Below are 288,358 nucleotides of genomic sequence, written 5' to 3' on the forward strand. Positions count from 1 at the left end.
AACAAACGTCTCAAAAATGAGATCGACTGGAAGTGCAAAATGGCTAAGCAGGGATGGCTAGAGGACAAATGTAAGGATGTAGAGGCCTATCTGACTAGGGGTAAGATAGATACTGCCTACAGGAAAATCAAAGAGACCTTTGGAGATAAGAGAACGACTTGTATGAATATCAAGAGCTCAGATGGAAGCCCAGTTCTAAGCAAAGAAGAGAAAGCAGAAAGGTGGAAGGAGTATATAGAGGGTCTATACAAGGGCGATGTACTTGAGGACAATATTATGGAAATGGAAGAGGATGTAGATGAAGATGAAATGGGAGATATGATACTGCGTGAAGAGTTTGACAGAGCACTGAAAGACCTGAGTCGAAACAAAGCCCCCGGAGTAGACAACATTCCATTGGAACTACTGACGGCCTTGGGAGAGCCAGTCCTGACAAAACTCTACCATCTGGTGAGCAAGATGTATGAAACAAGCGAAATACCGTCAGACTTCAAGAAGGATATAATAATTCCAATCCCAAAGAAAGCAGGTGTTGACAGATGTGAAAATTACCGAACTATCAGTTTAGTAAGTCACAGCTGCAAAATACTAACACGAATTCTTTACAGACGAATGGAAAAACTAGTAGAAGCCAACCTCGGGGAAGATCAGTTTGGATTCCGTAGAAAAACTGGAACACGTGAGGCAATACTGACCTTACGAATTATCTTAGAAGAAAGATTAAGGAAAGGCAAACCTACGTTTCTAGCATTTGTAGACTTAGAGAAAACTTTTGACAATGTTGACTGGAACACTCTCTTTCAAATTCTAAAGGTGGCAGGTGTAAAATACAGGGAGCGAAAGGCTATTTACAATTTGTACAGAAACCAGATGGCAGTTATAAGAGTCGAGGGACATGAAAGGGAAGCAGTGGTTGGGAAGGGAGTAAGACAGGGTTGTAGCCTCTCCCCGATGTTGTTCAATCTGTATATTGAGCAAGCAGTAAAGGAAACAAAAGAAAAATTCGGAGTAGGTATTAATATTCATGGAGAAGAAATAAAAACTTTGAGGTTCGCCGATGACATTGTAAGTCTGTCAGAGACAGCAAAGGACTTGGAAGAGCAGTTGAATGGAATGGACAGTGTCTTGAAAGGAGGATATAAGATGAACATCAACAAAAGCAAAACAAGGATAATGGAATGTAGTCTAATTAAGTCGGGTGATGTAGAGGGAATTAGATTAGGAAATGAGACACTTAAAGTAGTAAAGGAGTTTTGCTATTTAGGGAGCAAAATAACTGATGATGGTCGAAGTAGAGAGGATATAAAATGTAGACTGGCAATGGCAAGGAAAGCGTTTCTGAAGAAGAGAAATTTGTTAACATCGAGTATAGATTTAAGTGTCAGGAAGTCGTTTCTGAAAGTATTTGTATGGAGTGTAGTCATGTATGGAAGTGAAACATGGACGATAAATAGTTTAGACAAGAAGAGAATAGAAGCTTTCGAAATGTGGTGCTACAGAAGAATGCTGAAGATTAGATGGGTAGAGCACATAACTAATGAGGAAGTATTGAATAGGATTGGGGAGAAGAGAAGTTTGTGCCACAACTTGACCAGAAGGAGGGATCAGTTGGTAGGACATGTTCTGAGGCATCAAGGGATCACCAATTTAGTATTGGTGGGCAGCGTGGAGGGTAAAAATCGTAGAGGGAGACCAAGAGATGAATACACTAAGCAGATTCAGAAGGATGTAGGTTGCAGTAGGCACTGGGAGATGAAAAAGCTTGCACAGGATAGAGTAGCATGGAGAGCTGCATCAAACCAGTCTCAAGACTGAAGACCACAACAACAACAACAACCTCTTATTACATCTCAAATGAAATGAATGCCATAAGGAATCGAATATTTGTTGACTTCGTCTATTCCTGCTTCCATCCCCACCAACAAATTTCTTCTTCTCGTGGTAATCATGACATTCTATATGTATGTTGCTAATGATTGCACGTGGGCACATTCGACACCGAGATGCAAAGCGTTTGATATCTTTCATTATATTCAATTCAAATAAGCTTCCGATGTATTTTGACTTCGTTTGTATTTTTAGATGATTATGAACGTTACGGAAAATTATCTCACATACTTTATACTGAATAGGAAACACTGAATCATCCGTTTTGATTTCCCTACGTTAAAATGATATAATGTCGACGTCATCAGCCTTCTTGCTCGCCGGCAGCTGAAACTTGTGTCATTCTGCATTAATGATAAATGAATGCCTCAAATGTATACGTAGCCCACAAGACGACATCAGAAACTATCAGGGGAGAACGCCGCATAAAAAGCAAACGTTCGCGCGCGTCTGCTCTCTGAAGAACCCTATGGGGCAATCACAACAAGCATTTCGCTAGAGAGCTGCCTCGTAAAAGAGCCGAGAATTGGCAGCGTCGTAGCAAGTGTTTGTCAACACTGTGATAGTGCATTTACTTCCGGGTGTAGCCCGGCATTACCTCGCTAAATTCACTTGACATTCATTTTCCACATCGAAGACTCACATGATACGTATAATCCACTGTAAGATGAGATACTTATAAAGTATATTTAATTTATGGACTCCAAGAACGGCGTTCTTCACTTAAGTAGTACCTGTTTGTGTGTTTAAGGTTGCGTTTTGAGGCTCAGGCAATATCGCAATGACTGTAGTCCGCCTGTTGCCGCCAGTGTGTCGTTAGCTCAGTGCCAGCAAGGTAGCTCAGCGTGCTCGGTCAGAGGTCTAGCTGCCCTCTCTAACAAAAGAACTGAGTTACTGGATCAACAACGAACTGAAACGGGTGTCTTTCGACGTCCGCCCCAAGCAGATACAAAAAAAAAAAAAAAAAAATACCGTTCCAATCTCGGTGAAAGCCGCTGAATATAGTATTTTATTTCCAATTTTAATTAGTGGAGCTGCAAACTGCTAGTTAAAATTCTTTATACGAAATCTGAAGAATGCCTTTACACATCAATCTTCGTGCAATTTCGACTTAGAAAATTATGTTGATATCATGGATGTGTGCTTTGTAAATGCCAAGGTGCTTCACTGTAAAATAGTTCCTGAAAAGATACAAACCGATTGTCAACGATACGAATTTTCGTCATATAGGTCTAATGTGTCAGGAGGCTGTTTATGAAGTGCACAAGTTGATTAATATAATTCCTCTTTTCTAAATTTTTGCAATAGCATTTAACTGCCGCGACCGCTACGGTCGCAGGTTCAAATCCTGCCTCGGGCATGGATTTGTGTGATGTCCTTAGTTTAGTTAGGTTTAAGTAGTTCTACGTTCTACGTTCTAGGGGACTGATGACCTCAGAAGTTAAGTCCCATAGTGCTCAGAGCCATTTGAACCATTTTTTAGCCATTTAACTGCAGACGTTTTCTGACACCGGCTTTATCAATTCCTTTCCGTTCTCTGAAACCTCCAAAACGATCAGTTTTTCTGGTATAAACCTGATGACCTTAACTATCACTTCCGATCAACGCTAAATACTTCATTAATCCATACATGGAACTCCAAATGTGCAGTGTTCCTGCACTGCTACAGGTATTCACACAGTTTATCGCATAGACTTACCGTAGGGAATGAAACAAGAACTGTAATACAATTTACACCACAGGCGCTCACTCTGGCTTCACGAAAACATCCGAACATTGACCAAAAGTTGCACAAATAATGGACTTTGAAAGGAAAAGAAACGATGTATGAAGCATTTATAAATTCATCGTATGTAGTGAGGTGGTTTAATTTCGTGCCAGTCTATAAAATTAATTTCGGGCCATACTCAGCTCTTGCTGATTAATGTAATGTAGTACCCACCTACTAATCAGGGCGTCTGTCTCCGTTGCTTTCGAGCGTGAATGGAAATCGTAGAAATTTTGTGTGGAGCAACATTTAATAAAAAGCGTTTTAAATTGTCAAAAGCGATGAGCGGAAGCAGGCACTTTCTATACAGAACGGGGGAGCGCAGCGCGGCTGTTGTCGCCACGGCCGCTGCCGGTAGCCAGCAAGTGGATCCCGGAGCCAAGCCGCATACGGCGTCCAGAGGGGGACAGTCTGCAGGAAATCTGCCGCAAAATCGTTACTGGATAAAATTTTGCTATCGGGGTGTCAGAAAGCGAAATAGATTGATTCTGCGCTACCATTACATTCACGTCTTCAGCATTCAGACTGAAGAGGCTATAAAAATACTTTGTGCAAGCTGCTCTCGATCTACAGACATTGTGAACAGAAACAACGCACGCTACCGCTAGACCACAGACGTAACCAGCTGACGGTTTCTCTATCATGTGACAAGTCTTCCTCCAGGAAGTGCCGCAGTCTACAGTGTTGCCAGATTGTGGAGACGTATCAGGGGTCCCATAACATGCCAACTGCACACGACCCACACCAACACAGATCCTCCACCAGCTTGAACAGCCCGTTGCTGACATGCAGGGTCCATGGATTCATGGGGCTGTCTCCATACCCGTACACGCCCATCCGCTAGATACAATCTGAAACGAGACTCGTCCGACGTGGCGACATGTTTCCAGTCATCTACAGTCCAATGTCGCTGTTGAAGAGCCCAGGCGAAGTGTTGTGTGGTCATCAAGGATACACGAGTGGGCCTTCGGGTCCCTAAGCCCATTTTGGTGATGTTTCGTCGAATGTTTCGCACGCTGCCGCCTGTTGATGGACCAACATTGAAATCTGCAACAATTTGCGGAAGAGCTGCCCTTCTGTTACATAGAACAATTCTCTTCATTCGTCATTGTTCCCGGTCTTGCAGGATCTTTTCCGGCCGCAGCGACGTCGGATCTTTGATGTTTTACCGTATTTCTGATACTCACGGTACACTCGTGAAATGGTCTGAAGGGAAAATCCCCACGTCATCGCTACCTCGGATATGCTGTGTTCCATCGCTCGTGCGTCGACTATAACACCACGTCCAAACTCATTTAAATCTTGATAGCCTGCCATTGTAGAAGCAGTAATCAATCAAGGAATAGGACCTCCCCTTCCAGTCCAGCGACCAGGAAATATAGCACTGAGATGGTTGCGGCCATCCACCCTGAAGTGAGGCAGTGCATCGCCATGCTGTATACACATCCTCTCACGAACAGCCAAAGGTACGTTCTCCAACAACTCACGTAGAACTCTTTGTACGAACCGCAAGTAAACAAAACCTGCATCGTGGCTTCATAGTAATCATGCTCATCCTCCTTGTTTTCTTGCAGGAAATAAAGAATTCGCTCGTAAATAAACAGCACAGTATGTGTAAACTTGTACGCATGTCATTTGTAAATAAGCTGGAAAACAGTAATGCTGGACAAAGCGGTAGACAAGTTTACTTCCATATCTCCTTAAGCTGGCTTCTCTGACCCCAGACTCCCTGTCACAAATTGTTCAGTGGAGCACTGGAGCACTCTCTATGTCCTGTTACATTTTTGCACGCTCTTAAGGAAACACCGTGTATAAGGGATAAGGCTAAAAAAAGAATAAGATTCCTGACAAATGCATCTAACAGTTAAAGAGGTGAAATTAGGTATATAGTAAAAAAAGGTGAAGCTCATTTTCCAGTTCAATTACCTCTCACTTTACTTTATACCTTGTTTAAAACTCTTCAAATATGATAAAGACTTAAAATCCAGACTCTTTATTAATGTTTGGAAAGAGCAAGGAAGAGGCGAAATGATACGTGAAACAAACCTATAGATCTAACTCATGAAATACATTACGATGCTGACGATAGTAGTGTTGGTGGTGGTGGAGAGAACGATGATAATGGTCGTGTTGGTGGTGGTAGTGGCAGAAAGGATGATGATGATGATGAAGGGGATGACGATGATCGTAGTGAGATACTGGCTGAAGAAAAACTATGAGGGCAGATTGTGAACTGTATCTGGAGAGCTCAGTCCGTATAGCAATTGTTTACTACATAATTATCACATTTTAATTAATTTTTCATGATCTGTTTTTTAATTAGTGGCAGAGCTCACATATGTTCTTTGTATTCGTTACTGGCAACGAGAGTAAGCTCTTAACTAACACAGCCATAGTTAAATTCACTGTTAAAAGTATGAAGGCAAAAGTACTTTGTAATAACAGCTCAAATCAACTTCGTAATTTATCAACTTTGTAATTTATTATCATACGGCAATCTATATTACTTCTAGCTCTTGCAATTACTCTATGAAATCACAATTTTACGTTTCATACTCTTAAGTCCATTTGCAGTGACAATTCGTCCAGTCATTTGCAATCGTCAAACATAAGGTGTTAACTTACTTTATGATCCTCACTCTCATATCTTTACGCTAACATTCGCGTCGTGCTGTTACTACTGCTCAAGATTCGACAAACTTCACACTGTTGACTAAAAATTAAGTCTGAGCAAAACAAACTTGCTTTCGAACGGGTTTGAGATTTCCCGTTAGATTGCAGCTCTCGATACAGTGTCGAGTGTGCTCGAACAGACACGTAATATATGACAAGCGATATGCAAGAAATCACTAACTGGCCACAACAACAGGCTATAGCACTGCATATAATCTGGTACCTTGGTGAAACACAGGAGGAAATATTATCAAATTCTAGCACCGTACAAACTCATGTTGGATAAAGAGTTCTCATACAAAATGGGTGGATGAAACATAAACGTCTGTGCTGACTTATAAGTAAAACTATCAAAGACGAAAATATTGTACTTCAACGATAATACTTGAAGGTGAACCCAGTACCAAATTTTATTTTTTTACTGGAGACTGTAATGATTTACCAGGTGCACATTTCTATTTCTATTAATTTATTAGAATAATGGGTAGAAACCTTGCTAGCTTTCGATCAGCTTGGAAATATATCGTAATATTAAGATGGAACTATGAAGAAAAGTATTCAAGTAATTATTTATTTAGTCTTCGTTTTTACGTATGAACTTCACTCCAGAAATACTGCAGTGTGTGGTTCAGTTCTTTTCATTATTAAAATCAAAGCATAGCGTTACTAACAGTGCCTACCGACCAACGCCGGGATGGTTCCTTTGAAAGGGAACGGCCGGTTTCCTTCCCCATCCTTCCCTAACCCGAGCTTGTGCTCCGTCTCTAATGACCTCGTTGTCGACGGGACGTTAAAAAAAACACTAACCTAACCTACCGACCACATTATCAATGTGAATACCGCTGGTTAAAGACATGGGCAAGGAGAGAATTATGCTGACAGATTCCATGTTCGTCTCCTTGTCCAGCACACAGCTGCAGCCTGTTATAAAGTTTCATATGCCGTCTTTATTATTACACAGGTGACAGTCGTCACATGTATGCTACATTCAATAAACTGCCATACAAGATGATTGATGGAAAAGGTATTGCTAGATTTAGGGGTTTTTATTTGAAGTACAGTTATTTATTTGCAACCCTCAACTTGAAAAATAATTGAAAATTCATCAAAGTAAAAGCCGAAAAAATATTAATCGCAGTTAGCCTGAGATAATAATTCAAATATATCATCACTGAATAAACGTCGTTAGTAGCTCAATAATAACAAACTACAGTAAAATAAGAACACTTAATCTTGAAAGTCTCCTGATTTCTACAATGAATCGTTGCAAAACCATACAACTCCAAAAAGACTTGGAAAAGAAAATAAATACAATAAGAGTATTACGACAATTTACGAATATAGTTGGTAAGAAAAGATATATATTCAGATTCGTGTACTTTCGTCGCATTGTTAAGAAGACCGATGCAAATAATGATGTACAGTCTGAATCAAACAGCAAAAACCGAAACTACAAGGAACACCACAACGTCAGTTTCAAACATAGAAACTTCACAGTGTTGCGTTTGGCATACTTGGAGAACAACATCGTACTGTGGAGTAAAAAGAATTTTGGCCTAATAGTAATTCACGTGAAAGACTTCTTTTTCTCATGGAGCGATGCCTCACACTAGACACGGCAGAATGAAAAGTTGCTCCTCTGCTATACATTGCTTTCACATGTATCAGGGATACAACGCCCCTAACAAATCTTAAGGAGCCCTTACACTTAACCCCTCGTAAGTTTCATAGAAACTTCCGTAAGGGGCCTGCGACATTCTCAGACAGTAGAACGAAAGAAACACTGCAATTACTTTATTCTCTACGATTAATCGTTGGCTTCCCTTGACACAGTTTCAATTTAATGATCTGAGAGGAAAAAAGAAAGAATTAATGGTCTCCTAACGAACGCCTGGAGTTTTTCCGGTCCACTTATTAAATTTATCAAATAAATGCCGTTACGGTTTGGTAATTGCACCATAAAAGTGTTTTACGTGGGACCTGCAGTTGTAACTTGGCGAAACGGGCAAATTATTCTAGGCCTCGCACCCAGTGTTTCCGTCCGCACGGATTCGGCGTAAATTCGCAGAATTTACCTCGCGGCACGCCTGCATGTCTTTGAGGTCACACACCACCACTCCGGTGAAACCTTCTCGTGCCTACTGCAGAGCAGGGGGACTAATTAACGTACAAATCTCGTGTTGAAATATTAACCTGCTGGTGTTCGTTGAACGTGACCTGCGCCAGTAAAACCGCAGGCAGCCTCACTTAGCGGCTACCTGCATTTCGTTGAAATTATTGATGCAGAGTGGACATGTATACGCCAGACTCTTACTGATCCCTGAATGACAATAGTAACGAAAGTATACCTAACCTACCTGCAAATTAGCCAATTCAGTAAAAAAAATTCTGATGCTATTGGTAAACTATCATCAATTTTGATGTTTTAATACGATTACACATGACAGTATTTGAAAAACTAGGTGAGGCTTCTATTTATCTGATTATCATCATACGTGTTAAACAACCAGAATATGATGAATTCACCGTCTTATGACTACTCCAAGGCGTTTGGAACACAAGGCAAGCGACTGAATGGAGACAGGATGCGGATATGTTTTAGTATTTATTCTCTTCTTCTTTAGACTTAATACGAGGTAATATCTTACTTCTTACACGTTTTATACATTATACCAAAATGATAATATCTGTACTGGCAGCCGGCCTCAGTTGTCGAGCGGTTCTAGGCGCTTCAGTCTGGAACCGGGCGACTGCTACGGTCGCAGGTTCGAATCCTACCTCGGGCATGGATGTGTGTGATGTCCTTAGGTTAGTTAGGTTTAAGTAGTTGTAAGTTCTAGGGGACTGATGACCTCAGATATTAGTCCCATAGTGCTCAGAGCCATTTGAACCATTTGCACTGGAAATGCTGCATTGTTTCCGTGCGGGAATCTGGACAATAAGAATATGAGAACCTGTAGTCCTTGACGCATTTTTATATTTAAGAAGAATGAAACACAGAATAAAAATACATAGGTATATTCAACTGCCATAACCTCAGCCTCAGTTGTAGCCGCTCACCGCCACCATAGCCTGCCATATATCGAAAGGATATCGGAAAGCCAGAGGAAATACATGTACACATACAAAGAAAACTCGAGCCCAATCTGTTTCATAAAACGTTAGCTCAACTCATTTGATTTCGAACATTTTTAAATGTTCTCTAATCACAAGTTTTGAATGTTGGTCCACGAGATAACAGAAAAAGGAAAAATAATATATAGTATATTTTTTGTAAAGACAGGTAATGCCATAGCGAAATTGATTTCTTGCTGGTAACGAATCAAATCACATTTTTATATTTAACTGCAGTTGCCACTCTCAGTAATATGTATTTAGTTATAGACTGATATTGATTCTGATGCCTGTACTTCCCATTTTTTGCAGTCGGTGTAGCAAACCACGTTTTTATACTTAAGGTCAGGTGCCACACTCAAGAGCAAATTTGTAGTTATTAATTACCAGAAACTTTTCGCTCCGTAGATATTGTGATTTAATATTTTCTCGATACCTGTTCTGCAAAACATTTGAGTTTTCGAGTGAATATGAGCTTTTATTTACGCACTGATGTACAAAACATAAAGAAGAAATTAGCTTTAGTGTGATGTGTCACTCCCAAGTAAGCTAGCTCGATGAAACTTGTATCACGCATAGAAAGAGCTGTTACAGTATATCACAGGAGGTAACTGAAAGAAATACGCATTGAGACGAATAGAAATGTCGCTTTCATTGTAGGACAATATTTGGACTGAAGTCATCGCGACTAATTATGGTCACCTGGACATTACAAAAGGAGGGACCTGGTTGTTCAAATGGCTCTAAGCACTATGGGACTTAACATCTGCGGTCATCAGTCCCCTAAAACTACAGGTACACTACTGGCCATTAAAATTACTACACCACGAAGATGAAATGCTACAGACGCGAAATTTAACCGACAGGAAGAAGATGCTGTGATATGCAAATGATTAGCTTTTCAGAGCATTCACACAAGGTTGGCGCCGGTGGGGACACCTACACGTGCAGATATGAGGAAAGTTTCCAACCGATTTCCCATACACAAACAGCAGTTGACCGGCGTTGCCTGTTGAAACGTTGTTGTGATGCCTCGTGTAAGAAGGATAAATGCGTACCATTACGTTTCCGACATTGATAAAGGTCGGATTGTAGCCTATCGCCATTGCGGTTTATCGTATCGCGACATTGCTGCTCGCGTTGGTCGAGATCCAATGACCGTAAGCAGAATAGGGAATCGGTGGGTTCGTCATCGCCATACTGGCGTATCATCCGGCGTGATGGTATGGGGCACCATTGGTTACACGTCTTGTTCGCATTGATGGCACTTCGAACAATGGACGTTACATTTCCGATGTGTTACGACCCCTGGCTCTACCCTTCATTCGATGCCTGCGAGACCCTACATTTCAGCAGGATAATGCACGACCGTATGTTGCACGTCCTGTACGGGATACAGAAAAGGTTCGACTGCTGCCCTGGCCAGCACGTTCTCCAGATCTCTCACCAATTGAAAACGCCTGGTCAATAGTGGCCGAGCAACTGGCTCGTCACAATACGCCAGTCACTACTCTTGATGAACTGTGGTATCGTGTTGAAGCTGCGTGGGCAGCTGTACCTGTACACTCCATCCAAGCTCTGTTTGACTCAATGCCCAGGCGTATCAAGGCCGTTATTGCGGCCAGAGGTGGTTGTTCTGGGTACTTATTTCTCAGGATCTATGCACTCAAATTGAGTGAAAATGTAATCACATGTGAGTTCTAGTATAATATATTTGTCCAATGAATACCCGTTTATCATCTGCATTTCTTCTTGGTGTAGCAATTTTAATGGCCAGTAGTGTAGTTAAACCTAATTAACCTAAGGACATCACACTCATCCATGCCCGAGGCAGGATTCGAACCTGCGACTGTAGCAGCAGCGCGATTCCAGACTGACGCGCCTAGAATCGCTCGGCCACAGCGGCCGGCAGCTGGTTGTTAATAGAGTGTGATCACCAGGGACGGCAACGTGCTCCCATGCTGGCCACAAGGTTGTTAAGGCTTGTGGTGTGGCGTTCCATTCCTCCACCAGCACAGTCTGCCAACTGATGGATGGTCGTTGGTGCGTGTCGACGTGTTGCAATATCTCTCCCCCAAAGCATTTAACATGTGCTCTACGGGAGTTAAGCAGCTGCTACGAACAGGCCAGTCCATTCAATGAACATCATCTCGTTCCAAGCGCTCCGCCACCTCGACTGTTCGGTAAGGTCGCATATTGTCATCCATAACAATAAAGTCAGTGCCGAATACACTCACGAAAAGACGCACATCGAGGAGGATTACAGTGTCACAACAACATTGACCGGTGACTGTACCGTGTTCAAAGTCAGAGCGCAAAAACAACTACGGTCGCGCCTATGTCAGAACCGTAGAACACGAAGACGAAAAATAATTTAAAAGTGACTACTGCTAAGCCCAATCTAGGAACGGAAAGACAGCTGAAACAAGGGACTTTCTCTCGGAGAAATGGCCATAAAAGACTTCATAGTGGCGAGTTAGGTCCTGAACTAAAGATTAAATGTCCATCGCTATATTTCTATGACAACATGAAAGTTGGTCGACAGCCGTTGCATCGTTTGCTAAAACAGCCGATAACTCACACGGCCAACATAAATTACAACGCAAGTGTTTTAAAAAAAGTACATTCCGTCAGGAAATGGCGAACCGTCAAAGGTTGATCACAATGAGCACAGAGTGGTGGGGGTCACCACTAGTCAAATGGCGATGGCAGAAAAGACAGTACCCAATACGCAATCTAGCTAAAATGATTTTTCGACGAGAGCACCGAGAGGAGGTCAGCCAAGCCACTGGGAGAGGTTTAATTGCCTAGAGCTTGTTCCCATAAAGCAAAGACCAATGGTGATGCCAAAGTGACATCTGACCCAGAGATCATTGGAGGGAATGGAAGAAATAGGGGATCGAGGTACGAGGACTGCAGCCTTGGCTCCAACGTCGGACGGACGTGACCAGTGACCCACACAAACATCACAGTGGCCCTATCAATAGTGAGCAACTGAAAGCTTTCTTGGGCCTGTAACGCCGGAAATGCGTATCCTCCTATTTCCATCTATTGTACTATAAATTTTTTCCTTGTTTTGTTACCTGAAGATATATTTCTGTGTCTTTATATATTGTAATTGTTTTACTATTTGTATATATATATATATATATATATATATATATATATATATATATATATATATGCATTTATGTCGATGTATAATTGTTTTGTTTTGTAAGTATTAATTGTATTTTTACGCTGGGTCTTGCCTAGGGAAAACTATGCTATCGAACGATTACATCGATAGGTCGTGTGAAGAAACAAAGTGTTTAGGATCTTTGTTAGTGTTAACTCTTCCGCGTGGAGCGCGGACAGAGCGGAGTCTGGCTGGAGTAGGGCGGTGGAGCTGGTGTGTTGAGTGACGCTCCCGTGAGTTGCCGCGCTTTCGGGGTTTGGCAGCATGTAATTGCGCTCGACTTGCTGTGATAGTTTCTGACACGGTGTCGCGGACGGGAAGCATTAGCTGGTGCACGTCAAGAGCCCGTTTCGCCTGGTGACAGTGTCGAGAAGAACGCGCGCCAACATCTAGCTTCTGCAACAGCGACGGCCGACAATGAGTGACTGTCGCCACCTCCTCGACCGACGGCTTCAAAACTACAATCAGACTGGATGCACGTAAAGTTTTAGAACTGTATGGCAGACCTCAGGTTTTAAAATTGTTCCATTTGCCTCATATAATTACAGCAACTTAGCATGAAGCTTTGTTGCTCATTGTCCCAATTGCATTACCAAGCAGGGTCCCTTACTTTTCCGGAATGAACCCGAGTGTCGTTGAAATTCAAACGCCAGCATTAAAGTAATACAATTCCATTTCGCTGCTTTAATTTCTTTGTTCAATTAAAGTATTTATAGCTGGCTACAATATTTAGATTACACAAGCACAAATTAAGAGTGCGAGTTTTGTTACCATATTTTAGCTTACCTGTGACTGCAGCTCATCTTGGTACGTACTAAATTTTACTATTATTAATTGTTCAGAATCATTTAATTCAAGTTCACAGTTAAATCTCTTATTTCTAAATTGCGTAGATTAAAGTAGCTTTTGAAATAATTGTTGAGGTAGCCCAAGACTAACCTTACTTTATTGAATTTCGTAGTACTTCAGAAACAAAGTTCACTATTAATTTCAGTCATTAAATTAATTTTCAATTTTCTGGTTTTATTAATTATTTTGCTAAATTAAATCAGAGTGTAGCGAAATTTATTACTTCTGACAAACTTTCAGTTTTCACACAACATGTGTCAACCTTCAGTTGCCACGCTTTTAGTGCTGATTATATGTGCAATAAACTTTCTTTTTCAGTTATTATAGTAGTTGTCCATAGGACTGGCAACCGTAATTTTCCCCAAATCTCAAATGTCTAATTAACACCAATTAATTGTTAACGTAACGACCGCACATTTACTTTCTTTATTAATTTTACCCTTTTCTCAAAATTAATTTCCACCAATTTCATTTGCATTTTTCCTTTCATTTAGATGTAACTCTTTCCTCCCTCTTTACCGACAAATGGACTTCGGTGACGATTGCTTTTCCCAAATTTCCATTGGGTGCACGCGGTTTAATTTTTCGCTGTCATTAAGGTCGATAAGTGAAGGGGGAGGGGGGGGGAGGGGTTACAGGCCCGTTGCACTGAGGGATGAACGGTACACAGTGCACAGAGGCGCTGACGAACACAATCGGAGCAGATGACACAATTGAAGAGCCTTGTTCGCAGGATCTACTGCGTTGCCTAATACAGGGCGGAGAGCTCCGCTGTAAATACTAAAAGTGTTCCGAAAGCCGATACCGAAAATCGTCTGTACCAATGACGAAGGCACGCGCGACGCAACGGTCAGCCCGAGAGCCTTCAGTGTAGGCAAAGGTACTATCACGAAATTCCTTGCGAAGGCCGAGGAACTTACGGCGATATAGCGAGTCTGGAGTAGTGTCCTTAGGAAGCGAATGAGCTCTAAGGTGAACGCGGACCGCCGAACGAAGCCAAGGAGATGAAGGGTTCACACCTATCGGCGAAGTGGCAGATAGCGAGGAGTTAAGCTGCCGGAGCTATAGCCGAAAACGATCTCCAGGAGGTAAAAGAGAAGAGGGACGCGCCCCATACTGGCGCTCAAAGGAGTCGTCGAAGAAGGAGGCACAGAATGGGCAAGGCAGACACACGGCACGAGTATCCGCTGCGGAGAACATGACTTCGGTATGACCGCGATAGTTCGGCGGCTTCGGCATGCACCACGCTAGTGTAAAAGTCGCCAGTAGCCCAACGGAGGCGGTTGATTGTACTGAGGCGGTGCATGAGGGACGGACATGTAGATGCATATAAGAAACACTCATAGTCAGGTTCCGGATGGACAAGGGATTGGTACAAACGGAGGTGGGTGATCCATTCTGCTCCGCAGGAAGTACTGCTAAGCACACGTAGGACACTGAAGGACTGAGTACAGCAGGGGTATTAAGAACCAAGTCCTGCCTTTTTAATTGTCTAGACGACCATCATAAATCGTGTTAACTTCATGGTAATTATTATCTTTGAGCAAAGGTGTCATACTCTCTTCGTCTCGTTGTGTGTTGCTTTCAGTTATCTTTTGTACTGTACTCTACTGTCCTGTACTGCACGGTACTGTATTGTATTTTATTGTATCGTATTGCAGCAGATCCTTTTACGTTTATCGAACCGGTGTAGATGTAGATAGAAATACAGCAAAACAAAAGTCAATTAATCATGGTATTTTATACTGGTTTTACTGACACTACTTTCATGAAAGGATTTCTCGTTAACTTGCTTTTCTTGTAGTCTGATCTTTTTTATTTTGTTGTTTGTATTTTTTGCTTGCCGTTACGTCAGCGTACACCGAAATTCCGCCGTATACTCAGGATGGGGTTCTTTGCGGAATTTTCATATCGGCCCTGTTTGTGTTAAGCGCTGGTAGATGTGCTCTTGTTATTGCCCGTCTTGAGTTTTTTGTCGCTTTTTGTACAGAAAACGTGAATACCGAATCACCTAGCTCCCTTTGTCAGCAAGTTACTGTCCTGTACCGCTGTATGCAGCTCATTTTCTTTCGCATACATTGATTAAATTTTCTGCGTCTTTTGAAAATACCATGGAGCCTCGAACTACGATATTGACATGCCTCTTACAAGTTACACTCCTGGAAATTGAAATAAGAACACCATGAATTCATTGTCCCAGGAAGGGGAAACTTTATTGACACATTCCTGGGGTCAGATACATCACATGATCACACTGACAGAACCACAGGCACATAGACACAGGCAACAGAGCATGCACAAAGTCGGCACTAGTACAGTGTATATCCACCTTTCGCAGCAATGCAGGCTGCTATTCTCCCATGGAGACGATCGTAGAGATGCTGGATGTAGTCCTGTGGAACGGCTTGCCATGCCATTTCCACCTGGCGCCTCAGTTGGACCAGCGTTCGTGCTGGACGTGCAGACCGCGTGAGACGACGCTTCATCCAGTCCCAAACATGCTCAATGGGGGACAGATCCGGAGATCTTGCTGGCCAGGGTAGTTGACTTACACCTTCTAGAGCACGTTGGGTGGCACGGGATACATGCGGACGTGCATTGTCCTGTTGGAACAGCAAGTTCCCTTGCCGGTCTAGGAATGGTAGAACGATGGGTTCGATGACGGTTTGGATGTACCGTGCACTATTCAGTGTCCCCTCGACGATCACCAGTGGTGTACGGCCAGTGTAGGAGATCGCTCCCCACACCATGATGCCGGGTGTTGGCCCTGTGTGCCTCGGTCGTATGCAGTCCTGATTGTGGCGCTCACCTGCACGGCGCCAAACACGCATACGACCATCATTGGCACCAAGGCAGAAGCGACTCTCATCGCTGAAGACGACACGTCTCCATTCGTCCCTCCATTCACGCCTGTCGCGACACCACAGGAGGCGGGCTGCACGATGTTGGGGCGTGAGCGGAAGACGGCCTAACGGTGTGCGGGACCGTAGCCCAGCTTCATGGAGACGGTTGCGAATGGTCCTCGCCGATACCCCAGGAGCAACAGTGTCCCCAATTTGCTGGGAAGTGGCGGTGCGGTCCCCTACGGCACTGCATAGGATCCTACGGTCTTGGCGTGCATCCGTGCGTCGCTGCGGTCCGGTCCCATGTCGACGGGCACGTGCAACTTCCGCCGACCACTGGCGACAACATCGATGTACTGTGGAGACCTCACGCCCCACGTGTTGAGCAATTCGACGGTACGTCCACCCGGGCTCTCGCATGCCCACTATACGCCCTCGCTCAAAGTCCGTCAACTGCACATACGGTTCACGTCCACGCTGTCGCGGCATGCTACCAGTGTTAAAGACTGCGATGGAGCTCCGTATGCCACGGCAAACTGGCTGACACTGACGGCGGCGGTGCACAAATGCTGCGCAGCTAGCGCCATTCGACGGCCAACACCGCGGTTCCTGGTGTGTCCGCTGTGCCGTGCGTGTGATCATTGCTTGTACAGCCCTCTCGCAGTGTCCGGAGCAAGTATGGTGGGTCTGACACACCGGTGTCAATGTGTTCTTTTTTCCATTTCCAGGAGTGTATTTTCCGTTCCACTTGGTCACTGCATGTCAGTATCCTATGATTACACAGAGTTTCTCTTACTTACACTCTCAGTACTCAGTCGTCATTACTGACTCGAATTGTTACATGTGTTTGATTGGAAATAAAAGCTGCAACACTTTCGTTTTTACTTATTTTAACTTCTGCTCATTCTCAATAAAAAGACCCTTCCACAGGTATTGAAAGCTTAAGAATTACCTTATGTAACCATATTATATTCCCTCAACTAGGATTGTTCAAACCGTTCAAATTGCTCTAAGCACTATGGGAGGTCATCAGTTACCTAGACGTAGAATTACTTAAACCTAACTAACCTAAAGACATCACACACATCCATGTCCGAGGCAGGATTCGAACCTGCGACCGTAGCAACAGCGCGGTTCCGGACTGAAGCGCCTAGAGCCGCTCGGTCACAGCGAACGACAACAAGGACTTGTCTCACTGACTTTCAGAGCAGACCGACACAGCTGTTCCTTGAACACTAAGGCATTTCTGAGAACAAAGAAAGCTGCTTCTGCGGTTCACTCATGTTTGACAGTGGTGTAACAGAAACATCTCCGCCGCAACCCCAAACAAGCAGAAAAATGTAAAGTTTCATACCTCAGACATATCACTATTACACAACCCTCTGAGGCGTAGCGCCGTATAACGATCCTGCCCTGGAGGCGGTTCAGTGGGAGATGTGTCTCAGAGCTGGATAGTGACAGATGGTGACGCAAGACTGGACGCGCACGTAGTTTATGTATCAGCCGATAGAGGACAATATTGGATAGGGAGACTGTGATTTTACTTTCGATTGTGCCCACTAGAGTGCATTAAAGTAATAGAATGTTTTTCATAAACTGTTCTAGTATTTTCATAAAGTGCTATTATGTCTTTTGTGTCTGTAAAATGTTATAAATGTGTTTTAGTAGTATGAATGATGCGTGAGTGTGGTTTAAGGTTAATATGAAGATAACTGTTTAACGATTTATGTAGTAGGATTTAGTGTGGGAACATTTCGAAGAGGTATGGATATGGACAAAGGGGATTTTTGTAGAATAGTTTTGTAAAGTAAGTTTATGATAAAGGGAATGTTAATTCAGGTATAAATAACAATAGTAAATAACTTTATGCATAAGAAAAACTTCAGCATATTAGATAACTACGTCGGTAAAAAGTGCAGTCGTGAGGTTTAGTATTTTGCGATTGGTTATGGATGATAAGCGCGGACTGACGCAGGAGAATGTTGTTTAGCTGTTGGCTGTTGAGTAAACTGACCAATGGTAAAGCAATATTCTTCGCGCGCCTTTCTCTGCTGGTAGAGAAGACTTAGAGTATTCTAGAGAAGAGTGGGAACCTAGCCATGAAACAGCTCGGACGTGTGTAGTAGTAGTTCCGATGGAAATGATAAGTTGCCGGATCTAGCAGTGTTTCATACATCAAAAGTGTTGTAAAGTGACGGCAGAATTATTCCGATGGGTGTGTAGAAATTTCGGAATTTTTAAGTGGATTTTGAGAAGAGAAAAGACATAAATTCCGCGTGGCGTATTGAGCAGGTCAGTGGCTAGAAAATGTGACTGCATTTGGTACCGACAGACTTAATATTTGGCGAGCATTATCAATCAAAAACAATCAGTATTTTTGTAGCTATTACGTTTTCGGGAAATGCAATACCATAAACTTGCTAACGTGAGTGAAAGGGATTATGAGTGACTGTGTTAAGACTAGCACGGGCTTGGCAGTGATACTTGTTCATCTAAGTTTCAGAATATATTAATTGAGGTCAAAATTTCCTAACTTTCATTTGTGTGAAAACTTTCTCCCGAAACGTAGATTAGTGGCTTAAATTGCAGCCTGGTTCACGTCGAAGTACAGTAGGTTCCACTCGACTTTCCTACTGATGATCTGCTGAGGCAATATTCACAGGTAGGTGCAGGTTCGTCGCAAAGGGACGGAAAGAACCGCGCCGCCGCTCGTGGTGCATCGGCCGGGAAACACTAAAGCCGTAGTATTTTGTATCCGCGGTCGAGAGAAAGATTTTGATGGACTGAACAGTGAACGTTAGTGAAAGAATTTAGTGAACCGGTACTAGCACAAGTTTGAACCGTTGATGACCATGCAGCTTTGTTAGAATCAAATGATTATTAAATGGACACCCTACCTGCAAACGGGCGTTGATGTACTTCATTGGGGACATGTTGAAAATGTGTGCCCCGATCTGGACTCGAACCCGAGGTCTCCTGCTTATATGGCAGACGCTCTACCCATCTGAGCCACCGAGGGCACAGAGGATAGTGCGCCTGCAGGGACTTATCCCTTGCACGCTCTCCGTGAGACCCACATTCCCAACATGTCCACACCACTACATTCGTAGTACAGGCGCAATATCCTCTGTGCCCTCGGTCGCTCAGATGGATAGAGCGTCTGTTATGCAAGCAGGAGATCCCGGGTTCAAGTTCCAGTCAGGGCACACATTTTCAACATGTCCCAAATGAAGTATATCAACGCCTGCTTGCAGGTAGGCTGTCCATTTAATTATCATTACTGCTATTAAGAAAAAGGCCTTCTAAAGACAACGAAAATAGGAGCTTTGTAAAACACTGCCTTTTATAGTGAATGATCAAATTGAGTCTATTACATTTTGTACTGATCAAAGTAAGCAAAAACATCTAAGAAAAAAATTAACAAGATTTCCCTCCCTAAAAGCACTCTTCAGCCTTTTTTTATATTTCAATACAAGTCTTTTGCTGTTGGTCATCTGTCTTGAGTTGACTGTAGTCAACTTTACCTGATACTGAAATAGGCTGGAGATGTCAGTCACAACAGCCACGAAACTGCATCTATCTATCGTGTAATAATAGAAACAACATGAGGCAAAAAATTATTACGAAGATGAATAAATTCAACAAAGTCTGATGAAGCAACATCCTGTAAGGTACTATAAAAACTCTTACTCATATACGTCAGCAGATTACTAGACTCAAGTGATAACAGAAATAATTGCCACGATAACAAATAAGGACATCATATATTGTCGTCGACTCTCGCAAGGTTAATGTTTCAGAATTAGAATGCCATCAATTTTATTACAGTTTTTTAACTTAATAGAAGAGAAGCTCACCGAAATTTACAATGAACACTTACTAAGTAACATCTTCCCGCCACAAATAACGGAGAAAAAACTATTTGTGATAACAAATACTACCACGAATAACAGGCTGCAAAATCTCCATCGTATTATTACATAGCTCAATGCTGACTTTAAAATTCTAATGCGCGTTGTAAACAATAGAATAAAACGACTACTACTTTAAGTAACTGGGCAGTATTAACCCAGTACAACTATAGGTTGTTCAAATGTAAATTTTTTGGTATAGAGATGTACATTTTACATGAATATGCAAGCCGAGATTAGCAATAGCTTTCCTAGATTTTAACCACAGTTTTTAGTTAAAACTACGGAGAAAATGGAGGCTGGAGACTAATCGACGACTGACAGCTCCAGAGCCTATCCACAGTGATAGCAACTGCATATGGAAGTGGACTAGGATAATAATGCCAGACGGTCATCCGACATTCGAGACATTGATGAGTCTAAGATATTATAAAACCCGTCTGGAAATTATGCTCTCATACAAAGAATAACACTTCCTCGGAATTTTTGTCTCGTAATTTCAGGTTAAAACCTCAAGCTTTTGACGATTACCTCCACCGTCTTCGTCAGAAGAAACTGACAATGGAGGTAATCGACGAAAGCCCGACGATTTACCATGAAATAAAGCAACAAGAATTCCTAAAATGTTTTATACGACATTGCCGTTACGAAAGACTTCGTTGCCACAAAGAATAACAGCTAACCCTGAATTGTTAGTCATTATATTCACTATGTGATGACAAAAGAAGAGACAACATGCTATAGCAGAGGCAGTTACCTGCAACTAGAACTGCCAAGCTACGAAGTCTTGACTGGCGAGTTTCCATGCATAACATCTCAACCATCACCCGACGGATGCCCAAAACACCCCAGCATTTTTTATTTCATTTATTTTATTTTTAAGTTAGCCACTGACAGTCATCAAGAGAACATATGGCACGAATCTCGGCACCCACAATGCTATTAGCGCCATGTCGCCATCAGTGACCAGCGGTACTACGTTCACGGGCGCTAGTGCTTGTGTACTGATCGCTTTTCCACCAAGCACCATTTAATTGCTTGCAGTACGTTGAGGAGTTCCTAGAAAAATTGAGCTGATTCTTATGTTATATTGTTGATTGCGTTTACTTAAACATCTTGCATGACTTTTTTTGAGTTCATAAACGTTTCATCTGTTGTAATTTCATGTACTGACACGTTCCATCACCTTGGAGATTTGCTCCTCAATTTCGTTCTACGAAATTAGACGTATAAATAGATACAAATAAATAAATAAACTGATATCCATCTACCAGACATGCTCTTAAGATGCTACCCAGTTGCTAGTGAGACATTTCAGTTCCCTGAGCGAGTGAACCTATACCTCACCATGAGCAGCCAGCAGTCACAGTCAGAGCCCTGGCCTCCACGAATCTCACCTTACTTGGACAGTGTGCTCCTGAGATAGTATACACCGGATAACTGAGATATTTCGATCTTGGCGATTAACTGTCATCAAGTCATACCTGGAATTGCGCCATTTAATTGCTGCAGTGACAGGCGTTCAGTTGGGCTTGTAATTATTCCAAGTGTCGTTGTTCTAATCATATCAGAGACTATAATTTCTCATCTAAATTCAAATCAGGACGGTTGTTACTTAGGTCTTATCAGATTTAATTACTTTAATTCCTAGAGGACATTGTGTTGGATTTTTCATTTCAAATGCTTTTTTTAATAAAATGTGTATTTTGTTACTCTCTCGGAATCTTGTTGGAGTATGTGTACTCACACAGGTCACCAAACAACACTATTGGAACACTCTGAATATCTTTGGCAGTGAACTCCTTGTAACAAAACGTCCCAAATACCACGAGTGGTTTTAGAGATTTTTAGTTTTTGACTTTTTAAAAGATGGAGATTATGGTTTTAGTATTACTCAGCTCAAGAGGAATGGCTTTATTCCATTTCGCAAAAATTGAGTGATGAACTTTACTTCACAGAGTCATAATAAATGTCTCAGTTTCAGTTTCTTATTTATTTTTTATTAAACTGCTGGAAGTATAGTTTATATTACATATGTTATACAAATTATTTATATGGCCTCAAATTTCATATTCTAAGGAATGGAAGACATTAATTCATTTATTATCCATTTGCTACTAACAAATATCTTGTGGTTAGTTTCCAGTTTACATGTATTCCACTTGATGCGAATAACGAATTCAATTTCATAGGAGATGACTTTGTAAAAAAAAATGGCTTATAGATCAAATAACAACTTAAACTTAATAAGAAAGTTTAAAAAAAACAACAAGTTTTTAATTACGTTTAAAGAAGAATAATTTAGTTGATTTAGGAAAACACGAATACAGCTAAATTAAGAATTATCTGGTGAGCGCAAGGACAGTTTGTAAAGGTGGAAGGAGTGCCCCCTCACAAATAAAGGAAGCATGGCTTATGTGGCTAGCAATGAAAACGTTCTGCGCCCCAGGTTCCACCCCACCCTGCCAGACACTGGTTACACTTTGAATATAACACATCGGATGTTGCAGAAGTGTCATATTAATAATTATGTATTTGACGTAAGCTGCTTTTTGATATCAGTTTATTTTATAAGACTAGTTTTGACCCCTCAGCCACCATATTTTATTATGTGTTGTGTATAGCGACTTTTGAGCAGACAATCGTAGATGGATGTTAACTTTCAAATTCTAAAGGCGGTAGGGGTAAAATACAGGTAGCGAAAGGCTATTTTAAAACTTGTGTAGAAACCAGACGGAAAAAGGAAAGAGTGGTTGAGAAGGGAGTGAGACAGGTTTGCAGCTTTTCTCCAATTGTGTTCAAATTGTACATTGAGCAAGCAGTGAAGGAAACAAAATAAAAATTTGGGTCAGGAATTATTCAGGTAGAAGAAATAAAACCTTTGAGGTTTGCGGATGACACTTAATTCTGTCAGAGACAGCAAAGGACTTGGAATAGACAGTCTCTTGGAAACAGGATATAAGATGAACATCAACAAAAGCAAAACATGGCTAATGGAGTGTAATCGAATTAAATCAGGTGATTCTGAGGGAATTATGTAAGGAAATGCGACACTTAAAGCAGTAGATGAGTTTTGCTATTAGGGTAGCAAAATGACTGAGGTGGTCGGAGTAGGCAGGATATAAAATATAGACTGGTAATGGTAAGAAAAGAGTTTCTGAAGACGAGGAATTTGTTTACATGGAGTATGTGTCAGGAAGTCTTTTCTGAAAGTATCTGTAGGAAGTGTAGCAACGTATGGAAATGAAACATGGACGATAAACAGTTAAGACAAGAACCGAAGCTTATGTAATGTGGTGCTACAGAAGAATGTTGAAATTTCGATGGGTAGATCACGTAACTAATGAGGAGGTACTAATAGAATTGGGGAGAAGAGAAATTTGTGGCACACTCTGACTAGCAGAAGGGATCGTTTGGTAAGACATTCTGAGGCATAAAGGGATCACCAGTTTAGTACTTGAGGAAAGTTGAGGAGGGGGGATGAGAAGGGTAACGTCGTAGAGGGAGATTCACAGGTGAATACAGTAAACAGATTCAAAAGGGTGTAGGTGGCAGCAATTCAGTCTTAGCACTGAGTACCACAACAACAACAACAACAACGTGAGTACATGCTTTTCTACATTATCATATGGTGACGCCTTTTATACGTACTGATTTTTAGCATAAGCCAAAGACTTGCATGAATGCGTAATGAGCACCAGTTATTTTTACGTAGCCACTTTCGTACATGCCAAGATCATTGCTATACAAAATGATACCGTAATAATGTTATAAATCTTCAGGAATAATGGAGAAGAGTAGATGTACTAATCTGAGATAAGGGGTCCTGGTCCAGAAACAACAATCGTTGTCATACCTCTGACAGTGGAATACATTTACCAGTACGGTTGTTACTAAGACTTGAGGCAGACAATCGCAGTGAGAACTTAGGTGTAGAGGTTTGGATGATAACTCAAATGCTATGTAGCTGGCGTACCGAGTAATAACATGAGCAGTCCTGCTACACAATGTCTTTGCTGTAGTAGACTGTTGTCTGTGTTTATAAGTTGAACTATTAACGCCTGACCAAATGTAATTCTACCCGGTGGTGTAACTTGCAGAAATGATTTTTGTGTATGGGCAAGCAACTGGAAGTAGCAGAGAAGCAGAAAGGTTGCACAGAACCAAATATCCGTGTACAAGATATACGGCTCGCACTATGTTTCCAAGACACTTCAACTGAGTAAGTAAAATAGGGCAACAGTTAACACGGTACAACGACTGAGGAGGGCGACAAACTGTATAGATTACTGACTTAGAAGATGCAGTGCTTATCGAGTGGATGAAGTGCCTGCAGCCAACACTCGATCAGCTGCAGCTGAAATGAATGTTTCGCAGAGTACCGTGTGGCGAGTATTACGTCAAACGCAGCTACACCAGTAACATCCAAAGAAGGTGTATCCTTTGACTCCTACAGACTTAGACCTCGTGTCGTGTTCAGCCAATGGTTCACTTTCCTGAGTATGAACTTCCCATAAATGAAGCTTGTTTCGCCAGAGATGGGATGCCGAAAAGTCGTAATAGGCATGGGCCGATGAGAACCCTCCCATACTATAGTTGTGAGGAACTATCAATTCAGATTATCAACACGTGAGTGATTACATATTAGGCCCGCTTCTTCTTTCTCCCTACTTAAACCCCCAAGCGTACACAATATTCAGAAACATACTAGCCAGACTCCGGAATCATATCCTCCTCGTTATTCGTCAGAGGCTGTGGTTCGATTATGATGGAACCCAACCTCACTTTGGAGTGAGGGTTCATGAACATCGACATAAGACATTCCCAGAAAAGTGGACAGGCAGAGGAAGTACTGTTTCGTGGCCAGGTGATCTCATCCCACTTTATTTCTTCTTGTCTGGCCATGTCAAAAGTCTTGTGTATCAGATACCTATCCAGACAGAAGAATTCTCGCTGAATGCAACGCTGTTCAAACTGGCACGGCAGAATATTGTGCCTGCATTGACACTGCGGGACGCCATTTTGAACAACTGTCGTAAATGCACCAGCCTCTGAAACTTGTGTAAGAAAAAAGAATTCATTTTCATTGTCCCTTAGGAATTCCGATCTCTCTGACATAAAATTACATTCCCGTTCCTAGGCCATCAGTAGGGGTATTATCTCAGTCTATTGAGAAGTAGTCAGCTGGAATTCGGTACATCATTACGAGGTTCGGAAGTTGGAGCCCTTAGTTTGAGCGCTGCGCGAGGCTAAGGCGGAAGATGAGTAGATTTTAGCTTAAACCTTTCAACTCAGTGGTTTCCAGACTATGCTCCCTTACCTCAGATTGTCACTTTTATTCAGGCAGTCATTCCCTAAACTCGTACGATCATCAGGAAATTACTGTGTACGCCGTATACTATAAATAACGTTACTTCCAATTTATGTTGTATTAAAGGAATAATATTGAAATTTTCGAAAAAATTTTGTTGGTTTAAGGATACAGGGTACTTTTCCGGCTCAATATTATGTAGAAATCAACACCTGCTTCTTTCAGGCACTGTTTATAATGTATTTGTTTTACAGATTTTTTGTTGATACCAAGTAATGCAAAACACCTTCTAAACAAATCAGAAGTACTTTGAATATTTTTGAACCTGCTTAGGGTTATTAAGAATATTACAAAAAATTGATCTTTTTTTTCCAATATGCTTCCTCAAATTGAGGTACCATTTAATCCAATGTTATCCGTTTGAAGGAGACCAATGTTTTACCAGATGTGCATGACATGATGCCTGAGGTACTAGACCTGTTTAATTCCACCTACTATGTATATTACAATGATGAAATATCATATCTTACATTTTAATTTTATAATTTTTCCCAATAAAAACGTTATTTTTTCTATAATTTAGTTCATTCTGCAATAAAGATTACGTCTACTACATAAGTATAGATTATTGCAAGTTACAAAACAATTAGAGCAATGCTTTATAAACTTTAGGAAATATTTGTACCTGAATTCTGAAAAATACAATTTTTGGGAAATTGCAAATGGAGAATGAGTGCAATTAAACTGTGCCTCAGAACATTCCGGAAGAATAGTCTTCATCCTGCAGCATTTCTTCATCCCCAAGCTTCCCCTTGGCATTCGTTTTAGCACTTCTTGCTTCTTTGGTAACTTGAAGACCGAATCTTTCAGCTTCATGCACCCGTTTTTTGTCACACGCAAGCAAATGATTCTCCATATTAGAGCCACATCTTATGACTAGATTTCTCACGACATCCAACCTTCCTATCACTCCACGATTGAACCACATCACTGCATCTAGTACACCAACTTTTAATGCATTTAGTCCTGCAAAAACATTCTTGAATAATCTTTCCCATATGCAATGGCTGAAACTTTCATTTGTATTCTGAGTGCCCCTATGAAGACATTTGCTAAGCAAAACAGGGTCACTCAGGCCTCTAAAAATTGGTTTAATTTCATTCATAACAGGGTCAGGAAGAGAATGCTTATGACTATATATTTGACCACTTTCTTTAGCTTTTTGGTAACCACACCACGAATCTGCTACTTTAGGGCAAAGTCCGTGAACAGGGTGGTCATCTGTGTACTACTTCTGAAATTAGGTGGCCCACACAGCTATTCTCATTGCTGTAACATCATTCAGAGATGCAGTTCGTCTAATGGCCAGTCCATAATAACTCTGAAGAAGGTCTCCTTCAGTTTCCGTCTATCTGCCCCGGCCAGATAGAGATTTTCCATCAGATAACAACTTTTCTTTCATTTCTCTTCGTAGCTTCCTCAATCTAGCACCCATCCTCTTTTGCACATGTCCACAACATTCCGGTTTATATCATCATAAACATGGAACTCATTAATTAATTTCATTGAAAGTTTTAGAGTCCCCATCGTCTAGGTACTTCATATCTACCGTTATAAATGGGCACCATCCTCTGAAATATTTTTAGAGCTGCATCACACTCCATACATCCACTGTAACTATCTTAATTCTTAGAACACTGATGTTTAACATGTCCTTCAGTGTTACCATGGCAGGTGTGGCAGTACGTAGATAAGCACTAAACGTCAACAATTTTTCCATTCTCCATAGAAGTAGTACTTACAACACCATTCCAGGAACTATGTCCTCAGCCGGCCGCTGCAGTCGAGCGGTTCTAGGTGCTTCAGTTTGGAAATGCGCGACCGCCATGGTCGCAGGTTCGAATCCTGCCTCGGGCACGGATGTGTGTGATGTCCTTAGATTAGTTAGGTTTAAGTAGTTCTAAGTTCTAGGGGACTGATGACCTCATATGTTAAGTCCCATAGTGCTCAGAGCCATTTTTGAACTAAGTCCTCAACGTTGCCATGTCTCATCAAGTGCAACAGCAATGTCCCTGGTTCCACTAATATTTACAGTTTCTTCTACACGTTTCATAGATGCTTTAGACACAACCGTCAAGGCACATAAAAGTATTTTTATATACTTGCTGAACCTACTGGGAGGAGGAGGATGGTCCATGAAACCACAAAACGTTTGAGCAGCCTTTTTTCCTTTTCCTATTGCACGCATTGCATACACTAACTTCAAATTCACATCATATGAATTATGGACAACGTTCGAAGTCATTTTCGAGGTAGATTTATTGCAGGATCTACACAGAACAACTAATTTTGACACTAAACCCTTCCTGCTACTTTGTTGTTCAGTTATTTCCAGACAGCCTACACCATCATGTTGTTTACATTTCGCCACTTCCTTTATTGAAGAAGATAAGATGCCCACATCAACAACAACAAATCCATTACAAACAGAGTCATTGTTAACACAAAAATTTGAATCACCTGGATGGAGGTGTGCCATGCGGGAGTTTCTTCCCTGAAGAACTGATTCATATGTTACTTTCATCAGTGTGGTTTGCTTTGCTTGTGAACTGGTCCGCAGCCAGCCAGCGGTGGGCCACGCTTCGGCTTGCTGGAGTCTTCTGAGGCAAGGGCCGCAGATTCGGACGCCGGATGGCAGGTGGTCGTTGCTGCCGTGTTCTCAGCTACGCCAGCAAGGAAGAAGCAGCAGCGGGACTGGCCTATGGCTCCTGGCAGGCTCTACAGTCTGGAGCCGAGCGACCGCTACGGTCGCAGGTTCGAATCCTGCCTCGGGCATGCATATGTGTGATGTCCTTAGGTTAGTTAGGTTTAATTAGTTCTGAGTTCTAGGCGACTGATGACCTCAGAAGTTAAGTCGAATAGTGCTCAGAGCCATTTGAACCATTTTTTTGTTGTACAAGGCCGGCACGACACAGCGTTGCGTTGCACAGGATTCTGGGGTGCTTCTTCAGCATTGCAGGGTCCAGTGACGCAGACTGAGGTGAATGGAGCACTGTAGTGGAAACAAATAAATCATCTGGAAAGTTCTCGCCGAGTTTCAATACGCCACATTTGGCGTCCGATACCACAAAACCAAGGAATTTCCTTTTATCGAATTTCTTGTTGCGTGCCATAGTTCGTATTTATTGGACACTAAAGGATATGTACATCCACAAAAATATAGCACTTGGGCAATAAACATTCAGTAACACATGAACAAAGTGCCTCAGTGAAACAAAAGTAAATACTAGAAAAGATAATCATTTACAGACACTATAAACCTGCACTGTTACCAACATATACGATGTATTATACATATAATCGCTGTAAACACAAAGTTCAGAGTTCTTTTCCAAATAATACTGGTTTCTATAACAGAAACAAAGGGGGTTTGGCACCTGAGCCTTGGCACATGTTAGTCCTAACTATGAGGTGTAATAAAGATTCTAAAGTTTCTCAGACGGTGGAGTTCCTTTTACAACCGAGGTGGCCAATGGAAGTGGGTCATAGGCCTATTTGCAATATCAGCGAACATGAAAACATGAAAATTTTTATTATGCATGGCTCTGCACACAATGCCCTGTTTACAGCTCCACTGTGTAGACGCATCCCTTCAGTCCGTTGCCCCCAGCCCAGCCTTCCACTGGCGCCATGGCAGGTAGCTCAGCATTGTTCTGCTGGAGACCTGTCTCAACTAGGGTCTGCTCTGTCTTCCCCGTGTGGCTGTGGGCCTGTCTGGCAAGATTTACTGAGGGATGGGCTCGCAACCAATTGCTTTCAACTTCTAACATGCTGTTTCTGTGAGCTATGAACCATACTAAGAACCATAAAAATACCTCATGCCTTTAGCGCCCTACCAGGTCCCATCTACGTCTACTCAGGCCGTTAACTTTCTAGAGTCTCGCTCAAGATGCGCAAGGTTGTAACACATTCTTTAATAATTTTCCATGTATGAAAAATAGGTGAGGGAGTAACTTGTCCTCTCTCACTGCCCTCTACCTGCTGTTGATCTCTGCATGGGTACTGCCTCACTTCGGTATTAGTTAGTGTGACATGAACCAGAGGAAATCATTGAAAATAGTAGGAGAATCTCATCCTTATAACCGATATATATGTGTGAAAGATGGTAACTTTGTCCATCAGGATTTCCCGTGGCTAAAACACATCTTAGATTGACCTCATTCATTCCAGGGGTCATTCACTCACATGAAGCTGCAAGCCAGCAAGAGTACATGGAAAGTTTGTTGTGAGTAGTTTGAATTATGGTAGACCCAGGGGTCATTGCTACATCACAGACTTCCAATAAGCAGCAAAGAAATATACCCATTCACACCATATCTTGCTGAGCTGCATCAAACCAGTCTTTGGACTGAAGACAATAAATTTGTGACTGTAATATGTTGTGTGTCCTGAAGCTTATTTTTAAGTTAAAGTGAAAATCTAAGTTTGTATGAAATTATTTTCCAATATGGTGTGGCAGTTAATTGTATGCTTTATCTACTATTAGTGCTTATTAGGACAAAACATCTTTTATTTTGTTTTCCTCTGCATGTAGCCCCTGGCATAAATTTTCTAGAACAAGCCACGGTTGTAACCATTACATTTTGTTACTCTTGTTAGCGTCTTCAGTTCAGATGTGTTGTACGAGCCAAAATTACATGCGCTATGTATATGCTGTAACTCAGGTGTCGTTTGTAAGCCTATACATAGAATTTTCCTGTCTTGATAGGTCATAATTGTTCTTTGTCACTTTGTTCATTTCGACTTTACCTACACCACTGTGGCACACTGTAAACAGGATTCCTTTACACAGTATAGATAGTCTATTGTACAACATATGTATTCTTAGAAAAAGGAGCATCCTCTTGCTGTTCCAGGTAGTTTAGTAACCCTTTGTCCAACTGAAGTGCAAGACATAATCCTTGCATGAACAGCATTGAAACTGCAAGAACATAGTCTTGTAAAATCTCTTATGCTGACTGGATATGTATTCATACGTAAATCATATACAGTGTACTCTCGACTATCTGTGGTAATTGGGGACTTGAACATCGCGGATAACCCGCAATTAAAGTATATGGTAATGTATTGTAGTTCTTAAAAAATTGTTACAGTGCCATGATTAAAATCACTTAACTAAAGTTTATATTAAATTCTGCTTTATTCATCGTGTTTTGTGAGAGAATACAGTACTTACAAAGAATAGAGTGCAAGCCAATTTCACATTACATTGCACTGCTTTGAAACAAAACAGTCTTGAATTGATTTCTGCCTCAGTGGAGTAGCGTTTCTTTTACGTACTATGCTACAATTATACACCAGCTTGTCAGAGAAGGAAGAATCTTCTTGATGTTCCAGGTAATCCAGTAACCCTTCGGCCAATTGAAGTGTGTGACTACTGTTTCTAGAATTAGAGGTATGTTGCCATCTTCGTCACTGTCATTCACCTACTCGTGTTTCCCCTTGTACTCACTGAACAATAGCACTGTCACACAACATCTCTTAATATGGCTGTGTATAGTCAACATCGAACCATTCATAAATATTTTCTAGTTACAAACCCAGGAGTACTTTTAAAAATAGCAGCTAACATTGCCATTGAGCAGTCTTCTTCGTCATCGCGATCACTGATTCCATCCATTTCAGGATTAATTATTTTATCCTGACTTGGCTATCGTTGATTGTTTTATCTTACACCACACCTTCGGCACTTCATAAATTGCGTCTAACACAGTCAACTGTTTCCAAAAGTTTGAAGATTGCTGCCCTCATCAATAAGTTTTGTAGCGGATTTCCCCTGTAAATATTCTTCACTGCAGCAATAACATCTTGATCCATGAGCTGAATTAAGGCCCTCACATCACGGGGTAAGTATTTTAGAAGTATCATCTCGTCATCCGATTTCAGAACTAGTTCATTCACATGCTATGATCCATTGGCCAGTAAAAATACAGCCCTTACAGGTACGCCCTTCAACGTTAAATATTCTCCCACCTTTGTCACAAAGGAAAATAACAGACAGGTGAACTGCGAATTTCTACTCTTTTGAAACAGAGCGGTGTTTTAGCTTTACGTGTTATACCAACCTTAACTTTACGTGATCCTGTAGCATTATCATACTACCCAACGCAGTTATCCTTCCCTTATTTGATTTATAATCAGGTGCACTACGCTATGTCTCGAAAGCTGAAGTCTGTGTTAATAGACGTTTCCAAAGCAGCCTAGTTTCGTCCGTGTTGTGTATGTGCTTCAACTCTAAATTGTTTCGTACAATAAACTTCTAGAAACCATAACAAAGTTGGGAAGCAGCCTTATTATCTGCGCTTAAGTTTTCACCTTGAACGGCAATCTCCTGTATACCATGATGATGTTTAAATCTTCTTAGCCAAACGGAAGATAGATTAAAATCTCCTTCGATCTCCAAGAGTTTGAAGTAAAACTAGGTCTGTTTTGCGCATATTGGACCAGTACTTGTGTTTCCTCTGCTCTTTTCTACTGAAACCAACATGGTTTTTCCACGTCTGCATATGTAGACATTTTGATAGCGTTCCACTTTAACAAATCTTTAGATGATCCAGAACATCTGACAAATTTAATTATTTTGTGTTTGTTATTCCGAATATCAAGGATTGCTTCCCAGTTTCTACAGTATCGTCAGTGCAACACGTTTTCTCTTTTCAGACAACTGTCTGGCACAAAGAAAGAAAAAATGAAGTCACCATGCGTTAACACAGAAAACTTTCTACACATAAATCACTATACACAATAGATCAGTAGATACATTGTAAGAAGTATTTGACTTCTGTAGTAGCCACCAATGATGGTGAACGCCTGAAACAAGTTCGACAAAATAAGCTATCATCAAAGTCAGCTTATGTCAAACAGATTATTATTAATATGACATTTGCAAGTCCTCCAAGCTGCGGAGCACCGCAACTACAAAGCAAAACTCCTCAGCAGTGGCGGCCTAAGACTTTTGGTATAAGGAGGCATCTTTCTTCTTTTGATAGCCTTGTCAAAGACCACGGGGTTTGGGCAGTCCTTAGCCTGTCGGGTGAGGAAACTGCCCTCAAAGGCGGAAGAATCATCAATGATCAAGATCATGAGGATGCAGAAGGCAATGGAATACACTACATTAAAGACAAAATATGTGTATCTACCGGAGATGTGGCCTTTACTTACCACGCCCCCCCCCCCCCCCCTACCCCGCCGTTCTGATCTCTGGAAGAGGACTGCCAAGAGGAGGTGAAAGTTGGGAGAAAATCAATAACCAACGGAAGGACGATAATTTGGATGTGGAATTTCACTAGTCTGAGTGGCAAAGAAACTAGAAAATCTGTTAAGAGAAATGTAAATCCTGAGGCTAAATACAGTAGGGCTCAGTGAAGTGAAAAGGAGAAAAGACAAGGAATTCTGGTCAGACGAATACAGGGCAATCTCAATAGCAGCAGAAAATGGTGTAATGAGAACAGGATTCATTATAAATAGGAAGCTTGGGCAGAGAGTAAGCTACTGTGAACAGTTCAGTGATAGGTTTGTTCTCATCAGATTCTACAGCAAACCAACATTGACAACAGCTCAGTCATCCATGCTTTCGTCGCGAGCAGAAGATGAAAAAGTAGAGGAAGTATATGAGGACATTGAATTGGTTACGTAAAAGGAAGATAATAATCTAATAATCATGGTGGATTTGAAGGTTTTAATAGAACAAGGAATAGAAGGAGGAGTTTCGTGAAAATATGGATTAAATAGTAGAAATGTACAAGGAGAAAGGCTAATTGAGTTCTCCAATAAATTTCAACAACTAATTGGAAGGAGGTGTAGCTGGGACAGTACTGGAGACACTGGAAGATTCCAGCTGGATTAGATCATGGTCGGAAAGAGATTCAGAAATCAGAGAAGCTCATTCTGTATTGGAGATAGGGGCACACATGCTGCTTCTTTGTTCTGTCATACACGGTCCAGTTACTTAAATGTGACCAACGCTTGTGTTCGGCGTCAACGTAAGTAATCAAGCACGACTAAATTTATAAACTGCTACGTGCTGCAGAGGCAACGACTATGCACCACAGGCCATGGATGACAGGGTAGCGATGGCAGCAGAGGCGTGAACTGGAAAACAGACGTGCCACTGATGAGAAACTGACCGTCCGGATGAACCAAGGCGCTACCAGCAATGTCTCCTCAACGACCTGAGCCGTGGCGGCTTTCTCGCAACGTATCGATGTAACGGTTCTTATGCTATTTGTCTAAAATGTTGCCGTTGGAGCGCAGCATCCTCTAGTACGGCGGCTCTAGACGTGGTGGTCGGTTGGGTTGGCAGTATGAGCTGAGGAACGAAGCTGTAACGAGCTTTCCATGGGGCCTCTTCGCCGCGGTGTTAGCTGTTGGTGGGTGACCAATACTGGGGTCACGTTACTCCGTGTAAATTATCGAGTATCGACGTCGCTTGGGCTGTGCTTTATCATAAGGGTGCCGAACTGTCAGGGTAGTGTTCACTGTCATTTTCGTCTGTCTTTCTTCTGCTTGTTGGATATGGACGCCCGTGTCTCCATGATATTCAAAGGGGAATGTGATTGCAAGATCTGGTAGACATTCAGACTGATTCATTTGCTGATATCTCAGTATAATGTTTTATATGTTAAACTTCCGTGTTGCTTGTGAACCTTTAGCCAGTACAAAGCGCCATTTTCCAGAACAAAGCTTATTTTGAAGATTGGCGGTGTGCATTACTATATGTTTACCTGTTCTTGTCCGCCTCCCCTTAATTCTTCTGATTTTCAAAGTAGATGATTAGTCATGTAATTTTCAATTGGAGGTACAGTGAAATGCAGTTGCCACGGTGATTAATTGTTCATGTCCGAATGCATGTCTGTTTTGCTATCTTATAGGTCTAGTTATAATTTCCTTTTGTTGTTTTGGTTTCTTTGAAGCTAATGCTACAGGTCAATGCTGTCTAAGAAGTTATATAGTGTGTCTATTCTATTTAAGTGTTTGAGATAAATTTTAGTCTTTTCCAGAAAGCATTTCTTCTGTCCGAACCTCTGTGGACTAACGTGTGTTCTGACGAGCTTTCAATGTCATGCTAGTGTTCTTGTGGCTGATTTAATGGTTTGCTAGAAAGAAAAAGTTTTCTTATATTGCCATTTTATTACTGAAATTAATTTTTTAATATTTATAGCTGGTTTCTTAAGTTTTTTATTAATTTATTAAAAAGGAGTGTCACAGTTTTTGTTAAGAGTTCAGATTAATTCTACCCTAAGAGTTAGCTATTTGATGCATGGCTGTATGTTGGAATTCTAGCTAATTAAAATTATTTGTGCTACAGGAAACTGACGTCAACAATCCTTTGTACTCCATTGCTGGTGCTTGTTCCCCAGGATCGAGCCCGACTTAGTCATGCCCCGTCGGCTTCCTTAGCCGGCTGTTTACGTCATTTGGAGTTTACATACTCGGCAGCTCTCGCCGCTGTGTGTCTTCCAAGCTGTTTCCTCCAGCCGCAGCCGCACTACTTAATGTTCCTGTTGAAGTTAAGTCTATACTTGGAATAATTCTGAATTTGCATCCGTTAGTTTGGGATCCCAACACATACCTTAATCTGTCATAGCTTAATTATTCTTGTGTTACTGGAAAATGTGTTAAATCTTCAATTGATGTGCTTCTGGATTTAAAGTTATCTTGCCTAGACACTGATGTTAAATTGTTTTACATTGTTTTAAGTATGGGTTTAGGTTTGTATAATATCAAGTTTAAATCTTGTTCTACTCTCGCCACTTGGTAACTAAGGCCATTCTGATCTGTTCTGGTATTGTTTAGATATACGTCTGCCTTTAGTACAGGCTCACCCTTATTACATTCTGTGTCTTACATAGGACATGTCTTGCCTTAGAAAATATTAAGTCATTTGGGTAAAATTTAACTTTAAATTTTCTGTAAATTATTTAAATTGGCCTTGAATTTTAAACGAGTCTCATTGCTTGGCCTTTTAATTAATTAAAAAAATAAAAGCTTAATTGGCTGCTACATGAATAAAACTGTGTAAAATAAATGAAATGATTGGGCTAGCAGGACAGAGCAGATTAGGTTGTGGAAAGGGGCCAAAATAAGTTGCTACCAGTTGCACTCAACATACAAACTTTATTTATCAACACACAGTATTACAACAAGGATGCCAAACACTCATAACTCTAATCGACTTCCTTTGATTATATCAGCTGAAGGCCACACCCAAAATGCAAGACACAAGGCGTAAGCAAGAAATTGAAATATAACGTTCTTCTGGAGGTTTGACCCAAAAATATTTTCTTAATCTTCAATCTAAACAGGCTGAAGGCCTTAGCAATTTAATTTCAATGGAACTTGGCTGAAGCCCACGTATCAAGCAATAAGAACAGTTTCAATCAAAAGGCAGAAGTCCATATCTTCATCTCATGTAAAATTCGGCTGAAGGCCCCATATAAAAGAATAACAATCTCATGCCTTAAGGGCAAGACAAGGACTTAAATTTAAGAGATATTGATACTCGGCTGAAGGCCACACATCAACCAAATAACTAAAACCCAAACAGGGAAATTACTATGTAACACACAAAGCATGGCGCTCAGAAGTTTCCAAGGGTCGGCCTGAGATTGAAACACTAACTCCCGTTTAGGTGAGACAGGCAGCCTGTCCAACGACTTCTTAATCTGAAGGCAACTCAATCGACAGACAGCCGACCGACTAATCAACAAAATCAGTTCCGCTCCACGCAACCAGCAAAACGGCCACAAGGCAGAAGATACCGCTGGTCAACTTCAATAACAGGGAAAAAATTGAGTTAAACTCCACAGGAAGACGACTGGAATCTTGGCCGACTGGAATAGACACATTGTTGAACAGAGGAATGTCCCAAAGCGACAACCAGGATCAAACGAAGAAATGTAAACAGTTGAGGCTCAGTAGTAAGTTAAGTGAAATATCGGTGATCGACGAACTTCGTAGCACTCGCAAGCAGCACCTCATACTCCAACCGGGCGTGCACACCGCCAGCGGCCCTGGGCAGAGTACGCGCGACGGAGACTTCCTTGCTGCTCCAAGCCAACCGACCGACTGGTCACACGCCGCCCAACCGGAAACTACATCCGCCACACCAAAGGTAGTACAGCAGTACTGGTAACCATACACGCTGCTGCTGCCACTCACGGAGAGGACAGCAACATTATCGCGATAACCGTGGGAGAAATAGAACCACAGGACTGAAACCAGGTTTTAACCCAAGGCAAGCATGACTCGAGCCAGCCACGGCTCAATAAATTAGAATTATAGTGAACGAAGTGTGTAAAATCACCACTTATCCAGCCCTTCTCGGTTTTCCTTCCTGGTTGAATTAAGAGACCATAAATATCACCATTTCAAAATCCTTCAGTAAAAGTTGAACCAGCATATGGACCTTTGCACCAGCCGCCTGATCCATGCACTCATGATGACAGCTGCGCATCGGCGACAAAGGCTGCGATTTGCAAACCAATACGGCAGCTGGGCGTCCACTGAGTACACAGGTGGCCTTTTCAGATGACTCATGTTTTATGTTTCTTCGGACAGATGAGCGTCGGCTTGTACGGCGTGAAATGTGCGAAATCAAACACCTTGCAACGAGGAGGGTCCTGCCCGGAGGAAGGAGCGCGATGGTGTGGCGAATATTTTCGTGGGATTCCCTGGCTGATCTCGTCATTCTGGAAGGCCCTGTGGATCAGCAAAAGTATGCGTCTATTCTTGGGGACGATTTCCACCACTACATGCAGTTTGCTTTTCCTCCGCACGATGGCCATATTCCTTGAATTCCGGACACACTGCAGACTGCTAACTAAGGTACGAGCATATGGGATTGGTGCCCAAGTATGTGAGTGGCTCGAAGGCTTCTTAAGTAATAGAAACCAGAATGTTGTCCTCGATGGTGAGTGTTCGTCGGAGGTGAGGGTATCATCTGGAGTGCCCCTGGGAAGTGTGGTAGGTCCGCTGTTGTTTTCTATCTACGTAAATGATCTTTTGGATAGGGTGGATAGCAATATGCGGCTGTTTGCTGATGATGCTGTGGTGCACGGGAAGGTGTCGTCGTTGAGTGACTGTAGGAGGATACAAGATGACTTGGGTGGGATTTGTGATTGGTGTAAAGAACGGCAGCTAACTCTAAATATAGATAAATGTAAATTAATGCAGATGAATAGGAAAAAGAATCCCGTAATGTTTGTATACTCCATTAGTAGTGTAGCGCTTGACACAGTCACGTCGATTAAATATTTGGGCGTAACATTGCAGAGCGTTATGAAGTGCGACAAGCATGTAATGGCAGTTGTGGGCAAGGCGGATAGTCGTCTTCGGTTCATTGGTAGAATTTTGGGAAGATGTGGTTCATCTGTAAAGGAGCCCGCTTATAAAACACTAATACGACCTATTCTTGAGTACTGCTAGAGCGTTCGGGATCCCTATCAGGTCGGATTGAGCGGGGACATAGAAGCAACTCAGAGGCGGGCTGCTAGATTTGTTACTGGTAGGTTTGATCATCACGCGAGTGTTACGGAAATGCTTCAGGAACTCGGGTGGGAGTCTCTAGAGGAAAGGAGGCGTTCTTTTCGTGAATCGCTACTGAGGAAATTTAGAGAACCAGCATTTGAGGCTGACTGCAGTACAATTTTACTGCCGCAAACTTACATTTCGCGGAAAGACCACAAAGATTAGGTAAGAGAGATTAGGGCTCGTACAGAGGCATATAGGCAGTGATTTTTCCCTCGTTCTGTTTGCGAGTGGAACAGGGAGAGAAGATGCTAGTTGTGGTACGAGGTACCCTCCGCCACGCACCGTATGGTGCATTGCGGAGTATGTATGTAGAGGTAGATGTAGATGGCATCAACTAGCAGTACAATGCAACGTGTGCCACAGCTGTGACATAAGTTGTCCGACGACTACGAGGATGAGTTACCGTACTCCCCTGGCCACTGAACTCTACGGATTTTTACCCAATCGTGACATATCATCATCATCATCAACAACAACAACATCATCGGGCTGTTCGCACATGGGTCTTCAGCAGAGAAACCTAGCACAGCTGACCACGGCTCTGCAGTCGGCATGGCTTTACATCCCTTTCGGTACAATACCTCACTGACGCTCTACCTGCACGTTTCGAAGCGGTACGTGCGTCAAAAATTGTTACTCGAGCTTTTGACAGGTGGTCACATTAATGTGACAGGATACTGTATGTGCTTGCCCTTTCGTATCCTCTTGATGAGGTACCCTATGATTTCTACCTCTTTTCTCTGACGAAGAAACCATTGTGCGGTAGCCAATGCGAGAATGACGATTACGTCATTTTCGCGGTGGAACGTTACCTGAATAGCCAAATTGCTACCCTCTGTAACCAAATTCTCCGCCATCCGTCGTTGAAGAAATGTGTTACACTGAAAGTTGAATATGTAGAGTTGGACCAGTACCATGACCAAGTTTGACATTCTGCGACGTGATAATGAAAATTTAATAGCTACCTCTCCTCTATTGACGTTACTCCCATGGCTTTAGACATCACTCCGTTCAGTTCGTGCGTCACGTCCTTGAGCCGACATGCCAACGCGCCGGGAAGCTAACCGCTGGAATGCGGCAGGCATTCCTATTACGCACATATTCGGTCTACATCGATCGGATACGCATAGCACTTACTTTACAATGGAAGACGAACGTAAGCCAATGGATTTTAATTTACCCATATCCGTTAGTGTGGCAGAACGTGTCTCAAGTGGGAATGCTTTCGCGGTGTCTTTGAAGAACAGCGCCAGCGCACATTTTGGGAAACTCTGTAACAAAAAGATTGTCAAGCTTAAAATCACAGGATCAAAGATGGACTTTTTTTTGTGAGTCGTCAGTCTCCTGCGCCAACCTCTTCGTCTCAAAGTCGAACTTGCAACCTACGTCTTCAGTTAAATTAGTTGTTGCATATAATACAGTCTGTCTTTCTCTGTAGTTTTTACTCTCCGCAGCTCAAGAGAGGCCATTTCCTCATGTTCCACCAGATATCATCTGTTCCCTTCTTCTTGTCAGTGTTTTCGATATATTTCTTACTTCGCCGATTTTGCAGAGAACCTCATCATTCCTTACCTTGTAATTCCACCTAATATTCAACATTTTCCTGTAATACCACTTCTCAAAAGCTGCGGTTCTCTTCTGTTCCGGTTTTACCACAATTCATGATTCACTACCATATGATACTGTGCTACAATCTAAAAAATTTCTTCCTCAAATTAACGCTTAGTTTCGATTTTTTTTCCTTTATTCAATTTCGATTCCTCCCCAAAGGGGGTGGGCTGGTAGCAGCTTAGTACGCTGATCTTCAGCCTATAGAATTTTTAAAACGCTAGAAGATAAGAAACAATAAAAGCAGGCGATAAAACGGAGACGTAAAGTATAAAAAGGCGGAAAATTGTGGAAAGTTAAAACATAAAACAAATGGTGGGCGATGACAATAAAATACGCCCGAACATCTGTGAGGCGGCGGTTAAGTTTGTAAAAATAAATGAATTGCTGTATAAATGCTTGCAAGTTGAATCAATTTCTGGCTTTTAGAATGTTGTTAATGCTGTCTTTCGCCGTTCTCAACACTGGCTCTCTATTTACTTTTTAGCACCCAGAAAGTGATTTAACAAAACGTGAAGCCAGTACTTAGAGATCCTAGTGCCCACTTCATCTGAGAATACCATTATAGCTGCAGCTTATAGCTCTGAGGAATTAGGAGATTGTCTGGGATTTCTAATCTAAAACGGTTTTCCAAAATAGTTGAGTATATTCTGAAATTCACTGATAAAAAACACAAGTATCCCTACAACCTAACTAACAGAGCAGTTCAGAGTCTAATGCGCTGATGCAACTATAAATGTCCGAATTAAATGTTAAAAAGAATGCTCGCCATAATTTGATGAAAATATTTCATCAAACCCCACGCTAAATAATTGGTAGAATGTCTGTCCCGCGACGGCACGTGAAAATACGACAATACGCAAACTGAAGCTAGTTAATGAAAATCATCCCAGAATTAACCCTTCACTTGAAATGATTTCATGGTTCCGCGTATCTCTAGTAACTTAATACGGCACCCGAGGCTGTTTGTAGCAGTGATACCGATGCGACGCGACTCCCGACACAGATGGCGTGTTATTAAGCGTCTGGAGAGAACTGGGGCCTTGCTTCCTCGCGCAACGTTCTTATATATAAAGCTGCGGTGCGGACGGCTAAGGGAACGCCTGATCAAATCGGCACTCCCGACTAGCCGCTGGGCTAGTAACGCACCACTTCAAGTTACATAATAATTTATAGCTTCTTTTGCTGATGGCCGATGAAGCTCTTAATTTAAACGTGCATTCAGCACGCAGATAAGTATTGATAATAAAATTTCGATGTGGCTAAGTTAAATATTTTGGGCGAGATAATTAATTTAATTACACTGCACGCAGTAGATGAGCTCTGAACTGGCCCTTTTGAGATCCGCTATCGCTATAATTTTATAGGTATTCAAAAGAAACTTTTCACATCTTCATAGTCATAGCGGACCTCCAACCTATTTAAATCTAAACATTCTAGCCTTATTTATTAGCCTACTTAATCTATCTTGCTTCCTTCAGTTTTGAGATGAAAACCAGAAAATCATGAATTTCTACTAAAATCTTAATTTGTGAAATCCAAAGTACTGTTTTTATTAAATCATTATGAAAGATGAATCTAAATATAAATTTTGAAGTCTCTAGCTCTTTTCTGTTGCGCCAATGATTTTTTCAGAAAAACGTCCAAATTTCTAAAATGGCTGAAGTTATCGAACTGATATTTAACACACACTAATTTAGTATTATTCCTGACATGCTAGAAAAGTTTTAGGTCATTTGCTTGATTTTTAAGGTATTGCACAACATTTATCACGTCAGAGCTAGTTACAGCAGACTGGCTGGCACACAATGGAAACTGATGTGAATTTACTACAGCGTGAGTAGGCTGCTTCCCTACACATCGGACATTCCCGTGAGCACGGTCCGTAAAATCCTACGAAACATCCATCTTTGATATCCATTCAAAATTACTCATATGCACGAGTTGCTTCCTGTTGACCTGTCAGCAAGAGAGACTTTGTTTTAGAATTTCTTGCTCGCATGGAAGTGTAAAATGATAGGCCGTGGAAGTTCTTCAGTACAGACGAAGCCCACTTCCATTCGACAGTATATGTCATCACACAAAATTGTCAAATACGGGCAACGGAAAATACACATGTAAATCAGCCAGTACCGCTTCATCCTGAAAAGGTCACTGTGTAGTTCGGATTTACGGCATCATTTATCATAGAGCCATATTTTTTTGAAGAGACAGGTGCTTCAAGTCCTGTTACCTGTATTGTCACTGGTAAGGGCTGTGAGTGTCTTTTGCGCAACCACGTCATTTCAGCTCTAAAACAGCGTGGATGGGATCATTTTTATGCAAGATGGCGCACCTCTGCACATTGCAAATCCACTTAAGCAGCTGCCATTTCGGAAATGCTAGAATTATCAGCCGCCATTTCCCTACAGCCTGGCCGTCCCTATCAGCTGATCTCAAACCGTGTGACCTCTGGCTGTTGCGCTATTTGAAAGATGTTACGTTCAGTGTTGCGATTGCAAACTTAGCTGCATTGAAGGCATGCATTGAGCAACACATTCTGAACGTGACCCCAGAAATACTTCGATCAGTTGTGGAACATGCTGTTTCTCGATTTCAGCTTGTTGCAGGAAACGGTGGACAGGATAATGAACAAGTTTTGCGCCGGTCACACGGAAATTAATAATCCGATTCGGTTTTGATTGATGCTTTTTATGTGGCTTTTGGCCTCAGGGCAATTAAACACCGATGTGGGTGATGCTTTTTATGAGGTTTTTGGCCTCAGGACAATTAGAAACCGACTTGCTTCGCCTTCTAGATGTCTTCAGTATAGTCTCTCCACTTATGCGCTATTCCCTCCACGCTTAATAGAGGAATTCCTATTGCATTCTAAATGCTGCCGTCCTTCTTATTAATTTCAAAGAAGGATTTTTTTGAACTTTTCTGTATGCTGAGTCAGCTCTTCCAAAGATCATTTCTTTTTCAATTTCTTGTACTTCTTACAAATTTTGATTTGACGCAACCTGCCATGCCTTCAAATACCAAGCGCAAAATTTTCATATACACTTGGTCGTGCGTCCGAACTATTGGTCCTACAGAAAAATTGAACAGGATCTTTTTGTAGCCACTAGAGACGGTAGTTCTCGAATTATTCCGGAAAACGCACAAAAGTAACCTTAAATAACTCTAAAACCATGGCCTGCAGCGAAAACTTATTACAGTACAGAATTTAACTACACTAAATTTTCTATAAAAAGGTTCTCTTCATCTTTTCTGTAGGACTAATAGCGCGTAGCGAGTGACAGAACATGAAAATGTTGTGCGTGTTTTTTGAAGGCACCGTGGGTTGCATGAACGCATAGATTGGGGCAGCTTTATCACCTTGTATATAAAGGTCGGTAATCAATTAAAAATTGTGTGTTTTTATACGCTACAGTCTAATCAACAGAATAATGCAAGCCACCACTCATCAAAAACATTACGAAAAAAATGGGATAGTACATTGAGAAAAACGCTCTTGACATGTGAATCATTTTCCGAAATACGTTGTGAAAAATATAATTATAAGAACATGTCCAAAAGACCAGACACCACTCCCATAGAGACATACGCGACATGAAAGCTAATATGATCATTCAGCGCAGACCACTCTTCGTCCGAACTCATGCGGAACTTAGCGTGATGCGACGCACAAAAAAAAGGGAAAAGGACCAGGAGACGGTAGCTTGACAGTGTGCGACAAATGGGAATTTGGACTAAGGAGGGAGGTGTGCTTGGGTAGTCCATGCTGTTGCGTCTAATCACTGTGCCAAGGTGGGGTGGATGGATAAAGCTTCGTCCTAGTAAACAGGAGACTTGCGTTCGAATCCCGGCCTTGGTACAAGTTTTCATTTGTCGGAAATGATTTGTTTTATTGCTCAAATGGAGCAGAGAACGGAACCTCTCCTTTCTGAACACATTCTACGCCCGGCCGCGGGATCAAACACAAATATGGTACCTGTTCTTTCGGACATGTCGGAGCAACAGACGCCACTTATACAGACAGTTTACTCCACTTACAACAACTTATTTGTGCATGCTGGGTTTTCAGCTGTCACTGTAATAATGAGTAGAGAGATGAAAATAGGAAATGAGAGTACATCTGTGGCCTTGTGTCTTAAAAATAAGTCTCAGGTCTTGAAAATTGATGAAAGTACACCATAGCCACCATGGGACGCCTCGTCTGTTGGCAGGGGGGCTCGAACATCTTGAATGATGCACCACTGTGCAGAGCGTGGAATTGCAGGTTGTTGAGAGCCCCAACGTTGAGGTCTACATAAACTATCAGACCTGTTTGTCAAATTTGCTGTTTAGCATCCTTGAGTTTGTCAAACAAGCACCAAGACATACAAAACAAGTATGTCAAATTTAACCTCAGTTTTGAAGTAGCTGTAACACTGTTCACAGCGTATGGCGAAGAATCTTAACACCAGTGGGCAATCTACGAGGTACAATGCAGGATGCAAAGATTCTAAACCTCCTGCAATCGCCAGATATTTCAAAGTTATAGATAAAAGTCCGACAAGTAACTGCCGTTTTGACAAGCGCATGCATAAACGGTCAAACGGCATCCAGTCAAAATTGTACTGAAACTTGTCAACACGGCTTATGTTTGACAAGCACGCAAACAAAGCAGTCACCTGCAAAACAATTTGACAAACTACTGAAGCTTGACATATTATTTGACCGTTTACATGGCCTTTTATGCGGGTGGTGGAAAACAGCAGACGGGTCTGGAAGGGAGTCCACTGACGATACTGTATGCTTGCTGGATGTAGTGGGGGTGGGAGAAGTGGAACGAGTGGGGGCGGGTTCGTCCGAGATGTGGCGGACGCTCTGCTGGCGGCTATTGAGAGCTGTGGGCGCAATCGTCTCGAAACCGTAGTTCTTGTCGTCACGAATTACGTCTGCCGCCTGGGTTCAGAGGCCATCGTCCGTTTCTATTGCTGTGAGCATCCTGCGTTTGATGGAAGCTGAAGCAGCTGTATTATGCAGCATCGTTCTCAGAATCTATCCGTTCCCAGAACCTGTCGTGGTCTGATTTGGTGCCGAGTGATGATTCTAAAGTACACTCGGACTATTCTGTGATTCATGGATGCAGATTTCTATGGTGGAGAACTATAGGACATCTCTTGCTGTGTGAATCTGGTGAGGTGTGGTCGATTTACCTTAAGCTTTAGAACCACCTTTCGTTGTGCTCTGATTACGTTACTCGATTCAAATTACTTGCTTACTTTAGTTAATCACATCAAGACAAAATTTCTAAATGCAGATAGCAAACACATAAACAGAAACACAGAATTAATCAGAGAACGACCACGGAAATAAACCCTCATGCTCGGTAGTGTAAGATGCTTAAACAGACCGCAGAGAGGAAGAGAACTATGAATTCAAAAATTTATTACATAAAACAGTTACAAAATTAATTAGCAGTGGAAAGTCATGAAATTAAATGACTACAATACTGCATTCAACAAATGATTCTAGTTGCGAAAGCAAACAGCTACAGGTCCTCATTGAACCCCAACATCACCTGAGATCCGCTTTATACAAGAGTTTACCACTGTATGGACAGAAATTTTTAAAACAGACTTAAAGTAAAACAGTTGCCATATACGAAATATTTCAATAAATCACTTAGTTAATATTAAACGCTTTTTAAAAGAAAACCCACCTGAGCTCGGGACTATAGGTGAATTTTAACCAACAAATGGATAACTAATTAACATCACTTAAACGAGATGAAAAACATAGATTTCCCAAACGTGCTGAAATTAGAACAAGGTTAAAAAGATTATCTACGAAACAAATGAAAGTTTAAACTAAGCCGGCGAGTACTGCAATTAAAATTAACAGATAAAACTAAAATTTGAAATAGCTACACTAACTGTTAACTGCTCTGGTCTCAAATTACGGGTAGGCACAGTTGTGAATTAAATGAGCCGGAATGTGCTTTAAATTAATAACGGAAAAATAAAGCTGCACACGGCTTGGCATTAAACTTTACGGAATCAAAAGAAGAATTAAATTTTTCAAAACCACGAAAGCTGCAGAAGCAGCACAACAAGAAATCGCCACAACGTTATACAGAAGCTCAGTACTGTCAAAGCATAACACTAACTACGCTAAAGGAGAGTGCCACTCTCAACTATTTATCTCATGACGAAGGCAAGAAATCACCTATATGTAAACTGATCGATGATCACCATTATCACCATTTTCAAAATGCAGAGCAGCAGAGCCTCCACAAATAGGTTCCGTGAGCCAGTTATCCATCCACTGTGAGCGCTCGACAACGGTGAAGACAGCATTTAGCAGATGCATCCGTCTATCCAAATTCTGTCCACCAAACTCCTTTTGCTTTGGACCGTGAACGCCATCGGACACCGTGGCCATAACAGCCGGCCCTACTTAAAGTTCAATGTGGCAACGGATACACAGCACAGTGTGCTCCAGTGCAGGCTTCACACCACAACGGGCCTTGTACGAATTCATCCACTCGGAACGAAAGATTCGAGACAGGCTAACACTTTAGCCAAGGCACAAGGCAGCAATGGAAATGAGCGTACGGTATTGTCAACCGGTCTCCCATTCAGGGAAGTTCGGCCGCCGAGGGCAAGTACTTATTGCATTCGACGCCACATTGGGCGACTTGTGCGTCGGAAATAATGATGAGGACAACACAACACTCAGTCCCTGAGCGGAGAAAATCTCCTGCCCCAACCGGGAATCGAACCCGGGCCCCTTGGCGTGGTATTCCGCCGCGCTGACCACTCAGTAAACGGGAGCCGACGCCGAAGGCAGAGAGTGCCACAGACAGTCCCCGTGCCGATCCGCATACCAAATTAAACTATCGAAGAAACAACTTGCCCGCCTACAGATTCAAATTTTTCAATGCATTTAAAAGAGAATCATAAAGTCATGACAGCATCACTGAGTATGGCTATAAATAGGAATGTAAAAAAGGACGATATTTCTGACTGGTAAGTCAGGCAAGTTTCAGGTTTCTTGATCAACCAGCATGGCACATACATATTGGAGACTGAAAAAGTTAAGCGGGCTAAAGGTCAAGAGTATTGTACAATAGGACTGAGATAAGTATGTGCTGAACAACGTTGTGGAGAATGGAAATACCCGCTGTGGTTCGATTGCCGTCTTAGGAAGCTGACCTGAAACCAGAAGGAGCTTGACCGCGGATTCACAAGTAGTCAAAGACTCGTAGGCTAACAATAGCTTAGTGAGAGCGGGGAAATAACGTTCGTTTCAGGACAGTCTGTACTGTAGCCAAATTTATTGAAGATGGCAACTCACCCTGGGTAGTAGATGTGGCAATGTCGCACAGATTACGTAACCACACCCACACCTCCCACCTCCCCCCTCCCCCCACTTCCCCTCCCCTCATCCATTTGGGAACTGGCGGGAAAAAGAGTCAATCTGTGCTGAGCTGCTGGAAAGGAACGACATAAGGCACTGTCTTCTGAATTGTGTTCATTTATTTATGTGTCTGTTATACTGATGAAACAATTTCCTAAACTTTTGATGGGGAAACCAAACTGACAGTTACCCTACAGCATTGCTGTTTGATATTCAAAGAAACTCAACTGCTTAAAATTCCCAGGATGACAGAAGAAATCTCTGATGAAAAAGCTGATCTCGTGACATAAAATAAACAGTAAATTCGATCAATATATTGTTTATTTATTTAAACATGAGTTATATTAATTCATTAAATTGCAGGAAGATGAGTTCAACTGACGAAATGTTGGTGTTGGACAGAGAGCAGTTAAATAAGTGTATTACATGTAAGCATACAGCTGAGGACTGCGTCCATGGCCTCCTCCATGAGGAATGGAAGGAGGTGATAATGCATTAACATAGGGGGAATACTTTTCAGCAAATAATTGTGATGCAGCAGGATGTGCTGAGGATGCGTTTCTCAACTCATAGAGACCGCTGACTGTGCTGGAGCTGTCCATATTTTCGAAATGGCCAGTCAATTCACAGTGCAGAAGACAACTTCGTCCTGTTCGACTACTCCAGACTGAAAGAACCAGAGATGCTCGCCTTGGTGTAAAGGACGCTTGAAACGAGTTAACAGGTTTTATTTCCACTTGCAATCACGTGTGTGTATACATTCAGCATGCAGTGCTCCCTAGTCCACAACACACACGAAGTTGGCAGCGAACTATGCTCAGACGAATTACCTCCTACTCATCTGCATGTGTGTAGCTACTGAGTAACTTGCACACAGATAAATTGTAAGAAGGGATAGGATAGCAAACTATCACTGAAGTGTAACAAGTGTAGCTTCCTACCGATCTACAAGTGAAATGGCTGCTGAGGAAGTAGCACGCAAGCACAAATATATGGTAAGAAGGGATTGGACAGCAAACTATTACTTAAGTGTACGAGGAGTTGCCTCCTATTGATCTACAAGTGTATAAATGCTGACGAACTGGCACACACACACACACACACACATGGCAAGAATGGTTAGGGCAGAAAACTACCCCTGAAGTGTAGGAAGCCCAATACATGCTACTACTAGCTATAGATGTGGACATTCTTCTTGACGAAAATTATATTAAATAGCTGATATTGTGATAAATTTGTTATGTCTTTTGGTGGGCTTAAAAGAGCAAATTACTTTTGTTCAAATTATGTTATAACTTTCCTGCTGTTTATGCCTCCTAAACTTGATAATGGTCACTGAGCGAAACTAGCACCGAATTTACAAAATAAATGACAGCTGAAGATTTCACCATGAATTTTAAGACGCTACCACAACTGTCACAGAATGCTTCACTGCTCTAGTTACACATCTGAATTGCCTTGAAACTAGGACCATCATAAACAACAGACCACAATACAAGACACGCACTTGGAGTGGCGAGTAATCATTGAAATAACACAACGACCACAAAAACCAACTTCAAAAGATGTCACCAGGAGAGAGTGGCGGCAGCTGCACATACATGTACGTTCACTTCAGTGTGTGTGGGTACAACTAAACAGCTTAGAGCCAGTCTTGACTCTCTACCTATCCCCCTCCTTCCTCTCTTTCCTTCCCCTTTCCCCCCTCCCCACCTCCACCTCCTCTCCTTCCTTTCTGTCCTTCGCCTTGCCCCCGCAACCCAAATAGTTTCCCAGGACTGTTCTAATCTGTCGTTGATGGTACACAACGAGACTCATCTGCTGGCAGTGAAATACCGCTTCTCGTCTGATGAAATCAGTCACTGATGGACAAAAGACTCAAGAACGCTCCCTGGAAGCCATTAAACTTATTTCTTGGAAATTTATTTCTTGGAAATTCAGGCTCCCCTGGAACAATAGCGAAAAATCTGACTATTTGTCACAGATGAAGAAATAAGAGGTCAACAGCCACGTGCTTTGAAACGTCCTGAATGTGTCAGTACTGTCTGAAAGCGGTCCTCAGCTACTCACTTCAATGAGATACATGTGGGTCTATATACCATTTGTCTCACCGTGCGACGATCTGCCCGCTCTGTCCCCAACGGATGGAGAGCAGTGCCCGCCTCCATCGCTGCATGAAGCTATAGCCAGTCATCACTCACATTTATTCTACACTTCAGATAAACTATCCGATAGCTGTCTGACAGAAGTTTCAGACGCTCCACTGCACCGAATAACAGCTTTGTGTACGTGTGTGTGTGTGTGTGTGTGTGTGTGTGTGTGTGTGACAGAGGAATAGACGATGGAGTAACTTTGCACAGGTCACTTACTCCCCGTGGAGTAACACACTGTGTGTTTGCCTGAAGTGTTGCTGTTCTTCACAGCTCAACTGCTGTGACATAAGCACATTTTTTTTTTTTTAAGTGACTGAAGAAACACGAACACGCATTTGCTGCTTGAAGTATTACCATCGTGTATTCTCCAGGTGTGATTTTTTATCATTTCTACAAGGAAAATTGTACAAACACACCTTACCTCACATCGTGTAAAGGGTGTAGGCTTATGCTTTTAAAACGAATAATGTGACAGTGCAACTAGTGGCTGTTGTACAAAAATAAATGAAATCTCCAGCTAAATAAGTGCATACTCACTGTCCAGGTGCGACTCTTATGCTTGCTACAATGAATATTGTACTGACAGACCTCACCTCGCATCATAGAAGGGATATTGTATTGCGCCTTTTAAATGAATACTGTGATGGCCAAGTGCAAGTAGCGGATGTAGAACTAAAATCAATTAAATGTAAATTAGTGTAAACTCACTCTTATGGTATGAACTTACGCTTGTTACAACGAATATTTAACTGAGAACATCGAATCTTCCATTGAATACAGTGCAGAATAAGCACTTGACATCATCCAACAGTCCTTAAGCATACATTCAATACAAAGTTCCTCTCACTATGGTGAGTAGAAAACTTCACCAATAACATAATGCTAGAAGAACCAAACAACATCATGATAACCAATATTGAGCAAACATTCTGGATTGGATAGACATGTTTTCTTGTGAGTGGTACCAGTGGGTCTTAGGAGGACGGAGATGTAATCCTTTTAAAAGTGAGCAACTTTCTTTAAAAAAATAGCAATGATTATATTATGCTATGAATGCATCCCGACCTTGGTTCTACAAAAAGACGAAATTTTCACCACAACAGTGCGTGTGTCTTCACCTCGATGTATGGATTCATACCAAGCAGCTTAGAACCGGTCCTACTTCTCCTCCTACCTCCCTCTCCCCCCCCCCCCTCTCCTCCTCTATTGGTTTTCCAGGTCTTTTCTAACCCGTCGCTGCTGGTATACAAAGAGATCCATTCATTGGAAGTACTCTACTTTGGTCGGTGTTCGGCATACTGTTGCAGGTCCGCAACTGGACCCTCCCTTAGGTAGTGGTTCTGCTTGTCCAGGCCTGATCTAACCTCTCATTGATCGTACACAAAGAAATTCATCTGTTGGCGATGCTCTGCTCTGGTTCGTGTTGGGCTGACATGATACACCGTTTCAGATGTGCAGGAATCAAACGTATTTCTAGGAAATGCTGACCTCTGGAACAATAGCGAAATATTTGACTATTCGTCACCACGGGACCCGACGTCAAGAATAATGAGGAAGACATCAGAACTTCTAAATCAGTCAACAATGGAAGACGGCGTTATTAAGAATCTCCTCCCTCGGGCGTCGAGACCACCTACGATTTATGGACTACCAAAAATCCACAAATCGGATTCTCCTCTTCGTCCCATTGCGAACACCATTGGGTCACCCACTTACACATTGGCGAAACACCTGGCCAGCCTCCTTGCACCGCATGTGGGTCGTTGTGTGCATCACATCAAGAACACCGACGACTTCATCAACAGAATCAAACAAGTGCGACTTAGTCAAGGAGATATAATGGTTAGTTTTGATGTGGTCTCCCTGTCTACACGTGTTCCGGTCAAAGACTGTATAGATATCCTCTCCCAGTTATTTGATAGCACAATTGTGGGACTGTTTAAGCACACGTTGACATCGTCGTATCTCCTACATGGCGGCCAGTATTTCGACCGGTTGGACGGCGTGGCTATGGGAAGCTCTATCTACAGCCAACCTTTTTATCGAAAATTTTGAAGACGTCGCCTTGGACACGGCTTCAGCTAAGCCAAGTTGCTTTTATCGTTACGCCGATGACATTTCTATCATCTGGCCCCATGGTCGTGAAAAACTGGGAGAATTCTTACAACACCTGAACAGCATTCACGGCCACATCAAGTTTACCAAGGAAGTCGAGACAGATGCCGGCCTTTGTGGTCGAGCGGTTCTAGGCGCTTCAGTCTGTGACCGCGCGACCGCTATGGTCGCAGGTTCGAATCCTGCCTTGGGCATGGATGTGTGTGATGTCCTTAGCTTGGTTTAAGTAGTTCTAAGTTCTAGGGGACTAATGACCTCAGATGGTAAGTCCCATAGTGCTCAGAGCCATTTGAACCATTTTTTCTAGACGGTGCAGTGCCCTTCTTTGACGTCCTCGTTCGACGGAAAACCAATGGGCACCTCAGCCACAGTGTCTACAGGAAACCGACACACACATATCGGTATCTGCACGCTCTCAGCCACGACCATCCGGCACAAAGACGCCGTGTTCTGAATACCCTCTTCCGTCGTGCTAAAGTCGTCTCAGACGTTGAAAGTCTGCCACTAGAACTGAGCCACCACCGGAAAGTCTTCCGGGAAAACGGATACAGCCACATACTGGTGTCACAGGCTATATCTGGTGTGACACGCAAGAAATACACCAACAGAAAAGAGAACACCGCCGAAGAAGAAAGCAAGAAACTTGTGTTTTTGCCTTCCTGTGGTACAGTGGCAGGAAAGATCAACCGGCTCCTGAAGAGATATAACATTTCATCAGTGTTCAGGCCCCCAGCAAAAATTCGTCAGCTCATAAGGCCTGTGAATGACGATCTAGGGCTTAGAACGCCTGGAGTGTACAAGATACCATGTCAGTGTGGCTGTTACTACGTCGGCCAAACACTACGCACTGTGGAGCAACGCCGGACGGAACACGAGAGCTGCTTACGCCTACGCTATCCAGAAAAATCAGCCGTAGAAAATGGACACCGAATTTTATTCGACGAAACATCTGTCGTTATGAGGACGAAGGGATTTTGTGACAGCGTCATAAAAGAAGCCATTGAAATAAAACCCTTTGAGAAGACCATCAACAAGGACGGCGGTTCGCAGCTCAGCACAGCCTAGGACCCGGCCATCGTGATGTTAAAACGGCAGCGACGGACGCGGGATGAAAACATTATCATATATGGCGAGGAAGAGAGCACTAGTGACGTCACAGGCAGCAGTGCAGCTACATCACGACACAGTCACGCCGACACAGCAGTCATTCTTACCATTTGACAATGCCTGAGGAGAGCTCGGTCGATATATCGTGAGATTTTAACCACCTGACGCTGCTGAAAGCCCGAGAAGATTTTATTAATTCATGCAGAAACTGTTCTGTAAGGTATTTGTTAGCTGACGCCGCATGGTTGTGATTGGCAACTAGTATCGAGAAGCACATCGTAAATACTGGTGGTTAGTGTTTAAAACACTTAACCAATGTGTAAGTAGGCTGTTTAGGTTCTTATATTAGTAACGCCACCGCCACGTAGCGCTCTGTATGAAAATTACTGGCTGTGCTGTGTGCAGTCTTTGGCTGCTTGGCATTGTTGTAATATTCCTATTGTAGTGTTGGCCTGTTGGCTGTTAACAGCGCGTAGCGTTGCGCAGTTGGAGGTGAGCCGCCAGCAGTGGTGGATGTGTGGAAGTGAGATGGCGGATTTTTGAGAGCGGATGATCTGGACGTGTGTCCATCAGAAACAGTACATTTGTAAGAATAGATGTCATGAACTGCTATATATATAATATGACTTTTGAACACTATTAAGGTAAATACATTGTTTGTTCTCTATCAAAATCTTTCATTTGTTAACTATGCCTATCAGTAGTTAGTGCCTTTAGTAGTTAGAATCTTTTATTTAGCTGGCAGTATTGGCGCTCGCTGTATTGCAGTAGTTCGAGTAATGAAGATTTTTGTGGGGTAAGTGATTTGTGACAGGAATAGGTTAATGTTAGTCAGGGCCATTCTTTGGTAGGGATTACTGAATGTCAGATTGCGTTGCGCTAAAGAATATTGTGTTTCAGTTTCAGCACAGTCATGTATAATTTTTCTAATGGGACGTTACATATGTCGACCCTTAGCCGAGGATAGCTCACTGGAATTGTCTGATTTTTTCTTGTAGTTTGTGTAATTAGTGTAGCTATTGTTTATTGCTAATGCTTAATTGTAGAGAGAATTTCCTTTGTAGTTGTAGTTTTTCATTGTTGTACAGTAAAACAGTTGTGGCATGCATGTAGATTTGCACCAAGTATTGCGCATCTGCACTAGCAATTAACGAGATTTTATTTCCAGTGCTATGTTATTGTGTTTTTTTTATTTTGCTCTTCTAATTTTGCTTTTCTGTGTTGTCGTGTGAAATATTGTGACAATAATGGCGTGTGAAAAACGTAATACTAGGCTCCAAAGTAAACTGAGAAATGACAGTGAAGACGTTAGCGCCACCGTGTAATGAATTAACTAATGTTCAAACTAGTAATTTGGTAATTGTGCATAGGGAAATGGAGCACACTGCAAATAATGATGTGGACAGTGAAACAATTAGTGAACAGGGAAGCATTGTCGATCGACCGGTCGGCAACAATTCGCCTCAGGAATCCGAAATGACAGGACACAATCTTGCAAATACTGTAGATTCAGGTTTTGCGTCTTCACCGTTTCTCAAATAAGTCAAGACACATTTTCTGCTCGTCAAAATGTGAATGTTGCCGGTGCAAATCCACTGCCGAAAATCATAGAGGAACAGATTCCAGACACTAATACATTATTATTGCAATTAATGCAGCAAATGAAACAAAATCAGAGACAAACACAGCAACAGTTAGACACAATGGAACAAAATCTTCAAAAGTTAGACACAATGGAACAAAATCTTCAGAAGTTAGACACAATGGAACAACGCCAGAAACAACAACAGCAACAGTTAGACGCAATGGAACAAAATTTTCAAAAGTTAGACACCACACTTGAACAAACACGTGAAGATTTAACTACTGAGTTACATAAAATTGAATCGAAATGTTAAAAAGTCTGTAATGACGTAAAAACACATATTTGTGAGCATTTCCAACCTATTTTTCCGCGTCATTAAAAATGCATTACAGAATCACGAAGAAGCCATAAAGGAACTGCAAACTATTGTTCATGAAAATCACGACACCTTGCAAGCTAAAATTGACTCAGTTGCATCTACCGATTCGGTTACGCAACTTGCAAAAACTCAGGAATACTTAAAGGACACAGTAGATATGATTTCAACACAAATGGACACTCTGAAACTTGGTTCAGAAAAACACACTGAGGAAATCAGTTCACTATCGGAGAAAGTAGCCGAACTTTCGGATCAGTTCACTAACTTATCTACAAAGGTGGATGATGATCTGAGTGACACAAGACCTGTAGCCTTCACTGACACAGAAGAGTATGAACAAATTAAGAAATTCAAACAAAATCAGAATCAAATTAATATGCAGCACAAAAGAGAAATCCGGGAAGTACAAGATCAGTTGGCAAAAGTAATACAAGAATTACATATTTCAGAGGACACTCGGTAAGAGGGACATAAAAATACGGAACAGCCACAAAATAATAACACAGCGCATTTCGGAAATTATGAAAGAAATTGGCAAGGTGCACAGAATTTTGAAATGGAACCGCCGAAACGACGTAACTATGACCGACATGCGACTCGCCGACACGATGATTTTGACTATAAGCTGTTCATTACTACACGTAAATTCAAAACATTTAAGAATTCTGGCAACAATAGTCATCCACAAGCGTGGCTTCATTAATTCTCTCATTGTTTTCCTCCCAACTGGTCATTAGAGCACAAATTAGAATTTATGTGTGGCTATTTAGAGAAGGAACCGGCTGTAAGAATGTGATCGGTCATTCACGATTGCCACAGTGAAGGAGAATTTTATCATGCCTTCCTCTCAGCATATTGGTCTCAAGCTACACAAGACCGAGTAAAACATAGCATCATATTGATGAAACATTTCGAACAATCTGAATTTTCCAGTCTTGTGAAATATTTTGAAGACATGGTGCAGAAGGATCAGTACCTGTCAAACCCATACAGCCCTTCAGAACTATTCCGCATTTGCTCAATCAAATTGCCTAGACATTTACGACACATTATTTTGGCAGGACGTAGCAAAGACGACATTGAAGCTTTTCAGGAACTCTTACAAGAATTGGAAATTGACACTGACAATCGCAGAACGCGAAAAACAGGAGCACAACAACCACAGGTCTAATCCGTCACAATTTCACGATGATAGAAATAATAAATTGACACGACAAGGCTATTCTTACAACGTAAATCGTGACCAAAACAGACACCACCCGTAATGACAACCGTTGGCAGAGTAGTAATAATTGCAGGGAAAGATCACCTCTCTGCGGTAATGGCTATCACAGAGACAATAATTGAAACAGACAATATGGAAACCAAAACAATTATTATCAAGGGAGACAGAATAACTTCAGACGCAACAGTTCAGCGCGCAGTTACGATTCAGAGTGAAATTCTGCACCACGTGACCGACGAGAAAGAAATGATGGAATCTACTAACATGACGACAGACGATATAATTGTAACGACAGACCTGAATTGCATCAGAGCTGGCGGGATGAAACAGGGCAGGGCCCTCTCGACAAGGTGAATTTGTAGAAGTTAGACCTCCAAATCCCAATAACGACGCGCGCCAACAAAGAGACAGACAATGACTCGCACCGTAGGAGCCACGTGCGCTGGTTGGCTCAACGAAAAATAACATAGACGCTATCCTTGAGAAAAATTTTAGCATTCCTTACCAACGTATACTGCAGGATAATTGCATTCAAGTTGAAACTCTGCGTACTAGGAAGAGTAAAGGCTTGCACCACATTTCACATGTAAAACCGTTTATTGAGAGATAATCTGCTTTTTAACTTTGTCTTTGCCATACAACTTATCACTTCACGTTACTAGTATGGAACTGTTAACATGCAACAATGTTTGAAGTTAAATATCCAGTCAAGAACCAAGAGAACTTATTTAAACAGAAATTACGAATGTATTGTTATAGTGAACAGACGATGCAGTGTTCTTGTGTGTGTACATTCTTGCTTGTTAGTTGCACGATTACATAACGACCATAAAGCTCCCATACTTAGAACATGTACCGGTACTGCTAACGAGATTTTAATGCAACATTTTGGTTTACTTGAAAATAAATTCTGGATTTAAAGTACTTTCTGAGAGATATCACATGACACGGTGATTAGTCTATTTGACAGCTACACGATTATATCACGACGCTAATAATGAGTGACACAATTTATATAATTGCTTTTGCGCTGTATCTGTTTTATATCTGCACAGTTTTTCTGAATTCTTCTGGAAAGGAAAACATGTTTTAGTAGTAACTTTTGTGGTATAGCTACAATGAGACAGCCTTTTCTGTAGCACAACAATATGTTACAGTACTGTACTTACTTCATCGCGGCAATAAGCGTAACAACTACGATATCTATACGCATAGCAATTCACTTCGTTTATTACAAGGTAAGTACATTGACTTCTACAGAACTTTGCTTACGGACGACGATAATTACGACACTTGGCACATTTTTTACCCTCAAGTAATGACAGAGATTATGTTACAACAAGACGCACTATTTAGCTCCACAGTACACGTATTTGAGTGATTAATATTGTACTTAAAACATTTATTTTTAAAGATTTTTGAATTACAAAGAAAGTTTTCCATGATACATTTCATTCCATTTCTGTAATCTGTAACACCTGAGGGTATAATTACATTAATCCTCATGGGGGTACACGCTTACTTTGTGTAGCATATGTTTGGCAAGCACAAGGAGCCCTAGCTAATATGGTATTTGCTTATACAACTTTACACATCGGTACCACATTCCTCTAACACAGAATTACACAGCTATCTGATTATTTAACAGAGAAACAAACAGTTTCTTACTACATCAGTGACAGATATTTACGCAATTACACAGTTGGATAATTACACACTTATGAAATTGTATTTCATCTGTACTTTGTGAACTGTTTATATTTTTTCGGAACCATTGTGATACTATGAGAGCTTTGAATGATGTATTTGGTATGAGGTCATGATTTTAAAGTATGTTTGACGTAGATGACACTATTGAAATGGGCAGAGAATTTTTTTTAGGTTTTGAAATTATTGGAGGGAGCTACGACGATTTTGAGAATTGACTGAGATGTTTGATATTATTACGATGACGATGTGTATTATGCTGTTGAGGTATGTTTATGATCAATTAGCTGATGCTATATGAGGAATTTGATTATGCTATGTATTTATTATGAAGAAAGATTGAAGTGTCGACAAATATGTATATAGTAGTAAGGTAAGGAATAATGAGTAGTGCTTGGGGACTCTGACTTGTGAAAAAGGATGTTGGAAACCAACAATCGTACTTTAAGAGTTATGAATTGTGTGTAAATGTGTGAATGTATCACAATGCCGGCGAAAATTTTTTGGACACTGTTATATTTATAGGATTTTGTTTCTACACATTTGCAACACAAATTCTCCACCTGTGAAATTTTTATATGAGACTGTCACTGTAGCGGAAACTGCTGTCGTAAATACTGTATTTCGGTAAGGAAGGTAGGTCACTGTAAGCACCCAGCTGCGCGACAGTCACCTGGAAAAAAGCCATTAGTGTGTGCTTTCCAGAGGCACAGGTGGAATAAAAGAGAGGCCATTATCATCACTATTGACAATCTTTTGTAGAAAGTATTGCAAATACGACATGCTCATTACTTGGAAACATATGATTACTCGTACTTTGTGCTACTTACTGAAATGCTTATGAATTGATGGGAAATATTCGTACATCTGCACACTTGATTACGACAAGTGTCTTTCTACGAGAATTGAGAGGATTTCTACTAACTTATGAAATGCCTCATGACTACTGAATGATATTTTTATGCCTTACTTTGTACATAGTTGCATATTTTATTTGATATCTGTTTTCCAGGTGTGTTGCATAATTGGTTTTATAAAATAAAATTAAATGCATTTGCTAATGTGAACACTTTCTGTCAACAGATCTAATAAATAATAATTTTTCATCCACATTTCTTCGAAAAAGGAGCACTTGGAAAGGAAAGAACAATAAGAAGGGACTAATAACAGTAACTGCATACATAATTTTCTTTTCAAGTACTTGTTAATTTTTTTAGATTAAGTTGTGGTGCAGCACTTTAATGACATAGATATTAAGATGTGAATAGACATTTCCCTTATCTGCATTGTTGTCTTTAGTGTACTATTTTTTCTGCTTGTGGGTTTGTCATGTTTAGATATAAGTTATTACATTTGCTGCTGCTGTTTGCCAGGCATAGTGCTACTGAATTTGACTTTGTATTACTCTGTTAAGCCAGTCTTACTACGGATTTATTTTTCTTGTTTGCTGCACATTGCCTTATATTAGTTGTAATATTGCAATTGCTTTGCTAATTTATATATACTGCTGCTTGCTTTCTCAATTTGCATTTTTTTTGTCATTGCTGTTTGTATTAATTGTTTTGTGCTGCTGCATTGCCTCATCCCTTAGTTTATGCATCTGAGCTCAGTAGATTTAAGTTAGCTTAAGAGGGGGTATGCTATATAAGAGAAGGAGTTGTGATGAATTGGAAGAAATGGATTGAGAAGTTATATGAAAAAGTATAGAAAGCAGGTATAGATAGGACTTTTTGGAAATAATGAAGAACGAAGGTAGATCTCTGAGAAGTAAAGAAATTTTTGTTTGCAAAATACTGCAGTAAAACAAACCCTGTCCTTTCCTTGTATTATCCCACTATGTGTTTGTGTACCCTTGGGTGTTTGTGTTCTTCCTGTCTTTATGTGTTTATCTGATGAGAGTTACGTTGTAGAATTTTTCTGATAATATGTTATTTACTTTGTAAAGATGTTTAGACATTATTTATTCTGTTTTGTTTTAATGCTCATGTGTGAAGTTGATGTTTCAAAAGTTATTCTGATCTTTTATGTATGTACTTATGTCATAATTCCTGTAACACTGATGTATATGTTATTTCGATTCTTTTGTAAAGCCCGTATTACTACAAATGTTATCTGTATTGTTACGTTCTTTAATGATGTATTTTGTACCTTTGTTATTGTATTCTCATGTTATAAAATTGTAATTGACACCAGTTCATCAAATTAAGTAACTTGTAAGCATTCATTTCACTCCACATATTTCTGTTGGTCATAGTGTATGCACAATATGTGAAAAGAAGAGGACTTTTAATATTTGTACGAGTGTTAATAATTCAGCAAGGGACTGATTAACAGCATTACTGGTTCTAAGGACAATTCCAAAAACTTTGTGAGTGCACAAGTGGTGGTTTATGAACTTGCTAAATTCTCCGCAAGACTCTTCGATGGTGATTGTGCACCTGCACAGTCGCAATGGATGGCTGCTAGCCGTCTCTACAAGGACTACAGTGGGGCTGCATCTTTGATGGCCCACCAATACCATTATTTCTACAAGGACTGCAGTGGGTCTGCACCTCTGGTGGCCCACCAACACCGTAATCTCTAACAAGACTATAGTGGTCTGCTCTGTGATGACCTACCTACCAATATTCTTCAAAACTTTGACTGAGTCTGGTATGGGTTTGCTCTGTTGTGGCCCATTACCTGTCTGCATGTCAAGAGTCAGCACTGTCTTTCCATTCGAAGGACAACAATACTTCTTCAAGACTGCATGGGAATCCACTACTTCCGTGTGAATTTTCTTTTACTACTCAGATTTTGAGAAAAAAAACTGCAATTTTACTGTGATGGATGATCAGGACTGTCTTTATGGACTGTGAGAAAATATCAGCTTTTGACCAACACTGTATCAATAAGTGCGTGCATTTGATTTCTTTGTTATTGTAATTATGATTATGAAAATTTTTTTCAAATATGTATTGGCCAATGCCCAAAACAATTTGTAAAATTTTTTGTGGGGAGCATGGGGGGCTACGTAAGTAGGCTGTTTAGGTTCTTATATTAGAAACGCCACCGCCACGTAGCGCTCTGTATGAAAATCACTGGCTGTGCTGTGTGCAGTCTTTGGCTGCTTGGCATTGTTGTAATATTCGCTATTGTAGTGTTGGCCTGTTGGCTGTTAACAGCGTGTAGCGTTGCGCAGTTGGAGGTGAGCCGCCAGCAGTGGTGGATGTGGGGAAGTGAGATGGCGGATTTTTGAGAGCGGATGATCGGGACGTGTGTCCATCAGAAACAGTACATTCGTAAGAATGGATGTCATGAACTGCTATATATATTATGACTTTTGAACACTATTAAGGTAAATACATTGTTTGTTCTCTATCAAAATCTTTCATTTGCTAACCATGCCTATCAGTAGTTAGTGCCTTCAGTAGTTAGAATCTTTTATTTAGCTGGCAGTATTGGCGCTTGCTGTATTGCAGTAGTTCGAGTGATGAAGATTTTTGTGAGGTAAGTGATTTGTGAAAGGTATAGGTTAATGTTAGTCAGGGCCATTCTTTTGTAGGGATTACTGAAACTCAGATTGCGTTGCGCTAAAAAATATTGTGAATCAGTTTCAGCACAGTCATGTATAATTTTTCTAAGGGGACGTTACAAATGTTACACGGGGTGAAACGCACGATCTATTGCTTAGTTGTACATTGCGATCCAAAAGTTGGTAATTCAATCCTCTTTAGCTATAGAGGACGTAGAGTTTATCGTATTCACATGTCCAGAAACTGTATAAAAATCTATAGAATGGTTGCGATAACTTTGGGATCACACCTGGGCTTGTAATCCGACATACATAAATTTATTAATCTACATTTAAACAGTCTATTCCAGCCCTCTTATAGCCGTCGACGATCAGCTACTGTTTCCCTGGTTCCCAGTGTTTCCATTTCGACTTTTTCTCCCATTCCTCTTTCTGTCACATTTAGCCCCACGTACAAGAATTTTCCTGCAACAAGCGGACATGTAAGTACTCTCTCAGTCACCCATAACTTTCTCTATTTTTGTCGTATTCTCTCTCAGTTCATACGTAGTTTCCGTTCATTTTCGTAATTTTATCGAGTTTATGACATCTTTTCCGGGTTTTTTTTCGATGTGTATATGTTCATATTCCTATTATAACCGGGTGTGCCTCGAATTAATAAAGGTAATAATGTCGCAGAAAATCCTGAGTAGCACTATGGTGTAATGGTCATGATACTGAACTATTGCGTGGAGTGTCGTGAGTTGAAAACTCACCTGGACTCTATAATTTTAATTTCTATATTCGGTTCGAGTACATTTAGAAGTATTCAAATGTTAGGATTGTTCTGTAGTTGTATATATACTGTATGTGTTCTGGCCGGAGGCAGTTCGCTCCGCGCTCTTGTGTGTCTAATTAGACCTTCTTCTACGTGATATTACTCTGGTGGAGACGCTGGGTGCCGATCCCAGTACCTCTCGCACGCCTGAGGAGCGTCCTCTCCAGCACCTACATCGTCCTGCATCTGCATCTTCTTGTTCATCTTCGTCGTCCTGGAGTTGACGTCGGCTAAGATCGGTCTGCTGTCGTCTGGCGCGGGCGTCATCAAATATCCGCCGCCTTTCTCGACAACAGCGCACCACATGACCCGGTCGTCCGCAGTGGGAACATACTGGTTGGTTATACTGGGTCCGCAACAAGCGGAAAGGTGACGAAGAGCGTACAGACCGCCAAATATGACACCACACGATTTACGCCATTTTTCGTGCTGCATGGGCGTGGGGCGACTACGACGATGGAAACTGTGTTTTCTTACATCCTGATGACGTGGACGATGACTACATTGGAAAGGTGGTAACCAGAGCTGAGAAAGCCCGGCGGTTAGCTCCACTTCGCACGCTGCAGGCTCAAGAAACCGATCGCCGAAGGTATGACGCGAGCCACCGCCCTGTTGTCTACCAGGCTGGTTACCTCGTCTGGATCTTCACTCCCGTTCGGAAGGTTGGTATCTCTGAGAAGCTCCTCAGACGCTGCTTTGGACCTTATAACATTGTAAGACAGTTGTCTGATGTTACTTACGAAGTTGAAGATTGCGACCCTGACAGAAGACGACGAAAGATCAGAGATACGGTTCACGTCCTTCGAATGAAGCCCTACAATGATCCTGCAACCCAGGGTAAATTCGAAGCTCCAGCGACTGGCAACAAGCGGAAAGGTGATGAAGAGCGTAGCGGCAAAAGAAGTTCTAAGAAGATCACCGCCAGGGCGAGCATCAGTCATCGGGAGTCGGAGTGTGCAGGACCGATGACTCATACTCGCCCTGGCGGTGATCTTCTTAGAACTTCTTTTGCCGCTACGCTCTTCATCACCTTTCCGCTTGTTGCCAGTCGCTGGAGCTTCGAATTTACCCTGGGTTGCAGGATCATTGTAGGGCTTCATTCGAAGGACGTGAACCGTATCTCTGATCTTTCGTCGTCTTCTGTCAGGGTCGCAATCTTCAACTTCGTAAGTAACATCAGACAACTGTCTTACAATGTTATAAGGTCCAAAGCAGCGTCTGAGGAGCTTCTCAGAGATACCAACCTTCCGAACGGGAGTGAAGATCCAGACGAGGTAACCAGCCTGGTAGACAACAGGGCGGTGGCTCGCGTCATACCTTCGGCGATCGGTTTCTTGAGCCTGCAGCGTGCGAAGTGGAGCTAACCGCCGGGCTTTCTCAGCTCTGGTTACCACCTTTCCAATGTAGTCATCGTCCACGTCATCAGGATGTAAGAAAACACAGTTTCCATCGTCGTAGTCGCCCCACGCCCATGCAGCACGAAAAATGGCGTAAATCGTGTGGTGTCATATTTGGCGGTCTGTAGGCAAACGTCACGAAAGGTAGCACCTCATCCTAGTTGCTCTGCTCAACATTGACGAACATTGACAGCATGTCGGCCACGGTTTATTAAGGCGTTCAGTAAGCCAGTTAGTTAGCGGATGGTAGGCAGTCGTCATGTGATGAGTAATGCTGCACCGACGGTTTATCTCTGTCACCAGATTCGATTGAAAAACTTTCCCTGGATCCGTAATTAACGACATTGGGGCACCGTATTTTAATGCAATGTCTTCCACGATAAATTTGGCTACCTCATATGCTTCGTCTATTTTCACGGCTTTGTAATGGCATAGTGTCTCAGATAATGTCCAAACAATAATCATCTATTGCCAGTAGCAGACGTTGGAAATCGTCCGAGGAGGTCAATCCAAACACGCTGGAAAGGCGTGTCGGCTGATGGAATTGGTATGAGTCAGCCAGGTGGTTTCTGAGGAACAGCCCTTCACCTCTGGCATTCTCGACAGTGCGATACATAGTGTCGGACACTCCTAAATAAACCTGGCAAGAAAAATCTCTTGTAGATTCTATCGTATGTCTTAATAAATCCGAAATGTCCGGCCTCAGGTGTGCCATGGAATTTCTGTAGAACATCTAAGCGCATGTGTTTAGGAATCACTCTGTCCAGACGGATCAAAGATTTTCTTGCAAAGAAACTCATTAATTACCTTAAATTGTCCTTTCAGATCCTCTGACCGATTTAAGGCAAGCAAAATTTGAGATATCTTGGCGTCCTTCTTCTGCTCAGCAGACAGATCCTGGAGTGCAGCGAGACAGTCACTATCTTCATCAACGTCTTGATGGTCTTGCTCAGGTTCTTGAGAGATAGTCGGCATCTTGGTGTTTTCTTCCACTTTTGTACACTATGGTAATGTCATACTCTTGAGGACGTAGTGCCCACCTGGCGAGTCGTCCTGGTGGATCCTTAAGACCTGTCAGCCAACAAGGAAAATGATGCTCCGTAACACCTGGAATAGCCTTCTATAGAGATACTTTCGAAATTTGCACATGGCCCAGATCAAAGCAAGATATTCTCTTTCTGTAGTTGGGTAGTTTTTCTCGACTTTTGAAAGTGTCCTAGAAGCATATCCTATGACCCTCTCTTTTCCATGCGAAATTTGCACCAGAACAGCACCGATCCCATACCCACTGGTATCTGTGTGTAGTTCTGTAGGTGCTCTCTCATCATGCAGACCAAGTACATGGTCCGTCGTCAGAGCTTTTCGCAGTACATCGAAAGAATCTTGTTCAGCAGCACCCTAGATAAATTTAGCATCAGCTTTTAACAACTCTTGGAGTGGCCTGGCTTTGATACAAAAGTCTTTGATAAAAAGATGATAATAAGAACATAATTCGAGGAACCTTTTCACACCTCTAACACTTTTAGGAATAGAAAATTCCGTTATACATCTCTCGTTTTCTGGGTCTGACCGAACACCTTCGTTTGACACACGATATCCAAGTATTTTGATTTCTTTTGCTCCAAAGGTACACTTTCTTGGATTAAGTTTCAGTCCCGCCTTGTTGGAGACACTCAAAAACGGCCCTCAGTCTTGTCTTTGTATGTGTTCATAAAATGTCTCTGAGAACACTGTAATGTCATCTAAATAACAAAGGCACATCGTCCATTTCATTTGACGTAGAAGATTATCCATCATACGTTCAAAAGTTGCTGGTGCATTAAACAAACCAAACGGCATTACCTTAAACTCATACAGGCCCTCAGGGGTGATGAATGCAGTTTTCTCACGATCAGCCTCATCTACTTCGATTTGCCAGTATCCCGTGTACATGTCCATGGTTGAGAAAAACTTAGCCCCCCTTCAGACAATCTAGTGTATCGTCAATTCGTGGAAGAGGGCAGTTATTAAGATTCCTGTAATCAACACAAAAGCGCCAGCTGCCATTTGTCTTCCTGGCGAGGACCACTGATGACGGCCATGAGCTCTGCAAAGGCTGAATGATGTCATTCTTCATCATTTTTTCTCCCTCGTCGCGAATTGTTCGACGTTCCGTTGCTGACACGTGGTATGCTTCTGGCTTATTGGTTGATGGTCTCCAGTGCTAATCCGGTGCTTCACCGTCGATTTGTCTAATTTGCTCTTCACCTGTGGTTTGAAGCATTCAGAGATCTCTCAAAGAATGGCAAGTAGCCTCTTATGTTGTTCCTTACTGACATCTGGTGATAGTCGAGCTAGAAGATCTTGTCATGTAGTGGTAGCGCTAATTTTGCCCACAGACTCGGCATGGGAGGTTTCTATGACGCTCAGCTGTTCTGCAATTAACGGCTCAGCGTTTGCCACGCACATGTGTCTTGGAAGGATCTGCGGTATTCGGCGACAGTTAACTATCCACAATTCACCGAATCCGTTGCTAAACGAGACGACGGAGGCTGAGATGACCAAGTTATTCTTCAGTGGTATGCTTATCTTACATTCCAGTACAATATCCATGGGCTGATGCATGGCATGACACATGACAGTTACCTTTCTAGCGCTGACTGCAGGAATGATCACTTCATCCAGCACACGTTGTGTCCACACTCTCGGATGCGCATCTTCCTGTCCACAGTATCTCATCTCGTCTAGCATAATCTTCGAGCGACCACAATCTATAATTGCCTGAGAAGTTTTCAAAAAGTCCCATTAGAGAATGACGTCATGATTACACCCTTGTAAGAAGATAAATTCTAAGGGCTGTATATGGCCAATTATACCCACACGAATGAAACATCTTCGTGTAGGTTTTACATGTTTCATTGTCGACGAATACAGTTTTCTGCAACTGGCAACGCACTACTCCGAAATGACTGAATTTGATGCTCTAGATTCCACAAGAGCTTGAGCTGGGTGGCCATTCATGAGAATATCGACGTAGTTTCCTATAATTTTTGTAGTGATCGACGGCGGAGGATTTTTTTCTTCGACCGCCTCACCTCTAAGGAAGGTCGCACCCTTTAGTTTTCCAGGTTGCGGCAGCTAGGTGATCGGCTGGAGCTTCTAAACGGCGATGGAGACCTAGATCGGCGTGTTGGGGAGCGTCCTATCCATCAGCTAGCAACAAGCGGAAAGGTGACGAAGAGCGTAGCGGCAAAAGAAGTTCTAAGAAGATCGCCGCCAGGGCGAGCATCAGTGATCGGGAGTCGGAGTATGCAGGACCGATGACTCGTTCCCGGACTAGGACGACGTAACAGCGAGATGCTGTTCTCTTAAGGAAGGAGCAATGTCGCAGCAGAAGCTGAGTAGCACCGTGGCATAGTGGTTATGATACTGAACTGTTGCATGGAGGGTCGCGAGTTCAAAACTGACCTGGACTGTACAGTTTCAATTTCTATATTCGGTTCGAGTAAATTCTAAAAGCATTCGCAAATATCAAGAGTCATTGTCCTTTAATGTTCTGTATCTGTATATATAATGTATGTGTTCTGGCCGGAGGCAGTTCACTACGCGCTCTTGTATGTGCAAGTGCAGAATAAACCTTCGTTAAGTATAGTTAGTGTTCGTCATTCATCTAATTACACCTTCTTCTACATGACAATATTCACCAACCTATTCAAAACTGCTGAAAGTTTCCTTCTTCCCCGATCATCTACATGTATGTATCTTGGATAGAATAAGCATGAAAGTAATCGAACGAAGCAGTTACAAGTAAAGTAACCTTCGTTTCGCAACGTTCACTCGACGTGTGTTTCATGCGAAGGATATAGTGGAAAGTCGAAATCTGGAAACAATTCCATGTCCTACCGTGATGAATCAGAGAGTGTGGCTGCAGACTCACAGTCGTGCAGTTGATGGAAACTCAACTGGAAACAGTTCTGCATGTTGACTTGATTCCCACTGCAAAGTGTAGGGGGCTTCAATAGGTAGTTCACTCGTGCACGGAACTGATTTCTGCTGCTGCTACGCCCCCCACCTCGATTTTCCATACATTTATGCTCTTGTTGCTTGTCAGATGTGGTCTGTGTTTCAGTTTACACCATCAAACACGTGTATGTGTGTGTGTTTGTGTGTGTGTGTGTGTGTGTGTGTGTGTGTGTGTGTGTTGTCCTTAGCCTAAGTTAGTATATATTAGGTCAAGTAGTGACTGATGACCTCAGAAGTTTGCTCCCATAGAACTTATCACGAGTTTCCAAAACACATATACATGGATTGCTGTTTGGTGTCTAGGATCCCAGTTTCGCCATACTGTATCAGAGATGCTCAGCATGACTGTCTCAATGCAGGACCATGACCCGCTGGTTAAGCCATTTGACAATAACAGTGACTTCGTGCCAGTAGCCCTGCAGAAGCTCCGGACACTCAGGGGTATGAAAAAAACAGGTGCTTCTGAAGTTTGGTGTAGCAGAGGAAGGAAAGCAGCTGAGCTCACGTCCGTCGAAGATGTGGCCACAGCATTGCAGGACAGGTCGAGAGATGGTGTGCAAACATGTAGGCACAGGGTTTTGCCCGAACGGCGGACATGCCAGAGAGCACGGTGCGAAACATCCATCACTGCTACCCACACAGACTAACCCATATTCAGGAGTTGCTTCCCACTGATCTGTCAGCAAGACCACCGTTCGCTCTGGAATTTCTTCCTCGCGTGTAGTGGACAATGAATCACCAAGGAACATTCAATCTCCAAGGATATGTCAATATGCAGAACTGCAGAATACGGGCAGCGGAAAATCCGCACGCACATCACCCAGTGACTGTTTAATGCGACTTGATGGTATCGTTTATTGTAGGGCTCTACTTTTTTCAAGGATATGATTTCTGCCGGTCCTGTTACCAGTACCATGACTGGTAAACACTGAGTCTTTTGCGCACCAACGTCTCCCAATAGTAAAATTTGAAATTTTCCCTGCGATTCAACTGTTCAAAAAGATTTCAGGCTTGCAGCCGGTCGTCGTAAACTTCATTGCATGATATTTCAGCTGGACAACTGCCAGACATCTTCAGGTGAGCCGAACGAGGACTGACGAATACGTTCTCCGCTCCGTCTTATGTAGCGCGCTGATGGTGCTGCTACGCATGTGTTGCAGTCGCGGAGACAGAAGGACCACACCGCCCAGCGACAGCACCCTCGCTGGTGGAACTGCAAGACTCAGCTGCCGTCGCTATTGTCGCTGGCCGCAACTATCGAAGTCTTCTGGCGTCTTCGTCTCGAGCAAATTTCGGAAATGACGGGATTCCACGCTTTATTCAATTGGTAACCATTGTCACGGTTCATCAGATTTCCCCCGATGCATATTTCAACGGATTATTTGATAACGGAGTCCCAAAAAATTGTTGCTGTGGCCAAAATAGAAGTTTTGTCGTACTCCATTGAATTTCCATTGGAAATACAATGTTCCGCAACTGAAGACTTACTGGGTCGCAGGATGCGAGTGCAACATTGATGTTCCGTACAACGCAAATGCGTTGTCTGTCCTATATAGGCCATACCACATTGACACGGTATTTTGTAAATACCCGCCTTCCGCAGTAACAAATCAAAGATCACTTTCGCATGAAAATTATTAAGAATCCTCGCTATTTTGAAGGATATATTTCCAACGAAGGGAAGAAAAGCTAGGGACTTGGTTGGCGCGTCCTCCTCTTTATCCACTTCCCGGTTCCTGGCTCTAGTTGAGAAGGCCATCTTAATTTGCCTGGTCGTGTATTCATTGTCTCTGAACACCGTCCTCAAATGTGCAAGTTCCTTAGGTAAATTCTCTGCATCCGACCCCCATGTGCCCTGTGCACAAGGGTTTTAAGTCCACACATGGTTTGGGATGGGTGATGGCAACTTGAAGAATGCAAGTACAAATCAGTGTGAGTGGGCTTACGATAAACAGAATGTCCCACCGAGCCGTCACTCTTCCGTTTAGCCAAAACATCAAGGAATGGAAGGTAGCCATCTTTCTCTAGTTCCATAGTAGATCGAATATTCTCATGGATGGTGTTAAGATGATGAAGAAACTCCATTAACTTTTCTTCTCCGTGGGGCCACACTATGAAAGTATCATCGACGTATCTCCAAAAAACAGTTGCTTTACAAACCGCTGATTCAAGTGCTCCTCCCAACAGTTCAACAGCGTGGACGTGTGGGCAGGACCATTCTTACGCAAGATGGCGCTCCACCGCACATTGTGCAGCTAGTGATGAGGCCGTTGCAGAGGCATTTCGGAAATGCTACAATTATTAGCCGTCATTTCCTTGCTATCTGGCCATCTAGATCACCAGATCTTAAGCCGAGTGAATTCTCGCTGTGGCGTTATCTGCCAGATAATGCGATCAGTGCTCCAATTACGAACCTAACTGAACTGAAGACACGCGTTCTGAACGTGACCCCCAAGGCACTCGGATCTTTTGTGGGACATGCTGTTTCTCTATTTCAATTTATGGCAGGAAACGGTGGACAGCATACTAAACATGTGCTGCGCCAGTCGCACGACAATTAGAAACTGAAGTCATTTAGATTTTTAATCTGGCTTTTGATCCCAGGACGATTAAAAACCGATGTCATTTTGCCTTTTATGCGGTTTTCTTGCCTCAGACGGGGTGCCACAACTGTTGACTTTCGAAATTGTACAGTCATGAGCATCGAAAGTACTGATGGTGTAATGTGTAACTGAAAGCATCGCTATTCGCCTGTCATTTTCATCCAACCCCACTTACGTTAAGACATTTACAGCTCTATCTATTGGTAAAATATTGGTTAATTTTTTTTTTTTTTTTTTTTTTGTTCCATGACACTTTCCCCTAGAACGTCAGCTGTGACCGAGCGGTTCTAGGCGCTTCAGTCCGGAACTCCGCTGCTGCTACGGTCGCAGGTTTGAATCCTGCCTCGGGTATGGATGTGTGTGATGTCCTTAGATTAGTTAGGTTTAAGTAGTTCTAATTCTAGGGGACTGATGACCTCAGATGCTAAGTCCCATAGTGCTTAGAGCCATTTGAACCATTTGAACACTTTCCCCTGTGACAGTAACATGGTGTTCAAATTTCACGTCATTCTGGCAGTGGGTTCTCTTTCTACAGCATTTCGAAACTGGAACTTTAATTAGAATTAGGGAAGGATAGCTGTAACAAATCCCGATAAATTAGCAGAACGAATCACTCGTCCGTTCAAAAAGTCTGCCAGCAGTAATGCTAGCATAAAGACTGTGTCTAAAGACTTAAAAAGTGTGGGGTACAAAGGCTGAGCAACTTATCATATGCCATACATTTCTGCGGTAAACGTCAAGCGACGTTAGTGTGGAGAAGGATATTTTACGGTACATGGGAGTTGTTAGTAGTCACGGTGCAGTCCAAGAAACGCTGACTGCGGGAGGATGTAAATACACTACTGGTCATTAAAATTGCTACACCAAGAAGAATTGCAGATGATAAACAGGTATTCATTGGACAAATAAGTTATACTAGAACTGACATGTGATTACATTTTCACGCAGTTTGGGAACATAGATCCTGAGAAATCAGTACCCAGAATAACCACCTCTGGCCGTAATAACGGCCTTGATACGCCTGGGCATTGAGTCAAACAGAGCTTGGATGGCGTGTACAGTTACAGCTGCCCATGCAGCTTCCACACGATACCACTGTTCATCAAGAGTAGTGACTGGCGTATCGTAATGAGCCATTTGCTCGGCCACCATTGACCACACGTGTTTAACTGGTGAGAGATCTGGAGAATGTGCTGGCCAGGGCAGCAGTCGCACATACAGGACCTGCAACATGCGGTCGTGCATTATCCTGCTGAAATGTAGGCTTTCGCAGGGATCGAATGAAGGGTAGAGCCAGGAGTCGTAACACATCTGAAATGTTACTTCCACTGTTAAAAGTGCCGTCAATGCGAACAAGAGGTTACCGAGACGTGTAACCAATTGCACTCCGTAACATAACGACGGGTGATGCGCCAAATGGTTCAAATGGCTCTCAGCACTATGGGACTTAACATCTATGGTCATCAGTCCCCTAGAACTTAGAACTACTTAAACCTAACTAACATAAGGACATCACACAACACCCAGTCATCAAGAGGCAGAGAAAATCCCGGTGATGCGTCAGTACGGTGATAACGAATACACGCTTCCAATGTGCGTTCACCGCGATGTCGCCAAACACGGATGCGACCATCGTCATGCTGTAAACAGAACCTGGATTCATCCGAAAAAATGACGTTTTGCCATTCGTGCACCCAGGTTCGTCGTTGAGTACGCCATCGCAGGCGCTCCTGTCTGTGATGCAGCGTCAAGGGTAACCGCAGCTATGGTATCCGAGCTGATAGACCATGCTGCTGTAAACGTCGTCGAACTGTTCGTGCAGATGATTGTTGTCTTTCAGACGTCCCCATCTGTTGACTCAGGGATCGAGACGTGGCTGCAAGATCCGTTACAGCCATGCGGATAAGATGCCTGTCATCTCGACTGCTAGTGATACGAGACCGTTGGGATCCAGCACGGCGTTCCGTATTACCCTCTTGAACCCACCGATTCCATATTCCGCTAACAGTCATTGGATCTCGACCAACGCGAGCAGCAATGTCGCGATACGATGAACCGCTATCGCTATAGGCTACAATCCGACCTTTATCAAAGTCGGAAACATGATGGTACGCATTTCTCCTCCTTAGACGAGGCATCACAACAACGTTTCGCCAGGCAACGCCGGTCAACTGCTGTTTGTGTATGAGAAATCGGTTGGAAACTTTCCTCATGTCAGCACGTTGTAGGTGTCGCCACCGGCGCCAACCCTGTGTGAATGCTCTGAAAAGCTAATCATTTGCATATCACAGCATTTCTTCCTGTCGGTTAAATTTCGCGTCTGTAGCAGGTCATCTTCGTGGTGTAGCAATTTTAATGGCTAGCGGTGTACATTTTACAGCTTTGCGTACTACGTACAGTAGAGAAACAGTTCAGAAACTTAATGGTGCACTTCCTCGTAAGGCAGCGTTTGCGAGGCAATTGGTTGTGAATAATAACATTCCTGCAATGGACTGCCCTACTCAGAGTCATGACCTGAATGCAATGGAACGCCTTCAGTATGAGTTTCAATGTCGACTTCGCTTCAGACCCCAGCGTTCGAAATCATTATCTTCTCTCGTTTCGCTCTTGATGAAGATGGGCTGCCATTCTCCCACAGACATCTCATTGAAAGCAGCAAATATCAAGCCGTCAGTAATTCGAAAAATGGATACCCCCATATTAATGTTCAATAATAGGTGTCTGCATACTTTCCATCAGATAGTGTAAACTCTCGAATAATGCTGATGTCACATCGAGTGAGATGGCGGAATGGTTAGGAAGCTGACTCGTATTCTGGAGGACGACGGCGCAAACCCGCGTCCGGCCGTCCATTTTTAGGTTTTCCTTGATTTCCCTAAATCGCTCCAGGCAAAATACCCGGATGGTTCTGTGAAAGGCACTAATGATTTCCTTCCCCTTCCTTGACACAATCCGAGCTTGTGCTTCGTCTCAAGTGACCGCGGTGTCGACGGGACGTAAAATCCAATCTTCCTTCCTGTCTTCCAATAATGTAGTTGGAAGCCTCAGGTACTCATAGGCTAGTTTATTCAACTTCGGGAATACAATAAAAAAGAAAATAATTTAAAACAAGGGTATTTCTAGCGAACGAACTGTTGTCATGGTTCGTACACCTCACACCACTCGTTCAGTTGTTAGCCTATTGGTTCTCGGGCATCCTATTGTTGAAAGTGTTGGAACTGAGTCATGTAGATGAAATTTTGAGTAAATAATAAAGGTAATAAATCATTACTAGGTTGGAAATGATATATGCTACAAGTACTCGTATAAGTAAATGAATGATATGGAAATGAGCGTTTAGCATAATTGGCCGGGAGGCCCCTTGCGGGGCAGGTCCGGCCGCTTTGGTGCAGGTCTTATTACATTCGACGTCACATTGGGCGACCTGCGCGCCGGATGGGGATGAAATGATGATGAAGACAGCACAACACCCAATCCCTGAGTGGAGAAAATTCCCAACCCAGCCGAGAATTGAACCCGGGCGCGTAGGACTGCAATCCCTCACGCTGACCACTCAGCTATCTTTCTGTCTTTTTCTTTTTTTTTCATTTTGTTCGGTATTGTTCGTAGGGTTTGGTCTGAACGGACGTCACACGATATCCGCTCAAGATGATCGTTGATTCCTTTACTCAGTTTTTTTTTTTGATACAGAGGGCGCGCAGCCCTCTGACCGAACACGCTGAGCTACCGTGCCGGCGACTTCAGGATTACAACACAAAAGAAAACATTTTTAAAACAAGGGCATTTCTAGAGAATGAACTGCAAACGAACTGTTGTCATGGTTCGTGCTCCTCACACCACTCGTTCTGTTGTTAGCCTGTTGCTTCTCGGGCATCCTATTATTAAAAGTGTTGAAACTGAGTCATGCGGATGAAATTTTGAGTAAATAATAAAAGCAATATATCATTACTAGGATGGAAACGATATGTGCTACAAGTACTCATATAACTAAATGAATGATATTGAAAATAGAGCCGGCCGGTGTTGCCGAGCGGTTCGAGGCGCTACAGTTTGGAACCGCGCGACCGCTACGGTCGCAGGTTCGAATCCTGCCTCGGGCATGGACGCGTGTAATGTCCTTAGGTTAGTTAGGTTTAAGTAGTTCTAAGTTCTGGGGGACTGATGACCTCAGATGTTAAGTCCCATAGTGTTCAGAGTCATTTGGAAAATGGACATGAGCGTTTGGCGTCATTGGCCGGGAGGCCCCTTGCGGGACAGGTCCGGCCGCTTTGGTGCAGGTCTAATCACATTCGACGCCGCAGTGGGCGACCTGCGCGCCGGATGGGGATGAAATGATGATGAAGACATCACAACATCCAGTCACTGAGCGGGGAAAATCTCCGACCCAGCCGACAATCTAACCAGGGCCCGTAGGACGTCAATCCGTCGCGCTGACCACTTTTTTTTTAATCTCATTTTGTTCTATATTGTTCGTTGGATTTGTTCGTGGCGGACGTCCAATGACACCCGTTCAGGTTCTTTGTTGATCCGTTCTCTCAGTTTTTTATTACAGAGGGTAGGTAACGCTCTGACCATGCACGCTGAGCTACCGTGCCGGCTGTCTACTCAGCTATCGGAACGTACAATGAATGACATGAAAAGTATAGAGTAAAAAAGTGGCGATGTCGAGATCATTGTATTCGGTAGCAAAAAATATCCACACTTTTTCCGTGTGTCCAGGGGTGTAACAGAGGTTAGTCACCGAGCAGAAGATGCAAGAGAAATAAGCATGAGCGTAGTTTAGATATAGTTTTCGCGGGTCCAACTTGACGACCATAATGCGCTCAGAACACGTCGCACCTGCCCCAGACTTCGTGCAGCCCATTGCGAGCGCAGTCGAGCAACCAGCGGAGTGCAACGCGCATGCGCGAACGGATGCGCGACGGTCGCGGGGCTTTGGGTGGCGAGGCGGCGGCAGTCGCTTCTCCGACGTCGTCCAGGCAGCACGCACCAGGGCGCACTTCCAGAGGCAGCCGACTTGCGGTCAACCATGGTCGACCCGCTAAAGATATTCTGGGTGCTGGCGAACAGCACATACCTCGGTGCGTACTTCTATAGCTGCTCTACATCACCATTTTACTCTTCCATTTGAATTCGCTCTAAATCACTTTTGTATTACTAATATTCATCCCAGTAACAATTACACTGCCATTATCAGATATTCCTGTTTCGTGAATATTTTATTAATGTTAGAGGATACGTACGGTGTACTGCCAAATTCAAATGTTGTTTATGGATCATAGATAAAGACCAATATATCCCAAAATAGTTGTAGTTGCATTGTTGTTACTAGTACACTATATATAAAGTCCTTGCTACAGTTAAATTCAAAAACAAGAAATAAAACTGAAGGGAAGCTGATTTTTACTCTTTTCTTTGAGTTGTGCTCCATAGCTTTGATAAATTGCATGAAACATATCCTTACAACACCTGAATTCTGCTGTTATGTCATCCTTTTTTCTACAATAAGAACACGGAAAAGGATACTGAGATTGGCTGAACGAGTTCTCAACTCGATCCTTCAGTAAGTTGCTCGATGATTTTAAATCAAATATGGAGAAAAATTATTTATTAGTAGTTTAGAGTACCACTTTCGGATTTCATGTTATTCGAAGTCAGAATATTTACTTTTCATTCCATTTATAACTAAGTATTGTACACGATTGGTATTGGAAACCATAGGTAACTAGAATGTAAATACTATGAAAAATGAGTTTATTAAAATAATCGTGAATATAGTCATATCTTTAGACTAGTAAAAGCAACAAATTTAACATTTTAATGGAAGGATAAAGAGAAGTTATTGGTTAATTATTAATGCCTTTCAAGTCTAGGTGTTAGTTCACTTAGAAAGAGTGGGGAGAGCAAATATTTATCCAAGTCTAGGTGCTAGTTCACTTAGAAAGAGTGGGGAGAGCTAATATTTATGCTGGATATAAAAAGCAACCGTCATGACATTTGACTGAAGCTATTCAGGGGAAATTCGAAAAGCGAAGTAATGTTTGGATGAGCATTGAGCAGTAGAAACATGATCTCTCTGCGTCTGCACTATGAATAGAGAATTTAATATATATTTTACATATAATAATAGATGTTAGTTACATTTTAATATAAATATTTTCCATTGGTTTTAGAGTCCATCAATAATTTTTAATGATTTCGCTGTGCAGGTAATTTCATATATATATATATATATATATATATATATATATATATATATATATATATTTTTTTTGTTTTGCTGCATTCTGCTTCAATAAGAAAGCTGAATAACAACAGAAGATAAATTTGAAGTCCGTAGCAGCTAAGACCTCAATATGAGTAAAACACTGAAGACCTGCTAAAACAAAAATAGACTTATTGCGGCGGTAAGAACTGCCTGAGCGCTATATCCTGGTTTCTTGGGATGCTGTTCTTAGGTAGTTATTAGGAGAGCTCAGCGGACCTAGAACTGAAAAGAAAGTGTCACCCCCACTGCACAGTAAAGCCCTGCTGATCAAAGAAAGGAACCAGTGTTCGATTCTCAATGCGGCACAATGTCATATCCTGTGAGCAATGTACAATGTATGGCTTTTTTATGCAAGAGGGGTGACCGCCTAGTTACCATGATGTAGTGTGGGCTATATGGCCAGCACTGAAAATTGCTTACGTATATGGTACATATTCACGATAATAGCCGAAATATCGGTGTGTTTTACGTTATCTCGCAGTCACAAGAATTATAATGACTTTTCTGTTATATATTTCACATGCATTCAGACAATATAGTTCACCAAAATTAACAGTATTTGTCTGATAGAGCATCATAGTAGGATTTCCTAACTTCGTATTTCTAAAGAGAATACATCGCACATTTTATGAATCACGATTGGCTTTTCTTTAGCGTCAAAGATGTTGATAGTAACACAAATATTCAGAGTTTCAATGAACATAAAACACAGTACTACACTGAAATCTTACAAACCAGCTACGCCAACATAAGTGATCTGTGAATATGAAAACTATAGTTAATATTACGATATTTCTTAGAACATCTGAAAGTAATGACAGTAATATTTCGACTACAGTGGTTTCCTTTTTTAAGGGTTTATTTTACAATACAACCACATACACAGTAATTTCAACAAGAAACTATCGTTTCGTTCCTCGCGGCCCATCTTCGGATCATAAGAAGGAAGCAATAGTTAACCCCGAAAATCAGATGTCAATCGATATCCGTTGCATTACTGCTTCCTACTTAAGAAGGTGCTTGGTGACAGCACAATCAAGCAATTTCATATTTAAATTATAACTGATTGTGCTGGAAAGAAAAAACTTTTTAGCAGATTATTTGCCGGTCGGAGTGGCCGAGAGGTTCTAGGCGCTACAGTCTGGATCCGTGGGACCGCTACGGTCGCAGGTTCGAATCCTGCCTTGGGCTTGGATGTGTGTGATGTCCTTATGTTAGTTAGGTTTAAGTAGTTCTGTGTTCTAAGGGACTGATGACCTCAGCATTTAAGTCCCATAGTGCTCAGAGCCATTTGAACCATTTTTGATCAGATTATTTCAACAGTTAATGTAGTCTTTATTGCACCCCAAATGTCGTTATTTCGCTTGGTTCTGTCCACGGATGCAAATCTGATTGTTTAGCGTCTCCCTCAAGCAAACGGTGTTTGCCGTCGAGAAACAGGGTTTAGTTCACCTCTCCAAAGATGGCGTTACGAGAAGTCGCCTGTGCTATATCTCTTTGGTGATGATTGAACGCTCACGTCTCACGTATTATACTCCGAATGAGAAATCACAGTAGTCATACGCAGGAGGTCTGAGGATCAAATTTATGTCCCGACATCCATGTGTGGTATTAATGAAGTTTCTCTGACTCAGGTGAAAACCGGGGAAGTTTCATCGAATGGCACAAAGTCTATTTCCTTGCCCATCCTTGTCCTATGGCCTCGCATCAGTGAGACGATTAATTCTAATCACCGTTCAATCCTTACGTATGGTGCATCCTAAATTTATAAGTATCGCGAAGAGTATGAGAATATATGGGAATTTAGTTTTGGGAATTTAAAATCGGAAATATTTTCATCACAAAAAAGTTTGTTGCGACAAAAAGTTGTTAACTTGAACTCTTTGGATCAAATCCGCCTAAAAATAAATTTATAACTCAGTTTCGAGAAAGCTGCTGTCCTCAGCATCAGGTTACACAAATCTCTCCGTCAATTTGCACCGTGACTGGTTGTCGCGAGTTCGTCCTTGAACGGAAACTTTTACAACTAACTACAGGACAACACCTGCCAATCGCAGTGAAATCTTGTGTGAATATAGAGTGGTGTAGGGGGCACAAATAGGTAGTTTCTTATCCCCTTGCCATGAGGACGTTAGAATGATCCTGGTAAGGTTGGCTTGTAGTTTTGACATAGTTTAAGTACCGATATGGATACGTTAACAATATTTTCGTGTCGCCATCCCGACCTGGGTTCGATATCAATGTTCCATCAATCGGTGTGGCTTTCGTTTTTATAGCCATGCGAAGAAATGAAGAGGACTTTATTTTACAATGGAACCATCAGACCTTTGATCACGAATTTTGACGAATCTTAGTTATGTTGTAGAGGAACCTGTTCTGAGAATCTGGCTAGAGGATTTTCATGCGACAGTCACAAGTTTTTCAGATATTATAGACTGAATTTTTATGTATACCATCTGTACCCGTAAATTTAGACTTGTTGCCACGAAGCGAGCGTAGCGCAGCGGCTAAGATTCACGGCCTCCGCCCTGTCAGTAAGCGTTTAAATCCCGTCCAACAATTTTTTTTCTTTCAACTTCATCCTTCGGAATATCCCTCATTTTGACGTCTATTATGTAATTGATAGCAAGGAAACCGGTTGTCAGTACTAATCGACGTACAATAGGTCCGTTGCGGAATAAGAAGTGAGAACCGTCCCTGGGAACAAAAAAATATCTAAATAGGATTAGCCATTACTTCACAGCACATTATACTGTAACTGCGCCAGGAAAGATATTCCTTTACGTTTTGTTATGTATGCATGAACCATAGGCGTCCGGCCATCCCGATTTAGGTTTTCCGTAATTTCCCTAAATCGCTTCAGGCAAATGCCGGGTTGGTTCCTTTGAAAGGGCGCGGCCGACTTCCCTTCCTATCCTTCCCTAATCCGATGAGATCGATGACCTCCATGTTCAGTCACCTCCCCAAGTCAACCAACCAACCAACTAACCATGAACTATCCAGGAAATTTGGTGGTATTGTTCAAAAACGGGTTGTCGAGTTGACTCATTAATTAAAAAATGTAACTGTAATCTGCACGATATCTTGGGAGTTCACCAGTTTTTTCCGAAGGTGGGACACGAAAAATTTCTTTGTATTATTGATTCCCGAGGAGGGCAGACTGATCAGTTACTTTAAGAGTGCGATCGCGGATTGGTCACCAGTATTTTGTTCCAGGGCCATATTTACAGTTCATAAGCGTAGTCTTACTCTATGTTGCTGTGGCTGATGACCCACATCGCACTAGATAACCTCATGATGCACTACCAGCTCGAAACGCGTCGTTTTTCAACCAATAAACAGCAGTGTGGAAACTAGGACTGTCTTTTAATATTAACCACAAGATAAGGATGCTGTGTCACATCGCCACAATGAATTGGAATGAATTTCGCGGAAGGTTCTTTTGGCTATTCTTTATGCTGAATCAGCCTTTCCGATGACCATTATGTTTTCGATTTCTTCGCATTCTTCCTGCAATCATTTCACCTTGCTTCTCTCATCTTCCTATTTATTTCATTATTACCCACTTATATTTTCGTGTTTTTCTCTTTTCCGGGTCATTTTTGTACTTCCTCCTTTCGTCGATCGATTGTGGTGTTTGCCGGCCGAAGTGGCCGTGCGGTTAAAGGCGCTGCAGTCTGGAACCGCAAGACCGCTACGATCGCAGGTTCGAATCCTGCCTCGGGCATGGATGTTTGTGATGTCCTTAGGTTAGTTAGGTTTAAGTAGTTCTAAGTTCTAGGGGACTAATGACCTCAGCAGTTGAGTCCCATAGTGCTCAGAGCCATTTGAACCATTTTTGAATTGTGGTGTTTCTTCTGTTATCAAAAACTTCTTCGCAATTCTTTTCCTCAAATATATACGTTTGTCCATCCAACTTCTGTGGCTGCCCTCTTCCTCTTCAACTGAAATGTTTGCTGTGGTATTCATTATCACCACCAACTTCAAACTCATCTCATCATTCCTCAGTAGTTCGAAACCGCAGTTTGAACTCTCCGTGCGATTCTCAAACTTCATTTTACTCTTCATCATTACTGAATTGTGATCCTAGGAAAGCCTTAGGATCTGATATCTTATTTCGCAAACCCCTTCTCACTGTGATGTAACCCGGCTGGAATCTTCCCAGGTGTCTGAGACTTTTCCATGTATACAGTTTCATCTTCTGATTTTTGAACAGTGCATTTGCTATTACTTGCTGAAACGGTCTATTAAGCTCATATTCTCTTTCTTCCATTCCTACCCTTACGACATTGCAGTTCCTCATTATTAGACTATCGTCTCCCTTTACATACGGAGTCACTCCTTCATCTTCTGCTTGATACGCCGGCTTGTAAAGCAGAGCTATTATTGTTGACATCGGTTTTCTGTCGATCCCATCACAGAAATTTTCACAGTAACCCACTCTCTGCCTTACTTTTATATTAACCTACTCTCGTTATATCTTTTCCTGCTGCTATCGATATTACTGTTCTTTCCATTTCACTTCAGTGATGTCCACTGTATCTACATTCAGCCTGTGCATTTACATTTCCAGATTTTCTTGTTTCATTACCACATTCAAACGTCTGACATTCCACCCTGCGAGTCCCATTTTGTTGGTTATTTAATCTTTTCCTCGTGATTATCTCCCTTTTGGCAACCCTCCCCGAAGATAACCCAACGGGGGGCTAATTCGCAATCTTTTACCAGGATAGACATCATCTATTCATTCATTCCGACCGAGCGGGGTGGCGCAGTGGTTAGACACTGGACTCGCATTCGGGAGGACGACGGTTCAATCCCGCGTCCGGCCATCCTGATTTAGGTTTTCCGTGATTTCCCTAAATCGCTCCAGGTAAATCCCGGGATGGTTCCTCTGAAAGGGCACGGCCGACTTCCTTCCCAATCCTTCCCTAATCCGATGAGACCGATGACCACGCTGTCTGGTCTCCTTCCCCAAACCAACCAACCAACCATTCATTCCGAAACCGAAGATAACGTAAAGAAAGTCGAAACACTGAATTCGGTCTTTCCACCGCGAAAGATAGTAACACGGTCGCTCCTTTCATCATCGTAAAAACGTCTAAATGGCAGATTTTCAGAAACCCGATCGCGGAATAGAAAAGCAACTGCAGTCGTTTAATACTGGAAAGGGATCACGACCACAAGAGATAACTGCAAGATACTGTAAAGAATACGTGAAATTAGCAGCTCCCTTTCAAGCAGCAGTTGATCATAGATCGCTGGAGCAAATAAAAGTACCTAGCGACTGGAAAAAAGAGCAAGTCATTCCTGTTTTCAGGAAGGGTCACAGGACAGATGTGCGTAATTACTAGGCCATCGTCAATCTGTTGTGGAACTTTAGAACATATTTTATGCTCCAGAATTGTGAAGCTCTTTGAGGACGAAAAATCTCCTACATAAAAATCAATTCCTCGAACAGAGATCTTGCGAAACTCAGCTCGGCTCTGTTCCTCTACGAGATTCCTAGCGCTGCAGACGACGGCGGTCAAGTTGATGCTGTGTTGCTTAGCTTCAGGAAGAAATTTGATACCGTCCTGCACTCCCGCTTAGTGAACAATACGGGCTTATTGAGTACTGGACCACATTTGTGACTGGGTTCAAGACTTCCTTGCAGACAGAACTCAGCACGTCGCTCTTAATGGAACAAAATCGACAGATTCCGGAGTACCCCAAGGAAATGTGATAGTAAGTTATTGTTTACAGTGTACATAAATGGCCTCCCAAAAAGCGTCGAAAGCTTCATAAGACTGTTCGGCAGGAGCCAGTATCGATTTGTAGAATGACGTGCAGAGGATAAGTGAAATATATTGCGCATACATAGGAAAATAAATCCACTACTGTATAACTACATTATTGATCATAGCGTGCTGGATAGTGTATCTACCGTAAAATACCTAGCAGTAACTACCAAGAGCGACCTCAAGTGGAAAGACCACGTAAAACTTGTAGTAGGAAAGGCAAAGAAGAATCCTAAGGAATTGTAACATACCCACGAAGGAAGTTGCTTACAAGAAGCTCGTTCGATCGATTCTTGAGTATTATTTATCAGTCTGGGGTCCTTACTAAATAGGACTGCTAGAAGAAAGAGAGAAGATCCAACAAGGGGCGGCACGTTATAGAGATGTTCAACAGACTCCAGTCCCAGACAAGAGATGCGATGTGCATCATGGAGAGGTAAGGTTTTGAAATTTAGAGAAAGCGCTTTCCGGGAAGAGTCAGACAACACATTACTTCCTGCCACACACATCTCTCAAAATGACCAGGACGGGTAAATGCGAGTAGGCCTAATACAGAAGCTTTCCGATAATCATTCTTACCACGCGCCATTCGCGAGTGAAACAGGTAAGGGATGATTAGTTTGTCGTATCCTGCACCACACACCATTATGTGGCCTGCGCAGTATGAGGTAGATGTAGATCAGGACGCTTTTTTCAGTTATAGGCCAGGCTTCGACCGGATGCACATAGATTGTCATTTTTCGCCCCCTCTCCATCTACGTGTGAAACAGGAAAAAAGTGACAAGCAGATGTACAAGATACACTGTTCCATGCACCGTACTGTGGCTTTCGGAGCATGTACGTAGATGTGTGTAATTAAATGGTTGATTTTTTCCCCATTAACATAAATTTGAGCTACAAGATAAGCAATCTTTCGGATTTTTCTTTTTTTTTAGTTTTTCCAACCACACGCACCGCGCCTCTGTTCGTTAACAGCTGTGTTAGATGATCGGTGTCACGACCTTTGCTGAAATGCACAAATACGGGTAGAGTGTTGTTTGAAAAAGCGGAGTACGAACCAGATGTAAACTAAGTTGAGAGAAGTTGAAGCGGTTTCGCACCAGTTTTCAAGACAGTCTGACATTGAGAAAATGAAATTAGTTACCAGCGTCATTAGCGGTGCGACATTCTGTTTTTTTTTTTTTTTTTTTTTTTTTTTTTTTTTTTTTTTCCATACGTCAGTCGGTAAAAATGAAACCGTTGGAGCATTCCTTTCTTGTCCGTCCGTCCGCCTGTCTGTCAAGACTCCTGTTTCTCGTGATGGACGTATCAAGTTGAAATTTATTTGACATACTAAGGTCTATGACCCCTTGGTGGTACAATAAGCGTTAGCCTCTCAGATCAGTCAAAAGGTAAACGCCATTTATCTCACATATTTTGACAATCGCAACCTCACTCATCAAAACCTGTAGGTTACTTTCTGCTGACCTACAGTCACGAAATTCAGCAAGAGGCAAGATTTCGCAGCACAAGTAAAGGAATCAATTTGTAATTATATCACACGAAAAAGATTTCACTTGTTATAATACTCTGTCTGTCCGTCCGTTTGTTAGGAGCCTTTTTTCTCAGGGACCGGGAGACGTATCAAGCTGAAATTTGTCACATAAATGTCTATGGTCCCTTGGCGATACAACGAACGTTAGCTTCTAAGTCAATGTAATCAAAAGCTATGGCCATTTATGTCACTTTTGATATTACATTTTTAAACAGGGCTGTTTCTTAGCAACCATATGCAATTTTCGTACACAGGAATTATACAGCCAACCGGTTGCAAATAACTGTTTGGTACAACTGACCTAGGTCCGACAGCTACCGTAAAATTACATTGCGAGCAAGCAATGGTCAGAATTTAGAGCAGCCATGCTCAAGCGCATTTGGGGTGCAATGAAGTATAGCTGCTCTAGATTCTGACCACTGCTTTCTTGCAATGTAATTTTACGGTTTCTCAAAATTTCATTCTGGTGAAGACAGCCTTAGTACGTTTCGAAACCTACGTCAGTTGTACCAAACATTATTTGCAACCGGTTGGGTGTATAAATCCAGTAAACGCCAGTACTCTCTTGTAGTAATACATAGACTGTTGGCATTATTTTCCATAAATGGTTACAGCATATCGCGCTGTGTTTCGCGTACGGCATCATTTCGCAAAAAATTTGCGTGGATAATTGGTAACGAATAATAGAACCTATTTTGATACAGTCTTCTTTTGATGTGAGTCCTTTCTTCTCTTTCGACGAGATAAGAGTTGTTTTGAAGCTTCTTTATCAAATTCCTGACGGTAAGAATAGACATCACAGGGTTTCACTAACGGAGTTCATTTGGGCTGAATCACATTAATACTGCACGACAGCAACACTTCTTCATCTTGGAAAATCTCGTCATATAACTGTGGATTTGTTTGTCTGGCTGTGTACGAATGGGTTACTTTCATCATTTTTAGGTTTAGTTGCTGTGTAAGAAACGTAAAAATTGAAACAAAAAATTGTTTTCTCATAGTAACTCGACTCCATAACTCTGATTACCGTTTCTTACTCTTTCCGCTGTGCCACCCACTGCCTAGAAATTGCGCTAAAATTAATGGCTCATACCTCGCCCGATCTGCACCAGGAATGTTTTTGAACGTGGTTGATTGACTGATTACCGTAAAATGTGGTGAATAGAAACAAAGGCATCAATAGAAATGAAACTTCCAAAAACATTCGAGAAGCAAATCGGAATATCACTCAGTTGTTTGTCTAGGCTGGTAGTGAAACAGTCTATAAGGAAAGACACGAATATCACAGTGGGCGACACTTTTTTTGTTTATTCGCAAAAAGCTCCGTTACAACTTTTTATAATACTGTACGAATGTTTTGTGTACTGTGTGGAGTGTAATGTTTGTGTTGGATGATGATCATGATCTTGAGAGAAGGTGTAGGGTGAAATCTGGTTCCACCACGTAGCTTACTCCTCGCGAGCAGCACCAAGGGGTCGTCAAGTTTAACGTCCCCATTCTACGGACAGATCACCATCAGCAGTACCGTATGCCCTTCCTCCGTGAGACACTACACGGAAGTTCGGTATTTAAACCGGGACATTGCTGCGAAGTCTGGCGATCAGGAACTTTCTCACCAACGCCTCTCCTCCCCTTGCGGGCAAGTACTGGCAGTGAAATCCCTCACCACCAGGATTCGAACCCACTTACCCTCGGGTGAGTGCCAGTGCACAAGCGTGCGATACCGATATCGGCAACGGAAGCGGATTGGGGGACACCTACAGTTGATTTTTTGTTCACTCCATGGCAAACATCGGATATGGTGTTGAATTTGCTTTCTTCGAACTTCACCTGTAAGATCCATAATTTTTTTTTTGTTACACTTTAATCTGATTTGTTTCGGATAATTGAAAATGTAGATCTGCGTAATTTGTGGGGTGAATAAAAACAGAAGTCGTCACTGTTTCTTCAGAAGAACGCCAAAATTTGACGGAAAACACAGGATATTATACTATGACCCTACTTACTTGTGTGAAATGTATTATATAGAATACAAAAGTTAATCTGATCCTCTTTTGTGACAACCACTTAAAACGTTTATTTTAGCAGGTTCTCGGATGTTCTTTGCTATTTCTAGGAGTAAAACTTGTATTTTATTCAAAGATGTCAGTTTCAGAATCATGTCAGTAGTTAAAGGCATTAACAAACAAACCGATTTCATCAGTTTAATGTCGCAATAAAACAATTGATAAAATATTTTTTTTTTTTTTTGTAAAATCGTAAAGAAAATCACAATATTTGCAATACTTACAGTTTTTGTACTGAGCAAATCTTTCGTTGACCCACACAAATTTTGTTTCAATTCTTTTAGATCCAGAACAGATTTTGACATGTCTAACCTCCCCAAACAGCAGAACATATAAATAATAACGATATTAACACAGCTGTTTCTATTCATTTCCCTCTGCGGGATGAGTAGAAATAACAAGTTATAGTGTCACTTTTCTAATATTCTGTTTTATATTTTTTACGACTTTATACTTCCCTTTTTTTTATTCATGGTATTTAACGACACTTTATGCAGTTCTGGGTCTTCAACGTAATCCCATTTCCATAATTTTACAATCTTTGTCTTTCAGTGTTTGTACATGCAAGGTTCTACGTCTATACTTTGAAAACTTTAGCGAAAAAAAAATTTCATACAAACTTTTATACTTTCTGAGTGAGAACTTACGACTTTATAATTGCAAAAGTTCAAATTTTGAATATCTTTAGATACTCATACAATTTTCAATACTTTATTTTCACTTTCTACTGTTGTATCCCCTTTTACAGGTCTGCACATCCATTCTCGTATTAACAAAAGGTTTTTTTTTTACATTTCGACGTTTTCCAATTTTAGAACAAGATCTCTTGTTGAACCCATAACATCACTGCCACTAACCCTCCTTCCCCCCCTGCCTTGCCTTCTTTGCCCCCACTCAATCCCCCTTCGATCTGTCTTATAATTTCTGTATTTGATGTCGTTTACTTTTTACATACCCATTGTTCTACACTAGTAGTGTATCAACCAGAGTTTTTAAGTAATTTTACGTTCTATAATTTTAGTAGGACCTCCCTTGTTAAATCCATGATGTACCCTGCTTCTTTTCCCCCCTCCCCCAATCACCCCCACTCCATTTTCCCTTCCCTCCACCCTTCCTTACCACCAACATATACTTATTTAAAACACTGACCAGAGTTGCAAAACACAGTACTCTGATGTGTGGTTCTGTGTAGATAAGGATTGCTGACACGGCTACTAAGGTAAGTTCTACTTACCGTAAAATATTAGATGGTACATACTAAGTTTTACTTTGTTTTAGATCTGGAGATGATCCATTGTGATCCAAACATGTAAACTAATTTAAATTGAGACGGAACAATAAATGAAAATTATCTTTCTAAAACTATTATTTTTTAAGTTTTAGAAGCATGAGCTAGATCTCAAATCTAATTATAAATCAGAAATTAGGCTCAAGAACTATCAGCTCATACAATTTTGATATTCTTATTTCTTTTTCAAATTATGAATTTTATTTATTTCAATGTTGAAAACTATTTCTGTTCACTCTATTTTACCGTAACCTTCCCTATTGTAACGTCTGTACTTTCTTACTTAGTTTTGTTACATTCTTACCACTACTGACAAACTGTACCTTCCAGAACTACGTATCAATACGTACATGACTTTTTAATCTTATTTGCAGTTCCACAGATGGCAATTTTTACCGTGCCGCATTTAAGTAATATTTAGTTACACCCTATTGTTCCTTTGCTCTGACCTGCTAGTAATATCGAAACTGGTCATCATTTATAAAAGAAATAGTGATGAGTACGTCAGGTTAAACGTAAATATTGTTACAGACAATTATTTTATGCACTTTGTATCTTTAATTTCTGGATAATCTTCTATCAAGTAAGGCACATTTACCATCCTGAGTTATCCGAGCACGACACACAACCCTGCCCCCCCCCCCCCGCTCCACAATTTAATCTTTGCCAGTTCCTCTGACCTACTTTCCAAACTTCGAAGATGCTGTCCCCAGTGGTCTGCTGAACTAGCAGCCTTTAAAGAAAGGATATAGCACAGAAATGGCTTGCTCCCAGAATAAATATTTTACTCGGCAGCAGAGTGCTGATCTCTCACCATAAGCAACAGAGATTATCACGTCTCGAGTGTACTAGAAGGGTACTGGACGAAATCACAAGTGAATGCGGGTCGCGGGTTGTGCCACGGTAGATAATTATCCTGCACATGTTTTTAATTTGTCCTCCTACAAACGGCAGCATGCTCCACGAACAATGTTAACCCGACATTGTGAGTCTGAAGCGAGGAAAGGTGAATCCTTAATATGTTACCCAACTGAAGTCAGTTTGTATCGAAGGATTAAGATAGCCCATTTTGCACAAGAATCTCAAAATGTACGAAGAAATCGTTGACATGCAGACCTCTTCCATAAATACACAATGAATTGAGTTCTCCATTAGCAAGATCTTTCGGCGATGACACTAAATAGTATCACGAGGGTCGAACGTTACCACAGGTCTAGCAGTTTACTGACATCGCACACTGAGGCTACAAAGTCTTGGGCCACCGCCTAATATCGTGTCAGATCTCATCTTGCGTGGCTTAGTGTAGTAACTTTTACGTAGCAACTCGACGTGGCGCGTACGCAACAAGTCGTTGGAAGTCCTCCTGCAGAAATATTGAGCCATGCTGCCCCTGTAGCCCTCCATAATTGCGACAGTGTTGCCAGTGCAGGATTTTGTGCATGGACTGACTTCTCTATTATCTCCCATAAATGTTTGATGGAATTCATGTCTGGCGATCTGGTTGGCCAGATCATTAGCTCAAACTGTCCAGAATGTTCTTCAAACCAATCGGAATCAATTACGGCCCAATGACATGGCGCATTGTCAGTAACAATATTCTGTCGTTGTTTTCGTACATGAAGCCTTTGACACCGTGCAAATGGTCTATTAGCCGTACAGAACTATTTCCCGTCAATGATCCATGTAAACACAGCCCACACCGTTATGGAGTCACCGCCAGCTTGCACAGTGCCATATTGGCAACTTGGGTCCATGGTGCTGTGGCAATTGCGCTGCAATCAAACCCTACCATCAGATCTTACCAACTGAAATCGGGACTCATATGACCAGGTCACAGTTTCCCAGCCGTCTAGGGTCCAGCCGATATGGTCACGAGCCCAGGACACTCGCTGCAGCGACGTCGTGCTGTTAACAAAGGCAATCGCGTCGGTCGTCTGCTGCCATAGCCCATTAACGCCAAATTTCGCCACACTGTCCTAACGGATACGTCGTACGTCTCACATTGGTTTCTGCGGTTATTCCACGCAGTATTGCTTGTCTATTAGCACTGACAATTCTACGCAAACGCCGCTGCTCTCAGTCGTTAAATGAAGGCGTTCGACCACTACATTATTCGTGGTGACAGGTAATGCCTGCAGTTTGATATTCTCAACACTCTCTCGTCCGCCCCCAGTAGCTGAGTGGTACCGATCGAGATGGCACAGTGGTTAGCACACTGGACTCGCATTCGGGAGGACGACGGTTCAATCCCGCGTCCCGCCATCCTGATTTAGGTTTTCCGTGATTTCCCTGAATCGCTTCAGGCATATGCCGGGATTGTTCCTTTGAAAGGGCACAACCGACTTCCTTCCCCGTCCTTCCTTAATCCGATGAGATCGATGACCTCGCTGTCTCGTCTCCACCCCCCCCCTCCCCCAAACAACCCAACCCCATTTAAGGTGAACTAAAGCATAAAACAAATGCCGGCACTGTAGCTCAGCGTGTTCGGTCAGAGAGCTGGTTGGCCTCTGTAATAAAAAAACTGAGTGGATCAACAAACGAACTTGACCGGATGTCATGTGACGTCCGCAACGACCAAACACAAAAAAGAGTGGTCAGCGCGACAGAATGTCAGTCCTATGGGCCTGTGGACAGCGTTTTTCAACTTCCCCACAGAAAAATATCTACATGTGTCAAGTCCGGGGACAGGCCCGCCAAGGTACAGGTCATCTACGTCCAATACAACGATTTGGAAACAATTCGTGAACATATGCTGCAATACTTCGTGGACTATGGGCTGGACATGATACATCTGGAGTATCCTGTCTTAACACCCTGGCACCTTACTCTTCTGAAAGTTTCCATGATACTCAAATCAGAATTTTCTCTTACCTTGTAAGTCTGAAGGAGAACATTACCAACATGAGAAAAAAGGTTAAATAAACTTCTACGATAAAATCTTTTCCAGTCTCATCATTATTTTAACATTTCTGTAGAACCTTAGAACAATGCTGAACACTTTTCAAGTTACTTCTAATGGCTTCTCTTAGAAAACACCGTATCTACTGCAGATGTGAGTGAACGCCACCTTGTGGGAGCACGTCTCGGTATTTTAGACTACTCTAACTCCACAAATATAAAGAAAAAGGCCGTAATATAACTCATCTTTTGGCTGAACATCTAAGTAGCCATACAGTTTTAATATTATTAATTCAATAACATATCCAGTGACTCATACGCATTCTTACATTTATCTTATAAAACGTGATTGGAGCAATTTGCTTTTAATACGTTATTATTGTTTCATTCCTGAATTATGTTTATCATAATTAACATTGGCATTATTTGGTTCAAATGGTTCAAATGGCTCTGAGCACTATGGGACTTAACTTCTGAGGTCATCAGTCCCCTAGAACTTAGAACTACTTAAACCTAACTAACCTAAGGACATCACACACAACCATGCCCGAGGCAGGATTCGAACCTACGACCGTAGCGGTCGCGCGGTTGCAGACTGTAGCACCTAGAACCGCTCGGCCACCTCGGCCGGCTGGCATTATTTGCACACTATGAAGTTAATTTATCAAGACTCATACCATGGCCTTGAACTAAACACTTAAGTAGATTATACCATTTGCAGTCTGGTGTCTTTGTTTAGTGAAATCCAAAAGTTTCGTCTGGAAGGTTCAAAATATCACAATGGAAAACATTTTAAGTTTTTTTGCAATTTGAAGTATTTTGGCTTTTGATTCCTCCAAGTGCTACGCTGAATTCCCTGCTGCGTAAAGAACAAAAAGCTTTATGCTTGTTATTTTTTATTGATTCCATTCAAAAATAAGTTTTTTTCCAGTGGGACAGATACACATACTTACAGTGAGCCTGTTTGTTCGGTGGCGTCTTCGAGTGATTCCGGTCGTCACTTTCCCTACCCATAGTTAAACAAATGTACTAAATACAACAAAAACTGCACACTGAACTGAGGTCAAGCTGCACGTCTACAAGCTACTGAAGCACATGACGGAAGTTTAGTCCCAGAAACTTCAAGCTTGCCAGCATAAATGAAAGAGAATCCAGAGATGATAAACACGAAATATCGATTGTTGATTTGGAAACGATAACCTTTGAATGGCACGGAAATGCTAGGATAAATAAATAACTAAAACTTTATGAAATAGGAGTGAAAAATATTATCAAATACTTCAAATATGTTAGATAGATGAAATACATGAAAACCCGCAAGATATGGGAAACATTTCGAAAATATAGGAGAGGAGAAAATGTACGGGAGACCAGGAACTTAAGAGATACCTCGCAGCGCTAATGGAACTAGATCCCGGCTGCTAGGTGGAGCTGTTAAAAGCGTCAGGACTAGCGTCGCTTTCCACGGCGCCACACAAACCATTCCGGCGGACAACGGGAGCTTACGGCTGCCCTGTAAGTTCCGCCGCACGATAGCAGGGGATTCAGTGGTGTATTCGCTTCGCTATCGTCTTGGTGCAGTAACTCCGTTGGTTTGCTCCTCGTCTCCGCTTTCGCATCGCTTTAGCTTTCCTCTCGTTCGATTACACGTTGGACTTTGTTCACGTGCAGCACCGTCTCCACTTGTCCATTTCCTCGTTGTTTCTTTCCTGCTCTTACTAAGCGACCCGCTGTTGATGGCTCCAGAGCAGACGGTCTAGCCTCGCCGAGTTCCTTTTGAGTCATTCCCGAAATTCGGTCGAATCTGTCACAATAATTTGCGACGAGGTTTGCAGAGTATCATGTAAGTAATATCATGTAAGTAAAGCTCTGAGTAGCAATAGCAAGAGTTCCAAATGCAGCTGAAACTATAACAGCAGTTCCAACAGTAGTTTCCTCAACAACAACGACATCATCAGCGAGAAAATGAGTTGGTCCATCACTAAATTTAGCTTCTAAAGGAAGAACGGCAGACACAGGGTAGCCGTTCAGTCAGATCACCTTCCCCAGATTCCACTACTTTACGATTCCTGAGAGGACAGGGGCATGAGTTTACAGCAGCTGAAATAATACTTCACCGTCTTTCAAGTCTCTGATAATATTGTACAGTGGTCGCCCTTCACATCTTGTGTTTCCATGGAGATGTTATTCTTGTTTAAGAAATATGCTCCTAACTCCGACGCAGTCGCCCTCGAATTCGGGGAATTGGGCTCTTTATTATCGAATTATTAATATCAAAGAATCCAGGTGCTTGCTCCTGGGTGATTTCCAAAGGTTAAGTCACTGGTGCGATTCCACTTGTGAGACTTCGCATGCTAAACAATTTGGTTTCAGATCCAGAAGAAAGCATGTTAGCCCTTAAATGAGACAAGGCATCATAGGAAGATATTTTGACAATCACGCACTCTTCGGAAATCACTCGGGTAGCAAATGAGCGCATCACGACCCGACCGCAGTTAGAAGCAGTCCAGTCGCCACATCGTGCTCCATGAACACAAAATACCCGTTAACCAGGGCGCCTCCAAACGGATGCTCGTCTAGGTTTCATAGGATTAATCCCATCCTCCCACAATTTGGTAGCATATGGTAACAGTTCAATTCCCCTCGGGGTCAATTCACAATAAATGAAGCCTACAAGGATGTCACATGGCTGATATTGCTTTTAGGCAAATGAAACAAGCTTACTATTACCAGTCACTGTCTATTTATATCCAAAACGCGATTGAAAGGTTTAAACCTTTATGTGGATTTATATATTGTTCTAATACGACATGCATGTGTTTGCTACGATTTTAGTGTAACATGTGGCACTGGCTAGGAGGAAGAGATTAGTGTTTAACGTCCCGTCGACATCGAGGTTATTTGAGACGGAGCACAAGCTCTGATTATGGAAGGACGAGGAAGGAAATCGGCCGTGCCCTTTGTCAAAGAAACCATTCCGGCATTTGGCTGAAGCGATTTAGGGAAATCACGGAAAACCTAAATCAGGGTGACCGGACGCAAGTTTGAACCGTCGTCCTCCCGAATGCGAGTCCAGTGTAATAACCACTGGGCCACCGCGCTCGGTCACTGGGTACTGGAGAAACAGATCACTGTTTCAAAACATGGCTCTGTGGAGTCTGTGAAAAACGTAAATGTAAATGTGAAAATAAAACAAATGGAATACAATGCCTGCAGTGGCCACAGGCTTCTATCTCTGTCGTAATACATCACATATAAACTGTCATAATTTGTAAGGGAAGATGATGTCTCTAACATCAAAAACAGTTTTGCATCACCCCGGTTCCCAGAACTCCTGAAGATAGACGTTGACTGTGGATATTGTATCACAGGCACAGTCCCTTTGACTTCCCAGAGATGTCACTAAGCCGCGCGGGATTAGTCGAGCGGTCTGAGGCGCTGCAGTCATGGACTGTTGTGCTCGTACCGGCGGAGGTTCGAGTGCTCCCTCGGGCATGGGTGTTTGTCGTTAGGATAATTTAGGTTAAGTAGTGTGTGAGCTTAGGGACTGATAACCTTAGCAGTTAAGTCCCATAAGATTTCATACACACAAAAAAAGATGTCACTAAACCCACCCAAAGATTTAAACAACCATGCATGAGCAGCGCCTATTAGACGGAGGTGGTCCGACAGCCGATCAATTCCAGTCATTCGACCAGGAAGGAGCAACACGGCTCGTGTTTTCTGTACTTCAACCATGCCTGAACGGTCAATACCGCGGTTCGATCGCGTGCGCTTTGTTACTCCGTACCAGGAAGGGCTCTCAACAAGGGAAGTGTCCAGGCGTCTCGGAGTGAGCTAAAGCGATGTTGTACGGACATGGAGGAGATACAGAGAGACTGGAACTGTCGATGACATGCCTCGCTCAGGCCGCCTAAGGGCTACTACTGCAGTGGACGACCGCTACCTACGGATTATGGCTCGGAGGAACCCTGACAGCAACGCCACCATGTTGAATAATGCTTTTCGTGCAGCCACAGGACGTCGTGTCACGATTCAAACCGTGCGCAATAGGCTGCTTGATATGCAATTTCACTTCAGACGTTCATGGCGAGGTCCATCTTTGTAACCACAACACCACGCAGCGCGGTACCGATGGGTCCAACAACATGCCGAATGAACCGCTCAGGAATGGCATCACGTTCTCTTCACAGATGAGTGTCGCATGTGCCTTCAACCAGGCAATCATCGAAGACGTGTTTGGAGGTAACCCCGTCAGGCTGAACGCCTTAGACACACTGTCCTGCGAGTGCAGCAAGGTGGAAGTTCCCTGCTGTTTTGGGGTGACATTATGTGGGGCCAATGTAAGGCAACAGGGGACGTCCTTCATCTCATGGCCCCACAGTTCCAGAAATCCCAGACCCGGCAGCGACAACAGTGTAGGCACACTCGTACCAAGCAAAAGAGGCGTGGACACCAGCAACCGAAGGATTTGGAAAGCAGTCATACAAGCGCACTCAATCAACATCTACCAACGGCACCACCATCTGTGGTACAGTGCGCGAAAAATGCCATGGCCGCTAGATGCGCTGCCGGCTGGGGAATCGCGGGGAGAGTGGCAGTGATGGACTGGGAGAAAGGGGGGGGGGAGATTGTTCAGAGCGCTGTAGGGGAAATGCATAGCGCAGGAGGGGACGTAGCGTTCTAAACTGAAGCCCATGCTCACATTTTTTTGTAAATATGAAGCGGTACCCCTCCACGCCTACACTTGCATGGTGACCACTCAATAAGATCTACTGTCACCTCTGCCTTCGATAGTATTTAAAAATGAATTTCGCCGAAACTGCAGCAATTTATTTTCCCCTCGGTTGTTAATCATTTGTAACTTTCAGAGAAGTGCCATGAGTGGCAAATATTGAGTAAAACTGAAATACTTCTTTGGTTGCCATGCAAAATTTGCTTCTTTTCCCAAAACACAACGGAGTTTACACTGTCTCACCTCACGAACACGTTGTGTAGACACAATTGCAACAGAATTCTGAAACATAATAAGGACTATGGCCCCTTGGCGCTGTAACAAATGTAAGCCTCTAAGTCAATATAATGAAAATACTCTGTTACATATTTTGATACTTGCAACTCACTCATCAAAACCAAGTACCCTAATGGGTACATGCCGTTAACCTAAAACCATGAAATTTTGAAGAGACAAGGCTTCACAGTACACGTAAAGAAAAAAAATGAGGCAATTGTTATTCCTTAATTGAACCACATGAGAAAAATATTTCCTTTGTCGCACGTTATCCGACATCAGACATAAAATTAAAACATTCTCGAAAGTCTGGGAATTCCAGGACCCGATATTTTGGCATTACCAAAGTCGATAACAGGCAAAAAATCTTTGAGATTCTTGATTCTCGGGATGGATGAAATGTCTCCATATATAATTAAGTTTTTATGGAATCCCCAGAGCCCGAGTCCTACTCGCATCTGGGCAGTTTTTTTATTGATGATGATGCTCCTCATGTTTTACTATCTGCAAAAATAGCACACAGTCGTTCTGATCGAGATGGTTTATTTAAAAAAGTTTACAATCATTTTAAAGGCCTCTTTTCCGGTACAGTTCGTTGGCAGCGATGTGCACATAAGCAATCCTTCTTCAAGTGAATGTTTATATGGATATAGTACAATTATTAGAAAGTGGCCAGTCCAGCAATATCAGACGATTTATTTGTTTTCAAGATAAATATGTTGTGATGAAGGCGACCAATTAGTTCTTGATCTTCACAGCCTGTGCAAAACAGTGTCTCTGGAAAGTGGCACTATAAGAAATTGCTTTGCAGGTTTTTCATCAAGCGTTCATTGTGTTATGTCTGCCACATATGATTTTAGCAAATTCCCAGCGATAGTATGGGCTCTATCCGCTGGTGCAATGTGATAGCTGACCAAATACTATCGCACCGTAGCTTTTCATTCAAAGTTTAGATCACATACTTCATAGCTTTTTTACTTCTTAATAATGATTCTTTCTTACGTACAAAAAATTCTTCATTCTTGTCTTTGCAGTGGGGATGTAGTTTGTAAATGTCGCCTCATCTTACCAGGTGCAATGGGACTACTCGGAAGTACGAGTAGCTTGCTACATAACATATAGAGTGGTGATCTGTTAGAATTAACAAATCAAAGACTGACGTAGGATTCGTAATACTTTCTTTAACATTTAGAGAATCATTAAATAGCTTACTGATTGGAAAGATGGAGCATGAAGTCGTTCCATCACCTTGAATCTCATAGTCTTGATCAGAAACCTTTGAGGCTGATACTGCATCTTGATATGATAAATATTCATATTGTTAAGGTAATAATTATCGTAACTGATTTAGGTTGAAATATTTCGTTTGATGCAATTCTGCATCAGAAACCTTTGAGGCTGATCCTGCATCTTCAGGACAAACTACCTTTGAGTTTTCGATGAACACTTTTAAGCCAATTTTCCATTCTGTCTTTTACAACCAACAATTGTCAATATGACAAACACAGAATAACGTCGCCACAACCTACCGAACTTTACAACTGCACACGAATGGAATATACTGCGAGCCGAGAGCAGTGTGCAGATTCGCCATGCCGAATTGGATTGCGCTTCGCAATTAAACTGGAGTCGGAACTGTACTCCGTGCAGCGCAGTCTGGACGGTGACGCAAAGATGCTGAAGCAACGAAATCTTTCTATGCGGTTAGAGCTGTTTGTGGACGAGAGAAATGGAAAGAGCTTAAGGGAATGATCGCTGACGTGTGTATATGAGACACTGCACAGCAAGAGAGATAGAGAGAGAGAGAGAGAGAGAGAGAGAGAGAGAGAGTCTACTGATGAGTATCGAGTGGCCAAACACCTATGATTTATTATGCTGCTTGTCATCTCATCTTTGGCTGTTACAGCATTCATATGATATTTATAAGATTTTTCTTTCATTGTGTGTCAAGATTTGATTTGCTTAAATATTTAATTTGATAATATTTTAGCAGAGCCATCGCAGAGATCTTGGACAGCCACAGGGCTCTGCGAGACATTCTCTGAGTATCGGTGTTGAAACCATTTCCAATGTCCTCAAGGCCCGTGGTACACAGAACCTTGACAATTCTTCTTAGCTCTTCTTGTAAAGGACAATTTCGTTAATCGACTGCTACGTTGAGAATCAATATTTGTATAATGTGTTTATTGCATAAGCTCTAAGCTCTACCAACAATTTGTTTAACGTTTAGGCTTACTTCAGAAAAAATAACGATACAGAATATTTATTTGCAATTGAGTTATTTTACAGAATCGTATCTCACATGCCAGGTCCTGCACAAAAAGTAAGAGATCTTTCACTATTCCTATTACAGGGTTCTAGGGGCTTGTAGAACGGCTCAATGGATAAAGTTTTGCTAAGGAATCCACTTTCTGAACTCAACCATTTGGTATCAGAGTATTACGTACTACACTACACTTATATTATAGTACAACAGTGTTCTACTTCAGTTTTATTTCACAACACTATACCTGCGTGTGAACCCGATCACACAGCTTTATTCACTCTGCATGTGACGTGTAATCCTACTTTTATATTTTGCAATTATTAATTAGTAACAGAGTTGTGTGTAAGTAGCGTGAACTAACTTGCACAAGGAATAACGTTCTGAAAACCAAACGTTATACCCAGCCAAAATAAAACTTCTTATCTTAATTTTCATACACCTACAATCTGATTTAGTTTTCACCCATTACACCCAAATTTAAATTTTTGCGACTATACATCATTTATTTTTAACATTATCTTTAATTTCTGGAAGTCAGTTGTGTGTTTTTATTCGCATACTTATTATATTCTAGCGCATTACTGTACACACCACGTTCCTAAGGTTTGTAACAGTTCCTGAATGATTTAAAAATTTTACAAAATTGTTCCCCAACTTTTTAAATATTTGTGATGCCATCTGTGCAGCTAATTCTCTACCAGCCCTTGTTTATTTCTCTCCAATAAGAGCACTCATTTTGATGAAACATCCGTTTAATTTTCAGAAGTATTAATTAAAAACAGTTTGTTCGTGCTAACCAATGATTATTAGAAAACTCGTAATATATGAAACAATGCTGCAAATTAATCAGCGAAAATAACCTCTGGCTAAATTATGAAGCAAATAAATACCACTTCCTTAAATTTAATTATTTAATTATCACTCCATGAAATGCCGGCTCACTGCTAAACTGTTTTTTTCCCCTCACTTAACATTTGGTGTTTAGCAAACCGTAGTACAAACCTTACCGCACAAAATTTCGTTAACAAAAATCACAACAGAATCTAAACAGCTAATGCGTATGATACTATTGTAAAAATCATAAATACATTCCACAACTGACACATTTATATTGAATTTAATGGTATTCTGAGAATAAAACAACAGTAACTAGTCCAGTTAACACACTATGATAATTTTGTATTTTGTTTAGAATATATTGCGTAAAATTTTCGAATAATAAGCTAGGTGTAACAAACCAAAAGTGCCCTCCTGATTTTGTCAACTGACAGAATAATTCTTTCCTAAGATGTTTGTACAAATAAATTTAGTTTTATAATATGCGATCTAGAAAATACGTTGGTTCAAATGGTTCAAATGACTCTGAGCACTATGGGAGTTAACATCTGAGGTCATCAGTCGCCTAGAACTTAGAACTACTTAAACCTAACTAACCTAAGGACACCACACACATCCGTGCCCGAGGCAGGATTCGAACCTGCGACCGTAGCAGTCACGCGGTTCCGGACTGCAGCGCCTAGAACCACATGGCCACCGCGGTCGGCTAGAAAATACGTCCTCGCAGTAAGTAGCTACATAGCGAATTCTTAAGATTCGTAAATTTGTTCGGAACAACTTCTCATCTCTTCAGTGATAGTCAATACACACATTTTTTTTCTCGCTTCAAACCATCTTAAGTCGATATTACCTCTTTTTATGTAAATTTGAAGGGGGAGGTGGGAAAAAGGAAAATAAAGGAATGGAACTAATGACATCAGCCACATCGGCATTTTGTGCAGAATCAGCGCAACGAGTGAAAATGTGTGCCAGACCGGACTCGAACCTAGGATCTCCTGTTTACTAGGCAGTTACGTTAACCGCTGCGCCACTTGGACAAAGTGTTTATGACCAATGCACGGACTATCTCAGCACACTACCCAGCTGACTCATTCCCGCTAGTGCCACCCATCTGCTGCAGGCTCCGTCCATGTACTCCATGCTCGCTAATTTCATAATCCAGCTGGAGGTCTAAGGTAAAAGTGCATCTGCAATGCGGGTTGCTGACAGATCGCCCATCGAGGCGAATCAGTTATGTGAATGCATGGTGTCTGTTACTTTGGACATGTCCGAAAGAACACTCACCCCACATTTATATAATTATACCTGTCGTTGTGCTATGCTTAAATCAAAAAGCACTTTAGGGAACTCGTTTGATAGAGAAAGTGAGGGCAGAAAACGGTAAAAGTCTGGAACATTGAGCAGCCTCAATTTATCTGTAGACATTTCCACAAGACACATCGAAAGTGAAATGTATTTGACTGATTCTTATTACACACTAATTCCTGTTGGTTTTCCTGAAATAAATGAAATAAATATTTTCGTAATAGAACTGGAGTTAACAACAATAGAAGTTAGGTGACATACCATTGTTACAAGTCTCTAAATGTAGGAAGTAATAGATCACATCGGTTTCAAAAAATGGTTCAAATGGCTCTGAGCACTATGGGACTCAACTGCTGAGGTCATTAGTCCCCTAGAACTTAGAACTAGTTAAACCTAACTAACCTAAGGACATCACAAACATCCAGGTCCGAGGCAGGATTCGAACCTGCGACCGTAGCGGTCTTGCGGTTCCAGACTGCAGCGCCTTTAACCGCACGGCCACTTCGGCCAGCTCACATCGGTTTAACCATTCTGTTCTGTTGTTCCTGTTTTCACATGGCAGGAAAACTACACTGCCTGACAAGGGAAGTGAAACTTCCAGAAGACATTGTGGGATGTCAGTTTGACTTCATACACGTACACACCATCGGCTCATATAGAAATTACTAGAGTTGCAGTTCTATGTAACAGGTAGAATGGCAACCAGAGTGTATTACTGTTCCGTACTATCTGAGATAACCTTTGCCGGCAAGTATGGTACCGAACTGTGGAAAGGTTCTGTTCTTCCAGTGTCTTGGAGATGCAGAATGATGTTACAGTTAGCGTCATGGAGTGAGGAGCTATCGGGCATGACTTCAGATCATGGCTGGTAGTGACTGAGGGAATTTGACGATACAACGGTATGTCACGAACATTCGGCATTCTCATTGTTGCCTCTCATGCGACAGTATTGTGGTGCTGCTTTTCAACATGGCAATGTTCGTTCATACATTAACTGTCTGGATGATCTCGAAGTACTGACGTGACCAGCAAATTCCCCAGACCTGTCCCTAATAAAACGTGTCGAACCAACTCGGACATCAACTTCGCCCCGTGCCAACATCTAGGATATCAGGGGCCAGATACAGCAGCTGTGTGCCATTTTGCCTCGTGAGAGGTTACAACGGTTTATGACACTCTTTTAAACATTTTTTGTGTTTAAAGTTGTGTACGGTTCTATCAGTGAAGCTGGTCTCACTGAATTGCTGAAGTTGAGAGTACTTCGATTATTTACTTATCTCATAAAGTTTGGTTTGAAAATACGTTCTGTGGGACTGATTTATAGCCCCTTACCGCCGATCGACGCTGTCAGTTCAAACCGAATCAGTGGATGCATAAATATCACAGGCGGTGCAATTTCATATTAGTGATTTCATACTGTGTCCACTTTGTAATCACAGAAATATCACATACCCTCTCAACCCGAGATATTTCATTCAGTTTCCTCATCTCCTTTCGGGTGCTTTATCTTTTTTTTGTCAGGCGTTGTATGACCCACGAAGGAATTTTGTATTGACAGTTAAGAAAGTTGGAAACTTGCGTTCTTATGTGGCATATTACTTGCACGTTGTCGGTGTAATTTAAGCTTTGAGACACCACCTCTGGAATCACACGACAACATTTCTGACAAAGAAAATTATAGTAGCTGATTAGCATTGAAAAGTCTATGTTCATCAAAAGAAATCTTCTGGTAGTCTAGTGCTAATGAAGTAGTTTTCGACACTACATATCTACAGCGACGCAAACAATGGAGATTATAAGCAGAAGCATTTGAACTATGTCTAGGACGAAATGAGAGTTATTGGCCAGATTTTTAGTTTTTTCTTTTTCACTTTTTTTTTCATTAGAGCAGAAAATCCTACTGGATAAGGAAGCTTCGAGGAAGGAAAAGTTTTATTAAGCTTGGTACGGGAGGCAGACGCGATATCTTAAAAACAAACCCAAGGCGACCGTTTCCGCAGCGATTCAGACACATCTGGGTAGATAGGAAGCAAGAGGACAAAACTGGAATACTTATTGCAAGTCGGCTGTAGGAACTCAGCGGGTTTCACGACTTCGCCATCTGGCTTGATCACTTTCTCTGCAAGTGGTTTTTAACAAAGAATCCAACGAGAAGGGAACACAGTGAAACTTTCTTTGTAGTAAGCAGATCTCATTACCTACCACACTATCAGCAATTTTCAAACAAAGCTTACCCTTAATTTACACCAGCAGTTCCTGTTTCTGTCACCATTAATAGAGAATTAAAAAATGAAAAGAATTGCTGTTCTCTTAATTTTCTTGTTGTTTCATTTAAATTCACGAGCTTGTGCCTTTTAGACCCTATCATTTTATCGGACCACTACTTCTACGCACCAGACCTTTACGACAAGGTTTCTCCACTTCTAATTTTAATCAGGTAATTAGATACTTTAAAGATTATACAAAATGTTGTTTGTGTATTTAATAATGTTGCTGAAGTACATGTTACAATCAAATAGGAACAGTTTTAGTGTCAATTATGAAAAAGAACATGAACGTTGACATAGAAGGTAAGGATGAATGACTTTGAAAATTAAAGTGGAGATGTCTTTCTTGAGTCAGCTTCCTGCTCCATTATGGTGTGCGACATTATATTTCACTTTGATGAGAAAGGCTGTCGAACCCACCAACCGACATGTTCAAAGCAGCTGAACCTATTTGAATTATTTCTCTCGGTACGCCTAATCATAATAAGTACGCCATTTGCAGTTACCTACGCACCCATAATTAATGGCAGCCTGAGTATGAAATTTTACAAGGATGTAGCCCTATTCTTGATCATTTCATCTGATTATTTTCCTTATGTTTTCACTTAACCATAATATTCATAAAATCAACGTGGAGTACAATTAAACAGTAGTTAATCGATATAGGTTACATTCAGTGACACTTTCAAACAGGCAATATTAATAACATGCAAATTTTAGGTGTCGTGTGATTCATTGTAGTAGCAAACCCCTATGATACTACAGCGTTATCATCCAACATGTCACTATCAACATACACAAATCGATTCTATTTCTAAGTATTTGTGTTTCAGTTGTTAGTCTGCCCATAAGTCTTCTGAATTGTCTGATGCAGCGACTGAAACACCCCTGTTTAATATTCCTTTACTGGATTTTGTGTAATTTACCGTAGCCGCCAAACAGTTAATTATTATGATTATATGACCGTGTGCTTAATGGATAAAAGGCAATCGGTTTTTCTGCTGTCGTTTCGGGGATATTTCAACCGAGTGCGGCTGTTCTGAGATTGAATAGTGGATATGATAGAAAGTTTGTCTACTATTAACGACCACAAAGGTTGCGATGTACAAACTGATATATATTTCCTACTAACACACAAATGCTGAGGCAGTTGCTACCTTCGCCTTACACATCTAATCACAGTTATATCTTTTTATTGGTTGTTGATTTTCAGTACTTCGTCACACACAATGCTGATGGTTAACATTCACAACAATCCTCACTGCAATCCATGGTTGTTGCTGGCCGACGCGGTTGACGCGAAACACGTAATTCGGCACTTGTCACTTTCTGTTTCATATCACTCGCGAATCGGTATTAGTGAGGGTCAACCCCACGACGATCAGGGGGACGTGCTCACTCGTCATACTCCGGTGAATTTTACTTGACCACCATTCTTGCCCGTCTTTCCCGCACTCCTTTTCACTCGACACTCTCCAGTACTGCTACCCCTCGACACTCGTCTCACTGCCTACAGCAGCTCTCGACAATCGACTCCTGTCTACTATCGACTTGGGCGTCGGATACTAGCATCTATGTTCGTGGGATCACGGATCCCTTACATCCCCGCCCTAAAAATCTTCTTTGTAGCCACAGGCGAAAAAGAATAATAGGAAAAAAAATCATCACATAGCATATAAATGGTTCACATAATGAAAGTTACATTGCATCACAAATAAACCCTATTGACTCCGGTAGCAAACTGCCTCTACAAAAACATTATACAACATCAATGTATCTTTATTAACATAGCATGGTAAATATTTTTATAAACTTATCTTACATTCAACTATCAAAAATCTTCATTTTCAAAGATTTGTACAAGCCATTAACTACCCATTTGTTATTACTTGCTACAGCAAAGACAAAAAAACAAATTACTTGAATGCCAGCTACCCCTTTGGTATGCCGTCCTTTCAACAGGGTTCGTGCTGTCCAAACTACTATCACTCTAACTTATAACTCACTTGGCCAATACACATTAATATTAAGGAAGAAATTCACAACTTATTCATTTGAGCATTTAACACAAGCAAAATTGAGTATCAAAACAAAATATAACATTTACGCTTTGACTTATCCAATTATTTTACAATCCCCCATACCTCTACAGATGAATTCAATAATATTAAATGCTCCATTATTGCACTAAGTATGTCTTATGTAACTATTTGCATGACTATAACTAATGTGGTCATCCAATGAAAAATTTTAAATTACTGATCATTTCATTTACTGCCATATGTGAGTTGTTATCACTAAAGCTTAGATGAGAGGTACAGTATTCCCTGTTATATTCACATTAATTCAAATCCACCATACGGATATTTATTATTTATTACACAGTGCCAGAATCCTGCTTCTAAGGCCTGACCTAAGTATAACCATAACTGACTCTGATAGCTAATTGGATACATGAATTATTCATGACTCATGACTTACCCTTTCTGTTTTATCAGCATACTCCAGATCAACATGTATACCTACAAATAACTTGCAAACAGATGTTGCTCATGTGCTAAATGACATACTTCAATACATCAAACATCTCATACTCAATACACTTCTTTACACATAACTCCCTCAATTTAACAGCAACTTCAACTGCAAATAAATGTATATCTATCTTCAACCTACACCAATCCTCCATACACTTCAATACTTCAAACATCTCATACTCAATACATTTCATTACACATAGCTCCCTCAACTTAACAGCAACTTCAACTGCAAATATTTATCTTCAACTTACATCAATCCTCCATATTCGCTGCAATAACTACATAAATTTACTACTCCAGGCTCCTTGGCCTCTCCGTTCATCATATTTCACATCATTTGTTCCCCATATTTCACATCATTTATTCGAACAACTATCTCGTCATGCATTTGTTTCCTTATATGCCATCCAAATTACAAGCTGATACATTACTTCAACTTTCTTACAACAGTTTGATCTTTTCATGCCTCACAAAACAACTCTATAAGATTACACAAACTCTTGTTTGACCAATTAGCTTCCCATCACATTTTATAAACATTAATTTTCTGATCTGGTTCTCCTTTTATTACTTCTGGCACTATTTATTTTGTAATGTACTGACACTAAACTGATTTTAACTTATTGATTCTTTGACCTCTCACATTTTACATCAACGGTAACGACTTATCCTTATTTTAAGTCAATTATAAATTTGCTACATGGTTCCTGACTGAATTATTTGGACGACCACTACCTATTCAAACTACTATACACTAACTTTCTTAATCTAAGGATAGAGAAAGATGGTAGAGGAGTGAAACTTGAAATAAGAAATAAAGTCTCACCCAGCTGAGAGTGTACCAGTCGCCACTTGGTATACCAGCAAAAGAGTTGCTGGCTCCCTACACCCACTCTGACTCTTCTCTCTCACCTGGATTGCCCTTATCTTTACGTGGATAGTATCTTTTTATATTCTCAACATGTTCTTTACCATGAGCTCTTTTTGTTTGCACATATTCCAATTCAACTGTGTTCAGGTGATCAATTCTTATGATCCTATATGGCCCTTTATAAACATGGTTAAATTTATGTATCTCAGAATTTATTTTCTTCGATCTGGCGTGCACTTTCACTAGTACTAGATCCCCAGCTCGATATGTTATTGGCTTCACCAATTTATCATGTCTCTCCTGTCTCCTCTTTGCTTTCTCTTTCATACTCAGTTCCACTAATTCTAATTTCTTCTCCCATGTTATGTCATTTCCAGGTGGATAATGTAATAGCTCACGAAACATACTATCAGGTTCTTGATTAAGTAAGATCTCACATGGTGCAAATCCCATCGAGTCATATGGGAGGTGATTCCTGATACGTTCAAATTCTCCCAGGTATTCCTTCCATGACCCATGCTTCATGTGAGAGTATGTCCTGCATAAACGATTTAATTCCTTCATCGATCGTTCGGACGGATTGGAGGGTGGTCTATATCTTGAGATTGCAATTGGTTCTATCTGATGCTTATCTAGCATTTCTTTCCATTCCTTGGATCTAAATTGTGTCCCGTGGTCACTCAGAATCCGTTTCGGTGCACATTATTGAAATAGTCCTTTTCCAGTTGATTAATGATAGCTTTGCTGGTCGCTTTCTTCAATGGGTAAAACTTTTACAAATTTTGAAACTAATTCTACAGCCACTAGAATCTGTGTATAATTCCCTCCTGCTGAAGGCAAGGGTCCAAATTAATCTACAGCTACAATATCTTTAACTGCTGCTGGTACTGTGGGATGCATATAACCCGTATATTGGACTTGTTGTCTTAGCTTTCTGACAAGTGTCACAAGTATTTAACAATTTACGCATGCGTCTCCCCATGTTATTGAAAGTACAATCTAATTTGAGTTTCTCAAGACATTTCTTGGGTCCATAATGAGCATTACTATAATGAGTATACCAGATCAACGTGTCCACTACATGTTCCGGCATACACAGTTTGAAATTTTCCTCATTCTCATTGTTCCTCTTGTATAGTATCCCATTGTGGATATAATAATACACGCGGATCTTCTCTTCTCCTGCACACCTGTACTTGCTCTTAATCAACTTTAGTCTGTCATCCTCATTCTGTTCCCTAAGTACATTTCTCAGGAATCTCCTTATGAACTCTTCACGTTGCACTCCCTTCATCAAGTTAATCCTAATTTCTTCACCTTGTGGTTTGCTCATCACTATTCCCCGTGAATCAAGTGGCAGTCTTGATAGAGCATCCGGTATTGTGTTGGTTCTGCCAGGCTTGTACATTACTTCAAAGTCGTAGTCTTGCAGGGCAAGGGCCCATCTTATCAAGCGACTATGTCTCAGTTTACTGGTTGTTAAAAATGTAAGGCCCTTGTGGTCTGTGACCACTTTTACATGTCTTCCTGCTAAGTAGTAACAGAATCGTTTGAAGCCCCAAACTATTGCAAGCGCTTCCCGTTTGGTAATAGAATATTGTCTTTCCCATACATTCAGGCATCTGCTACCGAAGGCTATAGTTTTTATAATCTCGTTCTCCCCGTTTTTCTCCACTTGGTGTAAATGTATGCCCAATCCATAATCCGAGCTGTCTGCCCCCAAATAGAAGTCTTTAGTAAAATCCGGATGGTAAAGTAGCTCTGCATTGCATAGAGTTTCTTTAATCTCCTCAAATTCCTCTTGACATTCCTCATTCCAATTCCACGACATCTTCGCCTTAGTTAGCTTCCTCAGATTTGGTGCATTTAGTACTGGCTCCTTTATGAATTTTCTGTAGAATTCGCAGACTCCAAAAATCGCTCTCAGTTATTTCTTACTACTTGGCACCGGAAACTGCCTAATTGCCTCCAATTTACTCGGGTCAGGGTAGATACCATCCTCTGAAATTATGTGGCCCAAAAATTTTATCTGTGATTTGCCAAACTGATTTATCTAGGTTTGCTGTCACTCCTGCTGCCTCAAATGCTTCTAACACAGCATCTAATTTGTCCAAATGCTCTTCCCACGTTTCACTCGCAATCAATACATCATCTACATAGACAGTGACTTTCTTTAGCAGCTCCTCACCCAAAATTTTATCCAGTGCTCGAATAAATTCCGAAACAGATACATTAAGCCCGAATGGGAAAACCCTAAACTGGTATCTCCTACCAGCATACGTAAAGGCTGTATACTGGCGAGACTCAGGGGCCAATGGTATCTGCCAGTACCCAGCAGTCAAGTCAATACTACTGAGTATCTTTGCCCCTCGAAATTTCTGGATTAGCTCCTCTATCGTCTCTGGTTTGTCTCGTTCTGGCTCAATGATCCGGTTTACCACGCGGGCATCCAAAACGATTCTCACCTTCCCATCCTTTTTATCTACCACATATAGCGGACTATTGTATTGACTATTCGCTCTCTCTATGACGCCAAGCTCCATCATCCTCTGAATTTCTTCTTCCACTGCCCTCCTTCTTGCTTGAGGAACGGGGTATTGTTTGAAATTGAATGGTTTGTGATCCTTTATCTTTAATTTACACACTACCCCTCTCATAACGCCAGGCTGTTGGGAGAAGACCTTCTGATGTTTACACAGTATTGCAGCCAATTTCCTCTGACTCTCTTCTTCCAAGTGTGTTACCTTTTCCAGTTCTTGCCTATCGTATCTTCTCGGTGTTGATCCTCTTGTACTAATCCCTCATAGAATATCTGCATACATTCTTCCTCTGGTTCTCATTCTCGCTGTTCTGCTGCTGGTTCCTCCTCCCAACATAAGCTCACCCGTTTAAACTCCTCATCCGCTGCTTCACCCCTTTCTGTAGATATCAGCTTCTTCCTTTCTCCTCCTTTTCCTTTTACCTCTATGATGCCTTCGTCAAACCTGACTCTTGCTTCCACCTCGTTCAACCAGTCTATACCGAAAATGATAGGCAGCTTCAACCCTGGCACCACTAAGAACGTCGCTTCATATTCTTCTCCATCTACTTCAAAGCTAACTAAAACCTGCTCTTTAATGGGCTTGCTTTTGGCACCAACAGCATTCACAATTCTCACACCCACTACTGGGAAACTCGGTAAACTGACTTTGGTATTTAATAATTGTTCATATAGTTTCTGGGATATAGCACAAGCTACACTTCCAGTGTCTACTAGGGCATTAACACCCAGACTGTACATTCTAACCTTAACCATGGGTAACACAGGTTCTTTGGAAATTTGCTGACTTTCCTCCATTAGGTCTTCTCTTAAGTCACCTCTCTCATCATGTCTAATAAGATTAATGTTGGTCCTAATAGGTCTCACTCCCGATTGGACCACATCTGGAGCACCATTTAGTTTTCCGAGTCTCTTATTTCTTCAATTTGTACCTCGTGATCCCTTTGCCTATCATCCCTTCTCTCATAATTCCTGTTATCATCATCTCTCCTATGATTGTGGTAAAACGTCGACCATTGCCGCGGTTCCTATATCCATTACCCCCACCTCTACCCCTGTAATTCGGTGGGCCATTACGTTGACTATGACGGGTAATTATTTCCACCTTGGTTCTGATCACGCATCTGATTGTTTTCCTGTGTATGAATAGTTTCTAATTGCTCCAGTACCTCCATTAAAGTATCTTTATCTTTAATCAGGCTTCCAGATAAGTTTTCTTGCATCCTTCAACCTCCTTCTAATTGCTGATATCATTATGTCGTCATTCAACAACTGCTCCAATGTTTCATTCAGCTCCCATAGATCCTCAGCAAATTCTCTCAAGGTACCTCTCCAGGTGTTAAGGGACTTGCGATGCAGTAAATCTTCAAGTGTTGCACATTGGTGGCTTTTGGACCAGTACTTCTTTAAAAACCCTTCCTCAAATTGACTGTAGCTGGTAACTTCCTCTTTCTTCCTAACTCCCCAGGTGAAAGCTTCACCTTCCATTCTGTCTATTGCGAACTGAATTTTATCTGCATCTCGTAAGTGTGCTGGGAAAACTCCTCGTAACCACTTAGTAAATATCATTGGATGCAATGCCCCTTTGGGTTTATATTTTTGGCCCATGTTGGTCTGGGTATACCTATTATCAGCATTTACTAATGTAACGAGCTTGCCCTCTCCTACTGTTAAGGTGGCACTATTTATCTTCCTATCAATCTCTTCGGTTTTAGTTTCTAGCTGTTGGACTCCCTCCTGCAGCTGTTTGATCTCACTTGTGACTATATGTTCCACAGCCTCCTCCAATTTCACTTGCCTGTTTCCCAATTTACCGATGTTAACCTGGCACAGCTGCTTCACCTGTATCACGTCTTCAATCCGTTGGTTCTGATGTACTTCCATTTCTCGCAGTCTCCCCTCCAACTCAGTCTTGACCTCCCTGACATCCCCCTCTGCCTTTCCGATTATCTCTACTTTCATATCGTTTATCTCTTCTCGGAATTGATCTATCTTCACCTGTAGCTTGTCATCTCTCTCCTGAAGAGTTATTCTCATCTGTTCCTGGAATTCCTGCAGTCCTTTCCTTAAATTTTCTTGGTTTTCTTTCTTGATTTCGTTATTTCCCCCTTCTATTCGCTTGTTGATTTCTTGGAGCATCTCTCCCATATGCTTGTTGATTCCTTGGAGCACCTTAAGTATTACTGACTGCGATTCTCCATCCTCAAGACTCAGTTCCTTTCTAACTGGTTTTACCGGTGTCTCAGGATAACCGGTTGAATGACCCAATGGGCTGTCCATTGACATTCCACTACTGCCAATTCCTGACTCATCCTTGTCCTCCTGAACTATATCCATTGTTCTAACTATCTCCTCCACAACCTTTTCTTTCAATTCAGGATCCATTCTAACTATTCACTATGCACAGACAAGAAAAAGAAATAAAATAAAATTAAAATAACCTCCTAGTAACCCAAACACTTACTAATTAGCTAATAACGAAATAATCCTTCACTATATTCGGTTAACCCAGACTGGCAAAATATATCTCCCTGTTGAACACCATAAATTACAGAAGCCTATCCACATCAAATATCAATGACTGCATTTATACACAAAATCTCAAAGTGACATACACACAACTTAGAAGACATATAAACATGTAGTTTACAATAAATAATGCAAATGAGACACTATTCTGTGCTGTACAGCATGAACACAAGCGCATATTAGGGCTTCAGAGAAAATTTGCAAAAAAATGTTAAAAAATATTCTTATAATTTCTGCAATTGTCAAATTTAATTTGAAGTTCCTTCCACGCTGTGAAGATAGTGCAACATTAATTAGTCTCGCGCCAGCAATTCGTCCTCACTCACCCCTCGACGCTCGTCGAAGTCGCGATGTTTTGAGTTTGAAGTCGCGCTACTAGTCGTGTGGCGTTGTCTCCTCTGCCGCGGCGGCTGTCAGACGATGCGTTGCTGTAGCTGGTGTGTGGTGCCGTGTGCAAAGCGAACCTCGCGGCGAATCGCCCTGACGCAGTCTCGTAGTTCGGTGGTCGGCGACAGGATGGAGCTGCGGTCACGTATTTCGTTGATAGGCGGGTAGATGGCGCAGGCGTCGTATACTTCGGGGGTTCGCCACCAGATGTCGAACTCCGCGTCGTCGTTGTTTCAACTTCAGCCATTTGGATCCGCTGCAGTCACCGGTCAGTGTGGTGCATCTCCGCTATCCAAAACTTTGCTGTCGCGGCGTGTGGAACTTCTTCACTGCTTCAGATGCTTTGGCTAGCCGCTCACAGTCTGAGTGACGTCATCCAACAATTGCGCCACAGTCAACACTCGCAAATACGGTAACAGTTTATGGGTCTACATCAAATTAAGAGATTTACACCGTTCAAAAAACAATTTCGGATACAAAGTCACTTGAAAACATATTCCTGATACTTTCGTAACGGAATTTTGGCTGGTTCACTCTCGATTATGCACAAACGCGCTTTGTCTTAGAGTATGAATTTTATAGTAATTCACACAGGTTTTCGTGTCCATACTTCAATAAATTATTTATTAACACTTCTCTTGTCATTTCAGCTCGTAAAAACAAACTGTTTACTGTTTCTCAGTCACTTTTGCACTGTATTGTCTACATAATGTGCTTCGTTCCCGCGATTTCCAATTTCACCATAAAAACGTTACATTACACTGTTTCTAGTTGGAATACTATAATTTTTGTCACGGTAACGACAATACCGAATTATTCTTGCATTAAAATCGTCTGATAATTGCAAATGTCTTTCCACTGAAACCAAAAATGGTGCTTAATAAATCATTGTTCTGATCCGAAGATTGCAACTGTCCTTTTCACGGGAGCCAAGATGCAACACCCCCTTTTAATATTCCTTTACTGGATTTTGTGTAATTTACCGTAGCCGCCAAACAGTTAATTATTATGATTATATGACTGTGTGCTTAATGGATAAAAGGCAATCGGTTTTTCTGCTGTCGTTTCGGGGATATTTCAACCGAGTGCGGCTGTTCTGAGATTGAATAGTGGATATGATAGAAAGTTTGTCTACTATTAACGACCACAAAGGTTGCGATGTACAAACTGATATATATTTCCTACTAACACACAAATGCTGAGGCAGTTGCTACCTTCGCCTTACACATCTAATCACAGTTATATCTTTTTATTGGTTGTTGATTTTCAGTACTTCGTCACACACAATGCTGATGGTTAACATTCACAACAATCCTCACTGCAATCCATGGTTGCTGCTGGCCGACGCGGTTGACGCGTTACACGTAATTCGGCACTTGTCACTTTCTCTTTCATATCACTCGCGAATCGGTATTAGTGAGAGTCAACCCCACGACGACCAGGGGGACGTGCTCACTCGTCATACTCCGGTGAATTTTACTTGACCACCATTCTTGCCCGTCTTTCCCGCACTTCTTTTCACTCGACACTCTCCAGCACTAATACCCCTCGACACTCGTCTCACTGCCCCCAGCAGCTCTCGACAATCGACTCCTGTCTACTATCGACTTGGGCGTCGGATACTAGCATCTATGTTCGTGGGATCACGGATCCCTTAGACCACGAATCCCTCTCCTCCAACCTCTTCATCTCATGATAGCAATTACAACGTACGTCCTCAGTTGTTTGTTGAAATTATTAATTTTTTTCATCAGGCGAGAACCAACACTGGACTCGCATTCGGAAGGACGACGGTTCAATCCCGCGTCCGGCCATCCTGATTTAGGTTTTCCGTGATTTCCCTAAATCACTCCAGGCAAATGCCGGGATGGTTCCTCTGAAAGGGCACGGCCGACTTCCTTCCCCATCCTTCCCTAATCCGATGAGACCGATGACCACGCTGTCTGGTCTCCTTCCCCAAAACCAACCAACCAACCGAGAACCAACAGACATTAAGTACTTCAGAAAATGCATTTTAATCATTAGTTGTTTTATTTAATCTACATATCATCTGCCGTTTCGCACATAGATCATCATCATTGGATGTCTGTCAACATCGAAATGACCGAGAGAGGTGGCGCAGTAGCTAGCACACTGGACTGGCATTCGGGAGGACGACGGTTCAAACCCGGATCCGTCCATAGTGACTTAGATTTCCTGTGATTTCCCTAAATCGCTCCAAGAAAATGTTGGGGTGGTTCCTTAAAAAGGTAGGGCCGATTGACTTCCCCATCCTTAACACATATGAGCTTGTGCTCTGTCTCTAATGACCTCAATGTCGACGGGACTTTATCTTCCTTCCTTCCTTCCTTCAACATCTAAATTTAAAAAAGTTGAAAAAATACAATGTACATCAAAATGACGCAGTCAACAAAAGTGCGGGTGCAAAATTGAATATTTATACTTACAAGGTAGAATAGATAAGTTAAAAACATATCCCATTTTCCTTTTAAGCTTATATAACATCAAGGTTGTCACAGTGAAAGCACCCAAATTCTACTGCAACCGCTCCTTGAAAAACTAACGAATACGTCTCACAATGCTTCAAATCAAATAGACAATGTACCACAGAAGAACTAAATTAATAAAACACCGGCAAAGTTCCACATTTGCAGAGTAACATCAAAAATAGTACATTTGTGACATACAGCCAACATAACAAGGAACTTTCACATCATTAGCAAAGCAATGGACGGAATATCCTTGCCAATCATCTTTGACAGATGGAAAACATGGCGAACAGAGACAATGAAGCTGCAGTGTACACAACAGCAACAATTCAGTTTCGATGGTGACACAGCCAGTGAAGATGGTTCCACTGATGAGGCCACGGGGATTGCCTGCAGACCGACAGTTAATGTTCGGCGGGTTACCTGGCCATGATTGTGGCTTCATCACTAAACAAGATACATGATGTTACGGCGTAAAGTCAAGCGCAGGCACGCCAGTTGGGAACGACACAGCAGAGAGGACTGCGAAGAACACGTCAGCCAATTGCACGCTGACCGACCCTCTGCAGGAGGACAACGCGACAGCAACGGCCTCTATGAAGAGACCGTCAGCGCCGCACCCGACTGGCCGTGGCTCCAGTTGAAGACTAGCCAGTTCTACAGCAGCTTACACGCTAGTGACTTGTGTATAAGCGGCTTAGGAATTGTGTATACTGAAGAACATTGATTATTTCGCATGTCGCCCTTTGCTTGCGACACTTCTGTGTAAAGCCAAAGATAAGTATTGTAATACTTTCCTTTTATCATAAAACTCATTAATACGATTTGTTTGAATTGCTTGTCTAGCGATCCGAGAAAGCAGGTTTCCTACACACCCTATCTTTGACGAAATAGGCAGGATTCAACATGTGATACATCTGGAGTATCCTACCATAATGGTGATGTACAGAACTTAACACTAATCTCATAGTCGTGTCCAGGCAGCTTTTGATGGAGTGAGGCATGATAGGGATGGGACCATGTCGATAGAGAATGCATAGTACACTTGCCCACCTGTGATTGAGTGGTAGCCAATGTGCGGATCAACTGTAACAGCAGCAGGGACATAAATTTCTTCCTCATCTGTCGTCACTTGTTTCCTTGTATTACGTTTTCTAGGTGTTACACTGCCACTTTCACCTAACTGGTTGAAGAAATTGATAGATAATTGCCAAGATGGTTGACGTCTATTGAGATATGTTGCCGCAAACACCGTACAAGAACGAACTGCTGTCATTTTTGCTACTCTTCTTTCATCTTTCTTCCGTTTATTCGCAATCCTTAGTGCGCTCATTCGACCGTGCATTTCATTCAGTAGTCCCTGCAATTTCTCCTCACTTCAAATGAGCATGGGAATGTGATCAGCGAATCATATAATTGATATTGGTTCAAATGGAATCATATAATTGATATTGGCTCAAATGGCTATGAGCACTATGGGACTTAACTGCTGAGGTCATCAGTCCCCTAGAACGTAGAACTACTTAAACCTAACTAATCTAAGGACATCACACACATCCATGCTCGAGGCTGGATTCGAACCGGCGACCGTAGAGGTCGCGCGGTTCCAGACTGTAGCGCCTATAATCGATATTTTTTCACCCTGAATTTTCATTCCGCCCTTGTACCTTTCTTTTATTTTCGTGATTGCTTCTTCTATCCGTCAAGTGGGACTTCATAAACATGTGCGTTCGCTGTATGTGTCTGCTTCTCCCGTTTTCTTGAACAACATTTAAGAAATGCATGAGGCACATAGTAAGAATGAGACCTCCGAAGGCCTTTTGGAGGCCTGCTAGGTGATCCCTCGTTGGCCTGCTACTTGTTTGCCATATTTCCCCGTCGTTTTCCGAGACTTTAACCTGCATTCAGCGCCACAACACTATTTTTTGTGCAACCCACAAACCAGCTGTTCTCCTGATCTTAGTTAATATTACATGATGCTATTCAGAAATATATTCGTTTTGGCACCATATTTTGTAGAGTGAAGAAATTTAACAAGATCTACAGTTAATATGATATAGTCGTTACAACAACGCGTACTAACAGAAATCATCAAGTAACTACACGCAACAGCTAACATCAGAAATGGGCAGAGCTTTCGTGTGTTAAATCTTGTTCTTCATAAAACGAACTTCGACAGCATGATTTTCTTTTATCTTAAATATACTTATTAAATCATTCAAAATGGAAGATTGGAATATTGTTACTGTAGCGTATTAGAAGAGCAATTATAAATAGTTTTGTGATATAGTGCAAGGGGCCTGCAAAAAGTAAGTTACACATTATCGTTGTACGCAAAGAAACTATTACTATATGCCACACTACCCTTCAAGGAGACGCACTTACTCTTTTCAGACATAGTCTCTGTAACCAAAGGTTGGTACATTCCACCAGTCGTTCATTCCTCGACGATAGAAACCCGCTCCTTGGCCACTGACCACTTCAAGAATCGTTCTCTAAATGACTCGTCCTTGGGAAAATCTCCCCCTCTCCCCCAGATGTCCTTTCAAGTTGTCGAAAAGATGCAAACCGCATGGGGCAAAATTTGGGCTCTATGGCCGATTAGCATCACCGTGCACGAGTGGTGGGATACGATGCGACGAGAAGTGACTCGTGCAACTTGTCAATCAACAATTCTTACAGAACTACGTGAACAGATTGAGGAGGCAAGGCCTAACATATCCCATTACAGTATTCACCATATGTACATTCGACTGGATACCAGAGTGAGCGCCTGCATTGTCGCCCGTGGAGGCTAAACCGCGTGTTAATATGGGTGTTTCAGCGTGGGTCGATACTGGCAACTCACAAACACATATCCCTTTGATCTCTAAATGGAATCATTTCATGTACTACACTACTGGCCATTAAAATTGCTACACCACGAAGATGACGCGCTACAGATGCGAAATTTAACCGACAGGAAGAAGATGATGTGATATGCAAATGATTAGCTTTTCAGAGCATTCACTCAAGGCTGGCATCGGTGGCGACACCTACAACGTGCTGACGTGAGGAAAGTTTCCAACCGATTTCTCATACACAAACAGCAGTTGACCGGCATTGCCTGGTGAAACGTTGTTGTGATGCCTCTTGTAAGGAGAAGAAATGCGTACCATCACGTTTCCGACTTTGATAAAGGTCGGATTGTAGCCTATCGCGATTGCGGTTTATCGTATCGCGACATTTCTGCTCGCGTTGCGTTGGTCAAGATCCAATGACTGTTAGCAGAATATGTAGTCGGTGGGTTCAGGAGGGTAATACGGAACGCCGTGCTGGATCCCAACGGCCTCGTATCACCAGCAGTCGAGATGGCAGGCATCTTATCCGCATGGCTGTAACGGATCTTGCAGCCACGTCTCGATCCCTGAGTCAACAGATGGGGACGTTTGCAAGACAACAACCGTCTGCACGAACAGTTCGACGACGTTTGCAGCAGCATGGACTATCAGCTCGGAGGCCATGGCTGCGGTTACCCCTAGACGCTGCATCACAAACACGAGCGCCTGCGATGGTGTACTCTACGACGAACCTGGGTGCACGAATGGGAAAACGTCATTTCTTCGGATGAATACAGGTTCTGTTTACAGCATCATGATGGTCGCGATCGTGTTTGGCGAATCGCGGTGAACGCACATTGGAAGCGTGTATTACTGGCGTATCACCTGGCGAGATGGTATGGGGTGCCATTGGTTACACGTCTCGGTCACCTCTTGTTCGCACTGACGGCACTTTGAACAGTGAACGTTACATTTCAGATGTGTTACGACCCGTGGCTCTACCCTTCATTAGATCCCTGCGAAACCCTACATTTCAGCGGGATTATACACGACCGCATGTTGCGGGCCTTTCTGGATATAGAAAATGTTCGACTGCTGCCCTGGCCAGCACATTCTCCAGATCTCTCACCAATTGAAAACGTCTGGTCAATGGTGGCCGAGCAACTGGCTCGTCGCAATACGCCAGTCACTACTCTTGATGAACTGTGGTATCATGTTGAAGCTGCATGGGCAGCTGCACCTGTACACGCCATCCAAGCTCTGTTTGACTCAATGCCGAGGCGTATCAAGGCCGTTATTACGGCCAGAGGTGGTTGTTCTGGGTACTGATTTCTCAGAATCTATGCACCCAAATTGCGTGAAAAGGTAGTCACATGTCAGTTCTAGTATAATATATTTGTCCAATGAATACCCGTTTATCATCTGCATTTCTTCTTGGTGTAGCGATTTTAATGGCCAGTAGCGTACATATGCACAATCAATCTTGATTGAATAGGTAACCTCTACAATGGTATACTAATTTTTTCCAACAGTGTGTTTACGAATATCTGGCAAATAAAGAATCCCCCCAAAGCGTAAACATTTTGGCTTTCGAGGTCAGTGCCCTCACCAACAGAGCAGGACAAGCAACCGTCGGTTATCATGGTCGCTGTATACTGTTATTTTTTAATTTTCTTTCTTATCAGTGTTTGCAGGTACTCTTCCACGCCTTAGTACTTGCCCTGGCGGGATGAGCGCATTAATTTATGCAATAAAGGGGTGCAGGTCTTGTGGAGAGGCATTACCGCGCGTAAAACTCAGCGCAAGCGGACCGCCAGACTGGCACGCCGCGCCACTAAATGAAAGACGGGGGCTCCTGGGACGCGGCGCGACGCCGTACGCGGAATTAAATTGTAGCCGCAGCGGTAGCGCCCCCCGACGTCCAATTAAGCGAGTTCATCCCCAGGCCGCAGCAAAACAAAGCGGATTTGGCCAGCCAGCAGTAGTCCTCAGCATCGGAGACGCCATCGCTGCAGCGAATTACTGTGAGCTGCAGTGGCCGTTGTCGTTGATTACAATTATTGGCCGACAGGGGGCGTAACTCGCGATGCAGCCGCGTAGAGAGCACTCGCCATGCAGCCGGAACCGAATTACCCCGCCGAGTATTCTTCTGGGTCAGCAAGCAAATAGAGTTGTGATTGTGTCTGAGCCGGCGTTGTACGAGGCAGGCAAGGTGCTAGCAATGGCTAACAGTGAACCAATTCGTGAGATATGGTTGCTCGTCGTTGATGTTCGTACACAGGATATCTGAACACTGCGAATATTTCATTCGTAACTTTGGCTTCCCATTGCCTAATATTTCTTCGTTTGACAGAGCACTTAAAGACCTAAGTCGGAACGAGGCCCCCGAAGTAGAAGTCATTCCGTCAGAACTACTTATAGCAGTGGGGGAGCCAGCCATGAAAATATACTTCCATCCGGTAAGCACGATGTATGAGACAGGCGAAATATCGTCGGACTTCAGGAAAAATATAACAACTCCAACTTCAAAGGAAGCAGATGCTGACTGGTGAGAAAATTACCGAGCTATCAGTTTCAAAAGCCACACTTGCAAAATAATAACACGAATTTTTTACGAATTAATGGAAAACTGGTAAGGCCTGCCTCGTGGAAAATTAGTTTGGATTCCGGGGAAGTGTAGGAAAATGTGAGGCAATACTGACCCTACAACTTCTCTTAGAACATAGGTTAAGGAAAGGAAAATCTACGTCTATAGCGTTTGTAGACTTAGAAAAAGCTTTTGACAGTGTTGACAGGAATATTCAGTTTGAAATTCTGAAGGTAACAGGGGTAAAATACAGGGACCGTAGGTTATTTACAATTCGTCCATAAACCAGACGGCAGTTATAAGAGTCGAGGGGCATGAAATGGAAGCAGAGGTTGGGAAGGGAGTGAGGCAGGGTTGTAGCCTATCCCCGATGTTATTAATCTCTAAATTGAGCAAGCAGTAAAGGAAACCAAAGAAAAATTTGGAGTAGGAACTAAAATCCAGGGAAAAAGAAACAAAAACTCGAGATTTGCTGATGACATTGTAATACTGCCAGAGACCGCAAGAGCAGTTGCAAGTAATGGATAGTGTCTTAAAAGGAGGATATAAGATGAACATCAACAACAGCAAAACGAGGATAATGGAATGTAGTCGAATTAAGTCGGGTGATGCTGAGGGAATGTGGTCGAAGTAGAGAGGATACAAAATGTAGAGTGGCAATGGTAAGTGTTTTTGAAGAATGTAGTTTTAAGTGTCAAGAAGTTTTTTCTGAAAGTATTTGTATGGAGTGTACCCATGCGTCGAAGTGAAATATGGACGATAAACGGTTTACAGCCGCGCGGGATTAGCCGAGCGGTCTTGGGCGCTGCATCCCTGGACTGTGCGGCTCGTCCCGGCGGAGGTTCGAGTCCTCCCTGGGGCATGGGTGTGTGTGTTTGTCCTTAGGATAATTTAGGTTAAGTAGTGTGTAAGCTTAGGGACTGATGACCTCAGCAGTTAAGTCCCATAAGATTTCACACACATTTGAACATTCGAACAGTTTCCAGAAAAAGAGAATAGTAGCTTTTGGAATGTGGTCCTACAGAAGAATGCCGGATATGAGATGGGTAATCACCTAAACAATGAAAAGGTATTGAACAGAATTTGGGAGAAAACAATTTTGCGGCGCAAACTGACTATAATAAGGGATCGATTGATGGAAGACATTCTGAGACATCAACGGATCAACAATTTAGCACTTGGAGCAACGCTAGGTGCACCTAGTGAATTTCAAATGTGTCGTTAGAGCATCGCGAAGGAGAGATCTGAGCCTCCCCTACGGTACAGAAATAATTTCAAACATCGTAATAGCTGTAGGGAAATAAATAACTGAACGTTAATACATAAATTTTCTGAATTAACGAAACTGGCACAATATTTGTCCGTATCTGTGACTGTATGATAATAGGCCAAAGTGCTACTCACCGCCTTAAAAGAACACGCTTTTATGAATTACCTCGAAGGAAACAATTCATTGACAAATAGTCAGCACGGATTCAGAAAATATCGTTCTTGTAAAACATAACTCCTTATTCTCCCGAATTGAAGAGTGATATCGTCACGGGATGACAAGTTGATTCCATTCTTTTTAGATTTACAGAAGGCTTTTGACACTATTCCTCACAACTGTCTCCTAATCAAACTGCGTGCCTTTGTAATACAGCCTCCGTTGTGCGACTGGATACATCAGTTCCTGTCAGAAGGGTCACAGTTATTGTAAATGACGGAGAGTTGTTGAGTAATATCCGACATTCGCCATGGAAATGTTACAGGGCTTCTGCCTTCCTGATATTCGTAAACGACATAGGAGACAGTCTGAGCAGGTCTCATCGATTGTTTGCAGATGATGGTGTCACTTACCGTCTTGTAAAGTCATCGGATGATCTAAACCAATTGCAAATTGATTTAGACAGGATATCTATATTGTGCGAAATGTGGTAGCTGACAGTAAAGAATGAAAAGCTTGAAGTCCTCCACATGAGTACTAAACGAAATCTGCTAAATTTCGATTACACGATAAATCACACAAATCTAAAGGCTGCAAACTCACCTAATTACTTAAGGATTAGAATTACGAATAACTTGAATTGGAACGCTACATAGGTAATGTAGAGAAAGCAAACCAAAGCCTGCGATTTATTGGCAGAGCACTTAGAAAACGAAGCAGGTGTAGTAAAAAGACTGCTTGTCCTCCCATTTCTGGAGCATTGCTGTGTGTTGTGGGATCCGCATCAGATGGGACTGACAAAAGACTTCGAAAAAATTCAAAGAAGGGAAGCTCGTTTTATACTGTCGCAAAACAGGTGGAGAGTGCCACGGATATGACACGTGAACTGGGGTGGCAACCATTAAAACAAAGACGTTTTTCGTTGCGGCAGGATCTTCTCATGAAATATGAATCACCACTCCCACTGCGAAAATATTCTGTTGGTGCCCTCCTACACAGAGAGAAATGATCATCACGATAAAATAAGATAAATCAGAGCTCCTACAGACTATTTAAGTGCTCGTTTTCACAGCACCTTCCGAGAGGTGGAAGGCAGAGAAAAAGATTGAAGTGGTTTGATTACCTCTCTACCAGGCACTTAATTATGAATTCCAGAGTAATTATGCAGTTGTAGATGTATTGAACTGGTACGAGGCAGTCATGTAGCCCTTCATTGCTGACGTAAGTCATTACAGTAGAGTGGAAGGAATATGCCCGTCTGCTACATGGAATCACCGCATTAAGTTGGGACTGGACAAAGTATCTACAAGGATTGATGTACAACTAACACCCATGTAATACTGTTTAAGAACAGTGGTCATAGAAAGATTCTAACAGACAGGGGCTGGAAACGACTGTGGCTAATTGTCCTTAACAGACGGTTTCAACTCTTTCCGTGAATCCAGGTCTTTCTGAGTCCGTTTCCAGTGAAAATGGCGAAGGGATCCGTAGGCAATGAATATTTGGAATCGGGTACATCCCTGAGGTCCTTTCTTTAGAGGGGCACATTAAGTCTTCAATGGGTCAAACAACCCAGAAAATAGACAGTAGCTGACTGAAGATGCATTGTGTTGAACCAGACGAAAACGCGCTCGTCGGTACAACGATCGGTTCTTTTGTTTGCTTTGGAAGGAGACGCAGTGGATACTATAACACATAATATTACTTCATTTTATTATAACATAGATGAGAATAATTACTTAACTTCGTACAATCCGTTTCCACTGGAATGTCATGATCACTTGATACAGACAAACTACAAGTAAAGCTGTGAGTACCGAGCGTGAGTCGTGCTTCGGTAGCTCAGTTGGTAGAGCACTTGCCCGCGAAAGGCAAAGGTCCCGAGTTCGAGTCTCGCTCGGGCACACAGTTTTAATCTGCCAGGAAGTTTCATATCAGCGCACACTCCGCTGCAGAGTGAAAATCTCATTCTGGATACAAGTCTCTAGTTCAGAGTACAATTAGAATTAACTTTCATGTGGCGTTCTGCCTAATACAGTGTTGTCAGAGCCGGCCTACTAGAAAACGATGCTGTCGTCTTAATGTATGACCGCTGACTGGGCTGAGCGGTCTTCTGATCAGACGTAGGTAAGAGATCTGTTACGTCAGCGTAGAGAAACTTTTCTGGGCGTGGCTACGCTAGTGTCGCTCATTGGTCGATGTGGCTTGAAGCGACTGTCTTTCCTTGTGATTGCGAGGTTCCAATGTGACCTCGCTCTTCGAACGACACCTCAGATGGTATGGTCAAATGCGTGTGACTTGGCCTATTTTCTAATGCATCAACTGTCCAATGATGAATATCACCCGTAGTGTGTGGAGGGAGTATTTCAGACCGGAGGTCTTTGTGGGATGTTTCGAGGGTGTCTTTGTTTGTACGATTATTTGGGCTTATTCACTCAAGTTACGAAGAATCTGAGCTAGAATGTTTATTTTAGCATTCTCGGTGACCAAGTATTGCCCTTTCCTTTATAGCTCATGAAGAGTATACTGCGGACACAGTTCAACGCCTTCCACGCAATACAGTATGTTCCAGAAGATACGCTCTTTGAATAAAAAAACTTCATATGGACATATGCCCTGTTTCGAATGGTTTCCGAAATAAATACATCTAATGTACATTTGCTTTTGGGCTAGTGGCTCGCAAATATGTGTCTTACATACTCAACCTCTTTGACGTTTTATTCTAGCCCAACCTACCATGTTACTTTGAAACCATTTTTCTCTGTATGTCTTTCAGCCACAGGAGTATGAGTGGAACAAAAATTGAACCGTGTGGGACCACCTTTTTGATTTCCCCGATTCAGTATAATTTCCCTTCTTTCCAACATTGAATTATTCAGCATACCGTTTTGCATTCTATTTGTTAAGTATGATTCGAACCAGTTGTGTGTCAAGCAATCAATTCCATAGATAATAGCGTGTCTGTGGAGAACTGCATCACATCGGTCTTCGGACTGAAGACGAAGACGAAGATGAAGACGACGACGACGACAACAAGGACGACGATGGTACAAAAAATATACAAACAAGAGAACTTGGTTGTATCGCTGGTTGTAAAGCTGAGATGTCCATGTAAAATATCTACCATACAGTAAAGCTAAGCCTGACATACAGTAAAACGTTCATAGAACACACATAATTCACTTTTAAATAAATTTTCTACTCAGTGAAACAAGATGTTTCATGAGCTGAAGCATTCAGACATTAATAATAAGGCAGATGTGCGTGATAATAGTAACACAAACTAAGTATTACTACTGAGAAGTATGCACATTATGATTTTTGTTTGTAAATTATGTACTGTAAGATAATATAAAGGGCGATTCAAAGGTTTCCGCTCGAAGACTGTACAGTCCAGAGTCGGTATACCAGTCAGCAAATTCTCGGTGAGCTCTGACGCAATCATTCCACCGACGCACCAGTTTGGAGATATCCATTTGGTAAAACATCCCGTCCTGCTGCATGAAGAGGATCGTAACGGCTTTCTGCACATCCTCGTCCGGCAGGAACGGTCAGTCCTTCAAATCCTTTTTTAAGGGATCGAAGGCGTGATAAGTGCATGTGGAGAGATCAGGACTACAGGGCGAGTGCTCGAATGTCCCCCTCTTGAGTGGGTGTAACATCTACGTTACGACATTTGCGATGTACGGATGCGCGTTTTCATGAAGCAGCAGCACTCAGCAGAGAACTTTGTGCACCGTCCCATAACTATGGTTTTCGATAGGCATGTGGCCCCACATACATTATTCATTCCCCGTTTGACGTTGTAAACGGACGCCCCTTTCTAGCATTACTTTTCCTCAACAGTAGTAGTCGATACCAGTAATATTTTTCGAATTTTTGACAGGTGAGTATTATCTCAGCTGTTTTTCTGAAAAATTTCGTATGCTTTTATACGCAATATGTTATATTTTGAGCTAAAATTTATTTTCGTTGGTACAATCGAAATGTACTAGCTCCGAATGCGCAGTTAAATTCTTTTTTGACGATTATTTCAAATTACGAAATATTTGGCATACATAAAATTTCCATCATTAATTACGCAATCTAATACTGTTTATTGTATTTATTTTTGAATTCATTTATAAAATAATAATCTAAACTAACAGAAATTCATTTCTGAAGAAAAATTATAAACCCTTTGGAATACTGTTATTGCCGCAGAGTGAAGCAGTAGTAAGCATGCTTCTGATGTGATCGGACGTATTTTTGTATTTTGGCCGAACAACGTAATCTTAGCTTTAATAATGTGAAAATTCAGAAGACAGTGTGAGACAATAGATTACCGTAAAAACAAAAATTCTGCAACAAAGTTCTTCTACATCTACGTGATTACTCTGCTATTCACAACAAAGTGCCTGGCAGAGGGTTCAATAAACCACCTTCAAGCAGTCTCTCTACCGTTCCACTCTCGAACGGCACTTAAATTTTTCTGTGCGAGGCTTGATTTCTCTTATTTTATCGTGATTATCATTTCTTCCTATATAGGTGGGCGGCAACAGAATGTTTACGCAATCGGAGGAGAAAACTGGTGATTGAAATTTCACGATAAGATCCCGTCGCAACGAAAAACGCCTTTGTTTTAATGATTCCCACCCAATTCACGTATCATGTCTGTGACACTATCTCCCCTATTTCGCGCTAAAACAAAACGTGCTGCCCTTCTCTGTACTTTTTCGATGTCATCCGTCAGTCCAACCTAATGCTGATCCCACACCGCACAGCAATACTCAAGAATAGGGTGGACAAGCGTGGTGTAAGTCTCTTCAGTAGACCTGTTGCACCTTCTAAGTGTTCTGCCAATGAATCGCAGCCTTTGGTTTGCTCTACCCACAGTATTATCTATATGATGGTGATGGCTTTAAGCACTATGGGACTTCACATCTGAGGGCATCAGTCCCCCAGACTTAGAACTACTGAAACCTAACTAACCTAAGGACAGCACACACATCCATGCCCAAGGCACGATTCGAACCTGAGACCGTGGCAGCAGCGCGGTTCCAGACTGAAACGCCTAGAACCGCTCGGCCACATCGTCCGGCCATCTGTGTGATCGTTCCAATTTAGGTTATTTGTAATTGTAATCCCTAAGTATTTAGTTGAATTTACAGCCTTCAGATTTGTGTGACTTATCGCGTATTCGAAATTTAGCTGATTTCTTTTAGTATTCATTTGAATAACTTCACACTTTTCTTTATTCAGGGTCAATTGCCACTTTTCGCACCATACAGATATCTTATCTAAATCATTGTGCAAGTCGTTTTGATCATCTGATTACTTTACAAGACTGTAAATGACAGCATCATCTGCAAACAAACTGAGACGGCTACTTAGATTGTCTCCTATGTCGTTAATATAAATCAGGAACAATAGAGGGCCTATAACACTTTCTTTGGGAACTCCGGATATTACTTCTGTTTTACTCGATGACTTTCCGTCTATTACTACGAACTGTGACCTTTCTGACAGCAAATCACGAATCCAGTCGCACAACTGAAGCAATACTCCGTAGGCAAGCAGTTTGGTTAGAAGACGCTTGTGAGGAACGGTGTCGAAAGCCTTCTGGAAATCTAAAAATATGGAATCAATTTGACATCCTCTGTCGATATCACTTATTACGTCATGAGTATAAAGAGGTAGTTGTTTCACAACAACGATATTTTCTGAAACCATGCTATCTCTATGTGTCAATGAATCGTTTTCCTCGAGGTACTTCATAATGTTCGAATACAGTATATGTTCCAAAACCCTATTGCAAATCGACGTCATTGCTATAGGCCTGTAATTCAGCGGATTACTCCTACTTCCCTTTTTGGGTCTTGGTGTGACTTGAGGAATTTTACAGTCTTTAGGTACGGATCTTTCTGTGAGCGAGTGGTTGTATATAATTGCTAAATATGAGCTATTTTATCAGCATAGTCTGAGAGGAACCTGACTGGTGTACAATCTGGACAGGACGCCTTGCTTTTATTAAGTGATTTAAGCTTCTTCATTACTCCGAGAATATCAACTTGTATATTTCTCATCTTGGTAGTTGTTCTTGATTGGAATTCAGGAATATTTGCTTCGTCTTCTTTGGTGAATTTAGATCAATTCAACCAAGAGAACCTAAAATGTGAGAATTTCAGCTTTAAGAATCAGACCCCTAGACTTGAATAACTGGAGCCAACTGTGCGAGAAAAGATAAGTAAAAAGTTTTTTTTGTGAATCCTACTCCTCCCGAATCTTCTGAACAGACTTTAGCATAGTGGACATAAACAACAATAAAGTAGGGAGGGTTGGATTACAACGTCTATTGCTAGCTGTCCTTCGACATCCAAGAAAAGAATAATAGCAGCCTGGTCCTTTTTCGACGCATTTGGTAACATCGTCTCCATTGTCGGAAAAACACGAATATAGACATCCAGGAAAAGAATAATATCAGGCTGGTCCTGTTTCGATGCATTTGGTAACATCGTCGCCATTGTCGGAAAAACACGAATATAGACATCCAAGAAAAGAATAATAGCAGGCTGGTCCTGTTTCGACGCATTTGTTAACATCGTCGCCATTGTCGGAAAAACACGGATAACACATTAATCCATTGCCTACAAGTCGGTGCTTACTCGCACAGTACTCGCCCTACATTGCATATAGGCTGCAGCAACGCCCCAGAACGGAAACTTTTTGATCGCCCCTTCTTGCTAATCAACACTATAAACACCCCAAATGCCTTACCCTACAATTCAGTTTCAGTGAAGAAAAGTTTCAGTCCTCTGAGATCCATATATTGGGAACATCGATATGAGGCGTGTAATGAAGACACATCGGTTCTAGGCGATGTTGGCAGTCTGGACGCAGGCTCATTACAAAGGAGACTGACAAAGACGTGCCGCGTGAGAGAGCAGGCAGAAGGCGCCCATTCCGGCATGATTCCGAGATTGGTCCCCAACGTCAGCTGTCGCCAGTAGATGACAGTTTCTCAGTGGCGAGATCAAAGGGAACACATTTTTGTTTCCGTCTAGAAGTAATTACGCTACGAGTCTCCACTGTAGACATTTATCAACAGCTGCTCTGCCGAAGTGTTTGAAACTTCTGTCGCTGCGTTCCAAATTATTCTGTTTCAGTATCGGATTCCTCCGTTTAACACTGTCTTGTGTGTAAGCCTTAGCAGCTGCGATTCTTCCTACTTCATTGTATAGTATGTATATCTGTTTAGGGAATCTGTCAAAAAAGGAAAACATGTTTTAACACTTCATTTTATTACGAACGGACAGAGTTAGCAATGCACAACCTCAGATGTCAGTCGCAACGTTGACACCAAGACATAAATTATTTAAGATTTCACATTCAGTGCCCAGTTGTTCTAGCCAGTTATACGTGCCGCTGCTTCTCAGTGGAGAGGCTGTACATTGCGGATAGTAAAAAGCAGTATTCCTCGAATAACGAGGTATAGAGGCCCTGAAACTTGCGCTAGCTTCTGCCTGCTGAGAGACACAGGAATTTGAGTGCCTTGTGTGTTAGTCCTGCCCCAAGGCAGAGGGCTTTATGACGTCTGTCAGTGCCCCTCTTGTATTTTTCGTCTCTCTTTTGTAATAGGCGTCTGCCTACGTCTCTTTCTATTCATATTACTTTTCCTTTTTAACATCTTTTAACATTTGTCCACCAATCCCCGTTTTTTATGTAAATGGCGTATGGAATAACTACACCAATCCTGGAGAGACCCTTTGTGACACTAAACTACAATAACAGCAGGCATATTATATTAAGGGGAGGTTTACAACCTCATGTCTTTGATAATTTTTTTTCTCGTTATGTGTTATAGATATCAATATAAAATTTGGTCAAAATGTTTATTGATATTTCCTCTACAAACTGGAATTTTTTCGACCAGAAATGTCGAATAGCAAAGTGAAACGTCCCCTTTGAAGATTTATACACGACTGTGCTTAAACTGACACACAATATTTTGTTAGCGCAACGCAATCTGACTTTCAAAATTCCCTACAAAAGAATGGCCCTGACTAACATTAAACTATACCTTTCACAAATCACTTACCTCACAAAAATCTTCGCTGCTCAAGCTACTGCAATACAGCGAGCGCCACTACTGCCAGCTAAATAAAAGATTCAACCTATGGAAGGCACTAACTACTGATAGGGATAGTTAGCAAATGAAAGATATTAATAGAGAACGAACAATGTATTTACCTTGATATCATCATATATAAATATAGCAGTTCATGACAAATTACAAACCTCCGCCATCTCTCTCCCCACATCCACCACTGCTGGCGGCTCACCTCCAACTGCACAACGCTACGCGCTGTTCGCATCCAGCTGCCGCTGCCCAACACTACAATGGCAGACAACAATGCAAACCAGCCACAGCCAGTGATTTTTATACAGAGGTGGCGTTACCAATAAAAGAACCTAAACAGCCTACTTACATAGCCCCCATGCTCCCCACAAAAAAATTTTACAAATTGGTTTGGGCAGTGGCCAATACAGATTTGAAAATTTTTTTATAATTACAATAACAAAGAAATCAAATTCACACACTTATTGATACAATGTTGGTCAAAAGCTAAAATTTTCTCACAGTCTATAAAGACAGTCCTGATTCATCACAGCAAAATTACAGTGTTTTTCTTTTTTTTTCAAAGTCTGAACAGTAAAAGAAAATGCACACGGAAGTAGTGGATTTCCATGCAGTCTTGATAAGTAGTGTTGTCCTTCCAACGGAAAGACAGTGCTGACTCTTGACATGCAGACAAGTAATGGGCCACAACAGAGCAAACCCACAGCAGAGTCAGTCGAAATTTTGAAGAGTATTGGTAGGTAGGTCAACACAGAGTAGACCCACTGTAGTCCTGGTAGAGATTACGGTATTGGTGGGCCACCAGAGGTGCAGACCCACTGCAGTCCTTGTAGAAATAATGGTACTGGTGAGTCAGCAAAGACCCAGACCCACTGTAGTCCTTGTAGAGATGGCCAGCAACCATCTGTTGCAACTGTGCAGGTGCACAATCACCATCGAAGAGTCTTGTGGACAATATAGCAATTCCATAAACCACCACTTGTGCACTCACAAAGTTTTTGAAATTGTCCTTAGAACCAGCAATGCTGTTATCCAGTCCCTTGCTGAATTATTAACACATGTGCAAACACTAACAGTCCCTACTTCTCACATATTGTCCATATACTATGACCAACAGAAATGTGTGCAGTGAAATGGAACTTACAAGTTAATAATATGATGAACTGGTGTCAATTACAATTTTATAACATAAGAATACAATTACAAAGGTACAAAATACATCATTAAAGAACATAACAATACAGATAACATTCGTGGTACAGGCTTTACAAAAGAATCGAACTAACATATACATCAGTGTTACAGGAATTATGACATAAGTAAATACATAAAAGATCAGAATAATTATTGAAACATTGACTTCACACATGAGCATTAAAACAGAACAGAATAAATAATGTCTAAACATCTTTACAAAGAAAATAACATATTATAAATGCAAATTGTATTTGAGGATAACAGTATTCCTCATCATAGTGAATGTAGCTTAGTACTAGAACAGAAAAAAATTTCTATGAAACAGTACACAGAGACAGGAAGAAAAGAAATACACAAGGGTACACAAACACATAGCGGGATAACACAAAAGGAAAGAACAGGGTTTGTTTTCAGTGTAACATTTGGTACTGCAGTCCAACCCAGAACTTCATTCCATATATCTTTCCTCTTATTTCAATATTTGTTTCCACCAAAAAAATTCTATCCAAGCATGCTTTCTGTATTTATATGTTCACCCATTTCTTACCTCATTTTTATTTTCCATTATCTTACCTCATCATTTATTTCCAAGAAAATCCTACCTAAACCTGTTGTCCCTAAACCCTATTTGTTTGGTTTATATCCTCTTCCAAAATACTTTTTTTTTTTGACCAAACCATTTTCTTATAGCTTCTAAATGCATTTCTTCCAATTCATCATAGTTAGTTTCTTATATAGTCCTCCCCCTCTTAACCTAACTTAAATCTACTGAGCTCAGATGCTAAACTAAGGGACGAGGCAATGCAGCAGCACAAAACAATTAACACAAACAGCAATGATAAAAAATACAAAAGGCAAAGCAAGCAGCATAAATTACAACTAATATAAGGCAATGAGCAGCAAACAAGAAAAATACATCCGTAGTAAAACTGGCTTAACAGTGTAATACAACGTCAAATTCAGTAACACTATACCTGGCAAACAGCAGCAGCAACTTATATCTAAACATGACATAGCTCAAGCAGGAAAAATAGTACACTAAAGATAACAATGCAGATAAGGGAAATGTATAATCACATCTTAATGTCTAAGTAATTAAAGTGGTGCACCACAACAACTTATTGTAAAAGAAATATTACCTTGTACTTGAAAAGAATATTATGTATGCAGTTACTGTTACTAGTCCCTTCTTATTGTTCTTTCCTTTCCAAGTGCTCCTTTTTTGAAGAATGTGGATCACAAAATTATTATTTAATAGATCTGTTGACAGAAAGTGTTCACATTAGCAAATGCATTTAATTTTATTTTATGAAACCAATGCCGCAACACAGCTGGAAAACAGATGTCAAATGAAATAAGCAATTACGCAAACCAAAGCATAAAAATATCATTCAATAGTCATGTGACATTTCATAAGTTAGTAGACATTCTCTCAACTCTCGTAGGAAGACACTTGTCATAATCAGGTGTACAGACATAAAAATATTTCTCGTCATTTCATTAGGCATTGCAGTAAATATCATAAATTAAGAGCTCCACAGTATGCTTTCAACAAGGAAATGTCAATAGCGAGGACAATGGCCTCCCCTTTCTTTTTTTTTCTACCTGTGCTTCTGGAAAGGCACACCCTAATGGCTTGTTCTCCAGGTGTTTGACACAGCTGCGTGCCCACGACGCATTGCGTGCAGGTGGTCACTTAACTTTCTTACGGAAATATTTACGACACCAGTTTCCGCTACAGTGATAGTCTCACATAAAAATATTTCACAGGTCAAGAATTAGCGCTGCAAATCTGTAGAAAGAAAATCCTATAAATATAACAGTGTCCAAAAAATTTTCGCCGGCATTGTGATACATTCACGCATTTACACACATTACATAACTCTTAAAGTACGATTCTTGGTTTCCAACATCCTGTTTCACAAGTCAAGAGTCCCTACCCACTATTCATTACTCCTTACCTTATTACACATATACGTATCCATCGACACTCATCAATATTTCGTCATTATAAATATGAAGCATAATCAAATAACTCAGATAGCCTCAGCCTATTAATCATAAACATACCTCAGCAGCATAATACACATCGTCATCGTAAAAATAACATCATAACACCTCAGTCAAATGTCAAAATCGTCGTAGCTTCCTCCAATTATTTCAAAACCTTGATATCATCATATATAAATATAGCAGTTCATGACAAATTACAAACCTCCGCCATCTCTCTCCCGACATCCACCACTGCTGGCGGCTCACCTCCAACTGCACAACGCTACGCGCTGTTCGCATCCAGCTGCCGCTGCCCAACACTACAATGGCAGACAACAATGCAAACCAGCCACAGCCAGTGATTTTTATACAGAGGTGGCGTTACCAATAAAAGAACCTAAACAGCCTACTTACAAAAGGTGGAAGTGCCGTCGGAACGAAACAAAATTTCGATGTAGACCTCCACGCGCGGTATGTCACAGGTCAGCCGGCTCGTCTGAAATCAAAATTCAGTCGACGTTAGCAAAGTATATGAGTTTTAGGAGTTGTACCTCGCTTAAGTTATCTGGACCATAAGAAACAAAATGGCAGCCATTTGAAAATAAAATAGGGTTTTTTTCATCAGTTTTTCGACTTCGTCGGCCAAGTAAAAATATTTACAGCTGATAGATCGGAATAAAAGTGGTACAACTCCTAGACAATTTAGTTAGCTTCGTCGGAAAGAAAGAATCATGCTAATCGGTTAAGTAGATTTGAAGTTACCATACTGAGCGATAAAGAAAAGTCATTTCGAGAAGCGTTTGAAGTGTTGACTATATATAAATGCCGTATTATGCAACTTACGTTCAATCTGCTATTCCGGGTCCATATAATAGTCCTTCCTCTTCGTCATAGAGTGCGTTATGCTCGATTTGGGCCATCCTGCGCTGCTCCAGAGTCGCTCGTACGGCCGCTGACAAGCGGTTTTCGGCCGCTTGGATCCGGTGGTCGTCCGAATGCTTGGCGAACTGCGTCGAATAGAGTAACAGGGTGCTGTCCATCGTTGTCGTGGTCTTCAGAATTGCTGAACACCCTTCGTTGAAGCTGCTCACTGCCAGGAAAGTCGCAATCTCCACAGTCTTCACACCAGAATGCAAATGCTGGGGGTTACTTCCAAACACAGGCGTTCAAACCTTCATTTGAATTTTGTGTGTTTCCTCCCAATCACCAGTACAATAACTCATCCACCGAAAGAAAAAACTGGTGCGTGAAAAAGGCCGATTTCAGGCAAGTGCATTTTTTTGTTCAACCGCGAATAATAAACATTTCCGTTCCGTATTCGGAAAAACCGTTGCAGGGATGGATACTAAACACTTTTATGGATTCAAAAATGCAATTTTAAAAAATCAATTTTTTGAACCAAAATATAGTAAACCTCCCCTTAATGCATGACTTTTAAATCACTGCTGACAAGCCACTTCTTCCATTCGGCCCACATCCCATTCGCGGAGCCCTGTACAGCAGCAGTAAGAGACAATTTGCTGATGACGCTGTAGTTTCGGGGAAGGTATCTTCATTGAGTGACTGTAGGAGAATACAGGATTACTTTGCACATAATTTGTTTGGCGTGAAGGCTATTCGCTTGCTCTAAAGATGGAAATAATGTAAGTTAATGCTGATGGCTAGGAAAAACAGATCTGTAATATTCGAATACAGCGTTATTCCTAGTGGTGCGCTGCTTGACACAGTCATGTCGATTAATCGATTAACTAGCTATATATGAAATAAAACGAGCATGAAAGGTCACTTGTAGTGGAGGTCGATTTTAGTTTACTGGTAGGAGTGTACGACATGTGTGAACGGGACCGCATACAGAAAACTTGTGTTAGCGATTCTTGCTTACTGCTCGAGTGTTTGGCATTCCAAACAGGTCGGATTAAAGGAAGACGTCGAAGCAATTCGAAAGAGTGCGGTTAAATTTGTTATTGGTAGGTTCAATCAACATGCGAATACTACAGAGATGTTACATTAACTCAAATGGGAATCCTTGGAGATAATATGTTGTTCTTTTCACGAAACAGTCATGAAAAAGTGTAGAGAACCGGCATTTACGAAATACCGCAGAACGCTTCAACTTTACCAGCATGCATGTCGTGTGAGGTCTATGAAACTAGACAAGGGAAATAAAGACTTGTACGAAAGCATATAGACGATCGTTTGCTCATCCTTCCACCTACGATAGGAACATAAACGGGAATTAATGAAATAGACATTACAGCAGCTTAATTAGAACTGTGTTACATCCACACGACTTAGGCCATTATAAGTGTGTCTGAAAGTTCTGCAACATAACTTTCTGATACTCTTGATAATGGCCTAGTATAAACGCCGAAGTCGATGGTGTGGACTTAATAAAGTTTTAATTAAGCAACTGGAGAAGCTCTTTCATTTATAGAACAAAAGTTGTGTAATCAGAACCTCCAAACATGGAGAAACTAACATGAGAATGGAATGACTAATGGTACAAGGTACCCCCCAGCCATGCACCTTACGTTGACTTGCGGAGTATGTTCGTAGATGTAGAATGCGAATACGACACCGCAGAACGGATTACATTATTGAATCGGTTGATTCCGACAATTGCTCGCTCCGAGTTCCACTGCATATGGTGGAGTGCCGTAAAAAGATATAATGCTTCCTGATGAATTTAAATGTTTTGTTTAATAAAATCTAAATTTCTCGCGGTTTTCGAACGTAAATCTGCTGTCAGTACCCACACAACGAATTGTCACAAATACGAAAACCATAAAAAGTAGATGTTTAGCGTCTCGTCGACGTCAAGGTGAACGGCTGTGGAACAGTAGGGTATCTGAGGAAACGTGGCAGATTTAAATCTGGATGGTCAGGCGGAGATTTGAACCGCTGTCCTGTCGAATAGAAGTCCATTGTCTAACCACCGCAGCGTCGCTGTAGGTACAATAATAGCATCCGTGGACTGTCCAAAGCGAACTGCACTTTTTTTTTTTTTTTTTTTTTTTTTTTTTTTTTTTTTTTTTTTTTTTTTTTTTTAGCGTTCCCATTCTCCAATCGCTAGCGGCTGTCGGGACGCATGACACTTATTTTTGTTTTCCTGTGGAAATGGTGGCTGTATTGGAATTAACGAAACGTTTTTCATGTACAGATAAACCACCGCACATATAGTTTCATTTCCCGAGTATCCTGCAGTCCTTTGGTTAGCCCGAAACCTCGCATAAACTGCGACAGTTTCGTCTGCTACCTTGCATAGTTTCTAATGCAATATACGTTAAAAAGTTAAAAGTGAGTGCAGCTACCAAATTACGAACACAAATACAATCATTTATTCGACACTCCAAATCTAATATAAACTGCTGATTTGTGCATAGGGCAAGTGTACCGCTTTTATGTTGTAACGATGCTCAAGTCCGTAACAGTTTAAACTGAGCCTTCCACAAACCCTGCATCACGTCAAAAATCCTGCGACTAAATCCGGCCAATCTTAGATCAGAGAGAGAGAGAGTAGTCACCCTTGGGAATCTAGCTACAGTGTCTCAGACGAAAATACTCGCAATCAGAGGACACGCGGAGGAGAATTTGCGTAGAAGCTACAAGGATCGGAGCATTTACATTGATTCAGGTAGCCGTGCAGCTCTGAAATCTCCATCAACCGCTGAAACGAGATCAAAGATGGTTGCATAATTCCGTGAAGCTCTTGTGGGACTGGGGGAAAGCAACAGGTTAAAACTGCTATGGGTCCATAGCGGCTAAGGAATTACTGGCAATGAACAAGTGGACAGGCTTTTCATGATAGAGGCACTTAGTAAATCACAGAAAGGGTGTCGGTATAGAAGGTCACATGGCAAGCTCAGGAGGAGGGTAGACCTAGCAGCAATCGGTATTGTATATGTAAACTGTCTTAGCTGTGCTGGGAAAGAAACAGAGATCAAAGTGCTACTGGAAAGCACTGAAGCCCAAATCTTTATCAGCATTGAAAACTGGATAAAGCCGGAGATAAGTTCAGCCAAAATTTTTACAATGGATATAGTGGTGCCTAGTTGGTGGTAAAGTGTTTACCGCTGTTGGAAGTAATTTACCTTGTAGTGAAGTTCCTGTGGGCTGCCGCGGGAAGAGATTATACATTACAACCGGAATAAATTAAAAATTGGTTCCCTTTAACGATTGAGATAATACAGTTGCGGAACAATTCAAAGAAAATATGCCTTGGACATGTTGTCGAAAATGCACGTTGACTTGACCTCTTAACAAAAAATAATCCTTATCAATTAGGGAGCATCTTGATGGATACTGGGATAAGTGACAAGGTCACTGTAGCGAGACTGAATGCCGTAACATCCAAACCAGCCAAAAATAAACGCAAAATATGTCTATTTACAAAAGCAGATAAAAATTCGTTTCACTCTTTCCTAAGAGACCACCTCCATTCTTTCGAATGAACTGTAGAAGCGTAGACCAGATGTGGCTTAAATTCGAAGAAATATCTACGGCAATTGAGAGATATACAACAAATAAATTAGTAAGAGATGGTAATGATCACCCATGGCACATAAAAACAAGACAAAACGCAGTTGCGGGAGCAACTCAAAAAATATGCCAAATTTTAAAGAATGCAATATCTCAAAGATTGGCGATGTTTTACTGAAGCACGAAATTTAGCACAGATTTCAATGTTAAATGCTTTTGATAGTATCTACAACGAAACCCTGTCCCCAAATCTGGCAGAAAGTACATAGACATTCTGGTCGTATGTAAAGTATACCAGCTGCAAGACACAATCAATACCGTCGCTGTGCGACGGCAATGGTAATGTTACTGATGGCAGTGTCACTAAAGCGATGTTACTAAACATGTTTTTTTTTTTAATTTTCTCACGACAGAAGACGAAATAAATGTTCCAGAACCCAATCAAGAACAGCTGCCAGCTTGAGCAACATACAAGTAGATACCCTCCATGTAGTGAAGCAGCGTTAATCACTTAATAAAGGCAAGTCCTCTGGTCCTTAGGTTCCTTTCAGAGTATCTTGATACAATAACTCCATACTTAGTAATCACACACAACGGCTCGCTCGAGGGAAGAGCGGTACGTAAAGACTAGGAAATTGCACAGTCACACCAGTACTCAAGATAGGAAACAGGAGTAATCCAGTGAACTACAGATCACTGACGTCGATTGGCAATAGGGTTATGTATAATATACAGTGTTCCAACATCATGAATTACTTCGAAGAAAACAAGCTATTTACACATAGCCAACGCGGATTCAGCATAATCGTCGTTGTGCAACACAATTACTTCTTTATTCTCATGAAGTAATTAATGCTACCGTCAGGTTATATTAAATTGATGCCATATTTTAGATTTACAGAAGATTTTTCATAATGTTCCTTACAAGGGACTCCCAATTAAGCTGTGTGCCTACGGAATATCATCTCTGTTGTGCGAATGGATTAGTGATTTCCTGTCGGAAAGGTTACTTTTCATTGTAGTTGACGGAAAGTTATCGAATCAAAGAGAAGTGATATCTGGCTTCCCCCAAGGCACTGGTGCGGGCCCTCTGCTGTTCCTATTCTATAAAATGATTTAGAAGAAAATCTGAGCAGCACTCTTTGACTGTTTTCAGATAATTCTGACATTCACCGTCTCGTTAAGTCATCAGATGGTCAAAACCAAATGCAAAACGATGTAGACAAGATATCTGAATGATGCAAAAAGTGGTTGTTTGGTTGATAAATTGGGGGAGGGGACCACACAGAGAGGTTGGGTTGTTTGGGGAAGGAGACCAGACAGCGAGGTCATCGGTCTCATCGGATTAGGGAAGGATGGCGAAGGAAGTCGGCCGTGCCCTTTCAAAGGAACCATCCCGGCATTTGCCTGGAGCGATTTAGGGAAATCACGGAAAACCTAAATCAGGATGGTCTTACGCGGAGTTGAACCGTCGTCTTCCCGCACAGAGAGGTCATCGGTCCCATAATCTAAGGTTGCAGAAACAAAGGAAGAAACTACACAAACAGCACAGTCTAGTCAAGGGGAAGGGGAAGACAAAGAGTAAAAGGAGAGTCGGGGCAGTAAGAGTAGTACGAGTAAAGAACAGAAGAAGGGGGCAGCGAAACAGCGAAACGGTGTAGGCAGAGGGGGGGGGGGGGGGGGGGGACAGAGACGCTATGCGCATTGGGGCACCAACACTGCCACCGATCCGATCCTTCTCGACCCCATACCATACCATGATCATGACACAACAGGAGCAAAACTAGGAAAAGAAGATGAGACGTGGTAATTATTGATATTAAGGAAAACGGAGAACGGATGACCCACCAAGGTAACACTCTTTTCACACAACCTGTTTATTTAACAATATATAATCTTTTTTTTCTCTACAAATTAACAAATTAGTGAAATGAATGAGCTTTTGCAAGAGAAATCAAAACAAGAGCAACATGGCAATAATTACAAGGGCCCGGACCTGCAGCCCTCCCATTATAGGGTGAAACAGCGGTGTTTACTACCGCGCTGGACACAGTTTCTCTTATTAAATGCCCTTCTGCAACACATGTTTATAAGTAATATTGATGACAAGAATGTTTCAGTTACTCAAATAAATGACGTAATTTCTTTTATTTGGAAACTGTATGTCGAAAGGTTCGGGGTTAAGATGCCCATCTATGCTTAAAGGTTAAACAAATCAAGAAACAACTACGACAATGCTGAAGCTTGCTTCAAAGGGAGCAACCTTTTCATTTCAATCAGCAACCCGTTGCTACTGGATCCCAACCCATCCCTTTTGGCAATCTTATTGCGACTAAAGCCCTGGTGACAGTTGGCTGTTAATACGTCAAAGGTTAAGGGGAGTTAGAACGAAAAAATCTTCACGTTTTGGGATTTTTATCACACTATAAAATTTGCAATTTTCCTAACAAAATGATATATATATCATTTATAAACTCACATAGGAAGTACTTTATTTTATTTTTTTTAAATATAATCTACCCCGGTTGAAAACGTTAAAATTTTTACTTGTATTACTTCAAGATCTAATAAAATCGGTAATTTTTTATATAGAAGGCTGTGGATTACTGTGTTATAGAGGTCATGTCCAGAAGAAGATGGGCACCAGGTTAAGGAAGCTGAAATAAGGCTCGAGAGACAAGAAACTTTCTGATGGTAAAACCAAAAGAGACAGGATGACAGACAAAATGATTGATGCACTACAGTAGTATTATGGGATGGCCATTAGAAATAATATTGAGAATTTGTTGAAAATGAAGCAGGCAGAATGGGCTGTCTTCTTCCACACACTGTCAACTGATGAAAAACCAATATACCACCTTTGCACTTCTGAACCCGATTGATGGTGCAATTACCGCAATGCCCAGTACTCAAACAGTTCATAAAGCCATTAACATTCCATCCCAGCAGCAGTCATGGATATGACAAAACCTATTTACATAGACCTGGCAAATCCTGAATTACTAAAGAATTGTCTGCATGGTCAGACTCAAAATCTCAGTGACTCGTTCAGTAATCCTACATGGACTCGCTTACCAAAAAATGTTTTTGTTGGAATGAAGACACTGAAGTGGGGCGTCAGTGATGATGTTATTGCTTTTAATGATGGCAACACTGATAGGGTGAAAGTGCTACAGCATATGGAAATTAGTCCTGAAGCAAACTGCATCAGAGAACTTGAACGGATGGACAAGGTTCGAATTGATAAAGCAGAGTATGCAGCACAGTTGGTCACTAAGGAGTTCAGAAAGAAGAAAAGAAGAAAAAACTTGGAAAAAGATCAAGAGTATGATATACAGTATGGTGCAGGGTGCTTCTGAGTGACTAAAACAGAACATTAAGCATATATTGAATTAGTCTTTTAAAACTTTAGAAGACGCTCCTGAAAATTTACATTTTCTGTTGAATTTTTCTCTAAATCTCAGAAACCAGGTCTGGGCTACGAAAACAGCCAACCTTCAGAAGGCGAATATGGGGCAATTATGTAAGCTTGCTGTTAACAAGAAGACCCAAAAAACGGATCTGGTGAACCATGGTCAGGCATTGGGCATCGAGGAAAAACTCTTGATCAGGATGAACCATACTACAGCACCAGAAATGCACCATCCTCGACTTAAGTGGAGAGAACTGAAAACTACGCAAGAGTGTCCACATAGAAGCGCACTGGTTAGCACCGTGGACCCGTCAATCCGCAGAGGCTACCGAGCAGTACCAAGCCCAAATACAGAAATCATCCTCATGCAGAACAGGGGTGATCAGCGATGAGAAAGACGGACACTTAATACAAAGCTGTGTGGACTGTCATTCTCGTGGGCCTGCAGAGAGCTGTGAATTGCTCCAACTCATACTCTGAACGACTGGTGGGACAGGTACTGGTGAAGAAAAATCACGAGGGGGTCCTGAAGATCGAAGCAGATGGCCCATCAGAGACTGTCCCTCCTGAGATCTGGACTGGTAACAAGAGGACCCAACTGAGCCGATGTGTCACCATCGACTGAAATAAGTTGCAGTGGACACTGATCAGTCTGATTGACTCATAACTATCAAGAGACGACAGATCCTCTCTGGGCTTAAGGACAGGCACCACAATACCCCCTCTCGATTAAGAGGGGAAAATGCCTTGGAGCAAAATGTGGTTGAACACCTGCAGGACTGAGGTTTTGAAGGAAATCGTTATGCATGGAATCAGGGCCAGAGGCTGAACAGAAAGAAGAGTGTCAGAAGAACTTTCCATTCAGTAAATGGTTCATGGTAAGATTCCACCTGACAAGGGGTTAAACATAAGTGGCACTCTTCAGCCCACTGGTTGTGGAGGTGGAAGGCAGCTGGATAAGAGGCTAACCTGATGCTGTCACAAAACGAGCTATGATGTGTTCCACAAGAACTGATGGATTCATACAAAGGCCACCAAGAAGGGCAGGGACCGGAATGGGAGACTCACTGACGACTTGGAAGTTGCAGAGTGTAGCACACACTGGTGATGAAGGGACAGAAGCACGTAGAGAGGAGGAGACAAAGAGTTCACAACTCACTCACTTGCTCTGTATGATTAAATAGTGGGCTTTGGTACAAAGACGTTTAATAGTAATAGGACTGGCAGAGGATGGGCGCCACTTAAGATTTAGCAAGTGCGACAGAGATCACAGATGGTGGAACTAGCTTTCAGTGAATGAGGCCTTTCGAGCAGGGAACGGCAATGCTAGCATCTTGAATTATGTTATCAGGCAGATGATGAACGACTTAATCAAAGCAGCCTAAAGATAAAGTGTAAACACTGCCTGGGAGGCATATAGAGACCAGTCAGCACAATGAAAAGTGGAAATGGCAAGAGAACAAGAGAATCAGTAGGAAATGGTCACTCTCACAGAGGTCATTGTGTGGCGATCAGCTAAAGGAAGGAAGAAGGAGAAGGGAAGTAAGCGAAAGATCAGTGACAGAGGCAGACCTAAAATTACTAGGGAAACAACGATTGAGAAAGCACAGGTCATGTACACAAGAAATTGGTCAATGGAGAGATCCCAACTAGATAAAAAAAGCGCCCCTCAAATGGCAATGGGCATTAAAATCCCCAAGGAGGTTGAAGGGATGGGGAGTTCCTGAAGGAGCGTACTTAGAGTAGCAGTAGGGAGATACAGATTGCACACCATATCTGCAAGTCTGAATGGACCCAGAAGGCAATTGCTTCCAGCGTGATATGAATCGGGACCCATGTAGTAACAACGTTTGTACATATCAATGTGCAAATGCCACCAGACGCTCTCAAAAGGCCGGACTGGTTCTGACAGCAATCTACTCACGATATTCAGGAAGTGCCAGTGAGTGAGATTCCTGGAGAACGACACAAGCTGCTGAGTTAGTGACCATTATAGTTCCATTGGACAAGTATGGATGGGGATCCATATGGTAGCTTAACGAACTGGAGCCAATACAATACCACCACCACCTATCACCAATGAGGAAAGGGTGACATCCATAAACAAGGGGACAGATTCAGATTGGGGGTGGGGAGAAGATAACACCTCCAGGAGCACCAGAGGTTCCTTGTCCTGGAACTTCTTCTCTTTCATGCATTGAGGAGGGCATTGCACAGTGTGAGAGCAGGCTTCTGCAAAATTCAGGAGAGATAGTGGGCAGCCTTTGCATGCACAGACTGCAGGTCCCATGGCCAAGTAGTGGCAGCAGCCCTCTAGTCTATTGATATGCCGGGGGGTGGGGTCCAAGAGGGAGCCCCATTACCATGGGGCCAGAGAAGGAGGACCCTTCTCTGGCCAGGGAAGGTGAGCAGGTAGTGGGAGTTGCAAGGCGGGGAGAGGAGAGGGAGTAAGTAGGAGGGATGTGGGGCAAAGTTAGATGTTATCGACACAGAGGGAAGTCAGTCATATTTATGACGAGCTTAAGTGTAAAATAACTGATATGAGTGGTAAACAGACGTTAGTATCGTCTTTACTTCTTATGAAGTGGGCAATCTGGCGAGTGTGGAGAGTGATGGTCATAACAATTAACACACATGTGTTTTAGAGCATAGATGCTCCCCTCATGGAGTGGTCACCACATAGAAAGTCCTCCATATAGTGGGAAGTAAGTGCCTGAAACGCCAACTCGGAAAACACCACATGGGTGGAGGGATGTACTCCTTCATCTCACATCAAAAATATAACCTTGACCTTCTATGAGAGGGTATCTGCCAGAATAAATACGCTGGTATCGATAGCACTGTCCTTACAACCTTTCTGAACGTGCCAAACAAAATCAACACCCTATCATTCCAAATTGGCCTGAAGTTCATCAGTTTGAAGGATGAGATCCGTAATAAAAATGACTCCCCAAACTATATTCAAAAACTGATAAGGAGTGATGGACACCAACGTGTTGCCAAGATGGTCACAAGCATGAAGGACTGCAGACTGGATGGCAGCAGAAGTTTTTGTCAACAGCAAACCCGACAGCGTCTTAAAGACTCGACTTTGACAAACTTGTCTTCGGCTTTTTCCACAAAAAATGACGGTTTCGTGGCGTCGAAAGTGTCCCCACCAGAATAAGTAGCGGGGAAAGGGTTCAACCCCAAACCTAGGCCTCCTCCCACAGTGTACAGAAGGGAAGGCCACAGGGTCATAAGATGCAGCTTAAGTGATCCATTAGCAACCGAAGAGGCAGCCATAGAAGAATGGCCAGTTTTTTTGAAGCTTAATGCATTTCATACATAAAGCATCCACCCTGATACCACCCACTCCAATCAGGGGCTTTCCCTATGGACACCATCCAGGCACAGCAAAGGCCTCTGGTACAGTGACCATTGACAGGAGTTACAATGCTCCAAAATTACAAGCAATCACTCCTAGGCACGCACAGGGAGGCAGCAGCTCAGGTATTGGGAGCCTCAGCCAGCTGCATACACAACAACCTCATCACATGTACTGGCTACATGTGCTGGCGACCTAAAGTGCGCGTCATTTACGTTGGCGGCCGAGTTTAGGTTCGTTCTACGCATCTGACGTCACAAAACACAGTCAGCCAATGAACAGAGAACGACATTGCCCCATCTCCACTGCAGTGCAGAGCATGGACGAGTGTCTTCAGTTTTAGAAACGTTCAGTCATAAATAAAGTAATAGAACAAAAACAATGTCATGATAGCAGACATTCTTTTATAGAAAGTTTGGAAAAAGCATTCTTTATACCAACTGCTTCATATTCTATTAATTAATTAAACCAAACAAGCAATAAGACTCCTAATTCAGGTGATAGCAAGGAAAGGTGTTTGTATCACTCTCACGAACCGCTTTTTCGCAGTAAAGAACAGTGGTAATTGTTTATTTCCTATTGTACTTCGACGAAGCATGAGTAATTCATAGTCATACCAGCCATGTTTGTCAGTATTTTGCGTGACGTGTTATAGTGCTCATGGCATCATATAGTCAGACGAGTTGCGTTAGCGTAACGGTTAAGGTGTTGGGCTGCGATGCGAAAGGTTATGAGTTCTACCCTTATGCAGTGCTTAATATTTTCATTATTTAAAAACAATATCGAAGTGCCTTACTTTACGAATTATATTCGTTTGAATGCAATTTTTTGAAATTTCTAGTGCTTTGTCTCTTCATTAACCCTTTCACTGCTGCAGACACGTGCTCCCTGCATTCCGCGCTGTGCGCGATTTTGTCATCACTGCACTGCTCGCCTGTGCAGACACATGGTGTTCCCACTGCTTTGACACACTTATCATTCGATTTCACAAAAACTATTTGGCCCAAAAATTTGATTTTTACATGTCTTCTTGACTGATACCTTCCCCCCATAAATGACTTAATTTTGTTTCGATGTTCAACGCAGTTATTATGCAACATTAAATGTAGTAAACCATTGCAGGAAATTTTGAAGAGTTTGCAGAGGTAGAAGTCCATAGCGTATACTTTCCGTATGGTCGATTTTAGTTGCCACAATGTTGAGAATGAAATGTGGACAAAATACCTAAATTTCATATAAAATTTACTGTATAACAATATCTCATATAATTTAAGTAGGACATAGGTGTCGTATGTAATATTGAGAAATATTCCGTCTTTCGCGACTGTAATAAAAGTATTATTTACACCGGACGCGTTTGGCTTTATTTTAAAGCACTTCAGTCAAGGAAAGGTATGGCACATACACAATGGTACTCATGTTCTCTTTCTCGTTTTTGTTCCACAGTCGCAGTTTTACCAAAAGTACTGAAATATATTCCTCTTCTGCAACTGTAATAAGGGACTTATTTAGACCAGACGCGTTTCTCTCTTTTGAAGCATCTTCAGTGGACAGTATTTTGTCTTCTCCATTGCCAAGTCACCTTTCGTAGTTTTGTGCTGCGGTAATACAATATTCAACGTTTGTGTTGGCAGATCAGTGTTTAAGTAATTAAATGATGTTTGTGTGTGCCACACACAAAAATTATATTTGACATAGCTCAGAGCACTTCACTGATAGACGGTATATTCAAGTCCTAATGTTTTTGTAAGTCCACAGTTTTGTTTAATGTATTTTGTCTACTTCCTTTTGATTGTTGAAGTGCTTTAAAATAAAGCCAAACGGGCTCAGTGTAAATAAAACTTTTGTTACAGTCGCGAAAGACGGAATATTTCTCAATATTACATACGACACCTCTGTGGTACTTAAATTAAATGAGATATTGTTATACAGTAAATTTTATATGAAATTTAGGTATCTTGTCCACATTTCATTCTCAACATTGTGGCAACTAAAATCGACCATACAGAAAGTATCCTCTTCAAAATTTCGTGCAATGGGTTACTATATTTAATGCTGCATAATAACTGTGTTGAACATCGAAACAAAATTAAGTCATTTATGAGGGGAAGGTATCAGTCAAGAAGATGTGTAAAAACCTAATTTTTGGGCCAAATAGTTTTTGTGGAATGGATTGATAAGAGTGTCAAAGCAGTCGGAACACCATGTGTCTGCACAGGCGAGCAGTGCAGTGACAAAATCGCGCACAGCCCGGAATGCAGGGAGCACGTCTTGTAGCAGCGAAAGGGTTAAAGCGGCCGTGGTGGCTTTACTTCATGAACTGCGCGCTTGCGAACTATGTTATACTATGGCGCTGCTTCTATTGGCGCGTGCGTCGTGTGCAACTGGCAACGCAGCAATCTCCCGCGTCTGGGCGGGCATGCGCGAGCCGCCAAGATAAAAGAATTGAACTTGTGTGGTAGGAGGGGGCAGGGGCGCCATAGTGGGGAATGAGGGAGAGAAGTGACCATGCCTTAGCTACTAGTAATGGATTTCTTCCCCAATCGGCTAACACCATGGAGAGAAAATTTAGCGGTGGGGATCAAACCAAGTGACAATCGAAAACGTCCAAAAGGAAAAATAAAACAAGGCAAGGGGAAGAAAGGCCGGAAGGACTACAAGAAACCAGGTGGACAGCCTGGTCGACATAAGCAAGAACACCGAATAAGGAAACGTAGGAATCCGTGGTGGGGGGGGGGGGGGGGAAGAAAAGAGCTAGAACAGGAAGGGAGGGCACAGGGAAGGAAATGCAGCCCAGGAAGGAAAAATGGGCCAAAGTAGCTCGGCACCCCATGTGTGCCATGCACGAAGTCACAAAAGAGCCGTCCCCCCCCCCCCCTCAGGGGGAGAGGGGGAGGGTGGATTCCAAAAAATGGCGATTGACTCTAAATAATGAAATATCCACCACCATCATCATCATCATCATCACTTAAGACTGATTATGCCTTTCAGCGTTCAGTCTAGAGCATATCCACATGAGTACTAAAAGAAATCCACTGAACTTTGGTTACAGGATAAAACATAAATCTAAAGGCTGTGAATTCAACTAAATACTTAGGGATGACCATTACCAGTAACGTAAATTGGAATGGTCAGATAGACAATGTTGTGGGGAAAGCTAATCAGTTTATTGGCAGAACACTAAGAGGATGCAACAGGTCTGCTAAAGAGACTGCCTGTGCTACAGTTGGTTGTCCTCTTCTGACGTAATGCTGTATAGTGTGGGACCTGCATGAGACAGGACTGATGGGGCCATCTAAAAGTTAAAAGAAGCGCAGCTTGCTCTGTATTATTATGAAATAGGGGAGAGAGTATCACAGATATCCGGGGCAAGTTGGAGTGGCAGTCATAAAAAACGGCTTTTTTTCCTAGCGGCAGGATAATTTCACCAAGTTTAAATCACCTACTTTCACTCCCGAATGCAAATATGTTTTGTTGGCTCCCACTTACGTAGAGAGTAATGACCATTGTAATAAAATAAGAGAAATCAGATCTCGCACGAATAAATTAAAGCATTCATTTTTCCCGTGTGCTGTTAGAGAGTTGAACGGTAGACCCAGAAGAAGCCCATTGCAACCGTAGCCGATACGTTGGTTTTTGTCCAGCAGCAGCAGTTTTATACATTGTGACGTTGTACCATACCCAGAAAACATTTATGTCGACAAACTCTGGCCGCGGAAGCCTGTGCAGTTACATGGTAGGGAAATAGTTTGAAGATGGCTAGATGAACCCTCTGACAGGCACTTAATTGTGACATACAGGGTAGTCATGTAAACTTAGATGTAGGACAGTCCAAACGACATGTCCATGATAATTATCCGGGCTGTTATGCCGTGGTCGGTTAATGAATTCTGTGGTGATTCCCAACGTTTCGTCTCCGACTGCGGGAGACATCTTCAAGGGGGTCCGTAGCTTGATGGAAGGTCCAACACACACACTGGCTCGCTACTGACTGCCGCTAAATTCCGTGTCCGCGCGCCCCCGCGCCGCGGCGTGACGTCACGTGTTTTGAAAACGTCAGTGCAATTGGCCGCTGTCCGTCGCCGTCGATCGCCGTTGCCATCACCCAGTAGTGGACGGGTGGTACACATCTTCTTTAACACCGGCATCCATATACCGTTTAATTTGACGCCCTCCTCCTTTCGGTTGAAATTATTTGGGTGTTTAGCGATTTCGATTGCCTCCCTGTAGAGCCTTTCGTAGTATCCGCTCGTGGCCGCTAGTACTTGCGTCTCCTCGAAACGAATATTGTGGTTCCCTGGCTGGAAATCATGCTCCGCAACAGCTGATCGTTCCGTTTCCCCTCTTCTACAATTTCCCTTGTGCTCTTCCAAACGTTTAGAAACAGTTCTTTTGGAGGTACCCACATAAACATCACCACAGCTGCATGGGATCCTATACACTCCAGATTTTTCCAATGGTTTGCGAGCGTCCTTGGCAGGCCTAAGGTATTCCTGTATCTTCCTGGTGGGCTTGTAAATTACGGTAATATTCCGCTTCGTCAAGATCCTCCCTATTCTTTCCGTTACATTTTTAACAAACGGCAGGAAAACCTTAGATTTTGCAGTAGCCTGTAAGCCAGTATGATTTCTGCGTGGCTGCCTCAACGCACATTTTATTTCGGCGGACGAATATCCGTTCTTCGTTAGTGCATTGTGGAGATGTTCCATCTCAGCTTCGAGCAACTCAGGTTCACAAATATTTCTAGCTCTGTCCGCTAACGTCTTGATAACACCCCGCTTCTGTTGTGGGTGGTGGTTCGAATCCCGGTGCAAATAGCGGTCCGTGTGCGTGGGTTTGCGGTACACTGAGTGGCCCAAACTACCATTTTCGTTTCTAAACACAAGCACATCGAGGAAATGTAGTTTTCCGTCTACCTCCTCCTCCATTGTAAACTGAATTCTTGAGTTTATACTGTTCAGATGTTCGTGGAACCGGCTTAGTTCCTCCCTACCATGTCTCCACAACACAAACGTGTCATCCACATATCGGAACCATACATTTGGTTTCTTGCTGGCAGTACCTAAGGCCTGTTCTTCGAATTTCTCCATAAAGAAGTTAGCAATTACGGGACTTAGGGGGCTTCCCATAGCCACGCCATCCGTTTGCTCATAAAACTGTTCATTCCACTTGAAGTATGTGGTCGTCAAACAACACTTAAACAGCTCTAAAATATCGGCAGGAAAAATTCGATCCAGCTGTTCCAATACATCATTAAGTGGAACCATGGTAAACAGCGATACCACATCGAAGCTGACCAATATATCCTCCGGCTGGACCACTATGCCATTCAATCTGCTGATGAAATGTGTCGAATTCTTTATATACGAGTCCAAACGGCCCACATGTGGTTTTAACAGCGTAGTCAAAAACTTGGCTAACGAGTAGGTGGGCGAACCAATGGCTCGGCATTTAGACGTTTCCCGGACCGTTATCAATTTGTCCAAACGTTCGTTATCTGACGATGAGACATCTGTGCTTGCCAAGGGAGGAAATTTTGCTGTTAGCCCGCGTTTTGTGCCCACGGAAGAAATTATAGCCAATGTAGAAGCAGGAATTCGCAGTGTAGATTCTGTAACAGCTGAAGAAATCCGTATAGAAACTGTGAGAATATTAGCCAATGCAAAACCGCCGAAAAGTAATATAACTGTGGGTGAGAGAAGAGCTTTAAAACTCCTGAATGACGACGATAGTATTTTGGTTCTCCCAGCTGACAAAGGAAGCGCAACGGTGGTTATGGATGTGGCCGACTATCAGAGAAGAATTACGGATCTACTGGATCCGCAAGCATATAGGAAGCTGAATAAGGACCCCACTAACAACGTTCTCAGAACTGTGTCACGGTTAATAAAAAAGTCCTCCACTGAAGAGAGTGTGCAGAAAGGTCTCTGCAGTTCGGTTGCGCTACCACCGAGGCTTTATGGATTGCCCAAAATTCATAAAGAAAATGTTCCGTTAAGACCGATACTAAGTGCCATTGGTTCGCTCACCTACTCGTTAGCCAAGTTTTTGACTACGCTGTTGAAACCACATGTGGGCCGTTCGGACTCGTATATAAAGAATTCGAGACATTTCATCAGCAGATTGAATGGCATAGTGGTCCAGCCGGAGGACATATTGGTCAGCTTCGATGTGGTATCGCTGTTTACCATGGTTCCACTTAATGATGTATTGGAACAGCTGGATCGAATTTTTCCTGCCGATATTTTAGAGCTGGTTAAGTGTTGTTTGACGACCACATACTTCAAGTGGAATGAACAGTTTTATGAGCAAACGGATGGCGTGGCTATGGGAAGCCCCCTAAGTCCCGTAATTGCTAACTTCTTTATGGAGAAATTCGAAGAACAGGCCTTAGGTACTGCCAGCAAGAAACCAAATGTATGGTTCCGATATGTGGATGACACGTTTGTGTTGTGGAGACATGGTAGGGAGGAACTAAGCCGGTTCCACGAACATCTGAACAGTATAAACTCAAGAATTCAGTTTACAATGGAGGAGGAGGTAGACGGAAAACTACATTTCCTCGATGTGCTTGTGTTTAGAAACGAAAATGGTAGTTTGGGCCACTCAGTGTACCGCAAACCCACGCACACGGACCGCTATTTGCACCGGGATTCGAACCACCACCCACAACAGAAGCGGGGTGTTATCAAGACGTTAGCGGACAGAGCTAGAAATATTTGTGAACCTGAGTTGCTCGACGCTGAGATGGAACATCTCCACAATGCACTAACGAAGAACGGATATTCGTCCGCCGAAATAAAATGTGCGTTGAGGCAGCCACGCAGAAATCATACTGGCTTACAGGCTACTGCAAAATCTAAGGTTTTCCTGCCGTTTGTTAAAAATGTAACGGAAAGAATAGGGAGGATCTTGACGAAGCGGAATATTACCGTAATTTACAAGCCCACCGGGAAGATACAGGAATACCTTAGGCCTGCCAAGGACGCTCGCAAACCATTGGAAAAATCTGGAGTGTATAGGATCCCATGCAGCTGTGGTGATGTTTATGTGGGTACCTCCAAAAGAACTGTTTCTAAACGTTTGGAAGAGCACAAGGGAAATTGTAGAAGAGGGGAAACGGAACGATCAGCTGTTGCGGAGCATGATTTCCAGCCAGGGAACCACAATATTCGTTTCGAGGAGACGCAAGTACTAGCGGCCACGAGCGGATACTACGAAAGGCTCTACAGGGAGGCAATCGAAATCGCTAAACACCCAAATAATTTCAACCGAAAGGAGGAGGGCGTCAAATTAAACGGTATATGGATGCCGGTGTTAAAGAAGATGTGTACCACCCGTCCACTACTGGGTGATGGCAACGGCGATCGACGGCGACGGACAGCGGCCAATTGCACTGACGTTTTCAAAACACGTGACGTCACGCCGCGGCGCGGGGGCGCGCGGACACGGAATTTAGCGGCAGTCAGTAGCGAGCCAGTGTGTGTGTTGGACCTTCCATCAAGCTACGGACCCCCTTGAAGATGTCTCCCGCAGTCGGAGACGAAACGTTGGGAATCACCACAGAATTCATTAACCGACCACGGCATAACAGCCCGGATAATTATAATGGACATGATATTTCCGGCCGTGAAAGTTTACATTTTAGTCCAAACAACTCGATTTACTGGCGCGGAACACATCCTAACTACACTAACCATCCCAAAGGCCTTCCTCAAATGAAGACAACCTAGCTGGATCAGGACGCAATATGTAAAACTACTACTATCTAAAACCAAATACGAGTGCTATTCGTAAAGTAAGTTCCCGTCGGTCGCGAAATGTGAACCACCGTGAGAATCCGACAAAATTTCGCAAAGATGTGTTGGTAGCGTCCCTAGTATGTCTGTCGATCGTGGGATATCTCTCCTTTCCATTCTGAGTGCACAGTGAGCTCAAAGATACCTATAAAATAATGTCTCCCGGCAAGTATGAGGACCTTGTGAGATATTTCGCCTAATGTCGTGCAGCCCACATAACACAACTGCCACACGTTCCTTTCTTCATGACAACTGTCGGCCGCTGTATGTAAGGTCCAATGAAGATTCTCCTGCAGCGTTTTCAGTCGGCTCGTCCTGAGTTTCATCCTGCTCACATGAACTGCTGGCTATGAAGACAACATTTTGATACAGACAACGAGTTGTATAAGAGCGTAGAAAATTGGCGGAAAGCACATGGGTTGCCTTCAATGACGAGGGCACTGGGAAGTTGGTACGACGGTATGACAAATGACTAAGCGGCGATTATGTAAGAGAAGAAGCTGTAATGTATAGGTAACTATTGCGAGTAAAACATTTTTGATTTTTACAGTGGTTTCCATTTCGCTACCGATCGGAAATGGCTTTCTGAATAGCCACCGTATATGGCAAGCTAACGATGCCCAAGCCATGTTTCAAGAGAAGTTCCATAGTCCTGGATTTGAATAGTAGACAGATTAAACTCATGGTAGGGCTTATGACTGGCTATGAGAACTTTAATAAACAACTACAAACGATTCATATCTACATCTACACTCCACAAGCCACCTGACGGTGTGTGGTGGAGGGTAAAAGTTGTTGTTTGGAACAGCGCGCCGCAGCGCGTAGTGTGAAGCAGTCGCCCTCCATTTTCGGCGGTGGCGCCGCTGTGGCAGTCGCAGCTTTGGTGTCTCCCTCTGGTGGGAAAGGGGAAGGGTTGCCTGTTCACGTGCAATTAAGGGCGCTATGAGTCCGACAGGAGGTCAGTCTGAATCGGTGCAGTTTGAGAGAGTCTGATCGGTTGGTCAGCCGGGTCAGTGTGGAGCAGTCAGTGTCTGTCTGTCGTCCGGAGTGCTAGTATGTGTTAGGCCGCCAGTCTGCTCGAGTTTGTTCAGGCGATGGTCATTGGCGGTTGGATCGATCGGTTGGTCGGTCGCGCACGGAGATTCAAGATGACTTGTCCGCCTTGAGCGTCGGCGCATGTGGGGTCGCCACGTGAGTCCAGTGGGCCGCGCCGTATAGCGAGGGATAGCGGCTTCGCGGCCGACACGAGAGCAACAGGAGTCAACCCACGACATCAGTCTGGCCGCTGCGAGCTGCGACGCCGTGATACGGGAGATCGGTGCGTCTTCCTGCGTCCGTTGAAGCGGCTGGCAGCGGATGGTTCGGGAGAGCGTTTCGGGCGTGCTGCGCCAGGTCGTCGCCAGACATCGCAGGTTATTAAAAGTTAAGTGATTCGTGATATGTTGTTTCATTTACTTGTTAAATTCTACTTGTGTTCTTGGTCAGTCTCTCGTCCCTAGCTTGCTCGTCTGTCACTCGTCCGCATTTGTTAGGCAGTTAGTGTCCGTCTGTCTGTCGGTCTGCCGTACGTTAATAGCTGCCTCTGTCATGTTTGTCGGATACGGTGTTAACGAATTTATTGCTTAAGGTGTAAAGGCCGAATTCCTGAAATATGTTTTTATCTTGCCTGTCAGCTTGAGAGACGGTATATGTGTAATTTAGAGCATTTTTGTACATTTTATGTAACACTGCATTTTATGGTTGGTTCAAATGGCTCTGAGCACTATGGGACTTAACTGCTGTGGTCATCAGTCCCCTAGAACTTAGAACTACTTAAACCTAACTAACCTAAAGACATACCACACATCCATGCCCGAGGCAGAATTCGAACCTGCGACCGTAGCAGTCGAGCGGTTCTGGACTGGATGCATTTCATGGGTTTTTATTTAAATGGTCATTTTAGAATATAAAGTTGCCACCCTTCCACCGTAAGAGTTTTCTATTAAAAACAATTTGCACTTTCGGTGGCAAGTAATTTTCTTCTTTATGTGAGTGTTTTGTACCATTTCCATCCCTCCTACGGGGTGCATAGTTTATGTGTTTATGTGAGTTGTTAAGATTTTTAGTTTAAAGTAATCTGTTGTGTTGCGGATTTGCACCAGTGTAGTGTTTCAAAGGGTGTTGCAAGCGGTCGTGACTACGGCCGTGTTAAAAGGGAGCGGCAAGCTTCTCAGGGCCAAAGCTCATACCGTCAAAAAAAAAAAAAAAAAAAAAAATGTTATTTCTGTCTCTGAATAAATTGTAACTTGATATTTAGAGGGCGCTTTCTGATTATAATTCTTAAATCTGTTTTTTTAAATAACGAAAGGGTTTTTAGGAATAACTTTTCCATTTGTTGAAGTTTAATTTGTTTTCAGCAGTTACCCACTGGCAACTACTTCCACGCTCACATAGTGTGATTAAATGTGTTAATGTTCTTGATGAATCGCTAGTAAAGTAAATTCTTTATAAAAAGATTTTGAAAGTAAATCAACGGTTCAAGTACCTCTATCGGTTCTCCCTTCTATTCCAATCTCGTATTGTTAGTGGAAAGAAAAATTGTCGGTATGCCTCTGTGTGGGCTCTAATCTCTCTGATTTTATCCTCATGGTCTCTTCGAGAGATATACGTAGGAGGGAGCAATATACTGCTTGACTCCTCGGTAAAGGTATGTTCTCGAAACTTCAAGAGAAGCCCGTACCGAGCTACTGAGCGTCTCTCTCGCAGAGTCTTCCACAGTAAGAAGACCGTATACATGGTCTAAGTGATGAGGAGGATGAATCTTCTAATGCGAATCGTTGGAGGCCATGACACAGAATATTCAGGTCATGAAGTCCTGAAGAAATCATGTCTAATAAGGAACTAATGAAGCGTCTCTACCACTCTTTAAGAGTACGGCTATCTTTAGTAGAGTCACAGAGAGCGAAACCGCACAATAAACTCAAACCAAGTGTAGCCAGCTTGCCGCTCATCCGGGACGCGCACCTCCCTCAGCCAATGCCAGTCTCACAACGTCTCCCATCGTGGGAGGCATCGGTAAGCGGGTCGAAGGCCTCCATCCAATCACTCACTGATCAGTCTGGCCTGGCAACGGAAGACAGCAAAACGAAAGCTGAAATTTTAAATTTAGCATTTGAGAAATCTTTCACGCAGGAGGATCGTACAAACATGCCGCCGTTTGAGTCTCGTACAGACTCCCGTATGGAGGACATAGTGATAGACATCCCTGGGGTTGTGAAGCAGCTGAATGGGTTGAAAATAAATAAATCGCCAGGTCCTGCTGGGATTCCAATTCGGTTTTACAGAGAGTACTCTACTGCATTGGCTCCTTACTTAGCTTGCATTTATCGCGAATATCTTGCCCAACCTAAAGTCCCGAGCAACTGGAAAAAAGCGCAGGTGACGCCTGTGTATAAGAAGGGCAGAAGGACGGATCCTCAAAATTACAGACCAATGTCCTTAACATCGGTTTGTTGCAGGATTCTCGAACATATTCTCAGTTCGAATATAATGAATTTCCTTGAGACAGAGAAGTTGCTGTCCATGCATCAGCACGGCTTTAGAAAGCATTGATCCTGCGAAACGCAACTCGCCCTTCTCACAGGATATCTTGCGAACCATGGATGAAGGGTATGAGACGGATGCCATATTCCTTGACTTCCGGAAAGCGTTTGACTCGGTGCCACACTGCAGACTGCTAACTAAGGTACGAGCATATGGGATTGGTTGCCAAGTATGTGAGTGGCTCGAAGACTTCTTAAGTAATAGAACCCAGTACGTTGTCCTCGATGGTGAGTGTTCATCGGAGGTGAGGCTATCATCTGGAGTGCCCCAGGGAAGTGTGGTAGGTCCACTGTCGTTTTCTATCTACATAAATGATCGTTTCCATAGAGTGGATAGCATTGTGCGGCTGTTTGCTGATGATGCTGTGGTACACGGGAAGGTGTCGTCGTTTAGTGACTGTAGGAGGATACAAGATGACTTGGACAGGATTTGTGATTGGTGTATAGAATGGTAGCTAACTCTAAATATAGATAAATGTAAATTAATGCAGATGAATAGGAAAAAGAATCCTGTGATGTTTGAATACTCCATTAGTAGTGTAGCGCTTGACACAGTCACATCGATTAAATATTTGGGCGTAACATTGCAGAGCGATATGAAGTGGGACAGACATGTAAAGGCAGTTGTGGGGAAGACGGACAGTCGTCTTCGGTTCATCGGTAGAATCGTGGGAAGATGTGGTTCATCCGTAAAGGAGACCGCTTATAAAACACTAATACGACCTATTCTTGAGTACTGCTCGAGCGTTTGGGATCCCTATCAGGTCGGATTGAGAGAGGACATAGAAGCAATTCAGAGGCGGGCTGCTAGATTTGTTACTGGTAGGTTTGATCATCACGCGAGTTTTACGGAAGTGCTTCAGGAACTCGGGTGGGAGTCTCTAGAGGAAAGGAGGCATTCTTTTCGTGAATCGCTACTGAGGAAATTTAGAGAACCAGCATTTGAGGCTGACTGCAGTACAATTTTACTGCCACCAACTTACATTTAGCGGAAATACCACAAAGATAAGAGAGATTAGTGCTCTTACAGAGGCATATTGGCAGTCATTTTTCCCTCGTTCTGTTTGGGAGTGGAACAGGGAGAGAAATGCTAGTTGTGGTACGAGGTACCCTCTGCCACGCACCGTATGGTGGATTGCGGAGTATGTATGCAGATGTAGATGTAGATGTGAGTACACGTACCGTAGCAAGCCCCCCCCCCCTCTCTTCCTCACTCTCTCTGGAAGAACTGCCTGTCCCAATTTCACAACTTTTACTGAGACTGGCAGAAGAAATCTTTTGCCTGCTTTACGTCAATATTCGCATCCGCTTCAACATAAAAGTATTAAATAGGAAAAGTTATTAAGGTAGCCCACAGCAATATATTTTGAGACTCAGCGTTTATTTTAGAAGACTTGTTACAGGACGCTTGCCCGCCTCACAGGCGTCCGCTCAACTTCACAACTTCCAGGAAAAGATAAATTGGGTCTGCCCCTCTTCATCTGTTTTGAGGCAACCGAAAATGAGACGACAGAGATAAAGTTACTGCAGTGAGCGCCTGATCGATAATACAGAATACTTGACGAGAAAAATGCAACGGAGATGATGCATAGAACCACAACACTAAACACAAAGACTTAGGGGGCTGCCAGGACTTGTGTATATATCACACTAACAGTAAACTGCATTCCAAGCATTAACGAAGAGCGAGGCTTAGAGCTTGCAGTGTCGCAGTCTCTTACTAGTTTTGAAACGTCCCCTTTGAACAATTATACATGACTGTCCTTAAACTGACACACAATATTTTTAGCGCAACGCAATCTGACTTTCAAAAATACCTACAAAAGAATGGCCCTGACTAACATTAACCTATACGTTTCACAAATCACTTTTCTCACAAAAATCTTGGTTACTCAAACTACTGCAATACAGCGAGCACCACTACTGCCAGCTAAATAAAAGATTCAAACTACGGAAGGCACTAACTACTGATAGGGATAGTTAGCAAATGAAAGATATTAATAGAGAACAAACAATGTATTTACCTTAATAGTCATAATATATATAGCAGTTCATGACAGTCTTACAAATTTCAAACCTCCGCCATCTCTCTCCCCACATCCATCACTGCTGGCGGCTCACCTCCAACTGCACAACGCTACGCGCTGTTCACATCCAGCTCCTGCTGCCCAACACTACAATGGCAGACAACAATGCAAGCTAGACACAGACTGCACACAGCACAGCCAGTGATTTTTATACAGAGGTGGCGTTACCAACAAAAAAACCTATACAGCCTACTTACATAGCCCCCATGCTCTCCACAAAAAATTTTACAAATTGTTTTGGGCAGTGGCCAATAATGGTTTGATAAAATTTTTCATAATTACAATAACAAAGACATCAAATGCACACACTTATTGATACAATGTTGGTCAAAAGCTAAAAATTTTTCACAGTCCATAAAGACAGTCCTGATCATTCATCACAGTAAAACTGCCATTTCTTTTCTCAAAGTCTGAGCAGTAAAAGACAATGCACACGGAAGTAGTGGATTTCCATGCAGTCTTGAAGAAGTAGTGTTGTCCTTCCAACGGAAAGACAGTGCTGACTCTTGACATGCTGACAGGTAATGGGCCACAACAGAGCAAACCCACAGCAGAGTCAGTCGAAGTTTTGAAGAATATTGGTAGGTAGGTCATCACAGAGCATACCCACTGTAGTCCTGGTAGAGATTGTGGTATTGGTGGGCCATCAGAGGTGCAGACCCACTGCAGTCCTGGTAGAGAGTATGGTATTGGTGGGTCACCAGAGGTGCAGACCCACTGCAGTCCTTGTAGAAATAATGGTATTGGTGGGTCATCAAAGATGCAGACCCACTGTAGTCCTTGTAGAGATGGCCAGCAGCCATCTGTTGTGATCTGTTGCGACTGTGCAGGTGCACAATCACCATCGAAGAGCCTTGCGGATAATATAGCAAGTCCATAACCACCACTTGTGCACTCACAAAGTTTTTGGAATTGTCCTTAGAACCAGCAATGCTGTTATCCAGTCCCTTGCTGAATTATTAACACACGTGCAAACACTAACAGTCCCTACTTCGCACATATTGCCCATATACTATGACCAACAGAAATGTGTGCAGTGAAATGGAACTTACAAGTTACTTAATTTGATGACCTGGTGTCAATTACAATATTATAACATAAGAAAACAATAACAAAAGTACAAAATACATCATTAAAGAAAATAATAGTACAGATACCATTTGTAGTAAAACAGGCTTTACAAAGGAATAGAAATAAACATGCATATCAGTGTTACAAGAATTATGGCATAAGTACATACATAAGGATCAGAATAACTTCTGAAACATCAACTTCACATATGAGAATTAAAACAAAACAGAATAAATAATTATCAGTAAACTCTTCCGGGCTAAGTTGCCGTGGTCGATCTGTAGAACTTCTTCTCCCTGACGTTTCGTTCTCAACTACGGAGAACATCTTCCGAGGTGAGTCGACGACTGGCTGCTAGGAGCTGGGGCCGCCGCTTATATAGAGATCGTAGGGGGCGCCACCACACGTCACGTGGCGTCGATGTGCAGCTATCTCTGGCTATCGTCTGTTCTCTCGATTGCAGGCAATCGATTGTCACGTAATTGATGCAACGTCGACCGCCATACCTTATCCAATTTTAATCCTTCTTATTTACGGTTAAAATTGTATTGATGTTTGTGGATTTCAATTGCCTCTCTCTACATACGTGTATAATAGTGCGACGTCCTCGCTAGCACGCTTGTTTCACCAAATTTTATGTCGTGATCTCCATCCTTAAAAACATGTTCCGCTACTGCCGATTTGTCGATATGTCCCAAGCGACAGTTTCTTTTGTGCTCCGTCAACCGTGTATTGATGCTTCTTTTTGTAGTTCCTATGTAGACCCTGCCGCAACTACACGGAATTTTATATACCCCTGGGGTGACTTGGGGGTGACGAGCATCTTTTGTTGATCTTAGGCATTCAGTAATTTTCTTAGTAGGCCTAAAAATGGTCTCTACCTACTAAGAAAATTAGTGAATGCCTAAGATCAACAAAAGATGCTCGTCACCCCCTAGCCACCCCAGGGGTATATAAAATTCCATGTAGTTGCGGCAGGGTCTACATAGGAACTACAAAAAGAAGCATCAATACACGGTTGACGGAGCACAAAAGAAACTGTCGCTTGGGACATATCGACAAATCGGCAGTAGCGGAACATGTTTTTAAGGATGGAGATCACGACATTAAATTTGGTGAAACAACCGTGCTAGCGAGGACGTCGCACTATTATACACGTATGTAGAGAGAGGCAATTGAAATCCACAAACATCAATACAATTTTAATTGTAAAGAAGACGGATTAAAATTGGATAAGATATGGCGGTCGACGTTGTATCAATCACGTGACAATCAATTGCCTGCAATCGAGAGAACAGACGATAGCCAGAGATAGCTGCACATCGACGCCGCGTGATGTGTGGTGGCGCCCCCTATGATCTCTATATAAGCGGCGGCCCCAGCTCCTAGCAGCCAGTCGTCGACTCACCTCGGAAGATGTTCTCCGTAGTTGAGAACGAAACGTCAGGGAGAAGAAGTTCTACAGGTCGACCATGGCAACTTAGCCCGGAAGAGTTTACTGATTAAGACGCCGGCCGTGAAAGCCTACATGGAATGAGAATAAATAATGTCTAAACACCTTTATGAAGAAAATAACATAGTATTTGAAAAATTCTACAACATAAATCTTATTAGCTAAACACATAAAGACAGGAAAAACACAAATACACAAGGGAACACAAACACATAGAGGGATGACACAAGAGGAAAGGGCACGGTTTGTTTTACTGCAGTATTTTGCAAAAAAAACTTTCTTTACTTCTCGGAGATCTCCCTTCATTCGTCATTATTCCCAAAAGTCCTATCTATACCTGCTTTCTGCATTCTATTCATATTTCTTTCAAAATAATTATTTCTCAGTGTACAATACTCATTTTGGCCCAAATCTTTTTCATATAACTTCTCAATGCATTTTTTCCCTATTGGCCATAGTCAGTTTCTTATATAGTCTACCCCCTCTTAAGCTCACTTAAATCTACTGAGCTCAGATGCTAAACTAAGGGACGAGGCAATGCAGCAGCACAAAACAAGTAACACAAACATCAATGACAAAAAATTCAAACTCGCAAAGCAGTTGCAATATTACAACTAATATAAGGCACTGTGCAGCAAACAAGAAAAATAAATCAGTAGTAAACTGGCTTAGCAGAGTAACACAAATTAAAATTCAGTAGCACTATGCCTGGCAAACAGCAGCAGCAAATGATATAACTAGTACCTAAACATGACAAAGCTCAAGCAGAAAAAATTTTACACTAAAGACAACAATGCAGACAAGAGAAATGTATATTCACATCTTAATGTCTACGTAATTAAAGTGGTGCACCACAAGAAGTTATTCTACCAAAAAAGTTACCAAGTACTTGAAAAGAAAATTATGAATGCAGTTCCTGTGAAGGTAAATGTCTTTTTGTGCTCCCTTTTTTTTTTGAAAAAATTATTATTTACTCAATCTGTAGACAGAAAATATTTATATTGGTACATCTATAAAATTTTATTTTAACCAATGCTGCAGTGCGGCTAGAAACTAGATATTAAACAAAATGAGCAATCTCTCAACTAGAAAGACAATGGATGTAAAATGTTCCTCATCATTTCATTAGGCATTTTAGTAAATATCATAAATTAAGAGCTCCACAGTGTAATCATATGTTATCAAGTTCGGCCGTGTCATTTTTCCGATGCTTTCTACAAAGGAACGTCAATAGCGAGGATAATGGCCTCCCTTTTTTTTCCACCTGTGCCTCTGGAAGGCACACAGTAATGGCTTTTTTCAAGGCGACTGTCGCCCAGCTGGGTGCCCACGACGCATTAGGTGCAGGTGGTCACTTAACTTTCTTACCGAAATATTTACGACACCAGTTTCCGCTACAGTGACAGTCTCATATAAAAATATTTCACAGGTCAAGAATTTGGGTTACAAATCTGTAGAAACAAAATCCTATTGATATAACAGTGTCCAAAAAATTTTCGTCAGCATTGTAATACATTCACGCATTTACATACATTTCATAACTCTTAAAGTACGATTCTTGGTTTCCAACATCCTTTTTCACAAGTCAGAGTCCCTAACCACTACTCATTATTCCTTACCTCATTATACATATACATATTCATCGACACTTCAATATTTTATCATGAGAAATACATAGCATAATAAACATTCCTCAACAACATAATACACATCGTCGTCGTACTAATATCATAACACCTCAGTCAAATCTCAAAAACGTTGTAGCTTTCTGCAATAATGTCAAAACCTAAAAAAAATTCTCTGCTCGTTTCAATAGTGTCATCTACCTCAAACGTACTTTAAAAATCATGATCCCATAAGAAATACGACATTCAAAGCTCTCATAGTATCACAATGGTTCCGAAAAAATATGAACAGTTTACAAAGTACAGACAACATACATTTTCATAAGTGTGAAGTTATCCAACTGTGTAATTGCGTAAACATCTGTCACTGACGTAGTAAAAAGAATGTTTGTTTCTCTGTCAAATAATCAGATAGCTGTGTAATTTATGCATTAGAGAAATATGGTACCGACGTGTAAAGTTGTATAAGCAAATACCATATTAGCTAGGGCTCCTTGTGCTTGCCAAATACATGATACACAAAAGTAAGCGTGTACCCCCCTGAGGATTAATGTAATTATACCCTCAGGTGTTACAGATTACAGCAATGGAATGAATGTATCATGGAAAACTTTCTTTGTAATTCAAAAATCTTGAAAAATAAATGGCTTAAGTACAAAATTAATCTCTCACATGCGTCTCCTGTAGCGCTAAATGTGCGTCTTGCTGTAAGATAATTCTGTGGAAGTGTCGTAGTTATCGTCCTCTGTAAGCAAAGTTCTGCTGAAGTCAATATACTTACCTCATCATAAACGAAAGTGAAATGCTTTGCGTATGGATACCGTAGTTATTACGTACCTTACCGTGATCAAGAAAGCACTATAATGTAACGTATTGTTGTGCTACGAAAAAGGCTGTCTCATTGTAGCTATACCACAAAAGTTACTACTAAAACATGTTTTACTTTCCAGAAGAATTCAGAAAAACTGTGCAGATATAAAACAGAAACACTGCAAAAGCAACATTGTATATTGTCACTCATTAGTAGCGTCGTGATAAAATCGTGTAGCTGTCACATAAACTAACCACTGTGTCATCTGGTATCTCACAGAAAGTACTTTAAATCCAGAATGTATTTTCAAGTAAACCAAAATGTTGCATTAAAATCTCATTAGCAGTACTGGTAAATGTTCTAAGTATGTAATCCTTATAGTCGTTACGTAATCGTGCAACTAACACGCAAAAATGTACACACACAATGACACTGTGACATCTGTTCACTATAACAATGCATTCGTAATTTCTGTTTAAATAAGTTCTCTTGGTTCTTAATTGGATATTTAACTTCAAACATTGTTGCATATTAACAGATTCTAAGTCTGACAAAGCATACTAGTAATGTAAAGTGAAAAGCTTTATGGCAAAGACTAAGATAAACAGCAGATTATCATTCAATAAACGGTTTTACATGTGAAATGTGGTGTAAACCTTTACTCTTCCTAGTACGCAGACTTTCAACTGAAAAGCAATTGTCATGTTTTATACGTCGGTAAGGAATGCAAAAAATTTTCTCAAGGTTAGCGTCTATGTCATTTTTCTCTGAGCCAGCCGGCGCAAGCGGCTGCCTGCGGTGCGAGTCATTGTCTGTCCCTTTGTTGGCGCGCGTCGTTATTGGGATTAGGAGACCTAGCTTCTACAAATTCACGTTGTCGAAAGTGCCCTGCTCTGTTTGAATCCCGCCAGTTCTGACGAAATTCAGGTCTGTCGTTATGATTATCTCGTCTGTCGTCATGTCGGTAGATTTCATAATTTCTTTCTTGCCGGTCATGTGGTGGAGAATTTCTTCCTGAATCGTAACTGCGCGCTGAACTGTTGCGTCTGAAGTTATTCTGTCTCTCTTGATAATAATTGTCTTTGTTCTCATATTGTCTGTTTCTATGGTAAACTGTCATATTCATTACTACGGAAATGCGATCTTTCTCTGTAACTAGTATTACTCTGCCAGTGGTTGTCATATGGGTGGTGTCTGTTTTGGTCACGATTTGCGTTGTAAGAATAGACTTGTTGTGTCCAGTTATTGTTTCTGTCGTCACGGAATTGTGACGGATGTGACCTGTACTGATTGTTTTCCTGTTTTCGCATCCGGCGACTGTCTGTGTCAATTTCTAATTCTTGTAAGAGTCCCTGAAAAGCTTCAATGTCGTCTTTGCAACGTCCTGCCAAAATAATATTTCTTAAATGTTCAGGCAATTTCATTAAGCAAATGCGGATGAGTTCTGAGGGGCTGTATGGGTTTGACAGGTATTGATTCTTGTGCAACATGTCTTCAAAATATTTGACAAGACTGGAAAATTCAGATTGTTCAAAGTGTTTCATCATCATGATGCTTTGTTTTACTCGGTCTTGTGTAGCTTGAGACCAATATGCTAAGAGGAAAGAGTGATAAAAATCTCCTTCACTGTGACAATCGTGAATGACCGATCGCATTCTTACAGCTGGTTCATTCTCTAAGTAGCGACACATAAATTCTAATCTGTGTTCTAACGACCAGTTGGGAGGAAAACAATGAGAGAATTGATGGAGCCATGCTTGTGGATGAATGTCGTTGCCAGAATTCTTAAATTTTTTGAATTTACGTGTAGTAATGAACAGCTTATAGTCAAAATCATCGTGTCGGCGAGTAGCATATCGGTCATTGTTACGTCGTGTCGGCGGTTCCATTTCAAAATTCGGTGCACCTTGCCAATTTCTTTCATAACTTCCGAAATGCGCTGTGTTATTATTTTGTGGCTTTTCCGTATTTCTATGTCCCTCTTCCCGTATTGGAGCGCGAGTGTCCTCTGAAATACGTAATTCTTGTATTACCTGTGTCAGCTGATCTTGTACTTCCCGGATTTCTCTTTGGTGTTGCGTATTAATTTGATTCAGATTTTGTTTCAGTTTCCTAATTTGTTCGCACTCTTCTGTGTCATTAAAGACTACCGGTTTTGTGTCATTCAGATTATCATCTACCTTCGTAGATAAATTAGTGAACTGATCCTAAAGTTCGGCTACTTTCTCCGATAGTGTACTTATTTCCTCAGTGTGTTTTTCTGAACCAAGTTTCAGAGTATCTACTGCGTCTTTTAAGTTTTCCTGAGTTTTTGCAAGTTGCGTAACCGAATCGGTATATGCAACCGAGTCAATTTTAGCCCACAAGGTCTCATGATTTTCATGACCAATGGTTTGCAGTTCTTTTATGGCTGCTTCGTGATTCTGTAATGCATTTTCATGCCGCGAAAAAATAGGTTGAAAATGCTCACAAATTTGTGTTTTTACGTCATTACAGACTTTTTGGCATTTCAATTCAATGTTATGTAACTCAGTAGTTAAATCTTCACGTGTTTGTTCAAGCGTATGTTCCACTGAGTCTAACTTTTGAAGCTTATCTTCCATTGCGTCTACCTGTTGCTGTGTTTGTCTCTGGTGTTGTTCCATTGTGTCTAACTTTTGAAGCTTTCGTCCCATTTGTCTCTGATTTTGTTCCATTTGTTGCATTAATTGCAATAATAATGTATTAGTGTCTGGAATCTGTTCCTCTATGCTTTTCGGCAGTGCATTTGCACCGGCAACATTCACATTTTGACAAGCAGAAAATGTGTCTTGACTTATTCGAGAAAACGGTGAGGACCCAAAACCTGAATCTACAGTATTTGCGAGATTGTTTCCTGTCATTTCGGATTCCTGAGGCGAGCTGTTGCCGACCGATCGATCGATAATGCTTCCCTGTTCACCAATTGTTTCACTGTGTACACCATTATTTGCAACCCGCTCCATTTCCCTATGCGCAGTTACCAAATCACTACTTTGAACATTAGTTAATTCATTACTCTGCGGCGCTAACACACTGCTTTCGTCTTCACTGTCATTTCTCAGTTTACTTTGGAGCCTAGTATTACGTTTTTCACACGCCATAATTGTCACAATATTTCACACGATAACACAGAAAAGCACAATTTGAAGAGCAAAATAAAATAACATAGCAATGGAAATAATGTCTACTTAATTGCAAGCGCAGCTGCTAAATACTTGCTGCAAATCTACATGCATGCCACAAATGTTTTACTGTACAACAATGAAAAACTACCTACAACTACAATGGAAATTCTCTCTATAATTACGCGCTAGCAATAAAAAATAGCTACACTAATTACACAAACTACAAGAAAAAATCAGAAGATTCCAGCGAGGTATCCTCGGCTAAGGGTCGACATATGAAACGTCCCCTTTGAACAATTATACATGACTGTCCTTAAACTGACACACAATATATTTAGCGCAACGCAATCTGACTTTCAAAAATACCTACAAAAGAATGGCCCTGACTAACATTAACCTATACGTTTCACAAATCACTTACCTCACAAAAATCTTGGTTACTCAAACTACTGCAATACAGCGAGCACCACTACTGCCAGCTAAATAAAAGATTCAAACTACGGAAGGCACTAACTACTGATAGGGATAGTTAGCAAATGAAAGATATTAATAGAGAACAAACAATGTATTTACCTTAATAGTCATAATATATATAGCAGTTCATGACAGTCTTACAAATTTCAAACCTCCGCCATCTCTCTCCCCACATCCATCACTGCTGGCGGCTCACCTCCAACTGCCCAACGCTACGCGCTGTTCACATCCAGCTGCCGCTGCCCAACACTACAATGGCAGACAACAATGCAAACTAGACACAGACTGCACACAGCACAGCCAGTGATTTTTATACAGAGGTGGCGTTACCAATAAAAAAACCTATACAGCCTACTTACAGTTTCACTCATCTAAAGCCTACAGAAATTCGGTGGCTTGGTGGTCACACCGTAAAAGTTTAACACTCACTTCGGTACCATGGTGGACGCAAAGTAAAATGAACTGGAGCCTCAGTGTTTTATTGCAAGTTCATTGGCCGGGTGTATGATCCGAAGCAAAACTTAGAGGTCTTGCGTATGCGCAAGCATATTTGTGAATGTGTATACAGACTAAGGTCCGTGATTTGATAGACATGTGAAATGTACCTGTGTCTGTTGATCGCAGGCGATGAGATCGACGGGGATTTAACTAACTTACCATCGGGCTGACTCATCGCTCTAATAATTCGTGGCTTCATTTAGTGACTGCGTGTCGGAAAAGTTTGTAACCACGGTGCTGCCAGAAACTTGGCCACCATAAAATCCTACACATTTCATAGTGAGTTTTATGCAGATCATATTACGTCTGTAGACAGGGAAATCATTTTAATACCATTTGTCATATTAAAATTATTTCTGAAAAATGTACTGCATGTGTGAAACTCTGGTCCGATGTAAGAGTGGGCCTCAAGGCCCTAATCAGAACAGGTTAAATAAATGAATAAGAATAAACAAACAATTAACTCTGTGATTGGTATAAATATCTTTATCCGAGGTGTCCAGTGCCTTGGCACCAAACTCAACGAAGTTTTCCCTGTTTGGGTGACTATAGCAATAATCATGCTAGCATGGTAAAGCTCTCTCGGTTGCCTTTGGCCACAATGAAGTACAGAATTAATTTTTCACAGCATCCACCTTCCTAAAATTTCTCATGTCCATCGGTTAAGGAGCTGTGACGCATTATTGTTATTTTTCAGAACCCGCTGTTGTCTCTACATCCGACAGTTCAGCTTTCCAGGAAATTGGCTTTTTCTGAACGCTTTTTACTATATCTCCACCCCTAAGGACGAAACTAGAGCAATTTTACATTAAAATAATGAAAAAAGGTGGGACGGATGTGCCTTGTTTTAAATTATCTAGGAAGTTTCGTAGATAAATCTGTCTAGATTGCTTAATGTATTGTCATTTATTACGATGTTTCGGCTACTGTAATCACCAGATCAAAATTTATGGCTCCTGGAACAAGGTTCAGTGTCAGTTGCAATAAAACCTGTGCTTAAGCGGGACATCAGTTGCCAATTGTGGTTAACGGCCCTCTTGAACACACAGTATTTCAAATGACACTGGAATTTGTTTAGTGAGTTGAGCTTATATTTTGATCTGATGATGCCTATAGACGAAAAGTAATAAAATTTTGCAAGTTCCTTTAGTGGATTTTTTCACTTTAGAAATATTAAGTACGCTTTGAAATTCTGTGCAGTATTCCCCATTTTCCATATATTATAATTAAGATTTCAAATGATTTAAAACGTAAACCCAAAGTTCGCGTTATTAATCGCTTGTGAAAGAAAGAAAATGTTCATGTGTGAACTATACTGTTCAGTTATGTTTTTCTGATTGTCCTAGGCAAGTCGCGAAATAAAGGGAAAAATCGAGTATGAGACATATCCTGCGCCTGTACCGAAGCACGTGGATATTTACTAAACGTTTTGCCACTGTGGAGGAAATAAGATTAGGAAATGAGAAATTAATTATTGGTGCAAACGAGATTAGGAAATGACAAGTTAAAACTAGCAGATGAATATGGTTCTTTGGGCAACAAAGTAAGTATTGAAGGCCGAAATAGAGTTGATATAAAATGCAAAACACCACTCGCAAAAAAAGCATTTGTGAAGAAGTTAAATTTATTGACGTAGAATATGAATTTAAATGTTACGAAGTATTTTCTGAAGATATTTTTTAGGAGTGTAGCCTTATACTAGACTGAAACAAGAAGAGAACTGAAGCTTTGAGATGTGATGTTAGAGGATGATGCTGAATATTACATTCGTAGATCAGTAACAAATGAGGAAGTAATAAATCGAATTGGGGAACCAGTGGTCCAGAAATCGTTAGTTTGGTAACCGAGGGAAGTGTGAGGAGTAAACATTATAGTGGTACACGAAGGCTTGACTACAGCAAGCAGGCTGCAGCAGTTATGCACAGACGAAGAGGCTCACATTGGCTATATCACGGAGACGTGCATCAGTCTTTGGTCTGAAGACTACACCATCACCAACCACTCCATAACAGCCTTGCAAAATTGTTTTTCCCGCTAGTTACAACATTTTAGTTTCACCAGGACGATACTAAATCTTTCGGACAAGCAGCAGTGCCTCTGTCTTCCAACGAGAACCTGACTTTAAATTTAACGCATATTGCGAGATAATTAGTAACATCTAGAATGTTACACTATCTTACGACATCAGTCGATAAAAAATAAAATCGAAAATTTTTCAAGCGAACGCAAGCCCTTCGTGATTAACCTGTTTTAGGAACAGGTAAAGACGAACCTTTCGGAGAACGAGTTAACTTCATCCCATTTCCAGCTTATTTCATAAAAAAAAGAGTTCGTATTCTGTGTGACAGAGCAGCCACAGCAAGAATCAAAGTATCTTCAAATTAACAATTAATCATCGGCGGCCAAGACTTCGACTTGCGAGCGGCTCGCCGGCAGAAGAGCTAAAGCGCTCAGCTTCGCTCTACGTTTCCACCACCGCCACGCCACGCTGTTTGAGCGCGAGGACGGGGAAGAGGGGAAAATTGCGAACGCATCGCCTTTAAATGGCAGTGCAGTCTCACTATAAGCAGCTTGGTTTTATGTTTCACATTTCCCATCAACATTGCCCACAAAAAAAGGATCAGTATTATTTAATTATTTTTGGCGCGCTGAAGACATAATGTAATCTTTAACTGGTACAAACTGTTGGCGTTCTCAAGTTGCCATGTAATCGTAACTTACCTAGTTTCATAAACCAAAAAAGATCTTTCACACAAATATATCGATCAAAATATTGTAGCAGTTTCGTAACGTCATTATGGGGGGGTGGAAGCCATACCTCAGGAAAGCGATGTGAACATCCTGGACAGTACTGACTTAAAAATATTTGCTGTAACAGGAATTACCTTGCTGGTCAGACAGTTACATCTGCCCATGTACAGGGGCGCTTTCAACTGAAACTGCAAACGCTCTCGAAAACAGCTTAGAAACAGATATAAAATTGACAGCATCCTCAAAATCTTTACAAAAATATCCTCGTGATTATTTCTAGGCCTCAATGAATTCTTCATATCTCCATTTCCTTTAACGACAATGAGCCTAGTGAACTGGTCTGCCTTCTTTAGTGTGTGCCCCCCTTCTACAACGCGGTTTTCTTTTTAAATGCATCCCCATCAAATCAGATAAAGTTACCTTGAAAAGTCTTACTATGGGCAGTGTGCAGTCAAATCCGCTTAAAGTGCACTGCCTGCATTCCATTGCGGATGTTTTGTTTTCGTTCCTGCACTCATTGTTCCTTCAGTAAAAAATAAAATAAAAACAGTAGAGCGTTTTAAACCAAAAAGTCGTTCGACCCGTGCCCCTTGACTTAACCGATGTACTTTTCAGTAACATATGAAGTCCCATAATCTTCGTTCAGTTCCATTAAAGACTGTCGCAAATGACAATGGAATAATGCAGGTGACACAGTAATTTTACAATTCGCACCACCAGTTCCTTCACATGCTCTAGGCCAGCAGATCTTGCTGTACAGAACAATGAAGCCCATCTGCCGATATTTGTAATTTTTCATTGCCAATTAAATCTTTAAATGTTTTTCTCATGGTTTTGTGATGTCGTTTCATAGCAAACATGCGCTACCTGTCACTTACGCGAATTGAGAATTCCGATCCCTCTATTCTTCTTCTTCTTCTCCTTCTTCTTTTGCTAGTGCCTTTGTCCCGCGTTTTAAGCAGGGTCGGCACGGTTAAGGTTGGATTTGGCATGGTTAATTGTTAAGGAGTGGCCACATGCCCTTCCTGTCGCCACCCTGTACCCCCCACCCCCAGGATGGAATTAGAGCACCTCAACTGTCTGCGTCTAGTGTAAGACATGGAATGGTGCGAACGAGTTCAGATGTCTGTGAGTCGTTTAACTGAGTCGGGACATGGACCATACCGGAATTCACCTAATGGGATGTGGAAAACCGCCTAAAAACCACATCCAGGCTGGCTGGCACAATTCCCTCGTCGGTAATCCGTCGGACGCATTCGATCTGGGGTCGGCGCGCCTACCCGAATCCAGAAAGCAGCGCATTAGCGCTCTCGGCTAACCTGGCCGATCCCTCTATTCTGTCATCATCTATTTTAAAAGCAAACAGCCTCTGGACACGTGAGCGTGCCTTATTACCACAAACAAATAGCGCAGGTTAAACAACGCTGACTTCACGATTCTGACAAACTGAAGAGTCTTGTCACGACTGAAAAATGTCACACCGCAATGCTAAGAGAAAAGTCGCACTGTTCTGGGTACTTCCGAGAAGGCCAGAGCAAACCCGAGTGATAGGCCAGGCTTCACCTGGTTGTAGCCTGCACATGCCGCAGGCCGTAGCCAGCCCTGCATTAAATGTTTCGCCTTCTAAGCTTATTTCGGTTGTAATTCAAAGATTCTTGCTGCCGAGTATCTTCAACGGATTCGACGACTACACAAAAGAATTATACACAGTCAACTACAATCTAATTTTTGACTAAAATGTAGCTACAATAACGAAAGGCTTCTACATTCTGTGCCTGTGACGTGGTGGATCTTTCGAGAAGCCATTCGCCTGGATGATGGCGTATCTGGACAAGGCCGTCGCCCTGGTGTAAGAAGGAGCATGACTGATCCGACGAGAGACATGCCTCCATTCATTCACAGTCCAGCCTCGATGATTCCATGCCCACTGCAATCTCAGTTGACGATGTCGTTCTGTCAAAATGAGAACACATGCTGATCGCCTTCTGCGTAGCCCCATACTCAGCAAACTGCACTGAAATGTGTGCTCCGAAACCCTTGCGTATGCACCAGTACTGTTTCTGTCGTTAGATCTACCACAGATCGCCTATCCTTCTTTAGAGATCGGTGAGTCTCTGAACAGTAAGCAAAAATTGGCCCTGAGGCATGATTATAGATTCCTGTGCAATGTGCCCAGATGACCAATTAAAAATAAAACATTTGTGCAACGCCAGAATCGTCTGTGTCCCATGGGCTGGGGACGGAGGGGAAGCGTTGCCACAGCAGTCCTGAGAAATGTAAGTACCTGGTGGAATGTCCTCCTGCTCAGGTGCAGACTTGAATCCGTCGTGGCATACCATCGTTGATATCAGCCCTTATCCAAATTGTCCCACTCTTCAACGGTGATTCTGCGTAAGTCGTGCAGAGTATGTGGTCGTTGTCGTCATCCAAAAAAACTCGCTTCAATCGATCCCACACATTTTCGAATGGGCCCATGTGTGGGAACAAGTGAGTAACTCCTTTCTGGTGGTCCTATCAGGGTGGAGGAAGGTGTTCACAGCTTGATGAACATGGGAGTTATCATCCTTCACGATAGGTCACCAAAGTGTTGAAGGTATGAACCACTATTGGACGCAGACTGCCATCCTTGTACTATAGATCATTGAGAATGCCCTCAGCTACCATAAGAGGTGTGCAGTGCCGTTATGTGACGCTACCCCAGAACATCACTCCACCATAATGTTGTTGCACATGTGAAACATAGTGTTGGAGGCTTCGATATTACCGGGTTGTCTTGTACATGTTGTCTCCGATTATCAGGATACAAGCAAATCCGAATGTCGTCCGTAAACAACGTCCACGGCAATCCTGAGGCATCCTTTCTGCAAGATTTCTTGCCCGACCGTAACAGAGTCAACAGCACTGCGGTGTATTCCGTGATGCTCGCCATCGTCTTCAGGAATGGAGATTCACGTCATGCAGACGTTTCCAATAGGTTTGATGCGATACATTGTGAAACCTGGTAGTCAAGGGAAGGCAGGATTCGGTTACGATTGTGGACGGGGTCGTAATCAGTTACTATTGGTTGCCGTTTAGAGTTAAAAGCAATTTATTTTAAACTAATAACTCCAGATTCAATAATAAATAAAAAATATCACGTTATTAATGAAGGAATAAACAACTGTGTAAATAGTAGCGTTTTCAGTGAGTTACAATTTAGCAAATCACCAGTAAATACAAATAAAACAATGTTTTAAAAGCAAGCCACTGTGATCTGGGAAGAAGGCCTTACACGCCAGGAATGGCAATGAATCAAGAATTGTTTAAAACTCGCTGCAACTTACAAATTACAGGTACTGAAATATTAAAGGCAAGTCGCCACAAACACAGCAGAAGGCATCAGACGCCAGGAATGACAGTAAATAAGGTTGTAAGGCTTACTGCTAAAATAGAAATACCAAATTAGAATTTTAAGGCAAATGACCACAATCGCGACAGTAATATTAAAAATTTTTGAAACCTGCTGTAAAACAGGAAATACAATAGCAAAATTTAATTAAAAAACAAGCAACTGATCCAGACAGTGCTCCAGCAATCGACCTCTGAGAAGGTCCAGCAACAAACACTTTCGCGAGTGATGAGATAGGCAGTCAAGAGTTGCATTCACTTGACAAGATGGGAACTCACACTAGTGGCAGTCTAGCGAATGACTAATCATATTCTTGCTGAAGCTACCTGACGTCCGATAAACCGAATGCAACGGTGGAACAATACGCAAAATCCGGAAACGGCGGTCTGCACTACCTCCAGAATACTGTGTTTAGAGCGCCCAGAACGAGAAAGGAATCATTACCACCCGAGTAGAAGAATCACTAACCCCCCCACAATCAAGAAAGCTGTGAAAACTACACGCCTTACCGTACAGCACGGGAAGGCGAGGAAATGATACTGCCGTTACATACACAAACCCCCAGGACAGGTACCTGGGGTGTTAGCGACCACCAGGCTAGAAAAATTACCGCTGGTTGAACTTAACAAATTGTAACAAGATGAACGCAGTAAATAGTAATAAGAAGTCGAGGAAAGTTAATCAGATGCGCCTTCCCCAAGCACTCCACTCGCTGCTCTTCGCCTCGGCGGCACTATGAGCAGCAACATGAACCCAAGTCACTGGAGAGTCAAGAGATATCACAATGGTGGAGATTTCTCTACATGGACTGAAATGCACTCGTGTTAAAGCTTCTGGATCCGGTTTTCGACGTGGTTGTGCCCCCTCGTGACCACAGCCCTTCCATCCAGCAGTCCATGTGTGCCGCCAGCGGTCCCGTCGTGTTCGCTCACTGCGCGGACCTGGCTTCTCCTGAGTCTCCAACTAGAGATGGGGGATCCGCTCCTGAACTGATTCATAGAGTATAATCTTTCAAAGGAGTGAGCAATCAGTGATTCAGAAAAAAAGAACGGTAGCTCCAAACGTTTCCCACGGCAGAGAGAGAGAGAGAGAGAGAGAGAGAGAGAGACACGGAGCATATCAGCGGCGCCTCTGCTGGTCAGAGCACAGTGCCTGCCACACAACACAGCCGGCACCGGCCTCTGCCGTGCTTCTACCTTGGCTGCCTGCATTGTGCAGTGCCCCATTGGATTTTGTGTTTCACATATGCCGTGCCGTCTCTGTGCGTCCTCTGCCGCGTGCAGTGTCTGGCGCACCTTAACTTAGCATCACACTCTGTCGGCGATCGTTTCAGTAGCACGTCCTGCCCTCTGAGCAGGTGATGCGAGCAACAGGACAGAGAGCCTCCTAGCGGAGAACATAAGAACTACTTGCAACAACCTGCTCGCAAGAGAACGGACGATTTGTCTCGGAGCGGGTGACTGGTGGCCGTTCACCACTCCCCCCACCCTCGGAACTCGCCCGCTCAACGCTCATCCCACCGTTCTCGACTCTAGCCAGAGCGTTGAGCAAAGCAACTCAGGTGTCACTCTGGTCTCTGCGGTCTTAGCTCACGCAGTAATACAGCTCGTGGCTCGACCTGCTTGACTCAGCGCCTCTTCATCAGAGTTCGTCCCTACTGGATATTGTTCTTCGTAGTAATACTGCTATGTATATTACATTATTATGTTATGTATACATCATTTGTTTTTATTTTATTTTTATTTGTTTAAACTGATCAGATTAGGTCCCTGACAACTCCTCTTACTATAGGATTTTTATTATGGACACTCGAATTTACGCTTTAATTACGAGGGAACCGATAAACGTATCGCAAAATGTGATACACCAATATTTTCCTTGTTTTATTCTGCGTAAGGCTATATGCAGCACTTTAGTCTTACAGTCAAATTTATATATATTTTTTTCTTATTCTGGTACGGATTTTGCAATTTTAGGCGTCTTCGGAAGGAAACGTTCACTTTAAAAATATATGGCTCGCGATGTATTAGTACAAGGTTAATGAAATTTTAATACATTGTAGCCAAATATATTGTTAATGTAAATCTCAAGTTACAACATTTTCCGATCACCCAAAAAAAATAAAAAAAATAAATAAAAAAATAAATCAATAATCAAAAACTTTGTCATATCGTGGAAATTTCAATAAACAATACAAAATTCTTACTCATTATCTGTGTTACTTCAAAATAGGATCAAATAAGATCAACATACAAGTATAGTACTGGAATAAACCGAGTTTAAAGGGCAATGTGCCTTCCATTTAATTTCTATTGTGAATGAGTAGTGAGTCATGAAAAAGAGCTAGTTTATTTCAGGGAGTGAACAGTTCTGATCCGATCTCTAATAAGAACAGTTTTGCCCATCTCTATCTCCAACCCATCTCCCCATCCACACGACCCGTCAAAAAAACGACGTCGCCCCAAAGATAGGGCAACAGTACATATCGATAACCGCCGCTGCTGCCTCAAGCGGACAGGCAACGCTTGCAAAACAGAGGCGCCAGTCAACACGAGAAGAAGACAAACAACCGCAACCATACCAACTAAACGATACTGTCCCCCCCAGGGGGTCCACAACTCTTTCGTGGATACGTGCGTGGCGAGCACGGGGCCCCGAGCCATTGCAGCCTTCTTTCTCTCCCGGGCTGCATTTCCTTTCCCTTCCCCTCCTTTCCCCTCCATACCCCTTTCCCCTCGCCCTCTCCTCTCCCTCTATTGGTGTCCTTGCTTATGTTGGCCCCCGCTATGCTCCTGGTTCTGTTGGTTTTACACTCTGGCTTTGTTGCGTAATCATCTCCTCCTTTTGGCATTCCTTGGTCCCCCTCTGGGGTTTGACCTCCATTCCAAAATTTCTCTTCCGTAGTGTGAGCCATTTGGGGAAGAGCACCTTACCTAGTGTCTCCGACGTGTGCCCTCCTAGTATATTCCACCTTTTCTTCTACGTCGTTGTCTGATGCTAGGGTGCATAGCCAGCACGGTAGCCAGCCCGTGTGGTGGGGTCGCTATGTACCCTTTTGGTTGAGCCCCCTGAACACACAGGGATCACACTTCTGATACCTGAGCTGTGACCTCCTCATGCATGCCTTGGAGTGGTTGCTCGTCATCCTGGAGCATCGGAACTCCCGGCAATGGCCGCCGTGCCAGAAGGCCCTTGCTGTGGCTGGGTGGCGCCCGTGAGGAGAGCCCCTGATCGGAGTGGGTGGTATCAGGGCGGACGCTATGCAGATGAAACGCATAAGGGTCCAAACCTCTGGCCGCTCTTCTGCGGCCGTCTCTCTGCGTGGTACTGATTCCTCAAGTGCTGCTTCTCTTGCCCCTTCGGCCTTCCCTTCCGTGGCTACCCCCTGGGAGGAGGGTCAGGCCCGTCGTCTAGGGGCAAAACCTTTCCCCCGTTATCTAGTTTGCACCAGGACTGATGGAGATACTTTCACCAGTGTCAAACCTTTATTCTTTGTGGAACACATTGAAGACAAGTTCGGCGAAGTGGACTCCCTGAGCAAGATGCGGTCGGGTTCATTACTGATAAAAACTGCTTCGGCTGCCCAATCTGCGGCCCTTCGTGCCTGTACCCATCTTGGCACAATTCCCGTGTCCATTACCCCTCACCAGTCTCTAAATATGGTACAAGGTGTGATTTTTCACAGAGACCTCATCCTTCAAACTGATGAGGAACTTCGGGACAATCTCGGACGGCGGGGTGTTCACTTTGTTCGGCGTGTTCAGAAGGGTCCTAAAGATAATCGTATTGATACTGGTGCCTTTATCCTGGCCTTTGAAGGGGATACCCTTCCTGAGAAAGTTAAGATTATGGTCTATCGCTGTGATGTGAAGCCGTACATCCCACCTCCTATGCGGTGTTTTAAGTGCTTGCGTTTTGGCCACATGTCTTCTCGCTGTACCCAGGACCCTCTCTGTGGTGACTGTGGACGTCCACTCCATGAGGGGAGTCCCTGTGTTCCCCCTCCTGTATGTGTAAATTGTCATGGTAGTCATTCTCCACGTTCAGCAGATTGCCCAGTCTATAAGAAAGAAAAAAAGATACAGGAGTATAAGTCTCTTGATCGTTTAAGCTACACAGAGGCCCGTAAGAAATATGCACGATTGCACCCTGTGTCCATGACATCTAGTTACGCCTTGGTTACATCTTCATCCCTTCCTCCCCCTTCCTTACCCCCGTCCCGGACCCCTCTCCTTCCCCCCTCCCCTGCGGCTCCCACACCTTCTCCTCTGGGCGCCGCTCCCCCTCCCCAGCCGGAGAAGTGTCCCACTCCTTCGGCGTCTGCCGGTCAAGGGCGCCTCTCCCGGGGTGCCCCTTCCCGGCACCTTCCAGGTCAAAGGTCTGCTGCAGCGCGGCGACCGCGAGAGCCGCGGTCTATCGGCCCCCAGGTCGCCCGGTCTCTTTCTGTTCCTGATCTTGCTGCAGCTGGCTCCATTATGCCACACAGCCCTCCTCGATCTCAGCCTGAAAAGAAGAAGAAACATAAGTCCCGGGACAAAGAGCCTCTGGTGTCACCGGAGGTCCCTTCCCCGGCTTCACAACCGGATTCTGACCTGTCGTTTATGGATGTCGCCCCCTCCTTGTCGGTGACGGGTGGGGACCCGGCGGTATGACTGGATTTAGCGTGTTCAGCCCTCATTTAAACCATCGTTCTGTGGTTCTCCAATGGAATTGTAATGGCTACTATCGTCACCTTCCGGAATTGAAATCCCTTCTTTCGTCCTACTCAGCAGCTTGTGTGGTTCTCCAGGAATCTCATTTTACTGATGCTCACTCACCGACCCTCCGTGGGTTCCGTGTTTTCTGTCGAAATCGGGTCGGACCCTTGCGGGCTTCTGGTGGCGTTTGTACGTTGGTCCGTACAGACATTGCTAGCACGTGGATTCCTCTCCAAACTACATTGGAAGCAGTTGCTGTTAGGGTCCACTTAGACTCTGCAGTCACAGTATGCAATCTTTATCTCCCTCCTGACAGGACTCTTACACCTGCTGTCTTAACCACCCTTCTTCAGCAACTTCCTCCTCCCTTCCTCCTCCTTGGGGATTTTAATGCTCATCATCCTTTGTGGGGCAGTGCCTTTCCATCTAGACGAGGTCTTCTTATCGACCAATTTATTGCAGACCACGACCTGTGCCTTCTTAATGATGGCTCCCCTACTCATTTCAGTGCTGGTCATGGTACCTTTTCTGCCATTGATCTTTCTCTTTCTTCTCCCTCTCTCCTCCCTTCATTACACTGGTCGCCACACGACGACCTTTGTGATAGTGACCATTTCCCGTTGATTATCACGCTCCCTTCCCGCTCCCCGATGGAGAGGTTACCTCGTTGGTCTTTCCACCGCGCCGATTGGCCTCTATATACTGCACAGGTCGAGTTTTCTCCCTCTTTGTCGGGTTGTATTGATGACGTCCTACGTGACGTGTCTGACGCGATTGTTCGCGCTGCTAACCTTGCTGTCCCGCGCTCATCTGGACAATTTCGTCGTCGGCAAGTCCCGTGGTGGAGTACGGCCATTGCCATTGCCATCCGTGATCGCCGTCGAGCTTTGCAACACTTTAAGAGGCACCCATCTGTAGCCAGCCTTTCTACCTTTAAGCGCCTTCGCGCTAAAGCCCGTTATTTAATCAAACAGAGCAAGCGGATATGTTGGGAACGATTCGTTTCTTCCCTTGGTTCCACTGTCCCTCTGTCACGGGTATGGGCTACACTTCGCTCTCTCCAAGGTTGCCATCGGCAGTCCACCCTCCCAGGCCTTCACCTCCCAGATGGCATTTGTACGGACCCATTAGTTCTTGCAGAACATCTTGCGACCCATTTTGCAGTGGCATCAGCGTCGGCCTCCTATCCAGCTGCTTTCCTTCATCAAAAACAGCAGGCTGAAGCTGTCACCTTATGTTTCACCACTTGTGAGTCAGAATCTTACAACGAACCTTTCACTGAATGGGAATTTCTTTCTGCTCTATCTGCTTCTCATGATACGGCTCCTGGCCCAGATTCCATTCATAACCAGCTGCTTCAACATCTCAGTGCTCCACAACGGCACCATCTTCTTCGGGTGTTTAACCGTATCTGGCTCCAGGGTGACTTCCCTTCTCAGTGGAGGGATAGCATTGTGGTACCTGTCCTTAAGCCTGGTCAGAACCCCCTATCTGTTGACAGCTATCGGCCAATTAGTTTGACCAATGTTGGTTGTAAGTTACTTGAACGGCTGGTAGCCTGTCGGCTCACTTGGGTCCTCGAATCTCGGGATCTATTGTCCCCTTACCAGTGTGGCTTTCGAGAGGGACGAACTCCAATCGATCATTTGCTTCGCTTGGAATCCGCAGTTCGGCAGGCTTTTTCCCAGCGCCGCCATTTTGTTGCAGTGTTTTTTGACCTTCGCAATGCCTATGACACGGCCTGGCGCCATCACATCTTACTAACCCTTCATCAGTGGGGTCTTCGGGGCCCACTCCCGATTTTTATCCGCCAGTTCCTGATCCATCGGTCATTCAGAGTTCGAGTTGATACTGCTTTTAGTTCTCCACGGACCCAGGAGACGGGCATCCCACAGGGTTCTGTCTTGAGTGTCCTTCTTTTCCTCATTGCTATCGATGGACTTGTGGCCTCTGTCGGTCCCTTGGTCGCCCCTGCCCTGTATGTGGATGATTTCTGCATTTGGGTTAGTTCCTCCTCGATGCCATCTGCAGAACGGCAGCTCCAGGTGGCTATACGGCGTGCCTCTGCATGGACCCTCTCCCACGGGTTTCAATTCTCTCCTTTAAAATCGCGGGTGGTCCACTTCTGTCGCCGTACTACGGTCCACCCTGATCCAGAGCTCTATCTCGCTGCACAAAGATTGCCTGTGGTTCCACAGTTTCGTTTCCTAGGTCTTCTTTTCGACAACAAGCTCACTTGGCTGCCCCATATCAGACTCCTGAAGGTAGGATGTTTCCGTAAACTCAATGTCCTTCGCTTCCTTGCCCACTCCTCCTGGGGTGCGGACCGTTCCCTCCTCCTCCGTCTTTATCGTGCTCTAGTTCTGTCACGTTTGGACTATGGTTGTCAAGTTTATGGTTCAGCTGCTCCTTCCACGCTGCACGTGCTGGATCCAGTCCACCATCGTGGTATCCGTTTGGCCACCGGTGCCTTCCCTACTAGCCCTGTTGATAGTCTCCTGGTTGAAGCTGGGATCCCCCCCCTTTCTGTTCGGCGGTCCCAGCTTCTGGTGTCTTATGCCCTTACTATCCGTTCTTCTCCCGCTCATCCTTCCTATTCTATCCTATTCCCAGACCATGGACGTCGCCCGCCTGACTCCCACCCTCGGGCGGGTTTACCGGTTGGGCTGCGCCTTGCGTCTCTTACCCGTGATTTTCGGCTTCCTTCTTTGTCCTGTCTTCCTCGCTCCCTCCCCTCCACCCCTCCTTGGTTAGTTCCTCGGCCTCGACTTCGGATGGATCTCCGCCGCGGACCGAAAGATTCCATCCCCCCGGTGGTGTTCCGTACCTTTTTCCGCCAAATTTTATGGGAGTTTCGGGATGCTGTTATTTTTTACACTGATGGCTCTAAATCTGCTGATCATGTTGGGTATGCCTTCACGTCCTCTGTTGGAACGGAAAATCATCTGCTGCCACCTACATGTGGGGTGTTTACTGCGGAATTGATGGCAATTTCCCGGGCCCTTACCTTTATTAAACAATCCCAACACAACCGCGTTTTGTTATGTACGGACTCGATGAGTGGCCTTCTTGCTATTGACCGGTGTTTTTCGCGCCATCCCTTGGTCTCTGCCATCCATGACCATCTCGCTGATCTTCACCGTGCTGCTTGTTCCATTGACTTCTTATGGGTCCCGGGCCATGTGGGTATCCTGGGTAATGAGCTCGCTGATCGTTTGGCTGGGGGAGCAGTTACTTACCCCCCGTTTTCCGTAACCCCTCCTGCAGCGGATTTATGGCTTCACATCAAATCCCACTTTGCACAGTCATGGGCCAATTCTTGGGAGGCTACTCCACTGTCTAATAAACTTCGTGCCATTAAGGTGAATACAGGCCCATGGCGTTCTTCCTTTAGCCTCTCCCGCAAGGACTCGACCACACTGTGTCGTCTCCGCATTGGCCATACCAGGCTGACCCATGGTTTCCTTTTGCGTGATGAGCCACCCCCGCTATGTGGTTGTGGAGCCTTCCAGTCAGTGGCCCACATTTTGGTTGAATGCCCCCTTCTTTTGGCTCTGCGTGCTAAGTACAGACTCCCCCACACTTTACCTTTGATGTTGGCTGACGATTCCCGGATGGTCTCTCTGGTTCTAGGTTTCCTCCGGGAGAGTGGTTTTTATTCTCAGTTTTAAAGTTTTTAATCTCCCTCTGGTGTTGGGGCAGGGCGGTGAGTGTTTGGGTGTCTCCCACTGTAGGCAGTGTTCAGAGATTCCCGATTCACCTCCCTGACCGGAATCCTCTTTTCTTTTCCTTTTACTCTGTTTTTACCCCTTCTTTTTAAGGCTTGGTTAGTTTTTCTATTCCCATACGTACTTTCTGCATTATAGCAGTTGTACCTTTTAAGTCACAGGTGGTCTTGCCTATGCTGTTTCAGCATAGTGTTGGGTTCGTTCTCTTGCCAACTTCCCTCATTTGTTTTTACTAATGACAACGTGACTGCCCGTTTACGTTTCCCCTTTATCCGTTTTATTTTTCTGACTATACTGAGATGTCCCGTTAGCAGAATGGAGTCTATTTGAAACAAGGGACTGATGACCTTGCTGTTTGGTCCCTTTAACCTCAAACAACCAACCAACCAAACGATACTGTCTGGCCTCCAGCAGAGGGCAGAGCACCAACGTGAGCCGCATCACGGCTCGCATAGCATCCTGTAGCCTCTTTGAACGCTGAATTCAGTTCAGGAGCAATTGGTCCATGGTTCACTGGATGTCGATCATTGTGCGCACCAGTCGAAAGTGGACGAACTGTGCGGCCATATGTCCGCATCACTACCCGTCAGTTTCAACAGATTCCATGCCCACACCACATCATTTAAACTCCGGTGCATACCTCTAGCAACTTCACTGGTTGACAAGCCTTCTACATATAACATGAAGTGGACATGATTATTTGGTCATTGCCATTGTGGCATGATGGATGTTCACTCTACAGTTCCACAGGCGTCCCTAATGCTGTTTTACATTCAACTGGAGCACTGCAATCCATTCAAGATCAGCGTACTACTGGTAGGTATTGCGCATCGTAACTGTGTGTATGTTTACAATCGGCACAGGGACAGTCACAATAGAATCACACTGCACAACATAGCGGACTGACGCAAAAAAAAAATTGTTCATGTTTATACATTCGGAAGCCATTAAATCTCACGGTGGGCAGTGGTTAAGGTTTGGATCATCGCTGTTGACAGTGCTTACTTATCACCTATATTTGCATTATCTGGTGACTATGTACAGCAGGATTTGCAGGCGGGCTTCACGACGGTGGGCGTAGGAGTCGTTAGGATGCAGCGCCGCGTGCGGTCATCCCAGCGTCCGCAGAGCTTCCACGCCTCAGTTTCTTTTGTCCCTGGAGGCAGCCACCATCGCGTGCCTCTTGGCCGGCTTTTGTGGTGACTTGAAAGTTCGGGCTGGCACAGGAATTCATTATACGGCAAAATCTGCCTGGTCAGAGCTGAAATACGGCGCAGAGAGCGTAGGCTCCAGGGAAAAGCTGACTCCGGATTTAACGGGAGCGGTTAATACTAAGATATATGCCGACTAAAAGCATTACAAGGCACGCGACGTTCATCCCCAAGTGGAAATCTCATAAATATTTATCACTACATCTCCCTAAAAGCAAGGGCTTTCAGAGCTATTTTTTGAATTAAGCTTATCTGTCCACTTAGTCGGCTTTTCGGCAGTTTCGCAGATAATCTGGGTAACCGCGTGATTTTTCCTTTACATGTTCTTTCTTTTAATTCGGGTAGTAGCTTTTCAGTTTCTTATGAGCGCTCCTCTGCTTCTCCATATTTTTTTAACTATTCCTTACTACCCATATTTATTCTAATACACCTTTCATTTTAAAGTAGTTTATGTAGTTAACGAGTATTTACTGTGACGTAGTACCTTCATTCTAGGTTGTTATATCCAACTCACTTCTTGAACTTCAAGCTATCGATTTCTAATTTCTGCAGTTACGTCATTTCAGTAATCTCTTACACAACTCGTCCAAAATGTATAAGGGGGTGATTTAAATGTTCCCGTTCGAAGCCCGTAGCGTTCAGAATCGTTATGCCAATAGGAAAAATCACCGTGAGCATTGAGGCAATCATCGCACCGACGCGTCGGGTTGAAGATAGGCGTTTGGTGAAACACCGTGTCCTGCTTCTATAAGAAGTCCTTAACTGCCCGCTGTACATCCTCTCCTGACAAGGATCCTCAACGTTTCAAGACCTTTTCTAAGGGACTGATGGCGTGATAACTGTATGCAGCGAAGTCAGGACTGTAAGCCGGGTGCTCCGGTGTCTCCCACTTACCGTAACTTCTCCCAAATCAGCCGAATCACGAACAGTACGGAATTGGCGCACCATTCCACAACGGTGCTTTTCGACAGGCATGCTGCTCCATACATATTCTTCATTCTCCAACCGATGTGTACGGAGTTTGTCCTCCGGCGGCGAAGAAAAAATGACAGCTTTCTGGTCCTATTGGCACCCATTTGGTAACAACGTCATCATAGTTCATGTTTACACATTTGCCATACGCACATCGGAAAGACACGAATGCCATACTAATCCCTTGCCTATAAGTCGTTCTATCAGCACTAGAATTGCGCGGCTCATAACATGCTTCAGAGTCGTGATACATTGCATATAAACACATCATAAAAAGTTTTGCATCACCCCCGTTCCCAGAACTCATGAAGATAGACGTTGACTGTGGATACTGTGTCGCAGACACAGTCCCTTTGACCAGAGGTATCACTAAACCTGCCTAAAGATGTAAACAACCATGCATGAGCAATGCCTATTACACGGAGGGGGTCCGACAGCCGATTGGTTCCAGTCATTCCACCAAGAATGATGCACACGGTTCGTGTTGTCTCTAGTGCAACCATACCTATGCGATCAATACCGCCGTTCTATCGCGTCCGCATTGTTACTTTGTGCCAGGAAGGGGTCTCAACAAGGGAAGTGTCAAGGCGTATCGGAGTGAACTAAAGAGATGTTCGGACATGGGGGAGATGCAGAGAGAAGAGGAACTGTCGATGACATGACTCGCTCAGGCCGCCCGAGGGCTGCTACTGCAGTAGATGACCGCTACCTACGGATTATGGCTCGAAGGAACCCTGACAGCAACGCCACCATGTTGAATAATGCTTTTCGTGCAGCCACAGGACGTCGTGTCACGACTCAAACTGTGCGCAATAGGCAGCATGACGTTCATGGCGGACATCCATCTTTGCAACAACGACACCACGCTGCGCGGTACAGATGGGCCCAACAACATGCCGAATGAGCCGCTCAGGATTGGCATCACGTTCTCTTCACCGATGAGTGTCGCATATGCCTTCAACCACACAATCATCGGAGACGTCATTAGAGGAAATCCCGTCAGGCTGAACGCCTTAGAGTGTGCAGCGAGGTGGAGGTTCCCTGCTGTTTTGGGGTGGCATTACGTGGGGCCGACGTACGTCGCTGGTGGTCATGGAAGGCTCCGTAACGGCTTTACGATACGTGAATGCCATTCTCCGAGCGATAGTGTAACCGTATCGGCAGCATGCTGGCGAGGCATTCGTCTTCATGGACGACAATTCACACACCCATCGTGCACATCTTGCGAATGACTTCCTTCAGGATAACTACATCACCCGACTAGAGTGGCCAGCATGTTCTCCAGACATGAACCCTATCGAACATCTCTGGGATAGATTGAAATAGGCTGTCTATGGACGACGTGACCCACCTAATATTCTGAGGGATCTACGCCGAATCGCCGTTGAGCAGTGGGACGATCTGGACCAACAGTGCCTTGATGAACTTGTGGATACTATGCCACCACGAATACAGGTAAGCATCAGTGCAAGAGGACGTGCTACTGGGTGTTAGAGTTACCGGTGTATGCAGCAATCTGGACCACCGCCTCTGAAGGTCTCTGTGTATGGTGGTACAACATGCAATGTATGGTTTTCATGAGTAATAAAAAGGGCGGAAATGATTATGTTGATCTACTGTATATTCCAATTTTCTGTACAGGTTCCGGAACTCTCGGAACCGATGTGATGCAAAACCTTTTTTTTTATGTGTGTACTTTGCAACAACGCACTCAAACGGAAACTTTTTGGTCGCCGCTTATATGGTAAAACTTCGTCCTCTTGCATACCGTACCTTTCAAAGTAATATCGGCATACTTGACGTGATTTCTGATAGCAATAGATATCTTGGTTGTAGAAATCTGAATTTTGGCTACCAAAATGAGCTGGGGCGTTGTCGTAGAGAAAAAATATCTCACTGGACATCTTCCCGCGAAGATGTCTTGGAAGCCTCCCGTTGCATTGTCAGGAGATTTTGGTAGTGCACCCCAGTGGCAGATTGCCCCTTACGAGCCTAATCTATTAGCAATACGTTGTGGAAGTCCCTAAACACACATCTTGCCCGATGATGGTTAATCTTTGTTCTTTTTTTGGCGAGCCATACACTTCCACTCCTTGTTTTTATCTTTTCTCTAAGTATCATAGTTATACATCCAGCAACGTTCATGGTGATTAAGCGGCTAAAGACGTCGCTCGCCAGACACAGCTGCTACCTAGGTTTGGCGATATTTTTAGTGGGTGCGAGGAGTCACGAACCCTGTGGGCAGCGACTTTTCCCAAGTTCGAATTGTCGTGAAACTTGTCGAAAACTGATCCGCTGTGATGCGCTGGTCTTCGAACACAGGCGTATTCTTTCCATTCACGGTTCTTGACAGTTTATTCTTCTTTATTCAGACTTCTCTGACCACACTGGATGCATCTGCGCCACCTAAACACAATGTCGTATGAGGGCTCTTGGGCGATTAAAATCGTACCGAGACTCGAACTCGAGATCTTTGCCTTTCTCCGGCAAGTGCTCTCGCAATTGAGCCGCACAAGTACGACTCACGACCCGTCCTCACACCTATATTTCCGCCAGCAGGGCGCTTGCCCGTGAAAGGCAGAGGTCTCGAGTTCGAGTTTCGGTGCGGCCCACAATTGTAATGTGCCAGGAAGTTTCATACCAGCGCACACTCCACTGCAGAGCGACAATTCATGTCTTTTTCGTATAATATTGCATTGCAGATACATATTTCGCCCAACTCAGGATGGACTGTGTCGGCATTATTGCCCTTCAAATTCAGGAAACGAATTCTCGCACTATTTTATATTGGTCCCTCTAACGGCTTGCTACTATAATATGGCGCGTTGACTTCAATGTGTATCAGGACTGCAGACATATAATTGCAATCGACAAAGTATTTGCGCAATTAATACCTAATAGTCATTATCAGTGAGTATAGCTGAATTGACATACAGGCTGACCGAGCGAGGTGGCGCAGTGGTTGGACACTGGACTCGCATTCGGGAGGACGACGGTTCAATCCCGGGTCCGGCCATCCTGATTTAGGTTTTCCGTGATTTCCCTAAATCACTCCAGGCAAATGCCGGGATGGTTCCTCTGAAAGGGCACGGCCGACTTCCTTCCCCATTCTTCCCTAATCCGATGAGACCGATGACCACGCTGTCTGCTCTCCTTTCCCAAACAACCAACCAACCAACACACAGGCTGAATCAAAGTGCACTCAGGAGCCAGAGCATGATTTCTTGCATACCAAAACGTAGATTCCTTCGACAGGCCGTAGTGGGGCTATCGTTACCGACCGACCACCGCGTCATCCTGCACCAATGGAGTCATTGGATGCTGCATGGAGGGACACGGGATCAGCACACCGCTCTCATTGCTTTTATCAGTTTTCGTAATCTGAAGCCGCTACATCTCGGTCAAGTAGATCTTCAGCAGGCACCACGAGGCTGGGTACACGCCAACCAGTCCCACCGAGGGAAGATCTCTGGCAGTATCATGGATAGAATCCGTGTTCTCTGCATGGTAACCGGCTGCGCTGAACACTCAGGCGCAGAGGCGGAGATTTTCGCATACTAGTAATACAAAAATTTCTTCAATAAAATTCCGTCCCATACTTATTTTCGGGAGAAAATGCCCATCAAAGAAAGGCAAGATGGCAACACAGAAATCACATCTGTGGAAACAACCTCAATTCAATACTTTGTACCTGTGCTACCTAGTTACAGTAGTGGGTAGACTTTTGTGTTACAGTACTAGAGTTCAAGAGTTCGATTCTAGGTGCGTGTGTGAATTCCTAAGGGACCAAACTGCTGAGGTCATCGTTCCCTAGACTTGTACACTACTTGACCTAACTTATGCTAGGAACAACACACACACACACCCATGCCCGAGGGAGGACTCGAACCTTTAGCGGGAGGGGACACGCAATCCGTGACATGGCGCCTGTAACAGCGCGGCCACTCAGCGCGGCTTCGATTCTAGGTCTAGATTGATCTGATATTAAGTCTTCCAATGAACTTTTATATTCTAACACCGGACACCCTATCTCTTTGCTATCGACTCCTGTTTCTTCTTCTATCACATCAGACTAGCCTTCCCGCTCATAGACGTCTTCAATGTACTCTTTCCACTTATTCGCTCTCTCCTCTGCTTTTAACAGTGGAACTCCCATTGCACTGTTAACGTTGTCAGCCTTGCATTTACTGTCACTGAAGGCTGTTTTGGCTATTCTGTATGCTGATTCGCCCGCATCTCGTGGTCGTGCGGTAGCGTTCTCGCTTCCCACTCCCGGGTTCGATTCCCGGCGGGGTCAGGGATTTTCTCTGCCTCGTGATGGCTGGGTGTTGTGTGCTGTCCTTAGGTTAGTTAGGTTTAAGTAGTTCTAAGTTCTAGGGGACTGTTGACCATAGATGTTAAGTCCCATAGTGCTCAGAGCCATTTGAACCATTTTTTATGCTGATTCAGTCCTTCCAACAATCACTTCTTTTTATATTTTTTCGCATTCTTCATGCAGCCATCCCGTCTAAGCCTCACTGTCCTTTCTAATTATTTAATTCCTAAGCGACTTGTATTTCTGTATTCCTGAATTTCTCTGAGCATGTTTGTACTTCCTTCTTTGTAGCTATATTCTTCAACTCCTGTGATCGGTCTTTTTAGAGACGTCCATTCCTTTTCAACTGAACAGCTTACTGAGCTATTCCTTATCGCAATATCTATAGCCTTAGAGTACTTCAAGCGTACTTCTTCATTCCTTAGGACTTCCGTATTACACTTCTTAGCGTATCGAATCTTCATTACTAGTGTCCTAAGCTCAGTCTTCATCACTAGTAAATTGTGGTCTGAATCTATATCTGCTCCTGGGTACGTCTCACAGTCCAGTATCTGATTTAGAAATCTCTGCCCGACGATGGTGTAATCTGATTGAAATCTTCCCTTGCCTCCCGGCCTTTCCCAAGCATGCTCCACTACAGCGGGCAAAAGGATGCCCTACACTATGTTAAGAGGTATGCCATGACTCTTGTCACTGCAGTGTAGTTCACATCATACTGCGTTTTTAAAAAATCCGTAGATCAAAACCTGGTAGCAGAGCTATATATTTTGTGTTACAAAATATGACGTGGCTGTTCTGTAAGCAGATAATGAATTTCTGAAAGACGTACAGTGTCGTACTTAAAAAGTATTTGTTCTCGTCTCACAGGATTTATGATTGTCGTGAGAATGAATGTGGTAAGTATTCTAAAGTGTTATTCGCTGGTGGGGAGTAACTGTTTTCTTATCACGTGTAGTGATTGTGTAGTGATTAACGAACACTGAAACAATGCCTATTGAGCCCCTGGATATGGAAATCCATGACAACATAACTCAAAACGTGCTAGAAAGAAATTATGGGATGGGCTGGCCGTTTTACATACATGTTGCACTTTCCGCTACACATTTATTCTTGGATAGCAGCACAATGAAACAACCTTCACAGTTAAAGCCCACTCCCAATCAGAAAACACTTCTCAAAACAACTCATTTAAACGTAACAGGAGCTTGTGTATTTATCGCAATAATTACTAATTGTCTGAAGTACCCATTTAAATACAGTCATTAAATATGAGGATTGGTGGCATTACATTTAGCCTTGTGTTTTAAAATTCTTTTATTCAGTGTGACTGGTTTCGGTGCTACATAGCCTCTGCTAAAACAGGAAGTGAAAGAAGAAGAAGAAGAAGAAGAAGAAGAAGGGCTGTGATGGCTACGGACTAAACAAATAAGGGTGTCTGGTCTAAAGTTATACTTTCTGATCGTGTATTAATTGCTGTTGTAATAAAGTTTAGTGCACCAAGAATTGATGAGACACCGTCATACTGAATAAAGGAATTTTAAGCACACGACTGAAGGTGATGATATCAATCCTCACATACTGACCAGTCATCATTCCGTTTTCCGTTGAAGATGGACGTACAAAAGACAGTCACTAAAATCTTAAAACAAATACATCTCAGACATACTGCGACATCTCCACTGTGCCTCCATGAAACCAGTATAATCAAATTCTAGCGACTGGCACACACAGTCGCAAAGCCTCCAATAGCATTCAGGTTCCTTATGCATTTTTAATAAAGGCAAATCAGGCTAACATTTAGATGTCAGTCTCATAATGAACAACCATTAAAACCAAATGCATTAACACTCAAGAACTTGTCTGCTAAAACTCAGTTAACATGGTAGGTAGGTTACAAAGTAAATTACAAAATACATTTGCTTAAAACTACCCCTGAAAGTTTCCCTGTTTTGGAAAAAAAAACAGTTCGTGAAATAACGAGTCCTCCTACATGCCGTTAATGCCAAACAACTGCACATATAGCTCACGTCATAGATAAGGCTCAAAGCATTCGGTAAACAGGGAGAGGGCTATGGCCGTCCAAACAGAACAAGCTATGCAAAATAACTATGCAGCAAATTACTCCTGTGGCTCATGTATGTCCCTAAAGGGAAGGCAACAGTGAAAGTCAGAATGAAAGATTACAATGCAGAACAAGTCGGTAATGCGTTTCACTAACAGTAGTGTGAATCATGAACTCCTAGCCACTGCCGCCAACTTCAGGAACTCGGAACAGAGTTAGAAACGCAGCTCTCACTTAAGGAAAGCACAGTACCGTCGCAGTTGAGGACCTTGTAATTTAAAAGCTCAGAGTACACAGTGTGCCGCACTGTCTTTAAGAAAAAACCGCTATCAGTGTGGAAATCAACGAAGTCTTACTCGGGCTCCGAAGGCAATCAATCATCTGCCTAATATAACGTGATCGAAAGTCTCTTCTTCCATATTCTGTCCGCTGCAGCGAGAGGAAGAAGCCAAAGTTGCATATTAGCCTCCAGCAGAACTGCCCGCTCTCCGCAGCATCTTAGTCCCCATTCCTGTGCCGAGACCTGCCCTTAGCCTGCACACCGCTCCAATATGCGGCCTGCGTGTGCTGACGATTCTCGGCAGATGGTGCGCTGCACATTTCCCTCGGGCTATCGTACAGATGCAGATTCCAAATGCGCGGGCAACCGGCAAATACTCTTCATGTATTATTCTTATAATACACTACTGTCCATTAAAATTGCTACACCAAGAAGAAATGCAGATGAATAACGGGTATTCATTAGACAAATATATTATACTAGAACTGACATGTGATTACATTTTCATGCAGTTTGGGTGCATACATCCCGAAAAATCAGTACCCAAAACAACCACCTCTGGCCGTAATAACGGCCCTGATACGCCTGGACATCGAGTCAAACAGAGCTCGGATGGTGTGTACAGGTACAGCTGCCCATCCAGCTTCAACATGATACCACAGTTCATCGAGAGTAGTGACTGGCGTATTGTGACGAGCCAGTTGCTCGGCCACCATTCACCAGACGTTTTCAATTGGCGAGAGATCTGGAGAATGTGTTGGCCAGGGCAGCAGTCGAACATTTTCTGTGTCCAGAAGGGCCCGTACAGAACCTGAAACATGCGGTCGTGCATTATCCTGCTGAAATGTGGGGTTTCACAGGGCTCGAATGAAGGATAGGGCCACGGGTCGTAACACATCTGAAATGTAACGTCTACTGTTCATAGTGCCGTCAATGCGAACAAGAGGTGACCGGGACGTGTAGCCAACGGCACCTAATACCACCACGCCGGGTGATACGCCAGTATGGCGGTGACGAATACACGATTCCAATGTGCGTTCACCGCGATGTAACCAAACACGGATGCGACCATCATCATGCTGTAAACAGAACCTGTATTCATCCGAAAAATGACGTTTTGCCATTCGTGCACCCAGGTTCGTCGTTGAGTACACCATCGCAGGCGCTCCTGTCTGTGATGCAGCGTCAAGGGTAACCGCAGCCATGGTATCCGAGCAGATAGACCATGCTGCTGTAAACGTCGTCGAACTGTTCGTGCAGATGATTGTTATCTTTCAGACGTCCCCATCTGTTGACTCAGGGATCGAGACGTGGCTGCAAGATCCGTTACAGCCATGCGGATAAGATGCCTGTCATCTCGACTGCTAGTGATATGAGGCCACTGGGATCCAGCACGGCGTTCCGTATTACCCTCCTTTACCCACCGATTCCATGTTCTGCTAACAGTCATTGGATCTCGACCAACGCGAGCAGCAATGTCGCGATACGATAAACCGCAATCGTGACAGGCTACAATCCGCCCTTCATCAAAGTCGGAAACGTGATGGTACGCATTTCTCCTCATTACACGAAGCATCACAACAACGTTTCACCAGGAAACGCCGGTCAACTGCTGTTTGTGTATGAGAAATCGGTTGGAAACTTTGCTCGTGTCAGCACGTTGCAGGTGTCGCCACCGGCGCCAACCTTGTGTGAATGCTCTGAAAAGCTAATCATTTGCATATCCCAGCATCTTCTTCCTGTCGGTTAAATTTCGCGTCTGTAGCACGTCATTTTCGTGGTGTAGCAATTTTAATGGCCAGTAGTCTAGTATGATTAAAATATTCCTTCCCCATAACACCAAATACAGGATTTTACGTAAACTAAAACAGACAATTTCATTACCTGAAACATACATAAACTACTCAGAACGTGTAACAATAAATTCATGTATCACGTATAACCTTTGCAACTTGCGGGCACTGGGTTTCAAAGCCTTAAGAGACTAAGCGTAACTATGCTTCATTCCATCCATTTGATTGTGAACCAGATAAATCTGAGAATTTTTTTTTAAAAGCTGCTAAAATCAGCAAAAGCTGCGAATCTTGATTCATCATCGCTGGTTGATACCAGCGGCTCACAAACGATATACACTGCCTGTACCTGATACCCATTGGAATATTTGATGTTTCATCTTCTAACCGCCAATTTAGGCGACTCTGGCAATTTGGACGCCACCCGAACGCTGGGAGACCGTGTATTCTCCCGATCAGTGTTAAATTACACATTGAAGAGTCGAAGAAACTGGTACACCTGCCTAATATCGTGCAGGGCCCCCGCGAGCACGCACAAATGCCACATCACGACGTTGCATGAACTCGACTAATGTCTGAAGTAGTGCTGGAGGGAACTGACCATGAACCCTGCAGAGTTGTCCATAAATCCGTAAGAGTACGATGGGGCGGAGATCTCTTCTGAAGAGCACGTCGCAAGGCACCCCAGATATGCACAATAATGTTCATGTCTGGGGAGTTTGGTGGCAAGTGGAAGTGCTTAAACTCAGAAGAGTGTTCCTGGAGCCACTCTGTAGCAATCCTGGACGTGTGGGGTGTCGCATTGTCCTGCTGGAATTGCCCTAGTCCGACGAAATGCACAATGGACATGAATGGATGCAGGTGACCAGACGGGATGCTTATACACCTTTCACCTGTCAGAGTCGTATCCAGATATATCAGAGATCCAATATCATTCGAAATGCACACGCCCCACACCACTACAGAGCCTTCACCAGCTTGAACAGTCCCCTGCTGAAATATAGGTTCCGTGGATTCATGAGGTTGTCTCCATAGCCGTACACGTCCATCCGCTCGATACAATTTGAAACGAGACTCGTCCGGCCGGTAACATGTTCCCAGTCATCAATGTCGGTGTTGACGGGTCCAGCGAGGCGTAGCTGTGTCTTACAGTCATCAAAGGCAAAGCCCAAATCGGTGATGTACCGTTGAATGGTTCGCACGCTAATACTTGTTGATGACCCAGTATTGAAATCTGCAGCAATTTGCGGGAGAGGTGCACTGCTGTCACGTTGAACGATTCACTTCAGACGTCGAAGGTACCGTCCTTGCAGGACCTTTTTCCACCAGCAGAGATGTCGGAGATTTGATGTTTTACCGGATTCCCGATATTCACGGTGCACTCGTGAAATGGTCGTACGGGCTTCATCGCTACCTCGTAGATGCTGTGTCCCATCGCCAGTACGCCGACCGTAACACCAAACTCACTTGAATCTTGATAACCTGTCGTTGTACCAGCACTAACCGATCTAACTACTCCGCCAGACACTTTACCTCTTACACAGACGTTGCCTGCTTACATATCTCTGTATTTGAATACGCATGCCTCTACCAGTTTCTTTGTCACTTCAGTGTATGTGTACACATGAGAATGCGATAAAATCATCGCGAAATCTGTTGTGTGTGATCCTGTAACAAAAGAACTGCTAGCAGCTAATGCGGTTATCAAACAGCTTTTAGAAGATTTTAATGGCTTTTTTAATTTAAAACATTTTATCATGTACCTAGACTGTGGATGCCCAAACCGTAAAGTCATACATCTGAGGAAGGTGGTCTCTCCGCTACGGTCGCAGATTCGAATCCTGCCTCGGGCATGGATGTGTGTGATGTCCTTAGGTTAGTTAGGTTTAAGTAGTTCTAAGTTCTAGGGGACTGATGACCACAGATGTTAAGTCCCATAGTGCTCAGAGCCATTTGAACCATTTTTGAAGGTGGTCTCTCTTCTGCTGCCCACAAGTCGGATCTTGTAACAGTAAGGTGACAGGAAATAAAATTTTGATTTATAATGGCCACAGAAACCCAGGCAATAAGTTACTGGTGACCGTATCAGCCGCATTATTAACGGTGCCAAAATTCTTGATCATCGCCAAACAGACAACCTCTAACTCGTTCGGCTATCGCCTTCTATTGCATTGTTTGGCCTCCTGGCCTAGAGCTCTATGAATGCGCGCTTCTAATTATTAACTGAGATGGAGTGACTTCCTCCGGTAATAAATGGTTAATCGACCATAAATTCAAGTGAGAATTCACAGGAGAAGCAATTCAGCAGGTGTGGTCTCATGCACCTCATACTTACCCTTAATGAAGGCCATTTATCGACCAATGCAGTGATTTATTCGATCTTGACGGATCATGAGCAATCAGAGCTGCCTTACGATTTCTATTAAGTCTCTCTGCGTCGGATTCGAGTAATAGGGACTTGTGATACAATTTTCCATTCCTACTACAGTGCTATATCTCTTAAAGGTCTTAGAGATGTAGGTAGTCGTATTATCTGTGACAATATAATAAATACATTTTCCAGGCCTTCTGTAGTTCACAGGGCGATAGCAACCTACAACAGGAAAAACCTGGTGAACCTCGAAAATCTATAAACGAATTAGTATATATTTCAACCCTGTACTAATTGGTGGAAGGGGACCTACAAAATTAACATACAGCTTTTCAAAGTGTCTTTCTACTGATTTGGATACCAAAAGCCCAATCAGAATATATTGGGAAGAGCTGCTTTCAACACAGATTCTACGCTAGTAGACTGTGTTCTTAAGCTCTAAACCTATATTTTTCTGAATACATTCGACACGAATTTTCTCCTGAATCTTAAAGATTCCCAAAGTGTCCCCACATTGTTACTTGTGAAAACACTCAAAAATGTATGTCATTAAGTTGTCTGACAAAACAATTTAGGCTTTTTCCCATACCAGGTAGTGTAAAAAATGAGCCTTTCTTTTAATACATATAGTCAAAAGTGTTCCACTTTTCTAACTTTTCTTTGATTTTTTCAGTATCAAGGTTCTGTTGCTATTGTTTTGCATACCCTGGAACAAAATGTGTAATTCATGGAGTGTAAGGTTGATTGGCAGTGCCTGGACTCTTGACAAAGCCATATGGGAATAATCCTATAAAATTGTTAAATACTATTATAATGAGAATTGAGATAATGTTGTTCCATTAAATGATTTTGGTCCTAATAAGGTTCTAAACTCATTGCGTAAGACTAAATTTAATTTGTTTCAAATGATATTAATCCGCGACGGTGTAAGTCAGAACAGCGATGGGATTAGAAGTAGTCCTAGGAATTTTCTAAGTCAATTTAAGGATAAGTTAAAAAATGTTAGTTACTGATATACTGCTCAACGCTCTTCTCATCGAAAATCCTGTTTAAACTATCATGTACCTGATACTGTGTAGTTAAGACCTTAAATTTAAAAGACGGAATTTGGTTAGCCATGTGAGCTATCTGATCAGTTTTGCGCAGGCTATCTAAAACCCAATCATCTCTTTATTATCCGTTTCCTACTTTAAATCACTATATTCTAAGCAACTACTGAACTTCACTAAGCCGAACAGAACTACTAGGACCTGCAACTCGTAGACAGAGTACTCACACCAAAACTCAATAAGACCCTTATATGCATAAGAAATAACTTGTCCCTCCCCTTGGTCTTCCTGGTAAAAAAGCATTCCAAGGCATGACATGGATCCATCTGTCTGCATTATAAAAGGCTTGATGATGTCAGGTAATGTCAAAACAGATGCTGCACTCAGTTTCCATCAACACCGTAAACATCGCTTCCTGGGAATCTCTCCGCTCAAATATTTTACCCTTTTTCCTCAATAGATTCAGCACAATATCCTTAAGAGCAAATTCAAATTTCCCAAAGGGATTTGGCTTCCCTACAAACTTTGCCACTGCTTTAACGTTCTTGGGTGTGCGAAAGGCCAGCAGAGCCTTAACTCTATCCCCAGATCTACGCTTACTCCTATAGAAACTACATGTCCCAGAAAGTGCATACTTTCTCTGGATTCACAGTCAGTTCTGCATCTCACAGTCGTCTTAGAACCTCTCTGTTACTGTAAGTCTTCTAACGACTGTAAAAAATTAAATCATCAAGGTAATGAACCACAAATTTAAATTTTATATCAGAGATTGTTCTTCGTATATAATGTGACTAAAATTCTCTTCTTCCGTATGTTGGCCGCTCTCTTCCTCTGCAGTGTAGGTTAGCCATAGGAGTTACATGATGATCCCCAGCCAAGCTACCTCCTCTCTGCATCCAATGTCCACTATTGTAACCCACAACAATTGCGCTTTGCGCTTAGCCTGCACGCGCCGCCTTAATATTCGGCTTGTGCGTACTGACAATTCAGATGGGGCGCTGTGCACTTCCCTCAAGAGTTTCAGCCAATGGCAAATTCGAAATGTGTGGGGGAGTTCTACACTACACGTTAATGGAAGTTTTCTATATCAGGACACCCCTTGAAGGAGGCCCAACTCGATTCAATACCTATCCACCTCATCTTCAGCATTCTTCTGCGCCGTCACATTTCAAAAGTTTCTAATCCTTTTCGGAACTCTTTCTCTTCCGTACAAGGCTACACTTCAAACAAATACGTTCAGGAAGGATTTCACAACATAGGATTTATATTCGATGTTAACAAATTCCTCTTTCCTAAGATACATTTTGTGCCTTTGCCAGCATGCATTTTATATTCTGTCTAGCCATCATCAGTTTTTTGCTGCACAAATAATAGGACTCATCTACTACATTTAGTTTCAAATGTTTTTTTATTCCAGTCTTCGATCACAATATCAATTCTTTACACGGTGAACGGTTTCTGTCCGTAATGACCATCCTCAGATCTACAATATACTAATATATATAGCTAGTGAGCAGTGTGTCTTTCAGCATAATACAGCAATACGTATCACAATATACTATCACACGACTAGGGAAATGTACAGATAAAATACAGTAAAACGTACCTTTTTTTACAGCAATACGTATCACAATATACTATCACACGACTAGGGAAATGTACAGATAAAATACAGTAAAACGTACCTTTTTTACACCATGTCCTAAAGTGATAAGGTCATAATGGCATCGTCAAAACATATAAATATAATCAGCACAGCATCATCACATAGATCTAAAACAAGGCGTAGAACAGGCCACATCGTCCACACAGTCATTATTGCAACTGGCTACTGAAGTACAGTAGCTACCAGAAATCTGTTTGCCTACATCCTCCCTAGATGTCGCTACTGCGGGCTTAGATGTAGTCATCACTTACGCAAAAAACATAATCTGATAAAAACACATTAGGTAAAATACATGTTGCAGACTTCTGAAACTGATAACTATCATAGAAACCAATTGTGATACATTAAAAGACGAATACAGTTACCCATATAAAATTATTAAAAGGAAATATATGAAGAGAATAGGTCCGACCCTTTTTATGGTGAATTTACTGTCAACAATTAATATACGTAATACAGTGTCTGTAGCAACCGATAAATTGCCTATGAAAGAAAAAAATGTGTGTATGACAGGTGAAAAAAAAAAACATAAATGATCAGCGCCCTCTGTTGGGTCGGCCGCCAGGATATGTAGGCGCGCACAGATCGTAAGAACGTAACCACTAGAAGGCTTTCCATTCAACGTGGTACGTCTCCCACAGAAAACGTTTAAACAACATATTAACAGTCAATAAATAAAATTATATAGTCTGGCTATACGTTTCATGAATGGGTAGAACATAATCAGTTACATGATTAGAGCGACTAATATATGGAAGTGAAGCAAATGCCTGCTGTTCTCGACATAAATCATCAAGTAAGACTAGGTATAAATACGTGAGGCATTATTTGGTTATACCCCACTTCGTTTCTCCTTTCCTTTCCGCCACCCCTTTTTCTTTCCCATCATCTGTCCAGATTCCCCCCGTCTGCCCTCGGCTGTGGTATGTCATATTTGCGCCAACTTTTTAGTGCAGTGTTCAAGTGAATGTTCAGTGTTGTTCGTCTTTCCAAAGTGTTGCGAACAGAAATCGTGCTGTCGTTGGGTGTGAATTTTATATCTCTTACGAACAGAGACTAGACTGTCACCGTGTTCTTTTAATTGTCTGTCTGCTTCATATGTATTTTATTAGCACTATCAACCCTTTGTTTCATGTTTTAAGTTCCACGATTTTCCGCCATTTTACCATTTAAGTCACCGATTTTATCGCCTACTTTTATTATTCATTATCTTCATCTTTTTAAAACAAATTCTGTAGGCTGAAGAGCGGCGTACTAAGCTACTGCCAGCCCGCCCCCTTCGGGGGGAATCGAAACTCAAAGAAAAAAAAATATCTGAGAAACAGATAAGCTTTCCCTTTTCTGACATGATATACTGAAACTATAGACAAAGGACAGTAGGCAGGTTACATATTTGTAGATTTCCGGAAAGCATTTCACACGGTCCTCCATTGCAGGCTGTTAGCCAAGATACGAGCATATGGAATAAGTTCACAGATATGTGAGTGCTCGAAGACTTCTTAAATAATATAATCAGTATGTTGTCCACAACGGCGAGTGTTCATCAGAGACAAGGGTACCGTCAGGAGTGGCCAGGTGTGACAGGACCGCTGTCGTTCTCTACATACATAAATGATTTGGCTGACAGGGTTGGCAGCCATCTAAACTTGTTTGCTGATGACGCCGTGGTGTATGTTAAGATGTCCAAGTTGAGTGGTTTAGACAAAATTACCAGTAGATGTGATGAATGTCGGCTAGCCTTAAATGTGGAAAAATGTAAGTTAATGCGGATGAGTAGGAAGAGCAAACCTGTAATGTTCGGATACAGTATTATTAGTGTCCTGCTTAACACAGTCAAGTCGCCTCGTGATGACTGGGTGTTGTGTGATGTCCTTAGGTTAGTTAGGTTCAAGTAGTTCTAAGTTCTAGGGGACTGATGACCATAGATGTTAAGTCCCATAGTGCTCAGAGCCATTTGAGCCACAGTCAAGTCGTGTAAATATCTGGGCGGAACGTTCCACAGCGATATGAGGTGGAACGAGCATGTTAAAACTGTGGTAGGAGAGCGAACGGTCGACTTCGGTTTACTGGGAGAATTTTAGGAAAGCAGACTGCTTATAGGACGCTTTTGCGACCTATACTTGAGTACTGCTCGAGTGTTTGGGATCCGTACAAAGTCGGATTAAAGGAAGATATAGAAGCAATTCAGAGGTGGGCTACTAGATTCGTTTGCAGTATGTTCGAACAACACGTAAGTGTTGCGGAGATCCTTCTGGAGCTCAAATGGGAGCTTCCCTGGAGGGAAGACGACGCTCTTTTCGAGAAACGCTGTTAAGAAAATTTAGAGAAACGGGATTCTACGCTGGCTGCCGAACTATTCTTCTGCCACCAACATAGACTCCGCGTAAGGACCACGAAGATAAGATACGAGAAATTAGGGCTCATATGGAGGCATACAGGCAGTCGTTCTTCCCTCGCTCTATTTGCGAGTGGAGCAGCAAAGGAAATCAGAAGTAGTGGTACAGGGTGCCCTCCGCCACGCACCGTCCGGTGGCTTGCGAGGTAGCTATGTAGATGTAAAGTACTTTGAAGAGGAGTTGATGAAATGAACAGTGTCTTGACAAGAAGTTGTAAGATGAACATCGACAAAAGTAAAACAAGGATTATAGCGTTTGAAATGCTCCTAGTTTCTCCTCGACTCGTATCATCGCCTTATCCAAAGAGGCAGACATGTTGTCACTGTGGTGGATTGATGGTGTGTGACATAGCGTAGTTGTGGGGTGACATGTCGCGCGGGGAGCTCTTTGGTTTGTTACGGCCAGTCAGACAGCTTCCTTTTCTGAACTCGCATGGCGTGGCCCAGTTTCCAGTATGCCTTTGCCTTAATTCCTATTACTTTTGCATTGTATTCTGGTCCTGGTTCTGCTTGGTCACACGGTTGAAAGTTGTGCTGCCTATCTCCTACAAGACAGTAACTCGCGTACCACGGATGGCCACACTTCCGCAACACGCAAAAGCGTCTGCAAGACGAACATCGATGCACACTCGTTGCTCCGGACAACAATAACAACAAGAACACACCGATTACTTGCTCAAAAATGGTTCAAATGGCTCCTAGCACTATGGGACTTAACTTCTGAGGTCATCAGTCCCCTAGAACTCAGAACTACTTGAACCTAACTAACCTAAGAACATCACACACATCCATGCCCGGGGCAGGATTCGAACCTGCCACCGTAGCGGTCGCGCGGTTCCAGACTGTAGCGCCTAGAACCGCTCGGCCACCTCGGCCGGCCCGATTACTTGTCCTCGGAGTCTCTGGCAGCCGCCACGTGAGGTGCTCAGTCTGCGGTCAGCATCCAGTTCGTTCTCAGCTATCGAATCAGTTATTCCTTCGAGTCCTCTGGGACAAGCGCCGGCGCCAGGCGCAGGCAAATCAGAGTTCTTACTAGGAACGATTGTCTGATAGTCACCGTGCAGTGGTTAACTTGTAACCTCTACCGAGCTTAGGGCAGTCACTACTGAGTCACACAATGGCCTTACGCCAGCTACGCGCACGTGGCCACTCTTTGCCGGCACCAAATCTAGTTGTGTTATTAACTCAAGATCATTCCAAGTGAATCTGGATTCTAACGTTTTTGGGTACTCTTTTTGCCTTTAGCCACTTAATCAATATTTGTCTCCCTTCTTGGGGCTCAGAGTATGAAATAAGTTTCCATTTCTATGTCACTTGAAACTTCACGATGGAGACTTTACGTACTTTTCAATGAACTTATTCTACTTTTTTTACCTGCGCAGTGTTCCCATTGTGCTTCAGTCGGTGCGTGAAGTATCGGGTTGCTTTTCCTTATCTTGCTGCCAGAAATCTATTGTTGAGATCGCTAATTGCCGTTGGCTTATGAAACGCATTACAGATGTAATCGACTGCACTTACGTTTGTTTTCCGATGTCACAGTTAGTTATGGCAAATCTCTTGCAATTTTTTGCGTTTCAAAGTCAAAAACGGACCTTAGTTCCTTTGTTCGTGGCTCGTTGACATGGACCAAAATATTAGTACTTACCATTGCTATCATTGATAATGTTAGAATCTTAAACACCCTGCCATTCAGCGACAAATCAGTTCGACTCCTTGATAACATTTTTTATATACTGTAATCTCTCTCTTTCTTACTCAGCTTGACTATCGATGTTGACTGAGTAAGTAAAAAGTGTTGTTTTTCAAATAGCGCTAGTAGCTAACAAGTCTGGTTTCGACATTGTGGTGTCACCGCCAGACACCACACTTGCTAGGTGGTAGCTTAAATCGGCCGCGGTCCATTTAGTACATGTCGGACCCGCGTGTCGCCACTGTGTGATCGCAGACCGAGCGCCACCACAAGGCAGGTCTCGAGATACGGAATAGCACTCGCCCCAGTTGTACGACGACTTTGCTAGCGACTACACTGACGAAGCCTTTCTCTCATTTGCCGAGAGACAGTTGCAATAGCCTTCAGCTAAGTCCATGGCTACGACCTAGCAAGGCGCCATTAGCCTTACATAGTTTGATAGTTATCGTATGAAATGTCTCATCAAGAACGTTGTAAACCAATGACAGATTAAAAGTTAAGTATTCCCAAAGCAACGTACTTTTCTTTATAGCAATTCATTGAGCGTCCTGTTTCAGACTTCAAGATATTCTGCGTGAGCTTATAGCGTGCCTATCGGCCCCCTCAAAATAACACTGTGTCGGCACTTCTGTCGACACATCAGACATTCTCATTTCTTTTAAATTCCTCTTTCTTAATTTTGCAACTACATAGTTATATAAGTCCACAGTCCACAATGGCCCACATAATCATTGCATTTCCTTTGTAATTTTATTGGCAGTCATAGATAACTGACACATTTTAGTCCTGCACGCGTATTATTATGTATTACGTGAGTTTTCAGCATTTACGGGTAACTATTAGCACAGCAGACTAGCGACACATGTAGCAGCCCGGCCGGCACTCGCTGTCAACTTTCACAGATTTCTCGGAGAAAAGCTCTTGATTCTTAGAAAGATAAATCTTGCTTCTTATCTGAACTGTGCGCATCTTAGCGCTCGGCGAGACGGCCTCGAGTTTTTGTGTCGCAAAACTGCGGCCCACTGGAATAGAGTCCAGGGCACGCCACCCGGCTGCGTTACGAGCTACGCCACTGACATTCCCACAGTGTGAATGGCGCCTCTGTACGCCAGCTGGCGGCAGTGGCGCATATCGTGTCAGCCTGCGCGCTGACCGCGGCGGGCGCGCTGCGTGTTTCAGTGACGCGGCTGATGCAGGGGGAGGTGAGCGAGGCGGGCCGCCAGCAGGACCCCTACTTCCGGCTGCCGCTGCTCGAGGCCGACGTGGACGAGGACGCGCAGCCACGCCACCTCGTCACCGCCGTCGCGCCGCCGCCAGACCACCAGCAGCCGCGCGGTGAGTACGCGCACGCTACGCCTGCCACAGTTGCAGGAGCCCCACTCTCCGACCGTGTATTCTGCGAGCACTTCTTATACATCGTCAGAGGTGGCTGCAGTTGACGACTGTTTTCCACCGTTACAGTGTTTTCTGTCATCCGCTAATTCAACCAAAGAGCTTTGTCTCTGTATGTCCACCTTTTTAGCGATGGTCGTTGAACTACCCTGTTCTATTGAGGATATCAAACTAAACACCTTTCAGCCGTCAGTTTTCAACCAGTATCGGCGCTTTATTACACCATCTTCAGGTCCCTGAGAGACGTAGGAATAATCTACCTTGCCTGTGATCGAAACAGGGGCCAAGAATACTGGTATTAGTAGATATCTACTTGTTGCAGTGACCACTTGTAAGGTGTATGCTTCGCCGGCGATGGGCGAGGCATGACAGAATCTCTGGCCAGAGAATAGTTTATTGTTAGTTGTTGCTTGTCGCGAGTCTGCGCTAGTCTGCGCGAGTCGACAGTAGTAGTCCGTCAGATACAGTAGTATTCGGTCGGCTTTAGTAGCGAGTGGACGGTTGTAGTGTGCGGGAGTCGGCATGCGTCGGCTGTGTGCTCTGGTCGCGACTCTGGTCAGGACTCTGGAGGATGAGTATTGTTCTAGAAGGTAAAGAAGCAGCCTTGCGCATAATTAATAATGTACGTTAATTGTAATTTAATTTGTTCAGAAAAGATGCCCCAATAATAATTTTCATAATATAAAGTAAGTTTTTTAAAGAAAAGCATTCATTTCAATTTAAAGAATATATCCATTGCATGATCATTCCTTCCAAAAATTAGAAAAAAATATACGCCAGCATTGCACGAAGCTATGCTAAAATTTTTTACGTAAGAGCAGATATATTCGCAGTTTTATTGAGTTAAGAATTTTTGCTTTTTTTTATTCAGAATACAGGGCCGAAGGTCAGCGCTGCTGTCCTTATAAAATTTACCAGATATTATTATTTCTGTTAGGTTACATTTCGTTCATGGTTCATTATTTAATCGATATTATTGTGTGGTTTATGGCCAATTATCATTCATTAATTTTTGCGGAGAGGTTACACACTTCAAACCTCACCAGCCGACCGCGGTCACAAGCGAGGTAGATTATTCCTACACGTCGGTCAGGGGCCTGAAAAGGGCGTAATAAAGCGCCAAAATTGGTTGCCTAATGAAATACGGTTGAAAGCTGACGGCTGAAAGATGTTTAATTTGACATCCTCAAAGAGCTTTGTATCCGAACACGCGCGTGCGTTAAGTCAGGATTAACTTGGTAATACCTGACGACAGAGGTTTTCCGGTCTAGTTAACAGGCTATAGAACGTTGTATGTATGTATTAAACGGGGGACTAAAAACGACGGAGAGGCTTCCTCCCGTCGTAGCCCTCAGTGGTCAGTGGTTCACAACTCCAAAACAGGCCACGGCAGTCCACCCGCTTCAGCGCCGCCCCACGCTGAACCCAGAGTTATTGTGCGGTTCGACCCCCAATGGACCCCCCCCCCCCCCTTCGGTAACTTTTCATACCAGACGAGTGTAACGCCTAAATGCTTGCGTGGTAGAACAATTATGGTGTAGGCGTACGTGGGAACAGAGTTCGCACAGCAGTCGCCGACACAGTGTAACTGAAGCGGAACCAGCCCGCATTCGCCGAGGTAGATGGAAAAACGCGTTGAAAACCATCCACTGGCTGGCCGGTACACCGGACCTCGACACTAATGCGCTGGGTAGTAGAACCTTGGTGGACAAACATTTGCTTCCTGCATGCCGCTTACAAGAGAACTGTGCCTACTTGTCATCACCTATTTCATCCAAATTTGTGGTATATGCAGGGCATGACCAGAAATGAAAGTGGCGGAAGTGTCAATTCCAGGTGGCAAAGTATTTAAAAAAATAGCACTTTTGGCGCCGGTCGGGCTAGTCAAGAGCTATTTATCTTAGTATACAGTTTTTGATGTTGCTGAGCAACAGTCATACAATAATTTTTAAACGAACACCCCGCCATTTGGCTGTAGTGTTGTTTATTTAATTATGACCCAGGTTTCAGCCTTTTATACCATTTTCAAGTGACTGCGATTATGTCATTTACATATACTGCAATACATCAAGCTCAAAATTGGCCATAAATTAAGAAAAATATTGGTTTCCCACGAAATGCCAGATGTAAAATCACCAGCCTATAAAAAGACAAAAATATTGGTTCCCCACGAAATTCCATATGTAAAAATACCATCTTCTAGGAAGATCCCACTGTTATTTACCAATCTTTTTACAAGATGGTGATTTTAAATCTGGCGTTTCGTGCGTAGCCAATATTTTTCTTAATTTATGACCAATTTTGAGCTTCATGTCCTGCAATATATTTTGATGACATAAACTCAATCACTTGAAAATGGCACGAAATGCCGAAACCTGGGTCGTAATTAAATAAACAACAATACAGCCAAATGGCGGTGTCTTCACTTAAAAATATCTTGGTATAGTTTTCAGGCAGCCGTAGGCGCGGCGGAAAGGTAGCAGAATGATAAACCGAGGGTCGTGACGTCGAATCTTTGTGCGGAAACTTCTTTTTATTTTAAATTTTTATATTAGTTGCACTGCAAATAAACCTGAACTATGCTAATGTATTCCGTTTATTAATTTTTTCATATAAAGCATGAAAAGGCAAGGGAAGGGAACATTTGTGATTGCAAATAAATTTCCACAAGAAATTTCCAAAAAGGGATTGTAATCAATGCATAAAGACTTCATATTCCGTTACTCTCCCTTTGACCTGTAGTAGCCGTCAGCAGTTGCAAGCGAGCAATAATTTCCCGGTGCAAGTGATACGGGCCCATCGTCTGTTGGGGACAGCGCTAGCTACAGCTACTGTGTTCAGTTAGCTTGCTGACTCTCGACCGAGTAACGTGAATTTTTTGAAGAATTCTTTCTCTACAGAAACTTTAAAACTACAATGCAAATGTAAAAATGCGGCGTTCGTAACGTGTGCAAGATGCCCAGAAAATTGCTGCTTCCTCTGTTTTTACGATAACGTGTAAATGATCAACTGTAAAGTAGTGAATGTACCTACTTGTGTCTATGAATTTCTCGTGTGTGCATTACAATCCCTTTCTGGAAATTTATTTGCAATCTCAAATTTTGCTTTGCCTTTGCTTTTCGTACCTTTTACGAATATATTTATAAATGCAGTTTGGTGACCATTATCACATTTTATTAGTAATGTAAACAATGAAAACTTAAAATCAAAAAAGTTTCCGCGTACTGAGTCGACCCCATTGACCTTCAGATTGTCAGTCTGTTCTCTTTTCGCTGCACCATCCGTTGCCTGGAAACTACGTTCACGCAAGTGGCTCATGTCGGGCCCGACCCGGGCCAAAAATGCTATTTTTTTAAAAAAGCTTGGTATCTGCACCTCTCACTCCTTTCACATTTCTGGCCAAGCCCTGCCCATACCACAATCGGTGATGAGGAGTAGGCGCGGTCCTCCAGTTAGAGCACACTGACAGCCTCCATGGTGCCACACCTGCCTCTGAGTGCTGAATGTGCTAACGTGTATAAATGCTTTTGAGCACATTCAGATTTATAATACTTTGTATTCTCATTAGGACAGTTATTCTTTTGATGTCACATTCGGGATTAGATCATTGGCTTGGTACCCACTTCACGATAGCTAAGTGGGCCTTGGCGTTGAGTTAAAAAGTTCATTTGTGCATATACCTCGATTTCATACGAAAGCTTATGGTAATAATTATTACGGGGATTCAGAAGTTCACTCTAAGTGCCCACTGATGTGATTTGATGTTCTCAAATAGTGGCCACGTGCTGTGGAATTCACGCGATCAGAGTTAACGGACGGCCAGTGATTTCCCGCCACACTTGTACTCAAGAAGTTGTCTCCCACTTCCTTCTCAGAATTTAAATATACAAATATACTTCATGTACAAATTTTCCGACGAATATGTGTGATCTTTTTCTAGCCTACATTCGGCGTTCCCTGCTTGTCTGCAAGTGGTAGTGATAAAACTTCGTCTAAACGAGGTATTTACGAGGAGCGTACAATAACTCATGCAACATATTTTTTTCTGATAGCGGTTGATTTTATTCAGGATACAAGAACACCATATCATTCCCCAATCTTTTGGCTACGAAACACAATTTTTCAATATGTCCGCACGTTCCAACACTGCAGGAGTCACAGCTGTATGCTGTCGGCCGGCAATGCAGTGATGACAGACGCTCGCCCAACAACACAGCGTGTTGACAGACAGCTCTTACTAGGCATTCTGTAAACGCCTCTGATTGTCTACGAAGCTCTGGTTTTCCGCAAAAGGAACTCAGTGACAGTTCTCTGCTTGGAATGCAACTCCGTTACAGATTGTAATGCGTACGTGTATTCCCTTCACGTGTTTATGCTAATCATTACGCACATTTATCAGCCTTTGCCAGATCTAAACGCTCGGGAATGCTCTGTAGCAGCCAGGATACATGTCCATCCGACAATTATGCGTCAGCACGGAGCATTAACGATAACATCAGAAGAGGCAATGTTGTGCAACCTCAGTAGGGACAAAATCAGACTATTTGGGAGTAGGATCTTACAACCTGAGGAAGTGTTCCGAGACAAACTTCCGTCACACTGCCAGCAAACGTGACATCAGATCCGCCTGGCAACAGCGATCTGAACACCCATTGGCTGATAGTTTTGATATCTATATGCGGAAGAGACGAGTGGAGTATCCCTATTGGCTGAGGGAGAAAGGTGGGGTCTCTTTTGTGCGTCGGGAAGACGGTGCGAAGTTAGTAGCAAGGCGCCACTCAAAACGCACGGTCGAGTAACTGGAGATGGCTCAAAAAGGACGGTCGTGAGTAGCCAGTGGCAGTAGCACAATGCACCACTGACCACAAATATAGAAGGGATAAACAAGATATAAAGTTAAAGTGAACGGTATTAATTATCAGTGAACACCATGTGTCGTGAGCAGTATCTATAACGGGTATTGAAAGTTATAACGGTGTTGCAAAGTGCTGAGTGTAACGGCGCAGGCAAGAACTGCCATATTGGAAAGTCTATGACGTGTGTTTTAAAGTCTTCTTCATTAAAACGATTATATTACAAAACGTTCCAGCAAGAGGACAAACCTACATTGAACCTACATTGAACCTGGCGACTGAGCGCTACTACTGCGACGAGGGACAACCGAAGCAGCAAGACACCAGGTTAGTAATAAAGAAACCAGAGAGGGAAGGCAGAGTCGCTTCCTTCTCGCTACAATACCACACATACGGAGGAGGGCATTGTAAGACGCCATTTCGAAGCCTACGTATAGGGTCGCCACGTATCGGAACTTCATGGAACTAAAGAGGCTGAAGCGGGAGTATACCACGATGTCCCACAACAAATTCCCCTTTTTTTCCAAAGGAAAGTCTGGAAAAAAAATGTTGCATTAATTGTAGAACGGCCCTCGTATTTGAAATTTAAAATGTAAACAATCTTTTAAACATGTGTGTTTTTCTGGTTCACTAGATATGTTGTATCGAAGCATATTTTGAATCAATTTAGCACACAACGTCACACATCCAGTTTACCGAAAAACAATGTTGGACCAAGAAATGCATCGCCTTGCATAGTAGCGTGATTTATTTCCGGTGGAGATAAAGACGATTGTACTTCAGGTACAGTTTACAGGTAACTTTTTTTCATTTTAGAGGCACGAGAAGCAGTTTTATTTTTTGTGTTTCAGGGCAACAGAACATGTATTCAGTTCATCATAAGTTCCTAGGTCATTAACTACACCCTAAGAAAAATAACGACTCATCACGAAGAAATTAGTCCGCAGCTCGTGGTCTTGCGGTAGCGTTCTCGCTTCCCACGCCCGGGTTCGATTCCCGGCGGGGTCGGGGATTTTCTCTGCTCGTGATGACTGGGTGTTGTGTGCCGTCCTTAGGTTAGTTAGGTTTAAGTAGTTCTAAGTTCTAGGGGACTGATGACCATAGATGTTAAGTCCCATAGTGCTCAGAGCCATGTGAACCATTTGAACGAAGAAATTATCAGAATGAAACGGAAATCTGTAGAGGTGATGTCATATACAGACAAACAAATGACTACAATTTCAGAAAATTGGATGATTTATTCAAGAGAAAGAGCTTCACAAATTGAGCAAGTCATTAAAGTGTTTTGTTCCACCTGTGCTCCTTGTGTAGGCATTTATTCGTCTTGGCATTGATTGATAGTTGTTGGATATCTTGAGAGATGATGTTCCAAATTCTGTGCAACTAGCGCGTTAGATCATCAGAATCCCGAGCTGGTTGGACGGCCCTGTCCGTGATGATCCAAACGTTCTCAATTGGGGAGAGATCCGCCGACCTTGCTGCCCAAGGCAGCACTTGGCAGGCATCTCTTCGCCGATTTTTGCTGCTCATTTCGAAACGAGACAACATTGAAGACAATTCTACGCTAGACAGTAAGTTTCCAGACCGAAGACGTGTCTGGAGACGCTCTGGACAGTGGCGGGGTACCAGTCTGACTGTCGAGCGCCATATGGTTCGACAATCAGGAGTGTTGATCTGGGATGGCATTTCTTTTGCATAGCAGGACGATTTTGGTTGTCATCCGCGGCAGTCTTAGAGCACAGCGGTTCGTCGGCGATATTCTACGCGCAAGGATGCTAGGTCTCTCCTCCAACTCAGAACATTTGGAGCATGATGGGCAGAGCCCTCCAATCAGCTTGGGACTTTGATGAACTGACACGCTATAATTTGGCATGATATTCCTTGGGAAGACATCCAACAACTCTATGCGTCAATGCCAAGCCAGAGGTGGATCAACGAGTTATTAACTTGCTCAGTTTGGATCGCTCTTTCTCTTGAATAAATCATCCAATTTTTCTGAAACTGTGAGCATTTATTTACCTGTAGATGTAAATCACGTCTACCGGTATCCGTCCCATTCGGATAATCCTTTGTGCTGAGTCGTACTTTTTTTAGCGTATTTAGAAGACAAGTAATTTCACATTTATATAATTTCACAGATTATAGTTTCAAGTGTTAAACAGGAAGATCACTTTAGAAAATTACATATTACAAAGCCTACACTGTCAAAAGATGCAAACTCTTATCATTCACATTTCGTATTAAAACTCTTTCATGGAAAGTTACTGTATTTATAGCCAACATGTACAGTAACTGGACGAGCTGGAAGTGTAGCACAATGCCTGCTGTTTTTCCATCATCTGTTGCAAGATGTGCGTGATTAACATAGCGAACAGAACAATGGAAATATTGACATAGATGTTCAGATTTTAGGAAGTTTGGGAGAAGAAAATTCTTAAAATCTTAATGTAATCAAATAAATCGGCCTTGAGGTAGCCGTTGTTAAATATTACACAATGCTATCGAAAATTTGCGCACATGAAAATGAATCTGTCTGTAAGTAGGAGGTTTACTGTATTCGTTTGACAGCCACAGCAAATTGCGCCACAGATATTACTGACAACAAACAAAGTACCTAATCAAACCTTTCATTTATTAAGAGAATATTTGGGGTCAACCCACTGCGGCTCCTACGTTCTCCAGATTTAAAGTCTCCAGACGTCTTCCTGTGGCGCTACCTTAAAGAAAAGATGCGCAGAAACTGGCAACATACTGGCGGAATTGAAGATTAACATAAATATGGAGATTCACAACATCAATGTGACCGTGCTCCCCGAAGTGGCGTCAAATGTGCTAAAACAAGTTCATGAACACAATTGCCTCGAGCATATACAAGTTGGTCAGAAATTGTCTGAAAGGCCCGAGAGTGTTGCATGGGAGGCTGTGCTATGAAAAATAATTCAATACGTTGCTTTATTACCGAGTTATTTAGCACTGAAATTAGCCAATCAGGTCATTTGACTCGTAAATTCAAGCAAGTGCAAAAATGCGGTAATGAACAGACGTCTGTGGGTCCGTGTGTTAACCCTTGTTTGAAATGCTCTTTACTATTTAAAATGTACCTTTTTCAGAAGTGACAAATTTAACCTATGTGATCAAACGAAGAACACCGTTGGCAACAATGCCTCAGGCAGGATGCTTGTATCTGCGCGCGTGACGACTTGTTTGGATAACTCCATTGGTGAATAACTTGGAAACGGCGCAACGTATCGAATTTTTATCTTGAGTTATTTATCAACATAAACTCCCGTGCAACGCCTGCTAAGCTTTTCAGACTGTTTCTGACCATCTTGATTTGCGCGATTTTTCGATCATAACATTCACCCACATAAAATGTTCTTCACTTTAATGAACAATGTTATTCTAGAGTGTAAGCCCTCATCTTCAGATTTTTCCAAGAAACTACATCATTACATATTTTTTCCTATCACCATAACGAATCACCTAAAACACAGGCGACTAAAGGACTTGGTCTTAATTCAAAAACTGTTGCCCTCTGTCCACACTGCAAGCACCAGCTTCCCTTTCTGTATGCCAAATACATCTCGTTCTGTCTGTCCACAGCGCACCAAGATCCTGGTTTCTTGATAAGGGCCCCAATAACTTCCTATTTAACATGGCTCTTCTTGATTAGAGGTGATTCTTTGGACAGAGAGCTCGGTACTATATAAGAAAGTTTGCTGTTCAGCTGAGATTAGCAAACACATAAGTGCAGGCTCGTCCGCAAGTGTAAGACCACGATGAATTACAGGAAGATGGGACCTATGACCAAGTAACCACTTCCTTTGCAGACAGCAGGAGGAAGAGGCGTATTTAATGCAAGACGCACAGCTGGTGACTGCACTGTCGACAAAGGACAGCAATTTCAAAGAACAAAGGACAACTAGTTCAGTCTGCTTTTAATTGGGGTCATGACGACATAAAATGATCTTTAATGGTGTGCTTTCTGGACAAGGAAAGACCAGAACTTCATATCTCAAAAAGTGTCGTTCTTGGAAGTGAACAATTTATGTAATCGAATGGCACAAATAAAGCATACATAAAGTTCTTTCAGATTTTATCTGTGCTCTTCCAAGAACGTATACATAGTCCACTTTAACAGGACGCATTATCTTCTTTGAAGATACTATCGCCTGCAGGGAAGAAACTCTTCAGGTAAGTGTGAACGTGATGTGTGGTGTTAGATTCTCAACCAAATAATTCAAGCATTTAAGCTCCTAAATAGCTATGAAAACATGCTCTTTCAGGCATTTGTTCTTCCAGTAGTGATTTTTAATGTTTTCTTCGACATTTCTCTCCCGGTCAGTCTATCCATTGCAGTTCAAACCTTAATTTAGAAATGCAGTACCGTCACTGTCGCTGCCGTCAAAAACACGAAGCAAATCGTTCTACCGATAGATGACATTTTCTTAATGCTTCACAAAATTTCCTCAAAATAGTGCTACATAGTTATGTTTAGGCACGTGACACAGATATTGCAAACTGTATTCGAGAATACCACTAGTTACTGCTATACTAGAATATTTTAGCAGCCAGAATTGCTAGTTTTCTATATTCATGTTTCGTTTTTATCTGCAGTACTACAGAAACCGCACTGCTGTAGAAGAAACGGGAGTGACACAGCGGTTGTCACTTATCTATCATGTTATAAAATCTGTATTCGTGGTGTTTCATAAGTCCCATTAAAGGCTTCTATGGGTTGTAGAGAGCACTTAGTACATAACGTTTTTATAAGGAAACCATGTCTGGACCCGTACCATTTGGATATCAGATAGCTTTTGAAGACCGAATCACATTCAAATCTCCCGCTTTGCGGTACATATAAAGCGGAGAGAATGAACTCTGATACGCTTGCTCTACAGGAGGGCATGGCTTGGGCAATGCTTCCACTGCTTGTCATTGGGTTCTCTTCTATGTTGCAAAGGATATCCTCTCGAGAGAAGAGAGTGCCGTGCATCCGTGGAGTACAACAGTCAACGCTCTCGGTTGCGAACGTACCAGTTTCTAGCAGCTATTGTTGCAGTCGGATGAAAATGGTTTGTGTTGCCATAACCACAACAGGGGCTTACGATGGCGCCCTTTAATCAGTTTGTGTGCGTCCCATAAAGCAGAAGACCAGAAAATGAGAGCATCTTCAAAACTTATCTGATGTCCAAGTCATACTTTCCGGATATGGGTTCCTTATCCAAACTTTATTTATTAAGCACTCTCTACAACCACTAGAAATCTATAGTATGAACTGAGAAACACATTGTGTTGAGCATGAAGTGAAAGAAACTAAAGAGACATTTGGAAAAACCACAGATGAGGTCAACTTATTAAGTTTTGCCGATGAAATTTTAACAATGTTGGAGACGACAAAATGGCTCGGAAAATATATTTGCATCGGATCAACGTTTACAGTTCACCAGCATGTGAGTGTGATCCTGAGTCGGAAGTTGATGTCAACCACATCTTATTTATGTGCCCCAAATTTGACCGTGAACGGTTGGTCTTTCTGAAAACATTGCTGAGTATGGGCTACCATCTTCCTCAATCAGCTTCTTCTCTTCTGTGTACTAAAGACATTCGTCTATATAAAGTGATAGTTAACTTCATCAAGAGTACTGGTTACAATCTGTAGGTATTAATGGTGTACATAAATTATAAATATGTCTTGCTGATGAAGATATTTCAGAATTGGTGTGAATTGTAAGCCAAGACACTTTTAATTATTTTCCAATTCAATTCAATTTTTAAAACATTATGTACAAAATTGTAACAATTAAGCTTTTTATTCTTGTAAATATGCATTTCTGTATTTGTTTATTCAATTATGTGTACATTGTCACTATGTGTTGCCGATGGCTAAATTGAGTACACACTCAAAGGCCAAATAAATATATATAAATATATATATATTTGGCCTTTGAGTGTGTGCTCAATTTAGCCATCGGCAACACAATGTGACAATGTACACATAATTGAATAAACAAATACAGAAATGCATATTTACAAGAATAAGAAGCGGTGTAAAGGAGTTTAATTATTTTGGCAGAAATAACCAACGATGTTCGAAGTAGAGAATTTACAAAACTTAAACTGTTAACAGTAAGAGATATTTTTGCTAAAGGTAAATACGTTAACATCGAATAATAATTGAAGTGTTAAGAACCATATTCTGAAAGTACTTGTCTGGATCGTAGCATTTATGGAAGCGAAACGTGGTCAATAACGACAAGAAGAGAATAGTCTTTCCAAATGTGGTTTCGTACAAGAATGCTGAAGGTTAACTCGATTAAGCAACTAATTAACAGGTACTCCATCGAACGGAGGAGAAAAGACCTTTGTGACACTGCTAGATTGAAAGAAGGTATAGACTGATTCGACAAATCCTGAGGCAAAAAGGATAGATTAATTTAGTAATAGAAGTAAGTTTGCAGCAAGGGGGGGGGGGGGGGAGGGTTTGTACACTAATTATAGAGGGACACCAAGGCTTAACTAAATAATGGCGTTTGACAAAGATGAAATGGGGAGCCTTGTAGAAGACAGTTTGGGTAGGCAGCTGCAGCGTATTGTTCGGGTTGAAGACTACAATGTTTATTTGAAAGGTGAGTTAACATAACAGGTGATCAAAAAGTCAGTATAAATCTGAAAACTGAATAAATCACGGAATAATGTAGATAGAGAGGTACAAATTGACACACATGCTTGGAATGACATGGGGTTTTATTAGAACCAAAAAGATACAAGAGTTCTAAAAATGTCCGACAGATGGCGCTTCATCTGATCAGAATAGCAATAATTAGCACAACAAAGTAAGACAAAGCAAAGATGATGTTCTTTACAGAAATGCTCAATATGTCCACCATCAATCCTCAACAATAGCTGTAGTCGAGGAATAATGTTGTGAACAGCACTGTAAAGCATGTCCGGAGTTATGGTGAGGCATTGAGTCGGATGTTGTCTTTAAGCATCCCTAGAGATGGTTGATCACGATACACATGCGACTTCAGGTAACTCCAAAGCCAATAATCGCACGGAGAGAGGTCTGGGGACCTGGGAGGCCAAGTATGACGAAAGTTGCGGCTGAGCACACGATCATCACCTAAGGACGCGCGCAAGAGATCTTTCACGCGTCTAGCAATATGGGGTGGAGCGCCATCCTGCGTACGTTCCAGCAGGTTTTATCAGCCAGGCTGGGGATGATGCAATTTTGTAACATATCGGCGTACCTCTCACCCGTCACGGTAGCAGTTTTGCTGTCCAGCGCCATCTGTCGGACATTTTGTGAACTTTGTTTTTTGGTTCTAATAAAACCTCAAGTCATTCCAAGCATGTGTGTCAATTTTTACCTCTCTATCTACATTATTCCGTGGTTTATTAAGTTTTCAAATTTATACTGACTTTATGATGACCCGGTAAATACAATAAGAGGAATTTTAAAGGATTTCGTGTTTTACTTAGAACGACACTTATTAAGCCTAAGAAATATCCTAATAAGTTACGGAAACTTACTTTACCGTGACGAAGTTGAAGTTATTTAAAAAATACTTAGAAATGAATCTTCACTATTAATGTATGGAAGATGGCGTAAGCCCCTCCTCGTCCCTTTTGTATATTATGCTGTGGGCTACGTCTGTTTGGGTTTCCGTGGGAGATGTGGTACTAATCAAAGGTACCGTGACGCCTGTGGACGAAGTTAACATTACTGCGGACTACTTCAATCGCTTCATAGTTCATGCCCTCACCGACAGGGATTGCACGTACAGCTGTCTGGGTTAAAAGGCCAGAATTGTGATACAGTGGTCTCAGGAGTACGTTAGTGAAATCATAACGTTGCCGAGGCCACCAAATTCGCATGCTCTGATCACTATCTAGCGCATGCTTCGCGTCTACAAACCACAGGCCCGTAGTATGGGAATTGTTCGACTTCTGCGTAGGCATCTGACGTCATACGCCTCCAGAAGTCTACGACGAACTAGAGGAAGAAAGACGAGTCCAAATAGAAGAGATAGGATATACATCATTAGAGTGTAAGAGCTTTGGCAGATTTAAAATCAATTAAGGTATAACAAACAGATACCATTCCAGCAGAAATACTAAAATCGTTGGGAAAGTGGCAACAAAGCTACTATTCACTTTGGTGTGTAGAATATATGAGCCTGGCGACATACCATCTGTCTTGAGAGAAAACACTATCCACACAGTTCCGCAAGTGCCAGAATTTTCGCGCAGTCAGCTAAACAACTCACGCAACCAAGCTGCTGACAAGAAAAATATACAAAAGAATCGAAATGAGGACGTGTTAGGTGACTATCAGTTTGGCTTTAGGATAGGTAAAGGAAATAGATAGGCAGTCCTGGCGTAGTGGTTGATAAATGGAGCAAGACTAAAAAGAATCGAGACAAGGTCATAGGATTTAAAAAAAAAGTACCAAAAGGGAACAATAATAACAGAGGACGAAGAAAGACATGCTCGAATTGCAAACGGCGTAAGACAGGGATGTAGTCTTTTGCCCCTACCATACAATCTATATATCGAAGACGCAATGACGTAAATGAAAGAAATGTTTAATAGTGGAATTAAAATTCAAAGTGAAAGGATAAGATTCGCTGAGACTTTATCGTCAGTGAAAATGAAGAACAATTACAGGGTATGCTGAATGGAATGAACACTCTAACTAGTACAAAATATGGATTCAGAGTAAATCGAAGAAAGACGAAAGCAATGAGAAGTAGCAGAAATGAGAATAGCGAGAATAAGTCAGGACAGGAATTTTGCTACTTTGGCAGCAAAATAACCCACAACCCACAACGTACGGAGAAAGGGGGGGGGGGCTTAAAAAGTAGAAAACACTGGCAGAAAGGGGATTCCTGGTCAAGAGAAGCCTACTAGTATCAAAGATAGGTCTTGAGGAAGAAATTTCTGACAATGTACGTTTGGAACACAGTACTGTATCGTAGAGAAACATGGACTGTGGGAAAAACCGGAAAATAATAGAAACGAAGCTTTTGAGATATAGTACTACAGAAAAGCGTTGAAAATTGGGTAGACTGATAAAGTAAGGAATGACGTTCTCCGCAGAATTGGCAAGGAAAGGAATATGTGGAAAACACTGACAAGAAGACGGATGGTAGCGCATTTGTTAAGACATCAGGGAATAGCTTCCATAGCGTTAGAGAGAGCTGTAAAGGAAATTATTGAGGACGTAGGTTGGAAGTGCTACTCGGAGAAGAAGAGGCTGGCACAGGAGAGGAATTCATAAAGGATCGCCTTAAGACTGATAACTCAACAAAAAAGAAAAAAAGAGAAACGTGGGATAACATGCTATTATGCAGGTGATAATAATTTTCTCGGTCATTAGTGTATATATTGGACCTTCGATGAATGTTTAATAACATGCATTATCCGAAATTCACTACTTTAACCCTCGTTATCCCAAGTTATTTAATGTATGTGGCAGCTTCCTGACTGTCTGCCCTCCCAGGTACCGTAATTAGTGTTGTGACTTGGCAAGACAGCCAAGTCACTATGAGAGGAAGCCGAAGGCACGCGTTTAAGCTCACGCAGGCTGGCGTGAGGTCTGGAACAGTTAAAGGAATAGAGACTAGCAAAAAAGGTACGTAGCTTCTGGAATACTTAACTTTAATCCACAATTGGTGAACATCGGTCTGACGGTACATGCATCACAAGATAAATAGCAAACGATAATGGCGCCTTACTAGGTCGTAGCAAATGACGTAGCTAAAGGCTATGCTAACTATCGTCTCGGCAAATGAGAGCGTATTTTGTCAGTGAACCATCGCTAGCAAAGTCGGCTGTACAACTGGGGCGGCCCGCATCTCGTGGTCGTGCGGTAGCGTTCTCGCTTCCCACGCCCGGGTTCCCGGGTTCGATCCTCGGCGGGGTCAGGGATTTTCTCTGCCTCGTGATGGCTGGGTGTTGTGTGCTGTCCTTAGGTTAGTTAGGTTTAAGTAGTTCTAAGTTCTAGGGGACTGATGACCATAGATGTTAAGTCCCATAGTGCTCAGAGCCATTTGAACCATAGTGCTCAGAGCCAATGCTTCTTTCTCGATCTGTGAATAATGTCTTTGCGCAGACGAGAGCAATTTGGACGCAAAGGCAATAGGGCGATCGTGCGATCCATCTTTGTGCGCGAGCACAGCACCGATCCCAAAATCAGATGCATCCACCATCAACAAAAGGGGCTTCCGGGGATCGAATGGCGTAAGGCAAGTGTTGGAAAGCAACGCCGATTTCAACTGGCGAAAGGCGCGTTCGCATTCCGTTGTCCAGACGAACGGAACACCTTTACGGCGTAAGCGATGAAGCGGAGTTGAAATGGAAGAGGCGTGGCGCACATATTTATGGTAGTAATTGATTTTTCCCAGCACACTCTATAGCTGCTTCAAATTCTGCGGCGAAGGCAAGTCTTGTATGGCACGGAGGTGCTCGGGACTGGGATGTATGCCTTGGGCATTGAGTACATGGCCCAGATAGGGTAAGTCACGAGCAAAAAACACACATTTGTCCTTCCGCAAGCGAAGACCATTTTGTCGCAAGACCTGAAATAATGTTCTGAGATTGGCTAAATGTTCTTCTTCTGTCTTTCTGGAGATCACAATATTGTCCAGATAGTTTGCTGCAGTAGGGACCGACGCACAAACAGTTTGTAAATATTGCTGAAACAATGCAGAGGCGGATGCACACCCGAATAGCAGTCGTTTGAATCGATGCAAACCAAGATGCGTGTTAACCACCAAAACGCGCTGGGATTCTTCGTCCACCGATATTTGCAAGTACTCATCTGCTAGGTCCAACTTCGAAAAATATTTACCCGGGCACAGTTTGTCAAAAAGATCTTCTGGGCAGGGTAAAGGAAAAGTTGCGATAACTAGTTGTGGATTCACTGTAGCTTTGAAGCCCACACAAAGTCTCAATTTTCCGGAAGGTTTTGGCAAAATTACTAAGGGTGATGCCCAGAGAGAAGCCTGCACACGTTCAAGTACACCCTGTGATTCCAAATCGTTTAATGTTCTTGGACATCATCACGCAATGCGTGGGGAACATTGCGCGCTCTGAAAAATTTTGGTTGCGCGTTTACTTTCAGTTCCAAATGTGTTTCATAGTTCTTAGCGCAACCAAGGCCCGGTGCAAAAATGTCTGCAAACTCTTCACATAGACGAGAAACACTGTCTGAAGGCACAGTCTGGTTCACTGAGAGGACCCGATTGACTATAGACAAGTTAAACAACTGAAATAAATCTAAACCAAACAAGTTCACTGCACAAGAAGAACGAAGGACGTACAATAACACAAGTTTTCTTTGTCCCTTGTATGTTGCAAGAGGCTGCACTGTCCTAACACAGGGATAGCTTGTCCTGAATAACTACTTAACTTCACATTTGCGGCATGCAACGGAGGTGTGCCCAGCTGTTTATACGTGTCGTGATTGATCAAGGAAACTGCAGCTCCGGTATCGAGCTGGAATGGTATCACGTTGCCATTAACGTCCAAGTCTACAAAAAGTTTATTGTCCTGTCACTGTCTCGTGCAACGTGAACAGACACTGGTACAGAATCACTTGCGACTTGATGGGATTTCCGGCGATGTTGACGCACACTATTCGTGGGACGAACACGGTCACTGTTAGAGAGAGTGGCACTGGGCGGAGTGGAATGAACTACATGAATGTCCTTGGGCGAAGGTTCATGAGCCTGAGTATTCTGGGTTAGATTCCAATTCCGGTGCGAAGCAAAGGGCCTGGAATGGTTGTGAGTGTCTGTTCTGAGCTTTATCTGGCAAACACTTTGAACATGTCTTTTTTTATTACAGAAAAAGCAAATAGCCTGGCGTGACGGGCAATTCTCACGCGAATGTCTAGTAGCACACCGCGGGCATGATTTTAGCACTGCATTTGCCTGCTTGCGTGGCACACATGGCTGAGAGCGTGGCGGCAGCTGCGCGTACGGGCGCGAGGGCTGTTTACTGTTCCGTGCAGCGCGCCCGGCGGGCCGGTTAATGTGACACACGGCCGGTGAAGTTTCAAATGATTCCTGAGCAAAGTCAAGTGTGTCCTGCCGATCCAATATGTCTATCACTTGTTGAAGGGAGGGATTGACTAGTTTCAAAATCTGTTCCCTTATACGAACATCAGAAACGTTCTGTGCAATAGCATCACGTACCATAGTATCTGAATAAGGGAGTCCGCATTCACACTCAAAAGCACAATCCCTAGTAAGGCCTTGCAAAGTTGCAACCCACTCCCTATTAGTCTGACAGGCCATACGTTTTGTACGAAACAAAGTATATCTTTTTGCAACTACATTCACTGATTCTTTGAAATATGCATCTAATGCAGACAAAATTTCGTCGGACAGAGTTGCTACGTCGCGTCGGGGAAATAATTTCACTATCATGCGGTACATCTGGACGCCTACGACGGAAAGGAGAAAAGGCTGCCGCTCATTACCTTGAATTCTGTAGGCGGCGAGATGGAATCCAAATTGGCGTGATCACTCCGTCCAGCTTTCCAGTGCAGCATCAAAAGGACGAAAAGGTGGTGCAACTGCGTGTTGTGGCTGCGGTAGCGGTGGAGCGGCGGCTGCCACATCGTTTTGCATTGCATGTTGACCCTGCACGAGCTATCCAAGGGCATCCAATAAGGCCTGCGTCTGCTGATTCTGCAAGCGATAAAATTCGGACAGTACATTTGGAGGTTGTGGCGAAGCCATGACACAAGTAAATCAGTATAGGTACGAACGCAGAATTCTCGTCGCCAAACTGTTGTGGCTTGGCAAGACAGCCAAGCCACTATGAGAGGAAGCCGAAGGCACGCGTTTAAGCTCACGCAGGCTGGCGTGAGGTCTGGAACAGTTAAAGGAATAGAGACTAGCAAAAAAGGTACGTAGCTTCTGGAATACTTAACTTTAATCCATAATTGGTGAACATCGGTCTGACGGTACATGCATCACAAGATAAATAGCAAATGATAATGGCACCCTGCTAGGTCGTAGCAAATGACGTAGCTAAAGGCTATGCTAACTATCGGCTCGGCAAATGAGAGCGTATTTTGTCAGTGAACCATCACTAGCAAAGTCGGCTGTACAACTGGGGCGAGTGCTAGGAAGTCTCTCTAGACCTGCCGTGTGGCGGCGCTCGGTCTGCAATCACTGATAGTGGCGACACGCGGGTCCGACGTATACTAACGGACCGCGGCCGATTTAAAGGCTACCACCTAGCAAGTGTGGTGTCTGGCGGTGACACCACAATTAGCTTTAAATAGTGTCACCTAACTTAATACGAGGGCTATCCACAAAGTACATTACGTTTTGGAATTAAAAATAAATAAATTATTGGAAATTTTGTTATTATATACAGATGAAAGCCACACTCCAGTACTACTTTTCTACATAGTTGCCATTTAAATTAAGGCACTTATCGTAGCGATGGACGAGCTTGGAAATTCCTTCGTCGTAAAATTCGGCCGCCTGCGCCTTCAACCACGGTGTTACCTATTCTTGAAGCTGTGCATCGTCATCAAAACGCTGCGTAGCCAACCACTTCTTCAGTGCTGGGAATAAGTGGAAGTCGCTCGGTGCCAGGTCGGGACTGTATGGCGGATGAGGAAACAACTCCCACTTAAAAGATTCGAGAACTTCACGAGTGGCATTTGCCGTGTGTGCCCGGGCGTTGTCGTGAATCAGCAAGATCTTTGAGCCCAGCTTTCCCCTGCGCTTGTTTTGTATTGCCCTTCTGAGGTTGTGCGGAGTTTGGCAATACCTTTGAGAGATTATTGTAGTGCCTCTTTCCAGGAAATCCACAAAAATCACACCTTTTCTGTCCCAAAAGACAGTCCCCATCACCTTCCTTGCGGACATTGTCTGCATTCACTTCTTGGGGTTTTGGGGGGAATTTGTGTGCCCCCACTGTACTGACTGCAATTTTGCCTCGCAGTTCACAGGCTTAACCCATGTTTCATCACCAGTAACGATGCGATCGAGTAATGAGTCGCCATCTTTCTCGTAAGCGTCCAAAAACGTTAACGCTGCAGCCATTCGATGATTTTGGTCAATCTCTGTCAAGATTTTTGGTATCCATCTTTCACAAAACTTGTGGTAACCAAGCTTTTCGGTAATAATTTCGTGCAACACACTTCGTGAAATTTGTGGAAAACTCATAGAGAGTTCCGTTATTGTGAAATTACGGATTTCACGGACCGCGGCATCGGCTTTTTCGACAAGTTCGGCAGTCACTATGCTGGGTCTTCCACTTCGCTCTTCGTCGTGAACGTTAGTTCGGCCATTTTTAAATTTTATGACCCATTGACGCACTCCACCTTCAGTGATTATGTTGTCCCCATACACTTCACAAAGCTGCCGATAGATTTCTATCGGTGTACAGTTTTTTGCAGTCAGAAACCTTATTACAGCACATACTTCACACTTCGCGGCATTTTCAATTAACGCTGACATTTCAAACTGTCACAGTAACTCAACGGAGTACAGCACGAACCTCTCACTAGCACGGCAGGATACCGACTGAGCGGCGGAATGCCATGACACCAAGATGGCCGCGCTAGCCCCGCCCCTAACGGACACAAACGAAAACGTAAAGTACTTTGTGGATTGCCCTCGTATATTCAGCTCTTCCTGATGCCAATCACAATACGTATGTATAATGAATATTAGTACTCCGTAAGTTACTATACTTATACTCTAAATGACGAATACTACATAATTGTCAAATGGCTTGATTGCTACCCAAGGTTCTGTACTTTCGAGGAGCCTTCGACAATGTCCAGACCTATAACAGTATTTATACTGCCCGCGATGGGGAGCGAAGCGATGCGATGAAATGAAAAGTTTAGAGAGTATGCTAAGTAATGCGAAAAGTACAGTGGTTGCGATCAACCTTGAAGCGGTGTTGTCTATACTTACTCCACTATTTATTTCTTTATTACTCCGGAACAGTGCTTATAGAACTGAAGGCTCCCGTGGCTGTATGCATGAAATGATCAAAGGTGTTGCGAGAGTTAGATATTTTCACATGGCGATAAGTTTTGGATTTCTTCAGAGTGAATAGTGCGAAATTTGATTGTGAAAAGCCATGTATTTCAAGTAAATCTAACAAATCACACATGCATATCGGGCTATAACTCTTGGAAACAATTTCATGATCTCCACTAGGTAAGAGCGTATTATAAAGTTTACAAAATATCTTTGTGTAAGCGATTTACAAGTCGCAACAGTGCACAATGTAGTACAAAGTTGCTGGGACTTCTACCAAAATTCATCGCAGCTCAGCCAGATTAGCAAAATTACCACAAATTAGGGCGTTTGCGACGTTTGTTGGACCTTGAAAACAATCGGGCTGTTGAAGTCCGCTGCTACAGGAGGAGAAATATGATTTATCTCGCACCGGTGGCGGTGCACAGAGATTACAGTCCAGTAAAACAATACATAACAATTATCTTGGATTATTAATAAACACATAAAAAGTAGACTTCTCATTTCAGAACCTAAATTCTTCGTCCGGGAGTTTGATTTACACACAAATGAAAACTCGCATGGTAGTTAAAGTTCCAAAAACAGGGGCAATAAATTATTTAGCAGCAAAAAGCCAAAACTGTAATAACAATAAGTTCAAGATTTAGATTTAGATTTAATGCGAATGTTTTAAAGTCGGTAGTAGCCCATTTAGGACTTCACTGTTTAGTCTTTGACACGGCAAAGAGAGGTTGTACATTTCATTGGTTAAGGCCACATCTCGGCTGGGTCAGACGATGGGAATGGCCGCTTCACGTAGTGGCGGTTTCCAGCAGACCCTCCAGGCGTGATGGTTTCTAAGCGAGACTCTAATCAACAGCTATTGCGGTCGGCGCCTGGCCCAGAGCTCACTAGGAACCAGCTGGCCTGGCACCGTTATTTTGTTGCTTTATTGTTATTTCATTCCCCCGCGCCACATACGGACGGTGGATGGGCTGTCAGCGGTACAGGCAACCCGCTCTTCAGCCAATTGACACTAAATTAGATGAAAAAGATACAAGAAACCAACAGCGGAGATATTTGCATTAAATTTAAAACCTTTTAGAGTTGAAAAAAGAAATAGAACTTATTAGATATACGAGAGATATGACCTCTTGCACAGGGAGTTAAAAAGAGTAATAATATAAGATAAACTGAAATACAGTGTGTTTACATTTCGCACCGTGCAGTTGCAGCTGTAGCGGTTCCAAAGTTAAGTACGGACAAAGTTGCTTGTGCGTTGTTTCGCTTATTAAATTTAGTAGTTTTAAACCGCTCCTCGTGCTGTTTCTCGTGAAATAACGGTTAAATAAACTTTCGGATGCTTTCGCTCGCTGTGTTTTATAAATTTGTGCGTTGTAGTCATTTATTAATTTTAGTACGGTAGTTTTCATCTGTTGTTTCTTGCCGTTTCTGGTGAAATATTTCAGTAAAAGCTTTCGCTCACTGGGTTTAGTTTCGTTGAGTGCTCCAGTGAATGTTTCAATTTATTAGTTTTAGACAAGAAATTTTGTAACTTTTTTTGCGCTGGTATTCGGTTATACTAAAATAGTGTCTACAGAAATAGTTGCTTTCTTAGTAGTGAGCGAAATTCGAGATCGTTGTTGTTAGTCTTTTAAATCGTTCTGCTGTATTAACGGAATCTAGGTAACGAAAACGTTTAGTTTTCTTTTCAGTAATTGTTTACATTTTGTCATGAATGAGGAGTGTGTTCAATGTTTGTAAGTAGTTGCTTACAGTTTGAGATTTGTTCCAGGAATTTATGTTGGGGAAAATGCACTGGGAAAGACGGTGGGCATACTTTACTTTGTCTTCAATCAGTTATCAAGACTGACTTTTCCTCGAAACGTAATTGAAGAGCAGTGTTAACTTATTGAGACTTCATTATTAATAACTTTCAACTGTTTTTATCAAACAAACAAATCTGGCAATAATAGGCATTTAATACTTTTCTTTGACTATTTAAACGACAATATTCGGGAATTCAATAATCTGGAAAGGAAGGGGACCTTATGTAGCTGACAATGACTGAGGATAATGACAAGATCAGGTTCCTACAGTTTTTACGTTACTGAAATAAAGTTCACGCTGAATGTGTCTGGGAAATGCCTCACAAAGTTTCTAACACGAACGAAAATAAAGCAATCTAACAGTCCGTTGAAGAAACGTTAAGCCGTCGTCTTCATTATCGTCTACAATGCTCCCATTGCTCCACGTAATATTGAGAGCACACCTTGATTCGCAATGACTAATTATGGGCGAGATCTTGATGTTATTGGAGTCTCTTACATGCGCTCGCAGTGCCTCGCTAATAACAACTGTCTCACCCAGGCACGACAGTGCACCCCACTTACCGGTGTCCGCTCTTACGTCTAACAACCACCTAAGTTTCCTGCGCGCTATGCTCTGACTACACAAGACTTCTCTCTCTACCATCGATATTGCCTTCCATAACGATTTTAACCTAGAATAAATGCATAATAACACAAGATAGTTTATAAAGCACAAATCATATTTCTAATTAACACGCAGTATCTAGAAATTTACAGAACAAAACACGTAACATTACAGTACATATAATGGGGAAAAATTTAGGTAGCACATCTGTATTAGAGTATCACACATGAGCAAATTGTAAATGAAGTTGCTACATTTTCTAGCCGACGAGGGCTGTCTAAACGTGAATACAACGAACGGTATACCACTGGCAACCATATTAGACGATCTAAAAGAGTGGTAGTGCCACGCCTTGTCATCTGACAACGAACTTTACGAAGGGAAAAAGCATGTAATGGACATATGGAGACGAATGTTTCATAAAATATCATTTATCAGGGAGGTAAAACGAGGGCTGTGCATCTTCACTGGGACAAACTACACAGAAACTGGACATTAATTGACTAGGCGTGTTGTGGTGTTCCACAAGCCGCACTGTTGGCTCGTTTCAAACGAGGCGTCGAATGCATCGACAAGCCAATGCTTTTAACAGTCAGTGTGTGGAGAGAGTAGTTCAAGTGGTCCTGTGGTGTGTTGGACTCAGTCAGGCTAACTTGAAAATGACCTGGATGTTTGTTTATCATTCTGTCTTTTCCTTTCCTCTAAATGTTCATGATGAGTATGCTGTGACACTTCCGTGTTCACAGCTCTCTTGGTTTTGCGAATACTCCGGCACCTCGATAGCTCCATTAAATCACCTGTTCGTAATCCTAGAGAAAATGTGGCGCAGCAGGTGGACCGTAATAATCAACAGACCCGCAATTTGGTAGATCTATGGGAGTTCATCGATAAAGGGTGGCTTCAGCTGGATTTTTTTAACTATTTGTTGCCGTTCACACACTGCACGGGCTCTGGTTAAATGGAAAAGAGAGAATTGGATACACGCTCTAATCTCCTTCTCTTCCCTATCTCTGCCCATTTTCTCCTCTCCCTTTCTTCGTTCATCGTCTCCGTCGTCCTCCGATCTCTGTCCTACTTCACCCTCTCTTTCCATCCCATTCTTCATCCTTCCCCTCTCCCTCCCCTCTCTCCGCCCGTTATCTGCTCTCTCCTTTTTACGATTTCTATGTCTGTTTCCTCCCACCTCTCTGTCCATCTCCCCTTTCTTCCTTAAGCCTTGTTTATTGTTATTGCAAATTCAGATTCTGGAGTAATATTCAAATTGTAAGCCAATAAGCTGTCAATACAGCCTTCCTGTTTGGTAATAACGTTTCACTATTATATACTTTACTTACACACACACACACACACACACACACACACACACACACGCGCGCGCGCCTATGACCGTCAGAATGTTTATGCATTATAGTAAAAAATAGGAATAGAAAGACACGCGTGTATCCGAATGCAGCGTTGTGTCAATGGTCGCAGAAATCAGTGAAGAACTTTCGGAGATTGAAGATTTTTACCAAACGAACATGAGATTTTTTCTAACAACTTATCTCCTATCGTATAAACGAACATGCTTATGTAGGTGCAAATGTTCATTTGTACAAAGTCGTAAATCTGAAAGTTCTTCCCCAACGTCTTTCAAATTCTGACTACGTTGAATTCGGATACACGCTTGTTTTTATATACCTATTGGAGCGCCATTTTAAAGAGGATAGGTTGTTAGCAAAAATCTCATGCTAATTTGTTCAAAATCTAAGATCTTTGAAAGTTCTCCACTAATTTTGACACGACATTGTATTTGAATACGCGCGCTTTTATATGTCTACAGGAAAGCCATATGGCGTATAAAAATATATTATATTGTGGGGCGGCGGGTATTATTATTTAGATACGACGGTTGTTTACATCTGTTCCCCGTCTTTCTCACGCGAGCCTAGCAACTATTTTTGTGGTCAGCCAGAAAGCAATGGATAACATACTGAGCTTAGTTTCCAGTCTGCAAGGCCACATTCTGGTCCATGAAAGAAATATTTCTATTCTCCTTCTACTTAGCGGGATCAGGATTATGGTTATAAATGAAGGTATAAAGTTCTAGTTCAAGCATATATCAAGTAAAGTAGCTCACGTACAACACTTTGAAAGTCACTAGGTTAAATTGACAGTAAATCTTTCTGTTCTAAACAGCACAACTAACAGTTCAGAGGCGACTTCTACGGCACATTCCTACCATATAGTCCTTCGCCCTGACTACTAATTCTCAAATAAATGTTCAAAATAAATGCTCGCCACAAAAGAGTGGAAATAATATTTACCATTCACCAGCGGATTTGTAATTATGACGGACGGCACACTGACAGTTACTTTAGCGAAATCTAAGCGATCCAGGACTGTGTACAGTCCTCGCGATTTCACTATCCGTTATTACGCAAAATACGCGTTTTGTCACAGTTGGTCTCTGACGTCATCCGAGGCAGAGCGCGATTCGATGTTTAAGCGACGTGACCTTACAGTAACTAAGTGCGAAGTGAACCTTTTTTCCCTCCTCTCGGACTGTTTTTATACATGTGCCGCAGCGGACGTCCGAGAGAACATCTGTTGTCAACTGCCTTATGTATACGGCAGCAGCCTCTGAACGTCCGCTTTCTCGGGTACATAATCTTCAATAACAAAGTTATGAATTAATTTAGAAACTTCGTAATTTTTACATGTATTTAGGTAAGTTGTTTGAAAGCACAGTAAACATTCCAGCTCGCTTGAATGAAAACTTTGCCTTCTGTAATTTTTATAGTGGATCTAACGGTAGATCGTTACCTCTGAACCATACCTTTACTAGAACTTGTATTGGGTTTTATTACTATTACGGTTCTAAAATTTGGTATAGCTCTATAATTTATTAGGTTTTATCATTTCTATCATTAAAATTATAGGTACTTAATCTACTACAAATGGTTATGTTATTTACAAATATGGTTTTCATTAAATTACTCAAACTATTAGAGGTAGCTTAACGTGGTCTCCTAGTTATTATTTTTTTAGGGCGAACTGAAGCATAAAACAAATTGTTACGTTTCAAAGTCAAATATTTATCACCCTTATTTTTTCTTAAAAAGGTGGATTGCGGTAGTAATTTTCATTCTGTTACGTTGAAACTTACACCACTTACTTCCGACTTCCATAGGCACATTCTGACCAAAGTCTGGCTTTCTAGCTTTATTATTTAGCCCCACTTATTTCTTTCTTAAAACTGCATTTTTATGGAAACAACTAGTTTAATTACATAACGACTTGGTATTTAAAACGGTGGCACAGTAAAATATGTTGACAAATTTTTATATGGAAATTTTAATTTTATACTTAATTGTGGTGCAATACTCGTGCGCTTCACGCGGACGCGTTAAGGTGATAGTAGCGCTACTAGCAGTGAACTGGGGTAAGTCCTGGCACACTCGCTCGCCTCTGTATCCCACACATGGTACAGCGCTTGTTTCCCTTCAATATGTGTACAATAAATACAAATGTAGCATGTATAATATGCATGTTTATACATGATATGGCTTTCCCGTAGATATATAAGGCAAACGTGTATTCGAACGCAATTTTGTGTCAACATTCCAAAGGACTCGGTCAGGAACTCTCGGACAAAGGAACATTTGCATTTTTATTTATGTAGATTTATTTATTTAAGCTGGTCTCACATCGGACCAGGGATTCACACATACAGCACCTTTTTTACATCATATATAACTAATGAATAACTATTTTAGTATTGCAAATAGTATTAAAAACATTTGAGTGTCTACAGAGCCAATGTCAGTAAAGAATACTGACTACCACCTAATGAAGTTAATACTGGTAGTTCAAATGGTTCTAAGCACTAGGGGACTTGACGTCTGAGGTCATCAGTCCCCTAGACTTAAAACTACTTTAACCTAACTAACCTAAGAACATCACACACATCCCTGCCCAGGCAGGATTCGAACCTGCGACCGTACCAAATACTGGTAGTACTCCTACTGCTACTGCTAAGGCCACTAACAACAACAATAATAATAATAATAATAATAATAATAATAATAATTCCCGTGGAGGCCCGGGAAAAGAATAGGCCCCCGGTATGTTCTGCCAGTCGTAAAAGGCGACGAAAAGAACAAACCACTAATAGGGCTAACCCCCCTTTTAGTGTGATTAGTTGGTTCAGGACAGAACTAAAGAAGTCTCGGACAAGCGCCGTCATGGTCGGGGACGACGCTTGAACCCTATGCCCGCCAACAATGGTAACGACACTGCTAGCCCACTGGAAAATGATTCAAATCAAAATAGAGGTGTTTTGCAGGATATGCTTCCTGCAACCACCCTAGAAGTAAAATAAAGACAGAGGATGAGATGGTTAGATGAAGTTAATCGACACCTCATGTTCTGTTATTACCAAGCAACAAACCTAGGAACCAACACAACTGGATACAGATCACAAGTATACACAACATTTATTACCAGATACCCAGAATTAACATTTTTAACAGAACAACGACTAGCTGATCAGATCCGTGTAATAATCAAAAATAACATGATACTCCAGTCTGAATTAGAAAACATCAAACAACAAGTACAACAAATACTGGAACAAAATAATGTGCAATCAGAAGAAGAAGAAAATACAGTAATTGGCTCAAACATCCCAGAGCAAACAAACAAAGAACAACACACATCAATTAAACAGTCAGAGGAAAACGATATCTTAAGACAGCCACCAGAACAAGCACAAATAGAACACGAAGTGACACACATGTTAGATGTAGAAGAAAAATTTCAGCTGACATATAGAATACAAAGACACAAATACAGACATTAGAACATTCTTGCATAGACCGCCAAATAACCCACAAGTCGAAACAACAATAAAAACTATCAACACAATCATACACAACAAAATAAATGAAAACACAACAATGGAAGAGTTACAACTACTGGTTTATATAGGAGCACTCACTACACTAAATATACACACTAGACAGAGATCAGAACCAACCAACACACAGAAGAAACCCACAAAACCAGCATGGCAACACAGGCTACAGATCAGAATAGAAAAACTTAGACAAGACGTCGGACAGCTAACACAATTTATAGGAAATGAAATGTCAGAAAAATAACGAAAAAGGTTAGGTAAAATCTCACAACAAGAAGTGATAGAGCAGTTAGATGAAAAGAAGCAGAAACTACAAGCATTGGCCAAACGACTTAGAAGATACAAAAAAAGTGAAAATAGAAGGAAACAAAACCAAACATTCAACACAAACCAAAAGAAATTTTACCATACAATAGATAACACACACATTAAAATAGACAATCCACCAAACATAACAGACATGGAACACTTCTGGAGCAACATATGGTCAAACCCGGTACAACGTAACAGGCATGCACGGTGGATACAAGCAGAAACAGATATGTACAAGATGATACCACAAATGCCTGAAGTGATAATTTTGCGACATGAAGTCACCCAAGCAATTAATTCTACTCACAATTGGAAAGCCCCTGGAAAAGATAAAATAGCAAATTTCTGGCTAAAGAAATTCACCTCAACACATTCACATCTAACTAAATTATTTAACAGTTACATTGCAGACCCATACACATTCCCTGATATACTTACACATGGAATAACGTATCTGAAACCTAAAGATCAAGCAGACACAGCAAACCCAGCTAAATATCACCCCATAACATGCCTACCAACAATATACAAAATATTAACTTCAGTCATTACAGAAATTAATGACACATGCAACACAGAACAAAATTATAAATGAAGAACAAAAAGGCTGTTGCAAAGGAGCACGAGGATGTAAAGAGCAACTGATAATAGATGCAGAGGTGACTTATCAAGTTAACTAAATAAAGGTCGCTATACTATGCATACATTGATTACCAAAAAGCTTTTGATAGTGTACCCCACTCATGGTTACTACAAATATTGGAAATATACAAAGTAGATCCTAAATTGATACAGTTCCTAAACATAGTAATGAAAAATTGGAAAACCACACTTAATATCCAAACAAATTCGAATAATATCACATCACAGCCAATACAGATTAAGCGTGGAATATACCAAGGAGACTCATTAAGTCCTTTCTGGTTCTGCCTTGCTCTGAACCCACTATCCAACATGCTAAATAATACAAATAATGCATACAATATTACTGGAACATACCCACACAAAATCACACATCTGCTATACATGGATGATCTGAAACTACTGGCAGCAACAAATCAACAACTCAACCAATTACTAAAGATAACAGAAGTATTCAGCAATGATATAAAAATGGCTTTTGGAACAGACAAATGTAAGAAAAATAGCATAGTCAAGAGAAAACACACTAAACAAGAAGATTACATATTGGATAACCACAGCGACTGCATAGAAGTGATGGAAAAAACAGATGCCTATAAATATCTAGGATACAGACAAAAAATAGGAATAGATAATACAAATATTAAAGAAGAACTAAAAGAAAAATATAGACAAAGACTAACAAAAATACTTAAAACAGAATTGACAGCAAGAAACAAGACAAAAGCTATAAATACTTATGCTATACCAATATTGACCTACTCATTTGGAGTAGTGAAATGGAGTAACACAGACCTAGAAGCACTAAATACACTTACACGATCACAATGCCACAAATATAGAATACATCACATACATTCAGCAACTGAAAGATTCACATTAAGCAGAAAGGAAGGAGGACGGGGATTTATCGACATAAAAAACCTACATTATGGACAGGTAGACAATTTAAGAAAATTCTTATAGAACGAGCAGAAACTAGCAAAATACACAAAGCAATCACTCATATAAATACATCGGCTACACCACTGCAATTTCATAACCACTTCTACAACGCTTTAGATCACATAACATCAACAGATACGAAGAAAGTAAATTGGAAAAAGAAAACACTACATGGCAAGCACCCGTATCATCTAACACAGCCACACATCAATCAAGACGCATCCAACACATGGCTAAGAAAAGGCAATATATATAGTGAGACGGAAGGATTCATGATTGCAATACAGGATCAAACAATAAACACCAGATATTACAGCAAGCACATTATTAAAGATTCCAATACCACAACAGATAAATGCAGTATTTGCAAACAACAAATAGAAACAGTAGATCACATCACAAGTGGATGTACAATACTAGCAAATACAGAATACCCCAGAAGACATGACAATGTAGCAAAAATAATACATCAACAGCTTGCCTTACAACATAAACTTATAAAACAACATGTTCCCACATACAAGTGTGCACCACAAAATGTACTGGAGAACGATGAATACAAATTATACTGGAACAGAACCATTATAACAGATAAAACACCACCACATAACAAACCTGACATCATACTCACCAATAAAAAGAAGAAATTAACACAACTAATCGAAATATCCATACCCAATACATCAAATATACAAAAGAAAACAGGAGAAAAAATTAAAAAATACATCCAACTGGCTGAGGAAGTCAAGGACATGTGGCATCAGGATAAAGTTGACATTATACCAATTATACTATCAACTACAGGAGTCATACCACACAATATCCACCAGTACGTCAATGCAATACAGCTACATCCAAACTTATATATACAACTACAGAAATCTGTAATTATTGACACTTGTTCAATTACCCGAAAGTTCCTAAATGCAATGTAACATATACCGTACAGTTAAAAGGAAGTCACACTTGATCAAGGTCTGCGTCACCTTCCATTTTTAACCAGACATAACGTCTGAGACAAGAAAGAAATAATAATAATAATAATAACAATAATGACCATAATAATGACAATAATAACACTATTGATAGTGTCAGATATAGAAAGAATTTATAATTGTACAAAAAAGATCCTTTTTGATATAGAGAGTTCTGGGGAAAGGAAACATTAGAGACTACATCAGCTCTGACAATTGAGAAACGAAGATCTGTCTGGAAAGCAAAACGTGCAGGGAACGATGCGTGCAGGTTCAATGTTGATCATTACTGTTTCTTCAGTAGGTCTGTCATTAACTGGCTTTTGAAACTGGAGATGTTATTCGGTTTTCTATTACAATGCGGGAGGTTATTCCAGAGTCCAATTCCTACTACTGAGAATGGGAAAGTGGCTGAACAATGGAGCCGGACAGAAAGGGTTTTCTCTGATGGGAACAGGTATTTCTACCACGTTGTTGAGCCAAGAGCGTTAATGTCGAGGAGACATTTGAGGGTCGCCGTACGTTGATAAGACAGTATAAAAGGCAGTGCATGGAAACTTTTGCGCTTATCTGCACGCACCCACGATAGCGGTGCCTATGCTGTCGAAATATAATCAAATAGTCAAACATCACAGGTATAAAGGAGACAGGCATTCATAACCTGTTCCAGGTGCTGTGAGCTTTTTTGAGAAAGTCCTTGCATGACCATATCGCTGTAATCAATAACTGGAAGTGTTCGTACAGGTTTCTTTTTCTGGTCAAGAGATGCTGATCCCATGTTGCACATTGCAGTTACATGCTCAGTCCAATTTAGACTTTCATATATTATTGCTCCTAGAGGGAGACAAGCTGATATTTGCCCCATTCACGATTAAAGATAGTACGGATTCCCAATATTCTGTACTAATGATCCTTGAATGACCAACCAGTATCCTTAGGTTTTCGATGGTTTGGACACTAACTCTACATTATGTGCCCATTTTGACAGCGCACACAGGCTGGTATTGAGATTTTCGACAGCTGGCTTCAAGTTTATTGGTTTTCCCCTTAGATATAGCTTTATATCATCAGCAAACATGCTATATTTGCAGTAGGACAAAACTGATGACACATCATTGATATATAATGAAAAGAGTATAGGACTAATACCAAATCCTCGAGGAACCCTGATACTACCTGGCGAAACGTCAGGAGTGAGCGGAACCATTTCACTGAACTTGGCGAGAAATTTAGGGTGCTAAGTTTACCCCACCTGAAGAAACTTGAGGACTTTTTTCGTGCCAAACTGAGGCCATTATCAGAGTTAGAGGGGTACTATTCCGCGGAATTAGCCTAATGTCTCCTCGGCACGACTTTTGCGGTTGCTGTTGAGTGTTCATATGACACTATCTCGAAATTGTGGATTGCTTTTTGCTTTATTAATGAGTACCTGCTGATGACCTTAATTAGCCTAGTTAGCTATTCATTTAATAATGGGCCTACTCAGAAAGCCCACCTGTTCTCACTGCGAATTTAGCTCGTTAATTGTTAAATACAGACTCTGCCGCATCATTAACGTAGTGATTTCTCACCCCCCTCTCGTTTCTATACCCGCTTCATGTGGGAAGTTTCACCTGACATTACAGCGGTAGGTGTTACAGCCTTCTCGTTTATAGCCTGGCTTATAATCTTACGGAGTGGTGTGCAATAAAAATACATAATGTAAAGCTGATAATGATCAGAGTTGTCACAGTTCTTTCCTTGCTTAAGTGTATCCATTAGCTTGAGAGCACTTAATGTATTCGCCTCGTAGCTGATACATAGCTAGTAATTACTGACAGTAATTATTTAGTTTGTAATACTCGTCATTGACGACTTCTCCCTGTATTAGAGCTTGTCGATCGTTTCGGTACTACGTTTCATCTGAAACAGAAACCCACTTCAAACTTACACCGTCGTGGTATCAGAAATTTATCGAAACAATATTTTCTTTATGCTTGAGTTCATAGGAAAACTGGACATATTAAATGAAAAAATTGACAGAATTGTTTGCAATCACGACTAACCAGTTTCGAATTCTTCCTGATTTTCGAGCAAACCAGAAATTCACCAAAACGTAGCCACAACACAGTAAAATGATATCGAATAGGTAGTTTCGTGAAATAACGTTATTGCTTATTTTGGTTTTCTGGTGCATTTGGTCGCCAGCCATAGCTGTGTTGTCAGCATAGATGGCTGCCATACGGAGGACCTGGGTTCGATTCCCGGTATTGACAAGTATTTTTCCTTGATGGAAGAACTGGGACGACGTACACTTCTTCGTGATGCCAGCTGAGGAGTTATCTGAATAATATACATTGGCTCCAAGGCCTGGAAAGTCGCAAAACCGCCGGGAGAGTGGTCATCTGACCACATACTCCTCCAAGCAGCATCTGCATGTCACCGAATGGCGAGGACGAAAAGGCGATTAGTTGAAACTTCCTGGCAGATTAAAACTGTGTGCCCGACCGAGACTCGAACTCGGGACCTTTGCCTTTCCGGCCAAGTGCTCTACCATCTGAGCTACCGAAGCACGACTTACGCCCGGTACTCACAGCTTTACTTCTGCCAGTATCCTATCCTTTCTTTCAAGGTTCGCAGGAGAGCTTCTGTAAGGTTGGAAGGTAGGAGACGAGATACTGGCAGAAGTAAAGCTGTGAGTACCGGGCGTGAGTCGTGCTTCGGTAGCTCAGATGGTAGAGCACTTGCCCGCGAAAGGCAAAGGTCCCGAGTTCGAGTCTCGCTCGGGCACACAGTTTTAATCTGCCAGGAAGTTTCATATCAGCGCACACTCCGCTGTAGAGTGAAAATTTCATTCTAGGCGATTAGTTGATAACCCGTAGGCTTTCCATGCCTGGACGAGACGCTCGTTACTGGTGCAATTGAAAATTACGAAGTAGTTGCAATTGGTTAATCAGAACATTGTTGAGATGAAGCGTCCTTGTAGGAAAAATGGTATCGTTTCATAGTTTATTGAAACTATAATCTGTCATCAATTCTGTGTGTTACACGAAAAGATGTAGCTCATGTCAGTGTAATGATACACCATAACATAAAATAAATTAGGTACAAGAGACGCATAACGAGAACTGTGGCATCTTCTGAGCAGGAAAACTAGTTGTGGTCTTGTCTGATTCGCTAAAGAAGGTACTCCCTTCATCTTTAAAGCAAAATATGTCAGCTATCTCATGAACATTCGACAGCTCAAAGTGTTCACACGCTTGTACCTGTAAGTACCATCGATAACTGCTGTGACAGAGGTAACAGGTTCGATTCCCGGTTAACATGTATCTTCTTTTCTGGAATGCAAATCTTTGGAATGCCCTCTTCTAGTTCTGATAAGGACATGATGAGTGTGGTATCATACATAGATCCGTACCATCTCAATGGCGTCTCATAGTTGGTAACAGTAATGCAAGTTCCCGTCAGTGGTCGTGCAAGATCCGGCAGACCCAATGGAGCACGACAACTCAGCCACGCCTCCAGCGGCTCCGTACCACGAGCACATTCTGCCACCGCAATGTACACTGAAGAGCCAAATAAACTGGTACACCTGCCTAATATCGTGTAGGGCTCCGCGAGCACGCAGGAGGGTCACAACACTACGTGGCACAGACTCGACTAATCTCTGAAGTAGTACTGGAGGGAATTGACACTACGAATCCTGCTGGACTGTCCATAAATCGGTGAAACTACGAGGGGGTGGAGATTTCTGAACAGCACGTTCACAGATATGCTCAATAATGTTCATGTGTGGGGGGTTTGGTGCCCAGCGGAAGTGTTTAAACTCAGAAGAGCGTTCGTGGACCCAGTCTGTAGCAATTCTGGACAGTTGGGACGTCGCATTGCCTAAGTCCATCGGGATGCGTAATGGGAATGAATGTATGCAGGTGATCAGACTGAATGCTTACGTACGTGTCATCTGTCAGAACCGTGTCTAGACGTAGCAGGGGTCCCACATCACTCCAACGGCACACGCCCCACGCTATTACAGAGCCTCCACCAACTTGAGCAGTCCCCTGCTGACATGCAAAGTCCATGGATTCATGAGGATGTCTCCATAACCGTACACGTCCATCCACTCGATACGATTTGAAACGAGACCCGTCCGACCAGGCAACATGTTTCCAGTCATCAACAGTCCAATGTTGGTGCTGACGGGCCCAGGTGTTGTGCAGTTATCAATGGTACATAAGTGGGCATTCGGCTCTGAAAACCCCATATCGATGATGTTTCGTTCAGTCGTTCGCACGCTGACACTTGCTGATGGCCCAGCATTTAAATCTGCAGCAATTTGCGAGGATTGCACTTCAGTCACGTTGAACGATTCTCTTCAGTCGTCGATTCGTTTCGTTCTTTTTCCGGCCCCAGCAATGTCGGAGATTTGATGTTTTACCGGATTCCTGATATTCACTGTACACTCTTGGAATGGTCGTACGGGAATATTCCCACTTCATCGTTACCTCGGAGATGCCGTGTCCCGTCGCTCGTGCGCCGAGTAGAGCACCGCAGTCAAAGTCACTTAAATCTTGATAACCTGCCATTGTAGCAGCAGTAACCTATCTAACAACTGCGCGCGACACTTTTTGTCTTGTGTGGGCGTTGCCGACCGCCGAGGCGTATTCTGCCTGTTTACATATCTCCGTATTTGAATATGCATGCCTATACTAGTTTCTTTGGCGCTTCAGTGTAGTATGGTCGACGTCAGCCACTCAGCCGATTCACAACAAGGCGCGGCCCACTCGCAACAGAATCGCCACCGAGACGAAGCCAATCCGCGGTCCTGGCTGCGTTGGTTGAGGGAGTCTCACCCTACCATGCTCTTGTTGCTGCTGTATTAATTGGACTTTATTGCTGCATGCTCATTTGTAAAGTATCTTCGTACGCTTGGAGAAAGCTACGAGTAAAGCTTCTGATTACTATATTTGCTTGTTCACTAAACATTTCTGTTCCTGTACAGCTGTCCTATGACGACAGTTGCTGCATTACTCTGCAGCCGACCTTTCCTTAGCGTTGCAGCTTACGTAAGTATGTAGTGAAATTGACCAGCATGAAGCGAATGAGCAATCGTATCAAAATAATTATAATAGACTGGACGTCACATAACTGTCATTGCACGTGGTGCATCACATGCCAGTTTCTTTGCTTGCCAGTTTCTTTGCTGTTGGAAAATAATATCTCGAGAGATTCAGGATGTGTCTTTAATAAGTTTTATTGTCAGAGACCGATGTGTAATCATCATTAGATATTGCAGAGCTGTGCATCAAAGTGATTGCACCATATTGTCTTTCATTTCACTGTCAATCAACTCGGGATGTCCGAAATAACGACAGCCATTCTTTGAACATAAGAGAGATACATAGAACGCTATTCACAGTCCATTTTCTTTGTTCGTAATAGTTTCTGAAAGTATATTTTTCCAGGTTTTCCTATTTTAAAAATGAAGATTTTCCTCGGTTTTTGTGTTTTGCTTTGTTTTCACGACGAAGTTTGCCATTCTGATGATCGGTATGAAATGTTTTCTTTCCTACTCTGTCATATTATTTCCATATGATGAGATTTAAGTAGTTTTTTATCATCTGCTTTCTTTTTTCTGTTCTCCCACGCAGCAAATTGAAAATTTTTTGAGGTATTCTCTTTATTTTATTCGGCACAGCAACTGTGTTCTGCTACAAAAAGACTGAGGAGAGAGCCTGATTAACTGCTCGGGGAGAGAAAAAAAGTTTTAAAAATTTCTCTTTTCATTTGTCACATATGCCGATAAATTTTGTTTACTGTACAGCCATTGTCACTTAGTTCCAGGCGTCATACAGGTATTCAACTAGTACTCGTTAATACTTTGATAACAGTGATCAAAGGAAACACATGTAGCGAAATAGCTGTGGTGGCATATATTCAAATACATAAAAATACACCTGGAAAAAACAGATTCTCTCTCTCTCTCTCTCTCTCTCTCTCTCTCACTCTCTCTCTCACACACACACACACACACACACACACACACACACACACACACACAACTATTAGCATGAGGGAGACTTTTTATGTGTATTTCATGCGTAATCCCCGTGCGGCGGTTACGCGAATGGCTATCTGCGGTCCACGGAATATCGAAGTGAGGTTCACAATGTAATGAGATAGCAGTGAATTGTCCAGCGCAGATGCTGCAGTATTACAGTTATATATGCAACGACACACGGAAACCGAGCCGATCCTGAAAGACGATGCTGTTACAGCAGTATCCAGGAGTGCTGTTTCAACATGTGGACACAGAGCCGTGTGATGGTTCAATTCTGCCACTGACATAATAGCACAGTGTGTTTAGAGGACAAACCCATTAGCGCTGTGAGATGTAACTACATTACTCGCAGAGGGTATCAAGTGTGTATCGTTCTTTCATTAGATATTACAGCAACTATATATGACGTTATACCACGAGGGAAAACTGTACACAGGAAAGATGTAGGGGCAATTAATGTGTGTATGAAAAGGGAATACTTCACTTCATTTTCGTGGATTGATTTCTGGATTACAATATGTAAGACTAACATCTACGTATCTATCTACAGGTTGTCCCCCAGTGTTCAGCGACATAACAGGAACGATCGAATCAAAAAAGTTAAACATGGGGTCTAAAACGAGTATCTTAAGAGCTGTGAGCACTTCATTTCTCTTCGTTATTGTGAAACGAATCTCTTCTACTGCATGCTCTTTCCTTACCATATTTTGGGAGGAATTATTACAGACCAAACCAAGAAGATATTGTCTAGTAAACATGGGATCTAAAATGCATACCTTAAGAGCAATGAGTAACAAAGATGAACATTAAACCGCAGGTCGGAAATTTAGGATTTTTTCCCCAAGATCTGAGTAGGCACTAATGAGTCGTCAGTTTGGTAATGGAGGGGTGTGGTGGGTAAAAATTGTAGGGGGAGACTAATGCCTGACTATAGTAAGCAGATTGATACGTAGGAAAATTACTGTAATTATGCAGAGACGAAGGGCCTAGCACACGATAGCCTAAGGTAATCTGCATCGAAACAACATTAGTGGCTGTTAAAATGGTAAAACAAAATGAAATATTGACGCGCCAGCATTTACCCTGTTAGTGACTTTTAATAGTGACTCTTCTGTATGGTTTTAAGGACTCGCCATTTGATGCTTAAGTATTCAGTCAGCAGAGCAGCTAATGAAAGCTGGCGAAGGTTAGCAAAATTCTAGCCAAATCACCTTGAGCAGAGCCTACGTCATTACACGATCTCACAGAAAAATAATTCAGTGTTGTCAGATCTACCAATCTTTGTCTGTTTCTTCATCTCGTAGATAAATAATAAATACTTCTGAATCTTACTGACTAATCTAAATCACTTTCGATGTTTATGACAAGCTAAAAGTTTGTACCAGCTGGAGAATCTAAGCCGCTTCTCTTCATTTCGTAGAACTCAACACTGTAATGAAAAATTTCTCTCATAAGTGACTGAATAAGTACTGTATATAAAATTCGCTATGTGATTACATTAAGTGGCCGAGCGGTTCTAGGCGCTACAGTCTGGAACCGCGCGACCGCTACGGCTGCAGGTTCGCATCCTGCCTCGGACATGGATGTGTGTGATGTCCTAAGGTTTAAGTAGTTCTAAGTTCTAGGGGACTGATGACCTCAGAAGTTAAGTCCCATAGTGCTCAGAGCCATTTGAACCATTTTGATTACATTAAACAGCAAAACTAATCTATTCAAGAGAAATAAAAGCACACTAATTCGGGAAATCGCCCAAGAAAATCTGAGTCGAAGTTAGTGCTAACAACGAGAACACAAACTGGTATTCACGTGATGGATCTACACGTTTGTCCGCAATACAGATATCCACAAACGCCTGGGCCGAAGTTACGTGGTCGTGAAACGAGTCAGGGCATTCAGTTAATTTAAGAACAGATCACTACAAAACTGTGCGTCGTTCTCCACATTGGAGGCTCTTACACATCTACATCTACACGGATACTCTGCAAATTCCATTTAAGTGTCGGGCAGAGGGTTCATCGAACCACCTTCACAATTCTCTATTATTCCAATCTCGTATAGCGCGCGGAAAGAATGAACACCTATGTCTTAAAGTAGGAGCTCTGATTTCCCTTACTTTATCGTGGTGATCGTTCCTCCCTATGTAGGTCGGTGTCAACAAAATGTTTTCGCATTCGGAGAAAGTTGGTGATTGAAATTTCGTGATAAGATTCCGTCGCAACGAAAAACGCCTTTCTTTTAATGATTTCCAGCCCAAATCCTGTATCATTTCTGTGACACTCTCTCCCACATTTCGCGATAATGCAAAACGTGCTCCCTTTCTTTGAACTTTTTCGATATACTCAGTCAGTCGTATCCGGTAAGGATCCCACACCGCGCAGCAGTATTCTAAAAGAGGACGGACAAGCGTAGTGTAGGCAGTCTCCTTAGTAGATCTGTTACATTTTCTAAGTGCCCTGCCATTAAAACGCAGCCTTTGATTTACATTAGACTGATGTATCGTGTAACCGAACTTTGAGTTGCTTTCAACACTCATGAGGATGACCTCACACTTTTCGTTATTTAGGGTCAACTGCCACTTTTCGCACCATTCAGACATTTCTTCTAAATCGTTATGCAGTTTGTTTCGATCTTCTGATGACTTTATTAGTCGATTAACGACAGCTTCATCTGCAAACAATCGAAGACGCCTGCTCACATTGTCTCCCAAATCGTTTATATAGATAAGGAACAGCAAAGGGCCAATAACACTACCTTGTGGAACACGTTAAATCACTTCTGTTTTACTCGATGACTTTCCGTCAATCACAACGAACTGTGACCTCTCTGACAGGAAATCGCAAAGCGAGTCACGTAACTGAGACGATATTTCATAAGCACGCAATACTTGCAGTAGGAGTAATAGCTCAACTGAAGTCAGCAGTATTTGTTGGTTGTAGCCACAATTATCGTGTTCAAGGGGCCTCGCTTACTTGTGTGGAAAGACATAAGCGTTACCTCCCCGCATTTACCGTTTCTTTAATTACGTAAGTAGCAAGAGACATCGACGACGGAAGTGCTTGTTGCTGCATGTGTCATGTTTTCTAGCTTCAGTGGAATCCGCGCGCTTCACAGTCCGCTGTTTATTCGTCGTAACTCTCACACACTAACTGGGTGATGCGTTTACTACGCCGTGCACTCCGATACACACGCATCTCTATTCCACGGCATGTGCTTTAAAAATACGAAAAAAACTGGAGAGCTGCTACTTCACATCGACGCTGTTCACCATCGAACAATTGACTAACTATTACTCTCCATGTGCAGAAACTCATTGTTTCGACCCAAATTGGTATCTGTCGACAGACGAATAATTTCTACAATCTCTCGCAAAGTATTTAGGTGTTTATCGATTTCAAATTTTCAATGCAGACGCAGAAGAAGGTAACAATATATTACTGGCTTAGTGAACGCATAGTGACCTAAATTAAACTGTTCAAAAACTGGCAGTCTGAGGGCATAGATTCATACACGAGGTGTGGCATATAGGACTGCAAACTTATTATTAAGACAATGACAGCGGAAACGATACTGTATACTGGGTAGCCCAAAGAAAACGAGACAGATTGGAAGAATGCAAGTGGAACTGTTTATCATTTCAAAAGCACTCTCCATAACTGTTCATACATTTATCCCACTGTGAGAGAATGCGGTCATTGTGTTAGTGGAAAAATGTTTGTGCTTGCCTACAGAACCATGGCTGCACCTATGCGTGGACCTCTTTGTCCAAAGCAACGAGGGCCTCGAATATCTTTCTCCAGGGATCCAAAAATATGGAAATCGCATGAGCAGAGATCGGGACTGTATGGAAGATGTGTAGGAGAATGAGATTTTTACTCTGCAGAGGAGTGTGCGCTGATATGAATCTTCCTGGTAGATTAAAACTGTGTGCCGGTCCGAGACTCGAACTCTGGAACTTTGCCTTTCGCAAGCAAGTGTTCTACCATCTGAGCTACCCAAGCACGACTCAGGACCCGTCCTCACAGTTTTACTTCTGCCAGTACCTCGTCTCGTACCTTCCAAACTTTACACAAGCTCTCCTGCGGACCTTGCAGAACTAGCATTCCTGGAAGAAAGGATATTGCGGAGGCATGGTTTACCCACAGCCTGGGGCATGTTTCCAGAATGAGATTTTCACTCTGCAGCGGAGTGTGCGCTGATATGAATCTTCCTGGTAGATTAAAACTGTGTGCCGGACCGAGACTCGAACTCTGGAACTTTGCCTTTCGCCAGCAAGTGCTCTACCATCTGAGCTACCCAAGCACGACTCAGGACCCGTCCTCACAGTTTTACTTCTGCCAGTACCTCGTCTCGTACCTTCCAAACTTTACACAAGCTCTCCTGCGGACCTTGCAGAACTAGCATTCCTGGAAGAAAGGATATTGCGGAGGCATGGTTTACCCACAGCCTGGGGCATGTTTCCAGAATGAGATTTTCACTCTGCAGCGGAGTGTGCGCTGATATGAATCTTCCTGGTAGATTAAAACTGTGTGCCGGACCGAGACTCGAACTCTGGAACTTTGCCTTTCGCGAGCAAGTGTTCTACCATCTGAGCTACCCAAGCACGACTCAGGACCCGTCCTCACAGTTTTACTTCTGCCAGTACCTCGTCTCGTACCTTCCAAACTTTACACAAGCTCTCCTGCGGACCTTGCAGAACTAGCATTCCTGGAAGAAAGGATATTGCGGAGGCATGGTTTACCCACAGCCTGGGGCATGTTTCCAGAATGAGATTTTCACTCTGCAGCGGAGTGTGCGCTGATATGAAACTTCCTGACAGATTAAAACTGTCTGCCGGACCGCTAAAGGCAGAGGTCCCGAGTCCGAGTCTCGGTCTGGCACATAGTTTTAATCTGCCAGGAAGTTTCGTATCAGCGCACACTCCGCCGCAGAGAGAAAATCTCATTCTGGAAGCATCCCCCAGGCTGTTACTAAACCATGTAGGAGGTTTCCAGCGAAACTTCACCTACATATTGTCAAGTTTATTTCGACTTCCGTGCAAAAGTTTTGCTGGGAAGCCCTTACACATCATTCATACAACCCCGATCTCACCTCATGCGGTTTCCATATTTTTGGAGCTGCAATTCATGGTCGTCGATTTGCTTAGGACGAAGAGGTGCAGGCGTGTGTACTGTGATGGTTCCATGAAAGCACTGACCGTCTTGTCTGACAGTGGCATAAATGTATTAACAGTTATGGCTATTACTTTTGAAATAACGACCGGTTTGCATACTTTTTTTCCATATTTCTAGTTTTCATTTGACCGGCCATTATAGGTTACTGATGATGTGTTCTCAACACAGGCGCATTGGTTCCGCTCCACACCTCTTCAAAGACTAATGCATGTGCAGATTGAAGCGACCAATGAAAATTTTTAGCAAGTGTGGGATTTGAAACCCGGGTCTCCAGCTCACTATGGAAATGCACTAACCACTACGCAAGCCCGCATCTCGTGGTCGTGCGGTAGCGTTCTCGCTTCCCACGCCCGGGTTCCCGGGTTCGATTCCCGGCGGGGTCAGGGATTTTCTCTGCCTCGTGATGGCTGGGTGTTGTGTGCTGTCCTTAAGTTAGTTAGGTTTAAGTAGTTCTAAGTTCTAGGGGACTGATGACCATAGATGTTAAGTCCCATAGTGCTCAGAGCCATTTTTTGAACCACTACGCAACCCTCATACAGTGTCCTTGCACAGCTGCAGGACTACCCTAACACGGATCCCTCCTCAGTCTAAAGTCCCATTGATGCCTCAGCCCACTTGGTAATAATTTGTCTCGTCAATCTACATATACATCATAGACGTTTGAGACTCGATATCTCTGGAACCATACAGTTTCATTTTTCGAAGACTGTCTCACGGTGCTAATGGAGTAACAGCAACGACAGAGAAACGCACTGGAAAATAGGACGCATGCACGATCTCAGGAACATTATAGTGATGTCATACTTTTACTCAAGAGCGTTCCAGGATCTAAATTAGGGAAAGAGGGGGAGAGCATTCACATAGTGTCATGGAAGGTCACGCTTTTGAGAGACCTGTTTTCGAAGGAAAAACAGATTTCTGTTTTCACCCAGATACGTTTAAATTATGTTTGACCTTCAGGTCTTTTAATAGCAGTGGTGCAGTGTACTGCAGTCGATATTCAGTACAGTCTGCTATGTAAATAGTGATACAGTGTGTCGTTAAGGGTATAGTTTCGCTGAGTCTTGACTATACTGAAATCACAAATATTACTGATGGCAAACTATACCGAAATATCAACTGCTCTGTAGATGACAGTCAGTTACATGAACAACAGTATATGTTGTTAAGAAAAATAAAAGGAATCCACAGACAAGAGAAACATAACTGAAAAATGTATAGATGAAAAACCAGAAGAAAGTTGCTCGAGGCAGAGTGCTTTAGAACAAACTTATTTGAAAACCACATTGTATCAGACCAGTAGCAGTAAATGTGACTCATTGATTCCATTTTTGCCTGGTACCCAGATATGTTGCGCGCAGGTCCTCTGAAGCTGAAAACAGTGAGTATAGTATAAGAGAGATTCTGTCTCATCCATCAAATCGGTAAGCTAAGCTTGTTAAGCTTGGAATATTTGGTTTGCTTGGAGAATTAAGGGGAAACGTAGCTTATTTTCAAACCTCAAGCGACAATCCAGTGCAATGTGTCCTAGTGCTACTGTTTCTGATCTACAAGAATGTCGATTTAAGAATCAGGTAGCTGCATGGATTATAGTAGGTGGTTAATTCGGCAAATACGTCTTCACAAATATTCAGCAAACGTGCACTTTGACGGAAATAATGAAGATGGAAACAGCAAAATTCGTCCAACGAAAGGCTACCAAAGAAATTTGGAGAACAAGACTAGTGCAGTCGTTGCTACTTTCTTGTGGGGGATTTAATGAGAAGAGAAACGAAGAACACACGATGATAAAACCGGCACGTAGTCAATAGAGAAAGACGGAAGTAACATTACGATATGCATTCAGCCAAAAAATGCATTTGTATTTAGGGCCTCGGAAAATACGTGTGAGTTTTAAGTCAAACATTTGCTTTTCGTGTCGACAAAGAGATTGACAAAGGAATTGTTCAGCCCGACATGTCGAAACCTACCCCGAAATTTTTCACACAGGAAGAATACACCGAAAGAAATTCACTGTCACCATTTTAACTGCTAAGACTTACTGCTAGTGTTTTTTTTAAAAAATGTTAAAGTTACTCGTTCTTGCTGCACGAAGAACCACTTATAACAGCGGTTTCTACAGCATTTCTGCCTAGCACGAGAGTCGGCGAATAAGCAGACGCAGCCGTTACATAAGGAAGGAGCGCCGAATATCACAAAGTCCAAATTGCGCACTCTCGAATATTAAGCACGAAAAACTCAAATCATTAATTTTCTGGATAACTTGCAGTTCATATCGACAGCTAAGCTGTTGCAGATGTAATTGTTACTCAAGTGTCTAGCGGAGGAGAAAAAATCAAGGCAGTGCATGATGTTGCATTACAGACGACTTAAAATCAGTCGGAACTTTAAATCGTTGGCATTAAGTATTTAATAACAATTCCTGTAGCTCAGTTCTTTCAATAATTTTTTGAATAAAGTATATTTTCTAACAATGAAACAGTTCCTTGTTTATTCTCTGTAATCGTCACAAAAATGTGAAGTGTCAATTGGATAACGAAAACAAACATTTTCCTTGCAACAGACATGCTTGATACAAGAAACATTCACGCATTCATGCGCTTCATAATAATTACTAGCTTTATTTAGACAGAAGTGGAATGGTATAAGAAATGATTGTGGTCGTACTTCAGCATACCGTGCAGCGCACCAGGCATACTTACTCAAATTCATAAAATGCGATGATGCAAACAGACAGTGCAGAAATGACTGAAGTTTAATAATACCGTTCTGCTGATAATCCTGAAGTAAGAAAAAACGAACGAAAAATTTTATGAAAGATGCTTTTCACTGTTGAAAATCTCTCTTGCTCTGGGTGGAACCCGGAAATTAAGAGTCTTTTCGATGTTCTAAAAAAGACAGAGGCTTTGTTATGCCCAGGCCAAGAGCCTAACAAAATCATTCCCTTACTTCCACATGTCGGTTAGAGGATTTTTGCAAGTAAACAGTCTTTTTCTCATTTTTTGGTCCTAATTTACCTTACTGTTCCTGAAAATAGATACAGTTCTGCGGAAACAGGAATCTGCTGATACATATTGTTATATACGAATGTGTCACAGCATTCATCGATTGCACAAACGAGACTGTCTTTTTTCCCATGAAATGATAAACTGCGATTTGCACGAAAACTTGATTGATTGGCTTTATATGCAGTATATTTTAGGGAATAAGGAGCTTCACCTTCAAATCAGCTACGAATTGCTTTGTAGTATCACCTGTTAATCACGTCTCCATTACACGTCTCCCTGAAGTCAACTTCGTGATTTTGCGACTTTCTTTTCCATGTAATTTCCAGAATCTGTTTAACCACGTCTAAAAAGCCTTGGAAATCAATAATATTCATAAGTCGGAGCCACCACTCTCATATATTTCCGTCGATGACGGTGCGCTTACTCTCACGAGCACTTGTCAATCTTTCATACAGTTTTTTTTCACATTTTTGCGAGTTTTATTTTGGAGTATATTCCCTACTTTGTGTAAATCTTTCTTTAATTTATACAATTCATGCTGTCGAAACTAGCTTTAAATACCACTGAAGTTTAAGCATTTTCTCCATCCTTCATTTAACTAAATAATTTATAGCCTTTACTTTCTAAGAAATCTGTTACTGCACACGAGTAGCCTAGTTACCACCATAGCCAATTCCATTTTTTTAATCGGAGTTATGGTTGATTCTAATAGTTAGAATGCTGGGAATCTGCTGACGACGTTAATTTCAAAATCGGCTCGAACAGCGTTAATTCAGTAGTAGAAAATCAACCTACGTCACAAAAACGTCCATATGCTTACCCACACCAAATTGCATAATCTTCCAGACAGTTGTATTGCCACAATTTGACTTGTTTCTGGACATTCTACTGGAAAACTACCGTTAAGTAAAGAGAATGTTGCGATATACTCCTGGGGAGAACACGAAATGAAAAAGTCGTCTAATGAAGTGGCTTCTGCAGTGTTTAATGAACTACAGATTAAAGCAGATTGTAGTACTTTCAGCGGTATACACATTGACGTCTAGTCGCGGATGGCTGCCCGGCACAAAACAAGGACACCACAATTGTGACAGTGTGCCTTTCCTGGTTATCCCGAACTCTGCCGAACAATCAGAAGATGGAAGTTGTTTTCCCTGTCAATGGTCAATCATTCATGCTGAGTGATAGAGTGTTTGGAACAATTGAAAGAGATTTAAAAAAAATGGAGAATACCATGAAGTTTTTAGGAAACATGGAATCGTAAAGCTCTTTAATACTCTCTGGAATGATGTTGATTGGAAATCTGAAGTTAAAACATGTGAGAAAGATCCAGGACCACTTCATTTTAAAATTTCACAAATTAAAAGACTTGTGCTAACTAGGAAATCAAACTCGTTCACTGTTAATGGAGAACTCAACTATAAATTAGAGATTGCACAATCTTTTTCAGTTATGAAGAAAGGTAAACGGCCAAAAGACATAAATCCTACAGAACTAGTTCCTGGCATCAGATTAAATCCCTTGAAGGTACAAGATGTCAGAAAGTTGCTCCTAAAACAGTAGGGGAGCAATGGAACAAACGTGAGAAACTGAAATGGTTTCAGAAGGTCATTGATGAAAGTGACACCAAACAAGAAGTACCCGCAGAAGCTGATCGCTGTGACTGCCTCATTCAGAATAGTGAGACTGATTACGACTTTGTGGAAGTGATCGTATAATTTCACGAACTGAACACTATTTTGGACTGTATAGGCTAACAGAACCACTTTCTTAAATTTGTATCGTTAATAAAATAATGTCATGTTCTTCAATAAAATTGGAAGTTTTGAGTTTTTGTTGAACGTACCAATAATAAATTTTAACAATACTGAGGATTTTAGGATGTTAGAACAGTGCAATTTGCGGAGTTCAGTCAAAGTTCGTTACATACACGGCCAACTCCATTCCTTAGTTACAAACAAGGCCAACTTCATATTTTAACAGTCATATCCTACTTAGCTGTGCAAGATCATACGAAAATATCGATTTAAATACGATTCTGGTGATGCTAAGAAACTGTACAGTAATAACTAATTTGGAAGGCAGGTAGTAAATGTTTTTTGCCTCTCCTCAAAAATTTTGAGAAGTAGAGTTGGCCATGTTTGTAACTAGGCTACTCACATATTTTCTGTGAGCTTGGAAGTTACTCCTTCTTTTGGACATTAATTAGCACAACTATCATCGTTCGAACCAGTATTCCCAGAACAGACAGAGTTATTTCCTGAAAAGGAAATTCAGTCTTATCTCCATTGTCAGCACTTGGCAATATCACAAAGGCAACTGCTAATTGTTGAGGATATTGAATGAGCTGTAAAATCAAGCACATAGTGACAGTGGACAATTGTGTTGGAGGAACTATTAACGGAAACTGAAGTTCGTTATACAAATTACGATCGCTCTGTCCCGTGTTGCCGCGCGGGATTAGCCGAGCGGTCTCAGGCGCTGCAGTCATGGACTGTGCGGCTGGTCCAGCCGGAGGTTCGAGTCCTCCCTCGGGCATGTGTGTGTGTGTGTGTGTGTGTGTGTGTGTGTGTGTGTGTGTGTGTGTGTGTTTGTCCTTAGGATAATTTAGGTTAAGTAGTGTGTAAGCTTAGGGACTGATGACCTTAGCAGTTAAGTCCCATAAGATTTCACACACATTTGAACAATTTTTTGTCTTGCGTTATCTGTTTACCACTGTGACGTCAATCAAGGATACGGGCCTGCCAAGTTGCGCATGTGCTGTCTACTACAGCTGTGGCAGGGGTATATCATTTCTCCAACAGTCTGGCGAGCTAGTAATTGGGCAAACTGCAACTTTTTTTCAAAACATACTTGCAGTGGGTCTTATCAGCCACAATTACGACATTGTGTTTCTTTCAGTGTATTCTTCTTGTATAAAAAATTTCAGAACAGGTTTCGACATGTTGTATTCGACAGTTCCCTTGTGATACGTTGGTGTTACCACTCGATATGTGGCATTCCTCATCCATTCGACCCACAAGGCATTGTGAAGTGGAGTGAAATTTATGTCAGCATATTAGCTCATCGATAACTGACAAGGAACAATATACCACCAATTTTTACCTCTAGCCACTAATTTTACTTCTACTTGCTGATAAAAAGATTTGCTAAAAATCTTATCCACCAAAAATACTGCAACACCACTGTGATATAGTGCGTTAGTGACATTGGGCTTAAGGTACAGATGGATGAACAGCAGGAAACAAGGCATTTATCGTACATGCGATTGTGATGTGATAGTAATAATACACGCCAAATATCAACGTTCTCTTCGGTACACCGACTAGCCTGTAAAATGACCAGTACAGACAATATTCAAATGTATGTATGGTCTATACCAGATCCGTTCCCCTTTCTACAACTTGTCTTTTCGGTGTCTCAACATCCGTGCCTTCCATCATATTACTTTCTGTAACCAGTTCACAAATTATTCCGGTTTCTTGCCGGGTATCAGTATGTCCTGTGCGGTTATGTACTTTACTGTCTTCCACTATTTCTGGTGCAGACGAGCCTTGGATAGCTTTCTGTTCCGTTTCCTAGGCCTAACCATGATTCGTCACACGAAATACATAGTGTATTTGGTACAAATCATACGAAATCTCTATACAAGAATCAACAACACACAAGTAAATGACAGTGCTGGAATACTACATGAAGTGCTACCAACACCAGAAACTATCTTTTGTACTTTCACTTTAGTAAATACTCGAAAACATGATAGTCTTCACTGACGCCCTTACCTATTGACGATTAATCTTGTATTCCTTGTATAGTATTACATTTATTTTCCGGCTAGTCTTGTCCTTCCAGGGTTACGGGTATCTTCTCGCGATCAATCTCGTACGTATTTCATGAAAAAAGAATGTATATACTAATAACATACGTTACAATAGTATATACTGGCCCCCATGTGTCGAGCGCCACTTTCGTCGCGTTTCGAGTTTGAAAATTATTTTTTTTAATAAAGTGCGGCTATAGTTTTCTTTGAATAAATACAAGTATCGTTTGAAAATTAGCTCGTAAAATATTGCATGGGTTCTGAGCCTATCACTTTCGTTTCCGGCGTAAATTACGAGTTAATTCTTAGCTACACTTACTTTAATAATCATGAATTAATCTTTGTATCCAAAAATTTTGACTGCGTGGCGTAAATGCAGTTATAAGTAGAGACTAAGAAAAAAGCCATCTCGTAACCATAAGCGTCCGTAACTACGTCCACGTAAAGTAACTATTTTCGCACCACAAATTAACTAGGCCACTGTAAATCATTGTAAATATTTCTAATTATAATGGTTTAACAATACATAATCCAACACCTTTCCTTTATAACACGACATCAAATTATGTGTTTGTTGGCTCGTAGGAAGGCCAAATGAAAAATCAATCATTGTACACCTATTTGTTTCATGCAAATAAAATCTCCTCCAGGTCCGCAGGCTCCTGTGAAACAGAAATGCTATACTAGCTGCGCGAGCAGTTACGTGACTGTAAAGAAAAGTCTTAAAATTCAAATTTGCCTCAACATGGCGGCTATCTTGTAGCTCCTCTGATGGTATGTTGTCTCGACTGCCAGCGTGCTAGAATTCCTGTAATGCTTATTTGTTTGACACAGAGCGATTGCGTCCACGAAACGAAAGCGTTAAGTAACAGTTTAAGTTAAAAGTATTTCACAATGAATGATACGATACACAGTCATATAGACCTCGAAGACGCTGAATGACCTTTAACAATGGCACAATCAGATAAAGAGCGCCAGAGAGAGAATGTCAAGGAGGGGGACGGAATCACAATGGCGCATCTCTATAAAGATTCAAATGGCTCTGAGCAGTATCGGACTTAACATCTGAGGTCATCAGTCCCCTAGAACTTAGAACTACTTAAACCTAACTAACCTAAGGACATCAAACACATCCATGCCCGAGGCAGGATTCGAACCTGCGACCGTAGCGGTCTCGCGGCTCGAGACTGAAGCACCTAGAACCGCTCGTCCACTCTGGCTGGCGCATCTTTATATATATATATATATATATATATATATATATATATATATATATATATATATTTGAAAGAGTCACATGTATAACTATACTGTTTCGTTTCACATTATATCAAATCTCTATTGTCATTAGTTTTCTTCAGAGTAACATTTCGTAGGATCAGCAATCTTATATTCCATGTCCATCGATTTTCTTCGTCATTGGTTACTACATTATGCAGAGTTTCTTTTATTAAAGTCAGTCAGTTCATTGATTCATAACAGTTTTGGCTCATATGGTCCAACCCATGCTACAATGTTTCTTCCCTAATATTGTGATGCTGTGTTCTAAGACGACAGCACCCTTGTTCAAACAACTCTCTTCGTCGAGGATTAGTTATGTGAGCACGACACTGAACTGATGCATCTCCCCTGGCCATCAGGCACCAAACACTGAGATGACTAAAGTCATGAGATAGCGAGATGCATTTATACAGATAGTGGCAGTATAGTGGAGGCAGGGTATAAGAGGACAGTGCATTGAAGGAGCTGTCATTTGTACTCACGTGGCTCACGTGAAAGATTCCGACGATGGCCGCACGACGGGAATTAAGACTTTCAACGCGGAATGTTAGTTGAAGCTAAGGGCATGGGACATTCCATTTCGGAAAACGTTAGGGAATTCAATATTACGAGATCTAGTCTCAAGAGAAGGCTGAGAGTACCATATTCCAGCCATTACCGCTCACCCCGGAAATGCAGTGGCAGACGGCCTTCATTTAACGACCGAGAGCAGCGGCCTTTGCGCATAGAGTTGTCAGTGCTAAGAGACAAGCTACACTGTGTCATTGAACTGTCGAAATTAATGTAGGACGAGGCCTAAGAGAAAGACAGGCCGCGGCGCCTACGTCACGAAGGTAGGCCTGCGCTCGCTCGCTCAGCTCAGCAAACAAACTGCTTTCTACATCTATTAACTCTTGACTAGGTGTGTACACACAAACGAGAATTGCGTCTTCTACTGGAATCCGCTATTGTGGAGTCTTACTGTTATTAGTATTACAATGATAGGAATCCGTAGGCCTACTTAAAATTTGCTACGGCTGCACTGGGGTACAAAAAAATTAAAAATCATGCCAAAATTATTATCAGTTGTATAATGCAGCACTTCTTGTATGAAATGACTGCTAAGCAGAAGAGACTAAATGCTATAAACAACTCGTTATACCATGTATATCGAGTATTTATTTTAAGTAAATTTGTTGTGGTACTGTAAGATTTCATAATAACAGATTCCAGTAGAAGATGCAATTCTCGTTAGCACGTACGTGCTCAGCGGCGAGTTAATAGGTTTAGAAACACATTTTGTCTGCTGAGCTGAGCGAGGGAGCGAGTTCACGCCTACCTTACGCGCCGCAGCCTGTCTTTCTCGTGGGCCTCGATGTGGGACGTATGACGAACGTATCCGTTAGAATAGTGCGCGGAAATTTAATGTTAATGGGCTATAGCAGTAGACCACTGGCGCGAAAGCTTTTGCTAACAGCACGATACCGCCTGCAGCTCCTCTCCTGGGCTCGTCACGAAATCGGTTGGACCCTAGACGACTGGAAAACGGTGGCCTGGTCAGATGAGTCCTGATTTCAGTTTATAACATCTGATGGTAGGGTTCCAGTGTTGCACAGACCCAACGAAGTCATGGATCCAAGTTGTAAACAAGGCTCTGTGCAAGCTGGTGATTGTTGCATAGTGGTGTGGGCTGTGTTTACTAGGAGACCATTTGCAACCATTCAAGGACGTCATGTGTTATGATGACGACGAACGAATCGTCACCAATGTGAATGACTAGTGGCCAGTGCTAAACAGATACATACAAAACTCTTCTTTGCATATACAGCAGGTTTGCCAGTGAAGTCGACAAAGAACTGGCTGCATGGTCTGGGTCTACAACGACTAAAATAATTAAAGTCGTTGGTAAAAAATAATATATTGTACTTAACTGGTGGTACAGGAGTCTTCATAGTCAGGAGGAATACAATTACAGAGAGCTATAAAGGCATCACATAGGCCATTCTTTAGCGAAGCGCATTGTTAGAAGTTGCTTCCTATCAGCTGTAGGCTATACTCCTTTCCTACTTGACGTCCCGAGCAAGAGTGGCCGAGCGCACGCTAGAGACTTGTTGCAAGCCGCAGAGCGGCGCTAGTCTCGACTCGCGAATCCAGCGATACTGGTACGGACCGCAGTCGATAACTGCAACCTCTAACAAGTGTGGTATCGAACGTTGATACATCATGTTCCCAAACAACGATGGAATTTTTATGGATGACAATAAGCCATGCCACCGGACCACATCTATTCGCGATTGGTTTGAAGAACGTCGTGGACAATGCGAGCGAATGGTTTGCCCACCCAGATCGCGCGATATAAATCCCATCGAATATACCTGGGGCATAATCGAGAGATCAGTTAGTGTACAAAACCCTGCACCGCCAACACTTCCGCAATTATGGACAGCTATAGAGGTAGCAACGCTAAATACACTCCTGGAAATGGAAAAAAGAACACATTGACACCGGTGTGTCAGACCCACCATACTTGCTCCGGACACTGCGAGAGGGCTGTACAAGCATTGATCACACGCACGGTACCACTGACACGCCAGGAACCGCGGTGTTGGCCGTCGAATGGCGCTAGCTGCGCAGCATTTGTGCACCGCCGCCGTCAGTGTCAGCCAGTTTGCCGTGGCATACGGAGCTCCATCGCACTCTTTAACACTGGTAGCATGCCGCGACAGCGTGGACGTGAACCGTATGTGCAGTTGACGGACTTTGAGCGAGGGCGTATAGTGGGCATGCGGGAGGCCGGGTGGACGTACCGCCGAATTGCTCAACACGTGGGGCGTGAGGTCTCCACAGTACATCGATGTTGTCGCCAGAGGTCGGCGGAAGGTGCACGTGCCCGTCGACCTGGGACCGGACCGCAGCGACGCACGGATGCACGCCAAGACCGTAGGATCCTACGCAGTGCCGTAGGGGACCGCACCGCCACTTCCCAGCAAATTAGGGACACTGTTGCTCCTGGGGTATCGGCGAGGACCATTCGCAACCGTCTCCATGAAGCTGGGCTACGGTCCCGCACACCGTTAGGCCGTCTTCCGCTCACGCCCCAACATCGTGCAGCCCGCCTCCAGTGGTGTCGCGACAGGCGTGAATGGAGGGACGAATGGAGACGTGTCGTCTTCAGCGATGAGAGTCGCTTCTGCCTTGGTGCCAATGATGGTCGTATGCGTGTTTGGCGCCGTGCAGGTGAGCGCCACAATCAGGACTGCATACGACCGAGGCACACAGGGCCAACACCCGGCATCATGGTGTGGGGAGCGATCTCCTACACCGGCCGTACACCACTGGTGATCGTCGAGGGGACACTGAATAGTGCACGGTACATCCAAACCGTCATCGAACCCATCATTCTACCATTCCTAGACCGGCAAGGGAACTTTCTGTTCCAACAGGACAATGCACGTCCGCATGTATCCCGTGCCACCCAACGTGCTCTAGAAGGTGTAAGTCAACTACACTGGCCAGCAAGATCTCCGGATCTGTCCCCCATTGAGCATGTTTGGGACTGGATGAAGCGTCGTCTCACGCGGTCCGCACGTCCAGCACGAACGCTGGTCCAACTGAGGCGCCAGGTGGAAATGGCATGGCAAGCCGTTCCACAGGACTACATCCAGCATCTCTACGATCGTCTCCATGGAAGAATAGCAGCCTGCATTGCTGCGAAAGGTGGATATACACTGTACTAGTGCCGACATTGTGCATGCTCTGTTGCCTGTGTCTCTATGTGCCTGTGGTTCTGTCAGTGTGATCATGTGATGTATCTGACCCCAGGAATGTGTCAATAAAGTTTCCCCTTCCTGGGACAATGAATTCACGGTGTTCTTATTTCAATTTCCAGGAGTGTATTTCTGCAGGGGACTTCCAACGGCTTATTGAGCCCATGCCAGATCGAGCTACTGCACTGCCCCGGGCAAAAGGAGGTCCAACACGATATTAGGAGGTATCTCATGACTTATCACCTGTTGGTGTATCTTAATTTACTGACGTTGTTGTTTGAGAACTGTAAGCGACATAGACTGCGAGACAGTCATAACAGACCAATAATTAGATGCTACCGTTTGTAATCAGTCAAGATGGAATGTTATCATAAATTTAATTGCCATTCTTGCCAGACAGGGATGTAGATACTCTTTAGATGTGCCAAGTAAGACTCCAATGGTACACTTTGACAGAAAATCTACACGTACACTTTGCAGTTTCACATTTTTTTCAGCATGGTGGAGTTATCCCAGTCCTGGGTTCCAACGGAAATTCTTCGCAAAGGAAGTACGTATCTGCATTTTACCTAACATGTAAGGCTGTACGCTAAGATGGGCTATATTCTTCTTGTAACTGATTTCATAAGCCAATTATGTAAAGTTTATCCAATGTTTTTCTGTTATTTAGATTTTCCTGGTCATTTATTTGTTATTTAATTGCACGTACGTATGTAACTGATATTCCATAGCATTTCTGCGGTAGCACAATATAATATGGAACAATGTATCGTAAAAACTGATGCATTGCCGAGTCGATATTTCACAACAAAAATAGGTTCCAATATTCCGAATATTACGTATCCCTTTCTATGCATGTATTTTAGAGTAAACAGTTTGTGTGACGCTGATACGATTTGCTGACGTGCATACATACTAACATGCATACATGTCCATTGTTGCATATATGACGGTGTTCATTACAAAACGCGGCTTATATCCCCACTGACGGTGACCGACTAAAAGTCCAGTTGCTAAAACACAATCGCTGTTGCTGGAATCTTAGAAATGATTTTTCATGTTCACATACAGTTAACTTCCCTTTGATATGCCGACCACTTACCGTTGCACTATTAAAGCAAGTGTGAACTGCTCAGGCAGCTTTCCTTTTTGTGCTGTAGTCAGACTGCGGCAGAGATCAAAACTTCCTCTATGGTGAGGAATAGCTTATTCGGTTCAGCGTATGTTAGAGTTCCCTTGCGCTAGTAATCCTAACTTAAGCCAGCAGTCCACTAAGTGCACCTCACGTAAAACATTTCCTACTGACAGCCCTTTCGTTGAGCCGAACTGTGTGTCAGACAGCAAATTGTGTGGTATGTGACTTACTCAAAACCATGAAAAACAAAGGCAGTAACAAATGGGCTTGTAATTTTCTAGGTATACCATTTCTACGTACATAAAAACAAGCGATACTAGTATTTTAATATTTCTCTTTTCAAAATTGTTTTGCATGGGTAGACTTACTTTTATGGTATAGGAATAGATGTGATTAACAACTTCTTTGAGCTGGGAGACAGCTAGCCTGTAGTGTTTTTCCTGAAAGTATTGCACTCGTATGATATCGCAAAGACATGCACTAAGGTTCTGTCTCCAGTCCTCCGTCTTGGACGTACGCATTCAGCTCTTTTGCTAGTTTTGTCACTGAAGGCATCTGAATATTTGATTGTACAAGCAAATGGACGCTGTCTTCGAGGAGACGGCTCAAATTCCAGAACACACTTTGTCTAGAAGTGTCCTCATCCTGCAGGGAACAGTAAAAATGAAAGTATATCGTGAAATGATGGCGAACATATCTGAAATTTACAGCACCTCCGAGCACAAATCATGGTCGTTTTAGCGACAATATGAGATTTTAAAATCCGGTTGACAGCGCATTTGTTCACAAGGCCGGAGCAATTAGGGGTGCTGTGTGCGGAGGAGAGAGAGAGAGACGCGAGAAAACATTTCCCCCTAATCCAGGTTCAGCGTTTAATTATTATTAATGCCAGTAGCTGGAAATCAGAGCCTGGCATTGTAGGCCTCGCTCGAGAGAGTGACCTCATTAATTACCGAGCGCTGGAAAATCAGACTTCGCACCTGTGCCACATCTCCCAATAATTATAAAAAAGGAATAAAAAAAGGAGAAGAAAGAAAAAAGTAAATGTTTCTCAGGCCATGTATTTTCACTGCAGCCAAAAGCACTCCTACGCAGTCCGGGCAATGAAAAATCGTTGTTTAATGGATGCTAACACCACTAAATTTATGACGAGAATAATCATATTTTTAATGTGCATGTTATACCAAGAGGAATTAATTTTTAAATACAAGGCAGTCATTGTTTAGAAGCAAAGTTAACGTTGTCTAACACAGTTTCGCACTTAGTTGTTCTCAGTTGAAGAAATTAAAGAACCTGGTAATTTCGCAGCATCCTTTTCAACACCGGAAATTATGATTAGATAAAAAGGATTACGTAGTCTTAAGTTGGCCAGCGTACGCTCTGCCTGTTCTCGCTGACTTTCCATGCCCTCACACACATTCATATGTCACATCCGACACGCGACACAAATCACAAGTAACATCGACTAGCAGGATTGCAAAATGTCATTTTCTCTGCGACTGCTAAGCCAGCAAGGTGTGCTTCTCAGGAGATTGTGATATAGTAAAGACATAATGGCAGATAAAAATGAGGCAGATCGTGAAAAGTGACTGGGCAGCTCAGTTGGTAACAACATTTATGATAAAAGGTGAGGTTCATATTCCGGTACGGCATGCAGTTATAATCCGTAGCGAAATTTTAATTTAGTGTATTAGTGAATGGCAGACACAGAAACAGAAGATTGTTTTGTAAAGTTTAAACACGGACTTTCCTCACACATTTTCATTCTTTCATTGAATTTCATCAAAGCACACACTGTAGTATGGAAATTTAAGTCTGGTAAGTTTTATCAGTGACAGGGACTCTTCAATGAATGTCTTCTACATTTGTCGCTACAAACTGACTGCAAAAAGAACTTCAATCGTCCGTCAGACGTTCATGAAATAAAGCTTCCTGGCATACTAATCTGTATACTGGGCCGGAAACATGTATTTCGCTAGTTACGCCCTTACCACATGAATTATTCAGGTGTTGATAGTTTGAAAACGGCACACATTCCCTTGCAGAGTGAAATGTTCAATCTATGATCATGAAGCAGTTGATGAGAGTAGAATTTCTTCGCCTTTCTCAGTACGTGAATGCTTTCAGCGACCGTTTTCTAGAGAGCCCGCCGGTTAAAGGAAAAGTCAAATCACTTCGCATACTGAAAATTTTGCCATACTTTCCTTGTTTACCGTATCACTCAGTTTCTTGCCACCTTCGAACAAAATCCATCTCCAAGGATCAAATTTCCTGCCGTGCTTCTTCGTAACGAGGAGACGGCCCGAACTGCTTCCCACTGCCTCCAGCAGCGCTGATGAGTTGGCGGTGCGGAGTTATGAATCCCCGTCCGCACACTGGAAGTTCGCCAGTGGCTGCCCACGCCAGATTCTATCTCCTCGGCTGGGGACCTCGGCGGTGCAGAAGCCGTCATCTGGATTACATGGGCTGCTGTGCAGCTCCTGGAAGTTCTGCAGCCGTTGGGGCTGCAGTGAGCTCGCTTCTGGAAGCTTCCAGGAAGGCCGGGAAGAGGAAATGAGGCGACCTCCAGCTTCTGGCTTTTGTCTCGCATCACATGGCTCTAGCCGCAATGCAGCAGGGCGCTCCTCCCATCTCCCTAATGTCTGCACTCCTCTGCATCCTGCGCGACACACAAGGCCATTTGCAAGTGCTATACAGTCCTTGGACTTAACACCTGCTGTGTAAAGCGAAAGCAAATCGAGAAATAAGATCGTATTTTTTGAAATAGCAACAGAATGATGCTACCATGAGTCCAGAGACGTATCGATAGTGATTGTTTCCTTATCCGAGAAATACATTCAACAGAGCAGAAAGCTTCGACACACATAGTCTCTGAATAGCACTTTAGAAGCAACTGCACCCCTAGAAACTGGTACTTGCAGTTGCTCATCACTGCACATCTGGGGCTTCATTATTCCTCCGTCCTCCAACGAATGTGTGTATAATCTTTCGCCAAGGCAGCACGTGGAGTAAGAAAACTAACAGTTCTTCTAAATTGGAAGTATACTCCATAAAGGCAAAACTAGATGCACCAGACGCAATTTCAAATACATAATTTAATTCAATATTTCTCTTGATCACAAATATTTCATTAATTTTGTGAAGCGTCTCGGTGACTGGCCGACTGTAAAAGGACATGAAATAGATTGATACTACGTACCTCGTCATTGGTGTCGGAGCAACTCAATAGTGCACTTCTGATTTGTGCTGACTGATTTCACTTCTATAAAGTAATGGTATTGCCTTAGTTATTTACAAACTAATATTTATATGAATATAGACGTCTCGGGTTTGCCGCCGGATCGTATTGTTTCGTCTTGCAGAAGTGATAGCAGTAACTACCACCACCTGAAGATGTCGAGCAGTTGCATCGATGAAATATTGTGCGATTTACACAATACGATACAGCGGCAAACCGAGAAGTGTATTTGCAACAGATTCATTGGGAAAGCTTGAAAATTCACATCAATTTTTATATCTTTTCGCATTTTGTACTCAAGTGTTCTGTTTATTATTCCACATAGTGTTTGAAATTTGTGCTGCTTTCCATCATCATTATCAGACCTTTCAATGTTTACACCTGTTCATTTATATTGTTCTTATCTGTATTGCGTACTTAAATAGAATAGTCATGACTTTTGTCTTATATAATGAATTTTTATGATTATTTTCTGTGTGGATTTTGTTTAGCCGTTGAGGTGATAATTAGGAATCATCTCCAGTTTTTAGTTTCTCCTTATCTGGATGCGCTGCAACTTCGCAACTGTGTACTAAATTGCTCTGGTTGCTAAAAAGTTCATTATTGTAATCCACAAAATAAAAAACTACTTAGCAGCTGGAGTAGTTATTCATTAAATCAGTCAACAGTATCACTTTCTTCTGTTATTACTTTATCATCTTCAAATAGTGATGCACTTATATTTGTGTGTATCAAATTTAACTCCTGGATAACAATCTGATTTCCAGTTTTAAGAACGTGGATGACACAGATATTAAAGAGTGAGTGAAATAAAACAACCTTGTCTCACTCATTGATGTCATTTATCACTTCAGTATTTATCTTTTGGTTCGCGATATGAAATTTTGATCGCCTTATGAGATGTGATCTGCAGCCAATGTCATTCATTACTGCGGTCGGAAGCTTTTTAAAACGTGTAGACCGAATATCTATTCCAAGATTACATTCTGTTTAATTTCCTTTAAGTCGTTTCATTTCAAAATTTTGTCACCACACGAACGTCCTCTTCCAGATCCACATGGATCTTCTTGGAGAAGCGGCTCAGCTAGAACTGTTATTCCTCTTAATCATACAATGTAGGTTTTCACGTTTAGTGTTTACTTAAGTTAAGACTTCCTGGGTTCTCCGCGGCATCTTCGAAAGTAAAATGGCAAATGCAAAAGTTGCTGTTTTACCCTCTCGGATGTATCCCGCAGCCAAAGACGAAACGTCATGGATCAGTTTTACGTCAGCTCGGAGGTTTTAACTGAAATGAACACACTTCATACGCAGCCATCGCATTGTAGTCACTTATTGCTCCAAAATGACGAGTTTCGGTAGTCTTATGCTGCCATCATCTGATCTAAGGGGAAGACAAAGATGATAAGTGGTTGGAGGGAGACTAAAATTCATATGACGGATATATAAAATATTCTATATCCCATATACCTCTTGGAACTTGCTATAAAATTGCTATGTTACATTACGTGAAATCAAAGCATAAAAGGCATTCTCCACGTATACATGTATTGATAAAAGACAAATCCATAAAAGACACATAGGTAGTAAAACATACACAAATGATAACAAGTTAAAATCCTCGTATCATCCATGCAAGTTGGTGGCGAATATGGTCACCACAAGCCTGACGCATAGCATCAGGAATGTAACTTCAATACAGCATTTATCGTAAATGTAATTCGCAAAGTATTAGTGGTATTGTCGCTGAAACTGAGATTTCATTGGAACGAGATGATCGCTAAAGCAGCAAAGATTGCAAAAATTCTTTAGAAAGATTCCGTTGTCAATGTTCAAAATAATAATGTAAATCTAACAGTAAGATCGATTAATGCCAAACTAGTAGCTAACGATGCTATAGCAATTAAACTTGATAAAAGTAATGGGAAGTTCATTATGTACGAAGTTGATTATATCGGTAAAAAAAATATTCTGCAGAAAACAATATAGCGCAACTGGAAAAAATCGTCGTCATTTTAGCGCCGAAATTAGAAAGAAGATCGGTCAGTACAATTTTCTTTTAGACAGTAAAATAAAACCTAATCTTAAAATGATGCTCTTTGAAGTTTCTAAATTAAGGGCACAAATTACGACGCACAAAAGTGAAAAATCTGTGAAGCCAGAAGCTGATGGTAGACACGACCAAACAGTAATTAAGAGATACCTAATAATAAACTGTACGTGTTTCAATTGTCGTTTGAGTTTAAAAAAAGTGCGAAGCTAGTGGACTTCCTGAAAGATTAAACTCCTCGGTGGTGCAACACTGGTTACTTTTGACATTAAAAAAAATCTGTATACCAACATTCGCATTAAGGAATGCATTGTGCTCTTTAAAGTCAATCTCATGAAGTATCACAAATTAAGCCAGGTAGGACTAGTAGAATTTATTGACCTGTTAGATTTGTCACTTTCATTCAATGTTTTCCAGTTCAACAACAAAATTTACCGTCAACATGATGGCTTAGCCATGGCCAGTTACCTTGAGGGTACTATGGCCGATATCTTAATTAACAGCTTGGAAAATAAATTCCTTAATGACGATGTTGATCTGTAAAAAAACGGTACATTGTAGAAGGTACGTTGATGACATCGCCCTTATTCAAGACGATTCCAAGGACGTGGACAGCTATCTTACATGCCTTAACCTGATGCATAACCAGATTACTTTTACTGTTGAACTGGAAGAAGACAATAGTATTAAGTATTTAAACTTTACCATAAAAGAGCTAGTTGGCCATTATAAGTTTAGTATTTTCAGGAAACGTGTCTCTTCATATCTGATTTGTAATGCCAATTCGTGTCACCCCAACAAATATAAAAAAAAAACATCCTTTTACTCTGCGGAACATAGGCTGTTAAGAATTCTATTGGAACGAAACAGTGTCAAACAGGAAATGACAACGTTAACGTATAGCGCTTATAAAAATGGTTATGATCCAGCTACAGTCATTGATATTTGTGATCAAGCGAGAAAGAAAAAGATACGAATAAAACAGCTAATAAAGCAAATGAGAAAAGTATGTTTGTATGACCTACAATGCCCCGCTCTCAACAAAACAGGGCAATAGCCCTTGACTTTAATACAATTAACACTTTACGTTCTAGACTGAAGCATACAATAAAACACCAGCAAGATAGGTATAGAAATGCTAGAGTGCGCAAACTGCACTGCGGCGAATGAAAGGGTTTTCATGTTGAGCAGTCGGGCAGATCTTTTTTCACCCATTTCGGGGGACACACAAGTGCACATAACAGAACTATCTTTCGGAACCATCTTTGTACATCCAAGCATAGAGTATTAGACATACCCTTAGTATGAAAGTTGTTCGTAAAGCTCCCAGACATAAAAAGCTTAATGTATTGGAAAACATACAAATTTATAGAAATAAAAAGAGATACCCAGACCACCTTCTGAGTGGCCAATTACTCAGCTGACCATAACTTTTTTAGCATTTTTGATGGTGTATTATAAGCATAGATCGACCAGAGGAAGAGACTGCAGGTTACCAGGCTGGCTGGTTTATAAATAAGATGTGTATATACTGACATGTAGGCGCCTATAGAAGAACAGCCTGTAGGTTCATATCGTTATCCCCCCTCCCCCCTAAACCTTATAGGTAACCTAACCCCTTTTTTAATAGTCTCGTTGGGTGACGAATGTACACTTTGAATATAAAGCTTAACGGGTATCTCATTAGAGAGTCATTTAGTGTTTCATCTGTACCGTATTATTTTGAAGACTGGTTATCATATACCTCTCAGGGGTTGCAGATATTGCAGGTGCCAGCTCATCCTTTAGCCATAACACTAGTTATGGACCTCAGACTCAGCACATCTACATGATTTTCGTTACTTAATTGCCTCCATTTACATTAATTATTGACACACAGCATGTGTTACAGATATCCTCTGCGCGCTGTATGATGTATTTGTAGTATCCTCGTTGCCACTACAGAGTCTTGTACCATGGGAATCACGCGAGAGGATATCGTTTGGTGCCCGTTATTCTCTCTCTACAACACAACTGCACACATGTATCAACAGAGTCCTTCATTTACATAAACATGAACCTACTTATCTTTAAGAGAGTCAATGTGTTTTGGTACAAGCTCTTCCGTAATGGTCCCCTTACAGAAAACAGTATGTGATCATTTAGTATGTTGTTCTTATGGGGCAGCCGCAACTGTACAAGTCCATTTTGAAAAATGAAGAAAACCGCAAGACAGTCGTTTAAGCCATGACCGGTTTCGGAAATTACCGTTCCATCGTCTGGTGTAAACAGTAAAAACAGTCATCTGAAGTCACCATCATCCCATTGTTGTCATGGAACCAAATGCTCCATATCAAAAGAGTATAAGGAACAAAGATTCCATAGCAGCCATACCCCCGTGCTGCGCAACCGGGAACACTTTTTGTACTACATACACCATCCAGCGGCGATATAGGCCTCTATGCCAACACTCCGCAGTGTTCTAACACAGTGTTCTAGCAGTAGTGGACACCAAAAGATCCTGAGGAAGATCCCAGCAGAGGGGTCGAAACGTCGAACATTTAAGAAGAGTGTTCTAGCAGTAGTGGATACCAAAAGATCCTGAGGAAGATCCCAGTAGAGGGGTCGAAACGTCGAATATTTTAGAAGAAACATGACGCGGCCTAATAACCCAGAAGATTTCAACTTTTTGTGAGAATCATGTTCACCACCAGCTTGCATGTACGACACGAAGATTTATCTATGTGATTTTTTTATAATTTGTGGACATTTTACCAGCTGTGTGTATTTTATCGACTGGACTTTTGTCAGGACATGTATACGTGGTGAGTGCTTTTTTGGTTGGTTCAAATGGCTCTGAGCACTATGGGACTCAACTGCTGAGGTCATAAGTCCCCTAGAACTTAGAACTAGTTAAACCTAACTAACCTAAGGACATCACAAACATCCATGCCCGAGGCAGGATTCGAACCTGCGACCGTAGCGGTCTTGCGGTTCCAGACTGCAGCGCCTTTAACCGCACGGCCACTTCGGCCGGCGAGTGCTTTTTTAATTTCGTGTAATGTAACATGGCAATTTTGCAACAAATTCCAAAAGCTACATGGGATACTGTATATTTTATATATTCATCACATGAATTCTCCCCTTATTATCTTTGTTTTCCCTTTATATCGGATGATGACAGCATAAGACTAATCCGGTCATCTTGGAGCTATAAAAACGTCATCACTACGATCGCGGCGTATGAAGTTGATCATTTCAAACCATACCGATCGCCCCACAGTATACATGTGTACCTTAGAAAACAGATTAAGTGAAACGTTATACTGCTGCTCATGACTTCTGAGTCGATCTCGTTCGCTGCAAAATGTTCAAATGTGTGTGAAACCTTATGGGACTTAACTGCTAAGGTCATCAGTCCCTAAGCTTACACACTACTTAACCTAAAGTATCCTAAGGAAAAACACATACACCCATGCCCGAGGGAGGACTCGAACCTCCGCCGGGACCAGCCGCACAGTCCATGACTGCAGCGCCTCTGACCGCTCGGCTAATCAGGCGCGGCTTATTCGCTGCGTTCAAAAGGCTACTACATTGTAGTTTCCACATATATTTTTTTAGCCTTCTTCCCCTTGTCGTGTATCGACTGTCGCAGGCAGGGGTCGACGCAGTATGTACACAGAGATCATAATATTGTAGCAGACCCTCGAACATATACAGCTGTTTTACAGAAATAGAGCTTCAAACTATTCACTTGCTGGAGAAATGGGGTACAGTCTATCTCTGTGCATTGAGAGCTTTAGCTCCCTGTCGCTGCCCATTCCTCGGCCATTCGTCTGTTGCTGACGTCACCGACCGGCGTCGAGTACACCAGAGGAGCGCAGCCAGCAAGATTACATGCAGCGGGCAAGACGCCGGCCGCCGTCGCCACTCTAGGCCCTCTCCGAGGGAAGCTTTTAGCAGCCGTGCCAGAGGAAGACGTGGGCGGAAATGAGAAGCGCCCGCCGCTTGTAGCGCCGCTGACGCAATAATCCTCGTCGCAGTGCGCGCCGGGGTCCCGGGCGCCCGTTGCTCACCCGAGCAGTCCTTCCTGCGGGCTGACAGGTACGGGAAATGGGCGGGACCGGCCGCATCCGATCACGGCGGCCTCTGGTCCTCAGAGGGGAGACTGTCTGACATCCCGCCCTCGAGCATCCGCCGACGTCTTGCGGTCGCACAGTAATTCTACACCTCAGTACTCTAAGGAATCCAGCACGGGGTTATTCATAAGCACAAGACGACTGCCCGAAAACAAGACATACAGAAAAATTAAATGATAGGCTGCTCAAAAAAATTGGGGGAAACACGATTCGGAGCGTCTGTCATACTCCATCAAACAATAATTGAGGACTGGGAACGTTACCAGATTATACCATTACCTTTTACAAGTAAGTACGCAACAAAGCATCATTACATCCTCATTCATTTATATAACAACAACTGAAATCTTCACTTAAAACTTCCAAGCTGATAGGCCGTGGTTGAAGTACAAAACTCTCTCCTGACGTTTCGTCTCCGACTGCGGGAGACATCCTCGGAGGTAAAGCGGCCAACTGCGAAGAGAACTCGAAGAAGTGCTGATTATATAGGCAGTACAGAGGGCGCCACTGTCCATCACGTGGCGTCGGCTATGAGATTGTCTCTCGTAATGCCAACATTCTCGATTGAAAGTAATCGATCGTCACGCTTGCGGTGCAACGCTGACATCCAAATTTTATCCAGTTTAACACCTTCGTCTTTCCTGTTAAAATTATTACGATGTTTATCAATCTCGATAGCCTCTCTATACAAGCGTACCTATATAATCAGCGCTTCCTCGAGTTCTATTCGCAGTTCGCCGCTTTACCTCCGAGGATGTCTTCCGCAGTCGGAGACGAAACGTCAGGAGAGAGTTTTATACTTCGCCCACTGCCTATCAGCCTGGAAGTTTCAAGTGAAGACAATACCGGCTGTGAAAGCTTACATTGTATGAACAACTGAAATGTCCAACAGTTTCGAAATAAAAGTGGAAACAATTATCCACCCCGTCATCCTGGACGATTTTCATTAGGCTTTGCGAGCTTCAATAACTTGTATGCCCTCCACGTGAGCTCATCATCGTGTGTCACCCACATGTCATGCTCCGTATAAGTCTACGGAGTTCACTCTGTGGATTCGCTCCCGTTACGTAATGAGAGTTCTTGGAGAGCCTCTGGTGGAACAGGACGACACGAACACGTCTGTCAAGCATGTCTCACACATGCTCGAAGGGGCATAGGTCGGGACTCACTGCTAGCCATTCCATTACCTCCATGTCCAGGCTTCGCAAGACATCCCTTATGAAGTCCGCCACATGGGTCCTGGCATAATCGTGCATGTGGGAATTCAGGGCCAAGCAGCAGCCAACACATTGTCGAAGAGGATCTGATCGATGTAATGCCTGGCGGTAAGGAGACCAAGGACAACGACAAGATCCGTCAGCTGTCAACACTAATTCCCCCCACAGCTAAGCAGGACCTTGGCCGAATCTGTCGATTTCCTGGACAACATTTGGCAGGTACCGCTCACCACGGCGTCTCCACACACGACACGGCCATCATCTTGCATCAGAGGAAATCTGGACATTTCTGTAAATGATTCCTTTCGCCAGCGACGACACGTTGATAGTTGACGTAGGACAGGAAGAACTGAAGGCGAGATGCGAGATGGTCATATTAACGGAAGATCTCGATCAGATCGTACGGGAGTTTCTCGTAACCCCTTCCTTACAGTCGGACATAGCGGCTCCAGCGGCCCTTCTGAAATCGTTTTGCAGTGCTCGGAAGGTAACCAAACAATGTCGCAACGCATATGGTGTTATAATGCGTCGGCGACCTTGTCCAACTCATCTTGTGTACTGACTTGACTCCCTGTAGCTTGTCCATAGCCTATGGATGACAGATATAGACACACTAGCGTCTGCAGCAACATGACGGAAAGTCCATCCTTCTTAGATCAAAAAGACTATCCTTGCAACTTGCACTGCTTTAAGGTGTCACAGCATGTGACTGGTTGAATGACAACTGCTGTCTATGTACCTCACTAGAGGAGACTGGAACATCGGTATTCACTTCCTTCACAGAGGACACATGGAATTGTAACGCGAAACACAGCGGGTAGATTGCGAATAACATAGTTGAAAGCGAAGATGACATGTGTCTCTAATTCTTTTGAGTAGCGTAAGAGGAGTGTTCAGTAAGATATGCAACAGAGTTTTTCTCAGAGCAAGTTGGTTTTATTCGAGATTCCATTACAGCATATTATTCCCCACTCTTTTGGCTACAAAAGCCTATTTTCCAACATTAACTCCGCTCCATGCAGTGACCTTACACCACCTTATTGAGAGAGAATATATACCTGCATGAACCACTCTAATGTGGTCAACGTTGGAGCCAACGTCTTGCTGCACGTACTGCTTCCCGCGGACTGCGTCCTTTATTGGACGAAACGGGTGTAAGTCGGAAGGTGAGAGGCCCGGGCCGTACGGTGGATGAGAAAGAACAGTCCAGTGAAGTTTTTTGAGCTCCTCTCGTGCGCACAGACTTGGGGAAGCCTTGTGTGGTCATGGAGAATTTCGTCTGCGACTAACACGCTGAAGTCGTTTCCTTATTTACAGCTCAGTGACACTTCCGAGTTGATGCTTGCACCATGAAGGATGACTTCAAACAGAATAAGACCTTCAGAGTCCCAGAATACCGCTGCCATGACTTTACGGCTTTGAAGTTTTTCGTTGTAGGAGAGGGAGTGGCGCCACTCGATGGACTTCTTTTTCCAATCCGAGGTGATAAACCCATGTTTCATTGCCTGCAATGATGTTCGACAAGAAATTATCACGATCAGTCTCGTAACGTGCAAGCAACTGCGCACAGCCGGCCGGGGTGGCCGAGCGGTTCTAGGCGCTACAGTCTGGATCCGCGGGATCTCTACGGTCGCAGGTTCGAATCCTGCGTCGGGCATGGATGTGTGTGATGTCCTTAGGTTAGTTAGGTTTAAGTAGTTCTAAGTTCTAGGGGACTGATGACCTCAGACGTTAAGTCCCATAGAGATCAGAACCATTTGAACCATTGAACCAACTGCGCACAGATGGTTCTTCGTTGCTCTTCATGGTCTTCTTTTAGGCGGCTAGGAACCTTGTCGGGACATACCTTTGAGCACCCCCAACTGGTGGACGAGTGTGCCAGCAGTACCAGCAGATCCGTCCAGTTGTCCAGGGAGGTGTTTGATCGTGGTCCGTCGATCAACTCGAATTAGGTGTCCGCTAATTCCAAAATTGCAGGAGTGACAGCTGTGTGTGGCCGGCCGACACGTTGGGAATCGCACATGTTGGCGCGATCTGGCTGCGATGATGACAGACGCTCGTCCAACGACTCACCGTGCTTTTGTTCACTGCCAGGTCTCCGAATACATTCTGCAAGCGCCTGTGACTTTTTGTGAAGCTCTGGTTTTCCGCCAACAGAAATTCAATTAAAGCTGTCTCTCGGGAACACACCTCCGTTACATACACTATGTGATCAAAAGTATCCGGACACCCCCAAAAACATACGTTTTTCATATTAGGTCCATTGTGCTACCACCTACTGCCAGGTACTCCATTTCAGCGACATCAGTAGACATCGTGAGAGAGCAGAAGGAAGTGCTCCGTGGAACTCGCGGACTTCGAACGAGGTCAGGTGACTGGGTGTCACTTGTGTCATACGTCTCAACGTGAGATTTCCACACTCCTAAACATCCCTAGGTCCACTGTTTCCGATGTGACACTGAAGTGGAAACATGAAGGAACACGTACAGCACAAAAGCGTACAAGCCAACCTCGTCTGTTGGCTGAGAAAGACCGCAGACAGTTGAAAAGGGTCGTAATGTGTGATAGGCAGACATCTATCCAGAGCGTCTCACAGGAATTCCAAATTGCATCAGGATCTACTGCAAGTACTATGACCGTTACGCGGGAGGTGAGAAAACTTGGATTTCATGCTCGAGCGGCTGCTCATAATTCACACATCACGCCGGTAAATGCCAAACGTCGCCTAGCTTGGTGTAAGGAGCGTAAACATTGGACAATTGAACAGTGGGAAAACGTTGTGTGGAGTGACAAATCACGGTAAACAATGTGGCGATCCGATGGCAGGTACTGGGTATGGTTAATGCCCGGTGAACGACATCTGCCAGCACAGATCTACATTGATGTTTTAAGCACCTTCTTGCTTCCCAGTGTTGAAGAGCAATTCGGGGATGGTGATTGCATCTTTCAACACGATCGAGCATCTGTTCATAATGCACGGCCTGTGGCGGAGTGGTTACACGACAATAACATCCCTGTAATGGACTGGCCTGCACAGAGCCTTGACCTGAATCCTATAGAACACCTTTGGGGAGTTTTGGAACGCCGATTTCGTGCCAGGCCTCGCCGACCGACATCGATACTTCTCCTCAGTGCAGCACTCCGCGAAGAAACCGTTCAGCACCTGATTGAACGTATATCTGCGAGAGTGGAGACTGTCATTTAATTCCAGCATTACCGATGGACGGCGCCACGAACTTGTAAGTCATTTTCACCCAGGTGTCCGTATACTTTTTATCACATAGTGTACTTCATTTTGTAGGCTGCTTATGGCGCCGCCACCTATCGGAACTGCATTAAACTCTAGGAACTGAAGCGAGAATATTCCACAATGCCCCCCAACATTATCCGCATTTTTCTAATTGAAAATGTCCCAGAAAAAAAGTATTGCTTTATTTATTGAACACTCCTCGTATATCAGAGCATCTCTACAAGTTTAGATTCGTAATACGCACTAGGAAGCAGGTGTTTCGAGAACATGCAGACAAATTACCCATTTCATATTGTTACTACAGACTAGATCCTGTCAGCAAACAAGCAACCCAGTGAACAGATTTCCAAAGCGGGCTGCTGTGGCGTCTTCCTGGTCAATTCGTGCCAGCGACTTCAGTGACTTCCACACTTACATTGAAGGTTTCCGGTTAACAAACTGTCCCCATATGAAGTTCATAAAAAACTTTCAGAGATGCTATAACGTCTGGTGTGTGTCACTTTCCTGTACGTTTTGTAGTTTTCGGGCGTTCGTCTTCTGAAACTCTGGAGGCAGTTATCTATAACTCTGTACATTAATTGCAATAAGACCCATACGTAAAATTCTATAAGTGAAATTAAATAGCATGAAAACAGAGATCGACGCAAGAAAATAAGTGGCATGTTTATTGTGAAAGCTTTAAGAATTTCACACAAAATTTTATAAACAGTGTTTACTAAATCTGATATCTGATGGCTGTACGGCCACTTCTACTCTACAGCTCCTTCTGACATGTATACACAAACTCGTCACCCTCCAAAGAGTTTGGTGAATCACATGACAATCTTCCAAGATGGATTCCGTTGGCACCCAAATTGACGATTAGAGTTCGTACAGCGTGTTGAGACAGTACCGTTAGATGGTGTCTTTCAATCGGGAGAATACGGAGGTGAATCCGTGCCTGCGCCAGTAAATTTGAGATAGTCCAGCGCAATGAATGTATTCCCGAAGTATTCAACATGAAGCGAAACACTTGTTCGGCACGATGTGATCGGGTCCCATCTTGCATGTTCTGTTCGATTGCCTGTTAGATATTCCAATGACTGCTGTTTGATGACTAGTTGTCCAAATTCTCAGTCACTGTCACTCGTTATCGACTGTTGCATGAAAAAGGGTTTGTAATACCTCTACTGTATACCACAGCTCAAACATAAACCTCGGGGAAGCCGGGTGGTCCAGCTTCACGGAATTTGGGATTTTTGGAACCTCAAAATCACGGTTTAAACAAAAACCTACATCCCTGTTAACGAGGTTGCTCGCTAATTTAATCTCAACTGCCTCCTTCATAACACTGCCCCAACAGCTGTACGTGCATGTCAATATCTTGGTCTTATTATCTAACATGGGGTGACCAGTATCCAAGCAATGTTCGGCAATAGCAGATCTACTTGGCTGCTGTAATCGTGTGTGCCGTTTATCCTCAGTATATCGGTCTTCCACGGTCCTGATAGTTTGACCAATATATGCCATGCCGCAGCTACAAGGAATACGATATACAACCGCCTTACACAGACCAAGATCATTGTTTAAACTCTGTGTGGAATCCGGCTCTCTCCCTTGTCAAAAAACAGAGAGACAGAGTCAATGCTACCTCACCTGCGAATTCGTAGTCTCACTGTCGATAGCTCTGACGTTGGTCGTCTTTGGTGGCACTAGTGTTTAGTGTGTGTGTTATCTTTCCTGCTTCAGTCCGAGAACCGAGGTTTTAAATTTGCATCTACGTCGCCTGTCCGTTGCAGTTTGCCTTGAAAATGGCGGGGTGTTCTCCCGCCGAAATATCGGCGGTCGCTAAAAGTGTTACCTGGCTGAATTCTCCGAAGTTATTTTCACCGTTTGTTGCATTCTTCTTTACATCTTGCTCACATTATTAAATTTTTAAAACAGGAAGTATTTCGTTGGTTAACCTGTACATACTCAGCACACTATTGTTCCCCCTCTAATCACCATCCATGGTATGTTGCGGTGGTTTTACAAACAGGACGTCCCTATACCTACATGCATTTCATATTCTGTCTCAACGCAACTTTAACCAACTCTCTTTTCCAATCAATGACATTGCCCAAATACTTATCCCTTCTATCAACTTTAACTCTTCCCCACCTATTCCACTCCACACCAGAGCTCATTATCCTTTTCCCTCTCCATGAACTTCCCTCTAGTTACTTCTGACCTACCCACACGCCAAACTCCTCCTCACCCTCTGTCTTTCTCACCTTCTGTATTCCCATTACCCATCCAACCTCCATCCTTAGTTTTCCTACCTAACTGACTCCTATCATTTATACCCACATCCTTCAACCCTATGAAAAATATTCTCTCATCCCGAAATACTTCTCACCCAGTGCACGTCCTTTGGATTGTATGTGAAAGTGTAGTCCTTGAGTGTTTTTTCTCAGACGAATTTCATCATCCTGCGATGAGGTTTTAAAATTCATTATTTTCGTTTTTTACCTGTCCGTCTTTGATTTTTCGTTTAAAATAGAAAAGTACTCCTAATTTATTTCCTCACTCATTTTTTTTATCCCTTGCCCGAAGAGCGGAATATTGTACCGCTGACAGCACACCCCCACCCATGTGGGGTAATGTGGATGAAATAACAATGAAGGAAAAAGCTCTAATTTGTGCAATCTCTCCTTTGCAGTATTTACGGGACCAATAAGTAGGGGGCTGAAAAATGTAACTAGAATCTCAATTTAATGATGGTTCTTGAAACTTTTTAAATATACTTTCACGGGATAGCTGTCGTTTGTCACGAAGTGTTTGACAACAAATGCAGGTTTTTCTATGCTGTTCCCCTGTGGGTCAACCAAACATGTGCCCCCTCCCCTCTTCCTTGTATACGTTCAGTTTTCCCTGTTAGTCCTATCTCATATTGGGTATAAAGGCAATTTTGTGAGAGTGGACGCACAGGTGATTCAGAAGCAGTCTGCTTTGTAGACTGACAGCGTTTTCCCAGTAGCCTGCATATGCACTGGTGTTTACCACCTGACCTACCTACGATCGAGCCTACGTCATCATTCCATCTAACATCCCTACAGAATCTACAATTAGGTATTGGTATGAGTTGACAGTTTTTAGTTTCACTCACTGATTTTGCAATTATGGCACACTATTTTTCCCCTTTTTGTGAATTCCACAATTTTACATTTCTGAATATTTAAAAGAAGTTGCCAGTTTTCGCACAATTTTGAAATCGTACAGGATTGATGACATTTACGCAGTTTTGCATGTTTTGTACCTCATTTGATAAAAACAGAACTCTTACAGGACCACTTTGTTGTCCGTCAGTTTGTCTGTTAGACTGTTTAGACCCCTTTTTCTCAGGGACGGGTGGAGATATCAAGTTGAAATTTACGTCACTAATTGTCCACAGTCTGTTGACGGTGTAAAAATTTTAAGCTCCTATGTCAATCAAATCAAAAGATACGACCATTTGCATTACACGCTTTGACACTCACAAACTGACTTCTCAAACGCTATAGATGAACTATTTGTACATATAATGAAGTTTGTTCAGAGCCCTGCGAGCGTATTTACTAAACGAACTCGTTCGATTTTTAAAGTCAGTTCTTCTTTATAACTACCTGAATCAACTGAAATAAGTCATTAACACGCTCTGATAAGCCAAAACTTTGTGACGACTGCCTACTGCGACGTCGGATGCCAACTGGTGGCTTTGCGGAAACGTGAGGCAGTAACGGAAGTATGTAAGCCGAGCAGACACGGACAGGGGGCACCCTAGTAAAGATATGAACTGCAAATGGGGAAATCCATTGAGACAAGCGACTATCACAAAGGGCAGATTGCCTACATCTAAATCTACGTCCATACCTCGCAAGCCACCTGAAGGTGTGTGGCGGAGGGTACTTTGGGTAGCTCTATCGGTTCTCCCTTCTATTCCAGTCTCGTATTGTTCGTGGAAAGAAGGATTGTCGGTATGCCTCTGTTTGGGATCTAATCTCTCTGATTTTCTCCTCGTGGTCTCTTCGCGAGATATACGTAGGAGGGAGCAATACACTGCTTGACTCCACGGTGAAGGTATGTTCTCGAAACTTCAACAAAATCCCGTACCGAGCTAATGAGCGTCTCTCTTGCAGTCTTCCACTGGAGTTTATCTAACATCTCCGTAACGCTTTTGCGATTACTAAATGATCCTGTAACGAAGCGCGCTGCTCTCCGTTGGATCCTCTCTATCTCTTCTATCAACCCTATCTGGTACGGATCCAACACCGGTGAGCAGTATTCAAGCAGTGGGCGAACAAGTGTACTGTAACCTGCTTCCTTTGTTTTCGGATTGCATTTCCTTAGGATTCTTCCAATGACTCTCAGTCTGGCATCTGCTTTACCGACGATTAATTTTATATGGTCATTCCATTTTAAATCACTCCAGTGCCTACTCCCAGATAATTTATGGAATTGACTGCTTCCAGTGGCTGACCTGCTATATTGTAGCTAAATGATAAATGATCTTTCTTTCTATGTATTCGCAGCACATTGCACTTGTCTACATTGGGATTCAATTGTCATTCCCTGCACCATGCGTCAATTCCTTGCAGATCCTCCTGCATTTCAGTACAATTTTCTATTGTTACAACCTCTCTATGTACTACAGCATCATGCGCAAAAAGCCGATGTTATCCACATAGTCATTTATATATATTGTGAATAGCAACGGACCTACGACACTCCCCTGCGGCACACCTGAAGTCACTCTTACTTCGGAAGACTTCTCTCCATTGAGAATGACATGAAGCGTTCTGTTATCTAGGAACTCTTCAATCCATATCACACAATTGGTCTGATAGTCCATACGCTCTTACTTTGTTCATTAAACGACTGTAGGAAACTGTATCAAATGCCTTGCGGAAGTCAAGAAACACGGCATCTACCTGGGAACCCGTGTCTGTGTCTCGTGGACGAATAGCGCGAGCTGGGTTTCACACGATCGTCTTTTTCGAAACCCATGCTGATTCCTACAGAGTAGATTTCTAGTCTCCAGAAAGTCATTATACTCGAACATAATACGTGTTCCAAAATTCTACAACTGATCGACGTTAGAGATACAGATCTATAGTTCTGCATATCTGTTCGACGTCCATTCTTGAAAACGGGGATGACCTGTGCCCTTTTCCAATCTTTTGGAACGCTACGCTCTTCTAGAGACCTACGGTACACCGCTGCAAGAAGGGGGGCAAGTTCCTTCGCGTACTCTGTGTAAAATCGAATTGGTATCCCATAAAGACCAGCGGCCTTTCCTCTTTTGAGCGATTTTAATTGATTTTCTATCCCTCTGTCATCTATTTCGATATCTACAATTTTGTTATCTGTGCGACAATATAGAGAAGGAACTACAGTGCAGTCTTCTTCTGTGAAACAGCTTTGGAGACATCTAGTATTTGGGCCTTTAGTCTGTCAACCTCTGTTTCAGTACCATTTTGGTCACAGAGTGTCTGAACATTTTGTTTCGATCCACCTACCTCTTTGACATAAGACCGAAATTTCTTAGGATTTTCTGCCAGAGCCTGTGAACGAGTATCTCGAAAACGGCGAAGCTGGTCGAATGTATCTGTGGTATCTCTGCCGAAAGAGCACAATACCTGTGCACACACACTCCGTTCATCGAACATTATTGAACGTGGAGCTCCGCAGCAGACCACCCCTACGGGTTCACGTGCTAACCCAGCGACATCGTCAGTTACGATTTCAGTGGGCACAGAACCATAGGGATTCGATCGTCGATAAATGGAAACATGTCGGCTCTTCGGGTGATCACACTTTTGGCACACTAGGACTATGGTCGTCTCCACAAACGTCGTCATCGAGATTAATGGCGGCTCGAAACGCGCAGCACTCCACGGAAGCAGGCTGGTGAGAGTAGTATCATGCTATGGAAGACATCCTCCTTGGCTTGCGTAGGACCTGTGGCACTAATCGAAGACACGCTGACTGCTGCGAATCACTTCCACCCCTCCTTGCTTGATTTCTTCCCCGAATGCGTTGTCATTTTTCACCACAGTACAATTGCCCACGTGTAGGAGCCAGAATCGTACTACAGTGCTTTGAGGAACGTTATAGTGAACTCACGTTGACATCTCGCTGACTAAATTCGTCTAATCTAAATCCTGTCAAACCTATTTGGAACGCTATCGGGCGCTGTCACCGCGTATGCATATCAGCGGCCCGATGTTTACGCGGAGTACATGACCTGGGCGTAGACATCTAATACCACACACTTCCAGAATCCTAACAACAAACTATCGGACCCTGATGCGCCGAAACAGTAGTGCATTTCGTACCAAAGACGGACATACAAGCTATTAAGCAGGTGGCCATAATTTTTTGGCTCAACAGTGTACATCATGAACAACAAGCACCCGCACACATATCCCTGGGGCTCGCCTTATAAATTCTAGAACCACCGCAAAATCAGGTAAACAACTCATACACCCAAGTTTTCAATAAGAATAACATACAGTGTAGCATTAGAAACATTCTTAACGTCCCTGCATTGAAGACCCAGGTGCTGCTGCTCAGTGTTGGAAAGAGATTTTCAAGTCAAAAGAACAGTTGTTAAACCTGCTGGAAGACAGTTGTATTATCCGCTAGCGTCGTTAGCCTGATACAGACTGTCATTCTCTATACAAGTAACACTGAGCGTTTCCATCTAATTTTCTCATCGCGGCTCACGTAGTGCTTGTTCCTGTCTTTTAGTGATTACGGAAGTCCCACTTTAATGTGTCCTTAGTTTAGATGAGCTGATTGCAGAAGATTTAACTTTGTAATAAATGAAAATATAAACGATTTTTTCGCAGAAACACTGCCAATCCGACTGCATTAATAACGTTCACAAATTCCGTTTGTAATGAAGACAGGGCTACGTTTTCATGCTAATGTACTACCACTTTTAAAACAGATTAGCAACACTCACAGCATGAAGAGGAAACCGTCTGGCCTGTAGGTACTGGAGAGCGGCCTTCCTGGTTCTGTTAGATATTCTGGCCTAGGACACTGACCCACCACTTCCAGTGATTACTGGCGCTGCTCTCCGATATCCCAAGTGGAAACTATTAATCCGAGAGTGCTGCCGGCAGACTGCTGATTAAGTCTAGAGACGCACTCAGCGCTCTGCCCACCAGACTGCCTAGAGCCACTCGACGTAATGACGTTGCCCAGTAGCACAGCAATCAAACCCAATACACACCTAATGACTCTAGAACTTGACATTAAAACACACCTGGACGAGTCACTATAGAAGGGTAGTACTAGTCCTCGCTTTACTGCTAATTTTTGATCTGTTTGAGGAATCGAAATAATTGCTTAGCTCCGGTAGACCTGCTCTAAGGTTATACTAAACGATATTGCAATTGTTGGCGTACAACATTATTTATGCGTTACATATTCTCTTATGGACGGGGAAAAATGTTTTCCAGGTATACATTACGACCGAATGACATCACGCGCTTTGATTCGTATTACTACCATCTTAAGATTCTAAGCAGTTCTCAGATAGGTTGATGCGAATTCGCTTACTGTTCATTCGAATAGACAGTCACTGATTCCTTGCACTATGTTTGTCCAATCTGAATTTATACTCCGTTTATAACAAAGTCGTCCAGGTTGAGAAGTTTAAACCCTACTGCTCTATTCTTTTACCACAGTTGTCGGCCATCAGAATGTATGAAAAGCATCACTAGAGTGAATAGCACACCTTACAAACCAAAGAGAAGGATAAAGACGAACCTAGCACTGCCCTTGGAGAAGCCCAAAATGGACCAAACTGGATACCATTTTTGTCCAGCCAAGGATTACGGAGGAGTGGCTTAGTGCGAAAAGCAACAGTCCTGCACAAGAACACAGAATTCGCACACTAGTCGGCCTGCCAGACATTCACTGTGGAGCGTGGAGTAACGCCGTAGAAAATGCCTGTTAAAATGTGACGTACAAAACGATGATAAATTGTCATAACTTCGAGAAAAACAACATTTTGCATCGTTCACGACGTCTATCAGACCTTTGTAGAAGTTCTTTTTTTGCTATAGTGTTTCAAGAAATAAATTGTTCACCATGAAATCAATCATAGATGCGTAAGAGATAACAAAAAGGCTGGCAAGACCTGCTCCTCGGTCGACGTTATGGCAGTCGTTAAAAGTGACCACGGCAATACATCAGACGTCGGTACCTCCCAGATTTGCAAAAACCCGGTCTAGGCCTTCAGAACTTTTGAGAGGCAGAGAAGACTGAAGAACCTGGAAAAATATAAACGGCAAAATAGGAAGAAGGCAGCCAATTTCAGTGAAGACAACTCCAGAGGAAAGATCTAAAAAATGTTTGCAGACTTCGCAAAGATTGTGAACATGGTTAGCTAAGACATTTATTACGAATCGAAGAACCTTCCAAAGACGGCAGCGAATCAAAACACGTATCAACCAAATGCTTACATAGCTGACTCAAACCCCTATTCAGTAGACCCACATTTCACAAAAAGTGTAAAGAATGTACATAAAATTACTGAAGGAACGTATGGATGAAATAAGAACGTTTATTGATCTACCTTCATTCCTTCAAGGAAAACTAAGTCAGTGTGTGTCCCGACAAAATACAGTCAGTTTTTATAGAGGCGTCGATCGATGATAGGGGCATTTACAAATATTTTATGCTGTTTCGGCCAAATATTTTTTTACATAACTGTAAACATCTACTCCGGCGTCTTCTTTCCAACATATCCGTGCCGAATATTTGAAATATTTATATATAATCTTCGACGCTCTACAGTGATGTGACAGAATCACGGGGTAGCGATATGCACACACAATGATGACGGTCGTGTCGCGTCAAGAAGGTATAAATGGGCAGTCTTTTGGTGGAATTGTCATTTGTTATCAGAAGATTAATGTGAAGGGGAATTAACAGACTTTGAAAGCGGAATGGTGGTTGGCCCTAGCTGTATGGGACATTTCATTTCGGAAATCGTTAGGGAATTCAATATCCCGTGATTCACAGTGTTAAAAGTGTGACGAGAATACCAGGTATCAGGCATTACCTCTAACTACCCACAAAGCAGTGACCGGCGGCCCTCACCTAACGACCGAGAGCAGCGGCGTTTGTGTAGTGTTGCCAGTGCTAACAGATAAACGACACTGCGTGAAATAACCGCGGAAAAAAATGAAGGACGTATGACTAACGTGTCCGTTAGTACAGTGCGGCGAAATCTGTCGTTAATGGGCTATGGTAGCAGACGACCGACAAGACTGCCTTTGCTGACAGCACGACATCGCTCGCAGTGCCTCTCCTGGGCTCGTGACTGCATCGGGTGGACCCTGCACGACTGGAAACAGTCTGGAGACTGTCTGTAGCAATTATTGACGTGTGGGGTGTCCCATTGTCCTTCTGGAATTGTCGAAGTCTGTCGGGATGCACAATGGACATGAATGGATGTCTGTGATCAGACAGGACGCTTAAATACGTGTCACCTGTCAGTGTCGTATCTACGCTTATCATGGGTCCCGTATCATTACAACTGCACTCGCTCACACCATTATAGAGCCTCCACTAGCTTGAACGTCCCATGCTGACATGCAGGGTCCACCTGCTCGATACAATTTGAAACGAGACTCGTCTAACCACGCAACATGTTTCCAGTCATCAACAGTCCAACGTTGGTACTGACGAGCATGCGAGGCATAAAGCTTTGTGTCGTGCAGTCATGAAGGGTACACGAGTGGGCCTTCGGCTCCGAAAGCCGGTATCGATGATGCCTCGTTGGATGGTTCGCACGCTGACACTTGTTGAATGCCCAGCACTGAAATCTGCAGCAATTTGCGGAAGCATTACACTTCTGTCACTTGAACGATTCTTTTCAGTTGTCGTCGGTCCCGTTCTTGCTAGATCTTTTTCCGGTGACAGCGATGGTGGTGATTTTATGTTATACCGAATTTCTGATATTCACGGTACACTCGTGAAATGGTCGTAAGGGAAAATGCCGACTTCATAGCTACATCAAAGATGCTGTGTCCCATCACTCGTGCGCCAACTTTACCACCACGCTTAAACTCACTTAAATCTTGATAACCTGCCATTGTAGCAGCAGTAAGTGATCTAACAACTGCGCCAGACACTTGTCTCATATAGGCGTTGGCTACCGCAGCACCGTATTCTGCCTGTTTACATATCTGTATCTGAATACGCATGCCTATACCGCTTTCTTTGGCGCTTCAGTGTAGTTACGCTACTTTTCGTACTAGTTCATCTGTTAAGAGCTTTGAGTTAATAGCTCAGTTATCACCGTAGTGGTGGGTAGTCAATGTTTACGTCTTGTAGAGTCTGGTACAACACAAAGGTGCATTGCATGTAAATGCTTGCCCACTATCCCACCAGTCATGAGCTGTTTACTACACGGGCAATTATTCTGCCGAGTTTAAAAACTTCTACATTTTAAAATAGATGCTTTGTGTCTTGAATACAAACTGGATGGGACTTCACAAACATGGATGAGAATGCAAATTTGGAAATCTTTGGTAAGTTCCTAAGGGACCAAATTGCTGAGGTCATTGGCCCCTAGGCCTACACACTTCTTAATCTAACTTAAACTAACTTACGCTAAGGACAACACACACACACACACTCAAGCCCGAGGGAGGACTCGAACCTCCGACGGTGGGAGCCGCGTGAACGTGGCAAGGCGCCTAAGACCGCGCGGCTACCCCGCGCGGCGATGAGAATGGCGACGAAAAATCCCCGAAAAGTCTTGCTTCTACTTCTCTCTTACAGTTCAGATGCTCCTTTAATCTTTAATTCTCTTTATCAACAATGCCTGGATTTTAAATGAAATGACGATATTCTCTCTCCATTTTAAAATAAAAAATTATAGAGAAATATGTAAGGAAGTAAGAAAAAGCACACAATACGACATTCTACTTAAATGACACTGTTAACAGGACCCTGAAAGCTTGCCCAAGTAAGGAACTTCCAGTCGGTATGAATGGAGTTCATCTAGTCTGACACAATAGTCAGTGGTGTGACAAGCACGCCGATTTCACTGTATTCTTGTGGAGAGTACGTAGAGACAAATATCTCAACTGCACTCCAAAATCTCTGCACACTACTACCAATTTGAAGGAATTATGTATTATTGTTAACACTTGTAATGCTACGTAATAAAACATATAATCACCAGCAGCAGGTCACATTACATCCAAAGATGTCATCCACAATAAGTAACCAAAACATCAAAAAATGGCTCTGAGCACTATGGGACTCAACTGCTGAGGTCATTAGTCCCCTAGAACTTAGAACTAGTTAAACCTAACTAACCTAAGGACATCACAAACATCCATGCCTGAGGCAGGATTCGAACCTGCGACCGTAGCGGTCTTGCGGTTCCAGACTGCAGCGCCTTTAACCGCACGGCCACTTCGGCCGGCCCACCAAAACATCCTAGTACCTCCTACATCATGGTTGCAGCCCCACTTTTCATTGAAGAGTGACGCGTTAATCAGACTTTATTAAGCCCATTATGAGTGAACGCTGCCACAGACATAGTGGATATAATAATACGAGAACATGAGTAGCGTCCAAGCATACAACTTTTGATATCCAAATACGCCCATCATGTTTCACTCTCTCTCTCTCACTCACTCACTCATTCCTCTCTCTCTCTCTTTCTCTCTCTCTCTCTCTCACTCACCCACCCACCCACTCACTCACTACACTACACTACACTATGAACAGCAGTAGTGCAACATTAGAATAGCTAGACTTAACACGGAATATTGCTGAAATGATTAGTAATTAGATTGTGCCATAATTAGCATAAGTATAAATTTTGTACTTAAATTAGGCTGTTGTATCAAAGAAACCAGGCCAATTACAGATAATGACCTCACTACATCAAGCACAATCAGCGGTAACTCATTGGATGAGTAGATAGTAACCGCACAATAAGTGTAAGCAGGAAAATTTAGATTTTTAGAAAATTGTGCATCATTTATACTAACAAAAATTTCCAATTTTAGTCTGTAGATCATTTTCTTTGTTTTCAGATAATGGATATAGGACACAAGATGTCATGTGTATATTGACTAAACTCAAAAACCAATTTACCGATATATGTGATGAGAGTCAGAATAAAGTTAAGAAGAAGCCTGTCACTTTGACACACAATGAGCATATGTCAGAGGGAACTGCTAAATCCTTTCCAAAACATGTTACCGTGTCATTTCTAAATGAGGGTAAATGGCACATAGGTAAAGCATAGATCAGCCACGACAATGCAAAACAAATATAATAATTCTGGAGCATACTAGATCAAATGCGCGGACTGTGATACGTATTGTTTAGGGAAGACTCAAAAAATTTTGATTTCCGATGCAGGAAACATTGTAGTCACAGTAACACGGCATCTAGCTAACGTGCTGTTAGTAGAATATGTGAACAATTTGACGTGCTATCAGATGAAAGCCCCAGAAAAACTGCTTAATGGGCAGAGTGTTTTTGTACGTGGTAACTATTACGAAATTTCATGTTTTAGTCTTACTTAGGGATGGAAAAGGACACTGCCGAGCACAAGCTGAGTCGACGCTCAGCGAACTGGATGCGCCGAATTGGACACACCAGCAGGAACTGCAGCGTGACGCAGTGTGGGGGCTGGTTCAGGGGGAAAAAATCATCAAATAGAAACAAGGCACATTTGTTTTAATTCTTTAAAAATATTTCTTAAACACATTGTAAATTTCTTATAATTTTTAAACTAGTTCTCAAATTACCTTCATCACCATTATTATATGTTGTACTTAGGAAACTTTTTCGTAGGTTTGTCCATGTTCTGCAAAGAGAGGGCACATTTCAGCGCTACAAGCATTGTGCTAATTAGGTTTCTCAAAAAGTCTAATATGAAATCTTGGCAAGTTAGTGTAAGTCCAGTTAGGAGAGTGATCTTGCAGATCCGTATCGACAGGTTACTCTTTAACAGTAACAGATGTTATGTGCTGCATTGTAATTAATTTATTAAAGTTCTTAATCTTTGTAAACATAAGTCTTGAATCAAGTGTTAATTTTTGTCTAATATATCTGAAGATGCTCATCTGCCCTGAAAATAAAGAAGAGCTATTTGCAGACCGAAATTGGACATTTTTGTGCAAATTATTATCACATACACTCCCTAATGACGAACGTGTCTAGCTTCTTAAAGTTAGATTAATAATTATTTAAATTCTGTTTTATTTCGCGCACAGTAAAAATAGTGCGAAATACCAAAATGGTCAGCGGGCTGAAGTGCTTACATTGAATATCCGGTTGGTGAAATGGCATGTAGTAATCAATGTGTGCGTACAGTAGTGTAGTTTTTCGAATGGTAGCACGGCAAGTAAATGGAAAGGGCAGGGCAGCACCTATAAAATGGAGCAGAGAGCTGCGCTCTGATTGTTCATTGTTTACAGTGAACAGCAGTCGCCGGTAGCGCTGGCAGCCTTTGCAGTAGATCTTTGGGTTCAGATAAAGGGTGATGGTCTCTTGACGTTGGCGAGTCAGATGGTGATAGAATGATAGAACTTTTCATACAACTACGAAACACCATTGGGAGGAATTCATCAGCATAGTCAGTTGAGTGAGCATTAACGTGGGCTTGCAATGCTTTTGTTACTGATATACGTCGAAAAATAATTGCTACTTAAACTTTAATAGTTCATTGTGGACTGTATCGAATCAACTCCCTCATATAGAGACTATTTTTAGTGGAGAATCCGGACACAGTAGCTGACCACGGTAGGTTTCTAATGCGACTGATTTATGGTATCCCGCTACACAGTGAAGAACGCCCGCGAATCGTGTGAGACCGTAAATTTTGGGAAGTCTACTTGGTGACGGCAGTAGTATTGTTAGTACTTCGCTGGGGCCTCTTGAGCGGTATTAGCAGCAAGAAATCTGGAACGGTCGTACATAGGCAGTACTTCAACCAGACCATTCTTGATGTGTTGTGGCACGGCCTCTGTCATTTGTAACTCTTAACGTTTTTATCCATACTGGTAGTATTGTCTTCCACATTATTTAGTATATTAAAGGAAAAGCCTCCAACCCGATGATAGCGTACATAACCCAATAAGAGAAATCATCAGCGAAAACCAGTTACGGATGAGACCAAATCCTCATTGATTGGTAACACCTTCCATTGCAAACCGTTGATGACCGCAACGACAGTTAGTTCTGCATATTTAACATCGGTACTCAATGACCCAATGCGGCAGCTCAAACAGCTGCTTGTGTACTCACTGTGGTTTGCAAAAACCGTGCGACGAGACGCAGTAGTGGGACGCTGCACTCCCATTCGGGAGTACAGCTGTTCACATCTCCGTCTGGTCATGTAGATCTAGTTTTTCCGTGCTTTTCCTAAGTCGGGTTAGTCAAACGTAGGTATAGTTACTTTGCTGGCCGATTCCTGTCTTTATCCTTCCCCAATTCCAGCCAGTCTCCGTCTATAGTGACGTTGTTGTGCATTGATCGTTCAGTTCCAAACATCCTTTAAGTTGCAAAACATGAGCAGCGGGGTAATTCTCAGTTCTGTTATGTGTGTCCGTTTCGCGACGAGTCGCATATGTGTAGCAGGATCGGTACCATATCATATGAGTTCACGTATGTTCAGTACATTGTTAACTGTATATCAGCAGTGCAGATTTTTTACTGCACTTCTTCGAAGCCGGACATACTGACAAGGCCCAGAAGACGCATTTAGCGTTGAAAGAACTCAGACGGACGAGTGTTTTTCTTCTTCTCGTTTTCTGCAGAAATACCTGTAATACGGTCTGTGGACAGAAAATTTGCTTATAGGAATTACTTGCTAAAAGGGAATTGTAACAACTAGAACAGCAGATTAGGTTCAAAAGGCTCGGAGCACTATGGGACTTAACATCTGAGGTCATCAATCCCCCAGAACTTAGAACTACTTAAACCTAACCAACTTAAGGACATCACTAACAGGATTCGAACCTACGACCGTAGCGGTCGCACGGTTCCACACTGGAGCGCCCAGAACCGCTCGGCCTAATCGGCCGGCAGCAGATTAGGAACAGATTGAAATCAACAGCTCTACAAACTCGTGCAAATACTTCGATTGGAGAATTTGTGAGTAAATTAAATCGACTGAGTACGTTGCAGGTACAATACTTCAATTAAATGGCAGTATACTGTAAAAAATGCAATCACTCTGTAAAGGAAACTACTCAGAAAACACTCGTGAAACCAGTCGGTGTGGCTCCTATCAGGGTATTTCTTTTGGTGCGGATGCATTACCTTCAAGTCAACGGATGGGACGGTGTTTCTGTTGCCTTTATTTGAACACGAAACACTGATTACAAATTCCATAGACGTGCACAAAACACCTTTCCGGTTGACTGCAGTAACGCAAAGTTGTGTAAAAACGAAAGCCAAACACCAAATATGGTGCAACCTCGCAGCGTACTACGTCAGAAAGAGGATAAACGGTTCGTGTATCGTAAGTTAACTGAATGCAAAACTTGTTTGTTGTTGCTGTGTAAGCAACGTTTTCTGAATCTTTGGCTACAGCTCCTGCCGAACACGAAACGACCTGTGCGTCCTGTGATCTCATTAGGAGATAGCAGTCTTCAGTCGCTCCTTTCGATTTAGAGGCTTTAATTTATTTCGCTTTTGCTCAAAGCAGCTGTCCGTTTCCCAAGTGATAAACTCTCAACTCCCCCTTGCCACATACAGCGCTCTCTTTCCTTTCACTGACAGGTCTTGGGAGCTGCAGGCTTTCATATTACATCCCTACATCGTACTCCAAAAGCCACCTAATGGTGTGTTGCGGAGGGTACGTTTTGTGCCACTAACTGAGCCCTCGAACACTGTTCCACTCGCGAATAGCGCGTCGGAAGAAAGTAATCGGTAAGCTTCTGTATTGGCTCCAATTTCTCGAATTTTCTCCTCATGGTCATTGCGCGAGACGTATGTGCAGGGTGCGGGGGCGAAGAGAGAGGAGGGGAAGTAATATGTTGTCCGACTCTTTCCGGAAAGTGCTCTCGCGAAATTTCCATAGCAAATCTCTAAATCTCTCCGTGATGCACAACGTCTATCTTGTAACCTCGGCCCATAGAGTTCGTTTAGCATCTCCGTAACGCTCTCGTGGCAACTATACGATCCCGTGACGAAACGCGCCGCTCTTCGCTGCATCTTTTCTATCTCTTCTGTCAGTCCTACGTGACATATCTCAGACAGATGAACAATACTCAAGAATCGGTCGAACAAGCACCTTATAAGCCACTTCCTCCGAGGATGAGTTACATTTCCTTAGAATTCTTCCTGTGAGTCTGAGTGTGGTATCTGCTTTTCCCACTATTTGTTTTATGTGGCCGCTCTGGGTAGTATCTTCTAGGTATTTACGGGAGATAGGAGTGTTTCCAGCTGTTTGTCATCAATACGTAGCTTTGCAGTACTGGATTTCTTTTCCTATGTATGCAAAATATGTTACATTTATTTACGTTCAGGGTCAACTGCAAGAGCCTTGCACTGCTCATCAATTCTCTGGATGTCATTCTGCAAATCGTCACTATCTTAAAACGTTGCTACTTTGTTGTAGACAACCGCACCATATGCGATAAGCCCTAGAGACCATTCGATGTTTTGTACTAGACCATTTACATATATCGTAAACAGTAACGGTCCTATCACACTTCCCTGAGGTACTCCAGAAATTACCTTTACATCTGTCGATTTTGTTCCGTTAAGAGCCACGTGTTGAGTTCTGCCGGCAAGAAAGTCCTGAATCCAGTCACAAAACTGCTCCGATACTCGATAAGCTCGCATTTTTTTCACTAAATGTCAGCACGGGACGGTGTCAAACGCCTTCCTGAAATCAACGAATACGGCTTCAACCTGAGCGCCGTCGTCTACAGCGCCATGGATCTCGTGGAAGGACAGAGCAATTCAAGTTTCGCTAGATCTCTGTGCGGAATTCATGTTGGAGGAGATTTTCCTTCTCCAAGAGAACTGTAATTCTTGAGCGTAAAACATGTTCCATAATTCTACAACAGATTGACGTCAACGACGTAGGTCTATAATTGTGTGCATCTGTGCAAGGTGGTCGGATGGGAAGGCGGTGGTAGTAATTAAATCATCAGGATAATATTTAGACACAGGCCACTTTTTGGCGAGAGCATGTTAAAAAAGGGTCACATAGCCAGGCATAGGGAGGCGAGGGTGAGCCAGAGTGTAGAGTTTGGTTGTAACCTCCCCCTCACTTATCGACCTTAATGACAGTGAAAAATTAAACCGCGTGTACCTAATGGAAATTTGGGAAAAGCAATCGTCAGCGAAGTTAATCAGTCGGTAAAGAGGGAGGAAAGGGTTACATCTAAATGAAAGGAAAAATGCTAATGGAACTGGTGAAAATTAATTTTGAAAAGGGGTAAAGTTAATAAAGAAAGTAAATGTGCGGCCCTTACGTTAACAATTAACTAGCGTTAATTAGATATTTGAGATTTGGGGAAAATTACGGTCGCCAGTCCTATGGACAATTACTATAGTAACTGAATAAGAAAGGTTATTGCACATATAATTAGCACTAGAAGCATGGCAACTGAAGGTTGACACGTGTGGTGTGAAAACTGAAACTTTGTCAGAAGTAATAAATTTCGCTACACTCTGACTTAATTTAACAAAAGAATTAATAAAACCGGAAAATTGAAAGTTAATTTAGTGACTGAAATTAATGGTGAGCTTTGTTTTTGAAGCACATCGAAATTCAGTAAACTACGGTTAGTCTTGGGCTACCTCAACAATCATTTAAAAAGCTACTTGAATCTACGCAATTTAGAAATAAGAGATTTAACTTTGAACTTGAATTAAATGGCTCTTGTCACTATGGGACTTAACATCTGAGGTCATCAGTCCCCTAGAACTTAGACCTACTTAAACGTAACTAACCTAAGGACATCACACACATCCATACCCGAGGCAGGATTCGAACCTGCGACCTTAGCAGTCGCGTGGTTCCGGATTGAAGCGCCCAGAACCGCTCGGCCACCACGGCCGGCGAACTTGAATTAAATGATTCTGAACAATTAACAATAGTAAAATTTAGTACGTACCAAGCTCAGCTGCAGACACAGGTAAGCTAAAATACGGTAAGAAAACTCGCACTCTTAATTTGTGCTTGTGTAATCTAAATATTGTAGCCAGCTATGAATACCTTAACTGAACTTTGAAATTAAAGCAGTGAAATCGAATGATACTACTTTAATGCTGGCGTTTGAATTTCAACGACACTCGGGTTCATTCCGGAAAAGGAAGGGACCCTGCTTGGTAATGTAATTGGGACAATGAGCAACAAAGGTTCATGCTAAGTTGCTGTAATTTTGTGAATGGAACAGTTTTAAAAGCTGAGGTCTGCCATACAGTTCTAAACCTTTACGTGCTTCCAGTCTTCCTTGTTGGTTGATTGAAGGTTTGAAGCCGTCGATCGAGGAGGTGGCGACAGTCACTCATTGTTGGCCGTCGCTGTTGCAGAAGCTGGATGTTGGCGCGCCTTCTTCTCGACACGGTCACCAGGCGAAACGGGCTCTTGATGTGCGCCAGCTAATACTTCCCGCCCGCGACACCGTGTCAGAAACTATCATACCAAGTCGAGTGCAATTACATGCTGCCAAACCCCGAAAGCGCGGCAACTAGCGGGAGCGTCACACAACACACCTGCTCCACTGCCCTCCTCCAGCCAGACTCCCTCTGCTCTGTCCGCGCTCCACGCGGCAGAATTAACACTACCAAAGATCCTAAACACTTTGGTTCTCCACACGACCTATCGATGTAGTCGTTCGACAGCATAGTTTTCCCTAGGCAAGACCCAGCGTAAAAATACAAATAATATTTACAAAACAAACCAATTATACATCGACATAAATGCATAAATATATATACACAACAGTAAAACAATTGCAATACATAAAGACACAGAAATTTCATATCTTCAGGTAACAAAATAAAGAAAAAAATTTATAGTACTATAGATATAAATAGGAGGATATGCATTTCCGGCGTTACATGGTGAAACATAGTTCACATAGCTAACGAAAGTTCGAGCGGCATGCTGACTGCGAAACTAAGTCCACAGTGCCGCAGCACCAGGAGAAGCGGGAGATCTTCACTGCTACAGGGCGCGCGTCCGACAGAGAGAGAGAGAGAGAGAGAGAGAGAGAGAGAGAGAGAGAGAGACCCCCGGTGGCGAGCAGCCAGGTACATCCAACGCGGCAATGCGGCTTCCTCCACCCTGATTGGTCAGAAGCCAAGGAACCCGCGGGGTCGGCATGGTAATTTCCGGAGCGTGGCCTGGTCATGGTCGCATAGACGGCGTTACTTCGTCAGCACACGAGGGATGTGCGTGATCGAGGTAGCTTTCCTTGGTGCTCACTTCCTGTTGCCAGACTGTGGGATTAGAAAATTTGCAAGCAGCCAACACTGCCGGCCGAGGCTTGGCTGTAGCAATAAAAATAAAGTTACATTTGAAAGCTAACAACATAAGGTAAAATCCCCTACTGTCTGGCTCCTCCTTGCACATTTGTCGTATGGCCCTTCTTAAAAATGGGAAGGACCTGCACTTTCTTCCAGTCTCTAGGTACCCTTCGTTGGTTAAGCGATCTACAATAAGTTAATGCTAAAACGAGAGCAAGTTCTTTCGCATTATCTTTGTAGAATCTTATAGGTATTTTATCTAGCCCTGATTTCTTTCCATTACTAAGCGATTGCAGTTGTTTTTCTATTCTGCGATTAGTTATCTTAGTATCTGACATTTCGAAGTTCGTACAGCGATCGAAATCAGGGACCGTGTTACGATCTTCTGCATGGAATGGTACACAGGATGCATTATAGTTGTTAGT

This window comes from Schistocerca serialis, chromosome 8 (genome assembly GCF_023864345.2).
Source record: "Schistocerca serialis cubense isolate TAMUIC-IGC-003099 chromosome 8, iqSchSeri2.2, whole genome shotgun sequence".
NCBI classification, from domain to species: Eukaryota; Metazoa; Arthropoda; class Insecta; order Orthoptera; family Acrididae; genus Schistocerca; species Schistocerca serialis.